This window comes from Mustelus asterias, chromosome 25 (genome assembly GCF_964213995.1).
Source record: "Mustelus asterias chromosome 25, sMusAst1.hap1.1, whole genome shotgun sequence".
NCBI classification, from domain to species: domain Eukaryota; kingdom Metazoa; phylum Chordata; class Chondrichthyes; order Carcharhiniformes; family Triakidae; genus Mustelus; species Mustelus asterias.
Window position 1 is genome coordinate 46,073,393 of NC_135825.1, and position 288,358 is coordinate 46,361,750.

The 288,358-nt window shown below is 45.3% G+C and overlaps 1 protein-coding gene across 4 annotated transcripts; it reads right to left on the bottom strand.

Annotated features, from left to right (window-relative positions):
• Positions 1 to 20,539: 20,539 nt before the first annotated feature.
• Positions 20,540 to 219,958, bottom strand: LOC144479150 (bile acid receptor-like). Of its 4 annotated transcripts, none has more exons than XM_078197700.1 (12): positions 219,532 to 219,954; positions 129,537 to 129,683; positions 90,328 to 90,690; positions 87,626 to 87,766; positions 81,542 to 81,681; positions 78,861 to 78,965; positions 69,458 to 69,557; positions 57,053 to 57,181; positions 49,810 to 49,938; positions 40,167 to 40,316; positions 30,470 to 30,583; positions 20,540 to 21,873 (listed from the first exon to the last, which is right to left on the bottom strand). In XM_078197700.1, the coding sequence occupies exons 2-12, from the start codon at positions 129,631 to 129,633 to the stop codon at positions 21,635 to 21,637; spliced, it is 1,707 nt and encodes a 568-aa protein (XP_078053826.1). In that variant the 5' UTR covers positions 129,634 to 129,683; positions 219,532 to 219,954; the 3' UTR covers positions 20,540 to 21,634. The 4 variants fall into 4 exon arrangements, with proteins under 4 accessions (XP_078053826.1, XP_078053827.1, XP_078053828.1 ...); XM_078197703.1 differs by lacking the exon at positions 20,540 to 21,873 and adding an exon at positions 39,961 to 40,067 and having other exon boundaries at positions 219,532 to 219,958; XM_078197701.1 differs by lacking the exon at positions 57,053 to 57,181 and having other exon boundaries at positions 219,532 to 219,956.
• Between the last annotated feature and the right edge of the window lie 68,400 nt (positions 219,959 to 288,358).

The window sequence follows — 288,358 nt, forward strand, 5'->3', positions numbered from 1 at the left end:
AAAATCAATTAAACTGAGGGACAAATTAAAGAGGCAGCCCCTTAAAGGGATACTGCCTTTAACAAAAAACAAATTACAAATGAAACTTAAAACGTCAAATCAAAATATGATTAAGAGGTTAACAAGGCAGCCCAGTCCTTGTGGTGCCCACTGGGCATCAAAGGTCCATGTTTACACTCTTGATCCAACGCTCATTATCTGTCTTTCGTAACTCAATTGGCTTAACAATATAACTGTCAAAGGATTCAATTGTTAAAATGTTCAAAGATTCCCTTCTCTTTCTTTCAAATTAAGCTTGACAAAAAAAAGAACATTATAGATTCCACATTCCCTTAACCACATTAATACATGTAGTTACAAAGCAATTTTTTTCATTACATGATTAGAAGGTAAAATGCCCATCATGCAATACATTTAGCAATTTCTTGGAGTAGGCATTTCTTTCTGTAAAACAGCCTGATAATTGGTGACCACTGTCAACCTATCGTATCTTAGAGATTTCCCTTTTTATAATATTTCTTATATGCTAGCTAGGTCTATTCTGAGCCCTTTCCAGTGACAATTTTTTATTAAATGGACATTGTACCACAGGGATTGGTTATGAAAATGTTTCTTAATTTAACCCTTTTACAATATTTCTGCCAGTATATTGGTCAAGTAAACCTCCATATCCAATGCCAGGATTTCAGTAGCTAAGGCGTTTTTCACAATTCTTTTAATTTTCTTGGCTTCCAAGCCAAAGAACAACATTTATCATTTTTTTCCGACCAAGAATATGATGAACCCTGCTGTGCTAGAATACCCATTGGGAAGATTAGCATGCAAAGCATCACTAAAAATTATCAATCTCATATCATCTGGTTCACCCAAGGCTGGAAACTTGAGTGCACATTTCTCTCAATTTCTTTAATATTTTGTTTGCTCTCAGAACTTCCTCTACCATAGGCATGCTTCATCATGCAACTTAGTTTCAATATGTCATAACTATCATCAGGTTTAGGCTGAGTGCATAACTGTTCACACAAACGTTTCCACTGATCTGACTCTTCCTTGGACAGTGGATGCCCTTTTTTGTGAAGATCTGACCCGATTTATTGGGATTGGGATGCGGCTGACATTTTCTAGATGAGATTGTTGGTTCAATGTCACTGCTGACTTGTTTTACTTAATGTTTAAACCTCTGAATTTAAAGGCCCCTGAAGTCTGGCTTCAAACCTTGAACTCCCTGATTTTATCACTCATTGTTCAAATTCTACAGAACTTCCCCATAGAAAATCATCAATATGCATGAGAAAGATGCCTGATAGTTTCTCCTTGTGATAGCAATAGAATGTCACATGGTTTGCTTTTAACTTGGAAGCAAAGTTTTCAACAGGACCAACCAATATCACAAAAAAATACCATACTCTTGGTGCATCATTCAATCCATAAACACACTTGTTTAATTTCCACAATATTCTTTCTACATCGCAGGCTTCTTTAGCTGCTATCAAAAATACTTATTTGAAATTGCTTACCCTGCAAAACACCACTTTTGTATCTATCAATTTGCACTCCCAGAAGTACATTACCAAAATGGCTAAAAAAACTTCAAGTACATTACCAAAATGGCTAAAAAAACTTCAAGTTTCCTCTGGGTGCTCCGGTTTCCTCCCACAGTCCAAAGATGTGCGGGTTAGGTTGATTGGCCATGCTAAAATTGCCCCTTAGTGTCTTGGGAGGCGTAGATTAGAGGGATTAGCAGGTAAAATATGTAGGGATATGGGGGTAGGGCCTGGGTGGGATTGTGGTCGGTGCAGACTTGATGGGCTGAATGGCCGCTTTCTGTACTGTAGGGATTCTATGATTCTATGATTCTTTCTATGATTCTTACTTTTCCTCCAGTAGGAGAGTCCACCCTGATATCTTGATCCCCAAATCCTTCCTTAAAACTCCAAACTACTAGTCTAGCTTTAGCCTTGTATGCGCAATCACAAATGTGACAAGGCTGGCTATCCCCTGTCTGGTGTTTCAATATACACTCCAAAGTCTTTTGTTTTTTCTTCTTTTACATAGAACATTGAACTTAGAACAATACAGCACAAGAACAGACCCTTCAACCTACGATGTTGTGTCGAACATGATGCCAAATTAAACTGCCTGCCATTATTCCATATCCCTTTATTCCTTATATATTCATATGTTTATCTAAAAGCCCTTAAACATCCCTATCGCATCTTTATTCATAGCTATCTTAAAACTTAAGGAGTTGTGATCACTGTTTCCAAAATGCTCTCCCACTGAAAGATCAATCACTTGGCCAGGCTCATTTCCCAATACAAGGTCCAGTATGGCCCCTCCTTTAGTTGCACTATCCGCGTACTGATTCAAGAAACCCTCTTGGTTACACCTAACAAATTCTGCCCTGTCTAAGCCTCTTGCTCTAAGGCAGTTCCAGTCAATATTGGGGAAGTTAAAGTCACCCACTGTGACAACCCTGTTACTGCATCTTTTCATAATCTGCCCACATAGTTGCTCTTCAATGGTGGCTGTTGGAGGGCCTATACTATAATCCCATCAGAGTGCTTGCACCCTTCTTATTTTTTGAGCTCTACCCATATTGCCTCAGTGGATGAGCCCTCTAAGTGTCCGCTCTGAGTGCAGATATGACATTCGCCCTGATTAGTAATGCGATTCCTCCACCTCTTTTACCTCCCTCTCTATCACATCTGAAATGCTGAAACCCTGTTTCAGTGTCCCAATCCTGTCCCTCTCTCAAGCAAGTCTCTGCAATGGCCACAGCATCATAGTCCCATGCACCAATCCAGGTTCCAAGCTCATCTGCCTTACCCATAACACTTGTTGCGTTGAAATAAACACACTTCAGCCCATCATAGAACATAGAACAGTACAGCACAGTACAGGCCCTTCAGCCCTCGATGTTGTGCCGAGCTTTGTTCGAAACCAAGATCAAGCTATCCCACTCCCTATCATTCTGGTGTGCTCCATGTGCCTATCCAATGACCGCTTGAAAGTTCCTAAAGTGTCCGACTCCACTATCACAGCAGGCAGTCCATTCCACACCCCAACCACTCTCTGAATAAAGAACCTACCTCGGACATCCCCCCTATATCTCCCACCACAAACCTTATAGTTATGCCCCCTAGTAACAGCTACATTCACCCGAGGAAATAGTCTCTGAACGTCCACTCTATCTATCCCCCTCATCATCTTATAAACCTCTATTAAGTCGCCTCTCATCCTCCTCCGCTCTAAAGAGAAAAGCCCTAGCTCCCTCAACCTTTCCTCATAAGACATACCCTCCAAACCAGGCAGCATCCTGGTAAATCTCCTCTGCACTCTCTCCAATGCTTCCACATCCTTCTTATAGTGAGGTGACCAGAACTGCACACAATATTCCAAATGTGGTCTCACCAAGGTCCAGTGACTTGCTCCAAATCAGTCCCATCATGTTTATTAACCATTCCTGCCTGTCTTTCCTTATCCAGCTTATCTTCCAAGTTATTGGCAGCTATTAAAAATTATCTAACATGAGGGCTTCTACTTCTCATACAGGAAGCCATCCAAGCAAAACAGGAATGTAGTGCTAATAGCGATAATATAGTCAGGACAGCAGATAAGGTTGGCTGCACCTGAGAATAAGAGTCAAAAATTCTGTGTTGCCTTCCTGGTCCCAGTGTTCAGAAATCTGCTCTGGGTTGGAGAAGTACATGCAGTGGAAAGGGGAGGATCCAGTTGTCATCGACTTAATAGGCACCAGTGACATAGACAGAACTAAGAAAGAGGTTCTGATTAGGAAGTATACGCAATTAAAAAGCAGAGCCTTTAGCAACAAACAAACTGGCATAAGAAAAGGTAATGTGGGAAGAATGGGTTTAGATTCATGGGGCACTGACACCAGTATGGGAAATGTGGGAGTGTACTGTTGGGGCAGTCTGTACCTGAACTGTGTTCGGACCAGTGTTCTGGCAAATCATGTAACCTGGCATGAAGGAAGATTAAAGATTAAAGGGAAAGGTAAAGCCCATAGAGCAAAGTTGCAATAAGAGTAATGATAATCAGAGCGTCACAGCAAACAAATTTAAGAATGCGCCAGCAGATAAGAGCAGAGATTGTAAAAATAGTAAAAAGACAGAACTAAAAGCTCTGTATCTGAATGCGCGTAGCATTTGTTACGGACAGGAGGGACAGTTAATTTAAACTGCCCTGATTTCTCCACTTACCCTTAAACAAAAGGTTTAGTCTGATTTCTTCCTTTATAAATTGTGGCATCATTTCCCAACCCTTATATTTGGTGTTTTCCAATCCTCTATGGACAATTCGTAAACTTGAGGTAAGATGAAGTACATAGAGTTGATTTATTTTCACATATACAAGGGGTTTTGCAATGTCAACCCCTTTTGCACTCAAAATAAATGAGGGATAAGGAAAAAGAGGATTCACGGCATGACCACAATGAAACACAAGTTAAGGTTTTACGGAATAAAAATTTAATGAAATGGTCCTTTACAGGGGATTGTAGGGTGATCCTGTCTTTCTCAAAGTGAGACTTCCACGATGTGAGAAGACATGTAGAGCAAGACTTGGTGGCATGAGTTCCAAAGTTCCAGATGTTTGCAGTTTTGATGAAGGCGAGAGCTTTTTCAGCTGCCACCTGCTTAACGGTAGACACCACAGGCTTTGGGCCTGGAGTCCTGTTATTTTCGAAGATCAAACTACAAGGTCCAAAGGCTGTATAATTAAAGGAGTCATGATGTGGAGATGCCGGCGTTGGACTGGGGTAAACACAGTAAGAAGTTTAACAACACCAGGTTAAAGTCCAACAGGTTTATTTGGTAGCAAAAGCCACACAAGCTTTCGGAGCTCCAAGCCCCTTCTTCAGGTGAGTGGGAATTCTGTTCACAAACAGAGCATATAAAGACACAAACTCAATTTACATGAATAAGGAGAACAGTGACCATGACACCACACAACCCTGCCACAGCAACCTCTGCAAGACGTTCCGGATCATCGACACAGATGCCATCATCTCATGTGAGAACACCATCCACCAGGTACACGGTACATACTCTTGCAACTCGGCCAACGTTGTCTACCTGATACGCTGCAAGAAATGATGTCCCGAGGCATGGTACATTGGGGAAACTATGCAGACGCTGCGACAACGGATGAATGAACACCGCTCGACAATCACCAGGCAAGACTGTTCTCTTCCTGTTGGGGAGCACTTCAGCGGTCACGGGCATTCGGCCTCTGATATTCAGGTAAGCGTTCTCCAAGGCGGCCTTCGCAACACACGACGGCGCAGAGTCGCTGAGCAGAAACTGATAGCCAAGTTCCACACACACGAGGACGGCCTTAACCGGGATATTGGGTTCATGTCACACTATTTGTAACCCCCACAGAGTTTCACTGGCTGTCTTGTCTGGAGACAATACACATCTTTTTAGCCTGTCTTGATGCTCTCTCCACTCACGTTGTTTTGTTTCTTAAAGACTTGATTAACATAGAAAAGGGCGGCACGGTAGCACAGTGGTTAGCACTGCTGCTTCACAGCTCCAGGGTCCCGGGTTCAATTCCCGGCTCGGGTCACTGTCTGTGTGGAGTTTGCACATTCTCCTCGTGTCTGCGTGGGTTTCCTCCGGGTGCTCCGGTTTCCTCCCACAGTCCAAAGATGTGCGGGTTAGGTTGATTGGCTAGGTTAAAAATTGCCCCTTAGAATCCTGAGATGCGTAGGTTAGAGGGATTAGCGGGTAAAATATGTGGGGGTAGGGCCTGGGTGGGATTGTGGTCGGTGCAGACTCGATGGGCCGAATGGCCTCCTTCTGCACTGTAGGGTTTCTATGTTTCCTCCCACAGTCTGAAAGACGTGCTGGTTAGGCGTAATGGCCATGCTAAATTCTCCCTCAGTGTACCCACACCGGAGTGTGGCGACTGGGGGATTTTCACAGTAACTTCATTGCAGTGTTAATGTAAACCTACTTGTGACACTAATAAACTTTAAACCTTTGAAAAAGATGATGATCTGGGTTCAAGCTAGCAGCACCAGATAATCACACCCAGCTTCCATAATTTCATTTTGTTAAATACGCTGCGCTTAATGTGGATAAATGATAGAAGATGTTCAATTATTTTCTGTTTATGTCACTTTACATTGGTATAACACTTTTCTATGGCCGGGGAATGGTAATACAATTCTCAGGAAAGTTGGGTGCAATTCCAGAGTAAATGCGACCCAGAAAATTCCGACATTGATATTCCCAGTGTTTGGTCTAGAGTCCCTACAGCTGAAGAGCTACCGCAGTGGTTCCCAAAGGGTCCCACACTGGTGCGGCGAGAGAGGGTGGCAAGTGTGGCGGGAAGATTCAAGGACAATCAAAGAAACATTTAAACATGGATAGATATTTTTCCAAAGTGAGTGCAAGAGCATCAAGTGATGCTGAGGACAATGTCCCATGACCATATTACAAAGCAGTTGTGTTCTATGTTATGAATCAAGCACTGCTATGAGTTGTTTTTTTGTTTTTGAATGTATTTATCAATAAAAAATTTGGTGTGGCACGAGCAAATTTTTATTCCGAAAGTGCGGCCCAGTGAAAAAAGTTTGGGAACCACTGAGCTACCGGATCACTTCAGGGGGACGTTTGCCAACGGACTCTATGCTACTAGTTATGAATTGCAAAGGGTAGCGTGGACGAAATGCAATGTTGATTCCTATAGTTGCTTGGCCAACAAATATTTCGGAGGACGTGCTCAGCCCATAACCACGGAGCAATAGTTCAATACTTACTTCAGGTGTTCAGACAGTGGCAGAGGGGGGGGGGGGGGGGGGGCGGAAACAGGTTACCTATCCTCGACGGCTATCTAAATGCAGCTGAGGAGACGGAGCAAGCGGCCGCAGCAGCAGCAGCCTGGACTCCGCTCGAGGCACTGGGAGCTGCTCCGCGCGCCAAAAACCGTTTAACGGACAACTGGCAGAGCGCGCGGCGTCCTAACGGTCACTGTGGGCGCGAGCGTGCAGCAGCGCGAGCTCCTCCCCTCCCCCAGCCCAGTCCAGCAGACAGGCGCGGGCCACGTTCTCAATGTGAGCCTCCTTCACCTCGCAATTAGCCCGTAAAAATGTCAGCAAAACAGAAAGTGGTTGAGCACTATCCTGCGCAAGACGCCCTCAATGAAGTTCCCTCCATAAGACATTCTTTACTTTTTTTTCTGAATGTTACCCACATTTACTTTTCAGTTTTACTATTTTCTTGCAGAGTTTTTTCCCCCCAAGGATATGCTTTATTTATAAAAGTACATCATATACCAATGTGCAAACCAAAATCAGCTTCTTAATATATTTACAACCACAGTTGATATTTACAAGATTCATTACATGTCAAACATAGAGCCTGAGGGGTTTTTACCCAGTTTCCAGCCCCTCTACTATGGGGCAAAAAGATTTTAAATGGTGGTCTTTCCCCATTAGAGGCAGCCTCCCCCAAGTTTTAGTGCATCCATCAACAGGTAGTCTTCAATCTTGGAATGTGCCAATCTGCAATACTCAGTTGTGGATAACTCTTTACACTGGAACATCAACAAGTTTTGGGAAACCAAAGAATAGTTTTCAGAAGGTTAATTGTCCTCCAACACAATTGATGTTAACTTGGTAGGCTTCCCTGGGAACAGTCTAGAGCACAGAGTCCTGCGTCATTGAGCTACTTGTGATGAGCCTTGACAAAAGTCACTAAATCTCTTCGTAGACCTTTGCAAAGGTGCATTTCAGAAGGAGATGGATGGTCAACAGTCTCTTCCCCATCAGTCACCTCAAGGGCAATGTGCAGAGGAGGTGAGACTTGGGTTTGCAGGAAGGGTCATCAAAAGGGTATTTCTCACCACCAGCCAGGCTAGGTTTTGGTGTTGGTTTGAAATTTCTGCTGATGGGGAATTCTGTCAAATTATTTTGACAGTCTGCCAAGGGAACCATCCAACAGGATCTACCATTTCCTTTTCCCACAGGGTCTTGAGGACGTTAGATGCAGACTATTGCCTGATGGATTTATGGTCAAAGGTGTTTTTCTGCACAAACATCACCATGGGGGTCAGGTGATACTGCATGGTCCAATAGTTTGTCTCGTTCTATGGCAACATGGTGAGACTTCTCCATCACAACACCTGAGCCAGATAAACCTCAGTATTTAATAATACCTGGTATCTGTATACTGAGGATATATGCGCAGCCACACATAATAATGGCTATCAATTAAGGGCGATGTCGAGTATATTTTTTCCCCCCAAACTTGAACTTGCATATCGTGTCCCTATGGACCCAATCCACTTTTGATCTCCAGACAAAGTGGAAGATGCCTACAGTGCAGGAGTAGGTAAATGCCAACACTGCGCCATATAGAGTAATTTCAAGAGCACCTCACATCTGATGGCCAGTGGCATGGTCAAGGCATAAAGGAAAATATATTAATATATATTCATCAGCTGGACTACATTAAAAGTCATTTTTTGCGCTTTCCAAAATGGACAATTGCTGAGCTAACAAGATGGCTCCAACTAGTCACATACAGTTTCAAATTAACAAAGGCCAGACTGTAACACTCATAACATAGCATAATCATAGAATCCCTACAGTGCAGAAGGAGGCCATTCGGCCCATCGAGTCTGCACCGACCACAATCCCACCCAGGCCCTACCCCCACATATTTTACCCGCTAATCCCTCTAACCTACGCATCTCAGGAGTCTAAGGGGCAATTTTTAACCTGGCCAATCAACCTAACCCGCACATCTTTGGACTGTGGGAGGAAACCGGAGCACCCGGAGGAAACCCACGCAGACACGAGGAGAATGTGCAAACTCCACACAGACTGTGACCCGAGCCGGGAATCGAACCCGGGACCCTGGAGCTGTGAAGCAGCAGTGCTAACCACTGTGCTACCGTGCCGCCCCATTCCAATCCAGCCAACACAATGGCCCAACAGACAATCTGTCCGCTCCAGCCAACTTTGAACAAGGACAACTCTTTGCAAATTCTTGTCTCCAATAATGGTGTTAATGGACTAAGCATTAACTGTTCAAACACAATGATTTCAGGAAGAGGACCTTCATTTTTTTGATCCAATACCAATGTCTCCAAGAAGAAAAGGATTCCTGACTCTAATTAAACACCTCAAGATTCCAGATACTGTTTGTCCTACATCGAGGAGTAGTGGTAGGAGCTATATCACATGACACAACTGCCCCGCCAACACCATCTCTCCACCCCCCCGCCCCGCCCCCCACTTCCCCAGGATACACTGTAATATTGTTCAGTGGAACTGAATTCAGGCAGTTACAGTTTAAGCTCCCATGAGAACAGAAGTCCAGGTAACAGCCTGTGCTATCTACCATCAAGCCAACAGCAGCAGAAAGTACTCCGGCCCTCAGCAAAAGCTGCTGGAACCTTGGAACTCATAACTCCAGATTAACTTGCTCTAAGTACCTTCTCCCATCTCACTTCTGGAAAGACTAGATCACCCTATCATCAACCAACTTATGCTTGACTGGAGCATTCCATTAGACTTCTGATTCTGGACTTTAGACACATGTAAAACCCGAATTTGTATTTTATTGTAGTTGTGCCCAGAACCCTCTTCCTCTTCCTTTTCCTTGTCTCCCATTTACCATGTGAGTGAAAAGGGTTGGATGTTGTGAAACTTCACTTATGTGGGTGTGCTTATGCATGCGCGCAAAAATAAGCCAAACCCTTTTCAGTTTATCTTACCTCAGGTATGCCATGAAAGTTATTCATAGAGGCTTGGAACACTCCAAATGTAAGGGTATTCCCCATTTATAAAGGGGAATAAAAAAACATCTTTCTGTTTACAGATGAGTAGAGAGCGGGAAAATCAGGGCAGTTAAATTGACCCTCTCCTGTCCATTACACCGGGTTCTTACCTACAATGGAGAGGGAGTGACCCTTCCACATGCGTATTTTTGTTTCATCATTGCTAGCTACTCCTTCCAGGTTTTGGCAGCCACCTGGTATCTACAAAATATATTCCAAGCATCTTCATGTAGTCTGATCTGACAATGAAGGGGACAAAGGATTAGTCAGCTCAGTTCCCAAAGAACATTACTTCCCTCTTTCCAATATTTACTGTGGCTCCTGAGGCTAATTTGAACTGGTCACAGATGCTCATCAGTTATCACACTGAAAATGGATCCAAGCAGAAGAGGGTGACATTGTCCATGTACAGGGAAATGTAGACCTGAGTACCTCCTCTGCCTGGGTTGTCACCCACTTAAGCCCTTAAGTTCCTGATGGATTCAGCAAAAAGTTTAACACAACACACTAATAAGACAGAAAGGACAGCCCTTCCTGATTGTAGATTTGATCAGCAAGCTTTCCAATTCTCACCCATTGATGGAAACTGCACTATTGTTATTTCTGTAGAGCATACAAACATATGAACAAGGAGCAGGAGTAGGCTATTTGATCCCTCAAGACTGCGCCACCATTTAATAAGATCATGGTTGATCTGATAATAACCTCAAATCTGCATCCCGCCTACCCCTGATTACTTATCACCCATTTCCTTACCAAAAATCTATTCACCTCTGCCTCAAAAATATTCAAAGGTTCTGCTTACATCACCTTTTCAGGAAGAGGTTTCCAAAGACTCACAATGTTCTGAGAAAAAATGTTTTGCCCATCTCTGTTTTAAATGAATGACCTCTTATTTTTTAAACAGTACCCCTAGTTCTAGATTCTCCCACAAGAGAAAACGCCCTCTCCACACCTACCCTGTCAAGACCACTCAGGATCTTGTTTGTTTCAATCAATTTGCATCTTAGTCTTGTGAACTCCAGTGGATACAAACCTAGCCTGTCCAGTCTTTCCTCATAAGACAACCCGCCCATTCCAAGCATTCACTGAACTGCTTCCAATGCAATTTCATCTTTAAATAAGATAACCAATACTTTGCACAGTACTCCAGATCTGGTCTTACTACTGCTCTGTGTAACTGAAGCACAATCTTCTTACTTTTGTATTTAATTCCCCTCACAGTTAATGATAACCATCTATTAGCTTTCCTATTGTCTTGTACCTGCATATTAGCTTTTGCAATTCATGCACTATGAAACCAGATCCCTCTGCATCTCAGACTGCTGCAAATTCTCACCTGTAGATAATATGCTTCTCTTTTATTCTTACCAAAATAGACAGTTTCACATCTTCCCACATTATACTCCATTTGCCAGATCTTTGACCACTCACTTAACTTATCTATATCTTATTTTATCCTCTTTTTGTCCTTTTCACAAATTACTTTCCCATTTATCTTTGTGTCATCAGCAAATTTGGACATCTATCTCATACACCACCCCACCCCCCACCCCCCCCCCCCCCCCCCCCCCCCCGCCCCCCGGCATCCAAGTCATTTTTATATAAATTGTAAACATTGCCAGCCAATCCTCTACCCTATATCATGAGCTTTAATTTTCCTCAATAACCTTTGATTTTGTACTTTTCCTTCTGGAGATCTAAGTACAGTACATCCATCAGTTCCCCTTTATCCACAACACATGTTACTTCCTCAAAGAGCTCCAATAAGTTGGTCAAACATGATTTCCCTTCCACAAAACCATGTTGACTCCGTTTGAATTTCTTGAATTTATTCAAGTGCCCTAACATTTTCCCTATGACAGATGAGCTAACTGGTCTGTAGTTTCCCACTTTCTGTTTCCCTCCCTTTTTGAATCATGGAGTTACATTTGCTATCTTCCAATTTAATGGGACCTTCCCCAAATCTAGGGAGTTTTGGAAAATTAAAAGCAATGCATCAACTATCTCACTAGCCACTTCTTTCAAGACTCGAGAATAATAGAATCCCTACAGTGCAGAAGGTGGGCCTTCAGCCCATCGAGTCTGCACTGATTCTCTGACAGAACATCTTACCCAGGCCCTATCCCCATAACCCCATGTATTTACCTTGCTAATCCCCTTAACCTAATCCCCCTAACTCCCTAATCTACATATCTCAGAATACTAAGGGGAAATTTAGCATGGCCAACCAACCTAACCCAAACATCTTTGGAGTGTGGGAGGAAACCAGGACACCTGAAGGAAACCCATGCAGACACAGGGAGAATATACAAACTCCACACAGTCACCCAAGGCCAGAATTGAACCCGGATCCCTAGCACTGTGAAGCACTGCGCCACCATGCCACCCATTTTGATGAAGGATGAAATCCATCAGGATCCGGGCACTTGTCAGCCCGCGGCTTCAAAAATTTACCCAGTACCACTTCTCTGGTAATTGTAATTTTCCTGAGTTCCTGTTATTGGCTACCTCACCATGGATCCCATGAGATTGAACCTTATGATGAGGGCAATGCAGTCCACGTTGTCTACATGAACTTTAGCAAGGCCTTTGAAAAAGTACCGCATGGTAGGTTGTTGCATAAGGTTCAATCTCATGGGATTCAGGGTGAGGTAGCCAATTGGATACAAAATTGGCTTGATGACAGAAGACAGCGGGTGGTTGTAGAGGGTTGTTTTTCAAACTGGAGACCTGTAACCAGCAATGTGCCTCACGGATCGGTGCTGGATCCACTGTTATTTGTCATTTATATTAATGATTTGGATGAGAATTTAGTGGGCATGGTTAGTAAGTTTGCAGATGACACCAAGATTGGTGACATAATAGACAGTGAAGAAGGTTATCTAGGATTGCAACAGGATCTTGATCAATTTGGGCGTCACAGTGGCACAGTGGTTAGCACTGCTGCCTCACAGTGCCAGGGACCCGGGTTCAATTCTGATCTTGAGTGACTGCCTGTGTGGATTTTGCACGTTCTCCCCGTGTCTGTGTGAGTTTTCTCTGGGTACTCCAGTTTTTTCTAACAGTCCAAAGATATGCAGATTAGGTTGATTAGCCATGATAAATTGCCCCTTAGTGTGAGGCGGCTTAGCAGGGTAAATACATGGGATTACAGGGATAGGGTGGGATTGTTGTCGGTGCAGGCTCAATAGGTCAAGTGGCCTCCTTCTGCACTGAAAGGATTCTATGAATTGGGCCAGTGGGCTGATGAATGGCAGATGGAGTTTAATTTAGATAAATGCAAGGTGATGCATTTTGGTAGATTGAACCAGGACAGGACTTCCTCAGTTAATGGTTGGGCGTTAGGGAGAGTTATAGAACAAAGAGATCCAGGTTCATAGGTTCATAGCTCCTTGAAAGTGGAGGCACAAGTGGAGAGGGTGGTCAAGAAGACATTCAGCATGCTTGGTTTCATTGATCAGAACATTGAATACAAGAGTTGGGGACATCTTGCTGAAGTTGTAGAAGAGGTCACACTTGGAATACTGTGTACAGTTCTGGTCATCCTATTATAGAAAGGATATTGTTAAACTAGAAAGAGTGCAGAAAAGATTTACTAGGATGCTATCGGGACTTGATGATTTGAGTTATAAGGAGAGGCTGGATAGACTGGGACTTTGCTCCCTGGAGCGTAGGAGGGTTCGGCATGATTTTATAGAGGTCACAAAATAATGAAGAGCATAGATAAATTGGTGGTCAACATAGTTTCCCAAAGGTAGGAGAGTCGAAAACTAGAGGGCATAGGTTTAAGGTGAGAGGGAAGAGATACAAAAGGATCTAGAGGGGCAATTTTTTCACACAGTGAGTGGTGAGTGTCTGGAACGAGCTGCCAGAGGTAGTAGTAGAGGCGGGTACAATTTTGTCTTTTAAAAACCATTTGGACAGTTATATGGGTAAGATTGGTATAGAGGGGTATGGGCCAAATGCAGGCAATTGGGACTAATTTAATGTTAAAACTGGGCAGCATGGACAAGTTGGGCCGAAGGGCCTGTTTCCATGCTGTAAACCTCTATGACTCTATGGGCCTGATTTTGCCATTTTGATTCTAAGTGCTGAATCTGGGAGTGTTTCAGATCCGACTTTTAGACCCATTCTCAGGCGCCCCCATACGCACTCTGCCTGAAAAAAAATCAGTGATTCCGAATCTCGCTGCACAAGCTTATCGCGCCCGAAATCCTGCAGCTCCAATTCGATACTGCACATGCGCAGTAAAAAGAAATAGAAAAATGCTCCCTTGCCACAGCGCTTCCAGGCCGGATAATGCCTCCCCCTTGGCCCCCACCGATATTGCCCCACCCCCACAGCATAACTGACCCCCTTACCCCACCACCCCTCCGCTACCCAGACCGATTGCGGCCCCCTGTCCCCCCTTTCCCCTCACCGATCGCACGCAGAGTGGCAATGGACACCCCCTATCCGCCCACCATCTGACCCACCTCCCTCTCTCCCCCCACCAGAGAGTCATCTGACCCACTTCCCTTCCCCCCATCAGAGAGTGATCTGACCCACCTCCCTTCCCACCCCACCACCAATCTGAGTCAGAGAGCCACCGGAAGTTCTGAACTTGCCTCCTCAGAAGCTGAATCACCTGAATCAGACCATTGTGGACCATGTCGTTTTCGCGCCGAATCTGGACGGGCAAACGCGGTGGTAAAGGGGGAAGTGCTGGTAAGTTTGGCCATTAAGTGCAGCTCATTAAGTCAATTTAAATGCATGTCAATGCATTTAAATTGACAACGTGCCCGTTTTGGGCGCGGTCCAGATGGCGGCCATTTTCAGCGATTGGTAAAGGGGGAACAGGTGTGGATCACACTACTCGCCTCACACCCGACTTTACCAAGTTTTTGCGCCTGAAACGGGCGCAACTTGATAGTAAAATCAGGCCCTATGTCATCAGAAGCTAAAGCTAACAGAATATGGGGGCAGGGCTATGTGTGCAAAGAGCATGCATTGACAGTGACTGTGATGAGTGACAGGAGCCCTGTATATTGTGGGAGACTGCCACATTCCCTACAAGAAACAGTCATGACTGATGTGTCCAATCACTATGAGGGGATGCCACAATGTGCTAGCAACCTTGCAGAAAGTGATGGAGGAAGCTCTGGACTGAGCACCCTGTCTTTCTCTGGCACAGGAATCACATTTTCTGGCTGGCACTACAAGAAAACATCTTATCACAGCCAGGAGCCATAGAAAGGGTGCATAAGTGAGAAATAAGTGAGAATTTATTTACAGAGGTGGACACTATCTACAAGTATCTAACACACATGCCCATGTTGTGCAACTAGACCATCCAAATCTTTCTAATCCTTCAACATCTTACTGTTCCCCAGAATCAACAGTGGAAGTAGTGACAGCCTGCTATCTACCATGCCCTGTTGTCCGTGATTACCTTGGCAGGTGTCCTTTGGCGGGTCAAGACCTGGAGGGCCTCAGCCTGTTTTTGGGGTCCTGCTGTGTGGCAGCACCACTTTCCCTGGCCTGTGGAGCTGGAGCTGAAGCAGTCACAAGAAGAGGGGAATCAGTCAGGCTGGACACTCCCGGTGTCACCTGGATGGATGGCCCCAGGCTGTGAATCAGCTGCTCCTCCTCTCTATAGGAGAAACGGTTAGCTCCTGCATTGGTGATGTAAGCCCCAGTAGACTTCCCACAGTCTGAGGTTGAATCCTGTGACAATGACCAGAGTGACAGCTCGAGCTTCCAAGAAAGTAACTTCGGGATGGCAGCTCTCAAAAAATGATGCACCAGTGAGGTCAACTGCTATCGGAGGAGCGACGGAGAGGCCCCCAAGGCCCCTGGTTTCCTCCTTGGAATAGAGGGGCAGCTAGAGTGAGTTCAAGAAGCTCCGCTGTTCGCCAGCAATGTCACTTGTGGATGCCCAGAAGTGCCTGTAACATGAATTGCATATCCTGCAGGACAGAAGTCTTGTACCAAAGTCTCCACTGCGGCTGTTACCCTCGCTGTGTTGACCTTGTTGTGTCAGAGTGTTGGCACTTTCTCCTCAAATAGAATGTGGTAGGACTCAATTCTGCTTTTCAATTGGAGGAGTGTAGCTGACATCCCTCTCTACTTTGCCTTTGGAGCTCCAGCAACTGAGGCATGACGAGTCTTTGGCACATCATCTGACTGGGACTCAGCAAATTCCTGGCCTCCAACAATCCTCCAAGTGCAGGAACCCTTGGACATCCCTGCCTCCACCTGCTGTGTATCAGAAATAGTGAGGTGCTTACCAGTTTGTGATCCTGAGGCCTCTCTAAAACTAGGGCCCACCAAGATGTGTCTCTGTGCTGATAAAGGGTATGGGTGAAAGTTGTGTGGATCTTCTATGTCAATATCGGAGAAATTATCTGGGCTGGTGTTGGAGCTTTTAGGACCTGGCTGGTGGACTGCCTGGGCTGCCTCCCTGATATGCCTATGTAAGAAGATTTCATTAGTGCATGGCAGGGGCTTTCAGATGCAGAAGCCTGAGGGTTCAGCTTTGGAGAAAGAAAAGTCCTTCATAAAGCTCACCCAACAAGTTAACTGCCAATAAGACTGAGATCTTAAAGCAATACTTCCAAACATTTTCACACTGTGACCTCATCTTGAAGTTTGACAATTGACTTGACCCTGGAGTAAGCACACTGACATTGGGGAGCAGTGGGTGGGGCATTGCTGGTGTATCTATAATGGGGGAGATAGAGCTATAGAGTGAGGTGGGGAGATTTGTTAGGGGGCTTGAGTTGTAACCGCGGGAGGATTAATCTGTGAACGGGGCGGGCAGTGGGGAGAGTTGCAAGAGGGATTGGGGAGAGCTGTGAGAACAGTGGAGGAGTTGGAAAACATGCAGAAACATGTTTTTTAACCTATTATTTTGCGGGCTCTATCACTGGCAGTGATCAGACCTCAAAACTGAAACAAAAACAGAAAATGCGAGAAAATCTCAGCAGGTCTGACAGCATCTGCACATAGAGAATAGTGCCAACGTTTCAAGTCTGGATGATCCTTCGTCAGAGCTAAGAGTAAAGAAAATCAGAAAAGATTGATACTGTGAGGGTTGGGGGGTGGGGGGTGGTGGCTGTAATAGGACAAAGGAAAGGGAATGTAAATGATGATGAAGAAGGCTGAGAGAGGTGCTACTGCCCTGTCCACAGCATCTTCCCATGCACCTCAAAACTGATTTATTTAGGCTATGCCCATCAAACCAAGGCAAGAAAGAAATTGTGCATGCACATGTCAAATGGCCTCAGAACCAATGCCTGGATTCTCCCATCTGAATCTCTGCTCCATTCATCATTCCTGCTGTGGAGGACAGAATGCTCATGAGTCCAATTGCTTGTCTTGAGGTCATCACCCACAGTCTGAGAACCTCTGTCTTATAGGTATTAACAAGTTAGGTGACATTAACAATGATGGACCAGTAATGTTCCTATTTCACACTATTGTGATACCTTGTGTTTTACAAAGGGAGTATGGTCCACTCCATTAAGCCATGCAACTTCCTGGGAGAAATAAACAATTTGATAAAACCCAAGCCAATTTTGGGAGGAAATAATCTGGGATATTCTTCCCCAACTCATGTAGGCAATCAAATGATCCAAGAGATCACTGACTCTGAATTCTCTGCAGTATCTAACCTTATAAAAAATATCTCTGCTCCAGCCAGAAACAGATCCAGCATTTACGTAGAGGAATTTGGAAGCATTTAAAGAGGAGCTGTGCATGGGGACAAAGCTTCAGGATATCACTATAATGCACTAACCTGTGAAGGATGCATAGGTAAGAATGCCTTTTTTATGTCACAATGCTTTATCTTCATAATGCTTCACTCATCATTAATGAGACCATAACACATAGGAGCAGAAGTCGGCCATTCAGCCCATTGAGTCTTCTCCGTCATTCAATGAGGTCATGACTGATTGAATATGATAATCCTCAACTCTACTCTCCCGCCTTATCCCCATTATCCTTGATTCCCCTAGATTAAAAAGCTATCACAGCATTGAACATACTTAAAGATCCAGCCTCTATAGCCCTCTGCGGTAAAGAACTCCACAAATTCACTACCCTCTGAAAGAAGAAATTCTTCTTCATCCCTGTCTTAAATGGGAGACTTCTTACTCTGAGATTATGCCCTCTGGTCCCAGACTCTTCCACAAGGGGAAACTACCTCTTAGCATCTACCCTGCCAAGCCCCCTTAGAATCCTATGTGTCTCAATAAGGTTGCCTCTCATTCTTCTTAACTCCAATGAGTACAGCCCAACTCAATTAACCTCTCCTCATAAGAAAATCCCTCCATACCTGGGATTAACCTAGTGAGCTTTCTCTGGACTGCCTCCAATGCCAGTATATTTTTCCCTAGATAAGGGGACCAAAACTGTTCACGGTATTTAAGGTGTGGTCTAACTGGTGCCTTGTATGGTAGCAAGACTTCCCTATTCTTATACTCCATTCCCTTTGAAATAAAGGCCGACATTCCTTTTGCTTGCCCAATTACTTGCTGAACTTTCATGCTAGTTTTTTTGTGATTTATGCATGAGAACCGCCAAATCCATCTGTGTTATAGTTAGATTAAGTTTTTCTCCATTTAAATAATAGCTCCTCTATTCTTCCTGCAAAAATGCATGACTTCACATTTTCCTACATTATGTTTCATCTGCCAAGCCCTATGGGAGTCCACTAGTTACAGGCTGCCATCTTGAAAATACCCCTCTTATCCCAACATTCTGTCTTTTATTAGTTAACAAATCCCCCATCCATGCTAATATACTACTCCCAATACCATGGGAGCTTATCTTATTAAGTAGCCTTTTGTGCAGTACCTTTTCAAACATTATTTGGAAATCCAAGTATATTACATCTACTATCTATCCTGCGCATTACCAATTCAAAGAATTCTAATAAATTTTTCAGGCATGATTTCCCCTTCATGTAGCTGACTCTGCTTGATTATATTATATATTTCTAAATGCTCTTCTATTATATGCTTTATAATGGTCTCTAACATTTTACCAATGACAGAAGGTAAGCTACCTAGCCGATAATTATCTGTTTTTGTCTCGCTCTCTTTTTGAATAATGTTGTTTTATTAGCAATTTTCCAATCCTCTGGGACTTTTCCAGAATTTAAGGATTCTTGGAAGAATTCTATCATTGTAGCTACTCCCTTTCATAACATGGATGCAACCCATCAGACCCAGGGGATTCATTGGTCTTTAACCCTATCAGTTTTCCTAGTACTTTTTCTCTCATAATAGTTACTGTATTTATTTCCTCCCGCCCCCTTTTTATTGATTATTTAGTATATTTGGAATTGTTATTAGTATCTCCCACCATGAAGACTGACACAAAGTATTTGTTTAACTCCTCTGCGATTTATTATTTTTCCAGTCTCATTCTCTAAGGGTCCTATGTTCATTTTGACCTCTCTCTTCATTTTTATATATTTAAAGAAGCTCCTGTTGTCCATTTTTATATCACTTACTAATTTACCCTCTCCCTCTTTTCTATGTTTGGTCATCTTTTGTTGGTTTTAAAACTTTTCCAATCCTCTGGCTTACCACTAATGTTTGCCACATTATATGTTTTTTTCTTTAAGTTTAATACTATCTATAACTTCCTTGTTTAACCATGCTTGATTAATCCCCTTCCTAGAATCCTTCTTTCTCACTGGGATATATCTTTGTTGTGAGTCAAGAACTATTTTTATAAACGTTTGCCATTACTGATCAACTTTCTTTCTGCTAAACTCCTTTCCCAGGCCACACCAGCTAACTCGGCCCTCATTCCATTATAATTACCCTTATTTAAGCGTAACACAGTTGTTTCTGACCCAAGTTTCTCACTCTCAAACTGAATACTAAATTCTGCTATGTTATGATCACTGTTCCCTAGGGGATCTTTTACTCTGAGATTGTTTAATAAACCTGCATCATTATGTATTACCAAATCCAAAATAGCTTGACCATTCTTTCAATTCCTCTCTGCTTTCCTTCTTACTTAAATAATATTTTACACATGAACAGTTGATTAATTTGAGCTGACTATTCAATTGTACCCAGTAATATATATGAGACAATTTCTCAAGGAGTATTAAACATTAGAAATAACCTATCAAGTAGGATAAAAACAGTAAAGTAATTTTAATGTACTGGGATATGAGTCCGAGAAGCAAGATATGGGTGGATTCAAAAGGGTTGAGATTTGATGTGCTGTTTGATCTTTCTCATTCCTTTCTTTCATTTTAATTCAATACTGCTCTGCGTTACACTCCAATATCTGAATAAGGAATTTGCTTCCATGTCTTCTTAGTCTTGCTGTTTAGTCAGCTGCCTTGAGTTAAAACAGAATAGCTTGCCTTGACAGCCTTTGTGTAGGGACCAATTCCACTTTACTTAGCACTTGTGCTATATTATGATTGACAGAAGAAATTGGTAGGAAGTTGCACCCTACCACACAACAAAACCATACCAGTTTGCTAAATATATGAGGCAACATGCATTTGCTTCTGAACCTTCCAGCCATTATTTTTCAATAATTAACAATCAAATATGTTCATAGTCCAGTGCTTTGTGCATGGAGTGATGCTAGTTTGTATCTGTGATTTCCCCATCTAGAGAGATCCTATTATCAGTCATGTTAAACTGAGGTGATGACTTTGAGTCAGAATATTCAGTGATATATATGAATTATATAATAGCTGATTTTATTCAGTGTATACACATTCCACCAAATATTGCTCTATCATGACAATGTGAGAGAGTTTTAAGCTGTCAGGTAATCACAGACATGTACATAGGATCAGTGTCTATCACATACTTGTAATTTTGTGTATTTAGCTAATATTTACAAATTGAGTTTTGATATTACATATAACATGGGTTACCCATGAAGGGTGTCACAACACAGATCTTAAATATAGATTTAAACTTATCAGAAAGTATTAGAAACTAGTGACAATTAAAACTCCCTAGTGGTGTCATGTCCAGGTTTTCGCTTAGTTTGTCTTACAGCATATAGATATCATTTTAATATTTTCTTTAAAATATCATTTTTTTATTTGCTCCAGGTGAAAGCCTCTAAAGCTTCTCACTCCTAATAACTTCTATTAAAGCCCATTGTTTTCAATTAAAATTCACAAACAATGTATAGCATAATAGTTTATTGAATATTCTTCATTTCTAGCATTTGAAGGAATGCTGCACTTTCTTCATTCAGATTTGTTAAAATAATTTTAAATGAATTTTGGTGATTTTGTAATTTAATATAGTTATTGCAACATTTTGTAGTATTTAATGTAAATTCATGTCAAAATTAAGAACAGATTATTTGGGAAATTAGGCACATTTGGGGATGTGACTATCCAAAAGATTGCTTTTTCAGCTGGTGCTCAGCTTAAACTTTCCCAGCAAACTCTTGGTCTTGTTTCAGAAATGTGAATTACAAACTGTCTTAATTACTGGCAGGCCAGTCTTACACTGATTGAGAAAAATGCTTTACAAAGTAAAAATATAATGGCAAAGCAATTGGTGACAAACCAAATAAGAGGTGTTGGTCAGTATAGTAAACAAAAGTTACATATAAAAGCAAGAGCCTCAGTTACTGTAATAACTAGACTTGTTATATTCAATAACTAGATTTTGCCTTCCACATAGTTTGACATAGTAGCTGCTGACTGATGAAAATTAAAGTGAAATCTTACATCAATGATTTTTGTGGTTTTGCATTACAAAAAAGAGTCTGGTTTGCAGTGGAACAGACTGGTCCAAAAACACCTATCAAATTCTGTGATAATCCTTCACTGTACATCCCAAATTTCACAGAGCAAGGGCGTGAGTTTCTGATCCTTCATCTTCCATGACATCAATACCTCTGAATGGTTGTGGTTAAGCGTTCTAAGTTGAGTAAGGCGACCTAACAGCCGAGCAAAGCGCTGTGGACTCGCTGGATGATGGATCTTGGAGTACTTGTATAAAATCTCCAAAAGAGGCTCCTGTAGCTTTTCTACATGTTCTTTATTCTTTATATAGGGTCGATCTACAGAACAATAAAAATGTGAACAACCAACCTGGCATACTGTAATTTAACTACAAATGTGAAAGTACATGGGGGTTGGTTTCATCTTTCAGCCTAGGTATTAAAGATTGCCTGGGGATGGCATGGAAAATAAAATCTGGTTGGAAGTTTGCATGTCCCGATTATTACCTACTATGGCCGGAATTCTCCGGCTGTTCACGCCCCAGCCAAATCACCATTCACTGCAGCGGGACCAGAGAATCCCAGCTGCAGGTGAAGTCAGAGAATCCTACCCTATATTTTTTCTCCATTGAAATGAATGGGAGAGAAGTCTTACTAGTCATATCAGTGCTGCATGTACCTTCTTTCTGACCTCTGACTAGATGATGCTGATTAACCAACCAATAAAGTCAAAACTATAACCCCATGTTTCTGGCAGTATTCTAATGAAATTATTCAAGGAAGTGAATCAATTGTAACATGAATGTTGAACATTCCAGGAGAAAATAAAGTAAAAGACACCTTTTTGGTGGGATTTCAAAAGGTACCAGATACAGTGGTTTTTCCATCAGCAATAAAAGCAAAGCCATTCAAAAATTACAGTTTCTAGTAATTTGACTGCCACATCTTATTTTATCCAATGCAAAAACTGAAATAGTTCTTTGAATGCTTACATACAAACATAGAAACTAGGAGCAAGAGTAGACCATTCGGCTCTTCAAGCCTGTTCCACCATTCAATGTGATTATGGCTGATCCTTAATCTCAATGCAATATTCCCACTTTCTCTCCATACCCCTTGATACAATTAAAATCTAAAAACAACCTGGATGGGATTTTACAGCCTTACTTTTCCCAAAACCGTAAAATCCCACCTGAGATCAACGGATCTTTCCATTGTCCACCCCTCACCCACTCCAATTCCCGTGACTGGTGAGTTGATAAAATTCCGGCCTCTATCTCTTTCTTAAATACATTCAGTGACTTGGCTTCCACAGCCTTCTGCAGTAGAAAATGCCGATGTCACAAATATTTTGCTTATTGCTCTTAAACTATATGTGTATGTAATTGGCTCTTACCATGAGAATCAAAAGGATGAGGAGCAAGAGTAGGCAATTTAGTCTCTCAAGCCTGCTCCGCTATTTAATACAATCACAGCTGATCTCATCTCGGCCTCAACTCCACTTACCTGCCTGTTCACCACAGCCCTTCAAACTCTTACTAACTATAAATCTGTCTTCTTCTTCCTTAAATTTACTCAATGTCCTAGCATCCAGCATGCTCTGTGGCAATGAATTCTAGACTCATGATCCTTTGACAAAAGAAATTTCTCATCTCTGTTTTAAATCTGCCACCCCTTATCCTAAAACTATGACCTCTTCTTCTTGGTAGCCCTACAAGAGGAAACAACCTCTCCACATCTACTTTGTCAGTCTCCCTTATCATCTTGTACACCTCAACTAGACTTCCTCTCATTCTTCTGAACTCTAGGGAGTATAGGACTAAACTGCCCAATCCCTATTCGTAAGACAAACCCCTCATCTCTGGAATCAATCTAGTGAACTGATGCACTATCAATACCCAGAGACGGAATCTGGAACAACAGGCTTTTATTAACTACAAATGTGAACTAACTCTTACAGTAACTCTAACCAAGGGACCGGATCAGAATGAGGCGAAGGGGAGGAGCAGCTACCTTTATACCCCAGTGAACAGGGGAGGAGCCTCAGGCAGCACCGGTAGGGGCGTGTCCAGTCATCAGGACATAACAGTGGTTTACCACATGAACCTCCTCTTAACCACTTCCAATGCAGCTACATCCCTCCTCAAGTAAGAGAACCAAACTTGTATACTATATTCTAAGTGTGGTCTCATTAATGCTTTGTACAGTAGCAGCAACACTTCACTACTTCTATATTTTATTCCTTTAGCAATAAATGCCAAGATTCTATTTGCCCTCCTTATTACCTGCTATGCCTGTATAATAGTTTTCTGTGATTCATGCTTGAGGACACCCAGACCCCTCTGCACCAAAGCACTTTGAAGTTTCTCTCCATTTAGATAATAATTTGCCTTTGTATTTTTCCTACCAAAATGAATAACCACACACTTAACCACGGTGAACTCCAAATTTTGCCACATGTACTTAACCTATCGATATCCATTTGTAAATTTCTTATTTAATTTTTGCAACTTACTATCCCACCTATGTTAGTGTCATATGCGAATTTGGCTATAGTACCTATTTTCCGTGCATCCAAATCATTAATATAATTGGGACCCGAGGACCAAAGCCTCTGGCACCCCACTAGTTACATCTTGCCAACCCAATAAAGACCCAGTTATCCTGACTCTCTGCTTTCTGTTGGCTAACCAATCCTCTAACTAAGCTAATAAATGACCGCTAATTCCATATTAACTAACCTTTTGTGTGGCACCTTATCAAATGCCTTCTGGAAATCCAGGTATACTACATCTTCAGGATCACCATTACCGTCTTGCTTGTTACAGCTTCAAAGAACTCAAGCAAATTGGTCAGACATGATTTACCCTTCATAAAGACATGCTGACTCTGATGGATTGCATTTTGACTTTCTAAATGTACTGTTATTACTTCCTACTTCCTTTATAAAGGATTCTAACGATTTCCCAACCACAATGTTAAAGTAATTGACCTACAGTTTACTATATTTTGGCTCCCTCCCTTTTTGAATAAGGGTCTTATTAGCATTTTTCCAATCCATTGGAACCGTTCCCTTATCCAGGGAATTTTGGAATATTGTAACCAATGAGACCATAAGACCAAAAGACATAGGAGCAGAATTAGGCCACTCGGCCCATCGAGTCTGGTCCGCCATTCAATCATGGCTGATATTTTTCTCATCCCCATTACCCCTGATCCCCTTATTAATCAAGAACCTATCTATTTCTGTCTTAAACATATTCAATGACCTGGCCTCCACAGCCTTCTGCAGCAAAGAGTTCCACAGATTCACCACGCTCTGGTTGAAGAAATTCCTCTTCATCTCTGTTTTAAAGGATCGTCCCTTTAGCCTGAGGTCGTGCCCTCTGGTTCTAGTTTTTCCTACTAGTGGAAACATTCTCTTCATGTCCACTCGATCCAGGCCTCGCAGTATCCTGTAAGTTTCAATAAGATCCCCCCTCATCCTTCTAAACTCCGAGTGCAGACCCAGAGTCCTCAACTGTTCCTCATACGACAAGCTCTTCATTCCAGGGATCATTCTGGTGAACCTCCTCTGGACCCTTTCCAAGGCCAGCACATCCTTCCTTAGATATGGGGCCCAAAACTGCTCACAATACTCCAAATGAGGTCTGACCAGAGCCTTATATAACCTCAGAAGTACATCCCTGCTCTTGTATTCTAGCCCTCTCGACATGAATGATTTCCAAAAGGCGTTTGATAAGGTGCCCCATAAAAGGCTGCTGAAGAAGATTAGGGCACACGGAGTTGGGGGTAGTGTGTTAAAGTGGATTGGGGACTGGCTATCCGACAGGAAACAAAGAGTCGGAATAAATGGGTGTTTTTCCGGTTGGAGGAAGGTAACTAGTGGCGTGCCGCAGGGATCGGTACTCGGGCCGCAACTGTTTACCATTTATATAGATGATCTGGAGGAGGGGACGGAGTGTAGGGTAACGAAGTTTGCAGACGACACAAAGATAAGTGGAAAAGTGAATCGTGTGGAGGACGGAGAAGATCTGCAGAGAGATTTGGACAGGCTGAGTGAGTGGGCGAGGATATGGCAAATGGAGTATAACGTTGAGAAATGCGAGGTTATACACTTTGGAGGAAATAATAACAAATGGGATTACTATCTCAATGGAAACAAATTAAAACATGCTACCGTGCAAAGGGACCTGGGGGTCCTTGTGCATGAGACGCAAAAGCCCAGTCTGCAGGTACAACAGGTGATCAAGAAGGCAAATGGGATGTTGGCCTATATTGCGAGGGGGATAGAATATAAAAGCAGGGATGTCTTGATGCACCTGTACAGGGCATTGGTGAAGCCGCAGCTGGAATACTGTGTGCAGTATTGGTCCCCTTATATGAGGAAGGATATATTGGCATTGGAGGGAGTGCAGAGAAGGTTCACCAGGTTGATACCGGAGATGAGGGGTTTGGATTATGAGGAGAGGCTGAGGAGATTGGGTTTGTACTCGTTGGAGTTTAGAAGGATGAGGGGGGATCTTATGGAGACTTATAAGATAATGCGGGGGCTGGATAGGGTGGAGGCGGAGAGATTCTTTCCACTTAGTAAGGAAGTTAAAACTAGAGGACACAGCCTCAAAATAAAGGGGGGTCGGTTTAAGACAGAGTTGAGGAGGAACTTCTTCTCCCAGAGGGTGGTGAATCTCTGGAATTCTCTGCCCACTGAGGTGGTGGAGGCTACCTCGCTGAATATGTTTAAAGCGCGGATGGATGGATTCCTGATCGGTAAGGGAATTAAGGGTTATGGGGATCAGGCGGGTAAATGGTACTGATCCACGTCAGATCAGCCATGATCTTATTGAATGGCGGGGCAGGCTCGAGGGGCTAGATGGCCTACTCCTGCTCCTATTTCTTATGTTCTTATGAATGCTAACATTGTATTTGCCTTTCTAACTGCCGACTGAACCTGCACATTAACCTTAAGTGAATCTTGAACAACAACTTCCCAGTCCTTTTGTATATCTGATTTCCTAAGCATTTTCCCATTTAGAAAATAGTCTATGCCTCCATTCCTCCTTCCAAAGTGCATAACTTCACACTTTACCACATTGTATTCCAGCTGCCACTTCTTTGCCCACTCTCCTAACCTGTCCAAGTCCTTCTGCAGCCCCCCTGCTTCCTCAATACTACCTGTCCCTCTACATACCTTTGTATCATCAACAAACTTAGCAACCGTGCCTTCAGTTCCTTCCTCCAAATTGTTAATGTATATTGTGAAAAGTTTTGGTCCCAGCACTGACCCCTGAGGCACACCCCAGTCACCAGCTGCCATCCTGAAAAAGACCCCTTTATTCCCACTCTCTGCCTTCTGCCAGTCAGCCAATCCTCTATCCATGTCAGGATCTTACCCTTAATACCATGGGTATTTATTTGACAGTCTCCTATGCGGCACCTTGTCAAAGGCCTTCTGGAAATCTAAATAAATCACATCCACTGGTTCTCCTTTATCTAACCTCCTTGTTACCTCCTCAAAAGAACTCTAACAGATTTGTCAGACATGACCTCCCCTTGACAGAGCCATGCGGACTCAGTCCTACTTTATCATGCACTTCCAAGTATTTTGCAATCTCATCTTTAATAATGGACTCTAAAATCTTACCAATGACCAAAGTCAGGCTAACCGGCCTATAATTTCCGTCTGCTGCCTCCCTCCCTTCTTAAACAGCAGTGGATCCACTAAATGGATCCACTATCTTCAACACCACTTCCTTTAACATCATAGGATATAAGCCATCAGGCCCTGGGGACTTTCCTGCCTTCAATCTTCTTTTTAGGAAGTCCCTAGCAGTCGAGGATAACTCGCTCCCACACTTACACTTAAGTTCTCGGGTATCTGAGGAATCCAATGTGTGATCTATAGTCACTGTCACAGGTGGGGCAGGTGGTGGTTGCAGGTGCAAGTGGGTGGAGTGCCTAGGTTACCACATGCTCATTTCGCTGTTGCATGCACTTGACTCACTATGATGCTTGGCTGTTACATTTTTAGTCCTTCCTATTGGCAAATCCCACCACCACCCCAGCAGTGGGTTAACAGGCAAAGGGGAGTGGTGTGCTGGAAAATTGAGTACTATAGCAGCAGCACCATGCTTGTCATCTATATACCTCCCAAGTATTTTACCTACGACAGGGGAAGCATTCTACACCCTGCTTGTCCAATGCCCAATTGAGGCCCTTATGTGTCCAGACCACCAGATAAAACTTGGCAGCATCATGGCAGGCCTAGGGAGGGTGCCTCTGGGTTGGTCATCCTGCACCAAATGGAGACCCTCTCTCCAAGGTAACTCTCTGCCTTGTTTAAGTGGACTGGATCAATGCAATTCTGAATGTGCCATTTTCTTTATGGTGGCCACCATTGTTGAAACCCATTCTGTAGCCTTTTTTATGGGAGTTATAACATCCAGTGTCACCATCTGATTTAGCTCATTGACTACTTTCTGCTGCACAGCTGTTGGTACTCTTGTCAGAGCAAACATTATTGGTGGCGCATTGGTGGATCATTTAATCTCATTTGGTATATTGCTTGTAGCTTGCCAATTTCACCACAGTTGAAGAGGTCTTTGTACTCTATCATATTGTTGCAACTCTGGTCTGAGTTGGAGGAGCTCCAGTATGATGCTGTGCCAAAGACCAACAGTGGCATTACATTCTGGTCAACCATATGAAACTTGAAGCTGCCCTGTGTACAATGGAGAATGGCCACATCTTCAGTGCAGATGGTTTGTCCACCAAGGCCACGAGGACAACCTGGATATTGGGATCCAATGCTGCATATGGGTCTAGTTCTTGTATCATTTGGCTGGGCAATACTTCACACTTTGCTGCATTGTCAATCTTTAGTTTTGCATTGCTGCAAATCATGTTCAGAGTGGTGAAAATCTTATCCTTTTCTGTAACAGTGGCGCTTGGAGGTTCAATGGTTTGGTTGCTCTGGCTGAGCTCTGGTCCAATCACTTTGTTGATACTCCTAACCGTGGGAGAACTAACCAGCTGCATGTGGCTGGTGGCAATGGAAGGAGGCCGTGATTTCATTCTGCAGCATTTTGCAAAATGATTCCACTTGCCACATGTATTACAGCGTTTACCATGCACCAAACCTGCTGTTCTGTTCTAAAGGTGATGGCCACTTCTGTTGGGACAGGGTGTGCTCTGTACTGTGAAAACTTCTGTTTCCCACCTGAACTCCTAGCTGCTTTTTTCAGGCTGTTCATTTAGATGCAAATGCAAATGGCTAAATTTAGCCAGAGAATCATTTGAAATGCCTTCTCTTCCTGCTCTCAGGCCATTATCTCTGGTGTGCCTTAGGGGTTTATCCTTGACCCTGTTCTATTTCTCAGCTACATACAGCTCCTCAGCAACATCATCCAAAGATTCAGTGTTATTTTTCACATGTACACTGGTGGCACCTCTATCTCACCACCACCACTCATGCCTCCTCCATCCATTGTTGATAAATTATCAAACCACTTATCTTATATCAAGTTCGGGACGAACAGGAACTTCCTGCATTAAATGTTGGAAGGACTGAAGTCACTGGCTCTAAACTCTATTCCCTAGCTCGAGATCCCCCCTGACAACAGTCTGAGATTAAGCGTGTCCATTCACAACCTTGGTGTCACCTTGATCTTGAGATAAGCTTCTGACCTTGTATTTCTGTTATCACTAAAAATCCTATTTTCACTTCCATAACATGACCTGACTTTGTTCCTGTCTCAGCTCATCTATTTAAAGTTTTAATGTTTATTTATTAGTGTCACAAGTCAGCTTACATTAACACTGTAACGAAGTTACTGTGAAAATCCCCTAGTCGCTACACTCCGGCGCCTGTTCAGGTACATTGAGGGAGAATTTAGCATGGCCAATGCCCCTAACCAGCATGTCTTTCGAACTGTGGGAGGAAACCCACGCGGACACGGTGAGAATGTGTAGACTCTGCACAGACAGTGACCCAAGCTGGGAATCGAACCCAGGTTCCTGGCACTGTGAGGCAGCAGCGCTAACCACTGTGCCACCATGCTGCCCCAACCTGCTGTTGAAAACTTCATTCATGCCTTTATTACTTCTAGCATCGACTATTCCAATGCACTCCTAGATGATCTCCCACATTCTATCCTTTAAGCTTGAGGTCGTCGAAAGTCTGCTGCCTGTGTTTAGCTTATAGCAAGTCCCCAACTCCAAGACCCCTGTGCTTGCTGACCTACTTTGGTTCCTGGTCAACCACTGCCTTGATGTTAAAATTCTCATCCTTGTTTTCAACTCCCTCTAAGGCTTCATAACTCTCTCTTTGTAATCTCTTACAGCCCTTCAACTCTGAGATAACTGTGCTCCTCTAATTCTGGCCGCTTCTGCATCCCCAATTTTAATTGCTCCAGTAATAGATAAGTAATTAGTGGCTTATCTTAAGCTGTGGAGGCCCCAAGTCTGAAATTGCCTCTCTTCACCTCACTGCCTCTCTATCCTGATTTGTCTCAAATAACTTTGTAAAACCTACTTCTTTGTCAAGATTTAATCATCTGGCCTAATATTTCCTTAGGTGGCTCACTTTCATATGTTTTTTTCATGCCTCTGTGAATGCCTTGTGATGTTTCATTATCTTAATGTTACATAAATATAACCTGTTGTTGTAAACTCTGAATTAAACTAAATAAAAAATATAACTTTTATATTAAAACTTTAAAAGCAGAGATGTGTATTAACAGAATATTAAATGCAGATTCTGCTATCATACATACAGATCCACTGAAACAGAACATCAGTTCCCAGCCAAGAAGTGTTACTTCCATACCATTTCACCTTTATTTCATTGGAGCCAATCTCAAATAAATCAGTGCTTGGTTGGATCAGATTCATAATCATCACTAGTGTAATTTAGTTAGTGATTTTTATTTTTTACCTGAAAATAGAATTGTGGTTGCAGAAAGTAAGGCATATTCAGTGTCTGTCACGTTGAGTTCCCCCATACTTCTGTAGAAATCGAACATTGGTGTAATAAATTCTTCAGCTGTACCTGGTTATATAGAGAAGCAAAATTAAACTTTCCAAATTTACTTTTCAATAAAACATCGTATGATGCATGATATTTGAATTGTGTCGCATATATGTAAAAGTTTAAGATATATATTAAAAATAAATTCCATGAGCACCAAAAAGTAAAGTTATAGTGACACTTGAAGAGTTCATTTACTTTAATAAATTGAAACATACAATCATAGGAAATAGGAACAGGAGTAGGTCATTCGACCCTTCAAGCCTGCTCCACCATTCATTGTGATCATGGCTGATCATCCAACTCAAAAGCCTGATCCTGCCTTCCCCCCATATCCTTTGATCCCCTTCACCCCATTTTCATTCCCTTCTCATTAACTAGTATCCCAGTGATGGAAAAATAAAGAAGTGTGTAGTCTCATCTGGAATTTGCAGCATTTCAAAATTGCTTTTAACCTAGCAGCATTTGGGGGGAATTATCTGTTCCCAACAGCGGCAGGAATTGTGGTGAGTGAGGGAAGCAGGATTTTGTGGGAGGCCAACAAATCAGTTTCCCTGATATTGGGAAATTAAAATGAAATCTTGCTCTCCTGAACTTCATGGCAGCTTAAAGGCCAGTTGAGTGTTTCCCATGGGGCAATATCAGGAACCCCATTTGCATCTCAGGAATGCTCATTAGAAGTCCAACAGACGGTAATCTTGTTCCTCCTCCAAATAAAGCACCCAATCGATGGGAATTTACAACTTTCTGGCTTACAACTATATGTTAGTGGTGTGCACCAGGTGAAGTGGACTTCTTCCTGGACCTTTAGGTCAGTTGATGCTGGTTTTGCCTTCTTAGGGACCATTCTCATGTGTCAGTAGCTGAACCTGCACTAAGGCTGGAAATGATATGCAGGTGAAGGTGGGGTGGAAGGGTGGAGTAGGGGATTTGCAGAAGATGTAGACAAAGGCTCAAAGCCTGGGTGGAAGGATGGAATGGAGGCTGTGCCAGGGAGGCAGACAAAGGCTGGAAGACAGGATAGAGTCTCCAGGAAAGGGGCGCAGAATGTGAAAGGAGGATGAATGCGTTAGACGGCAGGGTCTGTGGTGTTGATGGTGAGGTCCAGGGGGAGAACTCAGCGGAATGATGATAGGAGAGAACAATGACCATTACAGGGGAAAGCAGAATGCGGTAGGGTGGGCATGAGACATGTCTGTGTCTGGCAGGTGTAGGTGTCAATGGGTGGCAAGGGGAACAAGATAGGTGGCACAGATAATGGGAGGGGGTAGGGTCAGGGTGGGCATGAGTGGTAGGAGTGTTGGCTGCAAGGGGCAGAAAGCCATGTGGAGGTGGATGATGATAGCATTCAGGATAATGGGGGAGGTTCAAAAGTGACAGAGGGGAGATAAAGGTGACATTGGGTGGTCAGTGCTGATGAGGAGAAGGTAATGGGTGATAGGGGAAAGGTAGAAGGTGGTGGAGCATGTTTGGAAGGAAGTGCACATTATTTCTCCAGCAGCAGCAAGGCAATGCCTTGATGTAAAACTGTGTTTCATCGAAGTGGGAGGAGGGTCTTTTCTGGCTGATAGTGTTCAAGGTCAGCACAATCGGCTGAATAAAGAAATCCCCCGAGGAAACTGTATGAGAACAATGCTCAGTTATGATCCTTAGTGTATGGTGAAGCCCACATGGGTCTCAGAACATTGAGATCCAGCAGGTTGAGGAGCTGCTGTTCAGTCTGAGCTATTTGCCATTGGCTGCAGTCAGAATCAGAGTCGAAAGGAGGAAAGGAGGTGATGCCTAGAAGGGATATGGCAGGTGGTGGCCAGCCAACTCCTGCCCCCAAACCTCCATCCTCCTGGGTGAATGGTCATGGCTGACAAGGGTTCATGTGGTTAGTATTCTATGCTGCCGAGGCAATGGTCCCTTTATAGAGTTTTGAAGGTGCTGGAGACAAGCAGAAAACTGTCCACATGAGGCTTCTTGCAGATGGCTCTCATCACCCTGGTCAAAGAGCATTGTCTCCAGACACATTTATATGTGAACAGGAAGAACACCCATCTCTAGTCCTCTGGGTGTCTTTTACCTGGAAAGGACAACAGCAGCAGAATAATCAATGGGCTGATGAGTGATTCTCCTGTGCCCAAGTTATGTATAGAACTTTGGTGAGGCCATAGCTAGAGTAGTGTGTGCAGTTCTGGGTGCCACATTATGGAAAGAATTGAAATTGCACTGGAGAAGGTACAGAGATGATTCACCAGGATGCTGCCTGGGATGCAACATTTAAGTTATGAAGAGAAGTTGGGTAGGCTTGGGTTGTTTTCGTTGGAGCAGAGAAGACTGAGGGAGCAACTTGATGGGGGTGTACTAGATTATGAGGGACATGGACAGAGTGGATAAGGAGCGGCTATCCCTCTTAGTTGAAGGGTCAGTCATGAGGGGACATAGGTTCAAGGTGAGGGGCAGGAGGTTTAGGGTGTGAGGAAAGACCTTTTCATCAGCGGGTGGTGACAGTCTAGAATGCGCTGCCTGGGAGGGAGGTAGAGGTAGGTTGCGTCACATCCTTTAAAAAGTATCTGGATGAGCACTTGGCGCATCATAACATTCAGGGCTATGGGCCAAGTGCTGGCAGATGGGATTAGGTGGGAGTTCAGGTGTTTCTAATGTGTCGGTATGGACTTGATGGGCCAAAGGGCTTCTTCTGCACTCTGTGATTCTATAATATGTCTGGCTGGGATTTAAGCGTGGCGAGTGTATTGGTCATCCATCATGGTCACATATCACGTGCCTTTGCTGATAGTGCAGATGTGGAGGTAAAGGCTACTCACTGTGGTGAGATTATGTGGGAATGAATAAAGCTGAAGTTCTTGGTGTTAGGGGATATGTTTAACCACTGGATGTATGTGGAAAGTTGCACTGCTGAATATCCATTGAACCCATGAGACTTCCAGAAGGAATAAAGCTGAATACATTTACAAATGTGAAGTACACATAATTAGTGAATATCAGTGCCACAATTGTGCATTTAATACTTTTTACTTTTTCTTACTCCACCAGCTAGGTAGAGCCCCAATATCCACAGCAGAGTTGGAGACAGACTGCTGAATGTTAAGTCCTGTTGCCAGTGATGACTCGAGCTGGCGTTCTCTGGAAGCTCGAGGTCTGAGGGTCCTGCCTGCTAAGGATCTCCAGCTCTGGGGCAGGGGATTGGCCTGACCTGCTGGAGGTGGTAGAGTCATTGGCAGGGGGAAGTTGGAGTAGCACACTTGAAGAATGTCCTAGGTGGATGCGCCCAGGATGAATATCTGGAGAAACTCCACCCTGTGGTTTCCACTGGCCCTTCCATGAAGAGAAGGTGCACGTGGAGGGAAGTCAAGGTGCCACATTCCTCTCTTGCCTGGCCACTGCTGGATCTCACCCATGACTAAAGCGATAGAGTGCAGGTCTGAGACAAAATTCAGCAAAAACTGCTGGATCTGGGTCTCCAAGGAAGTGCCACCCTTTCCATAGAGACTTCAATGCACTTGCATGCCACAGCCATCAGACAGAATGCAGACGGATTCCTCCATCCCTCATCCCATTCTGCCGATGACTCTTACAACTTTGCCTCTCTATGCATCTCCAATATTTGTCCGAGGATCGATTTCAGAGGCTCATTGTCAGAAGGACTCTGCAGGTTTTTGACCCCCAGTAGTCTTCCAAATGCCAGAAGCCTAAGCTGTCACTGCCTCTGACAGCTGTGAATCATGTCTGTGAGGTGATCACCAGATTGTGAACCCAATTCTGATGTAGAACGAAGAGCCACTGAAGTGTATATCTGAACTGGTGGAGAATGCAGGTGAATGCAGTGATGACTGTACAGTTGCGGGATCCTCTTCTTCACATTGGAGTCTGACCTTGAACAAGAATCCTGAGAGTTGGGTGAGTGAGGGGGTTTAGGGGAAAGGAAGGAGTTTCTCCTTTGCTTTTTCAATTACCATGCAGGAATTTGTTCATACTCTACTATAGACGAAGAAGTGAGCTGCTGAGTATCTGGTAAGTGGTTAAGGTTTATTCTGTTCCTAACGTTTAAAATAGTATACAAACTTGTAGTAAGGTTAATAAAGTATATAAAAAAAGGAAAATAATTAATTGAATAAAATAATTAAATCATTAATTAAAGTGTATTATGAACTGCAGGACAGGCAATGTGTCACAGCTGCTGCATGTGGGCGCTCCTGAATGCCAATGTGATCCAGGGCAAACACATCTGTAGTAAGTGTTTGTGGCTCAAAGTACTTCGGCTCAGTGTTATTGAGCTGGAGGTTGAGCTATGGACACTGAGATGCATTAAGGAGGGGGCAACACTACCTGGACACTTTATATCAGGAGGCAGTCACACCTTTTCTGGTCTTCTGATTTGGTTAGCGGCCGAGGCAGGAGACTGCAGGTGAGGCAGGTAAAGGGATCCAGAAGCTTTGAGGTTCTTTCAGCTTGTTTGGATGAAAGTGGGGGCTGCAGGGAGGATGAGCTGACTGACCATGGCACAGTGATACAGGAAGCCATTGAAGTGGGGTGAGCAAAAAGGAATGTAGTGGTAGTAAGGGACAAGTTGGTGAGGAGGACACTGTTCTCTGCAGGGAAGAGTGAGATTGCAGAAGCATGTGTTGCCTGCCCGGTGCTAGGGTTTGAGACATCTGTTCAGGACTGGAAAGGAGCTTGGTGTGGGAGAGGGAGGATCCAGTCATTGAAGTCCATGCAAGTACGAATGACATTGGCAGGACAAGAGATAGTCAGTATGATGAACTAGGCACCAAAATAAGAAGCAGAATCTCAAAGGCGATGATCTCTGGATTATTACCAGAGCCACGTGTAAATTGGCATAGGGCAAATAAGATTAGAGAAATAAATTGGTGGCTCAAAGACGGGTATGGGAGTAGTGCATCTGGTTCGTGGGGTACTGACACCAATATTGAAGAAAGTGGAGGTGGTACGTTAGAACAGTCTACACCTGAACCATGCTGGGACCAGTGTTCTAATGAGTACCAAAACTAGGGAAGTAGAGAGGAATTTAGACTAAATAGTGGGAGCAGGGGATCAAATTTGGGAAGATCAAAGGGAAGAGACAAGGCAAGAGAGGAAGGTACGAAGATGAGAAATGATAAACAGATCTTGACAGGAAGGGATAAAGAATACAAGTCTAAGAGCAAGTCAGCAGTTAAGACTGGAGGTTACATAAATAATAAAAGGACAAAACAAAAGGCTCTGTATCTGAATGTATATAGCAGGAGGCGGTCACACCTTTTATAGTCTTCTGATTTGGTTGGTGGCCTGGGCAGGAGATTGCAAGTGAGGCAGGTAAAAGGATCCAGAAGCCTTGAGATTCTTTCAGCTTGTTGGATGAAAGTGGGGCCTGCAGGGAGGATGAGCTGACTGACCATGGCACAGTGATACAGGAAGCTATTGAAGTGGGGTGAGCAAAAAGGAATGTAATGGTAGTAAGGGACAAGTTGGTGAGGGGGACACTGTTCTCTGCAGGAACAGATGAACTGATGGCTCAAATAGAAATAAATAAGCATGATCTGATAGTTATTATAGAGAAATGGCTGTAGAATGACATAGATTGAAACCTAAATATTAAAGAGTACATGACACTTAGGAAGAACTAGGAAAGGGTTGAGGGTGGCTCTATTAATTAATGATGATATTAGCACAATAGTGGAGGAAGATCTTAAGTTCAGCAACCAAGATGTAGAAGCTGTTTGGGTAGGGGTGAAAAATTACAAAGGCAAGACATCACTTGTAGGAGTGGCGTACAGGCTCCCTAACAGCAACCATATGATAGGATGGAGTATAAAGGAAGAAATATGGGAGTTTGTCAGAAATAATGACACAGTGATAATCATGGGGGATTTTAATCTATATATAGGCTGGATAAATCAGATGGCAAGGGCTACCTAGATGAGGTGTTCATAGAACATCATGTTCTGGAGCCAACCAGAGCTAAAAACTCAGCCTAAAATTGATATTGTACTGAGACAGGATTAATTAATGACCTCATAATGAAGGCGTCCCTAGGTAGCAGTGGTCAGTATGTGATTGGATGTTACATTCAGCTTGAGGGACTGAGGAATGTATCCAAGACAATGGCTGGAATTCTCCCCCAAAATTTCTAAGTGTTGAATTCACGGGAAAACTGGAGTAATTTTCAGTGGGCGTTCACACTAGAATCTCCCACACTCTGTGCACAGCAAAGGTCACCAGCGTGAATATCATTAAATTTCAGAGGGCAGGGCTTATTCCGCCCGGGAGGCTGAAACCAGCGGGGTCTGTGCATGCGCAGTGGACCCGTACTGTCAGCCTCCCATTTGCTGGCCAGCTCGATCGCTGGCCAGCAACCCTCCCACGGCCTGATCATGGCCCCCCCCAACCATTCCTGGGCCCAGCCCCGATCCCCCCATGACCCAGAGCACCCTGATTTCCAGTCCCCCCACCCCCACACATTTCCCCCTCAGGCATTGCCAATCCCCCAGCAGGCAGACCCCACCCCAGTGATGACTGCCCCCTCGCCCCCCCCCCACCCCCCCCATCGGCTGACCGTCCCCCCCCCCCCCCGGCTGAGCCTGCCCAATCTCCAACCTTCCTCCCCAGTGACAATCCCCCCCCACCCCACCGCAGTGCAGAACGCTCCCCCGGCTGACCCCCATAGCCCAGCCCGTTCGTTGGCCTCCCTCCTGCCCCAACCGATCCCAATGCAGAGTGGCAGCAGGACCCCCCCCCCCCCAACCTCCACCGATCACCCCACCAGGCTCCCCCCCATCAGGGCCCACCCCCTAGGCGATGTCTGATGGGCAGTGCCAAGGTGCCCATGGGCATTGGCACTTTGCCCCTTTTACAGTGAAGGGGCACAGACTGGCACTGCCAATGCTCAGGGGGCACCATTCCCCCTGCCGTCTAACCCTCTGGGAGTCCCCAATTGCCCCCCTTTACTCCAGCAGGGTGTCCCGATAGTTTCCTGAAAGTGGAGACCGACTGTAAACCCCCCTAGAGTGAAACACTCTGGCGGGGTGGGAGAAGCTAGCGGGCCCGGAGAATTCAGTCCTGGACCCGCTAATTACATTCAAAATAGATTTAAATAAGATTAAAATTACTTCCCTGTTTATCCTGCCAGTTTCCAGCGCGGATCTGACAGCACTGGAAATCCGGCGCTGGGAGATATGCTTGTGGTGGGAACGCATGCACGAATCCTACGCATGGCCCGCCGCATGATTCTCTCACCCCGCTGTGCTGGAAAATTAGCACGGCGGGATAGGAGAATCACCCTTTAGTATTTTAAATTTAAATAAGGGCTATTATGAGGACGTGAAAGCAGAGCTAGTTAAAATGAACTGACAATTTAGGTTAAAGGATAGGTAAATAGAGATGCGTTGGCAGATATTTAAAGGGATATTTCGGAATTAACAGAATAGGTAAGTTCAAATCGGAAAGAAAAATTTTAAGGAGAGAATCCACCATTGTAGTTAAATAAAAAAAAGTTAAAACAGTATCAAACTTAAGGAAAAAGCATATAATTATGCAAGGATGGGTGGCAGGTCAGGAGATTGGGGAGAATAATTTAATAAAGCAAAGATTATCAAGGAAGGAAAATTAGAGTACAAGAGAAAGCTAACTAGAAATATAAAGACAGATAGTGTTTCTATAGGTCGTTAAAAAAAGAGTTGACAAAGTGAGTGTTGGTCCTTAGAAAGTGAATCTAGAGAATTAATAATGGAAAAAAAGAGGTGGCACCTGAATTGAACAGACATTTTACATTGGTCTTCACTGTCGAGGATATAAGTAACATCCCAGAAATAGCTATAAATCAGGAAGTGGAAGGGAGGGAAGAACTCAAGAAAAAAGTAATCATGAGGAATATAATATTGAGCAAATTGTTGGAGCTGTGGGGTTGACATGTCCCTGGATCCTGCAGGACTTCATCCTAGGGTCTTAAAAGAAGTGGCTCGTGAGATATTTGATGTGTTGGTTTTAATATTCCAAAATTCCCTGAATTCGGGAAAGGTTCTATTGGATTGAAAAGTAGCAAATGTAATTCCTTTATTTAAAAAGGCAGAGTGTCAGAAAGCAGGAAACTACAGGTCAGTTAGCTTAAAATCTGTAATAGGGAAAATGTTAGCTATCATATTAAAGATGTTATTTCAAGGTACTTAAATGAGCTCAATTTAACCAGGTAGAGTCAACATGGTTTTGTTAGAGAAATCATGTTTAACCAATTTACTGGAGTTCTTCGAAGAAATAACATGTGCTATGGATAAACTGGTCAATATACAGTACTTAGATTTCCAGAAGACATTTGATAACGTGCCACCTCAAAGGTTATTGCAGTAAATAAAGACTAATGGTGTCGGGGGTAACATATTAGCATGGATAGAAAGTTGACTAGCTAACAGGAAACAGAGAGTAGGCACAAATGGATCATTTTCTGGTTGGAAAGATGTAACAAAAAGTGTGCCATAGGGATCAGTGCTGGGTCCTCAATCTTTTACAATTTATATAAATGACTTTACTGAAGGACTGAAGGTATGGTAGCTAAACTTGCTAATAATACAAAGATAGGCAGGGAAATAATTGTGAAGATGACATAAGGATATTACAAAAGAAGATAGATAGGAATGGAAAAAGATCTGGCAAACAGAGTACAATGTGCATGAATGTGAAATTGTCCATTTTGGCAGGAATGCAGAGCTCTGAGATGCAGAAGGATCCGAGTGTCCTAGTATTTGAATCACAAAAGGCTAGTACACACGTAAAGCAAGTAATTAGGAAAACTAAGAGAAATTTATCATTTATTGCAAGGGGAATAGAATACAAAAGTAGGGAGATATGCTTCAGTTATACAGTACATTGGTGAGACCACATTTGTTTACAGTATTTGTCTCCTTATTTAAGGAAAGATTGGAAGTATTGGAAGCAATTCAGAGAGGTTTGCTAAACCAATATCTAGAATGGGCAGATTGTTTTATGAGGAAAGGTTGGACAGGCTTTCTTTGTATCTGCTGGAGTTTAGAAGAGTAAGAAGTGATTTGATTGAAATATATAAGATCCAGAAGGCTCTTGACAGGGTGGATGTAGAGAGGATATTTCCACTTGTCAGACAATCTAGAATTAGGGTCACTGTTTAAAAATCAGGGAACACCCAATTAAGAAAGAGTTGAGGATTTTTTTTCACTCAGAGGGTTGTGAGTCTTTGGTACTCTCTTCATCAAAATCCAGTGGAAGCAAAGTCTCTGAATATTTTTAAGGCAGAGGTAGGTAGATTCTTAGTAAGTAAGAGGGTGATAGGTAATCGGGGATGGGTGGAAATGTGGAGTTGAGGTTACAATTAGATTAGCCTTGATCTGATTGAATGGTAATTAGGCTCAAGGGACTGAGTGACCTACTCCTGCTCCTAATTTGTATGTTCATATTTCTTCCTCCTCCTAGATGCCCTAGGTGATGTGGCTTCCTCTAATGGAGGATGATGTTCTTTCCCTTTTCTTGCAGGTACCTCGAATTGAGAGGAGAGAAAATTAGTGATTTGCTCATATATTACACATCACTCAGTCATTGTCTGCACGTTGGCACTGTATAACATGAGTTTCCTCACTGGATTGTTGGGGGAGGCTGATCTTGCCTTCCACACAGACATAGCCAGTGTACTCCCCTGCAGTCTGCTCCTTGAATGGGGTGAGATTCTGAACTCCAGGGTTCCACCTCTGGTCTGGGGTCTCTCCCTCTTGTTGTGGGCTATCTTGTCCTGTTTAAAGACAGATGGATGGAGTGTGAGCACTATGGATGAAAACACAATTCAGAAGCTTGCGTGCCTGTTGTGTGTGCTGAGCCCTCCCCAGTAAGGGATTAAGATGCTGTTTGTGCAGGATCTTTACATGAGATGTTGAGCTTTGAGTGGCTATGACACATTGAGTGTTGATGAGCCATCTGTTGACACCCTTGTGGATTCTATCCTTTGGACCACATGATATCCTTATGAGAGTGTGAGTTTGCAGTGAGAAGAAGTTTAACTTAACCTGGCGAAGTGGATGAGATCATTCATCCCTTTCCTGCACTCAGGGTGGTCTTTCTCTGGACCACATGGGTTTTCACTTTAGCATAACGTATTCGCTGATCACAATATGATCTTCCCTGTATTGGGGAAACCAAATAAAGATTGGGCGACCGCTTTGCAAAAACATCTTCATTCAAACTGCCTTTCAATTAATGCATAGCACACTCAACAAGATAAGGATACTCCTCGACTTAATTTTAGGAAATAAAGTTGGACTTGTGTATGGGGTATCAGTGGAAGAGCACGCTCGAGGTAGTGATCATAATTCAGTTAGATTTAGTGTAGTTATGGAAAATGACAAGGATAGACCAGGACAAAAAAATCTCAATTGTCCTATTTTTCATAGGATGTGAACATTGTTGACAAGACCACCATTTATTGTCCATCCCAATTGCTCTTGAGAAGTTGGTAGCGAGCCACCTCCCTGACCACCTCCCGTCTGTATAATGTAGATACACTCTTGTTAGATGGGGATTTGATTTGGCAATGATGAAGGAACAGTAATATATTTCCAAGTCAAGATGGTGAATGACTTGGGGAAAGACGAATTTTATGAACCTCAGATGTAATTTAGCAAAAGTGGACTGTAAACAGCTACCTGAGGATAAACAAGTGTCAAAGCTGTGAGAGACATTCAAGGAGGCAGTAAAAGGCTTCATAATAAATATGTTCTCATAAAAAAAGGGTGGAGCTCCAAAATCTAGAGCCCCCTGGATGTCAAGGAGCTTAGAGAGTAAGAATATGCAAGAAGGGAGGTTTTGTCAGTTTGTGAGTGCTCGATACTGCAGAAAGCCTAGAGGAGTATAGAAAGTGCAGGAAATTAATGAGGGAAATTAGGAGAGCAAATACTGGCAAGAAAATTCAAAGGAAAATAAAAATATGCTTTATCGTTAAAGAGCGTGAGGATAACGAAGAAAAATGTAGGACGTTTCAAACCAAAAAAGTAACCTGTGCCTGGAGGTGGAAGACTTCTAAATTGATACTTCTAAATTGATATTTGCATCTGTCTTTATAAAAGGGGGGGGAGTATATTGTAGTTAAGGAAGAGCAGTGTGAAAGATTGAATGGGAAAGGCATACCGAGAGAAGAGTTTAACACCTTTCAAAGCAGATAAATTCCAAAGCCAAGAAGCATGTATTGCAGGCTGTTGAGGGAAGCAAGTGAGAAAATGGAGAAAGTTCTGACCATCACTTTCCAATCCACACTGGTTACAGGTATGTGTTGGATGACTGAGAGTCTTCTAACATTATCCTGTTGTTTAAAAAGGGAGAAAACAATAGACCAAATAATTACAGACCTATCAGGTGGTGGGAAAATTACTGGGAATGTTTCTAGGAACAGTATTAATCATCAGTTAGAATGGCACAGATTAATCAGGAACAGTCAGGAAGGATTTGTTAAGCGAAAGTTTCATCTGACCAACATGATTGAACTTTTTGCAGCAATAACAAGGATGATTAGTGTGGATAGTGCATTTCGTGTATTCTACATCGAGTTTTGCAAGGCCTCTAGTTCCACATGCCAAACTGATCAGAAAAGTAAAAGCCCATGGGATCCAGGGCAAAGTGACAAGTTTGATCCCAAAGCCTTTTCAGCTTTGACAAAGGGTCATCTGGACTTGAAACGTCAGCTCTTTTCTCTCCTTACAGAGGCTGTCAGACCTGCTGAGATTTTCCAGCATTTTCTCTTCTGGTTTCAGATTCCAGCATCAGCAGTAATTTGCATTTATTAAATTTGATCCAATATTGGCTCATTGGCAGGAAATAATATGCTCAGTGGATGTTTTTATGACTGGAAGGCTATTTCTGTGGGTTTTTGCAAGGCTCAGCAGGTCCTTCTTTGCTTTTTGTAGTATTTATCAATGATTTAGACTTAAACATGGGGGTCATGATTAAGAAGATGATCCATAATTTGGCCATACAATTTATAGTGTGGAAGGAAGGTGTAGATAGCAGGAAGATGTTAATAGATTGGTCAGGTGAGTAGAAAAATGGTAAATGGAATTCAATCTGGAAAAAGGTGAGGTTATGTCCCCACTTTAGAAGTTTTATATCATTTGCACCTAACAACATTCATGTAACATCAATTGTACTCAAAAGCAATCATCCAGTTGTCATTTGCCATCAATTGCAATCAAAACAATCATTTAGCTATTATTTAACATAGTCACTGACATCAATGCCATCAATTGTCCCAAACCACAGTAATGAAGCATTTGTGATTAGCATTCAGACACCTAAAACCATGACATTTGTTTTCAATATTACCGAATTTCAGTAGCTTCAAACATCACAAAACCAAGCTAACTTTAAAAAAAGCAGACCTTCTTTTGATTAGATACTTTCATTGTTTTACTTTATAACCTATAAGTCGTACAGCACAACCTATCCAGGCAACAACCTCTTCCCCTCCCTCGGCATGACCGGACCTCCCACCTGGATTGCATCTGTTCCCTCCCCATCAGCACCTCCCATCTCCCCCTGAGTAATTTTCTCCCCACCACCCCGACTGAGCCCCACCCCACCAGCGTCCTCCCAAGCAATTTTCTTCCAACACCACACCACCACCACCACCCCCCCCACCCCCCCCCCCCCCCACCCCTCTTCCCACTCCGCAAAAGAAAACTGTGAAAAGTTTTTGGGTAGGGTAAGCCAACCCAAAAACAGAGCCTGGATTAAGTCATATGAGCAAAAGCTTGTTCAAAGAGGTTAATCGGGCTTTAAAGACTCAAGGAAAATCAGAGACTGCTTTCCCCACATTGCAGGTTTTTGACCCTATTTAATACTGATATCAGGACCCTGAAGCTGGTGGGAACAATCCTGGCCTGGGTGTTTGAAGTGGACACGTGGGATTTTCTGGTCCTGGCAGTGGTGGGGCCCACTGCTCAGAAAATCCCAGCAGGGAGATCTTTCAGTCTTTTGAATTATTAGGTTTATGAACGTAAATATAAACTAGAAAAAATGTCCCATTTTCCCACTTTCCTTCAGATTGCAGCAGTTCTCTTCCTCTGTCCCCAAACCCCTCTCAATCTCTCCCCTCCTCTCTCCCCCTCTCTTATTCATCTCCCCTCCTTGCTGTACCCGCCTCCTTTGCTCCCTCTCCTCTTTACACTCCCCCATTCCCCCTCCCTCCCCCTCCCTCTGTTTACTCTCTTCCTCATTTTCCTCACCCCTCGTTTGCCTCCCCTCTTTTCTCTCCCTCTCCACCCCCTCCCAAGCTGGAGATCTCCACTCAGAGGACTGCCTGAAAACACAAAGTGACGTTTTCCAGGTGCCCATCCTGTAACTTTGACATTGCACAGGAGTATTGCAGTCCATGGCAATGAGGTGACTGTTGGGGAAATTGGGGATTAGGGGTTTCAAGAGAGGTCAAGGGGTGGTTCTGAGAGTGGTGACTGAGAGACATCAAGAGAGCAACTTTGGCAGCATGGCCAAGAACTTGGCGAGAAGCAAGGCCTGAAGACTAAATAGAGAGACCAAGTGAGGGGAAGAGATTGGAGACTGGAGGGAGGGAGTTTAGACCCTGGGATTGAAGGGGGGAAGAATTTAGATCCTGAGACCTTGGGGTGGCGGGTGAGTAGAAAGTTTAGACCTGAGACTAAATGAATTAAGAACTAATGGGGATCTGGTGGTGGCATCAAGCATACTCTATATAGCAGAACAATTTGCTTGGACTAAATGAAAAACTGAATAAATTCAGCTTTAAAAAAAATTCATTTATGGGATGTGGGCATCACTGGCTTGACCAGCATATATTGCTCATCCCTAGTGGCCCTATAGAAGTTGGTGGTGAACTGCCTTCTAGAACTGCTGCAGTCCCTGATGTGTAGGTACACCCACAGTGCTGTTAGGAAGGGATATATAGTATTTTGACCCATCAACAGTGAAGAAATTTCAAGTCGGAATGGTGGGTGACTTGGAGAGGAACCTCCAGGTGTTCATTTGTATCTGCTGCCCTCTGGCTTTCCAGATGATAGCAGTTGTAGGTTTGAATGGTGGTGCCTAAGGAACCTTGGTAAGTTTCTCCAGTGCATCTTGTAGATGGTACATATAGCTGCCATTGTTTGTCAGTGGTGGAGAAAACGAATGGTTTAAGATGGTAGATGTGGTGCCAATCAGGCAGGCTGCTTTGTCATGGATGGTGTTGAGCTTCTTGAGTGTTGTTAGAGCTCCACTCATTCAGGCAAGCAAAGTGTATTCCGTTGCATTCCTGATTTGTGCCTTGTAATTGGTGGACAGGTTTTGGGGAATCAGGCGAGGAGTTACTCGCAGTAGGATTCCTAGCCTTTGACCTGCTCTGATCACCACTGTATTTATATGGCTACTCCAGTTCAACTTATGGTCAAAGGTAACCCCCAGAATGTTGATAGTGGGGGGTTCAGCGAAGGTAATGCTATTGAATATCAAGGTGCGATGGTTAGATCCTCTCTTGCTGGCACTTTTGTGGTGCACTCGTCAGCCCAAGTCTGGATATTGTCCAGGTCTTGCTGCATTTGGACATGGACTGCTTCAGAATCTGAAGAGTTGCGAATGATACTGAACATTGCGAACATCCCCACTTCTGATCTTATGATGGAAGGAAGGTCATTGATGAAGCAACTGAAGATGGTAGGGCTTAGGATGCTTCCCTGAACGACTCCTGCATTGATGTCCTGGAGCTGAGATGATTGATCTTGAATCACCACAACTATATACCTTTGTGCCAGGTATGACTCAAACCAGTGGAAGGTTTTCCCCCAATTCCCATTGACTCCAGTTTTGCTAGGGCTCCTTGATGCTATACTCAGACAAATGCTGCCTTGATGTCGAGGGCAGTCACTCTCACCTCATCTCTGCCATTCAGTTCTTTTCTCCATGTTTGAACCAAGGCCTGTAATGAGATCAGGAGCTGAGTGATCCTAGCAGAAACCAAACTGAGCATTCATGATCAGGTTATTGCTGAGCATGTGCCTTTTGATAGCACTGTTGATGACCCCTTCTATCACTTTACTAATGATCGAGAGTAGACCGATGGGGCAGTAGTTGGCCAGGTTGATTTTGTCCCGTTTCTTATGTACAGGACACACACATCATCAGGTAGATGCCAATGTTGTAGTATTATTTAAATAATTAGGTTGCAGAACGCGTCAGATAGCTTTGAGTACATCTGATAGTATTGAGCAGGCTGGATAGCTTGGAGCGCACTATGGCTGAGTGTACATTCAAATTTGATACCAGATTCATTCCAAATTCAAACTTTTGATGTCAAATCATAATTGAGCACATTGTGTAAACTTGAACTAAAAAATTATATTAAAATCTTTGGATAATGGCACTCGTGGAGGGCAAACAGTGCAAGGTAATATTCAATAGGTAGTGAGATACTGAAAAGAGTAAAGATCAGAGGAATCTTGGAGAGCATGTGCACATATCCCCAAAGGCAGGAAGAGAGGTAGATAAAGTGGTCAAGAAATTATATGGGATATTAAAGAGTAAAGGGTTAACATCAGAAGTACCCGATGCTGATGTAACTATGATACAATGTCACATAACATATAACAGAGATCTGGAGGGAAGCAGAATTTAACCTTGTGCAGAATTACTGAGATGCACACAAAACTGTAAATAAATAATAATACAGCAAGTTAGCTTAATATCTTTCATAGGGAAAATGTTAGACACTATTATTAAAGATGATATAGCAAGGCACTTAAAAAAATTCAAAGTAAAATAGCAGAATCAACACAGTTATGTGAAAGGAAAATCATGTTTAACTAATTTATTGGAGTTCTTTGAAGAAGTAACATTTGCTGTGGATAAAGGTGTACTTAGATTTCCATAAGACATTTGATCAGGTGCCACATCAAAGGTTAATGTGGAAAAGGAAAGCTCACGGTGTAGGGGGTAACATATTGGAATTGATATAAGAATGGCTGGCTAACAGGAAACAGAGGGTAGGCATAAATGTGTCATTTTCTGGTTGGCAAGATGTTGAGCTTCATTGGACACTTCAGCAGGCCAAGGACAGAATGGTCAGAGTGGAAACAAGGTGGAGAATTAAAATGGCAAGTATTAGGAAGCTCAGGGTCATCCCTATGGATTGAATGGGGGTATTCCACAAAACAATCACCCAATCTGCATTTGGTGTCCCCAGTGCAGAGGGGTCTACATTGTGGACAGTGAACACAGTATAGTAAATTTAAAGAAGTGCAAGTAAATTGCAGCTAAACTTGGAAGGAGTGTTTGGGATCTTGGACGGTGGAGAAATAAGGAGGTAAATGGACAAGTGTTGCATTTCCTGCAATTGCATAGAAAGGTGCTTTAAGGGAGGGAGAGGGTGTTAGGAATGATTGAAGAGTAGACCAAAGTGTTGCATCAGGAATAGTCCCTTTGAAAAGCTGAAAAAAGGCAGCAAGGGAAATATGTTTGGTGATGATATCAAGCTGGAGTTGATGAAAATAGCAGGGTGATCTGTTGACTATGGAGGCTGGTGGGGTGGAATGTAAAGATAAGGGGATAGGGAGGGGAAGAGATGAGAGCAGAAGTGGGTAAAATGGGCAGCACAATCGCACAATGGTTAGCACTGCTGCCTCACAGTGCCATGGACCCAGGTTCGATTCCCGGCTTGGGTCGCTGTCTGTGTGGAGTTTGCATGGTCTCCCCGTGTCTGCGTGGGCTTCCTCTGGGTGCTCCAGTTTCCTCCCACAATCTGAAAGATGTGCTGGTTAGGTGCATTGACCTGAACAGGCGCCAGAATGTGGCGACTAGGGGAATTTCACAGTAACTTCATTGCAGTGTTAATGTAAGCCTTACTTGTGACTAATAAATAAACTTTTAACTTTGGATTGAACATGATGGAAGGCCCTGTCAGCCATGCTGGGTGGGAATCCTTGGTTGAGGAAAAAGGAATACATATCGAATGGGCTGGTGTGGAAAATTGCATCACCAGAACAGTGATGACGTTGAAGGAGGATGGAATTCTCCCATTTTGAAACTAAGTTTTTCAGTTTAGTCTATTTATTAGTGTCACAAGTAGACTTACATTAACATTGCAATGAAGTTACTGTGAAAATCCCCTAAGTGCCGTGGACGGAAACAGGAAGGTGGACTGTTTCCTGCTGTGGTGGCCGGAGGAAAAAATGCCAAATCTTCCTGCCCCGACCTCATTTATTATTTACCCGGGTGCTTTATGCCATATTTAGTGGCAGGGCGTGCCTTGATGGCACGTACTCATGTCCAGATGCCTTATTGAAAAGGCACCCAATATCACTGATCCACTACTGAAGAAAAAAAATTGACCTTCTGAGAAAGAAGATGGATCTCCAGGAACATTCTGAGGCTGGAGGACGGACAACCTCCAGAACACTTAATCTAGAAGGTCTACCTGCTGTGGATTTCCAGGATCTGGCATTGTGGATGGCCTCCATCCTGAACTCTGGAGGCAGCCCCGGCACTGTTCAGATGAGTCCCAACATCTGCATGGCACATTGTTCAAAACATGTTTCATGGCAATGCTTTTACTACCGGCACCATAGAGCATCTTATAGGCCTTCATCTGCATCCCTGTAAATGAAGTACACACCAGACTGCGGGTTTTTCCGATCCACCATAGCAGGAACCAGTGAAATATCCCTTCTGTAAATTCATGCTATTGTGACACTGATTTCTGGGCCTCCAGCCATGTTCTCTCACCATGCCTGCCATCAAGAACACTAGCTGGGGCCTGGGAGAATTCTGCCCAGAGAAACTGGATGATTGGTCAGTACTTACAGGAAGCAGGGTGTGAGACGTTGTTGTCAAGATAGCTGTGGGTGTCTGTGGATTTGTAGTGAATATTAGTTGATAGCCTATCTCCAGAAATGGAAGGTCCAAACAGTCTCCTTCTGTGTCATAAATTTCTGTGGATGCAATCTTACGAAAAAAATTCAAAGTGCCGAATGAGAAAGTGGGAGGTTTCTTTGGCAAGCTGTGAGTCGCAATCTTTATGGCACTCAGTCCAAAAAAAGTGCCAAGATGCAATTCTCACCAGCAAGGGATGGGGGGAAGGAGCCTAAGCTTGCTGGGGAAGCTGCTGTGCACTTGGGGACGCCATTGCACAGGCGCCCTGATCTCTCAGGGAGCTTCAATGGCCTCCAATTCCCCCCGGCGAATCATGTCTGGTTTCTGTTGGAGACCAGTTGTGATTCTCGCTAGTGAGAAGCTTGACCGGTGAGGGGTTAAGTGAGCCTAGACGCTATCCTGTAAATTATGTCATTAATATTGAAATCGTCCTTTCTGGGTGCAAAGTCAAGTTTGTCAGCAAAACAGGGCCGGTACGATCAGGGAAGGCAAAAAACTGGGCGTGAATCTGATTTTTTGTCTTTTAGCCCAATCTTACCACATCGCCTTGCTGAACAACAAGGTTATAAGATCACGCCCACTGATTCCATTGCAACCATAGCCTTGAGTTTGTAATTCGCTTGTAATTTTGAGTCTCTGCCCACTCACCCTGGCCTCTCCATATTTGGCTTTCTACCCTTTTGCAAAGAAGCTCATTGTAAATTTGCGATGAGGTACTTTGCAGCCTTCCAGACTTCAGATCATAACCTCTGCCCCTATTTTTTCCAAATGGCAGCTGTTGGTAATGATTTTGCTTTTCCTCATTTATACCTCCACCAGACCTATCTTTTGTATGTTCACTTGTCTTCCTTGGTCTTACACCTTCATTCCTTTTGTTATTTAATCTCCACTGCTTTCCAACCCCTTTAGGACTTTCCATTTTGCTCTTTTCAGCACTTCACTGCTTCGGTATTTGCTTAAAACCTATTACATTTTTAACTTTGTCTAGTTCTGATGATTTATCAATGGCTTGAAACATTAACTGTTTCTCCCTGCACTGATGCTGCCAGATCTGCTGAGTAATTCCAATATTTTCTGTTTTTATTTCAAAGTTCCAGCATATCCAGTATTTTCTTTTTCTTAGGTGTTTAGTTATCAGGATTTCATTGCTGTGAATACACACAATCCCTGTCCTTATTGTATACTTGTCATATGTGTTATCTCTATTCATTGAGAAAATTAAACTTATTTGCATTTATCACTCCCCAAATAATATCCCAGACCTGCACAATTTCTCCTTGAGTTTAAAAAGGAAAATGCAATCAGGTGTGTTGTAATTGTCTTCATCACAATTATTGCAATGCAGTAATTGTATAGAAAGATAGTACCTAGCGTGCAATTTGGAACTATAATTGAGACTTCATCCAGATGGGACTGTTCCATCATAACAGCTGGAATATGCTCTTCAAAACACTGGTTATGACAGCACCCAGAGAGTGTAGAAAAATGATCAGTATCTGTAAAACAAAAGGAAAGAATCATTTGGAAAGAGGGAGTTCCAATCAGGTATAGCCTGATACCATATGGCAACCATCTGCATTCCATGACATAACTAAAATACTTCCTAATTTGCTTTTGGTATGTGAATACTTAAACATCAACAAAAACAAAGCAATTCTGAAGCGGGGAAAATGAATTGTTTGATACCAAATTTTAATCGAACAAGGCAAAATAAAATAATAGGTTACTAATTAAAGTTGTTATAAATAAAAATCATTTTGGATAGAAAGTGAGTAGGGTGGTCAGGTAACTTGGACTGAAAAGTAAGCAACATGTCATGAGGCATTGGTCACTCCTGAGAAGAACACAAAAAGTATGGGACACAAGTCATGATCAATAGGCAAGAAAAGGTGAAAGAGGAAAGTATTATATTTTAGTCTTTTTATAGGGTTAAGTTCTTTAATACAGTATTTGTAAAATATTTGACCATGGGTTGTCTAATGAACATTAGATCACTATGTATATTAATATTTACCTAGTGCTAATTATATGGCCAAGGTCTTAGATAGTAAATTGGTAAATGTACATATGAACTTTGACGTTCTGCATCATAAATATTAAACATTTATGGCAGGATTCTCTGATCTCATCCATTTCCACCCCATTGCAAGTGAGAACAGAAAATTTGGCATTCCAGCCAAAACTCCATTCACTTTCAGTGGCACTGGAGAATCCCATCCGTGAGGGAGGGTTTCAGCATTATTTTCAAAACTAATTTTGCTAAAAATAATGAACAGTGAAACTTGAGTTCGAAGGTATAGGCCGGGATTTTCCGCCCCCATTTTCAGTGGGCAGGAATGGCAGTTGGGGCAGAAAATCCAGCAGGAGTCCCAAAATGGCTTTCATGCGAGGGATTTCCCGCTGGATTGTCCTTGCCCCCGGAAAATGACGTAATGGGTTCCTGCTATGCAATGATGGAAATCCCATTTAAATACATTTGAATATCATTAGCAGACTTCCCTGCTCTATTATTCCCACACGTTAGGATTTCCCACTTACAACAGCTTTTGTGAAATGTGAAACTGACAAATGACCCTCGTTAGTGGCGCATGGTTATGCAGATTTCCCAGTGGTATTGGATGGCTTCAATGGGAATTCCCATTGACAATGGTGGGACCAGAATATCCCACTGCCAGTGAATGGTGCTTTGCTTCCTGCTGCCGAGATAAATGCTGATGGGAAGCCAGAGAATCTCGCCCAGTATTTGATTTTATTTAATCTTGATCTAAAGTCACATAAACTAGATCAATTATGATTCAGAATTCAAATTAATTTTTAAGCTTTTCCCCTGTGCATTTGTTACACTGACTAACATAGATATAACTGACTTGGTACAAAAAAAGCTACCTCTTCCTAATAGTTTTACTAATGCTTTTCAAATGTATTGTACATAAAATGGCAAAACAAGTACACTTATCTCAGCATATTCATTATTACACTCTTAATATTTGCTGTGCCTGATATTCTTTATTTTTCTGTTGAAAACTTCATAACCTCAATCCAAAACTTAACTTTTAGCAATTTGTGTCTACACCACCTCATCTGACTTATATGGTTTATCTCTAAATTGCACTTCATGTTTCCCTTTATTAGATTGTTAAATAGGGAGGTTGTGGAGATTGTCCCTTTAAAGATCCATTGACAGAGCAAGTATCACATGACTTAGGGAACCAATCAGTGAGAAGGGTGGGGGGATCACCCTGATGAGCTCGGGTTTCTGTTCCAGAACATTCTTGGGAGTTGACTGGCAGCCATGAGGCTATAAGTCTCTGAATTATAGTTATATGTAAATAATCATCACCATCACCAGAATTATAGTTATATGTAAATAAACATTGCAGTTGTTATTTATTCCTGGGAACTGGAATTATTACATTGGTTACAAGGATAAAAGAAAAAAAAAGTGGTCCCAGGATCATGAGCATAAAGTCATGTTGAAGTTCAAATTGAGAAACAGATGAGAGTTTACAATATCCTATTTGTTCAGATAGATCCTTTTGACACCTCTATCGAGGATTGGACACTATGGCCAGAATTTTAGCGGCACACAGAATGGAATGGAATTCTCCATTGGCCTCGGGCGGGATCTTAAGAGCCTTGCCCGAGCGAGGTCGTAAAACACCGGCCAATATATTGAACGTTTGGGCGACTATTTTCAGGCCAAAAGAATAGAGGGGAGGGGAAGAGAAAGGCAATTCTTTTGAGCATATATGGGACCTAGGCCTACAATTTAATACACGGCCTCACATCCCCAAGTGCGCCAATTACAAATCATTCACTGAGATAGTTGAATTATTGAAAACACATCACCACCCCAAGCCATCAGTAATATGCAGCGATTTAAGCTTAACCCAACTTGGAGAGCCCTGGGGAAACTATTGCAACTTACATTACCAAGTTAAGCCAGATCTCAAAGCACTGTGACTTTGGAGCCATTCTCAACAATATGTTACTCGACCGTTTAGTTTGCGGGGTAAATAATGAGGCCATCCAAAGGAAGCTATTAGCAGAGGCAGATATAAGTTTAAAGAAGGAGTTGGTGCTGGTGATGAAGAGTGCAGAGAAAGGCACACAGGAGCCTCAGAGTACGCAAAATTGTGCGAGGGTGGGAAGCTGCTGTCAGCAGAGGTGCCAAAAACAAGGATGTAATTTTAAAACAGGAAGCAAATGCAACCATGAATAGAGCGAGAAGATTTAAATGAGCCAATTGCCTAAGATTGAAGTAATGTGTTCCTGGTGCAGGGGTACTTACTCTCCTGAAGTCTGAAGGTATCAAGAGGCTGAATGTTTTTTCTGCCACAGGAGAGATTATTTAAGGCACCGGTGTAAAAGTAAATATCGTCTACCCAGTAACAGAGTTAGGCATACATTTCAAATGCATAATGTGGAAGAGTCCAGTATTAAAGATTTAAATATTCACTCATTGATCAACGTGAAAGGGACATGGTAATCCCCATCACTGTGATGCTTTTGGTAGGTCCTTAAAGAGAGAAGTTGATACGGGAACCCCTGCCACGATGGTAGTAGAACACACATTTCTATTCTTACAAGAAGCCCAGTCATTAAGTTGAGGGGTACCACAGAAAGGTAACAATTTACACAGGAGAAGCAATCAAGATAAAGGGTACTACCACAGTACCTTTAAGCTATTGGCAGCAGTTCGCTCAGTTCCCAGTAATAATAGTATCAGGCCAAGTCGTTTGGGCCGTGATTGATTCACGGTAATCAAGTTAAACTGGATGGGGATCTTCCAAGTATGGAAGGGGACTGCCTGAGTTAATAAAGAAGTATGAGAATTTTTTTTGCGACAAGTTATGTAAAATAAAGGGCTTCCAGGTGAAGATCTATGTTGATCCAATGGCAACACCTTGTTTTTTTAGAGCAAGACCAGTACTTATGCCTAGTGAGAAAAGTCAGACAGGGAATTGAAGAAATTGGAAGAACTGGATATTATCCAGGTCGCGTGGACAGCACCCCATAGTCCTCGTGATAAAGCCTGACAAGATTGTCCGCATCTGTGGAGATCACAAATTAACTGTTAATTATGCCGCCAAGTTGGATAAGTATCCAATCCCGAAGATTGAAGATGTGTATGCAAAGCTGGTTGAAGGTCAATCCTGCACAAAACTGGATATGAATCAGGCATATCAGCAACTTGAATTAGATGATGCTTCCCGAGGTTATGTCATGATAAACACACACCAAGGTTTGTTCCAGTACAGGTCCCTGCACTTTGGTGTGTTGTCAGCATGTGCTATTTTCCAGAGAACAATGAAAAGCCTATTGCAAGGACTATCATGAGCTGTAGTATACCTGGATGATGTTTTGATAACTGAATCGACACAAGCTGAGTACCTAGCTAACTTAGAGGAGATATTAAAGAGATTTCAAGAGGCTGGAGTTTGCCTCAATAAGGAGAAATATACTTTTCAAGCCACTGAGGTAGCCTATATGAGGTATCATGTAGATGCACGAGGATTACATCCCATGGAAGACAAGCTCAGAGCAATAAATGAGGCAACTGTTCCCAGAAACACATCTGAGCTCAAGTCATTCTTAGGAATGGTGATTTACTATGGGTGTTTTCTACTAAATATGTTGACAGTTTTGACCCCCTTGCATATGCTGAAGGAGCACCAATGTGAGTTTTGAAAGACACCTTAGAGAGAAGATTTTAACAGAGTGAATCAATTGTTACATTCATTGAGTTTATTGGTGCATTTTGACCCATCTAAGGAACTGGTGTTGACCTGTGATGCCTTTCCATACGGCATTAGTACAGTGTTGTCTCATGAGATTTGAAAGGCCAATAGGATATGTCTCAAGAACCCTCTCAGGAGCCGAAAAAGATGACTCACAAATTGTGAAAAAAGGATTATCAATAGATTTTGGTGTAAAGAAATTCCACCAGTATTTGTATGGTAGACACTTCCCCATTTTCTGATCACAGACCAGCTGTGGGTCTTTTTAAAGAAGACAAGACTATTCCACCAATCGCATAAGCAAGAATTCAGCATTGGGCGTTAATCCTCTCCACCTACAAATACACCTTCAAACACCAGCCTAGAACACAGATAACAAATTCAGATGCACTTAGTTGCCTACCTTTGCAAGAGACTATTGCACTTCCCCCGTACCACAGGAAATTGACATACTGTTGAATTTCTTAGACATGTTGCCAGTCTCAGAAAAACAGATTAAGTACTGGACCACTTAGTACCCACTGCTGTCAAAAGTGAGGCACATGATACTAATGGGTTGGGCTAATGAACTTGTTTCTGTGGTAAATAATTCCACACTCTGAATGCAGACACACCACACTCTGGATGCAGAAATTTCTCTTCAACTCAGTCCTAAAGGTTTACCCATTATCCTCAAACTATGAACCCTCGTTCGCGACTCCCTCGCCAAGGGGAACATTCTTTCTGAATTTACCCTGTCTAACCCTGTTAAAATTTTAAGTTTCCATGAGATCCCCTATCACTCTTCTTAATTCCAATGAATATAATCCTAACTGACTTAGTCTCTCCTCACATGACAATCCTAGCATCCTAGGAATCAGCCTGGTAAACTTTTGCTGCACTCCCCCTATAGCAAGAACATCCATCCTCAGATAAAGATGCAAAAACTGCACACAATACGCCAGGTGTAGTCTCACCAATGCTCTATACAATTGCAGTAAAACATACCTATTCCTATGCCCAAATTCTCGCACTATGAAGGCCAAAATACCATTTGCCTTCTTTACTGCCTGCTGTCCCTGCACGCTTACTTTCAGCAACTGCTCGTTGAGGACTCCAAGGTCTTGTTGAATATCTACCTCTCTCAATTTACACCCATTCAAATAATAATATGCTTTCCTATTATTACTACCGAAGTGGATAACCTCACATTTATTCACATTATACTGCATCTGCCATGCATATGCCCACTCACTCAGCCTGTCCAATTCACGCTGAAGCATCTCTGTATTCTTCTCACACATCACCCTCCCACCCAACTTTGTATCATCTGTAAATTTGAAGATAATACATTTAGTTCCTTCATCCAAATCTGTAATAAGTAATGTGAACAGTTCGGGTCCTAGCACAGATCCCTGCGGTACCCCACTAAGTCACTGCCTGCCAATTGGAAAAAGACCCATTTATTCCAACTCTTTGGTTCCAGTCTGCTAACCACCTTTCTATCCACCTCATGACACTACCTGCAATCCCATGTGTTTTATCTTTACATAGTAATCTGCTATGTGATACCATGTCGAAAGCCTTCTGAAAGTCTAAATAAACCACATTCTCACTGGTCAACTCTACTAGTTACATCCTCAAGCAAGTTCAGCAGATTTGTCAAGCTTGATTTCCCTTTCGTAAATCCATGCTGACTTTGTCTGCTCGTACCACTGCTTTCAAAATGCTGATCTATGAAATTCTTGATAATGGACTCTAGCAACTTCCCTAGCACCAATGGTCTATCATTCCCTATTTTCTCTCTATCTCCCTTTTTGAATAGCAGGTTTACATTAGCTCCCCTCCAATCCAACAGAGATACCCTTCATTACAGAGCCCAAGGAATTTTGGAAAATGACCACCAATGGATCTACTGTTTCTAGGGCCACTTCCTTAATTACTCTGGGATGAAGATTATCAGGTGCTGGAGATTCATCCACCTTCAATCCCATTAATTTTCCCAAAACTATTTCTCTACTAATCCTGTTTCTTTTTCAGCTTCTCACTAAAATTTGTGGTTCTCAGAATTTATATGTCATAAAGCTTTGGATAGTTCTTTGGAGATGAAACCTCTTGAAAAAAGTGTTTGCTTTGATTTGGCAAGTACTTCTCTTCCCAAATTGTTTTCATTGATAGATATTAACATGCAGTGTTAGCTATTGCTAAATGGGTAACCCTCCATCTGAGTCAAAAGATTCTGGGTTCATGTCTCACTCCAGATACCAGAGCTTAAGGTCTATGCTGACTCCAGTGAAATACTGAGGGGTTTCTGTTTTTAGATGAGTCACAAAACTGAGTATCATTCTCCCAGGTAAATATAAAGTATCTCGTAGCACTGTTCAAAGAAGAGCAGGGAGTCTGGTGTCCCCAACCAATATCATTAAAATAGATCTTAGAATCTTAGAAACTTAGAAACCCTACAGCACAGAAAGAGGCCATTCGGCCCATCGAGTCGGCACCGACCACAATCCCACCCAGGCCCTACCCCCATATCCCTACATATTTACCCACTAATCCCTCTAATCTACGCATCCCAGGACACTAACGGGCAATTTTAGCATGGCCAATCGACCTAACCCGCACATCTTTGGACTGTGGGAGGAAACCAGAGCACCCGGAGGAAACCCACGCAGACATGAGGAGAATGTGCAAACTCCACACAGACAGTGACCGAAGCTGGGAATCGAACCCAGGTCCCTGGAGCTGTGAAGCAGCAGTGCTAACCACTGTGCTACCGTGCCGCCCTTATTCCATTCATTATTCCATTCATGTTTGTGGGCACTTGTTGTGTTTCCTTTGTTTTCTAAAATGCGTACTCACCAATCTTTATTTGAATCCTGTTACTCACCCTGGATAAATTGGTGACTAATCTGTGTGAAGCGCTGGTTGTACAGCTGTGCAGACCGGAGGAACATCACTTCAACAGTGGAACCTTTTAGCAACGCAATCTGGTCTTCGTGGTCTAAAGTCTGGAATCCTTAAACAATATGCAAACTACTGAATTTCTAGATTATCATATTCAATCTCTTATTAAAAACATTCAGAAGAAACAAAAAGCAATCAACAACAGTGCCACAAATAACTATTTTGAAAATTATTTGTATTATTTAATGTTTAATACTTATTCAACTTTTTTAGCCATCACTTCTATATTAAAAGCTAAATAATATATTTTCTTTTCTCCATTTGCATTTGCTCAGCAAGAATACAAATCAAAATGGGGAAATGGTGACATAGTGGTAATGTAACTAGTAATCCAGAGACCCAGGGATATGTGTTAAATCCCATCATAGCAGCTGGTGGAATTTGAATTTAATTAATAAAATCTGGAATTGAAAGCTAGCCTCAGTAATGGCGACCATGAAACTATTGTCAATTGTTGTAAAATCCCACTGGTTCACAAAATCTCTTTAGATGGTATTCTGCCGTACTTACCTGGTCTGGCGCATGTCACTCCAGGTCCCCACACCCAAAGCAGTGTAGTGGACTGTTAACTGCTCACTGAAATGCCCTAGCAAGCCATTCAGTTCAAGACCAATTAAGGATGGGCAACAAATTCTGGTTTTGCCAATGATGCCCACATCTCATTCAAAAATAATAATTAAAAAGAAAGATTGTCTTCTATAAATCGGAGGAACATTCAGTTTTCCACCCTTCTTTTTTTCATGTGACATGAAAGCCCCAAACTCTTTACATTGTCAAGGAATTTCTTGGGGAGCTCCCTGGAGGGGCAAACAGGGAGTCTAAATATAGATGAAGTCGGAGGCCTCAATAAGGCATTCTACATAATTTTTCTTTACTTTCACAAGGTAGGTGACAAAATGCAGCAGCACTTGGAGAATTAGATGATAATCCTTGACTTGGTCTTTCCCAGTTCAGAGGTATGGAGAAGGACAAATAGCAAGACCAGGGAAGCCTAGAAAAGTCCTCAATGATTTCCAGGGTACTGCTGGGGCATGACCCAATCCCCCCTATGGGCTGTACTTAGCTGTACATCTCAGCGGGTTGTGTTCGATGATTCCCTGTTTGACAAAATCTATTGCAAATCCCACTGATGGGACATCCCTATGTTGGGGAATAGTACAGTGGGGATGTATAATGGGATTCCTGACCTGTCAACAGGAAATGCTGCCAGCGACAAGGCCATTTTGGAACTCATGCTAGTTTCTCAGTCCCCAGTGCCATTCTCACCTGCCAAAAACGAGAGTGGAAAATCCCCTCCTCCCCCAACCAATGGGCAGAACTTTCCATTCTCTGCACAGAGTGTTGGTTGAGGCGAGAAAACCAGCATGCAGTTCACAGGCTGCGCAGCCCGGTTTTTTCTCCAGATAATCCAACACTCTGTGCAGATAAAATCTGCAGACATGGTCCATGCCATCACACTGGCAGGTTGGGGACAGAAAAAATCATGATGTGGAGATGCCGGCGTTGGACTGGGGTAAAAAAAGTAAAAAGTCTCACAACACCAAGTTAAAGTCCAACAGGTTTATTTGGTAGCAAACGCCACTCGCTTTCGGAGCGCTGCTCCTTCGTCAGGTGGAGTGGGAGATCTGCTCACAAACAGGGCATACAGAGACACAAACTCAATTTACAGAATAATGATTGGAATGCGAGTCTTTACAGCTAATCAAGTCTTAAAGGTACAGACAATGTGAGCGGAGAGAGCATAAAGCACAGGTTAAAGAGATGTGTATTGTCTCCAGACAGGACAGCTAGTGAGATTTTGCAAGTCCAGGCAAGTCGTGGGGGTTACAGATAGTGTGACATGAACCCAAGATCCCGGTTGAGGCTGTCTTCATGTGTGCGGAACTTGGCTATCAGTTTCTGCTCAGCGACTCTGCGTTGTCGTGTGTCGTGAAGGCCTCCTTGGAGAATGCTTACCCAAAGATCAGAGGCCGAATGCCCGTGACTGCTGAAGTGCCCCCCAACAGGAAGAGAACAGTCTTGCCTGACGATTGTCGAGCAGTGTTCATTCATCCGTTGTCATAGCGTCTGCATGGTTTCCCCAATGTACCATGCCTCGGGACATCCTTTCCTGCAGCGTATCAGGTAGACAACGTTGGCCGAGTTGCAAGAGTATGTACCGTGTACCTGGTGGATGGTGTTCTCACATGAGATGATGGCATCCGTGTCGATGATCCGGCACATCTTGCAGAGGTTGCTGTGGCAGGGTTGTGTGGTGGGGGTTCTTTGTACAATGGGTTTCAGGATGCCCTTGACATAGCCGGAGAGGTTCTCGCACAGGGTCCCATTGCCCGATACGATGGGACTGCTGGGTGTGTTGGCCTTGTGTATCTTCGGGAGGCAGTAGAGATCTCCAGCGCGGGGAGCACATGGGATGAGAGCACGGAGGGTGCTCTGAAGGTCCGGATCAAAGGTCTTGATCAGTCTGTTGAGTTGACGGGTGTGTTCTTTGGTCGGATCTGCGGGTAACTGTCTGTAGTGTTCCTCGTTGTTCAGTTGTCAGTACACATCTTTGCAGTAATCCGTTCTTTTCAGTATGACGATGGCCCCTCCTTTGTCTGCTGGTTTGATGACAATGTTGTGATTGGTCTTGAGAGCGCAGATAGCGTTGCGTTGTGCTTGGGTGACGTTCGGGGCTGTCTTGTGAGTGCGGCTGATGAATCTGGCATTGATGCACCTCCTGACGGCTTGGGTATACATGTCGAGTCGAGGGCAGCGGCCTTCCGGAGGAGTCCAATTAGACTGTTTCCTCTTCGGATGCACTGCGGATCTCTCTGTCGGCTGTTCCAGTTCATTGGCTGTCTCATTGTGTTCGCTGTTGGCCTCTTGGGGTTTGTGTAAGAACTCCCGCAACCTCATTCGCCTGATGAATTCCTCTGTGTCTGCTGTGAGATTGATGAGGTCTATTATGGTGATGAGGCAAAAATTGAGCCCTCGGCTGAGAACTTTGATTTCATCTGGTTGAAGTGTGTGGTCCGACAAGTTGACAATGGACTTCCCTGTAGTGGTACTGTTTTCTGCTCTGGTACCCAGCCTTCAGGAGAACAGTGACCACGACACCACACAACCTTGCCACAGCAGCCTCTGCAAGACGTGCCGGATCGTCGACACGGATGCCATCATCTCACGTGAGAACACCATTCACCAGGTACACGGTACATACTCTTACAACTCGGCCAGCGTTGTCTACCTGATACGTTGCAGGAAAGGATGTGTCCCGAGGCATGGTACATTGGGGAAACCATGCAGACGCTACGACAACGGATGAATGAACACCGCTCGACAATCACCAGGCAAGACTGTTCTCTTCCTGTTGGGGAGCACTTCAGCGGTCACGGGCATTTGGCCTCTGATCTTTGGGTAAGCGTTCTCCAAGGCGGCCTTCACGACACATGACAACGCAGAGTCGCTGAGCAGAAACTGATAGCCAAGTTCCGCACACATGAGGACGGCCTCAACCGGGATCTTGGGTTCATGTCACGGTATCTGTAACCCCCACAACTTGCCTGGACTTGCAAAATCTCACTAACTGTCCTGTCTGGAGACAATACACATCTCTTTAACCTGTGCTTAATGCTCTCTCCACTCACATTGTCTGTATCTTTAAGACTTGATTATCTGTAAAGACTCGTATTCCAATCATTATTCTGTAAATTGAGTTTATGTCTCTGTATGCCCTGTTTGTGAGCAGATCTCCCACTCCACCTGACGAAGGAGCAGCGCTCTGAAAGCTGGTGGCATTTGCTACCAAATAAACCTGTTGGACTTTAACCTGGTGTTGTGAGACTTCTTACCGACAGAAAATGTTGGCAGCTGAGAATTCTGAGATCGGGGCGCCCAGGGGTCAAAGCTGAGAGTAATGTCAGGGTACTGCCTGGCATGCCTTTCTCTCTCCAGGGGTGACACGTACTTCTGTACCTCAAGAGGATTCTCTTCACCTGGTTCCCCTTTTTGAAAAGCATTTGTAAACCTTGCCCACATGACTGTGAAGGGCGACACAATTATATTTAAATGTATTGAAATGACATTCTGACCCTTCCTGGGCAGGAACCTTGTTATGTCACTGTATGGGGGAGTGGGGGGTGGGGGATTCGGAAAATTAGTTCTCATTGGCAATATTCTCGTTTTCCAAGTTTAATGATATTTTGTGCCTATGTTTTAGTTTGTGTAAACGCAACACCTGGGACCCAACTCTGACCAGTCCCAACATTTTTAGCATATATCAGACCATGCAGCAAGTTGGCAGCATTTAGTCTGGTGGTTATGTGAGCTGTCATTCTATTGGCAATAAGAAAATGGGCTAATTTGGTCTATAGGGATGTTGGTGGTTGCTTTTAGCATAGCCCTCAGTCAGTCCATTTGAGGAGAGTGGTAAGGTGTGGTATGTTTGTGCTTCATGTAATTTGATGATATAAAATGCTAGAACTCCTCACTGGTGAATGCTGCCCCATTGTCCAAAGCCAACATCTCTGGCAAACCATGGGTGGTGAAAGTTTGCTTTAACTTTTCCACTGTTGCACAAGAAGTCATGGACTTCATTTCATAGATGTCTATTCATTTTGATTGTGTCCGTGATAAGTAGGAACATTTTGTCCAAGAATGGACCCACAAAATCAAAGTGGAATCACACCCACTGGTGACCTAGCCTCTCCCAAGTGTGCATCCGGGCTGCATTAGTTGCACAGTTTAAACATGCTCTCATTTTCTGCACCTAACCCGGGTCATCACAAATAGCTGCAAGCCAACATTTTCATCTCAGATATCCCTGGGTGGGCGCTGTATAGTTCCTCCAATAATAACTTCCTGCCAGGAGTGGGAATGACTGCCCCACAGAAAGACACCATCTTCACAGCTCAATTTATCCTTCCTTGTTTGAAAAGGTTTTAATTCTTCAGACATTCTATCATAATGCCATGAAGGAGCATACACTTAACTCTGGACAATATTGGATCCTTCTGAGTCCAGTATTTGATCTGTTGTGACAACATGGTAATGTGTCAAGAAAATTCGAGGCAAAGATAATTTCTGCAGGAAATTCGAGGCAAAGATAATTTCTTGTGGCACTGGTGGGAGCAGCATACTTTCCACTATTGGGAGTCGCTCAGCTCAAGGCATCTGCATTTGATATACGTGTCCCTTGTCTGAGTTGGAAGCTTTATTCATAAGCGGCCAACAATACAGCAAAATGCTGTATTCTTGCAGATGCTATTGGAAGAATGGCTTTATGTTCTCCAAGTAAGTCTAGTAGGGGTTTATGATCAATAATTATGGTGAAATGCCATCCTTAATCACCCCATAGTCTCGATCTGGAAGGTTGGGGGCGCAATTACCAGAATTTGGCAAAGTGGTAGTTCCGGCGAGACAAATAGAGTAAGTGGCGCCAACAGCTCCGATGTAATTTCTGACCAGATCTTAAGCCTCATTGACAAAAGCATTATTGAGCACGAGAATAACGCCACACCTGCGGCTGTCTCCCTCTGATTCACCTGCCAAAACTCCACTTAGTTCCCGGCACAGGGGAGCTACATATAAATGGCTCCAGTGCCTCCCCAGCACTTATTCCACAGCGACTGCAGGTTGTGGCAGCCAGGAAGCCTGCACTGCCTTTCTCAGAGGGAGTGGAGCAGAAGCGGGATGCACTCTATCCCCAGCCCAGGAGAATGCCTCCCACCAAAGTCACTACCCCCGCCTGGGATGCAGTGGAAGCCGTTAGTGAGTGCATGCAAAAGAGGATGGGGCAGCAGTGTCGGAAGAAAATGAATGATCTTTTGCATTCAGCCAGGGTAAGTGAGCCTCATGCAGTCTTTTTCTGGACTCCCTCACACACCCCTTCTACCTTCACATTCATTTCGGTCTTTGCCAGCACCCCCCCCCCCTCCCCCAATCACCATGTTCCCAACTACTTGCTGCCATGCTCCTCACAATGCAGCTCCCACTCAAGACCCATGCCTGCCACGCCTAAAGTCTAAGTTTATTTATTAGTGTCACAAGTAGGCTTACATTAACATTGCAATGAAGTTACAGTGAAAATCCCATAGTTGCCACACTCCGGCGCCTGTTCAGGTACACTGACGGAGAATTTAGCATGGCCAATGCACCTTGTCACCATCTCAAATGTTACATCTCCTGCAATTGCATGGGAAAGTGCTGTGGGAAGGGAATAAGGAATTGAAGGTGATAGAGGAGTGGACCAGGGTATCACACAGGAACAATCCATTCAGAATCCTAATAGGGGAGAGCAAGGGAAGATGTGTACGGTGGTGTAGAAAGGGAAGGGTTGATTTATTACTGTCACATGTATTATACAGTAAAAAGTATTGTTTCTTGGGCGCTATACAGACAAAGCATATCATTCATAGAGAAGGAAAGGAGAGGGTGCAGAATGTAGCATTACAGACATAGCTAGGGTGTAGAGAAAGGTCAACTTAATATGAGGTAGGTCCATTCAAAAGTCTAATGGCAGCAGGGAAGATAAGCCATTTATATGTAGCTCCCCTGTGGCGGGGATTAAGTGGAGCTGTGCAGGCGAATCAGAGGGAGGTGACCGCAGGTGTGGCCTTATTCTCGTGGTCATTACGTCGGAGCTGTCGGCGCCATTTACTCTATTTGTCTCGCTGTAACTACCGCTTTGCCAAATTCTGGTAATTTCACCCCCAGCCTTCCAAATCAAGACTGTGGGGTTGGCATTCACTTTGGGATTTAAAAAAATCCATCAATATGATTAAGGGCAGCATTACCATAATTATTGATCATAAACCCTATTAGACTTATTTGGAGAAGATAAAGCCATTCCTTCGATAGCTGTTTTTGAGTCATTTGGTACATGACCTCAGACTTTTGTATCTTTTTCCCGATGGAGGAAGGTGGAAGAGAGAATGCCTGGGGTGCGTGGGGTCCTTAATTATGCTGGCTGCTTTGCCGAGGCAGCGGGAAGTGTAGACAGTGTCAATGGATGGGAGGCTGGTTTGCGTGATGGACTGGGCTTCATTCTTGCTGTCTTGGACAGAGCAGGAGCCATACCAAGCTGTGATATAATGAGAAAGGATGCTTTCTATGGTGCATGTGTAAACGTTGGTGACAGTCTTAGCAGACATGCCAAATTTCCTTAGCCTCCTAAGAAAGTAGAGGTGTTAATGGGCTTTCTTAACTATAGTGTCGGCATGGACATGTTGTTGGTGATCTGGACTCCTAAAAACTTGAAGCTATCAAACATTTCCACTTCATTTCGTTGATGTAGACAGGGGCATGTCCTCCGCTACGCTTCCTGAAGTCTTTGACTAACTCCTTCGTTTTACTGACATTGAGGGAGTGATTATTGTCGTCGTACCAGTTCACCAGATTCTCTATCTCATTCCTGTACTCCATCTCATCATTGTTTGAGATCCGACCCACTATTGTGGTGTCATCAGCAAACTTGAAAATCGAGTTGGAGGGGAATTTGGCCATATAGTCATCAGTGTATAAGGAGTATAGTAAGGGGCTGAGGACACAGCCTTGTGGGGCACTGCTGTTGAGGATAACCGTGAAGGAGGTGTTGTTGCCTATCCTTACTGGTTCCAGTCTGTGGGTTCGGAAGTGTAGGATCCAATCACAGAGGGAGGAGCTGAGCCCTAGGCCACAGAGTTTGAGATGAGTTTTGTAGGAATAATGGTGTTGAAGGCTGAGCTGTAGTCAATAAACAGGAGTCGAACATAAGTGTCTTTGTTCTCTAAGTGTTCCAGGGTTGAGTGTAGGGCCAGGGAGATGGCGTCTGTTGTGGATCAGGGCAATCTGGGAGGCCGGGATTAATTTGTGCCATGACTAACTTTTTGAAGCACTTCATATGATGGATGTCAGAGCCACTGGACAATAGTTATTCAGGCACGCTGTTTAGCTTTTCTTTGGTACAGGAGTAATGGTCATCTTCTTGAAGCAGATAGGACCTCAGATTGGTGTAAAGAGGGGTTAGAGATGTCTGCAAAAACCCCCAGCAGTTGGTTCTCACAGGATCTGAGTGCTCATTCGGGTACCCCATCTAAGCCAGTCACTTTCCATGGCTTGACCTTCGAGCAGGCTTCTCTGAGGTCTGTAATGGTGAGGCTTCTGGGGTGGAGGGTGTGCTCTCACTGACCTCTTGCTGAAAACGGGCATAGAATGCGTTGAGCTCATCGGGGAGGGGTGCATTGGTGCTAGTGATTCTACACACCTTCACCTCATAGCCTGTTATGTTTTGCAGACTTTGCCATAGTTAACGGGAGTCCGTGTGGCTAGCCTGAGACTCTAGCTTGGTCCGGTACTGTCTCTTGAACATCTTCATTGGATCTCCATAGATCGTATCTGGATTTCTTGTATAGGTCAGGGTTGCCTGACTTGAAGGCCTTAGACCTGGACTTCAACAAGCAGTGGATATCCCTGTCTATCTATGGTTTCCGGTGGGAAGCACTGAAATGGGGACAGCACAGACATACTTGAGAATCCCTTATGACAAGCTGCCAGATATTTAACCCGCACCGAATATTCAGCTGGGTCTGGTGAAATGTCACATCAGTGCCACTTATAACAGCTCTATATAAATGTGAACCTGGCACTTCCATAATAATTTACCATTCCAAGAAAAGATTTTAGCTCTGACACATTCTTTTGGGCTGGTGCTTCTTTCATGGTCCAAATTTTACCTTCCATCAAATGCACCCCTTATCCATCTCTCTAAACCCCAATAAGTTACCTCATTTGATTTAAAGTTGCATTTCACTCTCTTTAATCTTACTCCAGCTTTCTGTAAATATTTTAAAACCTTCTCCAGGTTGGTTAAGGTTAGGGTTATGTGCTCCTCTTCTGTGCCGCCTGTGATTGGCACATCATCCAAGTAAAATTACCTTTGGTAAACCTTGTAATACAATATAATCTCCATTGTGCGTTGAAAGATTGCACAACCAAAAGGCAGTCTGGTGTACCCTTATATGTGTTAATAGTGATGAACTCCCTGGATGCATCATCTAGTTCCAGCTGCTGGTACACATAACTCATGTCTAACTTAGTGTAAGCTAGCTTGGCACACAAGTCATCTATTTTAGGTATAGGATACCTGTCCAAGCTTGCCACCTTGATCACTGTTAGTTTATAATGCCAGCATATTCAAATTTTAGTCCCCACATATTTGAATTTAGAGTCCTCACATATTCATAGTCTTATCTGGGTTAAGTATCAGCACAAAGGGAGCTGCGCACTCCACAAACTGTACGAGCTTGATAATGCCCAGATCTGCTAACCTTTTAAGTTTAATCTTCACATTTATATAGAGCTGTTGTAAGTGGCACTGCTGTGACGTTTCACCAAACCACGTAGTCGGTAGGGTACGGTTCTTGCTCTGTAAAGTTTTGGTGTAGCCTCTGGATGTACAGAAATTCTGGCTTTCTTGCCTTATATTTCAACTACTTTTTGAAATATCTCCTGGTATTTCCTGAAGATGTCATATAGGTCCCCTTTATTAATTTTGAAAATTTCTACCCAGTTCAATTATATTTCCTGAAGCCAATCTTGTCCCATCAAGTTTGGCCTTTGACCCCTGACTACAATTAAAGGCAGTTGGGCAGACTGCTGTCAGTAACTTATAGGTGTTATAGTTATTCACAAGATCAGTACTGCCTCCCCCGTATATGTCGCCAGCCTGGTTGCCATGCCTTTTAATCTCAAGGGCTGGACTCCTCCCTGTGGGTATTGATAAGTTTGTTCTCCCACTAATGTAGCAGAGATTCCTATGTCTGTCTCCATTTTGAGTGGATGGCCATTAACCATCAGTAGAATTGTGATGGGAACCACTTTGTCCACCTTAATATTATTCAAACTGTATACATCTGATCCTTCTTCAGAATTACTCTCTACGCTGTGCACTGGAGCCGGAATTTCTTTTCTTCCAGCACCGGGCAGGTCCTGTTTAGCCTTACACTTGCTTTTTATATACCCTTTGCCAGCCGCAGGCATAGCACACAGCTTCCATCAGCCTACACATCTCTTGGGGGTGGGCTCCCCCACACTGATATCATTCTCCACAGTTCATGGTTTGTAAACCAAATCTCCTATACCTCTGCACTCATTCTGGTTCAGTACATTTTTGTTCGTTAAACTCTGCGCCTCTATCCCTGGTGCTACTGCCATTTGCAGTTTCCCTCCAAACTTGGTGGACCTCGCGAGCTTGCACACTTTGAAGTTCCATGATGCCTTTTTCTGCACTTTCCATAGCAAGGGCAATTTCGAACACCATCTTCAGAATTTCTTCTGTATGGCAGTATTATTCACTCCCACACACTAACCGGTCTCTCAACATTTCATTAAGGGCAGATACAAATTCACAATGGTCAGCCATTTGCCTCAACCTCACCAAAAAGCTACTATTACCTTCTTGGGGCTCTTGCCATCGAATTAAACTTGTATCTCTGTATAGTGTTAGGGTACTAGACCAGAACCCCAAGATATATTATGAAGCCAGACTAGACCCCAACAATTTTTCTATTTTGGCATAAAGGTGAGGAAAAGAAGCTTCACCCAGGAGTAATGTCATTGACAAATTAGGGCTCTTTTATCAAAACAAGTTTTAATCATAGCACAATTTAAGTATAACTCCAACAAAGTAAAGCAGCTTAATTCTTAACAATTGAACAATCTTTAAGCATGAAAAGAAACAACTCTAATTTCTAACCTTTCACTATTTCTGTTCCAAATAAGCAACATACTTCTTACAGACTTAAAATCTCCTTTAAATGTAGTTAGCAATCACAAAATTTGCCAAAATGAGTATTGACATCCTTGGAGTTTTCATAGAAATATAGAGCTTTCAGAGGCCTGCAAAACCCTCATAACTTCAACCAGAACAGCCAAACAAACACCTTTCTGCAAATGGGTGGCACGGTGGTGGCACAGTGGTTAGCACTGCTGCATCACAGCATCAGGCACCTGAGTTCAATTCTGGCTTCGGGTGACTGGAGTTTGCACGTTCTCCCCATGTCTGCATGGGTTTCTCCAGGGTTTCCTCCCACAGTCCAAAGATGTGCGAGTTAGGTTGATAGCCATGCTAAATTGCCCCTTACTGTCAGGGGGACTAGCAGGGTAAATATGTGCGGTTATGGGGTTAGAGCCTGGATGGCATTGTTGTTGGCGCAGGGTCAATGGGCTGAATGGCTGCAGGGATTCTATGAAAAGCTTGTTTCTTTTTTGTGCAGATCTGGGATTGCACAAAAGCCACAACATCCCTTGACCCTGTCAATCACTCTAATCTGAAATCCCAGAAGAATTTAAGTAAACAAAACTCCATTAACTCTACTTAACATAACCACATGCAAGGTTGAAGTGAGTAATTATTCTGCTCTCCCATGTATTCCTTCCAGACATACTGACTACCTGTAGAAAAAAACTGAATTTTTAAACATTTTCCTGAAACATAAAGAAACATACAATATATATACATATCATTTGCACATCTTCATCACAATAGTCACCGAGGGCTTTGGATGATAATGTCCTTTCACTATTTCTATGAGTTCTTCAAAGGTGTTAGTGTCAGGGCATCCAGAGAAGTCAAACTCCTTATCAACTTATAGATTTGGGCAATGCATGCGTTAACAGAATTACCCTCTGCTTCTTCTCCCCTGCTTTTCGTTTGCATTGAAGAAGTATTGCAGGCATTCAATATTTTGAACACAATCCTTCAAAGTAACTAAAGAAGTATTTATTAACAAGAATAACTTTGTACAGAGAGTGAGAAAGATGCTTTTGATTATTTTGATGCGAGTCTCTCAACTGCCTGGGAGAGCCCACGCTTTGCCCCAATTGGCCGAACAGGTCACATGACCCTCTAAAGCATTGCCGCTTAAAAAGGCTCACTACTGCAGCAAAAGAAATAGAGCATTTCTTGACCTGCTACTATTGCACAGTGAATTTAGCACAGTGATTAGCACTGCTGCCTCACAGCACCAATGACCCGGGTTCGATTCATGGCGTGGGCTATTGTCTGTGGGGGGTCTACACATTCTCCCCGTGTCTGCATGGGTTTCCTCCGGGAGCTCCAGTTTCATCCCACAGTCCAAAGATGTACTGGTTTGGTGCACTGGCCATGCTAAATTCTCCCTCAGTCTACCCAAACGGGTAGACGCCAGAGTGTGGAGCCTAGAGAATTTTCACAGTAACTTCATTGTAGTGTTAATGTGAGCCTACTTGAACAATAATAAATAAACTTGAACCTAAAACCCAATTGTGTTAAGGTTATTTACAGGCTGTGTTCCCATAGTATAACACAGAAAATTTGAACCCTTCTCACCTGGTAATCTTTTGGTAAACTCCACTAATACTTCAACGTGTAGCGTAGCATTCTCCGTGAGCCGAAGAAAATCCTCCACAGGGTTTGCAAGTTCCAGCAGCTAAATCATAAAGATACAATGGTATCAGAAACTGCACAAAATATTTTCTTTAAAAATAAGATTTATCATCATAATCCCAGAAGAAAAATATAATGTATGTTGAATATTTTCTCCACAAGTGTTACAATAAACAATGTAAACTATCGTAAATCCTGTACCACCGAGAAATCTATACTACATTCCATGCTTTTACAGTGGAGAGCAGCACTTTTTATTCAGCAATCTTCCACCCCCAGCATTTGACATTATTCAAGGTACATACCAATACACAGACTATACAAAACCTTCATTGGCATCTTCTATCCATGTGAGATGGAAGATATGCAGCAAATCCATTTCACATGGTAGACATTTGTTGATTGTTGAAGAGTCCAATCTGTGAGAGGCAGGTTTTGCCAAAAATGCCACAGGTGAGGTGGTTATCAGATGTCATTGTGTCATTGACATGGGCACCTGCTGTCAAATTGAAGCACGCTATTTGATTTTTAGCGTCATAGAGGCATACAGCGCAGAAAAGATCCCTTGGCCCATCGCATCTGCACCCACAATAATAAACCACTAAAGGCACGCTAATCCCATTTTCCTGCATTTTTCCCATATCCTTAAATATTTCAAGTGTTCATCCAAATATTTTTAAGGTTTTAAAGTTTATCAACAATATTCTCTTGGGCACCAAACAAAGGGTAAAAGCTAAACATTGATTTGTTCTTTAGAATGGTGGGATGAAAAATCTTGATATTGGTCTTTATGCTGGGAATAAGTGGCTACTATTATTTAATTTGTTTTCTGATGAAGCCAGCACAAACTAGGTGGATGGAATCTTTCCTTTAACGACATTATCTGGTATGTTATTATTTCAGTATTTCTCTGGAACTGAATCATCAACTTCTACAGTTTCTTCTTCCTCACTGTCTTTGTGCTCAATACCTCTTGCTGTTCCACCATTGGCTGGCCAGCCTGCAGTTCTTGGGTATCTGGAAGGAGAAAGGTGCAAGGATAGGGTTGTGCCAAGGGTAGGTGGGGTGCAAGAGTACATGCTTCCAATCACGCAAGAGCACTGTTTGGTGGATGCTTGAAATCTGACAAGGTAATTGACCTGAAATGTTAACTTTGCTTCTCTCTTCACAGACGCTGGCTGGCCTGCTGATGATTTTCACCATTTTCTATTTTTAGTGCACGCTTATGTCCTCTGCACCTTGTAAATCAAAAGAGATTATGGGATGGGAGAGAAATAGGAGGTGAGAGGAGGATTAGATATGAGGGTAAAGTTATTTTACAGCTAGTGATGGTTTTAGGACCGACCACTTCAATGACGACAAGCATCATCTCTTCCATTGAGGTAAGGCCATGCAGCCATGCCTATCTCGTACCATCTAGATCCTGCTGTCTCTGGTTATGTGCCACCTTGTCCTGCAAGAGAGAGGGATGTGTGCCAGTGAGTGTGATGCAATACACTTAGGTGATGTAGTTGTCTTGGTTGAATAGTTGGCAGTGTGTAAGCTGTGAGATGTGGATTTGAGGCTTGCAACAACACCAAATATATAAGGGTGAGGTGAAGCTATGACTGTGAGATATGAGTCATAATATAGATTGTTGGGAGGTGATGATGGGGTGTTGAGCAGTTTGAGAGACTAGTAATGCAGCTGATGGGATATGGCATTGAATTCAGTGACCACTTGTGTGAGATCACGGAGTTTTTACAATACTGCATCAGTTCCTCTGGGCTCGACCATAAGCATTGACTGCCACAGCTGTCTGGTTCAGGAGTCCTTGGTGCAAGAGCTGGAAAGAGAGTGATGTGATTTGTTCGCAGCTGGACAGGAGGCCCTCCAGACAATCTTTGTGAAGGACCCACAGTCTTTGCAAAGTTTGTCTGAAGGGTCTCCCAGTCCCCTGTGGATGGCTGACACCAATCTCCCTCTCCAAATCCTGCAGGATGGCCTCCAGTGCAACATTGGAAAATCTGGGAGTTTGCTCTCTGCCACGCTGTCCCATTCTTGTGAATTCTCCAGGTCAAATCTGTGGACTAAGTTGTCAGGTGAAAAGATGATGACACGGCTACAAAAGAGGTAATCTGGTGGGAGCTCAGGAGTTATCCCCGGGAGCATGGCCAGAGCACAAATGCTGATGTAGTTGCCAAGCTAGTGGACAAACTACTCATTGTTGAAAGTCCGTGCTGTCAGGAACCCAACACATTTACATGATGTCAGGAATTGGCAGTATGGCACAAGGAGTTTGCCACATTGAAAATTTTACCGATAATTGGGAATGGTTTGAAAAGGAGTGGTGTATTTACTGCAATGTTGCATTGTCTGACAAGTTGAAAAAGGTAAAGGCTTACATTCTAGTAAACTTAGCTGGCCCCAAGACAATCAAAAAATTCAAGTCATTTTTTTTCCAGATGGAGGAGGAAAAGGAGGACCCTGAAGTAATCTTAAAAAAAATTGAGAATATCTGTCTGCTGATAAAAAACATAATCCTCAATAAACGTGTTCAGTTCAACAAACCAAAGAGCAGATGAATCAATACAATCTTACATGTCCACCCTGAAACCATTGGCAAAGAAATGTACATTTGGAACTGTCACTGATGAACTAATCAGGCATCAAATAGTTTGTGGAATTCTTAATGACTTAGCCCGTAAGCAGCTGCTGTGTGAGAAAGACCTAGGGTGGGATTCTCCCAAAATAATTCTAAGTGTCGAATTTGCGTAAAAACTGGAGTAAATCCTGCTGATTTTTTTAGTGGGATTTTTCAAAATGAATCGCCCACATTCTGTGCACTGCAGAGTGCACGAGCGTGAATCTCATGAAAAATCTCTGGGCGAGACCTATTCCCACTAGAGAGGCCAGCAGCATAGCGCTGAGCGGGCCACTGCCCATGCACTGATCTGTCAGAGCCAAGATCGGCACATGCGCAGTAGCCTTGCACTGCCAGCCTCCCGATTGCTGGCCAGCCCCACAATCCTACAATGCTGGCCGTGTGACCCCCCCCCCCCAACCACACGATTGCTGGTCTCCCGGACCACCGATGGCCAGCCCCGATTGCTGGTCACCCTCCCTTTCCCTCTGTCACTGCAGAGTGACAGCGGGACCCCCCATCCTCACCGATCTCCCCCAGAGGCCTCCCTCCCATAGGTCCTGCCCCCATTAAGTCCTGCTCCTTGGCACTGCCCAGTGGGTACCTCCCCTTACCCCGACCTCCTGGGGGCCAACGTGGCCCCTCCTCACTCCAGTGGGGTTGGGCCGGCAGGTCCCTGCAAGTGGGGAGTTACTGTAAACCCTGCTGGAGTGAAACACTCCTGGCCGGGGTGGGAGGAGGTGGGGGGGGGGGGGGGGGGGGGGGGTGCGTGGTGGGGGGGGGGGGGGGGGGGGGGGGGAGAGGCTAGCGGGCCCAGAGACTTCAGTCCCGGACCCACTATTGACATGCAAATTCTATTTTAAATAATTTATACAGCTCCTTGCTGATTTCCGGCGCAAAGTGGAAGGCGCCAGAAAGTTAGCGGCAGGAGATTCATGGAGGTTTTGGCCAGTGGGAAGCCCGTTAAACAGTTTCTGTTTGAGTCACCCCCCCAATGTTACAAGCAGCCATTGTATATTCAAACAATCAGAAAAAAGCAGAGACTTTAGTCAGGGAACAGAAATATTTGCAGTACATGGTGCACCTTGCTCCAAATGCAGTGGCCAGCACCCTCCAAACAGAACATATTCTGTTTTGCATATGTTAAAAGCTGCAAAAAATGTGGGAAATGGAATCACTTCGCTGCGGATTGAAACCGCAGCAGCCCTCCTCTGCCATCAGCAACATGGCAGCTGGTCAGTCCTTCACGAGTTGGAGTGTCAGTAAAGTGAATGTATTGGAGCTCAACCAATGCAACAAAGCCACGGAGCCTCCAACAACATTATAGTGTGAGAGTGTCAACACCGTCACAGTAAAGGGTGAGATCTTCACCACCCTCAACATCATTTGCAGTAACACAACACTGAAGGTAAAGATTGCCACTGGAGGGAAGTGTAACATATTATCCAGCTGAATAGACCCATATTCAGCACCAGATCCCAGCACCTGGGCAGACCTCATGGCTTGTGATGAATAAACCATCCACACTGAAGGTGTAGCTGCCCTCCACTGCACACAGGTTTAAGTTTCATATAGTCGACCAGAATGTAAGGCCATGACTAGATCTTTGGGACAGCATTACATTGGGGTTCATTCAACGTGGTCCAGTAGTACATGTTCTACAACAACTGCCCCAGAGACGACAGAATACAAAGACCTTTTAATCTGTGACATCACAGGTAAGCTACCAGTTATTTATCAGGAGACTAGATGATTCAGACCATAGTCTGTGCTCCGAGAAGAGTTACCAGTAGCCATGAAGCAGAAAGTAGTCAATGAACTTCATTGGATGACAATACAAAGTGTCATCACTCCTACAGACACAGAATGGGTTTCAGCAATGGCGGCTGCAGTAAAGAAAGATGGCACAGTCAGGGTATGTATTGACCCAAGACACTTAAACTGCTCAGACCTCATCACCCTCAGATAATAGCAGATATGCCAAATACTAAGTTGTTCAACATTCTCGATGCAAAATGTGGGTTCTGGCAGAGGAATCCTCAGAACTGACCACATTCACATCTCCAGTAGGCTGATATCATTTTCTTCATGCGTCCTATAGAATCTCCACGGACAGTGAGGTTTTCCAGCAGTGCATGGAGCAAGTCTTCACAGCTCAACCTTGCAAGGTCATTGTTGATGACATCCTTGTTTGGGGTGGTATTATGCATGACGCATGTCTTTATCTCAACCTCAACAGAATCAGGACCATACAGCTGAAGCTTAACCCTGTGAAATGCAGATTCACAGTCAGTCAGGTTTTTTAATGTGGGTCATTCACTGATAGCTGCTGGTGTAAAGCCTGTTTCAGACAATGGCCATTCGACATTTGGTTATTCCTGTGGACAAGCACATTGTATAGCACTTTCTTTGAATGACTAGTTATCTTTCTAAAATCATTCCTTCTAATAGTGAGGTCACTGGATCTCTTCATCAGCTCCTCCACCAGGACTTCGAATGATGTTGGCAGGAGCACCACACAGCAGTCTTCAACAGACTCACACAGGCACTTGTAGTCCCACCGGTGCTACAATACTTTGGCATTCAAATACCCATACTCATATCAGCCAAAGCCTCCCAGCACGGACTTGGTGCAATCTGCATCCAGAATGGCAGACCAATAACCATTGCACCAAGGGCCTTCACTGACACTGAGACTCACCGTACATGGATCGAAGGAACCCCTCGCTCTAGTCTTCAACTGTCAGAAATTTTATAACTTCATACATAGTCATCTTGTAAGTGTTGAAATTGATCATCAGCCACTCATACCTATCTTAAAAAAGCCTCTCCGCACTGTGTCTGCATGGCTGCAATGCATGATGCTAATGCTGCAACATTACAATCTCAGGTTCATCTACAAACGTGGTAAGGAGCTGTACTAGGCTGATGCCGTTTCTACCCAATACAGAACAGACAGATGGTGAGGAAAACATCAATATCATGGCAATAGAGGTGCTGTCCTCTTGTCGAATTCAGAAACTCAAAGGTGCCATAAGGCGGACATCACATTCAGACAACTACACAAAATCATCATGAAGAGACAGGCCAGAGTCCTCAAGGAGCTTCTCCACAAGCTCTGCACATTCTTCACCATCAGAGCTGAACTAACTATACAGGATCGACTGATACTGCATGGCCAGCGATTCATCATCCCTCCATCTCTTCACAGGTACTACACCTAACAACGTCACCAGGGGCACCCCAGGTTGGAAACAACCAGATACAAAGAATCACTATACTGGCCCTCTATGTACGCAGACATGGAAAAGGAAGTCTCCAGATCCGCACCATCCAATGCACTCAAACTGCATCAAGCAAAATAACCTTTGCACTTACATGAGGTCTCGGACCTCCCATGGTCATTCACAGCTTGTTTGAATGGAATGGTAAACAACACCTCATCTTAGTTGATTCATATTCTGGGCGGTTTGAACTTGACTACCTGCCAAACATGATGATAACAACAGACATGATCAGACTCAAGAGATACATGGCATCCCTCAGAGGCTCTTGACAGACAACACTCGCCAATTCGTCTCCACTAAATTCAGCAACTTTACACGCACATGGCACTTTGAGCATATCATGAGCGATTCCCTTTATCCACAGTCAAACAGCCTGGCAGTACGGATGGTTTGTTCAACCGAGCATCCTCTAGAGAAATGTTCACAGGATCGCACAGACTACTGTGCTGCACCCTCAGCCTGCGAAATCTACCAAGTCAAGGCCTGCCCTCGTCCGCACAACCACTCTTTTCCAGGTGTCCCAGGACCACGACTCCTATTGCTCAGGCTCTGCTGGAGCCCAAACTTGAAACCAACGTTTCACGCAAACTACTGCAGAGGCCAAAACAGTGAGTCCTCATGTAACACAGACTGAGAAGCAAATCGCACTATGATCGAGATTCCCACAGACTCAGCCCTCTAACATCTGGTCAAATGGTCAAGATTCAGACTGCAAGTGGCAATGACCATTTCACGGTGGCACACAGCCATGTCCCACAACCAAACAGTTACATGGTAGTCTCAGACGATGCACACTATATACACCGTCTCCTCCTACAGTTAGCTGTTCAAACCAGCACCAACAGATTATACAGCACTTCAGTCATCAGGCCTATGAAACAGGCCCCTTACACCCGTGGACATGCAAACTATTCTGGAGGCCAATGCAATGAGCCCTGCACACACAGAACATGCTGATGAAATGTTCCGCGTCATCCACATTCAGGATACCAGCCAGAGATATACTATACCATCACCAACTGGCATAAACACACACTCCGGGTGCCTGAGCAAACTGAACAAACCAAACATGAAATTTCAGGACTTCATTACCACCTAGCCTAGAACTGACTTTTGAATTTCATCTTTCTCCAACAGAGGGGGGTGGAGGAGATGTGATGGGCTATGCACCAGCTGCAAACAGCTCAATCTGTGCCTCACTGCATATGTAAATAGTTATGCATTGTTAACTCATTTAACTTGTATGTTTGTATGCTACACAATGGTCTGTACATAGTTTCTTATTGCACATACTATTATATCTCATGGCACCGGGTGTTCCAACTAAATGGGGAAGATATAGACCAAGTGGTCACTTGGCTGGAGCACAGGAGTTATCCCCAGGAATGTGGGCAGAGCACAAGTGTTGAAGTAGCTGCTAAGCTAGTGAATAAACTATTCTTTGTTGAAAATCCTTGCAGCCAGTGATTCCAGAAACCGACACATTCACATGGTGTCAGAAGTTGGCAGTATGGCACAAGGACTTTGTCGCATTGACCCACTCATCTTTGCTGAAAATATTATGGATAGTTGGGAAACATTTGAGAAGGAGTGGCGTATTTACTGCAGTGCTGCGTTGTCTGACAAGTCAAGAAAGGTACAGGCTTATACGCTATGTCTCACAAATTTGATTGAGTTTTTTGAAGGGGTAGCCAAGAAGGTTGATGAGGGCAGTGCAGTTGATGTCGTCTGCATGGACTTTAGCAAGGCCTTTGACAAAGTACCGCTTGGTAGGTTGCATAAGGTTAAATCTCACGGGATCAAGGGTGAGGTATCTAAATGGATACAAAATTGGCTTGATGACGAAAGCCAGAGGGTGGTTGTAGAGGGTCATTTTTCAAACTGGAGGTCTGTGACCAGTGGTGTGCCTCAGGGATCAGTGCTGGGTCATTTATATTAATGATGTGGATGAGAATATAGGAGGCATGGTTAGTAAGTTTGCAGATGACACCAAGATTGGTGGCATAGTGGACAGTGAAGAAAGTTATCTCCGTTTGCAACAGGATCTTGATCAATTGGGCCAGTGGGCTGACGAATGGCAGATGGAGTTTAATTTAGATAAATGAAAGATGATGCATTTTGGTAGATTGAACCAGGGCAGGACTCACTCAGTTAATGGTAGAGCGTTGGGGAGAGTCACAGAACAAAGAGATCTAGGGGTACAGGTTCATAGCTCCTTGAAAGTGGAGTCACAGGTGGACAGAGTGGTGAAGAAGGCATTCAGCATGCTTGGTTTCATTGGTCAGAACATTGAACACAGGAGTTTTATCGTCTTGTTGAAGTTTTCAAGACATTCGTAAGGCCACACTTGGAATGCCATGTACAGTTCTAGTCACCCTATTATAGAAAGGATATTATTAAACTAGAAAGAGAGCAGAAAAGATTTACTAAGATGCTACCGGGACTTGATGGTTTGAGTTATAAGGAGAGGCTGGATAGACTGGGACTTTTTTCTCTGGAGCGTAGAAGGCTGAGGGGTGATCTTACAGAGGTCTATAAAATAATGAGGGGCATAGATCAGCTAGATAGTCAATATCTTTTCCCAAAGGTGGGGGAGTCTAAAACTAGAGGGCATAGGTTTAAGGTGAGAGGGGAGAGATACAAAAGTGTCCAGAGGGGCAATTCTTTCACACAAAGGGTGGTGAGTGTCTGGAACAAACTGCCAGAGGTAGTAGTAGAGGCGGGTACAATTTTGTCTTTTAAAAAGCATTTAGACAGTTACATGGGTAAGGTGGGTATAGATGGATATGGGCCAAATGCGGGCAATTGGGATTAGCTTAGGGGTTTAAAAAAAAAGGGTGGCATGGACCGAAGGGCCTGTTTCCATGCTGTAAACCGCTATGACTCTATTAAACTTAACAAGCCTGAGGTCATTGAAAATTTTGATTAGTTTGTTTTCAAGATGGAGAAGCAAAAAGAGGACCATGAAATTGATTTGGAAACTCTACACATTTACAAAATCCCTCTTCAAATGACTCCAGCACCTGCTCCTGCTGCAAGTACTGCAGGCTAGTTTTAACTCAAGCTAGCCTTTCAAAATTTTCATCCCCTGCTCAGGCATGCAGTGATTCAACAGTGCCTTCCACTGGCTGCATAGTGCAATCAGTAAAATTCGCAGGCAGTATGAGTTTGCATGCTACCTGCATCGGAAGCAATGGGTGTGACATAATCCCGCACAGCGATCCCCCTGCCTATTTTCAGGCACCGTCCAGACAAAAACAAATATACTCAGTTATAAAACTTCATTATATATGTCAGCATGCATGTAACAATGAAAAATAAAAATGAATTTCACATTTATTTGGTCTTTACACAACCAAAAGAATGGGATACAATTCAAGTTATTTTGCAGCTGCAACATTTATATTGTAAAAAAAATTGCATTTCAAATACATACAAATTTTCTTGCTGCTTCTTGGGGTATTCGGTACTTGTGATGAGCTTCTACAATGTATTCAAGGAGCTGTTGTTGTTCAGGAGTGAACTCTACTCTCTGCTGGATCTGTACAAGAAATAGAAAAATATTCAGATTGTCCCAGTTCAGATTTGTCAGTCTTTATCTAAACTAGATTAATTATGGAGAGGTATGGAGTTATGTTTACTGTGCTGTTAATGTGATTTTCCAATGCACTCGATGGCATTACGCCTTGAAGCACTGATTTACTTATTCTGACGGTTAGAATTCTGTGTGGTGACAGGGAGAAAGGGAAATCACAGTAATGCATAAGTAATGAGATTCTCCTGTGAGAAATCAAAGGAACCTCACCTGCTTTCTGATTTCGTTGGGCACAATTCACCCGACTGCATTCTAAGTGCCCATGCCAGCAGGAAAACCGGAATGTTTCCCGCTGGCATTAGCAGCGCTTGTCAGGTGGGATTCACCCACCCATTCAATGCAAATTCATGCATCATGGAAATCACACCAGCCAGCTCAGCTTTTCGGAGATTGAGACGCCCTTTTTAAAGGTCACCCCAATCTCAGCATTCAGAGACAGGCCCCCTTCCACCCACAATGGAAAAGGTGACCCTACACTGAGCGGGGTGCACCCCCAACCCCTCAGTAAAGACGGATACCCTCCCCCCTACCACAGAGAATGGATCACCACTCCCCTCCCACCACCCCCCCCTCCCCCCTCGCCCCAACACCACGTAAGCATAAGGATAACCCGACTCCCCCCACCAGACATAGATGCCAATAGAGTCCTCCTAGGCCCCACCTCCTCAGGACTCTTTTCCTCCCCCCTCCCCCACCTGCATCAGGCCCTCCTCCTGGTCCCGCTCCTTGGCAGTGCAAACCTTGCATTGCCCCTTGTAGTCTAGCACTGACACACTGGCCAGTGACACCCTGATCTGGTGCGGTGGACTCCAAGGGGGAGAAAGGAGGTAAGTGCTCTACCCAGATGTCCCTTTTCCACTGCCAGACTGCATAGGGAGAGTCTGCAGTGGGGGGCATGGAGATGAAATTGACTAGGTCATTTCAAAGTTTTCACAGTACACAGAGAAAAATGAAGATTTTGATCAGAAAGCTGCCTATAATCACCATTCCAAGAATGATCTTCAGGTTTCCCAGGACTAGTAGGACAGTCCAGCCACAAGATCCCATCCCAGGGGAGAATCCCGAGGTCAACCACTTTCCCCCAGCCAGATCTCCCCAAACCCCCAGGTGCCTTGGGGTACCTTGTCTGCTGAAGAGGGGCACCTGGCAGCAGCAGAGGGGTACCTGGCCAGAGCACTTACCTCCTTGCCCTCCCTAGGGTCCAATGCACCAGGTCTACACTTGTCAGGACTTACACCAAAGTCCACATTGCGGGAGGGCTTATAATCAGGCTTCAAACTGCTAACGACATGTAAAAGGGGTTTTGCATCATCATTGGGTTTCCGTGTGCTCTGGGGCCCGGTGAATTGGGATGTGTTTGCTGCCAGCAGGAATCCCAATTTAGCCCCAATGCCTGATTCAGCTATCGGAATTCCCACCAGTGGCAAACAAGGCTGGTGAATCAGGCCCATTATTTATAAGTCACACCCATATATTAATTTTTGAAGATCTGCCTTTTTAACATTTACCAACAGATTTCTGCCATATTGTTGATTATGGTGACACAATAGTTACCAAGGAATTATTTTAAGCTACCTGTTTCTTATTGTGTTGTGATTAATGTAAGCCACATGGACCTGTTGGTGTCCATGCAGAATAATGTTCCTTTCACATGAATAAAAATGAATTTTATTCCATTAATTCCATTAAACACAAAATTATGCAAATGAATGCTGAAGTCTCTGGCATCCTGCACACTGCCTTCATCCACACAAGATCCAGCGTCCCATCCTTGATTGAAAAAGGGGAAGGCTCAACAGGATAGCTGCTTGGGAATTTTGAAGACCCACTCACGCCATGGTTAATGACACCACTGCGAACACGATCAAATGATGTTGGCAGGAGATATAATGAAACTGATATGTCCACTCGAGTAACCACTGAGAGCACCATTGACATTCTGAAACAGAATGTCAATTCATAAAGGTGTACAGGATCATAAGGATCTGCTTTATGCTGCATAACCAGGCAAAAAGTAACAGTGGAGTAAGAGGTGGACCATGCAAAGGAGCCAGTGAACAAGACAAAACTTCAACCAGACCACAGAGCAGTCAGGCTGTGACTGGCTGTTGGAGAACTCTCATCCTGGAAATAATAACAGCGACACATGAGCAGCAACAATAACCTGCATTTTTAAACAGGTTACAGTAGCAAAGTGTTGCTAAGCACTTTACTGAGATGTAATCTAAAAAGCCATTGTAAAAATGGAGACCAAACAGCTATGCTACAATTAAAGAATGGCTGTGTACAATGCTAATGATATCTTTCTAAGAGTGTCAGAGTACACATGTGAGGTTTGTACAACAGCATCAAGCCCATGGGAAATGTGCAAATGTGAAGAACATACTTATGGATGTACAAACCGATGTGTAACTCCTTTAGTTCCTCGTGCTCCACAGAAAAAATACCTTTCGAAATTAGGAATATCATTACAAGAAGATATACAGTGAGATCTTTCTCATACTGAACCCAAATCATTTTACCTTCCCAGCCTTGGTTGTAGATGAAACCTGTTTGCTGTCAACCCCATCTTCCTCCACCTTTATGCTGCAGAAAAGGTCCATGACTTGCTTGGTGTTTTTCCGCAAACGTTTAGATTTACATTGGATTTCTGTCAGCAAACCTGGAAGAATATAATAAATACTAAAAGTAAAAGGTTTAGTAATAAAGACCAACCACTTTCTCTTTTAATTCTCTTATGAACAGTCAGCCTTTATCCATCCAAGTTGCCATGATGCCTATGTTACAGCATACCTTTCACCTGTTAGAAACCGATAAGAACAAGGTAATTCTGAGCCATGTGTTGCTTTAGAACTCTTGTATGGTCAAATAAGAAGCTGCAGGTCCCATTTTCAAGCACTGCCAGTGAGAAAACACTAGACACTCTGAAACCTGGCTTCTTTTCTCTCTTCCTCATCAACATGTATCTAGTTTGCTGAAGGGATGAAAATACCCTGTGGTCTGTCTGAAATTTCGTCTTGCTCATCCAATACCAAGGTCACCCCGCAGGCCACTGGATAGAGGATAACCAGGAGTGACTCACGTGGAAATTATGTCCACTTGCAGGCACTCACTCAACTTATCAGACAAGCATCAAAAAACACTCATCAGTCTTTAAAAAAATGCCTTTTTTTCCTTCCAGAGAATTATTTTCCCCCTTTTAGGTCTTCTACTCCTCTCAGTTCCTTACTTCATTCTTTCCTCCTCTTCATCTTTTCTTCTCTGTTGTGTCTTTACTTTTTCTCCTGCTGCACTAGCTTTTTTTGTTTGATTCTGGAATACTTTATGTTTTTTTCTTCCTCTCTTTTCCCCAATCCCAGCAATTCTATTTCCCATCTCCAGTCTTGAATCACCTGTCTTACTTTCTTTGGTATACTTCTACCGTGCCCTGGTTTGAGGCTTGTTGACTTTTACAAGCCACCTTTCAATGATCTCTTAACCCCTTCCCAAAATCTTCATTTTAAATATTAAGGTTGAAAACAGTAGAATTTGCTCACGTATAGAATGTTACAGAGGTGTAAATAGGCAATCTTTCAGGAATAGAATTTATGATTGGAATCTCAGTATGTGGTCAAATAGGATGTTGAAATTGAGAATAGTCTGTGCCAATCTGAGACATTGGGCATGAATTTTCTGCCCTGCTGTGCTGGTCGACGAATGTGGCGAGGCCGAAAAATAAAGCGAGGGCCAAAAAATCAGATTTGCACTCGGTGTCAAGCAGTTTGGTATCTTCCCAGCCACTTTTTCCTAGCGTGATATTCTTTGTGTCGAAAATGGACGCGAATTGAATTTGAATGGATTGCAATGGGCTGCCAGAGAGGTTGGAGGAAGGTACTGGAGGGGTCAAGTGCTGGGAGGTCACAGGGTGTCAGGAGGTGGATAGACTTTGCACCCTCCTCACCCCCTGACCTAACCTTGTGCTCCATCCAAAAAACAGTACAACACAGGATCAGGCCCTTCGGCCCACCAAGCCTGCACTGATGACGTTGTCCTATCTAGATCAACCACCTGTATCCCTCTAGTCCCAGCCTGTTCATGTGTCTATCCAGATAAGTCTTAAATGTCATTAACGTATCTGCCTCAACCACCTCACTTGGCAGTGCATTCCAGCCCTCACCTTCCTATGTGTAAAAAAACTTCTCCCGCACATCTCTACTGAATTTTTCCCTCCCTCCCCCCCCCCCCCCCCCCCCCCCCCCCCTACCTTGAACTTGTGCCCCTTGTAATTGTCATTTCTGCCCTAGGAAAAAGCTTCCAACTGTTCACCTTTTCTATGTCCCTCATAATTTTATAAGTTTCTATCAGGTCGCCCTTCAGCCTCCATCTTTCCAGGGAGAACAATCCTAGTTTATTTAGTCTCTTCTCATAGCTAATACCCTCCATACCAGGCAACATTCTGGTAAACCTTTTCAGTACTGCCTCCAAAGCTTCCATGTCCTTCTGGTAGTGTGTCGACCAGAATTGGACACAGTATTAGGGCGGCACAGTGGTTAGCACTGCTGCTTCACAGCTCCAGGGACCTGGGTTCGATTCCCGGCTCGGGTCACTGTCTGTGTGGAATTTGCACATTGTCTGCGTGAGTTTCCTCCGGGTGCTCCGGTTTCCTCCCACAGTCCAAAGATGTGCGGGTTAGGTTGATTGGCCATGCTAAAATTGCCCCTTAGTGTCCTGAGATGAGTAAGTTAGAGGGATTAGTGGGTAAAATATGTAGGGATATGGGGGTAGGGCCTGGGTGGGATTGTGGTCGGTGCAGACTCGATGGGCCGAATGGCCTCTTTCTGTACTGTCAGGTTTCTATGAATTATTCCAAATGTGGTCTAACCAACATTTTACATAACTGAAACATAATTTGCCAACGTCGATACTCGATGCCCCAGCCTATGAAGGCAAGCATTCCATATGCTTTCTTCACCATCTTTTCCACCTGTGCTGCCACTTTTAAGGATCTATGGACCTGTACTCCCAGATCTCTCTCTGTGTGTCTATGTTCCTAATGGTTCTGCCATTTATTTTATAGCTTCCATCTGGATTGGATCCACCAAAATGCATCATGTCGCGTTGTCTGGAAGAATTTTGGACCTTTGTTTGGTGGCAGCATGAGTCCTGCACAGTGCTGTCCAGATAGACACTGCTGTGTGGCACCAAGGGCAACGAGATTCCTCTACTCCCCAATTCCAGGTGCAATACTGATCCGATTCAGTGACATAGGAGGTCCATGGGTCCAGCAGCTCACTGCTGTCCATAAAGACCAGCTTGGTCTGGGGATGGAGAGCAGGAACCCATATGCCCCAGCAAAGTGGTGAACAGCGCATCAGGAACAGTGCAGCACTACGGCAGAGAGTTGTTGCGTTCACCCCAAAGTAGTGTAAGGCGGGTGAGTGGTAATGTGGAGGTTTGCGGGGAGTGAGGGGGCAGAAGAATGATAGTTAGGGAGCATTTACAGAATTGTTGTTCAAGGTGTCCCAATGAACTAATTCTAATCTGCTCCCCTTGGTATCCATTCACCCTGATTCTGCTGGTAATGGTCCATTGATTGTTGGAAAAACCTATCTGGTTCACTAATGTCCTTTGGGGAAGGAAATCTGCCATCCATACCTGATCTGGCCTACATGTGACTCCAGAGCCACAGCAATGTGGTTGACTCTCGACTGCCCTCTGAAATGGCCTAGCAAGCCAATCAGTTGTAACAATCACTACAAAGAAATGAAACCGGACGGTCCACCTGGCAGCGACCTAGGCACCGGAAAAGACAATGCAAAACAAACAGCCCTGTCGACCCTGCAAAGTCCTCCTTACTAACATCTGGGGGCTACTGCCAAAGTTGGGAGAGCTGTCTTAGAGACTAGTCAAGCAATACCCTGACATAGTCATTCTCACGGAATCATACCTTACAGATAACACCCCAGACATCACCATTACTATCTCTGACTCACCGGCAGGACAGACCTAGCAGAGGTGGTGGCACAGTGATATACAATCGGGAGGGAGTTGCCCTGGGAGTGCTTAACATCGACTCTGGACCCCATGAAGTCTCATGGCTTCAGGTTAAACATGGGCAAGGAAACCTCGTACTGGTTACCACGTACCATCCTCCTTCTGCTGATGCAACAGTATTCCTCCATGTTGAACAACACTTGGAAGAAGCACTGAGGGTGGCAAGGGCAAAAAATGTACTCTGGATGGGGAATTTCAATGTCCACCACCAAGAGTGGTTCGGCAGCAGCACTACTGATAGAGCTGGTCGGGTCCTAATGGATATAACTGCTAGGCTGGGTCTGCAGCAGGTAGTGAAGGCAAGAGGAAATAACATCCTTGACCTCATCCTTACCAATCTGCCAGCTGCAGATGCATCTGTCCATGACAGTGTCGATAAGAGTGACCACCATACAGTCCTTGTAGAGGCGAAGGCCCGCCTTCACATTGAGAATAACCTCCATCATGTTGTGTAGCACTATCACTGTGCTAAATGGGACAGACTTCGAACCGATCTAGCAGTTCAAGACTGGGCATCCATGAGGCGCTGTGGGCCATCAACCACATTGGGATTGTACTCCAGCGCAATCTGCAACCTCATGGCTCAGCATATCCCACGCTCAACCATTACCATCAAGCCAGGGGATCAACCCTGGTTCAATGGAGGGTGCAGGAAGGCATGCCAGGAGCCATGCTGTGTCAACCTGATGAAGCTATAAAAAAGGACTACTTGCATGCCAAATGGCATCAACAGCAAGTAATAAACAGAGCTAAGCGATCCCACAACCAACAGATCAGGTCTAAGCCCTGCAGTCCTTCCACATCCAGTCGTGAATTGTGGTGGACAATCAAACAACTCACTGGAGGAGGAGGTTCCACAAATATCCCCATCCTCAATGATGGAGGAGCCCAGCACATCAGCGCAAAAGATAAGGCTGAAGTATTCGCAACAATCTTCAGCCAGAAGTGCCGAGTGGATGATCCATCTCAGCCTCCTCCAGTGGTCCTCAGCATCTCAGATGCCAGCCTCCAGCCAATTCGATTCACTCCACATGATATCAAGAAATGGCTGGAGGCACTGGATACTGCAAAGGCTCTGGGCCCTGATAACATTCCGGCAATAGTACTGAAGACTTGTGCTCCAGAACTTGTCGCTCCCCTAGCCAAGCTCTCCCTGTACAGTTACAACACTGGCATCTAACCCAACAATATGGAAAATTGCCCAGATATGTCCTGTAAACACAAAGCAGGACAAATCCAACCCGGCCAATTATCTCTCAGTCTACTCTCAATCATCAGTAAAGTGATGGAAGGGGTCATCAACAGTGCAATCAAACAGCACCTGCTCAGCAATAACCTGCTCAGTGACGCCCAGTTTGGGTTTCGCCAGGGTCACTCAGCTCCTGACCTCATTACAGCATTGGTTCAAACATGGACAAAAGTGCTGAATTCCAGAGGTGAGGTGAGAGTGACAGCCCTTGACATCAAGGTCGCATTCGACCGAGTATGGCATCAAGGAGCCCTAGCGAAATTAGAATCAATGGGTATCAGGGGGCAAACTCTCTGCTGTTTGGAGTCATACCTGGTACATAGGAAGATGGTTGTGGTTGTGGAGGGTCAGTCATCTCAGCTCCAGGGCACCTCTGCAGGAGTCCCTTAGTGTCCTAAGCCCAACAATTTTTAGCTGCTTCATCAATGACCTTCTCTCCGTCATAAGGTCAGAAGTGGGGATGTTCACCGATGATTGCACATGTTCAAATGCAACAAGATCTGGACAATATCCAGGTTTGGGCTGACAAGTGGCAAGTAACATTCGCGCCACACAAATGCCAGGCAATGACCATCACCAATAAGAGACACTCTAACCACCACCCCTTGACATTCAATAGTGTAACCATCACTGAATCCCCCACTGTCAACATCCTTGTGGTTACCATTGACCAGAAACTCAACTGGACTCACCACATAAACACAATGGCTGCAAGAGCAGGTCAGAGGCTAGGAATACTGCGGCGAGTATCTCACCTCCTGACTCCCCAAAGTCCACCATCTACAAGGCACAAATCAGGCGTGTGATGGAATACTCCCCACTTGCCTGGATGGGTGCAGCTCCAACAACACTCAAGAAGCTTGACACCATCCAGGACAAAGCAGCCCGCTTGATTGGCACCACATCTACAAACAGCCAATCCCTCCATCACCAACGCTCAGGAGCATGTATACTATCTACAAGATGCACTGCAGCAATTCACCAAAGATCCTTAGATAGCACCTTCCAAACCCACAATCACTTCCATCCAGAAGGACAAGGGCAGCAGATAAATGGGAACACTACCACCTCCAACTTCCCCTCCAAGCCACTCATCATCCTGACTTGGAAATATATCGCCGCTCCTTCGCAGTCACTGATATGATTCTAGTCTTAGGCTCCCACCAAGCAGAAATAAATTTTCTCTATTTGCCCTCTCAGCTCCTCTTAATATCTTGAAAACTTACTAATTTCTCATGGATGCTGGTTGAGTGTCAGGAAAATCAGCCATAATAGTTTAGTGAGAATTATCTACCTTTTGTTTTGGTGATAGTTAAATACTTACACTCTGCCAGCATTCCCACTGCCTTGCATTTCTTCAGTCGACATTCCTGACATTTCCTTCTCATGTACATATCCATTTCACAATTCCCACCAGTCTTACATTTGTACACAGCATTCTTGGTGATACTGCGACGGAAGAATCCTAAATGGAAAATTAGACAATTACATATAAATGATTAATTCGTCGTTGTCCTTTTTTTCAAATATGATGTGTTGCATTAATTGCTTATTTCTGTTCCTGCATTCCCCATATCCTACTCCAAACAACACATTGTTTTGTTGGCTACTTTATGCTGAAAAGATGCTTCGCCTTGTTAGACAGACTAGAACTAATGGGCAATAAGGGGTCTCCCATTTAGGGTGGAGAGGACAAGAAATATTTTCTCTGAGGAATGTGAGTCTTTGGATATCTCTTCCCCAAGAGCTGTGGAGGCAGGATCATTGAATATTTCTAAGGTAGAGATAGGTAGATTCTTGACTAGCAAGGGTATTGGAGGTAGGCAGAATGTAGAGTTAATGCCACAATCAGATCAGCTGTGATCTTTTTGAATGGTGGAGCAGGTTTGAAGGGTTGAATGGCCTACTCCTGCTCCTAATTTATATTCATAATTCATATGCATGTGTGCAAGATTCTGTCCATGTATAATGGCCAATGGATGGTTGTTGGGAGATTGTCCCAAAACTGTAAAATCCCACCCGAGGTCAACGGACTTTTCCATCGTCCGCCCTCACTCGCTCTGACTCCCGTGACAGGCGGGGCAGTAAAATTCCGGCCCTACATACAAATGTTTGTTTCATTAAATTTGGAAGAATCTTCAGTAACGTTTTAATGGTAATTATGCACCATTTTTCTTTGGTTCTTGGTTATTTCTTTTGCTGCTGCATAGATTCTCATTATCCTTTGTGGCAATTGTTTTGCTGCTTTCTTAACCTTATAGTCACCAATTATTGTCAGCAATGGTCTCCCAGTGTGAATTGCCCTACCGCTACACTCTGGTGTTACTGTGGCTCAGTGGGTTGCACTCTCACCTTTGAGTCACTGTGGGTCCAAGTCCCCATCCAGAACTTAAGCACAAAAATCAAAGCTGATACATTAGTGAATTATAGAGGGAGAGATGCTGTCTTTCAGATTAGATGTTAAACCAAATCTGACCTATCAGGTGAACATAAAAACTCCATAAAAGGAAATGCAGTTTATATATTGCCTGTGTTCTGGCCAATATTTGTCCAACATTATAGAAACAGATTGTCTGATTGCTGATCACAAATTGGCTGCTGGGTTTCCTATTACATCATAACAGCATTTCATGTAAAGTACTTTGGGACATCTTAAGGCTGTGAAAGGAGGTGCATAAATGTCAGCCTTTGTTTTTTTCATTTGAAGATAGAAGAGGAAGATCAATGGAAGAATGCCAGGTCACACTGGCTGCACTAATGTTCTGTACAGACCAGTGATAATCTTACCCACACTCAGGACAGAGGTACACATTCTCACTGTATCAGTGCGTTGGCACTTGTAGAGGCTCCAGTTCCTCCGGGAATCTGTGATGCATGCAACCAATGAACACAGCTGAGAGTATCGGCTGCATGTAGCAATCTTGTAAAACAGCAAGCAGCACAAATATAATGTGCTACCTGAAGTGCAATTGATGGACGAACCATGATTTTTAGGCCCATTTTATAAAGTTATGGAATCTAATTGCATTTTGGTGCTATTTCCTTTAATAGTGGTACAGTTATAAAGCATTAATAAGTACCTTATACAATGCAATTAAACTGCCAAACATAATTTCTATTATGTATGACTTTGTATGTTATTATATCTAAAAATCTTTAAATTTTATTACTTTCAGTCTTTTCTGTGTAATTTCTACATACAATTTAGATGAATACAAACATACTTCATGGGCCTGTACTCATTGGAGTTTGGAAGAATGAGAGGCGACCTTATTGAGACATAGGATTCTCAGGGGTTTTGACAGGGTAATTGCAATCTTTCTTAAAATTATCCTCAACCACCGAAGCCATACAGAATCCGCCCTGGCATTTCAGGGCATTTACCACATCTATAGTCATTACTGTTTTGCGCTTGGCATGTTTGGTGTAGGTCACCAAATCCCTTATGACGTTTTCCAGGAAAACCTTCAGGATCCCATGGACCTCCTCATGGATCAGCTCAGAGATGTCCCTGCGGCGAGCCAGATGGCAAATGACCGGCTTGGTGATACCCTGGATGTTGTCCGTTGTCACCCACCTTTGCCCAGCCACTTACTGCCTTTTCCTCTACCTGACATGATCTGCACTGAGCTGTTACCTCTTGTTGTAGAGTCTAAGATCAGGCGGCATAATCTCAGAGTAGGGGGGTCATCCATTTAAGACAGAGGTGAGGAGGAATTTCTGCTCTCAGAGGGGTTTGAATTTGTGTAATTCATTACTGCAGAAGGCTGAGGAGGCTGGGTCATTAAGTATGTTCAAGGCTGAGATGGGCAGATTTTCAATCAGTAGGGAATCAAGGGTTATGGGGATAAGGTGGGAAAGTGGAGTTGAGGATTATCACATCAGATCGGCCATTATCTCATTGACTGGTGGAGAAGACTTGATGTGACAAATAACCGACTTCTGCTCCTATGTCTTATGGTCTCATTGATGGTGAGTGAAGCATTATGAAGATAAAGCATTGCAATATAAAAAATGCATTCTTACCTTTGCATCCTTCACAGGTTAGTGCATTATAGTGATACCCTGAAGCTTTGTCCCCACACACCACACACAGCTCCTCTTCACCCTTCATTCGCAAAGATGAATGGTTGAGTCTAGATCTTTTCATCACAGGTATTGCTGCATCAACATCACTGGGGCCCGGGTATTGTGGTTTGCTTAGCTCATATGAGTTAGGTGAATAATGTCCTTCTGGTGAATACTGTGGGTAGTAATTGTGGGTAGAGTAATGTGCTTGGGGCTGGGGTGTTGCCATTGTAGAGAATTGCATGCTGGGATACTGGCTGTATGGAGTCATCTGCAGATCTGGATCTTGAAGAGGATAGCTGATCGGATCTGTCAGAACCTCTGGATTTAAAAAAAACTAGAAATTATTGTTTAGCAATAAATCTTAACATAAATCTTTTAACATTTCCAATGAAATTATTCAATTATGCTTAATTTAAAGGAATAATTCATTAATTCACATGAAATGTTGTAGTAATATAAAGTTTTGGCTGCTATTTACTTTAGAGACAACAGGTGACTGAGGGTGGAACTCTCCACATTTGAGACTAAGTGTGCTAATGGGAGGTTCCAGCGGCGCCTTTTTCACTCACCAGAATGGGAGATCCAAAGCCAGATTCTGCACTTGAAACCTCATTAACTATACACCGGTGAATTCCCCTCAGAGTCACCTGGTGGGTCAGCAGCTGATTCATCTGTCCGCCGTCAGCTGGCCGGTTCAAAGTTCCCACCACCATATTTAAATATTTGTCCAGGACACTCATGTCACTCTGTCCAGCCGATCTGTCTTCACCAGATCGTGCACGACGTCAGCAGCTGAGAGGGAAAAGGCTAGCAGCCTCAATGGGTGGGGCTTTACAGCCTCGCTCAACCTAAGACTAGAAAATCTCACCCAAGGTCAACTGACATTTTCATTGTCTGCTTCTTGCCCGTCCCAATTCCTTGGTGGGCAGGGCGGTAGAGTTCCGATGACTCAATCTGATCCTTTATTCAAACCCCTCCTTTCCCCAAGCCCATCACCTCTGAGGCACTATTCCTCACCAGGAATTCTATCCACTGCATCTGGAGTCATTATGCATTCCCTTCCAGTAAACAATGTGTATCTCTTTGACCCCGTTGTTTGTGAGCTTTTCAGTGCAGCCTTGTCCAATGTCCTCCCTTTGCTCTTCTCTCTGCCTTAAATCATTTGTCTTCTTCATCCAGCTCCTTGCTCCTCTGCCTGCCATCGTGCCCTTTCACATGCCACCCCCTGCTTTGCACAGCCCTCCTTCCACAATGCCCTTTTATCATTGTTAGGCTATGCCCCTCCCATCCTGGCCTCACCTCGTACCCCACACCTGTTTGAACTTTGGGCCTTTGTTGCGATGGCAGCATGATTCCTGCAGCACAGTCCTGTCCAGATAGACACTGGTGTGCGGAACCAAGAGAACGAAGCCTCTGTACTCCCCTACCCCAGGTATTGTACTGAACCAAGACGGTGACACAAGAGGGTCCATGGGTCCAGCAGTACGATGCTATCCCTGGAGACCTGCTCGGCATGGAGATGGAGTGTAAGAGTAAGACGTCCTCAGCAGAGTGGTATACAGTGCATCAGGAAAGAAATCATAGAAATCATAGAAAGAAATCATAGAAACCCTACAGTGCAGAAGAAGGCCATTCGGCCCATCGAGTCTGCACCGACCACAATCCCACCCAGGCCCTACCCCCACATATTTACCCACTAATCCCTCTAACCTACACATCTCAGGACTCTAAGGGGCAATTTTTAACCTGGCCAATCAACCTAACCCGCACATCTTTGGACAGTGGGAGGAAACCGGAGCACCCGGAGGAAACCCACGCAGACACGAGGAGAATGTGCAAACTCCAGACAGACAGTGACCCGAGCCGGGAATCGAACCCGGGACCCTGGAGCTGTGAAGCAGCAGTGCTAACCACTGTGCTACCGTGCCGCCCAGGAGGGGCAGCACAACACTTCGCGAGAAAAGTTGTTGCACTCATCTCATAGTCTCTTGCCAACTGAGAACCATCTTTAGCAAATGGTTTTTGATCAATGTAATTCCAAGCAGGTGTGGTGCAATATTGAAAGGCCTGATGGGATGCCAGAGGGCAGCTGTTTTAATGAGCATTCATGAGATACAAATGATGTTCATGCCACCAGCCAGCGGGATGATCGACCTGCCATTAACCCGCCATTGGGAGAATTTTACATTGGCGGGTTTCCAACTTTTTGTTGGAAGGTTTTCTGTTCCCGTCCACCACCGAACCCTCTGCGGGCAGGATGGGAGAATTCTACCCTCACTGTTTACCATCCTCCAGTCCAAGAAACAACTATCTTCCATGATTTGCTGTTTTCTGCCCTTCAGCCATTTTTTATCCAATTGACACAGACCCTCCTATTCCAGGAACCTCAGTTTTGTTAATCAATCTTTTATGTGGTATCTTGTTAAACACTTTCACTCCATATAGATGACAGCCACCAAATTCCCTTTATCAACCTTCTTTCTTCTTCATCAAAAAATTAAATTGGATTAGTCGGCTGGAATTCTCCAGCTGTTCAAGCCCCGCCACCGTTGCAAGTGAGAAAGGAGAATTTGGAGAATCTCCATTCACAGAAGCAGGACTGGAGAATTCCAGCCGTGTGTGAGATCGGAGAATTCTGATCAAATACGATCTGTCTTTATCCTTGTTGGCTCTGTTTAATTAACTCAAACCTTTCCAGGTGCCTGTTGTATTTTTCCCTGATTTCTTTCTCACTACTGATGTTAAACTAACTGGCCTGTAGATTTTAGGACTGTCATTACTTGTTCTTGCTTAATTCTCCGCTCCCATCTGGCACCTAACCAGCTGTGGGCAGGATGTGAGAATTCTTCCCTTAGCAAATATTAAATCAGTAGACAGCCATTATAGTAGAGCATGTTTAGTGTTATTTCTGAAAAAGAAAATGCTGGTGTAGAAAGAGTGTCCCCTACAATACAAATGTGGCATTTCCATTGCAGCATGGTAACGTTACTGGTCTAATAATCCAGAGGCCTGGACCAGTGCTCTGGAAACACAAGTTCAAATCTCACCAAGACAGCTGGAATTTATTAATCAATAATTTGAGTATCGCTGAATAAAGAGGTGTGCTGTTGAAATTTTTGATCTGGCACTCATCAGCAAGGATATTCAAGAATACCAATAGTAAAAGGAATAAAATTCTATATTGTGTGAGAAGAAAGTGCTAATTGGTTGGCAAGTAGACTCTGATTGGTAGTGGCATTGACATAGAAAATGCACCAGAGAACAGTTAACAATTAATTTCAAACAAGGCAGGTTGATTCTGATTGACCAAGACATTGCCATGAGGAATGAACCAAGGAATGGCTGTTCCCCCAAACTTTTGTTTAGTTGATAAAAGGTGCAATCATGGTCATGCTCCTTCTTTTAATGAAGGACATTAAAAGGGTCCTGTGTGTAAAAATATGTAGCTTCTAGCACGTATAAGTTAACCACAATGCAAGCCCAACTGATAATCATAAATTTGTTATCTAGTATAATTCTTAGCACAGTCAGGATTGTTGAGCAAGTGCTGTCTAATTGCAGAATGACATTTAATGTTCGACACTAAGTTTTGGGTTTTGCAAGCACAGACTGGTTGGGTATGGTCAGTACTTTGGCTATTTTGATTAGTTAAAGGGACGTGCTGTTTGATACAATCTGCCAGTCATTGGGATGTACAGCTTACCCACCTGGCATTACATCAGCATTGAAATTCATAGACATGACTCATTTGTGTGATAGGCAGAATGTCCTTTAGGCTTGGTGGTACCATCCCATTAGTGAAGAATGCCACTTGTGTTGCTACTGCATAGTAGTAGCTGACTTCACCTGCTGCTGAAATCTTTGAGACACCTTACCCTTCCAGGGTAGTCGGAGATAGACTGGGCACTTTTCAGAACTTTAAGTGGGGACCTCAGGCCCATTCATGAGTTTACACAATATATAGTGAGCAATGAGTTGATTGGGTAGACATTATCCTGCAGAATGGTTATGATACACTGTATTTAAGCTTCAAGCTTACTTGGTGAGCAAATGGCTCGGGCCCTATTTACAAGGTTGCTGATAAGGTCAATAGCACGTGGAACTGTAGGAATTCCAATGTGCATATTGACTGGTGACAGTAGGCTTGCAGTAGACAGTAATAGAGAATTCATTGGCAGATTTTTCAACTAACACGCTGATCAGAGTCGAGCTGTCTGGTTTGAATTTAAACAAAGCTCGGCAGTCAACAGTTCCATGGTGCATTCTCCGTGGCAACACCAAACCCAATCAGAGACCACTTGCCAACCAATAAGCATTCTCTTCTCATGAAGTATAAATTATTGTTCCCTTCACTATTGGTATCCTTGTGTATCTATCCTGGTGAGTGAAAAATAAAAAGCTTTCAGAGCATGTGTCTTTTTTTTAGCAAAACCTAAGTTCTGCACTACCAAACAGCTTTGATTAATAATTCTGAAATGAAGAGCTAGTCTCAGAACTGTGATCATGAAACTATTGGATTGTGGTGAAAAAACGTATCTGCCTCACTGTCTTCCTCCAGGGAAGGAAATTGGCTGCCCTTGCCCGGTCTGACCTACAAATAATTCCAGACACACAGCAATGAGATGGATTCTTAACTACCCTTGAAATAGCCTAGCAAGCCACTCTAGTTATACCAAACCACCAATGAAATGTTAAATATAAGAATGAAACTGAATGGACCATGTACCGCCAACGTAGGCACTGGAAACGATTGGTGATCCTGTAATGTTCTTCTCACTAATGTTTCAGGACTTTTGCCAAATTAAAAGAACAGTACCACAGACAATTGAAACAACAGCCTTCACATAGTCACCCTCACTGATCATATCTTACAGCCAATGCCCCACCGGCAGAACAGACTGACCTGAGGTAGAAAGACAGTGATAGAATGGCCTTGGGAATCCTTAACATTGACCCCATGAAGTCTCATGGAATCAAGTCAAACATGAACAAAGAAACCTCCCACTCATTCCACCATCTGCATTCCCTCAGCTGAATAATCAGTGCCCCTCCATGTTGAACACCATTGGAAGAAGCACTGAGGGTAGGAAAGGCACATAATGTACTTTGGCTGGAGGACATCAATATCCATTACTAAAAAGCATCACTAATGACTGAGTTGGTGAGGTCATGAAGGACATATCTGCCAGATGAGGCCTGTGGTACATAGAGAGAGAAAACCAACAAGAAGGAAAAGCCTACTTGATGTTGTCCTCACCAAACTACCTGTTGCAGATCCAATAGGTAGTTTGGTGAGAACAAGGTTAAGTACCAATATTGGTAGGGATGACCACTGCATGGTCCTTGTGGAATCAAAGTTCCATCTTCACAATCATGTGTGTGGCACTAGCACTGTGCTAAATGGGATAGGGTGAAAACAAATCTAGCAGCTGAAAAGTGGGCATCCATGAGGTGCTATAGGCCATCATTAAAGTTTTATTTAATCACAATCATAAACCTCATAGCCCGGTACATCCCTCAATTTACCATTAAGCAAGAGGACCAATCATGGTTCAATAAGGAGTCGAAAAGAGCATATCAGGAACAACACAGGCATATCTAAAAGTGAAATGTCAACGCGGTGAAGCTACATCACAGGACTAAATGCACGGCAAACAGTGAAGCTAAGTGATCCCATAATCAATTAAAGTTCTGCAATCCTGTCACATCCAGTTGTGAATGGTATGGACAATTAAACAACTAATAAGAGGAGGAGGCCTACAAATATGCTTAAATTCAATGTTGGCAAAACCCAGTAAGTTGGTACAAAAGATAAGGCTGAAGCATTGGTAACCATGTCAGCCAGGATTGCAGAGCAGATGATCCATCTTGGCCTCCTCCTGCGGTTCCCAGCATCACAGATGCCAGGCTTCAGTCAATTTGAAAGATTCCACATAATTATCAAGAATCAGCTGAAGACACTGGATATAGCAAAAGCCATGGACTTACACCCCAACCGAATGCCAGAGACTTGGGCTCCAGAATTAGCCTCACTCCATACCAAGCTGTTCTACAACATTGATATGCACCCAGCAATTGGGAAAACTGCTCAGCTATGTCCAGCCCACAAATAACAGGAAATATTCAATCTAGTCAAATTACTGCTCCATCATTTCAATCATCAGAAAAATGATGGAAGCTGTCATCGACAGTCCTACTCAGCAATAACCAGCTCATTCATGCGCAGTTAGTCTGCCAGGGTCATTCTGTTCCTGACCACTTTACAGTCTTGGTCTGAACCTGGACAAAAGAGCTGAACTCCGAAGGTGAGGTGAGAGTGACTGCCCTTGACATCAAGCCAATATTTGACCAAGTGTGGCTCCAAGGAGCCCTAACCTTTGAGGAACACATCTGGAGGAATTGTCACTGGCTGCGAGAGCTGGATCTCTGGGTTTTGGAAATTGAGTGATGACTGAAGTCACCGTGTGGCATCCGCAAGGCACAGAACTACATGGATAGCAACGCTTAGCGAGGTGGTCACACTGCAGCCAGACAGGGAATGGGTGACCTCCAGGCAGTCTAAGAGATCCAGGCAGGTAGGACAGGAGTCCTCTAAAATAATCTAGCTCACTAATTGGCTTTCCACTGTGGATACTGGTGAAGGTTATAGTTCCTCAGTGGAGTGCTGTCAGAGCCAAGTCTGTGGCACCATGGATGGCTTAGCTGCACAGGAGGCGAGGAAGAAAAGTAGTGATAGGGGATTCATTAGTTAGGGGAATAGACAGGCACTTCTGTGCCATAGATGTGATTCTAGGATGGGATGTTGCCTCCCGGGTGCCAGGATCAAGGATATTACAGCATTGCTTCAGGACATTCTTCTGGGAGAGGGTGAACATGATGTGGAGATGCCGGCGTTGGACTGGGGTAAACACAGTAAGGGTTTTAACAACACCAGGGTAAAGTCCAACAGGTTTATTTGGTAGCAAATGCCATTAACTTTTGGAGCGCTGCTCCTTCGTCAGATGGAGTGGATATCTGCTCTCAAGCAGGGCATACAGAGACACAAAATCAAGTTACAGAATACTGATTAGAATGCGAATCTCTACAGTCAACCAGGTCTTAAAGATACAGACAATGTGAGTGGAGGGAGCATTAAGCACAGGTTAAAGAGATGTGTATTGTCTCCAGACAGGACAGCTAGTGAGATTCTGCAAGTCCAGGAGGCAAGCTGTGGGGGTTACTGATAGTGTGACATAAACCCAAGATCCCGGTTGAGGCCGGCCTCATGTGTGCGGAACTTGGCTATCAGTTTCTGCTCAGTGACTCTGCGCTGTCGTGTGTCGTGAAGGCCGCCTTGGAGAATGCTTACCCGAAGATCAGAGGCTGAATGCCCGTGACCTCTGAAGTGCTCCCCAACAGGAAGAGAACAGTCTTTCCTGGTAGATTGTCAAGCGGTGTTCATTCATCGATTGTCATAGCGTCTGCATGGTTTCCCCAATGTACCATGACTCGGGACATCCTTTCCTGCAGCGTATCAGGTAGACAACGTTGGCCATTTGCAAGAGTAGGTACCGTGTACCTGGTAGACGGTGTTCTCACGTGAGATGATGGCATCCGTGTCGATGATCTGGCATGTCTTGCAAAGGTTACTGTGGCAGGGTTGTGTGGTGTCGTGGTCACTGTTCTCCTGAAGGCTGGGTAGTTTGCTGTGAACAATGGTCTGTTTGAGGTTGTGCGGTTGTTTGAAGGCAAGAAGTGGGGGTGTGGGGATGGCCTTGGCGAGATGTTTGTCTTCGTCAATGGCATGTTGAAGGCTCCGGAGGAGGTGCCGTAGCTTCTCCGCTCCAGGGAAGTACTGGACGACAAAGGGTACTCTGTCCACCGTGTCCCGTGTTTGTCTTCTGAGGAGGTCGGTGCGGTTTTTCGCTGTGGCGCGTAGGAACTGTCGATCGATGAGTCAAGCGCCATATCCTGTTCTTATGAGGGCATCTTTCAGCGTCTGGAGGTGTCTGTTGCGATCCTCCTCATCCGGGCAGATCCTGAGGGCTTGTCCGTAGGGGATGGCTTCTTTAACGTGTTTAGGGTGGAAGCTGGAGAAGTGGAGTATTGTGAGGTTATCTGTGGGCTTGCGGTACAGTGAGGTGCTGAGGTGACCGTCCTTCATGGAGATGCGTGTGTCCAAGAATGCAACCGATTCTGGAGAGTAGTCCATGGTGAGTTTGATGGTGGGATGGAACTTGTTGATGTCATCATACAGTTGTTTCAGTGATTGTTCACCATGAGTCCAAAGGAAGAAAATGTCATCGATGTATCTAGTGTATAGCATCGGTTGAAGGTCCTGTGCGGTGATGAAGTCTTGTTCGAACCTGTGCATGAAGATGTTGGAATATTGAGGTGCGCATTTGGTCCCCATGGCTGTTCCGTGTGTCTGGATGAAGAACAGGTTGTTGAAGGTGAAGACATTGTGGTCCAGGATGAAGCCGATGAGTTGTAAAATTGCATCTGGAAACTAGCAGTTGTCGGCGTTGAGTACTAAGGCCGTTGCAGCAATGCCATCATCGTGGGGGATGCTGGTTGTAGAGTGCCGAGACATCCATTGTGACGAGGAGTGCTCCTGGTTCAACTGCTCCATGTGTGCTGAGTTTCTGTAGGAAGTCCGTAGTGTCGCGACAAAAGCTGGGGGTTCTTTGTACAATGGGTTTCAGGATGCCCTCGACATAGCCGGAAAGGTTCTCGCACAGGGTCCCATTGCCCGATACGATAGGATGGCCGGGCGTGTTTGCCTTGTGTATCTTCGGGAGGCAGTAGAGATCTCCAACGCAGGGAGTACGTGGGATGAGAGCACGGAGGGTCCTCTGAAGGTCCGGATCAAAGGTCTTGATCAGAGTGTTGAGTTGACGGGTGTGTTCTTTGGTCGGGTCTGTGGGTAACTGTCTGTAGTGTTCCTCGTTGTTCAGTTGTGGGTACACTTCTTTGCAGTAATCCGTTCTGTTCAGTATGACGATGGCCCCTCCTTTGTCTGCTGGTATGATGACAATGTTGCGGTTGGTCTTGAGAACGTGGATGGCGTTGCGTTGTGCTTGGGTGATGTTCGGGGCTGTCTTGTGAGTGCGGCTGATGAATTTGGTGTTGACGCACCTCCTGATGACTTGGGCATACATGTTAAGTCGAGGGCAGCGGCCTTACGGAGGAGTCCAATTCGACTCTTTCCTCTTCGGTTGCGCTCTGGATCTCTCTGTCGGCTGTTCCGGTTCATTGGCTGTCTCATTGTGTTCGCTGTTGGCCTCTTGGGGTTTGTGTAAGAACTCCCGCAGCTTCATTCGCCTGATGAATTCCTCTGTGTCTGCTGCGAGACTGATGGGAGACTGTCTGGAGACAATGCACATCTCTTTAACCTGTGCTTAATGCTCCCTCCACTCACATTGTCTGTATCTTTAAGACCTGGTTGGCTGTAGAGATTCGCATTCTAATCAGTATTCTGTAACTTGATTTTGTGTCTCTGTATGCCCTGTTTGAGAGCAGATATCCACTCCATCTGACGAAGGAGCAGCGCTCCGAAAGCTAATGGCATTTGCCACCAAATAAACCTGTTGGATTTTAACCTGGTGTTGTTAAAACCCTTAGAGGGTGAACAGCCAGAGATTGTGCTTCAAGTTGGTACCAACAACATAATTGGGAAGGGGAGAGGTCCTGAAAGCCAATTTTAGGGAGTTAGGAAGGAGATTAAAATGCAGGACCTCAAAAGCAGTAACCTCAGGATTACTCCCAGTGTCAGGTGCTAATGAGCAGAAGAATTGAAGATTGAGTGATTGAACACATGACTGGAGAACTAGGGTAGGAGAAGGGTCATCCTTGAAGCACTGGGAGTAGTTCTGGGGCAAGTGGAACTTCTACAAGATGGATGGGTTGCATCATAGCAGGACCAGGACTAACACCTTTGCAGGGAGATTTGCTAGTGCTTTTGGGATGGGTCTAAATAGATTTTAGGAGAATGGCAACCTGAGAGAGAGTCCAGATTGGAGTTACAGGAAGAAATAAAAGTAAGTGTAATTAGAAGACAGCCGATGCAGAAGCAAGCATCAAACAGAATCAAAATGCAGAATAATATCAAAAGGCAGAATTAAAGGCACTCTACCTGAATGCACACAGCATTCTCAACAAGGTTGATAATTTGAAGGCACAAGTTGAAGTGAATGGGAATGATTTAATTACCATTAGAAACATGGTTAAAGGGTAACCAAGATTGAGAACTGAATATCCAAGGATATTCTTCAATTAGGAAGAATAGGCAAAGAGGAAAGGATGTGGGGCAGCACTCTTAAAAAGGAATGATCTGAGTGTGTTAGTAAGTGAGGAACTTAGATTGAAGAATTAAGATGTAGAATCAATTTGATTGATTCTAAGAACCAAAGCTAAGAAACGGGAAGAGGCAGCAAACATTAGTGAGTGTTGTTCATCGGCCACCAAACTTTAGTGGTAAAGTTACAGTAGAGCTGCATCTAATGTGGGTAATATAGTAATAATGGGTGACTTCAATTAACATATAGAACAAAGAACAAAGAAAATTACAGCACAGGAACAGGCCCTTCAGCCCTCCAAGCCTGCACCGACCATGCTGCCTGACTTAACTAAAACCCCCTACCCTTCCGGGGACCATATCCCTCTATTCCCATCCTATTCATGTACTTGTCAAGACGCCCCTTAAAAGTCACTACCGTATGTGCTTCCACTACCTCCCCCAGCAACGGGTCCAGGCACCCACTACTCTCTGTGTAAAAAATCTGCCTCGTACATCTCCTTTAAATCTTGCCCCTCGCACCTTAAACCTATGCCCCCGAGTAATTGACTCTTCCACCCTGGGAAAAAGCTTCTATCCACTCTGTCCACGCCTCTCATAATCTTGTAGACTTCTATCAGGTCTCCCCTCAACCTCCGTCACTCCAATGAGAACAAATCAAGTTTCTCCAACCTCTCCTCATAGCTAATGCCCTCCATACCAGGCAACATCCTGGTAAATCTTTTCTCTACCTTCTCCAAAGCCTCCACATCCTCCTGGTAGTGTGGCGACCAGAATTGAACCAGAATATTCCAAGTGCGGCCTAACAAGATTCTATAAAGCTGCAACAAGACTTGCCAATTTTTCAACTCAATACTCCGGCCGATGAAGGCAAGCATGCCGTATGCCTTCTTGACTACCTTCTCTACCTGCATTGCCACTTTCAGTGGCCTGTGTACCTGTACACCCAGATCCCTTTGCCTATCAATACTCTTAAGGGTTCTGCCATTTACTGTATATTTCCTATCTGTATTAGGCCTTCCAAAATGCATTACCTCACATTTGTCCAGATTAAACTCCATCTGCCATCTCTCCGCCCAAATCTCCAACTGACCTATATCCTGCTGTATCCTCTGATGGTCCTCATCGCTATCCGCAAATCCACCAACCTTTGTGTCGTTCGCAAACTTACTAATCAATCCAGTTACATTTTCCTCCAAATCATTTATATATGTTACAAACAGCAAAGGTCCCAGCACCGATCCCTGAGGAACACCACATGTTACAGCTGGACAAGTGGTGTTCCTATAGGCTGGATGAACCTAATCAGCACTAATGCAGTGGAGGATGTCATCCTGGAATTTGTATGAGATGGATTTCTGGAGCAATGCATTGAAGAACCAAGAAAGAATTGGGCTAGTTTAGATTTAGTATAATGTAATGAGAAAGGTTTAATTGATATCTTTATTGTAAAGGAGCCTTGGGCAATCGTGGCTGTAATATGATATAATTCTACATTAAGTTTGAATGTTTTTAAAATTCATTTTTTGGGATGTGGGCATTGCTGGCTCGACCAACATTTATTGCCCATTTCTAATTGTCCTTCAGAAGGTGGTAGCGAGCTGCCTTCCTGAACTGCTGCAGTCCAAGATGCAGGTACACACACAGTGCTGTTAGGGAGGGAGTTCCAGGATTTTGACCCTACAACAGTGAAGGAACTCCAAGTTAGAATAAGTGAGAAGACAAAGCACAAGAATAGTAAGTGACTTTGAGGGTGTTATGGTTCAGGTCAGAAACTCAAGTGTTTCATGGAGCCCGCCTGGATCATAGGTTTTGCACCTTGAATTTGGCTAGGATAAGCATGATATGTTTCACCTCAGGTATGATTCAAATGACCTACTAGGGAGCTTTTATCAAACAAAGTTTATTCAAGAATATAGTAAAATGTATGGAAAGAAAATTAGCAATAACCTTTATAAATTACAAACAAAAACAAAACAGCCATGATAATGTATAGCCCTTAACAAATGTATCTAAGATGTTCCAATCAAACAAAAACTTCCTTTAGACAAAAAAGCCCTTTTTCACAGATTTACCACAGCAAAGACTAATGCTCATGTGATACTGGAGAATTGAAAACCCTGACTTCTCAGTATGCAAATTCTAGCAGTCCTCTGGATACACTCAAAACAGTTTGAAGCCAGGACAGCTTCCCAGAACATCAGGGAGAGACTCTGGTCAAACCATCAACAGCAGATTTTCTACTCCAGGAAGGCTTTCAGCTAACCAGCAGAATTTCTCAAAACCAAGGGGAGAGAGAGAGAGATACTTCTTTCCAGCTTGATGTCCCTTCTGAAACTAAAATCTGCAGCTCAGAACTGAAACTGAAAGAGCGCCCGTCACCTGACCTGCAAACATTCTTTGTCCCGACACTATAGGGTCATAAAACTGGTTCCCAAAGTAAAAATATACAACACCCCATTTAAGCCACTTAAGGAGCAATGAAAGGACTCCTCATAGACAGCTCGGCAACAATTACATCAACTAAGGCTGTGAGCTAGAGAGAGCAGGCTTTTAAAAAATCTCTTAAAGATACAAGGGGAATCTCCAGTGGTGGTGTTCCCAGGTATCTACTACTCTTGTTCTTCTGGATGGTAATGGTAATGGCATGGAATGCGCTGCCAAGTAGGGTGGTGGAGGCAGGCACGCTGACATCGTTTAAGACTTACCTGGATAGTCACATGAGCAGCCTGGGAATGGAGGGATACAAACGATTGGTCTAGTTGGACCAAGGAGCGGCACAGGCTTGGAGGGCCGAAGGCCTGTTTCCTGTGCTGTACTGTTCTTTGTTCTTTGTTCTTTGAAGGGGGGGAGGTTTAACACAGATATCAGAAGGACATATTTCACACAGAGGGTCGTGGGGGCCTGGAATGTGTTGCCGGGCAAGGTGGTGGAGGCGGACACACTGGGAACGTTTAAGACTTATCTAGACAGCTATATGACCGGAGTGGGAATGGAGGGATACAAAAGAGTGGTCTAGTTTGGACCAGGGAGCGGCGCGGGCTAATTGTTCCTTGTTTCTCGTTTCAAGGCTTCATTCTATGATCATCTTGCTGGTGCCAGTACAGAGCGAGACTGCGGATAGTTGGGAACCTGTCTCGGGGGCAGGGAATTCATATGGTGTTCATGGAAGTGGAAATGACTAGGGTTGGGAAGCATTTTCCGATCAGGGCCATTGTGATCTCCTGGACTCGTTTCGATCGCCTCAGGGGGTCGGAGAGGAATTTCCCAGATTTTTTTTTTTTCCCCATATTGGCCCTGGGGTTTTTCACTCTGGGTTTTCGCCTCTCCCTGGGGATCACATGGTCTGGAATAGGGGGGTGGGGGTGAGTTAATAGGTTGTAATGAACAAAGCATCGTAGCTGTGAGGGACAGCTCGGTGGATAGGATATTGGTATGTAGATAGGCTGGAAAATTGGGCGGGGATCCTGGATTCAGGATTCAATCCTGGACCGGGGAGCGGCGCGGGCTTGGAGGGCCGAAGGGCCTGTTCCTGTGCTGTATTGTTCTTTGTTCTTTGTTCTTTGGTTGAGGGTTTAGAAGGAGCTGCCTAAGGAACTTTGGTGAATTCCCCTGCAGTGCATATTGTAGATGGTACACACGGCTGCCACTGTGCAGTGGTGGTTGACGGATTGAATTTTTGGAGAAGGGGTATTAATCAAGCGGATTGATTTGTCCTGGGTGGTGTTGAGTGTTGTTGAAGCTGCATTCATCCAGGCAAATGGAGAGTATTCCATTACACTCCTGACTTGTGCCTTGTAGATGGTGGACAGGCTTTGGGGAGCCGGGAGGTGAATCATTTGCCATAGAATTCCTAGCCTTTGACCTGCTGAAATAACCATAGTATTTATATGGATAGTCCGCTTCAGTTTCTGGCCAATTGTAACTCTCAGGATATTGATAATGGGGGATTCAGCAAACATAAGGCCATTAAATGTAAAGGGCGATGGCTAGATCCTCTCTTGTTGAAGATGGTCATTGCCTGCACTTTTGTGGCATGAATGTTACTTGCCACATGTCAGCCTAGCCTGGATATTGTCCAGGTCTTACTGCATTTGGACACGGACTACTTCAGTATCTGAGGAATTGTGAAAGATACTGAACATTGTACAGTCATCAGTGAACATCCCCACTTCTGACCTTATGATGGAAGGAAGGTCATTGATGAAGCAGTTGAAGATGGATGGACCTAGGACACTACCCTGAAGGACTCCTGCAATGATATCCTGGGATTAAGATGACTGACCTCTGATCACCACAATCATCTTCCTTTGCTCCAGATATGACTCTAACCAGCAGAGGATTTTCCCCTCGATTCCCATTGACTCCAGTTTTGCTAGGCTCCTTGATGCCATACTCGGTCAAATGCTGCCATGATGCCAATGGCAGTCACACTCACCTCATTGCTTGCTCTTTTGTTCATGTTTGAATCAAGGCTGCAATGAGGTCAGGAGCTGAGTGACCCCGGTTGAGCCTAAACTGAGCGTCTGTAAACTTGTTATTGCTGAGTAAGTGTTGTTTTATAGTGCTTTCGATGACCCCCTTCTATCACTTTACTAATGATTGAGAATAAACTGATGGGGTGGTAATTGGCCGGGTTGGATTTGTTGTTTCTTGTGTACAAGATATACCTCGGCAATTTTCCACATTGCCAAGTAAATGCCAATGCTATAGCTGTACTGAAACAGCTTGGCTGGTGACACAAGTCTGGAGCCCAAGTACTATTGTTGGAATATTGTCAAGGTCCATAATCTTTGCAGTATCCAGTGCCTTCAGCCATTTGTTGATATCATGTGGAATGAATCAAATTGGCTAAAGATTGACATGTGTGACGCTGGGGTCCTCCGGAGGAGGCTGAGATGGGTCATCCACCCAGCACTTCTGACTGAAGATTGTTGCAAATGCTTCAGCCTTATTTTCTGCACAGATGTGATGGGCTCCTCTGGGTTACGGATTGAATTAGGTAAGGAAAACCGCTGTCTTTACGTAGACTGACCTTCATGTTACTCCAGTCACACAATAATGCCAGCTCACAAATAACCTTTATTTCAAGATAATCCACTGTGCAATGATTATTCCAAGACAACATTAGAGGGATAGACTGGACAACAGATAGGCTTGGGCTGATAAGTGGCAAGTAACATTTGTGCCACATTGCAGGCAATGACCATATCTAACAAGAAAGAATCTAACCATTTCCCCTTGGATTTTCAATGGCATTACCATTGCTGAAACCCCACATCCTAGAGGTTACAATTGGTCAGAAACCTAACAGGACCAGAAATGTAACTGGATATAAATACTTTAGCTACAAGAGCAGGTCAGATTCTTTGGAAAATAACTTATCTACTGACTCCTAAAGGTTTGTCCACCATCTATAAGGCACGAATAATGGCGTGATTGAACACTCTCCACTTGCCTGGATGCCTCAATTGGAGTTTAGAAGAATAAGAGGCGATCTTTTTGAAACATACAAGATCCTGAGGGAACTTGACATGGGGGATGCTGAACTTCCCTGTTTAGAGGGAAGAATGGTTGGAAAATACATTAGGTGGAATTTTTCCATCCCACCCACCACAGGAATCGTAGCAGGCACAGGACGGACCATGCAAACGTCCGTTGACCTCAGGCGGGATTTTCCAGTCTTGGGACGAGCGGAGCCGGGAAATCCTTACCAGTATTTTGGCTGCCAATCTGGATTGGTTCACTGAACATGGAATCATACAGTACAAAAGGAGAGCATTCACCATCTTGTCTAGCCTAAGCCTCTCTTGTTCACTGCGCATTCACAATGCAACATTTTTTATTCTGGTATTGTTTACATGCCAACCATTAACATTTTGACCCATGTTTCAGCTTGCCAAAAAACTCAGCTATTTTCAGTGGGGTTTTAGATTGTCAATATTAGTTCAGATTTTTTTGGACGGTGGAACTGGAATCTGTTAGAAGCAATCAATCAAATGTTACTTCTTTTACTGTTAGTTATACATAAATTTGAGTCAGAAATGTTTTTAGGTGAATTGATGATATCTGAAAGTTATAATTACAAACTTGTTTATTTATAGTTTTTATTCTCCCTGGAGAAGTTATATATCACTGGTAAGTTGCCAAAATACAGCTGTTAAAACATTTTTAATTTTCCTGAAAGAAACTTTCTGGAGCATGCCCAAGTTTTTTATGCAAAGCTTTATTTAATTTAAAGCTAGTTGCAGCCTTTTTCTTAGACAACAGGGATGTTCCTTGGGTGAATGTATTAACCGTCTTTTCGTACTTTTGTGACTGAACTTGTTTCTTATGGTTTGGAAATAAAACAAGAATGGGGTTGGTGTGGTGATGAATTTTAACTAATTAAAAATGAATTGTGATTCCCACGCTTAGGATTTTACTACATATATTATTTATTTTAATTTATTCTCAGGATGTAAGTGTCTCTGTCAAGGCCAGCACTTATTGCCCATCCCTGTTTACCCTGAGAAGGTGGTGATTCAACTGAAAGTCCTGCTAGGTCATTTCAGAGGGCACATTGGTGTGGGACTGGAGTCAGAATATGAGGTAAGGATGTCAGATTTCCTTCTATATTTCAGACTTTCATTCCTGCACACTGCTTTTTTTTAATGATTGTAGTGTGCAAAAAAAATCTCATGTAAGAAAATGAACTATTTGAACTCAAGTGAAAAAGCAATAAGGCTCAAAAATTACTGATAATTACAGATGAATGCTCATCAGTTTTGTACCTTGCTCTGTTGTTTTCACGGAAGGCCTTGTCCCAATTATCTTAAATATCATAGTCCCCTTAAGTAGTGCACTCAGGGGTCTTATGTGAAAATTCTATTATCACCAACAGAAATTTCTGGCCTTATAAAAATTCTTGAAATACACAGTAAGTTAGCCAGTGTTTAAAGCAGAAAAGAATTGGTTATATGTTCACCAAAAAATTCACTAAAACATAAAAATGTTAAATCGGAACACAGCAAGTCACTGTTCTTAACTAAGTCAGTGTGGGATTATACAGAACCAGATTAAAAAACCATAAATTACCAGATATTAGAAAATGAACAATTAACATATTTACATGAATTTTCTGGTTTAACACTCATTTATTTTAAATGGATTAATATGTCTGCTAAAATCATAGGCAAACATGATAAGCAATCATTCTCTTGTATTACAAACAGTAAATTCTAGATCATAATCTAATGAATGAGTAGAATACTAGTGAAAGCTGTTAGCAGAATAAATAAAAAACTGTTTCCAAAATTAATATATTATTATTTAGAATGATGGTTTCAAACACAACTGCTGTAATATAGGTTATATTACAATAATGCCTATATAACTTGAATCAAAAGTTCACAAGCTTTTGAGTTGGGTGGGCTTTCTTCTGAGTTATAGGATAAAAATGACAATCCACAGTCCACCCATGAGTCTGGGCTCCTTATGTCATGGAAGCATGCTGTGGGTTTGGGGAAAGCTATTCACAAACCTTTCACAGTAACAGCTGTTTGGTTAGAATCTGAAGAACCCACTCAGCTGATTGTTTTTAAAGCCAATAATTGTGTAGTTGTCTTTGGGAATGGCACTGCTACCACATAAACACAAAGAGCATCTTGCTCTGCTTTTCAAAGCAGATTCAATTTGTAGTATAGCAGCCTGCCAAAATACTACTGGATTTAAAAGAAAACAGCACTTGGAAGGGTGATACCCTGAAATAATTTCAAGGAATTTTGACAAAAATGATTAAACACTTCAAATTAAATCATTAAAAAGGGAATTCACAGAATTGTCTCTCTGAATTTATCCAGTGCCATTCTCTTTGCCTTCTCATAACCCTGGATATTGTTCCTTTTCCAATAATCTCCAATTCCCTCTTGAATGCCTTGATTGAACCTGTCTCCACCACACTCAGGCAGTGCATGCCAGACCTTAACTGCTCATTGTGTGAAAGCTGTTTCCCTCCTCATATCACTTTTCCTTCTTTTGCCAATTATTTTACATCTGTGCTCTCTCATTCTCAATCCTTTCATGAATAGAAATCATAGAAACCCTACAGTGCAGAAGGAGGCCATTTGGCCCATCGAGTCTGCACCGACCACAATCCCACCCAGGCCCTACCCCCACATATTTACCCGTTAATCCCTCTAACCTACGCATCTCAGGATTCTAAGGGGCAATTTTTAACCTGGCCAATCAACCTAACCCGCACATCTTTGGGAATAGTTTCTCTGTGTCTACCCTGTCCAAGCTCCTCATGACTTTTAATACTCATCCAAGTCTTCTTTTCTCCAAAGAAAAGAGTCCCAACTTCTCCAAACTATCTTCATAACTGAAGTTTCTAATCCCTGGAACCATTCTTGTGAACCTCTTATGCACTCTCTCCAAAGCCTTCACATTCTTCCCAAAATATGACACAAGAACTGTATACAATACTTCAGCTGAAGTTTGATTGGTTTTTTATACAAATTAAACATTACCTCTGTTCCTGAACTCCATGACATGGAGTTCAAGAACAAAGCATGCTTTATTAACTGTTCCCTCAACCTGTCCGGTCATCTTTAATGACTTAAGCACATATACACTGAGGTTTCTTTGCTCATGCAACCCCTTTTGAGTTGGATACTTTTTATATTGTTCTCCATGTTCTTCTACTGAAATGTTTCCCCACATATTGTGCCACATTGAACTTCATCTGCCATCTACTTGCCCATTCCACAAACCTTTCTATGTCCTTTTGAGGTTCTTCTCACAGTTTACAATGTTTTGAGTTTTCTATTATTCATAAGTTTTGAAATTGTTCCTTGTACACCAAGTTCTAGATCATTGATATATATTGAATGAAAAGCAAGGGTCTCAATACAAACCCCTGGGAAACTCCACTAGAAACCTTCATTCAGCCTGAGAAACATGCATTAACCACTATTTTCTGTTTCCTCTCAGCCAATTTTATATCTATGTTTCTACTATGCCTTTCATCCCATGAGCTATAATATTTCTCACAAGTCTGTGCCTTTTGGCAGTCCATGTAAAGTTCATCAACAGCATTGCGCTCATCAACCCTCTGTCACCTCTTCGCAAAACTCCAGCATTATCCAGAGTCTAAGGATGACTGAAAAATTATGGATAATGCCTCCACAATTTCCACTCTCACTTCTTCAGTATCCCTGGGTGCATCACATCTGACCCCGGTGCTTTGTCAATTTTAAGTAAAGACAATCTATCCAATACCTCCTCCTTGTTGATTGTAAACCTGTTAAATGATTGGATTTCCTCCATTTTCAGCATGGCTTGGGTAGCATCTTCTTCCTTGGTAAAATATTCATGTAATATCTCAGCCATGCCCCTGCCTCCATGTGTAAATTTTCCTATCTATATGCCTCTTGAAGACTTTGGGATTTCCTTTATGTTATCTGCCAATATTTTTTCATAGTCCTCCTTTGTTTCTCTTATTTGCTTTTACATCTCCTCTCTGAACCTTCTATATTCAGCCTGGTTCTCAATTGTATTTTCTACCTTACATCCTGTCATAAACACACTTTTTCTTTGTTATCTCCTTTGTCATCAAGAGAACTCTGGATTTGTTTGCCCTATCTTTCCTTTTTGAGTGAATATACCTCGACTGTGCAAGAACCATCTCTTCTTTGAAGGATCTGTTCTTACTCCATTGAAGTTGGCTTTCCCTCAATTGATTATTCTTACTCTGGAATAATTGGAATTGAGGCAGCATGTTGGCACGGTAGTGAGCATTGCTGTTTCACAGCACCAGGGACCCGGGTTCGATTTCCAGTTTGGGTCTTTGTGGGGAGTCTGCACATTCACCCCGTGTTTGCATGGGTTTCCTCCGGGTGCTTCGGTTTCCTCCCACAGTCCGAAAGAAGTGCTGGTTAGATGCATTGGCCATGCTAAATTCTCCCTCTGTATACCCGAACAGTCACCAGAATGTGGTGACTTGGGGATTTTCACAGTAACTTCATTGCTGTGTTAATGTAAGCCTACTTGTGATACTAATAAATACACTTTAAACTGTTCATTTTCCTTTTTCATCGTCGGCTCAAATCTTACAATATAATGAACATTGTCCCTGAAATGTTCCACTGACATTTGACATTTCCAAGAACCAGGTCTAGCTGTGCCTCATTTCTCATTGGACCGGACAAATATTGCTGCAAAAAATTCTCCTGAACATACTTTAGGAACACTTACCCTTCTCTGCCCTTTACACTACCACTATCTCTAGAGGCATTTTTTTCACACAGTGGGTGGTGAATGTCTGGAACAAGCTGCCAGAGGTAGTAGTAGAGGTGGGTACAATTTTGTCTTTTAAAAAGCATTTAGACAGTTACATGGGTAAAATGGGTATAGAGGGATATGAGCCAAATGCGGGCGATTGGGATTAGTTTAGGGGTTTAAAAAAAAGGATGGCATGGACAAGTTGGGCCAAAGGGCCTGTTTCCATGCTATAAATCTCTATGACTCTATATATATATTAGGATAATTAAAGACTCCATTATAACTGTTCAAAGATGTGTGGGTTAGGTTGATTAGCCATGCTAAAAAAAAATTGCCCCTTAGTGTCCTGGGATGCGTAGATTAGAGGGATTAGTGGGTAAATATGTAGGGATATGGGGGTAGGGCCTGGGTGGGATTGTGGTTGGTGCAGACTCGATGGGCCAAATGGCCTCTTTCTGTACTGTAGGGTTTCTATGAAATTTCTATGAAATAACTACTATAATTTTTGCACGTCTTTTTAGTTTCATTGTAGGTTTGTTCCTGTACATCCTTTTTACAAGTTGGTGGACTATAAACAACACAGGGCAATGAAATTGCAGCTTTTTTAATCCTTAGCTCGAGCCAAATAGAGGATCCCTTTGGAACATCCTCTTTCACCAGCACCTCAATGCTCTCCTTAATTAATATCTTCACTCCTCCCACTTTTTGTCCTTTCATATCTTTGCTGAACATCTTGTATCCAGTCCTTACCACTCATTCCTGCCCTTTTTTGAGCCAGGTCTCTGTTATGCCACAACATTGTAATTCCACATGGCAATCTGCGCCTGTAACTCACCAGTCTTATTTACCACACTTTGTGCATTCACATACTTGCATATTAACCCTGATTTAAACTCCATTACTTTCTCCCTTACTCAATCCCTATCTATCAATTTCCTAATCTCCATTCTAGTACCATCTGTTTCTCTCAGTATTTTGTACACTTTGGTATTCCTCTGATATTTTCTACTGGTTCCCACAACTGCCAAGTTAGTTTGAGTGATCAGTAATATTTTTGAAAATTAGTTTTGGTGATACTCATTTAAATAAATGGATTTCAAATTGTGTTATTCAGCATAACCTGACCATGAATAAGATCTGCCTTTTGCAGCAATTTATTATTTAACGGAATGGTTCCAATGCTGCAGTATTTCCAGACTATTTAATATTGCATGTCATTGTTAGATGTATAACGATTCATGAACTGAATGCCAAGAAATACTTCTTTGATAAAATATGAAAACTACTTCTTCTTGACCACACGCAATATTCTCCAGGGAAAAACTCATAATTCACATAGAAACATGCTGTCAAAAAATGAAAATCAACTTTCCTCGCTTTTGCCCTGTGCAATGACCTTATTTGCATGCAAGGATCAGGGAGAAAGAATTGGAAGTTTTGATGAGGTCATAGACCTGAAACGTTACCTTTGTTTTTCTCTCCATGGATGCTGCCAGACCTGCTGAATATTTCCAGCATTTTCTGTCTTTATTTAAGAAAGTTGTGAGGCCTAGTTACAACATTTCTACATTGCCCTCAGAGACCCAAGTCTTCCCCAGGAGAGAACAATTAGCCTGTACCGACAATAAGCACAGGTGTATCATGCACACACATTTCTTGCCTCCCAATACTGGTTCCTCACCAACTTACATGGAGTGTACAGATGCAAACTCAACACAAGAAGCTGGAGATGTTTTATACCAAGATCTCACTCTAGAATGGAGAGTCTAAGAGGAGCCTGACTGAGTATAAAAGGAGCCTGGCAGAAAGATAAATAGGTCTAGAAATAAAAGCCTCTGGTGGCTCAGCAAATCTTCAGGCCTCAGGCCTTCTGTTGTCCAACAATGATAGCAGTTGCTGATCTCTTAGACCCATAGCTGCAATGCACTTCCATTCCTTTTTTTGCTGACACAGGATCCTGCCAGGACACTAATATTGCTGCCACACAGAAGGAAAAACACTAAAATGGAGAAATAAGAATATTGGTCTGAACTGTGTTTTCCTTCTGGGCATTCAGCCTGGACAAGTACAATGCATTTGTAATCTGCTGCTGTACAGCCAAATAAGATAACCAGAAATACTGGCCCCAATATGATCATATAACTGATACAGAAACAAAATACTTGATCAAATATTTAACAAGATACTTTAGTGACAGCAGATTTGGAGTCTTCTGACATGTCTTTTGACATGGGCGGCACGGTAGCACAGTGGTTAGCACTGCTGCTTCACAGCTCCAGGGACCTGGGTTCGATTCCTGGCTTGGGTCACTGTCTGTGTGGAGTTTGCACATTCTCCTTGTGTCTGTGTGGGTTTCCTCCGGGTGCTCCGGTTTCCTCCCACAGTCCAAAGATGTGCGGGTTAGGTTGATTGGCCATGCTAAAAATTGCCCTGAGTGTCCTGAGATGTGTAGGTAAGAGGAATTAGTGGGTAAATATGTAAGTGTATGGGGGTAGGGCCTGGGTGGGATTGTGGTTGGTGCAGACTCGATGGGCCGAATGGCCTCTTTCTGTACTGTAGGGTTTCTGTGATTCTGTGATTGTTATTGCAAATTGGTAAAGTAGTTGCATAGATAGCTGTTAAAATAGCTATTGTGGGATAACTGAATTATATAATTATTGAGACTTGATGCTGTGTTTAGAAACACAAATTGTGTAAAATTGCACAATTACAGATATTCTGGCTGCATTAGTGACAAGCAAGATTTCTACCAATCATGTGAGTTCTTAATTGTGTTTAAAGTGCAATTGAAGGTTTTTGCTTACATCAGTCAGGGAGTTGATAAATGCAAGGGTTCCACTTTTGCAAGTTTCTGGCAACAATTATTCACTTTTCACAAACTGCAGGAATACAGTGCAATTGGAACCTGATGAATCTGGAATTAGGGCTTACTGATTGAAAAGTGAAAGTACTCTGTGTAAAACAAAAACTACAGTATTCACTAAAAATCTTAAGTAAAAAAAATCCACATAAGTAAACTTGTACTTTAGTTAATTTTATTATTGTCATTGGGTATCAAAATTTTGTATTGCACTAATTTTATGATGGCAGAAAATTAAGGCAATGCTCACCCATGACGCAACAGTAGGGAGGTTAATGTTGCAAGGTTTTGTGAGACTGACCTCCCCTTCTAAGTTTAATGGGCTTGTAGTTAGATCCAACAGAAAAAAAAGCAGTGAAAGATCAGTAACTATTTCATAAAAACAAACAAAATGTAAGAAATAGGATCAGGCATAGACCAAAACTCTTGTCTAACTCAGTCTTGTATATATTCCATAACCCAAACTCCACTGGTCTCTAGGCTAAAGAATTCTAAAGCTTAATGAGCTTCTAAGAGAAACAATTCCATGAGCTCTTTTTTCAGCATCTACCCTGTCAATCCACCTCAGAATTTTGTATATTTCAATAAGATCACCTCTCATTCCTCTAAACTCAAATATATATTGGTCCAAACTGCTCAATCTTTCCTCATAAGACAGAAACTTCATACCAGGAATCAACCCATGAACCTCCTCTGAACTGCCTCCAATGCAAGTATATCCCTCCTTCAGTAAGAAGACCACAACTGTAGACAGTCCTCTAGGTGTGGTCTCACCAATGTCCTGGCAGTCGTAGCAAGACATCCCTTTTATATTCCATGCCCCTTTCAATAAAGGGGCATGGAGTATAAAATTAATTTCTAACAGCATACTAACATTTTTGGTTCATGTACTAGAACAGTCACATCCCTCTGTACAGTCACATCCCTCTGTACAGTCACATCCCTCTGTACTGTAGCATTCTGCAGTGTTTCTTCATTTTTGATTTGATTTGTCAAATGTATTTGTACACTGTGAAAAGTATTGTTTCTTGTGCGCCATACAGAGAAAGCATACCGTACATAGAGAAGGAAAGGAGAGGGTGCAGAATGTAGTGTTACAGTCATAGCTAGGGTGCAGAGAAAGATCACCTTAATACGAGATAGGTCCATTCAAAAGTCTGATGGCAACAGGGAAGAAGCTGTTCTCAGACTTTTGTATCTCTTTGCCGATGGAAGAAGGTGGAAGAGGGTATGTCCAGAGTGCATGGGGTCCTTGATTATGCTGCCTGCTTTTCCGAGGCAGCGAGAAGTGTAGACAGAGTCCATGGATGGGAGGCTGGTTTGCGTGATGGACTGAGCTTCGTTCACAACCCTTTGTAGTTTCTTGTAGTCTTGGGCAGAGCAGGAGCCATACCAAGCTGTGATACAACCAGAAAGAATGCTGTCTACGGTGCATCTGTAAAAGTTCGTGAGAGTCATAGCGGACATTCCAAATTTCCTTAGCCTCCTGCGAAAGTAGAGGCGTTGGTGGGCTCTCTTAATTAAAGCGTCAGCATGAAGGGACTAGGACAGGTTGTTGGTGATCTGGAGACCTAGAAACCTGAAGCTCTTGACCATTTCCACTTTATCCATGTAGACAGGGGCATTTCCTCCACTACCCTTCCTGATGACTATTTCTTTTGTTTTGTTGTCATTGAGGGAAAGATTATTGTTGTTGCACCAGTTCACCAGATTCTCTATCTCTTTCCATCTCATAATTGTTTGAGATCCGACCCACTACGGCAGTGTCATCAGCAAATTTGAAAATCGAGTTCGAGGGGAATTTGGCCGCACAGTCATAGGTGTAGAATGAGTATAGTAAGGGGCTGACGACACAGACTTGTGGGGCATTGGTGTTGAGGATGATCATGGAGGAGGTGTTGTTGCCTATCCTTACTGATTGCCGTCTGTGGGTTAGGAAATCTAGGACTCAGTCGCAGAGGGAGGAGCTGAGCCCCAAGCCACAGAATTTGGAGATGAGTTTTATATTCTGCTGTTCTATTCTTCCCAATATGAACAATCTCATACCCACATGGCTTCATGGAAACTCCAGAAATAGAAATGAGACTCAGATCCAGAAGTCCTGCCTTAATTTCCAGCAGATCCAATTTTTGCCAGTAGAGGAAAGAGAGTGGGGTATGAAGTGCATTGGTGTGAATAATCAATTGACCAGGTCATTTAAATCAGTGCAAGGGACAAGCAGATCTAATTTTTGCTCCAGAATGACCTCAATCCACAGTGTGCATTCCATTACTTAATTGTGTAGATGTAACTGCTCATAAAGGGCAGCTACGGTAAGTAGAACTGTAAGCTGCCAAGTTATTTAAATCCCTGTCCTTGACATTTTGAAAATGACTGTCTACCTATACCTGTGATCATTTGGAGGAAGGAACTGAAGGCACTGTTGCTAAGTTTGCAGATGATACAAAGATATGTAGAGGGACAGGTAGTATTGAGGAAGCAAGGGGGCTGCAGAAGGACTTGGACAGGTTAGGAGAGTGGGCAAAGAAGTAGCAAATGGATTATAATGTGGAAAAGTGTGAGGTTATGCACTTTGGAAGGAGGAATGGAGGCATAGACTATTTTCTAAATGGGAAAATGCTTAGGAAATCAGATACACAAAGGGACTTGGGAGTCATTGTTCAAGATTCTGTTAAGGTTAATGTGCCGGTTCAGTCAGCAGTAAGGAAGGCAAATGCAATGTTAGCATTCATGTCGAGAGGGCTAGAATACAAGGATAGGGATGTACCTCTGAGGCTGTATAAGGCTCTGGTCAGACCCCATTTGGAGTAGTGTGAGCAGTGGGCCGCATAACTAAGAAAGGATGTGCTGGCCTTGGAAAGGGTCCAGTGGAGGTTCACAAGAATGATCCCTGGAATGAAGAGCTTGTATGAGGAACGGTTGAGGACGCTGGGTCTGTACTCGTTGGAGTTTAGAAGGATGAGGGGGCGTCTTATTGAAACTTACAGGATATTGCAAGACCTGGATAGAGTGGATGTGGAGAGGATGTTTCCACTAGTAGGAAAAACTAGCACCAGAGGGCACAACCTCAGGCTAAAGGGAAGATCCTTTAAAACAGAGATGAGGAGGAATTTCTTCAGCCAGAGAGTGGTGAATCTATGGAACTCTTTGCCGCAGAAGGCTGTGGAGGCCTGGTCATTGAGTGTGTTTGAGGCAGAGATTGATTAATAAGGGGATCAGGGGTTATGGGGAAAAGACAGGAGAATGGGGATGAGAAAAATATCAGCCATGATTGAATGGCGGAGCAGATTCGATGGGCCAAGTGGCCTAATTCTGCTCCTATGTCTTGTGGTCTTATGGTCTTATCATGGAAAATATATGTTCTAGCAGTTTCAGTAGATATTTGTTGACATAGCCCGATGTCCTTATAGATTAATAGAGTTTGACTGCTTCAACAGCTTGTCATTATCACAGTGGGGGTCTGTAAATTCAGAGTTTGATTGACAGCTTCAAGAGGCTATTAAAGGATTAGCTGTCTATGTTGTAGGGTTATGAATACAAATGTTTGATTTTTATATGAGATTATGTACTTGAGGGGATTTAAATGTATTGAATGAACTTTCATGAATAAGAGTGTCTTTTCATATAGTGAAGTGTGCAATAGATACTTGGAACTTTATTTCATTTCATCTCAATATGCTTCCTTAGGCTTGCATGGTGGAAACTAGATGAGTTGGAATGGAAGGTGCAAGGGCAAAGAGTGATGGTTGGGGACATGAATTGACATTAAGTTGGAATGAGGGTTAAAAAGAGAAATTGGATGAGTTGGCACAATGTTAGCACTGGGGAAAAGGCTATGGGTTTAATCAGGGCATAGATAAGTATGAGGGGCTATTGGGGGTGGGTGGGACATGGGTTGGCACGGATGGGCATAGGAAGATGTGAGGGGTAAGTGGTAGTGTCACACTAGGAGGATTTAAACTAGTTTAGCCAGGGAGGTGGGAACCAAAGCAAAGGTGAATTAACTGAAGGGAATCAGAGAGTAGGGCCAGTAAGACTCAGAGAAAGAGCAGGCAGGGTGTAGTTGCTGATCAAAGAGGGTCTGGTGGTCTGAAGTGCATTTGTTTCAATGCAAGAAGTATAACAGGTAAGGCAGATGGATTAGTACTTGGAACTATGATGTTGTTGCCATTACAGAGGCTTGGTTAAGGGAAGGACAGGATTGGAAGATGTTCCAGGTGGGATAGAGGGGGATGTAAAAGGGGTGGAGGAATTGCTCTGCTGGCTAAGGAGAATATCACAGTTGTACTGCGGGAGGACACCTCAGAGGGCTCATACAGTGAGGCAATATGGGTAGAGCTCAGGAATAGGAAGGATGTCATCACAATGTTCGGGATTTACTATAGGCCGCCCAACAGCCAGCAGGAGATAGAGGAACAGATATTTAGGCAGATTTTGGCAAGGTGTAAAAGTAACAGAGTTGTTGTGGTGGGAGATTTTAACTTCCCCTATACTGACTGGGACTCACTTAGTGCTAGGGCCGTGGATGGGCTAGAGTTTGTAAGGAGCATCCAGGAGGGCTTCTTGAAACAGTATGTAGATAGTCCAACTAGGAAAGGGCTGGGCCTGGTATTGGGGAATGACCCTGGCCAGCTGGTCGACATTTCAGTAGGGGAGCAGTTCGGGAATACCACAATTCAGTAAGCTTCAAGGTACTAATGGATAAAGATAAGTGTTGTCCTCAAATGAAGATGCTAAATTGGGGGAAGGCTAATTACAACACTATTAGGCAGGAACTGAAGAATGTAGATTGGGGACAGATGTTTGAGGGTAAATCAACATCTGGCATGTGGAAAGCTTTCAAGTGTAAGTTGATAGGAATTCAAGACTGGCACATTCCTGTAAGGATGAAGGATAAGTAAGGCAAGTTTTGGGAACAAGAGATATTGTGAGCCGAGTCAAAGAAAAAAAGGAAGCATTTGTCAAGGCTGGGAACACACAAAGCAAGTGTGGAATCCAAGGAAAGTAGAAAGAAGCTTAGGCACGGAGTAAGGAGGGCTAAAAGGAGTCACGAAAAGTCATTGGCCAGCAGGATTAAGGAAAATCCCAAGGCTTTTTATACATATACAAAGGGCAAGAGGGTAGCCAGGGAGACGGTTGGCCCACTCAAGGACAAGGGAGGGAATCTATGCGTGGAGCCAGAGGAAATGGGCGAGGTATTAAATGAGTAATTTGCATCAGTATTCACCAAAGAAAAGGACTTGGTGGATGATGGATCTGGGGAAGGGTGTGTAGATAGTTTGAGTCATGGTGAGATCAAAAAGGAGGAGGTATTGAGGTTCTTGAGAAACATTAAGGTAGACAAGTCCCCAGGGCCTGATGGGATAAACCCCAGAATACTGAGAGAGGCAAGGGAGGAAATTGCTGGGGCCTTGAGAGAAATCTTTGTATCCTCACTGGCTACAGGTCCCAGAGGATTGGAGAATAGCCAGTGTTGTTCCTAAGGGTAGCAAGGATAATCCAGGTAATTACAGGCCCCTGAGCCTTACATCAATGACAGGGAAATTATTGGAGAGGATTTTTCGAGACAGGATTTACTCCCACTTGGAAATAAGTGGATGTATTAGCGAGAGGCAACATGGTTTTGTGAATGGGAGGTTGTGTCTCACTAACTCAATTGAGTTTTTCGAGGAAGTGACGAAGATGATTGATGAGGGTACGGCAGTGGAAGTTGTCCATAAGGACTTCAGTAAGGCCCTCATGGCAGACTAGTGCAGAAGGTGAAGTTGCACGGGATCAGAGGTGAGTTGGCAAGGTGGGTACAGAACCGGCTCATCATTGAAGACAGAGGGTAGCAGTGGAAGGGTGCGTTTCTGAATGGAGAGCTGTGACAAGTGGCGTTCCTCAGGGATCAGTGCTGGGACCTTTACTGTTTGTAATATATATAAATGATTTGGAAGAAAATGTAACTGGTTTGATTAGTAAGTTCGCGGACGACACAAAGGTTGGTGGAATTGTGGATAGCGATGGGGATCATCAGAGAAACAGCAGGATATAGATCGGTTGGAGACTTGGGTGGAGAGATGGCAGATGGAGTTTAATCTAGACAAATATGAGGTAATGCATTTTGGAAGGTCTAATACAGATAGGAAATATACAGTAAATGGCAGAATCCTTAAGAGTATTGATAGGCAGAGAGATCTGGGTGTACCGGTACACAGGTCACTGAAAGTGGCAACGCAGGTGGAGAAGGTAGTCAAGAAGGCATATGGCATGCTTACCTTCATCAGCTGGGGCATTGAGTTTAAAAATTGGCAAGTCATGTTGCAGCTTTATAGAACCTTAGTTAGGCTGCACTTGGAATATAGTGTTCAATTCTGGTCACCACATTACCAGAAGGGTGTGGAGGCTTTGGAGAGGGTACTGAAAAGATTTACCAAGGTGTTGTCTGGTATGGAGGGCATTAGCTATGAGGAGAGGTTGGAGAAACTTGGTTTGTTCTCACTGGAACGACGGAGGTTGAGGAGTGACCTGATAGAAGTCTACAAGATTATGAGGGGCATGGACAGAGTGAATAGTCAGAAACCTTTTCCCCAGGGTTGAAGAGTCAATTACTAGGGGGCATAGGTTTAAGGTGCAAGGGGCAAGGTTTAAAGGAGATGTACAAGGCAAGTTTTGTTTTTACACAGAGGGTGGTGGGTGCCTGGAACTCGATGTCGGGGGAGGTAGTGGAGGCGGATACGATAGTGACTTTTAAGGGGCGTCTTGACAAATACATGAATAGGATGGGAATAGTGGGATAAGGCCCCCGGAAGGGTAGGGGGTTTTAGTTAAGTCAGGCAGCATGGTCGATGCAGGCTTGGAGGGCCAAGGGGTCTGTTGCTGTGCTGTAACTTTCTCTGATCTTTGCCAGACAAAGTCTCAGAGAATCGTTTTAACCAGTCTGTCTCAGCACGCAGTAGCTTCTCTAGCCACCTCCAATCTGTTTTTAGGGGTGGTGGACCTGACAATATTGTGTACCCACCACTATGGAACAGAAATTGTGCCACCTTTTGCCAACTCAAGCTATCCATCTCTAAAATGGAAATCAAGTCCTTTCCATCCTCCTCAAACATGCTTTCCTCCCTATCTTTGTATCATCTGCAAATTTGGCTACAATACTATTGGCCCCATCATTCAAGTCATTAATCCAGATTGTAAATGGTTGAGGTCCAAGCATGCTCCCCACGGCACCCACTAGTTACAGTTGCCAACCTGAAATTAATCCATTTATCCTGACTCTCTGTACCCTGCTAATTAGCCAATCTTCTATGCTTGCTAAGCATTCCTTTCGTGTTTTGGAAAATGCCAAATAGACTTGCATCCCAGTCTCTGTGAGATAAAGCCCACCACGACAAGTTCTGAAACTGAGTTCAATAAATTTGTCATTTAGAAATGAGTCTTGAAAAAATTTGGTTTTGAAAATTTTTATTTCATTGATATCCTTAAGGGAGAAGAGTTTGTCATTCCACCCAGTTCTGATCTACACATAATTCCAATCTACACCATGTGGTTGACTTTTAATCCTGAAGCGGCCTAAAATAATTCAATTTACAAACCCAGTTTGAGAATACCTACCACCATATTCTTCATGCAGCGAGAGATATGTATCATGTGACTGACAGAACATTCACCAAAAACGATTTTCATTTTCTTTTAAACAATGAGAAGATAGATAAAAAAGATGTAGGCTGCAATTCTCCCAAATCGCCTCTCAGTGCTCGCACCAGTGGGAAAACTGAAATGTTTCCCGCTGGCATTGGCAATTGCTGTGAGGAAGGATTCTCCCATGTGAGTGATGCAAATTTATGCATTACAGGGAATATCCCCTCAGCCTGGCTGTTCAGAGATCAGGGCGTCCCCGTTCTGACAGACAGTACCCCCCATCCCACCCAACAACAGAAATGGTGACCCCCATCCCACCAACTGACCAGGGAAGTACCACCAATGACCCCATCACAGAGGGGTATCCTCCTCCCAACATGGAAATAATAGTTACCCCCCCCCCACACCATGCAGGCATGAGGGTGACCTGATCCCTCCTCCCCCACTGCCAGAGGCCTGTATCCCACCCCTCACCACAAAAGAGGCACTCCCCTCATAACTCCCCCATCATGATCCTCCCTCAGGACCCATGCTGACTACATGCTGTCTAAAAACCATTAAGCTGTCAATCAAAGGTGAGTTAAACGGACTGAACTGAAACTTAATGGAAACAAATACTTTCAAAGGGTTTGAAGGGATTTCAAAGGCTTTGAGCTTTCTGTGGAGGTTCAGAGACTTGAAATATGTGATGTGTTAAAATAATGGGGCTAAATGAGCAGCTGTGGAGAAGGGAATTCCCACCCCGACTACACAGTGAAAGTGGCTGACTTCTGTCAATCAGAGGACTTGAAAGGTGTCTTCTCACACCTGCAGCTTCTTAGAGAGAAGCTCCATTTGCTGAATGGAGTATTGCTGGGATTTGAAAACCTGCCAGGTGTAAAAGGGGCATGGATATTAAAGTAACCAGCTGACTTTAAAGTTTTCACAGTCCAGAATGAAGATTTTGATCACCGTGAAATCACCATGGCAAGAGTGATCTTCATGTTTCCCAGGGCTGGAAGGGGCAGTCTTGCCACTAGAATCTTATCCTGGGGGACAGTGCTGAGGTCAATCCCTTGCCCCGAACCCAAACCCACCCAACCCTCAGGCCACTTGGGGGACACTCCCTCTGCAGTCTGGCAGCAGCACAGGCCACAGTACTTACTTCCTTGACCGCCCCCCTCCCCCCACCTTGAGATCCACAGCACCAGGTCCACCACCAAAACCCGTCTAGTGCAGATCCCATGGAGGAGGGGGTGAATGGCAGGAGGGATTTGATTCGGGGTTCAAGCCCGCTAGTTACATTTGAAACAGGCCTTTTGAATAATTATTGGATTCCTGCCCACTGTGTCGGGAACCTGATCGGGGCCAATGTGGCGGGTGCATCTTGTCAGGTTTGGTGACTGGTGCCAAACGCGTTTTTATGTCAATGCCCAATTCTTTGGGACAACTAAATTCCTGTTGGGGGCTAGTGGGCTCGGAGAATACCCCCCTATAGTTTTTTTTGGCAACTTTATTAGTTATAGACCAAAAATGCAGGCAGGTGTGGAATATCAGAAATGATCAATACACCCAAATTGCAAAGTCTGAGTTATTGCTGATGTCGTATCGTGGGCTTCATTGCAATGGAGTCAGTGTGGCACAACATCCGACCAGCACAGGATAGAACAATGGTCAGAAAAATGAGGCCCTCGAGTAAAATAGGGTTGAGTTGAAATGGAGGGGGTCCAACAATGTGGGAAGGAGATATGGGGCCACAGATCAGGCTGGGCTAGAGATCAGGATTAGATCGGGGTACCGAAGTTGCAGGTTCAAAGAGTCATAATTAGGAAGGGAGATGGTGTTTTTGTGGCTGTCGGAGGTTGAAATCGGAGTGCCTGGAAGTGCAGGATTCAGAATGAAGACTGATCTCTAGAGCTGTATTGCTCAAAGGTAGCAGTCAACTTGGGAGCTTGGGCTGTGATGCGCGTTATCACACACGAGGCTTGAGATGCTCAGGAAATAAAGGCTTTTATTTGCTGTTACAACAAAGCTACTAATTATATACACGATCCCAGACTGAGGGGTCCCAGACAGAGCAGTGACTTTTATACATCTCCCAGGAGGCGGAGCCCGACTGGGATGTACCACAATAACTATAATACAAGGTGTAACAGCCCAACCCTAACCCCAACAGCAACAAGTAGAACAACCCATCCCTAACCCCAACAGCAACATATATACATACTTGTAGTACTGGCCAGACCCTGGCTCAGTACTATCTAGTGGGAACCAACGATGGTTCACCACATTCACCCCTCCTTTGAAGACAAAGGCCGGCGGGGTACAAAAAAACAGAATAATTTGTCATCAGTCTATAAGTTCAGACGGTCAGGGGGACCGCACCGTCGTTGTGACCTCCTCAATACCGGCGATGACACCGGAGTAGGCACTCGTGGTGGCGTTCTCCCCAAGGCGATGTCCGACTGTTCCTCCACAGTCTCACGGGCCGGTTGACCCCGAGGTGATGGTAATCCATTGAGTAGTTCCGACACGCCCTGAAGTGGCGACCATCCTCTGGACTCAGGCAAGCTGTACACGGGAGTAAAAGGTTAAGTAATGGTCCCGATGCTGCCCGCGCCGTGTCTGGAGGGGAAACAATAGTTATGGGGTTTGTAACAGGGGGTATGGGAGCGACAGGGGTTTCTACGTCCCCTGCTGGCGCCAGGTCTCAGATCGAGACCGTGTCCTCTCGCCCGTCAGGGTATGCCACATAGGCATACTGAGGGTTGGCGTGGAGGAGATGGACCTGTTCGACCGATGGGTCGGACTTGCGGGCCCTAACATGTCGCCGCAGGAGGACAGGTCCTGAGTACGTCAACCAAGACGGTAATGAGGTCCCAGGGAATGAAAACAGCCTCTCATGGGGAGTAGCATTGGTTGCCGTACACAGGAGTGAGCGTATGGAGTGGAGCGCATCAGGGAACACCTCTTGCCAACGGGAGACTGGAAGGCTTTTTGACTTCAACGCCAGTAAGAGAGCCTTCCAGACTGTAGCATTCTCACGTTCCACCTGTCCATTACCCCTAGGGTTGTAGCTCGTGGTTCTACTAGAGGCAATCCCGTATGAGAGCAGGTATTGCCTCAAGTCATCGCTCATGAACGACGAGCCCCTGTCGCTGTGAATGTAGCTGGCGTACCCGAACAGGGTGAAAAGATCACGGAATGCCTTGATAACCATGGCAGCGGATGTATCAGAGCAGGGAATAACAAAAGGGAATCTCGAGTACTCATCAATGATGTTGAGGAAGTACACATTCCGATCTGTTGAGGGAAGGGGGCCCTTAAAGTCGACACTCAGTCTTTCGAAGGGACGAGTGGCCTTGACTAGTTGTGCCCGGTCAGGTCGGTAAAAGTGCAGTTTGCATTCCGCGCATACCCGACAGCTTCTTGTTATGGACCTGACATCCTCCACCGAGTAGGGCAGATTGTGGGCTTTTATAAAGTAGTAGAGCCGAGTGACCCCAGGATGGCATAGGTCATTATGGAGAGCCTGCAAACGGTCCTCCTGTATACTGGCGCATGTTCCACGCGACAGGGCATCCGAGGGCTCATTGAGTTTCCCTGGACGATACATGATGTCATAGTTATAGGTGGAGAGTTCAATTCTCCACCGCAAGATCTTGTCGTTCTTGATCTTGCCCCTCAGCGTGTTATTAAACATGAACACCACGGACCGCTGGTCCGTGATCAGGGTGAACCGTTTTCCCGCCAAGTAATGGCGCCAGTGCCTGACGGCCTCCACAAAGGCCTGGGCCTCCTTTTCCACCACTGAATGCCGAATTTCGGGGCCTTGGAGGGTGCGGGAAAAAAAGGCGACGGGCCTGCCCGCCTGGTTAAGTGTGGCGGCCAGGGCGAAATCAGATGCATCACTCTCCACCTGAAAGGGGATGGACTCATCAACAGCGTGCATCGTAGCTTTCGCGATGTCGGCTTTTAGTTTATCAAAGGCCAATCGAGCCTCTGGTATTAGGGGAAAAGAAGTGGACTTAATGAGCGGACGGGCTTTGTCCGCGTAATTGGGAACCCACTGTGCATAATAAGAGAAGAAGCCTAAGCATCTTCTCAGTGCTTTTGCACGAGTGGGCAGGGGAAGTTCAAAGAGGGGACGCATACGGTCTGGATCAGGGCCAATGACCCCATTTTCCACCACGCATCCGAGGATGGCTAAACGGCGCGTACGAAATACACACTTCTCCCTGTTGTAGGTCAGGTTCAGGCGAGATGCAGTGCATAGGAAATTCAGGAGATTTGTGTCGTGGTCCTGCTGGTCATGGCCGCAGATGGTGACGTTATCCAGGTACGGGAAGGTAGCCCGCAGCCCGTTCTGGTCCACCATTCGGTCCATAGCACGCTGGAAGACCGAGACCCCATTGGTGACACCAAAGGGAACCTTGAGAAAGTGATACAAGCGACCATCCGCCTCAAAAGCCGTGTATTGTCGGTCCTCTGGGCGAATGGGGAGTTGGTGGTAGGCAGACTTGAGGTCTATGGTGGAGAACACCCGGTACTGCGCAATCTGATTGACCATATCAGATATGCGCGGGAGGGGATATGCATCCAGCTGCGTGTATCTATTAATGGTCTGACTATAGTCAATGACCATCCGGGGTTTGTTCCCACTCTTGACCACCACGACCTGCGCTCTCCACGGGCTAGCGCTAGGTTGTATGATCCTTTCCTTGAGGAGCCGCTGAACTTCAGATCGAATGAAGATCCGATCCTCAGCGCTGTAACGCCTACTCTTAGTCGCAATGGGCTTGCAGCCTGGCACAAGATTCTGGATGTGGAGATGCCGGCGTTGGACTGGGGTAAGCACAGTAAGAAGTCTCACAACACCAGGTTAAAGTCCAACAGGTTTATTTGGTAGCAAATACCATAAGCTTCGGAGCAGAGCTCCTTCGTCAGATGGAGTGGATATCTGTTCTCAAACAGGGCACAGACACAGAAATCAAATTACAGAATACTGATTAGAATGCAAACCTCTACAGCCAGCTAAGCTGTTCTGTCTGGAGACAATACACATCTCTTTAACCTGTGTTGAATGCTCCCTCCACCCACATTGTCTGTACATTTAAGACCTGGCTGGCTGTAGAGATTTGCATTCTAATCAGTATTCTGTAATTTGATTTCTGTGTCTGTGCCCTGTTTGAGAACAGATATCCACTCCATCTGATGAAGGAGCTCTGCTCCGAAAGCTTATGGTATTTGCTACCAAATAAACCTGTTGGACTTTAACCTGGTGTTGTGAGACTTCTTACAAGGTTCTGGAACAGGGAGGGTGTGGTAATCTTCAACGTCGAGAGGCTACAGGCGGGGCGCGTTGGGCAATTTGGAGGCTGCTGTTCTCCCACTGAAAGCGACGGGAGTGGCCCACCGTACTGTAGGGTTACACTCCTCAAGTGGACCATGAAGTTTAGTCCGAGAAGTATTGGCGCGCAAAGGTGCGGCAACACCAGGAGCTTGAAACGCTCGTAAACCGTGCCTTGCACCGTTAAAGTTACCACGCAACTCCCTAGCACGGTGACAGACCGGGACCTCGATGCCATAGAAATTGTCTGTTTGACAAGTTGAATCCGGAGTCCACACCGCTTCACAGCGTCTGGGTGGATAAAACTCTCAGTGCTCCCACTGTCAAACAGACAATAAATCAAGTGGTCGTTTACCTGAATGTCCATCATAGACTTGTCAAGTCTATGAGGCTTGGCCTGGTCCAGGATGATCGACGCCACCGTTGGTTCATGAGCGCCACTGCAGGCAGCTGAGATTGACGAGGATGACCCCTGCTGGTTGTTCGCTGTCTGTGCCCACCAACATGGCCGCTCCCATAGGTCGCACGTGGTTGATGGCGCCAAACTCAGTGACCCCTGGTGGTCACACATCTCCGAGCGTAATGGCGTCGTCCTGGCCTCGCACGTGGACGAAACCCTTGACGATGCCGACGACGAAGAACCGGGCGCTGAGGAATCGCTGGCCGCACTGCTGTTCCGAGAAGCAGGTTTCGATCGGCACACTTTCGAATAGTGCCCCTTCTTACCGCAGGCGGAGCACAACACAGCTTTAGCGGGACACCGTTGCTGAGTATGCTTCGCTCCCCCACAGAAGTAATACCGCAGGCCGCCCGGAGCTGCTGCCGTCATCTGGCCCGAGTGTGGGCACGCCATCACGCAGCTTTTCGAACCCGAGGGACGAGGAGGGATCAGCGACTGCTCCTGCCACGTTGTCTCCACGTGGTCTTCAGGATACAATACTAGGCTTTTGGAGGCCGTCTCCAACATATCCGCTTGTTCTATTGCCTTAGTGAGGTCAAGATTACCTTTCTCCAGTAGTCTGAGTCGGATGTAAGATGATCCGATTCCCGCCACAAACGCATCTCGAGCGAGATCGTTCATATTCTGATCTGCCGACAATGCTTTGCAGTTACAGCCCCTGGCTAGCTGTAGGAGCTCGTTCACGTATTCTTCCGTCGTTTCGCCGGACTGCCGTCGCCGAGTGGCTAAGAGGTATCGAGCATGCATTTCGTTGGGCGGTTTAATGTAACGCTTCTTAAGAAGCTCGAGGCCTTTGTGTAGTCGGTGGCCGCACGGATCGCGAGGTAGACGGTGTCGCTTACCCTCGCATGGAGGACCCAGAGTCTGTCACCGTCTGTGGGGACCGCTGCGGAGGCTGCCAGGTAGTCCTCAAAACATTTCAACCAGTGGTCGAAGGTGTTAGAGGCGCCCGCCGCACATGGATCCAGTGTAAGACGTTCAGGTTTCAATATCTGCTCCATACTTTCTGTATCGTTTTTTTTTCTTCCAACGAGAGTTTACTTAACAGCAAATAAAATTGATGTGCGTTATCACACACGAGGCTTGAGATGCTCAGGAAATAAAGGCTTTTATTTGCTGTTACAATGAAGCTACTAATTATATACACGATCCCAGACTGAGGTGTCCCAGACAGAGCAGTGACCTTTATACCTCTCCCAGGAGGCGGAGCCCGACTGGGTGTACCACAATAACTATAATACAAGGTGTAACAGCCCAACCCTAACCCCAACAGCAACAAGTAGAACAACCCATCCCTAACCCCAACAGCAACATATATACATACTTGTAGTACTGGCCAGACCCTGGCTCAGTACTATCTAGTGGGAACCAACGATGGTTCACCACAGGCTGATATTGTGGTTGGGGGTTGGGGATGCAGTCTCGTGGGTAATTACATCTCAAACCATTTTGCATTTCATTTCACAACAGGAGAATATTTTAAACCTGATAATAATCAGTGCAGAATCGCTTTCTTGCATTAATGTTTCACATATGTTTGGGATCAGGAGCAGCACCAATTGGAAGAGTAGTTAAATGTGAAGTGGAGAGAAGCACTCCCACACCTACTGGCTCCACATTCAGGTGAGTTATTTACCCTCTTGGTTGACAGGCAATCTCCAGAGAGGAGGATGTTCAACTTGTGATGAGAGTAGTTGACGCCAAAGCATTCCATGTTTTCAAGAAAGAGTTAGATATAACCCTGAGGGCAAAAAGAATCAAAGGGTATGGGGGGAGGGGGGGGGTGTGTGGAAAGCAAGAGCTGGTTACTGAGTTAGATGTTCAGCCATAACGAACGGCAGAGCAGGTTCGAAGGGCCGAATGGCCTACTCCTGCTCCTCTTTTCTATGTTTTCTATGACAATGAAGATGGCTACCTCAGGCAAACCCAGAGTCCTGAAGCTGAATTTGCATATGTAAAGGTTTTAACTCCTGCTTCAGGTGGAAGTAAAGGATGCTTCTTGTTATTAGGCCTAGTGTCACACTTTGGTATGTACCAAACCTTCTCTCAACTGTTTAAGGGACTTAGGGCTGGATTTTTCTGCCTGTCCATTGCTGGGATCTTCCGGTCCCACTGAAATTCAATGGAATTTTGGCTGAGCCGCTGCAGCCCCGTCGGGGCCCTGCCACGGCAGAGCCTGAAAATCCCGGCCTTCGTGTCTGCACAGCACTCAAAGAATTCCCATGTCAGAATTTCACCCAAAATGTTTAGAAGAATTGCATTACAACTGAAATTTACATATCCCTTACTAAACCTGACATTTTTACCTTCCAATTATAAATATTGAGCCAAACTGTGAAGGATTTATACATACCATAAAGCTGGGGTGGCTCTGCAAGGCAGTATCCATCCGAGAGCGCTAAGTGACTGTGTGCAGCCATGTTGGCCTCTGACCCTGTCCAGTGTTTCATTCATGTACCGTTTACTGTTCAGATTTTATTTTTAAATTCCTTGATAGATGCTGTAAAAAGAGGAAAGCCAGTCACAACAAATTTTAATTATTCAAGATTGAAATGCGACAACAATCAAAATTTGATTATCTAAAACAGTTAAATATATATCCTGCATGATACCTATCCGGAGGTTTTATGGCGCAGTCAGTAGCGATCCTGCCTCTGAGCCAGAAGCTCCAAATTCGAGTCCCACCCCAGGACCTGATGGCCAAGGAATGTGTGTTCATAACACGGTCAAACAGGGTGAGTGTCAACCTGTAAATCCTTCCAAATACACCAATGGCTAGCGGTAAGAGCAGGAGAGACACCTGGTCAGCCATGCTCGATGTGGAGTGGCAACCCTCAAGCTACAAACCCCTGGTGACAAACTAGTGACCTGTTTTGGGAATTACTAGCTTGGAAACAGTCTGCCTTAGCGCATGACTAGGTGTGGAAAGAGAATTGGAATTGGCAGTGATGCCTATCTATCTGCAAGTTGGACACACCTGTAAAAAAAATCAATAGTGCAACCTTATTCTCCAGAACCTACAAATGAAATGGTTAAGGCTAATGAAATGGTTCATTTCATTAGAGCAGATTGCATGTATATTACATACATTTCGGAAAATATATTATGCAGCAGAATCTAATTACATCTCAAACCATTTTGCATTTCATTTCACAACAGGAGAATATTTTAAATCTGATAAATGCAGAATCACTTTCTTGCATTGATGTTTTACATTTGTTTTGTAAACCTCCATTCTATTGCATGCAAACAATCCTCTTTATTGTTGTGCATCTCAGAGTTTTACAGCACAGAAAAAGGCCATTCAGCCCATCGTGTCTGCCATCAAGCACTTAACTATTCTAATCCAATTTTTCAGCACTTGGTCTGTAGCTTTGTATGCTATGGCATTTTAACTGCTCATCTAAATACTTCTTAAATGCTGTGAGGGTTCCTGTCTCTACCATCCTTTCAGACAATGAGTTCTGGATTCCTACCACCCTCTAGGTATAAAGGTTTTTCCTCAAATCCCCTCTAAATCTCCTGCCGTTACCTTAAATCTATGCCCTCTGGTTATTGATCCCTCTACTAATGGGAAAAGTTTTTTCCTATCAACCCTATCTATGTCCCTCATAATCTTATACACCTCAATCAGGCCCCTTCCCCACAAGCCTTCACTGCTCTAAGGAAAACAACCCTAGCCTAACCAGCCCCTCTTCATAGCTGAAATGAAGCATCCTGGTGTATTTCCTCTACACCCTCTCTAGTGCAATCATACCCTTTCTATAGTATGAAGATTATAACTGCACACAATACTCCAGCTGTGGCTTAATGAGCATTTTATATAGCTCCTTCATAACCTCCTTGCTGTTATATTCAATGACTTGGCTAATAAAGGCAAGTCTCCCATGTGCCTTCTTAACCTTATCTATCTTTCCTGCTGCCTTCAGGGATCTTTGGCCATGCACCATAAGGTCCCTCTAGTCCTCTGTACTCCCTGGGCGTCCTGCCATTCATTGTGTATTCCCTTGCCTTGTTCGTCCTCCCATTTAACATAAGAACATAAGAAATAGGAGCAGGAGTAGGCCATCTAGCCCCTCGAGCCTGCCCCACCATTCAATAAGATCATGGCTGATCTGAAGTGAATCAGTTCCACTTACCCGCCTGCTCCCCCTAACCCTTAATTCCCCTACCGATCAGAAATCCATCTATCCGTGATTTAAACATATTCAACGAGGTAGCCTCCACCACTTCAGTGGGCAGAGAATTCCAGAGATTCACTACCCTCTGAGAGAAGAAGTTCTTCCTCAACTCTGTCCTAAACTGACCCCCCTTTATTTTGAGGCTGTGCCCTCTAGTTCTGGTTTCCTTTCTAAGTGGAAAGAATCTCTCCACTTCTACAGTATTCCAGCTGCGGCCTCACCAATGCCTTGTACAGATGCAGCAAGACTTCTCTGCTTTTATACTCTATCCCCCTCGCGATAAATGCCAACATCCCATTTGCCTTCTTGATCACCTGTTGTACTTGCAGACTGAGTTTTTGCGACTCATGCACAAGGACCCCCAGGTCCCTTTGCACAGTAGCATGTTGTAATTTTTTTCCATTTAAATAATAATCCAATTTGCTATTATTTCTTCCAAAGTGAAGAACCTCGCATTTGCCAACGTTATACTCCATCTGCCAGATCCTCGCCCATTCACTCAGCCTATTCAAATCTCTCTGCAACCTTCCGCTTCCTCCACGCAATTCACTTTCCCACTTATCTTTGTGTCGTCAGCAAACTTTGTTACCCTACACTCAGTCCCCTCCTCCAGATCATCTATGTAAATAGTAAACAGTTGAGGCCCCAGTACCGATCCCTGCGGCACTCCACTAGTCACCATCTGCCAACCAGAAAAGCACCCATTTATTCCAACTCTCTGCTTCCTGTTGGATAGCCAATCCCCAATCCACGCTAACACCCTACCCCCAACTCCGTGTGCCCCAATCTTCTGCAGCAACCTTTTGTGAGGTACCTTATCGAATGCCTTTTGGAAATCCAAAAGCACCACATCTACCGGTTCCCCTCCGTCAACTGCACTAGTCACATCTTCATAAAAATCCAGTAAGTTCGTCAAACACGACTTTCCTCTCATGAATCCATGCTGCGTCTGCTTGATCGAACCATTCTTATCCAGATGGCCTGCTATTTCTTCTTTAATGATGGATTCCAGCATCTTCCCAACTACAGACGTTAAACTAACCGGCCTGTAGTTACCCGCCTTTTGTCTACTTCCTTTTTTAAACAGCGGCGTAACAGTAGCCGTTTTCCAATCAGCCGGCACTACTCCAGAGTCCAGTGAATTTTGATAAATAACCACCAACGCATCCGCTATTACCTCTGACATTTCTTTCAGTACCCTGGGATGCATTCCATCCGGGCCCGGGGACTTGTCCACCTTCAGTCCCGTTAGTCTACCAAGCACTGCCTCTCTAGTAACAATAATTGTATTGAGTACCTCTCCTCCTACCAACACTTGATCGTTAACATTTGGTAAACTATTTGTGTCTTCCACCGTGAAGACCGACACAAAAACCTATTTAAAGTCTCAGCCATTTCCTCGTTTTCCACTATTAAATCCCCCCTCTTGTCCTCCAAGGGAGGACTCATGCTTTTCAGGGCTAAATTCTATTAGTCATTGTTCTACCCATCTGACCAGCCCGTTTATACAATCCTGTAATCCAAGGGTTCCCTCCCTGCCATTTACCACACCACCAATTTTTTGATTGATTACAGATTGCAGTCAGATGGAATTTGATTCCAATTTAATGTGGTCACCATAGAAAAACAAGCAGTCGTAAGAGAATCTATCAAAAATAAATTAATGGGATGTGGTAAGGCCGCCATTCATAATTGCCCTTCAGAAGATGGTTATTCCCTTCTTGAACTGCTTCAGAATGTGTGGGGCAGGTACATGCACTATGCTGTTAAGGGAGAGAATTCCAGGATTTTGATCCAATGACAGTGAAGGAGTGAATGATGTCAAACTTCTTGAACGTTGTTGGAGCTGTGCTTAGCCATTATTAAGGAGGTAGAAAAAGGAGATTTAGCAAATAATAATCAGGCTGAGTCAACATGGTTTTGTGAAAGGGAAATTATGATTATCAAATTTATTAAAGTTCTTTGGGAATGTAACAAGCAGAAAAACCAGTAGATGTCATGTTTTCAGATTTGCAAAAGGCATTTGAGAAGGTCACTACATAAAAGGTTACTGCACAAGGTGAGAGCTCATGGGTTGGGATGATATATTAGCACGGACAGTGGATTGGCTAAATAACAGGAAACTATTGGCGTGCCACAGGGAACAGTACTGTGGCTTTAATTAATTACAAATTGTATTAATAACTTGGATCAAGGGACAAACTACATTATAGCTACATTTGCTCATGATACAAAGATAGGTAGGAAAGCTAGATGTGTGAAGGATACAAGACCACACAAAGTGATATAGGTAAAGTGAGTGAGGAAAAAAAATGACAGATGGAGTATAATTTTTGAAAATATGAACATGTCCACTTTGGCAGGAATAGAAAAACAGAATATTAAAATGGAGAGATACTGCAGAATGCTGATGTTCAGAGGCATCTTGGTGTCCTTGTACATGAATCATGAAAAAGTTAGCATGTACGTACAGCAACTGATTAAGAAGGCAAATGGAATGTTAGCCTTTATTGGAAGGGGGATGGAGTGTATAAGTATGGAAGTTATACTACAGCTCTACAGGGCATTGATGGGACTGTAGCAGAAAAACCGTTTTGGTCTCCTTACTTAAGAAGGGGATATATTTACATTGGAAGCATATCAGAGAAGATTCACTAAATTTATCTCCGGAATGAAGGGTTTGTCTTATAAAAAAGGTTGAGCAGGTTGTGCCTATACTCATTGGAGCTCAGAAGAGGTGATTTTATTGAAATATAAGATTCTGAGGAGACTTGACAGGATAGATCTTGGGGGGGCAGGGGGGGAGGTTCCTTTTGTGGAGGAATCTAGAACTTGGGGCCATCATTTAAAACTGAAGAGTGTCCCATTTAAGACGTAGAGAAGGAAGAATGTCTTCTCTCCAACAGTTCTTAGTCTTTGTAATTTTCTCCTGCAGAGAACAATGGAGGCTGGAACATTGAATATATTGAGGGCTGAGAGGGATAGATTTTTAATTCTCAAAAGAGTTAAAGATTATGGGGTACAGGCAGGAAAATTAAGGCCACAATCACAACTATGATCTAATCGAATGTTGAAATAGGATTGGTGGGCAAATTGGCCCACTCATGCTCCTATTCCTTATATCTGGGCAACTGGAGAGCATTCCATCATGTTCCTGACTTTGCCTTGTAGATGGTAGTATGTGAGTGAATCCTGGCAGAATACCAGCCTCTGACCTGCTGTTCCAGCCAAAGTATTTATGTGGCTGGTATAGTTAAATTTCAAGTCAATAACAACCTGGAGAATGTTAACAGTTGGACATTTGACATGCAATACGTAAAAGGGGGCTGGTTACCTCTCTCTTGATGGAGTTGGTTGACGCCTGGCATTTGCAAGGCATGACTGCTACTGACCACCTATTAGCCCAAACCGGATGCAGGCATAGACTATTTTATTCCGTGAGGAGTTACAAATGGAGCTGAACATGATGTGATCATCAGCAAATATTCCCACTTCAGACCTCATGATGAAGCAGGGGCAGATTTACAATGAAACACACCATGTCTAGGCACAGATCCCCAACAACAGCTGTCCCTGCTGCCAGCTGTCCCTGCTGCCAGCTGCCCTGTCGTACTGCTGGACCCTGTACTGGAACACGGAGTTAGCTCAGCTGGAGTGATCATCACCAGATGATTAGCACGGCATCCAATCAGAGGCTGATTATTCCCTGCATTTGCTATTGATTCAGCCTATCAGCAGCAAGTGAAATCAGACTCTGATTGGATGAGAACCAAAGTGTTGATAGGTAAGTAACTGTTGGCAGCAGATGCATGTGTGTGAGGGAGAAGTACAGCAACCGGCCACGACAAGGAAGTCGAGGGCTGCAGCAGAGCACACATAACCCAGGCCAGCAGCAGATGCACAAGACCCCGAGGTGAAGGAGAGATGCAGTGGCCACAGCGAGGACACAGGGTGGGGGGGGCAGGTTGTCTTGAGGACACCAGGCAAGCGAGCGAGCAAGGCGAGGGCGGCAGGGGGAAGCAATTGCTGTTTGAAATCCATGATTAGAATCACAGCTTCATAGTTAAAAGCTGAATCCAATTTTTGCAGAGCTAGAACCTGATAGAAGTGTGGGATTGACTGTGTGAACGCCTACTCTTTCAGACACTTTATTAACTGCCTAAAATCAAGATCGGTTTCTTTAACAATATGAAGTGACTCCATCAATGTGGCAGCCAAAAACACAGAAAAATGAAAGTGAGGCAGCAGGACGTAACTGAGCAAAAAGACAGTGCGGGAAGGAGGAGTTCCATTTCTAGGTGCATTGGCATCAGTATTGGAAAAGCTATAGCTTTTTGGATGCCATTATAGCTGATTCAACACCATGTGTGAGTCATGTGGACCAAGTAACATTAATTTTAAGATATGTGACTAACGATAGTGAATTTGTAGAGCACTTTGTTTTGCCCAGCTACACTTCTGAGTAATTAGAAATTTAAGTTTGGATGTCAAAAATTGTCGTGGGCCAAGCTTCAATAATGCCACAAATATAGTCGGAAAATATTCAGGTCTACAAGCAAGACTGAACAATTCAAGCCCCTGTGCATTATTCATCCCCTGTTCCAGTCACTCCTTGGATTTAATCTGCAATGCTGCAGCTGAATCCTGTGAGGGAGGTATACATTTTTTTGACTTTGCTCAAAACCTGTATGCCTTTTTTTGGTTTCCATGCATCGGTGGAATCACCCTTGGATCAGACAAATGAAAAACATTGACAATCAAAAAAATTTGAAAATGAACTTTGCTGATACAAAGCAAACCTTATTAGACATAGCCGCATGAAATTCAGAAAACTGCATGTGAAATCCTTAGGAGAGAATTTTGAAAAGTACTATATTGCTGTGTTTACTCTTTTGTGGAACTCTTTACTTCAAAGAATGAATTCTGTCAGCAAATCACTGCAAAATAATCCCATCTGCCAGCACTTGGCCCATAGTCCTGAATTTAAGATGTGCCAAGTGCTCTTCCAGATACTTTTTAAAGGATGTGAGGCAACCCGCATCTACCACCCTCCCAGGCAGGGCATTCCAGACTGTCACCACCCTCTGGGTAAAACAGTTTTTCTTCACATTCCCCCACAAACCTCCTGCTCCTCACCTTGAACCTATGTCCCTTGTGACTGACCCTTCAAAAAGGGGAACAGCTGCTCCTTATCCACTCTGTCCATGTCTCTCAATCTTGTATACCTCGATCAGGTCACCCCTCAGTCTTCTCTGCTCCAATGAAAACAAACCAAGCTTATGCAACTTCTCTTCATAACTTAAATGTTGCATCCTAGGCAGCATCCTGGTGAATCTCCTCTGTACCCACTCCTGTGGCGACCAGAACAGCACACAGTACTCTAGCTGTAGCCTCGCCAAAGTTCTACATAATTCCAAGTGTCCCATATACTTTTTTCACCACCCTACTAACATGCCCTTCTGGCTTCAGAGATCTGTGGACAAACACGCCAAGGTCTCTTTGTTCCTTATTGCTTCCTCTGATATATCTGATGAAAAATGTACAAGATGCAGGAAGTTATTTTTTTGATTAAACTAGAGACAATAAAATAATTTAAAAGGGAAAGAGAAGATCATCTGTCAGTGTTATTTGTGACACAATGTTGGTGCAATTACAGAGCATGGATGAAAATGTTAAAAGTCACTGTAGTAAGAAATTAAATGAATTCTATCCTGTGGATATCATAGAAAATCATAGAATCCCTACAGTACAGAAAGAGGCCATTCGGCCCATCCAGTCTGCACCAACCACAATCCCACCCAGGCCCTACCCCCATATCCCTACATATTTTACCCGCTAATCCTTCTAATCTACGCATCCCAGGACACTAAGGGGCAATTTTAGCATGGCCAATCAACCTAACCCGCACATCTTTTTGAAGGTGAAGTGAAACAATTCATTAATTTTATTGATAGCCATAGAATCCCTACAGTACATAAGGAGGCCATTTGACCTATCGAGTCTGTACCAACCACATCCCACCCAGGCCTATTCCGGTAACCCTCATTTACCCTGCTAATCCCCCTGACACTAGGGTCAATTTAGCATGACCAATCAACCTAACCCGCACATCTTTGGACTGTGGGAGGAAACTGGACCCGGGGGAAACCCACACAGACACAGGAGGAAAGTGACCTGAGGCCAGAATTGAACCCGGGTCCCTAGTGCCGTGAGGCAGCAGTGCTAACCACTGTGCCACCATGCCATATTAATGAACTTTGTGCTTCAAAATCACCAGCCGATTTGTACAGACTTATACATAATGGTTGTTTGCAAGAAAACTTTCCAAATGTAGAAACCATTCTGAAAATATTTTAACAATACCTGTCACAAATGCTTCCAGTAAATATTCTTTGTCTGTACTGAACAAAGTTAAAAATTATTTGTAAAGTACGAATAAGGAACACTGAATATTGAGAATTGAAAGTACATCTTTAAAAGATATTACCCACAATGATGTTATTGATGATTTTGTAAAGAAAAAGTGTATCTAAATTGCCATGCCGACAAGAGATGAAGAAAGAAAATCTTAAAGATCTGTCCCTCTTCATAGAATCTACAGTACAGAAGGAGGCTATTCGGCCCATCAAGTTTGCACTGACCACCATCCCACCCAGGCCCTATTCCCTTAACCCCTCATTTACCCTGCTAATCTCCCTGACACGAGTTAATTTACCATCGCCAATCCACCTAACCTGCACATCTTTGGATTGTGGGAGGAAACCAGAGCACCCGGAAGAAACCCACACAGACACGGGGAGAACGTGGAGACTCCGCACAGACAGTGACCCAAGCTGGGAATTGAACCCGGGTCCCTGGCGCTGTGAGGCAGCAGTGCTAACCACTGTGCTACCCTGCCGCCCATTCATTTGTTTAAAATTCTGTTTTTCTAAATGGACCATTTCTGCTCTGGTATAATGGCTGCAGCTGGCTACATTCTGGCAGTTCTAACCATCATCACTCTCAAGACTGACATTCTGAAAGGTTCTAGAACAAAAAATGGAATCCTGCCAGATAAAGCCACTGATATTGGACTTAGACTCACTGGACTCCACTCAAGTGAATTTATGGCAATAACTTTTTTGATTTTGAGAGAGGAAGTTAACTTTTGTTTTTGAAACTGAATGAGACTCTGTGGAATATACTGAATGGCAACGCATGCATCTTGTTGATTGGTGAATTTGCTCCTGCACTGGCTCATTCGGAACAAATCCTAATTGTGTTGCATGAATCTTTAAAGTAAGGAATGGGTAGGCAATGTTTTTACTAGCTGTCTGTGCTGCAGTGATATCATCGGCTGATTTTTTCTTCATCTTGATGCTCTTCAGCAAGTTCCATGTTTGCTCGCCTCAAAATTCACATTGCAATATTTACCATCCTTACCGTCATTCTGACAAGGGGTAATCTTGGATTTCAGCATGGCATTTATTCATACTGGCGTGTTTCTACAAGTGAAAAAGCAGTGATCAATTTATGCATTTTGTGGCTTCTGCCTTTATTTAATGTGGGGCAAGGGAGACAAGGTTTTGGGCAGAAAAGAAGGTGAACACAGAGCCCCACTCTGATCCACCTCTGTAGAGTGTGACAGTTGGTGTCTCAGTGAGGGAGTGCTGCTCGGGCTGCAGTGGAGAGTGACAGTTGGTGTCTCAGTGAGGGAGTGCTGCTCGGGCTGCAGTGGAGAGTGACAGTTGGTGTCTCAGTGAGGGAGTGCTGCTCGGGCTGCAGTAGAGTGTGACAGTTGGTGTCTCAGTGAGGGAGTGTTGCTCGGGCTGCAGTGGAGAGTGACAGTTGGTGTCTCAGTGTGGGAGTGCTGCTCGGGCTGCAGTAGAGTGTGACAGTTGGTGTCTCAGTGAGGGAGTGTTGCTCGGGCTGCAGTGGAGAGTGACAGTTGGGGAAGTGTGGGGAAGTTTTTTTGTTTTCTTTTTTTCTTGCTGGTAATGGCTTCAGGGATGGCAGTTCAGGCAGTATGCTGCATCTCCTGTGGGATGTATGTGGTGAGGAAATCCAGTAGTGTTTCAGGAGATTTTAGTTGTAAGATGTGCATTAGATTGCAGCTTCTGGAGGAGCGTGTAAAGGAGCTGGAGGGGGAGGTAGAGGAACTCCGCATAATTCGGGAGGCGGAGGTGGAAGTTGATAGGAGTTATAGAGAAATAGTAACTCCTAGAAATGAGGCTTGGGTCAATGCCAGGAGGAGGGGTAAGAAGCAATCGGGAAGACAATCCCCTGGGGCGGTTCCCCTCCATAATAGGTTTTCGGTGCTGGAGGCTACAGTTGAGGAGGAATCAACTGAGCATAGAGAGCAGATCTCTGGGGGTGAGCCGAGTGAGAAAGCTCAGGTGGTTAGGGGCTGTAAAAGACTGGGCCTTGTGATTGGGGACTCCACAATTAAGGAGACAGATAGGAGGGTCGGAACTAAAGGTAGGGACTCAGGGTTGGTGTGTTGCCTACCAGGGGCTGGGGTCCGGGATGTGTCTGACAGGGTATTCAGGACTCTTAGGGGGGAGGGAGATAAACCACAAGTTATTGTACATGTGGGGACACACGACATAGGGAGGATAGGGGAAGGGGATATTAGGCAGGGATTTATGGAGTTGGGGTGGAAACTAAAGGCCAAGACTGACAGAGTGGTTATCTCTGGACTCTTGCCTGTACCACGGGATAGTTTAGAGAGGAATAGGGAGAGGGAAGGTTTGAATTCATGGCTGAGGGGATGGTGCAGGAGGGAGGGGTTCAGGTACTTAAGCAATTGGGGCTCGTACTGGGGAAGGTGTGACCTCTATGAGAAGGATGGTCTACACCTTAATCAGAAGGGGACCAATATCCTGGGGGGTAAATTTGCTAAGGCCATGCAGGGAGGTTTAAACTGATTCGGGGGGGGGGAGGGATCCTGAGTAGTGGGGCTGAAAGTGAGGGATGCATGGATGGGGACTGCAATGCACGGCATTGCAGAGGTGGGGTGGAGCAGGGTTTGAAATGTGTATACTTCAATGCCAGGAGTATTCGCAATAAAGTGGGTGAACTTGCAGCGTGGATCAGTACCTGGGACTTCGATGTTGTGGCTATTTCAGAGACATGGATAGAGCAGGGGCAGGAATGGATGCTGCAGGTCCCGGGGTTCAAATGTTTTAGTCGAAGTAGGGAAGGAGGTAGAAGAGGGGGAGGGGTAGCATTATTGGTCAGAGATTGTATCACAGTGTCAGAGAGGAGGTTTGATGAGGACTTATCTGTTGAGGTAGTATGGGCGGAGATTAGAAATAGGAGAGGAGAGGTCACCCTGTTGGGAGTCTTTTATAGACCTCCTAAAAGTTCTAGAGAGGTTGAGGAAAGGATTGCGGAGTCAATCCTGCTTAGGAGTGAAAGTAATAGGGCAATTGTTATGGGGGATTTTAACTTGACTAATATTGACTGGAATTGTTATAGCTCTAGCTCGTTAGAGGGGTCAGTTTTTGTTCAAAGCGTGCAGGAAGGTTTTTTGACTCAGTATGTAGACAGGCCAACTAGAGGTGAGGCTATATTGGATCTGGTGCTGGGAAATGAGCCAGACCAGGTGCTAGACTTGGAAGTTGGTGTGCATTTTGGTGATAGTGACCACAATTCGGTTACGTTCACCTTAGTGATGGAAAGGGATAGGCATGAACCTCGGGCCAATGGTTTTAGCTGGGGGAAGGGTAATTATGAGGCTATTAGGAGAGAATTAGGAAACATAGGTTGGACTAGGAGATTACAGGGACTGGGAACGTCCGACATGTGGAGTTTTTTCAAGGAGCAGCTACTGCGAGTCTGTGATAGGTATGTCCCTGTCAGGCAAGGAGGAATTGGTAGGGCTAGGGAACCGTGGTGCACCAAAAAAGTTTCTTTGTTGGTTAAAAAGAAAAAGGAGGCTTATGTTCGGATGAGACGTGAGCACTCGGGTAGTGCACTAGAAAGCTTTAGATTGGCTAAGAGGGAGTTGAAGAGCGAGCTTAGAAGGGCTAAAAGGGGACATGAGAAGACTTTGGCGGATAGGGTTAAAGAGAATCCTAAGGCGTTCTATAGGTATGTCAAGAACAGAAGGTTGGTTAGGGCAAGTTTAGGGCCAGTTATAGATGGCAGAGGGAAGTTATGTGTGGAACCGGAGGAGATTGGTGAAGCATTGAACCAATATTTCTCTTCGGTGTTCACGCAAGGGGACATGAATATAGCTGAGGAGGACACTGGGTTGCAAGGGAGTAGAATAGACAGTATTACAGTTGATAAGGAGGATGTGCAGGATATTCTGGAGGGTCTGAAAATAGATAAATCCCCTGGTCCGGATGGGATTTATCCAAGGATTCTCTGGGAGGCAAGAGAAGTGATTGCAGAGCCTCTGGCTCTGATCTTCAGGTCGTCGTTGGCCTCTGGTATAGTACCAGAAGATTGGAGGTTAGCGAATGTTGTCCCATTGTTTAAGAAGGGGAACAGAGACTTCCCCGGGAATTATAGACCGGTGAGTCTCACTTCTGTTGTCGGCAAGATGTTGGAAAAAATTATAAGGGATAGGATTTATAGTTATTTGGAGAGTAATGAATTGATAGGTGATAGTCAGCATGGTTTTGTGGCAGGTAGGTCGTGCCTTACTAACCTTATTGAGTTTTTTGAGAAAGTGACCAAGGAGGTGGATGGGGGCAAGGCAGTGGACGTGGTATATATGGATTTTAGTAAGGCGTTTGATAAGGTTCACCATGGTAGGCTTCTGCAGAAAATGCAGATGTATGGGATTGGGGGTGATCTAGGAAATTGGATCAGGAATTGGCTAGCGGATAGGAAACAGAGGGTGGTGGTTGATAGTAAATATTCATCATGGAGTGCGGTTACAAGTGGTGTACCTCAGGGATCTGTTTTGGGGCCACTGCTGTTTGTAATATTTATTAATGATCTGGATGAGGGTATAGTTGGGTGGATTAGCAAATTTGCTGATGACACCAAAGTCGGTGGTGTGGTAGACAGTGAGGAAGGGTGTCGTAGTTTGCAGGAAGACTTAGACAGGTTGCAAAGTTGGGCCGAGAGGTGGCGGATGGAGTTTAATGCGGAGAAGTGTGAGGTAATTCACTTTGGTAGGAATAACAGATGTGTTGAGTATAGGGCTAACGGGAGGACTTTGAATAGTGTGGAGGAGCAGAGGGATCTAGGTGTATGTGTGCATAGATCCCTGAAAGTTGGGAATCAAGTAGATAAGGTTGTTAAGAAGGCATATGGTGTCTTGGCGTTTATTGGTAGGGGGATTGAATTTAGGAGTCGTAGCGTTATGTTGCAACTGTACACAACTCTGGTGCGGCCGCACTTGGAGTACTGTGTGCAGTTCTGGTCCCCACATTACAGGAAGGATGTGGAGGCTTTGGAGAGGGTGCAGAGGAGGTTTACCAGGATGTTGCCTGGTATGGAGGGGAGATCCTATGAGGAGAGGCTGAGGGATTTGGGATTGTTTTCGCTGGAAAGGCGGCGGCTAAGAGGGGATCTTATTGAAACATATAAGATGATTAGAGGTTTAGATAGGGTGGATAGTGATAGCCTTTTTCCTCTGATGGAGAAATCCAGCACGAGGGGGCATGGCTTTAAATTGAGGGGGGGTAGTTATAGAACCGATGTCAGGGGTAGGTTCTTTACCCAGAGGGTGGTGAGGGATTGGAATGCCCTGCCAGTATCAGTAGTAAATGCGCCTAGTTTGGGGGCGTTTAAGAGATCCGTAGATAGGTTCATGGACGAAAAGAAATTGGTTTAGGTTGGAGGGTCACAGTTTTTTTTTTTTTAACTGGTCGGTGCAACATCGTGGGCCGAAGGGCCTGTTCTGCGCTGTAATGTTCTATGTTCTATGTTCTATGAAGCCACTGAAAACAGTTTAGCCTAGGAAACCACCATGAGAAACTCCTGCAGCAATGTCCTGGGATGAAGATAGTTGTCCTTCAATAACCTCAACCATTTTCATCTGTGCTAGGCATCACTCCAAACCAGTGAAGAGCATTCCTCCCCCTCCCCCCCACAATTTTCATTGACTTTGATTTTACTAGTCCCTTTTGATGCCACAGTTGGCCAAATGCTGCCTTGGTGTTAAGGGCAGTCACTTCTGGAATTCAGCTATTTTATTCACATTTGAATGAAGGCTATAATGAGGTCCTGCAGAACCATTCAAGCAGTGCACAGCAAGTTATCACCAACATCAGCTTGATTACATTGTCGACAATGCTTTCTATCCCTTTGCTGATGATTGCAAATAATATAATTTTCCCACTCTAAGCAAGGGTACCGAATCAATTGCAATGCTATTTTTTTTAGGCTGTGTATCATACACATTGTGCCGGAAATGTACTGCCTGCCCTATAGTAAAAGGTGAAGTATAGATGGCGAGGATACACTTGTAAAATAGGCATATGTAAATAAGAGGCCAAATGTCAGATTCAAATCCATTTTCTGATTGTGGACCTCTGAACACCAGGTTTCATGCATTAAGATGCACTGTCTATCTAAAGTAATTGCATGATTTCACAGGTATGCATATTGGAATGTGAATCTGGTACATGAACATTGCTCCTGATTCTGCAGCAGTGCTGCCAACAGTTTCAAGCATGCATGTAGATTCCTCCCCAACACCTCTCTCTTATAACCTACCACCCTTCCTGATGCCTCACTATGCCATTGCAGTTAATCTGATACTGATTATGTCTTTGGAGAACCAATTTCAGCAAAGGCATTGCTCCCTGTTGCCCAGTTGAACTATCCACGTTCACCCTCTTGGTCTATGGCTCACCTATCAATTATGTATGAGGCACCTGTTGTTCTTGTCCTCACCCTGACCCTAGACAGACAAACTTCAACCTGTATGTACAGGAATGACCAATCATGGTATTATTGAGCGAAAGCAGTGCTCTGAAAGCTTGTGATTCCAAATAAACCTGTTGGACTTTAACCTGGTGTTGAGAGACTTCTTACTGTGCCCACCCCAGTCCAACGCCGGTACCTCCACAGAGCTAAAGCAAAGCACAAGACTAATTAATCCCCTTAAGGATACTAAGGATGTTCTCTCTGGGCTCTTTCTTACTGTTTATATTACACAATCTCAGAGCAATAAACTTCCGCAGTTCCATTTCCATGCACCCAAAGTGCCCTCTGTTGCTTTCTCAAGATATATTGTTGTGTGTTCATTATGGTGATAGATTTGTTTATGCCAAAAGTAATACTGTTTATTTTCTCATTAAGTATCCACACTGTACACTGTCACACTAGCCATCTTTGTTTGCTGTCTGTTTGAGATTGCCAGTTTAGAAGTAGCTTAAGGGCAGAATTCTCCACTTTTGAGACCGGTGACAGGCGGCTAACCAGAATGGGAGGATCCCACACCAGATCCTTCTCTGGGAATCTCAATTATACACAAGCGAGTTCCCCAGGAAATCACCTGGTGGGCTGGCAGCTACTTCACCCCCCCCCCCGCCCCCCCGAGCCCTCAGCTAACTGGTTCAATGGTTCCTGTGCCTTATTTAAATACCAGGCCAGCACGGGGCAGCACGGTAGCACAGTGGTTAGCACTGCTGCTTCACAGCTCCAGGGACCTGGGTTCGATTCCCGGCTCGGGTCACTGTCTGTGTGGAGTTTGCACATTCTCCTTGTGTCTGCGTGGGTTTCCTCCGGGTGCTCCGGTTTCCTCCCACAGTCCAAAGATGTGCGGGTTAGGTTGATTGGCCATGCTAAAATTGCCCCTTAGTGTCCTGGGATGCATAGATTAGAGGGATTAGAGGGTAAAATATGTAGGGATATGGGGGTAGGGCCTGGGTGGGATTGTGGTCGGTGCAGACTCGATGGGCCGAATGGCCTCTCTCTGTACTGTAGGGTTTCTATGATTTCTATGACCAGTTCAACACATAAATATTGCTCTCACAAGCGCATTGACTTCACCAGGCTGTGCAGGAAGTCAGCAACCATTGGACCACTACCCACCAGATATAGAGTCTTGGTGCATCTCTCCTAGCAAATGTGCTATCCCTTGGACCTCCTTGTTTAAGAGCTCTTCATGCAATCTTGTTGGGATCCAGTTTCCTTCCCCTCAGTCTTCCCTCTGCCTTCCATTGTTCATTTTCTTCATCCATCTCCTTACCCCTCTGCCTACCAGCATGAGCTCTCAACCCCCACCACCGAACTTCAGACCTCTATTCAAGTGGCTGCACAAATTCTGCATCAGTGCTGTCCAGATAGATACGACTGTGGGGCACTGGGGAGGAAGGAGACCCCTGTACTCCCCAAACACTGTACTGAACTGGGACCGGGACACAGGAGGGTCCACGGGTCTAGCAACATAGTTCTGTCCATGACAACCAATGCATCATAGAGATGGATGCAGGAACTGGCCTGCCTCAGCCGAGTGATGAACAATGCATTGTGAATAGCACTATGGCAGAAATGCTTTGTTGTACTTCCCTCAAAGCCTTTTGCACACTAAGCAGTCAGGTTTTAGAACAATATAATTTCCCATTGGTGTGGTGCCAAGATCACACCTGACAGGATGTCAGCAGGCAGCTGTTGTAATGAGCATACATGCGGTGCAAATAGCATTCATCTGGATGACTGCCCCTCCATTGGGTTAATTTTACACCAATGGGTTCCTGACTTTTTAGCTCCCACTAGCCACCAAATCACAGTGGCAGAGTGGTCACAGCACCAGGGACCTGGGTTCGATTCCCAGCTTGGGTCATTGTCTGTGTGGAGTGTGGTGAACCATAGTTGGTTACCACTATGAGTACTGAACCATACATGGTCAGCACTATGGGTATTTGTAGATATGTTACTGTTGTCACTGTTGGGGTTAGGGTTGGGCTGTTCTACCTGTTGATATTGTTCTGTGGTACACTCCAGTTGGCTCCGCCTACCTGGAGGAGTATAAAGGTCACTGCACTGCCTGGTGACCCTTTAGTCTGGGATTGGATTGTATATAGTGTGCTCCATTCTTGTTAGTAATAAAAGCCTTTATTTCCCGGGTACGATCTAGCCTCCCGAGTGATTTAATCGCGCATCAATTTTATTACTAACAAAATTTTGGTAAAAAAAAAACCATGGAGCAAATGTTGAAACCCGATCAGCTTACTTTAGATCCACGTGCGGCAGGAGCGTCGAACACTTTCGACCATTGGTTAAAGTGTTTTCAAGACTACATCGATGCCTCAACAGCCATTCAAAACGACGCCGATAGACTGCGGGTCCTCCACGCGAGGGTAAGCGACACCGTAAACTCATCAATCCGCGATGCCCAAGACTACAAAGGGGCCATCGAACTACTTAAGAAACTGTACAACAAACCGCCAAACGAGATCCATGCTCGGCACCTTCTAGCCACTCGACGGCGGCAGCCCGGCGAAACGACAGGACAGTACCTGCGCGAACTTCAGCAGCTAGCCAGAGCGTGCAACTGCAAGCCAGTGTCGGCGGCCCAGTATACGAACGATTTGATCCGAGATGCGTTCGTGGCGGGAATCGGCTCATCGTATATTCGCCTTCGGCTGCTAGAGCAAGGTAACTTAGACCTCGCTAAGACGGTGGAATTGGCTGACACGATGGAAATGGCCTCCAGAAGTCTAGAAATGTACCCCACCGACCACGTGGGAAAATCGTGGCAAGTACAGCCACCGACTCAACTTTACCCAGCGGCTCCGAAAAACTGCGCGATTGTGCTTTCAACCTCGGACCTGACGACGGCAGCAGCTCCAGGAGGCCCGCGGTACTATTTCTGTGGATTGGCGAAACACCCTCAACAGCAATGTCCAGCTAGAATGGTATTTTGCTCCGCGTGTGGAAAGAAAGGGCATTATGCCAAAGTCTGCAGGGCCAAACCACCCTCCAAGCATAGCAGCGCGGCGTGTGATTCTCCAGAGCCTGTTTCCTTGTCTCCAGCTTCTTCGAGGTCTTCCACCACGTGCGATTCCGGAGCGCCGCCATTCCTGACAACAAAGACGCAAGACACGTGCGACCTGCAGGGGCCACCACTTTTAGCGCCACCAACCACGTGCGATCCATGGGCGCAGCCATTTTGGTCAGCACCGACCGCAGACGACCAGCAGGGGTCATCATCATCAACCATCTCAGCTGCCTGCAGTTGCACTCAAGACCCAACGGTGGCGTCAATCATCCTGGACCAGGCCAAGCCTCACAGACTCGACAAGTCCATGATGGGCATAGAGGTAAATGGACACATAATTCATTGTTTGTTTGACAGCGGGAGCACGGAGAGTTTCATTCACCCTGACACCGTGAAACGGTGCGGTCTCCGGGTACGGACTGTCAGACAGACAATTTCGATGGCGTCGAGGTCCCGGTCTGTTGCTGTGCTAGGGAGCTGCGTGGTCAACCTAACGGTGCGGGGCACAGTTTATGAGAACTTCAGGCTCCTCGTGTTACCGCACCTTTGTGCTCCAATACTCCTGGGACTAGACTTTATGGTCCACCTGAGGACTGTAACCCTGCAGTACGATGGGCCACTCCCTCCACTTTCAGTGGGAGCACAGCAGCCTCCAAATTGCCCAGTGCGCTCCACGTGTAGCCTCTCGACACTCAGAATCACCCCACCATCTTTATTCGAGAATCTCGTGCCAGGCTGCAAGCCCATCGCAACCAAGAGCAGGCGTTACAGCGCTGAGGATCGGATCTTTATTCAATCTGAAGTTCAGCGGCTCCTCAGGGAAGGGATCATTCAACCTAGCACTAGTCCATGGAGAGCGCAAGTCGTGGTGGTTAAAACAGGAGACAAACCCCGGATGGTCATAGGCTATAGTCAGACCATTAATAGATACACGCAGCTGGATGCGTATCCTCTCCCGCGCATATCTGACATGGTCAACCAGATTGCACAGTACCGGGTGTTCTCCACCATTGACTTGAAGTCAGCTTACCACCAGCTCCCCATTCGCCCAGAGGACCGAAAATATACAGCCTTTGAGGCGGATGGTCGTCTTTACCATTTTTTAAGTGTTCCCTTTGGCGTCACGAATGGGGTCTCGGTCTTCCAGCGTGCAATGGACCGAATGGTGGACCAGAACGGGCTGTGGGCTACCTTCCCATACCTGGATAACGTCACTATCTGCGGCCATGACCAGCAGGACCACGATGCCAACCTCCTTAGATTTTTACGCACTGCGTCTCGCCTGAATCTGACCTACAACAGGGAGAAGTGCGTATTTAGCAAGCGCCGCCTAGCAATTCTCGGATACGTGGTGGAAAACGGGGTCCTTGGCCCTGATCCAGACCGTATGCGTCCCCTCCTTGAACTTCCCCTGCCCACTAGTATCAAAGTACTGAGAAGATGCTTAGGTTTCTTTTCATACTATCCACAGTGAGTTCCCAATTATGCGGACAAAGCCCGTCTGCTCATCAAGTCTACCTCTTTTCCCCTGGCAACAGAGGCTCGCTTAGCCTTTGAAGGGATAAAAGCTGACATCGCGAAAGCCACGATGCACGCTGTCGATGAGTCCATCCCCTTCCAGGTGGAGAGTGATGCATCTGATTTCGCCCTGGCCGCCACACTTAACCAGGCGGGCAGGCCCGTCGCCTTTTTCTCTCGCACCCTCCAAGGCCCTGAAATTCGGCACTCCGCGGTGGATAAAGAGGCTCAGGCCATTGTGGAGGCCGTCCGGCATTGGCGCCATTACTTGGCGGGAAAACGATTCACCCTGCTCACGGACCAGCGGTCCGTGGCGTTCATGTTCAACAACACGTTACGGGGTAAGATCAAAAATGATAAAATCTTGAGGTGGAGAATCGAACTCTCCACCTACAACTATGATATCATGTACCGTCAGGGGAAGCTCAATGAGCCCCCGGACGCCCTGTCGCGTGGAACATGTGCAAGTGTGCAGGAGGATCGGTTACAGGCCCTCCACAATGATCTCTGCCATCCGGGGATCACGCGGCTCTTCCATTTCGTAAAGGCCCGGAATCTACCCTACTCAGTGGATGATGTCAGGTCCATAACCTGAAGCTGCCAGGTATGTGCTGAATGCAAACCGCACTTCTACCGACCTGACAGGGCACACCTCATTAAGGCCACTCGCCCTTTTGAAAGACTGAGTGTGGACTTCAAGGGCCCCCTTCCTTCGACAGATCGGAACGTGTACTTCCTCAACGTGATTGACGAGTACTCACGATTCCCTTTTGCCATTCCCTGTTCAGACATGACCGCTGCCACGGTTATCAAAGCATTACGGGATCTTTTCACCCTGTTCGGTTACCCCAGCTATATCCACAGTGATAGGGGCTCGTCATTTATGAGTGACGACTTGAGGCAATACCTGCTCTCAAAAGGGATTGCCTCAAGTAGAACTACGAGTTACAACCCCAGGGGTAACGGACAGGTTGAACGAGAAAATGCTACAGTCTGGAAGGCTGTCTTACTGGCGTTGAGGTCTAAAGGTCTTCCAGTCTCCCGTTGGCAGGAGGTACTCTCTGATGCTCTCCATTCCATCCGGTCCCTCCTGTGTACGGCAACCGACGCTACTCCACATGAGAGGATGTTTTCCTTCCCTAGGAAGTCTTCCTCTGGGACCTCATTACCATCTTGGTTGATGTACTCAGGACCTGTCCTCCTGCGGCGGCATGTTAGGACCCGCAAGTCCGACCCTTTGGTTGAACAGGTCCATCTCCTCCACGCCAACCCTCAATATGCCTATGTGGCATATCCTGACGGGCGAGAGGACACGGTCTCTATTAGAGATCTGGCGCCTGCAGGGGACTTGGAAACCCCAGTCGCTCCCACACCCCTAGTTAGGGACCCCTTGACCTTTATCTCCCCTCCTGACACGGCGCGGGCAGTATCGGGACCACCACTTAATCCTCTTACTCCCGTGTACAGCTTGCCTGAGTCCAGGAGATTGTCGCCACCTCGAGGCGTGCTCGAGTCCAGTAGATTGTCGCCACCTCGTAGTCCACCCGTCCATGAGGAACTGGAGGAGTCACTGGACACCGCCTTGGAGAGAAGGTCACCATGGTCTCCAGAACCGGTGTTACTGCCAGTGTTGAGGAGGTCGCAGAGACAGTGCGGTCCTCCAATACGACTGAACTTGTGAATATATGAACAGTTGTTCTGTTTTTTTTGCCCCGCCGGCCTTTGTTTTAAAGGAGGGGTGAATGTGGTGAACCATAGTTGGTTACCACTATGACTACTGAACCAAAGATGGTCAGCACTATGAGTATTTGTAGATATGTTACTGTTGTCACTGTTGGGGTTAGGGTTGGGCTGTTCTACCTGTTGATATTGTTCTGTGGTACACTCCAGTTGGCTCCTCCTACCTGGAGTATAAAGGTCACTGCACTGCCTGGTGACCCTTTAGTCTGGGATTGTATTGTATATAGTGTGCTCCATTCTTGTTAGTAATAAAAGCCTTTATTTCCTGGGTACGATCTAGCCTCCCGAGTGATTTAATCGCGCATCATGGAGTTCGCATGTTCTCCATGTCTGTGTGGGTTTCCCTCGGGTGCTCCAGTTTCCTCCCACATTCCAAAAGAGATGCTGGTTAGGTGCATTGGCTATGCTAAATTCTCCCTCAGTGTACCCGAACAGGCGCTGGAGTGTGGCACCTGGGGGATTTTCACAGTAACTTCATTACAGTGTCAATGTAAGCCTACTTGTAACACAAATAAATAAACTTTAAAAAACAATTAAATTATCTCTGTGCCTTAATGGAGAGAATACCCAAATTCCAAGAATGCATTTAATAGAGATCTATTTAAATATTTTACTTCTGTTTCTTGTAATTGCTGCTTTATATTTCCTTGGAGAAAATCTAGGGGACAAATTTCAATTGTTTGTGATCTTCCTTTGGATAGAAGAGGTGTGGGGAAGAAGGCAGATGGTTTGAGTTCTACAAACCTGACTGAAACCATCATGACAACAGCAATGTGGAACAAACCCACACCTGTGGCTTCCAACATGAGCAGTACACAGACCTCATGCTGCCTGCTAATTGAAAGGACAGCAGGCCCGCAACCAGTGACAGCAGGCCGCAAACATTCAAGGACAGCATGAATTAAAGCTCATACATACTACTTGCAGCCAGCACTTGGAGGAAGTGCATTGCAACTAAAGTGGGTGCTGGAAGTTATGAATGTTGATATGGAGAAATGACACAATATGGCAGAGAGTGCATGAACAAGACTTTCCAATGTCACACTGGATGCTTTAAGGAGCGATATCATCTATTCATAAGGGCTCTCCAGACAAACACTGGGATCAGGTAGCCATGGCAGTCTGGCCCCAAATGCCTGGATAGGGTACCTCAAAATGTTCAATAACCTCATACATTGCCAAAGTCAGTGAACATCTCTCTCATACAGAACAGTGCCAGTCAGCCCATCATATCTGCACCAGCTCTCCAAATAAACATTGCCATTCTCCTGCCTTTTCCTCATGCACATTACATATTATTCAGTCCATGAGAAGTATCAAAAATCTGAGTGCTAATGGGGATACAGGAGTCCCACAGGAATAAGTGGCTGACTTGCTCATGACCAAAGTCATCTAATGCCCTCTTGAATGCCTCAGCCACATTTCCAGTAGCACGTTCCAGACCCAAACCACCTTGCTGTGAGAAGTGTTCTTGTATCACTTTACTTCTTTTGTAAATCACTAAATCTGTGCCCTCATTCGATTCTTTTATGAATGGGAACAATTTCTCCCCATCTACTCTGTCCAGCCCCCTCATTATTTTGAGCATCTCTATCAAATCTCCTATTGGCCTTATTCCAACCTCGCAATCTAGCCTCTCATTCCTGGAGAAATGTAAACATCTTCTGCACTCTCCAATACAGTCACATTCTTCCTATAGTTTAAAGCTTAAAGTTGATTTATTAATTAGTGTCACAAGTAGGCTTAGATTAAGCCCACAATGAAGTTACTGTGAAAATCCCCTAGTGCCCAGAACTGTACACAATACTCCAGCTACGGTCCAACTAGCATCTTGTACAAGTTCACCATAGCCTCCTTGCTCCTGTACTCAATGCCCCTATTATTAAAGCATATTGTATCCTTGGTTTTATTAATTGCCCTCACCATTTGTCCCACCACCTTCCATGTGCATAAACACCTAGGTCCCTGCTCCTGCATCCTTGTACCCTTTATATTTTGTATTGTTTCTCCATGTTCTTCCTACCAAAATGCATCACCTCATACCTGCCACTTATCTGCTCATTCCACCAACTGGCCTGTCCTTTTGAAGTTCTACACTACTCCCCACAGTTTCAGTGTTTCCAAGTTTTATATTATCTACAACTTACTTCCTTCAATACCCTTGGAGGCACCTCATTCAATCCTGGTGCTTTGTCAACTTAAGCATCGACAGTCTATTCAACATTTTCACCCAATCAATTTTGAATCTTTCTAGGGAGTTTCCTTGTCTATCAGATTGGTCTGGAAAGCATCTACCTCCTTGATAAAGACAGGTGCAAAGTATTAATTTAATACCTCATCCATGTGCAAATTTCCTTTTTAGGTCCCTAATCAACACATTCCTTTTCCTACCCTTAATTTATATGCACTTAGTACTGTTGTGATACCTCAACCATAGTTCAACAGAACACACTGAACAAACAATACAGCACAGGAACAGGCCCTTCGGCCCTCCAAGCCCACGCCGCTCCCTGGTCCAAACGAGACCATTCTTTTGTATTCCTCCATTCCCACTCCGTTCATGTGGCTATCTAGATAAGTCTTAAACGTTCCCAGTGTGTCCGCCTCCACCACCTTGCCCGGCAGCGCATTCCAGGCCCCCACTACCCTCTGCGTAAAATACGTCCTTCTGATATCCGTGTTAAACCTCCCCCCCCCCCTCACCTTGAACCCATGACCCCTCGTGAACATCACCACCGACATGGGAAAAAGCTTCCCACTGTTCACCCTATCTATGCCTTTCATAATTTTATACACCTCTATTAGGTCACCCCTCATCCTCTGTCTTTCCAGTGAGAACAACCCCAGTTTACCCAATCTCTCCTCATAACTAAGCCCCTCCATACCAGGCAACATCCTGGTAAACCTCCTCTGCACTCTCTCTAAAGCTTCCACGTCCTTCTGGTAGTGTGGCGACCAGAACTGGGCGCAGTAATCCAAATGCGGCCGAACCAACGTTCTATACAACTGCAACATCAGACCCCAACTTTTATACTCTATGCCCCGTCCTATAAAAGGCAAGCATGCCATATGCCTTATTCACTACCTTCTCCACCTGTGACATCACCTTCAAGGATCTGTGGACTTGCACACCCAGGTCCCTCTGCGTATCTACACCCTTTATGGTTCTGCCATTTATCATATAGCTCCCCCCATGTTAGTTCTACCAAAATGCATCACTTCGCATTTATCTGGATTGAACTCTATCTGCCATTTCTTTGCCCAAATTTCCAGCCTACCTATATCCTTCTGTAGCCTCTGACAATGTTCCTCACTATCTGCAAGTCCAGCCATTTTCATGTCGTCCGCAAACTTACTGATCACTCCAGTTACACTGCCCGCTATTCGAGTAAGGAAGCTATGCAACACTTGTAGGAGACTGTATAGGAGAGACAAATTACCATCATTGGGCAAGCTGTGGATGGGGCCATGGCAAACAGTCAGCTGAAATCATGGATGATGGTAACCTCATACCTAATCCTCCTTCACACATTCCCCATCTGCCTTATCCGACAATGTCTTATGATTTACAAGTTGCAGATGGTTTAGGCAGCAGAAGACAGTCTGATGATTCATAAATGCTTTATTGTGATACACTAATTCAGGGCAACTACTAATTTCCTCTCTTCCCTACCAGATCCTCCCCCTGTCTAACAACCACTCCCAGTTGAGCGGAGGAAACTCTTAAATACAATCTTCAATGAGCATCAGCTGCTCTCAGTTTAATCTGAAGCAAGATTTGGTTTATTCTTAAAGGGACCTGTATTTCTAATGTTGCCAGATTCCTTTTCTTTTAAGTAAAAAAATATATTTTGACAAAGGTACACAGATATAAATACAGAGAAAAAAACTTTTAGGTTCCCTTATAAAGTAAGACATCCTTCTTCTAGAACTTTCAACAACTTTACTGCAGAGGTATTCCTCTCAGTGAAACAATCCAATGATTGATTTGTCCCTCAGTTTATTAGATTTAGTTTAAATGGCCATTGATTTATCTAAACTAGGAATCTGAAAGTTGATGACTAGTGTCTACCCACATTAGCTTAGAGATTTCTTTCCTCTTTAACAACTGCTTTAAACTGACTATGTCAACCTGAAGCCCTTTCTCATTTACACTTTTTTGCAGAATGTCCATTATGCCACAATGATCAGTTATCCATATAACAATACCACATTCCATTGGTATTGTTCTTTCAGTTTCCTTTTTAGACTGCATTTCTACCAAGATCTTCAACAAATAGAATGCCATATCAACAGTATTAATGAGAGCAAGAGTTTCAGCGGCTAATTTGCTCTTCACAACTCTCCTTATTGTCTTTGCCTCCCATGCCAGCGGACATCTTTACCTATTCTCTTGCACAAAAAATATTACAAATCCTCCTGCACTGGAAAATCCAATCGCCAGAGTAATAGGAAACAGAGTCAATGGATGTTTCTGGAGGAAGGTTTGTAATGGAGTTCCCCAGGGGTCAGTATTGGAACCTTGCTTTTCTTGATGTATATTAACGATCTAGATCTTGGTGTGCAGGGGACAATTTCAAAATTTGCAGATGACACAAAACTTGGAAGCATTGTAAACTGTGAAGAGGACAGTGCAGAACTTCAAAAGGACATAAACAAGTTGGTGGAATGGATAGATAGCCCCCTCCCCAACTCGTGCACCCCCCTCCCCCCCCCTCAATATCTGCAAGGAATTTTTTGCATTACTTCCCATGCCAGAGCCATTTCTAACTTGCAGAGCGTGGCTGATCTGCCTGTTTTTCATTTTGCAATTTTCTTTCGCACAAGCTATTGCTGAACGAACGTTCTGCAGTGGTGTGCATCACGATAATATTTAAATCCTTACATTTGTCCCTAAACTATTCATTTGCAAATTCAACTCCATTATCTGTTAAGAATTTTGTTGGTGATTCAAGGCCTGGTCAACCTACTTTTCCATGACCTTATTCACTATTATCCATCTGTCCTTGTTTATTATGGTAAATATGCTGAACCTGGTTGTCATATCTACAAAATGTAGCAGATAAATACTTTAATCTTTGTTTCAAACCTTTAGGTTCATGGCTATTAATTGGTTAAATTCCTAGGCTAATGGGACACTTACAATCGGTGTCGTCTTCTGATTTATTAAATATCACATTGTGATGTGATTTGTTCTACAAGGGATTCATATTCTTTATCCACAACTCTAGCATCCTTTAACAGTAGCTTTAAATTTTGTGATTAAGGATGGGCAAACCGTTTATGCAATTTCCAGATAATTCTCTTCTTGTTAGCCAGACTCTTATTGCCAGAGGTCGATAATACCTCTTGAATGGAAACTCCTAGTTTCCTCAACAGAATACAATAATGTTTGGATACAGTAAACTGCAAATTCACCACTTCACCAAAGATAAATCTTTTGCCATTCTCCATGTCCAAATGCATCTTTGTTTTCTCATTGAGGATTTACTCAGCAATAACGGTATATCACTGTGAACCATATCAGTGCAAATGAAATGGCACAATTCTGAAATTTCATCTGGGAACACCACATCCTTTAAAAATGTGGGGCACCATTTTCCCCCAAAATAATATTTTTTGGATGAGCTTAGTGAAGTGAACTTACGCCACTCTGTGCAACACCGAGGCCATCAGGCTATCCACACCATCGTGGGAGAGGGACCTAACCCACTCGAGAGGCTGGCATCAGACTGCTCAGAGGGCCATTGGGCATGTATACTGGGAGATCTATACTGGGAGATCAGTTGATATGCCCCCAGCCGACATCGCCAGCCTCACTATGGCCAGTCCCAATCTCTGACTAACCCTGGCCTCCAATTGCTGGCCCCACAGCAGCTCCCAGCCCCCCTTCCCCCTTCTCCTACCACTGCCCTGGTCTGGCTCTGCCTCCATCTGGCCCTTGCCCCTGTGAGGCCCCGCCCCTGGGCACTGCTAGTGTGCCACGCTGATAGTACCAGGATGCAAAGCTGGAAGTGTCAGGGTTCCACACTGGCAGTGCCAGGCTTGCACTGCCCAAGGCTCACTGTCCTCTCTCCCCCATCCTCCCAGGGGGCCTCAATGGCCTCTGCTCCCACCAGCGATCCCCACTGGTGTGAACCTTCCACCAGCGGGGTCAGAAACATGTGAGCCCAGATGATACCATTCGCGCTCGCTAAATAGATTAAAATGATGGTATGAATATTTAAATCAGCTTCACACATCATAAATAATGGCCTAGGAGATTTGCGACCCACCGGATATCAGTCGCAAGTCCCGTTTTTGGCTTCCCGCTTAAATTTCCCAGTCTGCTACACTACTCAGCCAGCACAGCGGGCTGGGAAAATTGCGCCCGGTAATGTTTATTGCCACGAATCAAATTTCCAAATAACAGTTTCCCCAATCGACCCCACACACTGTTGAGGTACAGCCGCTATGTAGTACAGCACAATTGAATGAATCGACAACTGAGCTACTCATAGGCTGACATATGGTTTTCTGTCACTAATACAATACTTTCTTGCCATTCATCCTTACCATCCTCATCATCAGAACCATCTTTTTTATGAGTTGCTTCAATATTTGACTCCTAACTTTTGGACAAGTCCTTATCTAATGATATTAAGAGTCAAAGTGGAAACACCTAGTAAATATTCCCCATGTATTTCTGGGATTCGCTGTCAGCTATGACCCTGATATTGCTTTTTGTCTTGATCCATAAATCTACATACCTCAGGATATCTTTCAGCAATTTCTTCTTTGCATAAGAGTCTGCAAAGGCCTTCGTCAATTTTGAGAGTGAGTAATCGTGAAGTCCTCCATTCTCTGTACCACTGCAGCATTTCCAACATCTCTCATGAAGGTAGATGAAGACAACTGTTTCACCCCAAATTTTATTTAGAGCAGCAGCCATTTCAAAAAGAGAGTCTGCACTGCAAAACTATCAAAACCAAGAGATTTGTGCACAGTCTAATAATTTGAACACAAGTAGAGACTCTGGAATTTCTGGATCAAATTTCTTCAGTCTTTTATAGAATCACAGAATAGAATCCCTATAGTGCAAAAGTAGGCCATTTGGCCCATCGAGCTTGCACCAACAACAATCCCACCCAAGCGCTATACCTGTAACCCCCCCATATTTACCCTGCTCGTCCCCCTGACACTAAGGGGCAATTTAGCATGGGCAATCCACCTAACTTGCACATCGTTATAACTCTCAAAATCCATGTCATATTTTTCCAAGGACTGATTTCCCATCTTCATATATTTATCAAATATTGACCATGCTTCATAGGCTTCCAACAAGGCATCTTTGTTGTAAGTTCTGTCCATAAGTTGTGCTGGAATTAGCAATCCCTCTTTGGTATCTAAATCAGTTACATCCAGTTCTGAAAATACTGCATTTCTAATCCTATTTCTGTCTGGTAAAGACAAGGCCAAAACAATATCTTGCTTCCTCTTGGCTAGTGAATTAACCCGAGCCCACATCTCCACCTTGTTGTTCCATTGTTCCTATGTTCCAACTCTGAAAAGACTGGTAAGTAATTATAATTTGTGATCCTACAGCATGACTCTGAAATTACACCCTAAAAACCAGCAGGAACTTTGCTTTTGTCAGAAACAGGGATTGCTTTCTGTTTTCTTTATCTGTCCACCTAAAGACATTGAGGTCAACTCTCCGCTGTTCTGTTTTACAGGTCAATATCCATTTACCAAATTAGACAGCAGAAGACACTCTGATGATTCTTAACTGTTTTATTGCAATACTGCAGTTCGATACAAATCCTGGTTTCCACTCTTCCCTATCCAGAAGCAACTCCTGCAGGGGAAAAACCCAACTCCAGATTCAATGAGCATCACCTGCTCTCACTGGAGCGAGTCCTGGTTTAGTCTCAAAGGGACCTACATTTCTAACTTTGTCATTATCTAGCTGTTTTCCCCACCCCCTTTGTATGCATCAGTTTTCACTCCTGTCCATTTTTTGCCCATTCTTTATCACCTGTCCAATAACTTTCCCAATGTTCATCCAGTTTTCCTTTGTTTCCACAAGTTTGACTATTACCTGCCATCTTTTTGACCAGAAATTAATAAAGAAATTAAGTGTCCTTTATAAATTGCACAGCTGGTGTGATTATGGGCCTTGTCTAGTGGAAAGAGGAGACAACGGGCGGGGATTATTGGATTGGCAGGTGGCAGACTAGAGACAGTGGGAATTCCCTGCAAGTCCATTGATACCAGTAGTCGGATATGAAGAAAAAGAGCAAATTCCTTAACATTCTTTTTATTCATTCGCTGGCTGGCCAGCAATTATTGATGAGTCAACCACGTTGCTGTGGCTCTGGAGTCACATTTGGCCAGACCAGGTAAGGATAGCAGATTTCCTTCCCGAAAGGACATTAGTGAACCAAATGGGTTTTTCCAACAACTGGCAATGGTTTCATGTTCAGCAGATTCTTAATTCCAGATTTTTAAAAATTGAATTCAAATTCCAACATCTGCTATGGCAGGATTTGAACCAAGGTCCCCAGAACTTTCTGGATTAATAGTCCAGCAATAATACCACTAGGCCATTGATAGGACACTCTCAAAAGCTAGAAGAACAGGAGGTAAATCAGGAAGTAGAGAAAATAATTTAAGTTTTTAAAACTCCTTTCATATTTATTAGGCCCCAAAGTGTGTTCACATTCAATTATCAGCTTCTGATGTATGGTCCATATTGTTACGCAGTAAAGCCCAGCAGCCGATATATTTAAAGTGAGATGCTAGCAAAAGAGATAAGTGACCAAATGTTTGTGCCATAGGTTGAGGCAAAATGTAAAACAGGTGACTGTGAGATCTTCCTGTTCTTCTCAAAATGCTAGTGTAGGTCCGTTCAAACTCAGTGGAAAGATAGCAACAACACAGCACCCTCTCAGAACTGTACTGAAATATGATAGGTAGGTTTTATATTCAAAAGTCAAACTGATACAATAGAGTTTATTGGTGTCACAAGTAGGCTTACATTAACATTGCAATGAAGTTACTGTGAAAATCCCCTGTTGCCACACTCCGGCACCTGTTCGGGTACACTGAGGGAGAATTTAGCATGGCCAATGCGTCCAACCAGCACATCTTTCAGAGACTATTATGTCAAGAGTTAAATACATTAAGTTTTGGGTGAAACCAACCCCAGATTTGGATCTGATACTATTTCAGGATCTGAATATCCATGCAATATATGCTCATCAGAGTTAGGATTTGGGGATTATTCCAACCTTCATTGTGTCTTGATAAAAGGGGTTTACTCTGTGACTTACAGTTCCTAACATTACTCACAGGAAGTAATGGAGTTAATTTATTGAAAGTTACTGGCACTGTTTTTCATATTCCAAGTTCTGAGGATTAAATGTTTGAGCTTTGTTTTTGATCTTTAGTGTACTGAAGGAATGAAGCAATCTGTTCAACGGCACATTTCAGATTCTGTTTCTTTTTACAAAATATATAATAAGCTTTGCCAAATGCTTGAGGCTTAGAAACTCTGTTTTATAACAGCCCAGAGCAACACAAAGTCTTGCCAAGTTTTGGGAGCAATTTTGGAAAACAACATCCCATGCCCAAAGGACACTAGATAGACATTCAACCCAATATTGGGTCAGGTTGTTTTTTTAAGAGATTCCTAATATTTACCTAAAACAGGCATTATGTTCCTGAAATTGTCTGTTTCTGCTAAACTGTATATCGTAGCCAGTTTGGCTCTGCTTAGGATTCTTCAGTGGTCAGTGTGACCGAAGCTATAATAAAATGCTTCTTTAGAGCGAGGAAGATCAGGATTCCTTCCCTGGCTCTATAGCACCAGTAAACCCATCAGCTGTTCCATCACTGCCACTCCACATCCCTTTCCCAAGACTCCAGACTGCTCAGGCAGTCAACTCAATATTTATTTTCTTTTGCTTCTTCAAAAAGGTTCGCTGCCTGTGGAAACTTTACAATCTCACTCAATTAATATTAATGAGGCCTGAGACCCGATCTTGGGTCCTCCCACATGGGCCATATTGTGCAGTCCATGTGTAGCACCCATTTCCTATCTAAATCAATCCTAAAGAAATATCAAACTATAATTGTAAAGTAAAAGGTGAACATCAGGAGCACCTGATACTGATGTAACTGTGATGCAATGTTATATGATTAAGTAACAGAGATCTGGTGTGAAGCAGAAGTACAATCTTATGTTGAGTCACTGAGATGTATATAGGGCTGGAACTTTCCAGACATTCACGCTGGTGGGATCTTCCAGTGCCACCGATGGCACACCCTCGCTGCGGGTTTCATATTCAAAGGGAAACCTTGTTGACAAAGGCTGGACCAGAAGATCCTGTCACCAGCCAATGGTGGGTAATCGCCTGCTGCCACAAAACATGCAGTGGCTTGCGCACTAAATCCCACCCCTAATTTCCAAAGAAACACAAATGGCTTTTATGAGTAACAGACTATGGTCATATTTTTAGGAAAGCAGGCAAACCCTAAAGAAACCTTATGTAAACCTTGAGTCCAAGACAACAGCAGAAAGAGCATAAAAGACCCAGAAAAACCCCATGTGATGGCTGAAGACCTGAAAGAACTACAAATTCTTGAAAAAAGGAAAAGAAGAAAGATTAAAGACTGACCTGAGAATGGAGCAGTGTGCGTGCAATGGATGCAAGATGACAAACAGACCATGGGTTCAGACTGCAGTGAATACAGCTCACAATCTACAAGCTACAACTACTGAAGCATAAACTGATCCAGAGCTTCAGACAAGCTGTGGAGACCACATTGGCACTCCTAAAATCTTTCTGAAGTGCTGAAGGCTCACAACAGGTTCAATGCTGAGACAATTGGAGGAAGACATTTTCCATGCACAGAAAGCCTCAGGTTTGCATAAGAAGAAAGATCAGGTCAGTGCTTTATTCCATGCAGTAGGGGCTATTGCAGACAACATAATAGTGACACAGGTGAGGCTTTGAGTTCATACAATACTGTCCTCTAAGCATTTAGTTCATACTTCAGTGTTCAAAATAATTTAATCACCAAATGAGCAAAAACATAATATGGGGAAACAAAACTGGGTGAATGCATTGATTCATTTCTAAATGACCTGTACAGAAGAGCAGAAAATTGTGACTACAGGATCCTCAGAGATTAATTAAAACATGATCGCATCATAGCTGGGGTCTTAGGTGAAATCTATCAGATCACTTGCAAATGAAGAGAGATTTAATTCTTACAAAAGCAGTACAGACTGAGCTTCAGAAACTAAACAGTGGTTGTTCGTGGAGTAAATTTTGTTTCTTAGAGAATAATGAATGAGGCCATTTAAATGTCAGAGATAAAAAGAGCGATACAGTGAAACAAAAGCCCGCAAACTGGGGGAAAGAATACCAAACATAATCTTAGAACGCTCTCACTGTGATGGGAAAGCCTGCACAAGTGGAAAGAATGTCCAGCAGGGGGAGCTGAGTGCCACAACTGTGGAAAGTAATAGCAAGTCAAATCCAAGAAGTGGAAGAGCCACTGAGAAAACAATTAACCTTCCTAGGAGAAGTTAACAAAAGTAAAAATAATTATTGGGGCATTAAATTAGACGTTGATAATCACCCCACAGAATTCAAGCTAGATTTTGGGCAGGTGTTAACTGATGAAGTAAAGTAGATTAAAAACATCACAACGCAGCCATCTTCCATTCAGATGCAATGTTCAAGAGACGCTACATTGAAAGTAATGGGAAAATACTTGACAAAATTAAGATACAAGGATAAAGAAATTATTGACCCCCCCCCCCCCCCCCCCCCACTATAGGTTACACAGAACCAGGATTCATCATTATTCAGCAGGAAAACATGTCAGAAACTGAAGCTGATAACAAGGTTGATGAAATTGCTGACAATCAGACCAGCAATATATTCTGAAATGAATCTCCATTCCTATTTCCAAGCTTAGGAAAGCTGAAAACAAAACATCATGTCACATAGCACCCTGTCCTGTCAGTTTCCTGATACCAGTAAGAAGTCTCACAACACCAGGTTAAAGTCCAACAGGTTTATTTGGTAGCAAATACCATAAGCTTTTGGAGCGCTGCTCCTTCGTCAGATGGAGTGGAAATGTGCTCTCAAACAGTGCACAGAGACACAGAAATCAAGTTACAGAATACTAATTAGAATGCGAATCCCTACAGCCAGCCAGGTCTTAAAGGTACAATGTGGGTGGAGGGAGCATTAAACACAGGTTAAAGAGATGTGTATTGTCTCCAGACAGAACAGCTAGTGAGATTCTGCAAGTCCAGGGGGCAAGCTGTGGGGGTTACTGATAATGTGACATAAATCCAACATCCCGGTTTAGGCCGTCCTCATGTGTGCGGAACTTGGCTATCAGTTTCTGCTCAGCGACTTTGCGCTGTCGTGTGTCGTGAAGGCCGCTATGTAGGGTTAGGTTAAAATCACTCCCATTATGGTGTTTGTGATATATAACATATACTGCATCATCTTAACAACGCTAATTGGCTAATGAATAATATTATTGCCCAGAAACAATATGAAAATTATATCAAAGGAAATATTTAGTTGCTGGAGTTTATATAATTAATTATATAATTAATTTAAATTGAATCAAAAGTTTGAAGTAATTATCACATGTAATTTAACTGTTTTTCTGTATTCCTGGTGGGAGATTTGAAGATGTGCGGAGACGGGAGGTAACTATTCTTTCTGAACAATAGGTGATGCTGCCATTATCAGGAGTATTTTAGTACACACAGTGAACACTGTGTACTCTGTCTCAGTTAATGACTTTTTTTATTGATAATAATCAGTCTCCTCACTCTGTCAGTTTCTGTAACTTCTCTCATCCGAATTCATCCTGTAAATTACATTTGAAAAATTGACAGAAAACTAATTAATGTGAAAAACTAATCAGCAGAATAGAAAAAAGTTACTTATTAAATAAAGAATTTCAAGGAAATATTGGTGGTGAGACCTGCTCTGTTAAAGTATTTCCTAATGATCAGTTTTCCTCATTAAAAGGATTTCTAATTGCTGTTCTCTCTTTAAAGAGAGGCCCTTTATGTGTGTTGCTGTCAACACTACTCCCTGCTTCCCTTGAGAAAGTAATGATGGGCTTTTCCATTTAAAAGGGCGTGGGTTTGAGAATTCCTCTCTAACAAACAGTCCTAATTCTGAAATTCTATTCTGGTGATGATATTTTGCTTGTTAAATTGTTAAGTTGTTAAGTTCCCTCTTTGAAGGGGATTTTGATGGCCATGCTCTCTATTTAAAGTCAGTTCAGAATTTAAGATGATGCAACAACACACAAGCTCAATTCAGAGAAATGATGAGAATCTATGGACCTTAACCACAGAGCATTTGATAGTTATGGCAACTTATCAGATTCCAGCACCCTGGAAGATAATGTTGTTATTTTCACTCTTTCCCAATTCCAGAACTCAGTGACAAAGTGTATTTATATGAGAAATGAAATTCCCAAGGGTTACGATTTTAAGGTTGATGAACAATCGCCACTCGCAATCCCAAGAGTTGGCACGAAACACATTGCTGATGACTCAGGAAATCCCACTGCCATTTAATACTCACTTGAGCGCTGATTGGCTGTGAGTGGTGGTTCCCATTATGTCATTTAGCAGGGCAGGCTCTGATTCAGCTCGTCCTATCAGCAATTTAGGCTCTCGAAAGATTGGGGTGCCCTTAAAAATAAAAAAAAGCAATCCACGGACACGGAACCCCTCCCCCTCACTCCCCTCCCCACCTCCCATGGACATAGAACACTCCCTCATAGAACCCTCTAACCCCCGGCATGGAATCCCCCCCCCCCCCCATCCTTACATTATGGAACCCCCAGCATAAGACCAACAGGCGAACACCCCCAACACCTCCCCTAGCATTGCCAGTGGCAGTATTGGGGGCAGCACCAGGACTTCACCTCGAATGGGGGGCGGGGGGGATGGGGGGGGTGTGCCCTCCCACCAACATGAACGGACAGTCCAACGTGGGTAGACAGACAGGTGTAAAGACCTGATGTACAAATGCAAACAGTTGGGATCCCCATTACATCATTGGTGGGTGAGTGGGGGGAGTGGGGGGGGCACAGGTCGCAAAAAGCCATTTGGTTCTCCGGTTTGATTCTCGCACCCCCTAAAATAAGGGAGGAAAAACCCCCACAAAGACTCATGACTTCCTGAGAGATTTATTTTCCCAATCTCTGTCTTAAATGGACAAGCACTTATTTTTAAAGAGTGACCCTGAGTTTTAGATTCTCCCACAAGGGAAAGCATCCTCTCCACAGCCACCTTGTCAAATCCCCTCAAGTTTCAATCAAGTCACCTCTTACTCTTTTGAACTCCAGTGGGTACAAATCTAATCTGCCCAGTTTTTCGTCAGTAGACAACCTGCCCATTCCAGTTCGAGTAAACCTTCTCTGAACTGCTGAAATGCAGTTATATCCTTCCTTAAAAGGTGACCAATACTGGATACTGTACTCCAGATGTGGTCTTACTAATGCCCTGTATAACTGAAACATAATCTCCCTACTTTTGTAATCAGCATTTTGTGATTTATGCACTCAAACACCCAGATCCCTCTGCATCTCAGAGCTCAGCAGTCTCTCTCCATTCAGATAACCAGCTTCTTTTTTATTCTTCCTGCGAAAATGGACAATTTCACATTTTCCCACATTATGCTCCATTTGCCAGACCTTTGCCTATTCACCAAACCTATCGATACTCTTTTGTAGCGTCTTTACATCATCTTCACAGCTTACTTTCCTACCTATCTTTGTGTCATCAGCAAATTTAGCAACCATACCATCAGTCCCTTCATCCAAATCATTAATATAAATTATAAAGAGTCCAGGCTCCAGCACTAATTCCTGTGACACACCACTTGTTACATCTTGCCAACCAAAAAATAACCCATTCATGCTTATTCTGCTTCCTGTTAGCCAGCCAATCTTCTATCCATACCAACATGTTATCCCCACCCCACTACACCATGAGCTTTTATTTTTCAAAATAACCTTTGATGTGGCACGTTATCAAATGCCATCTGGAAATCTAAGTCCAGTACATCCACTGGCTCCCCTTTATCCACAACATATGTTATTTCTTCAAAGGACTCTAATAAATTTGTTAAATCTGATTTCCCTTCCCTAGAGCTCTGTTAATTCTGCCTGATTATATTTTATTTAACTACGTACCCTGCTATAACATTCTTATTAATAGCTTCTAACATTTTCCCTATGACAGGTATTAGACTAACTGGCCTATAGTTTCCTGCTTGCTAACTATTTCTCTTTTTGAATAATGGATTTACATTCACTATTTTCCAATCCAATGGAACCTTTCCTGAATCAAAGGAATTTTGGAAAATTAGAACCAATACATCAGCTAACTCAACAACTACTGTTTGTAAGACCTGAGGGTGAGGTTTATCAAGACCTGGGGGACTTGTCAACTCCCAGTTCCAACAATTTGCTAAGTACCACGTCCCTGCAGTTGTAATTTTCTTGAGTTCCTCCCTCTCTTCCAATTTCTGCTTTTCCATTATTTCCACAATGTTACTTGTATCCTCTATTGTGAAGACCTGTGCAAAATACCTGTTCATTTCATCTGCCATCTTCTTTTTCCATGATTAATTCCCAGACTCATCTTTTAGAGGAGCAACACCTGTTTGTTAACTCTTTTCTTTGTTTAATATCTACAGAATCTATCTAGAAATTATCTGTCCTTTAGGTTATTTGGGCAGTTGCCAACAAATTATAGACACGAGACAATGAAAATCTTAGGAATCTATAGCGCCCTTTCTTGCTCCATAGAAGTATTGATCCCTGTACTGACTGTCACCTAATCTTCAAAACACTTTGTACTTCAATTTCAACCTATGTTAACCAGATTCCAATCTCATCAGATTGGTTACTGGCAGAGGGTTGGCTGTGAGACTGATGGATAGCTTGAGCACCACATTGCACTTCAAATCTTGCACTTCCCATTCCTCAGATACTTAGGCCGCGATTCTCCCAAAAGTGCTGAATTGGCAGTAAAACTGGTCTGGATTGCACCAGTTCTGACAGGTCAGCTTCACACCCGAACCTCCACACTTTGTGCAATGCAAAGGGCCCAGTAGTGAAGTTCATTAAAAACCCGGCGGGGGGCAGGGCCTATTCACGCCAGAGTCTCACAGTTCTGGAACTCTGCGCATGCACAGTGGCCTCGAACTGTCAAACTCCCGTTTGCTGGCCAGCTCGATCGCTGGCCAGTCCAGGACCCCCACAGTGCTGCCCCTCCAGATCCCCCCTCCCCATGGCCTGATCGCGGCCCCCCCCAAACAATTCCCGGGCCAGCCCTGAACCCCTCCCCCCCCCCCAACCGTCCCAGAGCGCTCTGATTCCCAGGCCCCACCCCCCCAGCAATGGCGGCCCCCCCCCCCCACCTCAGCAGACCCCCCCGCTGGTCCCCCCTGGGTCAGACCCCCCCCCCGTGAAGGCAGGTTCCCCCCACCCTGGCAATCACTGCCCTCCTTCCATCCCAGACCGATCCCAATGCAGAGTGGCAGCGGAACCCCCCCACCCCCACCAATTGTCCCTAGGCCCCGCCCACAATAGGCCCCACCCCCTTGGCACTGCCCAATACCCGGTGGGCAGTGCCAAGGTGCTCTCTGGGCATGGGCACTTTTCCCCTTGGGCAGTGCCAGGGGGCACAGGCTGGCACTGCCAGGGTGCTCATGTCCAGGAGGCACCACCCCCCTCCACCCAACCCCCAGGGGGGGTTCTGAATATTCCCCCGTCATTCCAGCGGGATCTCCCACTAGCTCTCTGAACGTGGGGAGCTCGTCTGAACCCTGCTGGAATGAAGTTCTGGCAGGGTGGGAGATTCGATCGGGACCTGAAAAGTCCCAATAATTACTTATCTACATATTTAAAATAGATTTTAAAAAGGTTTAAATTACTTACCTGTCTTCCCATTGGTTTCCAGCATGGTCTGGGGACCGACTTCTCGCCGGCTCTGGGAGACGCGCGTGCGTTCCCCGCGCATGCGTAAATCCCCATTCAAGGCTGCAGACGCGTGTCTCCCGGCCGGCCCGCCAGAAAAGTGGTGGGTGCAGATGAAAGAATCGCGGCCTGATGTCCACATGCAGCAAGACCTGGACCACATTCAGGCTTGGGCTGATAAGTGATAAGTAACATTCACACCACACAAATGAAAAGCAAAGGTCTCCAACAAGAGAAAATCTAACCACCGTCCCTTCATTGTAATGGCATCACCATCACTATTCAGGACAATGCAGCCTGCTTGATTGGTACCCCATCCATCACCTTCAACATTCATTTCCTCCACCAGTGGCACACAGTGGGAGCAGTGTACCTGTGTGATGTGTTGCAGAAACTCACCAATGCTTCTTCGACAGCACCTTCCTAACTCACAATCTCTACTATCTAGGAGGACAAGGACAGCAGATTCAGGTGATCACTACCATTTACAAGATCCCCTCCAAGTCACTCACCATCCTAACTTGGAAATATATCGCCATTCCTTTACTGTCACTTGATCAAAATCCTGGAACTCCCTCCCTAGCAGCACTGTGGGAGTACCTACATCACATGCACTGCAGTGATTCAAGAAGGCAGCTCACTACCATCTTCTCAAGGGCAATTAGGGATGGGCAATAAACGCCGGTCTAGCCAGTGACACCCATATTCCACAAAAGAATAAGACAAAAATGGAATGTGTATCACAATAATTATCACCCCAGCTAACACAGGCTGGACAGTGGGCAGATTAGGGGAGGTTGGGATCATGGTCAGAATTTACAGTAGAAGGAGAGCAATACTATCATCTATGGATGATGGAACTATCATCTCCATCATTTGCTTTTAGTCTTTCTTCACCAAAAGGAAGATGGAAAGCACGTTTATACCATTTTACCACATCGCTCAAAAATGTACCAAAGTACATGCAGCTGCAGTGACTGCTGTTATTTAAATGAAATTTTCTTCAGGGCCTTTAATACCCAAAGATCAAATAACATAAATATCCATTTCCCACTCTGCTTTCCCTGAGTCAGGAAAATTAACATGCTGTCCTGACCTCACTGTGTCACTGGTACAGATTGGGTTAATTTTTACTGCTTTACACTGTGGTAAACCACTGTTTGTGTGTGACATGCCTGGACATGCCCCTGCCTAAGACTCCTCCCCCCCCTGGTCCAGGAATAAAGGTGACTGCTCCCCTCCCCCCGCCTCAGTCTCTGGACCAGTTCATCAGCATGGGTGTGCTCCAAGTCTTTTGCGAATAAAAGTCTATTTGTTCTTGCATACAAACTAGTCTTTGCTTGATTGATAGTGCATCATACACAAATTTTCCTGTCTGTTTTTCTCCCAGGAACTCAGTTTTCAGGATTCTCCCAATTCTAGTTCATTTCCAGACAATGGGGGGAGTTTTCAGCTGTCGGCGAAAATGACAACGCCGGCGGAAAATCCCACGACATACAGACAAAGCATACCGTTCGTAGAGTACATAGGGGAGAAGGAAAGGAGAGCGTGCAGAATGTAGTGTTACAGTCATAGCTAGGGTGTAGAGAAAGATCAACTTAATATAAGGTAGGTCCATTCAAACGTCTGATGGCAGCAGGGAAGTAGCTGTTCTTGAGTCGGTTGATACGTGGCCTCAGACTTTAGTATCTTTTTCCCCACGGAAGAAGGTGGAAGAGAGAATGTCCGGGGTGCATGGAGTTCTCGATTATGCTGGCTGCTTTACTCTGATCAACTGTGCCTCTCAACTGTCTGGTTAAGATCAAGATGTTGCCATTTTAAGTCCTGGAGCAAACATCCGTGCTGCCTATTACTCATTTCCTGCACGTGTTCAAATCACACATTGTAAGAAAATTGCTCAGTCTTCATTTTTTAAAGTTACCTCGCACTGGACAATTCAATGCCAGGTTCTGTATGTCTGGATTTAAACTCAATAGAAATAAAAGGCAAAAAGGCAAAATCTAAAATTAAACCTGGAAAAGAATAAGGAGCAATGACTGAGCTGTTAAACTACCAGTTGGTGCTAAATGACCAGACCTTTACACATCCAAAAATTGTAAAATTTATTAAATTAAGGGCGAAAATCGAGACATAGGCCAGGAGTTTGCTTCCTGGCAGGCGGAAAAGCCAGTGGGAGCTGGAAATCCAATAGGAGTCAACAAATGGCTTTTATGTTGAAAGGATTTCCCGTCCAGAGTGTTCCACAACTGACGTAATGGAATTCCCTCCATGAAAAGTTGGGAACCCCATTACCATCCATTCATTTCTCATTAACAGGCTTCTCTTCTGTATTATTCCACCACATTAAGAATTCCACAACCGCCCCCACTCCAATCAATGAGTTTATAGTTCTGGACCAACGGGCACCTGGCCAATGGTCCCTGCTGGAGTATGCAGGAAAGTAGAGCGCCGGTGGGGGGAGGTCCTGCCTGAGCAGTACCCTGGCAGTGCCAGGGGCAGTGTCTAGGTGCAGTGCCAAGGGCAGTGCCTGCACACGGCCATGGGTCACTGTCGGGGGTGGGGGGGGGGAAGGGGTTTCCGTAGGGGAGGATGGGTGGTCGCCCTGGGGGGTGGGGGCCATATCCATTGGGTGCAGTCCTGTGTCGGTTTGTTGGTGGGGATTCTGTGCCTGCACACATGACATCATGAGACCTGCTTCTTACCTTTTTGCAGTAGACGACAAGGCAGCCAGCGGCTGCTCTCTGCTTTTCCCACCAGAGACAACACTCAGAAAAAAATGAGAAAACTCTGCCCCAAAACTCAGATTACTGATTGTGAGTACAACTCCTACAGTCCTCCTACACACTTCTTTAAGTTGCTGACTCTTCCTCATTTACAGTTGGTGGACACTGGACTCCATCTCAACCTCAAACAATTGATCACTGATGAGTTTCAACAATGAACATGGTTTTCAATCACAGAGGGAAATCCCAGCTGAATCGGATCTTGTCCACAGCTGACAGCTACATGTGCACTTTCCAGCAGGGGTTACTGCAAAGCAATGAGACGTGATTTTCTCCCTCTCACTACCAGGAACTGTTTGATTTCTAATCATTTTGGAAGATGGAATCTCGAGCATTCTTGGGTAAATCATCAATTTCTGAGCATTCAGTGCTAATCAAGATTAAGATCACAATAGGATTAACATAATCATTCTCCATATTTCTTGAGATTCCTGTTGCATCCTGGAATAGTTTGACATTAACTTCTGGTTGTGAAACTGGATTGTGTGGCGTAGAGCAGTAATGTTGTTGTGATCTGCCTGAATCCAGATGCTGTGGAGAATGGCTCAGTCACCACAACAATGAGTTTGTTCTGACCAGCTTTGTTCGGTGGTAGAATTCAGAGGATAAATTTTCCTGACTCGCCTGCCACGGGAATCATCGCGGGTAGGACTGAATATTTGACGTAACGTTGAAAGATCCGTTGACCTTGGGTGGGAATTTTGGGTGGACAGGACTGGAAAATCCCACCCTTTGAGCCAGGATCTAGTGGGTTCAGTGATCTTTGTATCATTGTAAGGATTTGTGTAGTGGCTTAGTGGCTATGAGTTTCAGGCCCACTGCACCAAGTTGTGCAGTCTAGTAATTTGTTAGCTATCACTCACAAAACCCCATTTGTCCATTAATATCTATCCTAAATATGACATAATTACTTATAATTCCACAATATGTGTGTTTGACTCTTACTACACTTAGACCTAGCTTTGCAGTTCATTCAATTGAAAAATATCAGTCTGTTTTCAGCAGTGACCCAGGCTTGGATCAGATCAAGGCTAAGGCGCTCTCAACCCAGTTCACCCTCCATAATATCATAGAACTGACAGTTATGTTGGGAGTGGTATTCTACAGACTAATTACACCACAGCCTGACATAATCATATCTATCAGCCAATAACCTCAATGATCATTCTGGGTATGTCCTGTCTATGGGCGAGTCATAGATAGGGTCCCAGAAGTCCTCAGCTTTGACTCTAGACCCCATGAAGCCTTTTGGTCAAACTTTAGATCAGCTTTAGATGAAACAACTATCTACAGGATGCCTGGCTAACCAGATCAACATATCATGTTCCCACAATTTCTACTGTTGAGAAGGATGGGAGAAGTGTATCATGAAAACTCCTTCACCTCCAAATAACAATCCAGTCTAACTTGGCAATATATTGCCAACCCTCACTGTTACCAGATTAAATCACAAAAATACAAATATCATTGTGGAACATCATCAACAGAAGAACGGCAATGGTTCAAGGAGAAGGTCCATGCCCACATTCTCAAGAAAATTAAGGACAATAAATGTAGCCCTACCAGGGTTGCCCTATCCTGAGAACAAATGAAAAGAGAAATGACATCTTGTCTATTTTTGAAGTGGATATCAAAATCTCATTTCTTTGAAGACCAGTGAATTATTTTGGTTAATATTTAACTTTTGAACTGATGCGCGTCATCACACACGAGGCTGATGCTCAGGAAATAAAGGCTTTTATTTGCTGTAACAAGGCAGCTACTAATTATATACACAATCCCAGACTGAGGGGTCCCAGACAGAGCAGAGACCTTTATACCTCTCCCAGGAGGCGGAGCCCGACTGGGATGTACCACAATAACTATAATACAAGGTGTAACAGCCCAACCCTAACCCCAACAGCAACAAGTAGAACAACCCATCCCTAACCCCAACAGCAACATATATACATACTTGTAGTACTGGCCAGACCCTGGCTCAGTACTATCTAGTGGGAACCAACGATGGTTCACCACATTCACCCCTCCTTTGAAGACAAAGGCCGGCGGGGTACAAAAAAACAGAATAATTCGTCATCAGTCTATAAGTTCAGACGGTCAGGGGGACCGCACCGTCGTTGTGACCTCCTCAATACCGGCGATGACACCGGAGTAGGCACTTGCAGTGGCGTTCTCCCCAAGGCGATGTCCAGCTGTTCCTCCACAGACTCACGGGCCGGTTGACCCTGAAGTGATGGTAATCCATGGAGTTCCGACACGCCCTGAAGTGGCGACCATCCTCTGGACTCAGGCAAGCTGTACACGGGAGTAAAAGGGTTAAGTAATGGTCCCGATGCTGCCCGCGCCGTGTCCGGAGGGGAAACAAGAGTTATGGGGTTTGTAACAGGGGGTATGGGAGCGACAGGGGTTTCCACGTCCCCTGCTGGCGCCAGGTCTCGGATCGAGACCGTGTCCTCTCGCCCGTCAGGGTATGCCACATAGGCATACTGAGGGTTGGCGTGGAGGAGATGGACCTGTTCGACCAAAGGGTCGGACTTGCGGGTCCTTACATGTCGCCGCAAGAGGACAGGTCCTGAGTACGTCAACCAAGACGGTAACGAGGTCCCAGAGGAAGACTTCCGAGGGAATGAAAACATCCTCTCATGGGGAGTAGCGTTGGTTGCCGTACACAGGGGTGAGCGTATGGAATGGAGCGCATCAGGGAGCACCTCTTGCCAACGGGAGACTGGAAGGCTTTTTGACTTCAACGCCAGTAAGACAGCCTTCCAGACTGTAGGGCAGATTGCGGGCTTTTATAAAGTGGTAGAGCCGAGTGACCCCAGGATGGCATAGGTCATTATGGAGAGCCTGCAAACGGTCCTCCTGTATACTGGCGCATGTTACACGCGAGAGGACATCCGAGGGCTCATTGAGTTTCCCTGGACGATACATGATGTCATAGTTATAGGTGGAGAGTTCAATTCTCCACCGCAAGATCTTGTCGTTCTTGATCTTGCTCCTCAGCGTGTTATTAAACATGAACACCACGGACCGCTGGTCCGTGATCAGGGTGAACCGTTTTCCCGCCAAGTAATGGCGCCAGTGCCTGACGGCCTCCACAATGGCCTGGGCCTCCTTTTCCACCGCTGAATGCCGAATTTCGGGGCCTTGGAGGGTGCGGGAAAAAAAGGCGACGGGCCTGCCCGCCTGGTTAAGTGTGGCGGCCAGGGCAAAATCAGATGCATCGCTCTCCACCTGAAAGGGGATGGACTCATCAACAGCATGCATTGTAGCTTTCGCGATGTCGGCTTTTAATTTATCAAAGGCCAATCGGGCCTCTGGTGTTAGGGGAAAAGAAGTGGACTTAATGAGCGGACGGGCTTTGTCCGCGTAATTGGGAACCCACTGTGCATAATAAGAGAAGAAGCCTAAGCATCTTCTCAGTGATTTTGCACGAGTGGGCAGGGGAAGTTCAGAGAGGGGGCGCATACGGTCTGGATCAGGGCCAATGACCCCGTTTTCCACCACGTATCCGAGGATGGCTAAATGGCGCGTACGAAACACACACTTCTCCCTGTTGTAGGTCAGGTTCAGGCGAGATGCAGTGCGTAGGAAATTCAGGAGATTTGTGTCGTGGTCCTGCTGGTCATGGCCGCAGATGGTGACGTTATCCAGGTACGGGAAGGTAGTCCGCAGCCCGTTCTGGTCCACCATTCGGTCCATAGCACGCTGGAAGACCGAGACCCCATTGGTGACACCAAAGGGAACCCTGAGAAAGTGATACAAGCGACCATCCGCCTCAAAAACCGTGTATTGTCGGTCCTCTGGGCGAATGGGGAGTTGGTGGTAGGCAGACTTGAGGTCTATGGTGGAGAACACCCGGTACTGCGCAATCTGATTGACCATGTCAGATATGCGCGGGAGGGGATACGCATCCAGCTGCGTGTATCTATTAATGGTCTGACTATAGTCAATGACCATCCGGGGTTTGTTCCCACTCTTGACCACCACGACCTGCGTTCTCCACGGACTAGCGCTAGGTTGTATGATCCTTTCCTTGAGGAGCCGCTGAACTTCAGATCGAATGAAGATCCGATCCTCAGCGCTGTAACGCCTACTCTTAGTCGCAATGGGCTTGCAGCCTGGCACAAGATTCTGGAACAGGGAGGGTGTGGTGATCTCCAGCTTCGAGAGGCTACAGGCGTTGGGCAATTTGGAGGCTGCTGTTCTCCCACTGAAAGCGAAGGGAGTGGCCCACCGTACTGAAGGGTTACACTCCTCAGGTGGACCATGAAGTTTAGTCCGAGAAGTATTGGCGCGCAAAGGTGCGGCAACACCAGGAGCTTGAAATGCTCGTAAACTGTGCCTTGCACCGTTAAAGTTACCACGCAACTCCCTAGCACGGTGACAGACCGGGACCTCGATGCCATAGAAATTGTCTGTTTGACAGGTTGAATCCGGAGTCCACACCGCTTCACAGCGTCTGGGTGGATAAAACTCTCAGTGCTCCCGCTGTCAAACAGACAATAAATCAAGTGGTCGTTTACCTGAATGTCCATCATAGACTTGTCACGTCTATGAGGCTTGGCCTGGTCCAGGATGATCGAAGCCACCGTTGGTTCATGAGCGCCACTGCAGGCAGCTGAGATTGATGAGGATGACCCCTGCTGGTCGTTCGCGGTCGGTGCCGACCAACATGGCCGCGCCCATAGGTCGCACGTGGGTGATGGCGCCAAACTCAGCGACCCCTGGTGGTCACACATCTCCAACTCCGTCGACCGTAATGGCGTCGTCCTGGCCTCGCACGTGGACGAAACCCTCGACGATGTCGACGACGAAGAACCGGGCTCTGAGGAATCGCAGGCCGCACTGCTGTTCTGAGAAGCAGATTTAGATCGGCACACTTTCGAATAGTGCCCCTTCTTACCGCAGGTGGAGCACAACACAGCTTTAGCGGGACACCGTTGCCGAGTATGCTTCGCTCCCCCACAGAAGTAACACCGCGGGCCGCCCGGAGCTGCTGCCGTCGTCTGGCCCGAGTGTGAGCACGCCATCACGCAGCATTTCGAACCCGAGGGACGAGGAGGGATTGGCGACTGCTCCTGCCACGTTGTCTCCACGTGGTCTTCAGGATACAATACTAGGCTTTTGGAGGCCGTCTCCAGCATCTCCGCTAGTTCTATTGCCTGGGTGAGGTCAAGGTTACCTTTCTCCAGTAGTTTGAGTCGGATGTACGACGATCCGACTCCCGCCACAAACGCATCTCGAGCGAGGTCGTTCATATTCTGCTCTGCCGACACTGCTCTGCAGTTACAGCCCCTGGCTAGCTGTAGGAGCTCGTTCGCGTATTCCTCCATCGTTTCGCCGGACTGCCGTCGTCGAGTGGCTAAGAGGTAACGAGCGTGTATTTCGTTGGGCGGTTTAATATAACGCATCTTAAGAAGCTCGAGGCCTTTGTATAATCGGTGGCCGCACGGATCGCGAGGTAGACGGTGTCGCTTACCCTTGCATGGAGGACCCGGAGTCTGTCATCATCTGTGGTGACCGCTGCGGAGGCTGCCAGGTAGTCCTCAAAACATTTCAACCAGTGGTCGAAGGTGTTAGAGGCGCCCACCGCACGTGGATCTAGTGTAAGCGTTCAGGCTTCAGTATCTGAACAAAATTACTCTCTTTTTTTTTCTTCGACGAGAGTTTATTTACAGCAAATAAAATTGATGCGCGTTATCACACACGAGGCTGATGCTCAGGAAATAAAGGCTTTTATTTGCTGTAACAACGAAGCTACTAATTATATACACGATCCCAGACTGAGGGGTCCCAGACAGAGCAGAGACCTTTATACCTCTCCCAGGAGGCGGAGCCCGACTGGGATGTACCACAATACTACAATACAAAGGTGTAACAACCCAACCCTAACCCCAACAGCAACATATATACATACTTGTAGTACTGGCCAGACCCTGGCTCAGTACTATCTAGTGGGAACCAACGATGGTTCACCACATGAACAATATTACTGGAACAGATTACCTAGTCATTCATCTTATTGCTTTTTATAGGACATTGCTATGCACATAATGGCTACCACTTGTGCTACAAAACAAAATGACTACATTGCAAAAATAATCCATTGGACATGGAGAGAACTTTGGAATGTTCTGAATGAGTGCAAGACGCTATATAAATTTCTTTATAACTATCTCTGTCCATTAATGTCTGATGTGCTAAACAACAACTTGCATTTATATAGCACCTTTAAGAATGTAAAATTTCACAGGTGTTTCACAATGTTAATTATTAACCTCCAATCATTGTTGCCAATGCTGCAATGTCCCCCCACCCCCCCCCCCCCTCCCCCCGCCAATGCTCCAGTTTCTTCCAAAGTCCAAAGATGTGCAGGTTAGATAAATTTGCCATGCTAAATTGTACCTTAGTGTCCAAAGATGTGAAGATTAGGTGGATTAGTCATGGGAAATGTGCATGGTTACAGGAATAGGGCAGGAGTGGACCTAAGTAGATTGCTCTTTTGGAGGGTCGGTGCAGACTTGATGGGCCGAATGGCCTTCTTCTATACTGTAGGGATGCTATGCGTCAATGGATCCATGGCTCATGGCCTAAGTTAGAGGAATCTCCAGCCTCACCATTCAAATCCAGGATTGCACCCTCCGTCCCCACTTGCCCAAAGAATGGGCCCCTCCAAATTTCTAGACCAATGACTATCACCTTTCACAAAGACTAACAGGAAATAGTTACTTTTAATACATAACCCCAGATAGTGAAGATTGACAGTTTAACCTCAGCGGTAGCACAACTGAATTGGATTCTGACCTGGCTTCCCTTTCACATTCATACTTTGCAGCAAAAATGAGAGTGAGTTTGCCTGATTTTTCCTCTAGGGCATTGGGGTAAACTTTAAGACTGGCAAACTAATTGAAATGAGGGAACTCAATGATTGGACCTGATCTTTATGACTGTTTTCATTATGGTGTCCTCCTGGGACAATATTTCCAGTAAAGCCAATCTTCCCAATGGCAAATCACAGCTCAAAAAAAAGACTCTACTCCCAACTGAAGCTTGACCAGAGAAGTATGATATTTCCCACACACTCTGTTGCTCAAGTATGTTGGGCTGAGATAACCGGGATTTGACATGTTTCTTCAGAGAAGGTTCCCTCGGGACTTTCTGGTTTACAATTCCGAACACTTTGTTTACAAAGTAGTCATATTGGATTATCGAAGATGGCAACGGAAATGACAGCCTGTTTGATGTTTATAATGAATATGTTTTAGAATAATTTTAAAAATCAGAACTTCAATGTGAAAGATTAATCATTATGATCTAATTAATGAAAACATTCATATTCTAGAATTGGGGTAAATTGGCACCGATAGACCCTATCCCAGTAAGGGATCATGTCAAAATCTTACCAAATCCAATTGGCAGGAAGACATGACAAATTAATCCACTGGTCTCATTAGTACAAAATCAGCAAGCTGCAAGTACTAGTCATGGCCCCAGAGATAGCCAGTCATAGTGTAGGAGGAGAATCAGCTAGCAGGGATACCAGAAAAGGGTGAGCTCAGGGAGTTGAGCAGAAGGGATAGTAGTAATGGCAGCAACCCACCGTTTTAATGCGAAGCTGTAAGAAGCAGTCCAACTCCTCCTGGCTTCATACTCAGGTAAGTATTTTATAACATTACCTATTTGGTTATGGCTGCATTTCAACCAGGTAATGCTAAATGGAGCAGATCCAAGGCTTGTTGTATTCAGGGAGAACCTCTTCCAGGTTTAGATCACAATGAAGGTTATAGGCCTCTTATTATTGGGACTTAAGGGACCCTATGCATGATTTACGCAGGAAGTCTTTACAGAGCCCGAACAAATATAACACTGGACCTGTTATAGCACTAATCCTCCTTTTCAGAGGTTGGCCCCTAAACTTTGCCTTTTATATCATCTTAAGCTAAGAAAGCATTAGAAGGAACCACGCTAGCAGGCACCTTCAACATGAGGCCTGTCACATTGTTGATGCTGAATATAAACACCAGCTGAGAAGTTTACTTGAAAAATCAAGGGCCTGATTCTGTGACCTCGCCCCCAGCTGGGATTCTCCAGTCCCGCTGCAGTGAACAGAGGCTTGGCTGAGTGCCAAATTCTACGTTCTCACTGGCAGCAGCAGAGCAGGGCATGAACGGCCAGAGAATTCTAGCCAATGTACCTAAGATGCAGTGTTCAATCTTCAGGCACTCTATCTGTGAAAAATAGATCCCATCAGACATCAAAGACCTCACTGCAAAAAGTAAATCATATTTTGCTGTCTTCTTCAGTATCAGAGCTAAGAAACAACTTCTTAATACCATGGTCCAGTTGGAAAATTGGTGCAATGAGACATATTTCACCCCTCCCTCCAGATTCAAGTCTATTAAAATATCATGCAGTACTTCACACATGCAAATAAAGAGAAGGTAAATCACATGTACTGAAATTAATCCTTTTTGGTCTGTTAAATTACTGGGAATTAGCTTTCAGAGACTGTGCAATGAGGTGATTGTTTGCCTGACGCAAATTGAAAAGAGGAATTTTGGAGCATTGACAGGAAGTCTCCATTGTGCTATGTTTACCTTTCTCCTCATCCTGCCTACATTGTGTGTTTAACCTTCAGCAATTATTTCTTAATAAAACTACAGTTATAGTTTCAGAATCTTTTACTGCCATTCAGTGGCTCGTTAATCTTTAAACTATCTCCAGATGTACTTTTCCTCTTTTCTAGGTAAGGGGCATTAACACTACAATTGTAATTTTTCCCTGTTGCCCGTTGTCAGGCCACAAAACTCCCAGATCAAGGGTAGTACCTGGTGTGCACAGAGTAAAACTCCTGTTATATACCTGATTAATATTCTAACCTCAAAATAGCAGTGACTACAAAAGTGCGGCATTTTCCATTTCCCACACCAGCCATTCTTCCCATCTCCCTAAATGAGGTCATCAATTTAGCCATAACTTGTGCAAGATTAGGACAGGTGTTAAAAGTGGTTGTTGGAAGTTCATTTTACCAGGGGTCTTTGTATGAATCAGACAGTATCTGCTATACTGGTCTGATCCTATGTCGCATTGCTAATAAGCTCATCATAGAAAGAATCCTAGAAACCCTACAGTGCAGAAAGAGGCCATTTGGCCCATCGAGTCTGCACCGACCACAATCCCAGCCAGGCCCTACTCCCATATCCCTACATATTTACCCCACTAATCCCCCTAACCTACGCATCTCAGGACACTAAGGGGCAATTTTAGCATGGCCAATCAACCTAACCCGCACATCTTTGGACTGTGGGAGGAAACCGGAGCCCCCGGAGGAAACCCACGCAGACACGAGGAGAATGTGCAAACTCCACACAGACAGTGACCCAAGCCGGGAATCGAACCCAGGTCCCTGGAGCTGTGAAGCAGCAGTGCTACCGTGCCGCCCATAGCAGGAAAGCTATGCTGTCCTGCTATTAATTTGCCTGATTTTTATCTCCTCATAATTGTCCGAGTTTTTAATGAGCATTTCATTACCAGAATTGCAAAATACAAAGGAATAACACTGTGTAAAGTGATTATCTTGAAGTGGTTTTATGCTGCTAAGATGGGAAAAGGATCACCTACACTTGGTAGAGTTTGGCATTATTGCTAACAGTTTCTGGAAGTAAGCATGTTATTCTATATGTTTTAAGACATAACACAGGAGTCCCATTAACTTTACCTTGTAAAAAAGTAACCAACTATTACTTTGAAGCAATGACCAGAAGCTCAATGGTAAATGCTGTGGCTACCAAGAGAGGCTAAAAGTCTGCAGTAAGTGGTCTTGTCAGTGCCGACCATGTCCCAGGAGTGAATATTTCTTTTAGGAAAAACAAATTAGAAATAAAAAAATAAAGCTAATGAAATAAGAGCTAGAATCGACCATTTGGCCTTTGGAGCCTGCTTTGCTATACAGCAGGTTCATGGCAGAACTTCTACCTCAATGGCACCTACTCATACTATCCCTATATCCCTTGTGTCATAAGATCTAACAACTTCTGTTTTGAATATACTCAACACCTGAGTATCCACAGCTCTTTGGCATTTAAAAGAATTATTTATGGGATGTGGGCGTCGCTGGCTCTCCCATCCCTAATTACCCTTGAGAAGGTGCTGATGAGCTGCCTTTCTGAATCCTGAGGTATAAGCACACCCACAGTGCTGTTAGGGAGGGAGTTCCTGGATTTTGACCCAGTGACAGTGAAGGAACAGTGATAATTTCCAAGTCAGCATTGTAAGTGACATAGAGGTGAACTTCCAAGTGATGGTTTTCCCAAGTATCTGCTATACTTCTAGATGCTAGTAATCATGGGTTTGGAAGGTACTTCCTGAGGAGACTTGGTAAGCTTCTGCAGTACATCTTGTCGATGGTACACAAGGCTGCCACTGTTCATCAGTGCTGGAGGTTACAAAGAACAAAGAACAAAGAACAATACAGCACAAGAACAGGCCCTTCGGCCCTCCAAGCCCGCGCCGCTCCCTGGTCCAAACTAGACCATTCTTTTGTATCCCTCCATTCCCACTCTGTTCATATGGCTGTCTAGATAAGTCTTAAATGTTCCCAGTGTGTCCGCCTCCACCACCTTGCCTGGCAGCGCATTCCAGGCCCCCACCACCCTCTGTGTAAAATATGTCCTTCTGATATCTGTGTTAAACCTCCCCCCCTTCACCTTGAACCTATGACCCCTCGTGAACGTCACCACCGACCTGGGGAAAAGCTTCCCACCGTTTACCCTATCTATGCCTTTCATAATTTTATACACCTCTATCAAGTCTCCCCTCATCCTCCGTCTTTCCAGGGAGAACAACCCCAGTTTACCCAATCTCTCCTCATAACTAAGCCCCTCCATACCAGGCAACATCCTGGTAAACCTCCTCTGTACTCTCTCCAAAGCCTCCACGTCCTTCTGGTAGTGTGGCGACCAGAACTGGATGCAGTATTCCAAATGCGGCCGAACCAATGTTCTATACATCTGCAACATCAGACCCCAACTTTTATACTCTATGCCCCGTCCTATAAAGGCAAGCATGCCATATGCCTTCTTCACCACCTTCTCCACCTGTGACGTCACTTTCAAGGATCTGTGGACTTGCACACCCAGGTCCCTCTGCGTATCGACACCCTTTATGGTTCTGCCATTTATCGTATAGCTCCTCTCTACATTATTTCTACCAAAATGCATCACATCGCATTTATCAGGATTGAACTCCATCTGCCATTTCTTTGCCCAAATTTCCAGCCTATCTATATCCTTCTGTAGCTTCTGACAATGCTCCTCACTATCTGCAAGTCCTGCCAATTTTGTGTCGTTGTGAATGTTTGTGGAAGAAGTAACAATCAAGTGGGATGTTTTGTTCTGGAACTATTGGAATTTTTAAATCTGCACAAGTCTCCTGATGTCCCTTCATGGTGGATACTGGGTGACTGGCTATGGAGGTGATGTGGAGGGTTATGGGGCAATGAGGATAGTTAGGATTAAATTGGCATGGAGGTGGCATGGGCTATGAGAGGGCATAGGGTGGAGAAAAGGCTTAACAGCTTCTGCAACACCTAGGACAGAGTCTTTTATGACCCCACCTCGGCAACAGCCAATCTCTGTGGCTGCCTATGATCTACTTCTGGAGTTTGCAGGCCTGAGTCTATCCCATCCCTGATACAAAAACTGAGTCTAACAGACACTATAAACTGAAGTGGGGATGTCAAGTCCGGAAATTTCCCAACTAAAGTTACCTGCCATGTTATTGAAAATCTAGACCTTAAAAATATTTTGCTAGTCTACTCTTTTATCTCTCTCTTTATCAATTTCTGACCCTCCTTAGCTAAATTCAAAAACATCCCAGTCCTCAGGTATACTGTTCTTTTTGGCAATATTATTCACCTCTCGTGAGTCACGATTCAGCTGCATTTCCTGTGGGGCTTTGTGGCTTAAAGGAATATGTATTGAAAATTAAGTACTAATTTTCAAACACAATCATTGTTTGTCTACTATCATACTTTTAATGTAGTTTCTCAATCTATCCTGAATCAACTCACCCCTTATATCTGTGTATCTTAATTGGTCTGATTTTTCCTTGGATACATGAGGAGCTGGCCCAATTTATTGGGATAAGATTTACATTTTTAAAATCAGACTATTGATTCAAGGTCATTCCCAATTTATTTTGCTTAATGTCTAACCCTATATATTTAAAGGCTCATGAAGCCTGTCTTCCAATCTTAAACTCCTTCTTTATTTTATCGAATCAAATTCTCCAGAACCTCCCCACAGAAAATCATCAATGTGCATCATAAAGATGCCCACCAGTTTCTCCTTGTGATACCAATACAACATTACTGGATCTCCTTTTAGCCGAATGCAACCTGTTTTCAACAGGATAGGCCTAACTGAGAAATAACATCATTCAATCCATAAACACCTCTTCAATTTCCACAGTTTCCCTTTTATATCGTCAGTTTCTTTAGAAAAATGCTTTTCTTTGAAATTTGTCACCTTGAGAAAATGCAGCTTTATATCAATACACTTACATTCCCAGGAATATGTTGCTAAAAGAGCAGCGAAAACTCTCAACCTCACTTTTCCTGCAGTAGGGGACTGCACTCTGACATCTTGATCACCAAGTCTTTCTTTGAAAACCTGAGATATTAGTCTAGTTTAGCTTTAGCCTGGTGTGTGCCATCGATTTACCTTTTCTGTGCCTATCTTCCTGGGTGTTAATGTTGATTTGATTTATTGTCACATGTATTAACATATAGTGAAAAGTATTATTTCTTGCGTGCTATACAAACAAAACATACCATTCATAGAGAAGGAAATGAGAGAGTGCAGAATGTAGTGTTACGGTCATAGCTGGGGGGTAGAGAAAGATCAACTTAATGCAAGGTAAGTCCATTCAAAAGTCTGACAGCAGCAGGGAAGAAGCTGTTCTTGAGTCGGTTGGTATGTGACCTCAGACTTTTGTATCTTTTTCCTACGGAAGAAGGTGGAAGAGAGAATGTCCGGAGTGCGTGGGGTCCTTAATTATGCTGGCTGCTTTGCTGAGGCAGTGGGAAGTGTAGACAGAGTCAATGGATGGGAGGCTGGTTTGCGTGATAGATTGGGCTTCATTCACAACCTTTTGTAGTTCCTTGCGGTCTTGGGCAGAGCAGGAGCCATACCAAGCTGTGATACAACCAGAAAGAATGTTTTCTATGGTGCATCTGTAAAAGTTAGTGAGAGTCGTAGCTGACATGCCAAATTTCCTTAGTCTTCTGAGAAAGTAGAGGTGTTGGTAGGCTTTCTTAATTATAGTGTCGGCACGGGGGGACCAGGACAGGTTGTTGATGATCTGGACACCTAAAAACTTGAAGCTCTCGACCCTTTCTACTTCGTCCCCGTTGATGTAGACAGGGGCATGTTCTCCTTGACGCTTCCTGAAGTCGAAGACAATCTCCTTCATTTTGTTGACATTGAGGGAGAGATTATTGTTGCTGCACCAGTTCACCAGATTCTCCGTCTCATTCCTGTACTCCGTCTCATCATTGTTTGAGATCCAACCCACTACAGTGGTGCCGTCAGCAAACTTGAAAATTGAATTGGAAAGGAATTTGGCCTTAGGTGTATAAGGAGTATAGTAAGGGCTGAGAACACAGCCTTGTGGGGCACCGGTGTTGAGGAGATCACCGGTGTTGTTGGATGTCCCCTGACTGGTATTTCAATGCATACACCAAACTATTTCCAACTTTGCAGTTCTTTTTGTTTGGTATCCTGTATCAACTTATCTTCTAGTTTGTTAACAGTCACTAATACCTCTCAATTATAAAGGCTTTTACTTTGAGTGGCAACACTAGCCTGTTCTATGGTCCTTGTTCTTGTCAAACTAGGATCTCTACTCACCCCCTTATTTGTTTCTGGACTTCTCTCCCTCATATTATCAAAGTCCCTTTCACAAGTCTGTGATCTTTGTCTCCACTTCCAGGTCTACTTCCAGAACACACTCTGGCCTTCCATTTTGCCAATGCCTGGATCTTACTTTCTGTCCCTCATCTTGAACAATCAGACAATGTTTGTAATTGCCAATAGTTTTCCCTGCTCTCCCTATAATGATAGCAGCCCTCCATTCACAAAACCATCCTGGGATATATGTCAATCTAGTGCCAACTTTTGGTAGTTGTCCTTTGGAATAAACAGCCTTATTCTGCGCTTCAGTATCACTTTGTCCATATTCAGTCAGCTCTTTATCTGCCATAATCTACTCCTCTTAATTATCCAGCGTATGTGTATGTGAAGTGTATGGTGTCTCTTTACATTCTATATCCTGTTCAGGTTCTGTCAATCTATAATCAATGTGTGATACCTTGAGGAATGTACCTGAACAGTTTGATTGCCAAGTTGTTAAATTATTGTTTCTCCATCACTGCCTATAACCTTAGAAACATAGAAACATAGAAAACTACAGCACAAAACAGGCCCTTTGGCCCCACAAGTTGTGCCGAGCATATCCCAACCTTTTAGGCCTACCTATAACCCTCCATCCTATTAAGTCTCATGTACTCATCCAGGAGTATCTTAAAAGACCCTATTGAGTTTGCCTCCACCACCACTGACGGCAGCCGATTCCACTCGCTCACCACCTTCTGTGTGAAAAACTTCCCCCTAACATTTCCCCTGTACCTACCCCCCAGCACCTTAAACCTGTGTCCTCTCATAGCAGACATTTCCACCCTGGGAAAAAGCCTCTGAGAGTCCACCCGATCTATGCCTCTCAACATCTTATATACCTCTATTAGGTCTCCTCTCATCCTACGTCTCTCCAAGGAGAAAAGACCGAGCTCCCTCAGCCTATCCTCATAAGGCATGCCACTCAATCCAGGCAACATCCTTGTAAATCTCCTCTGCACCCTTTCAATCTTTTCCACATCCTTCCTGTAATGAGGTGACCAGAACTGAGCACAGTACTCCAAGTGGGGTCTGACGAGGGTCTTATATAGCTGCATCATTATCCCCGGACTCCTAAACTCAATCCCTCGATTGATAAAGGCCAGCACACCATACGCCTTCTTAACCACCTCCTCCACCTGTGGGGCCGATTTTAGAGTCCTATGGACCCGGACCCCAAGGTCCTTCTGATCCTCTACCGTACTAAGAGTCTTTCCCTTTATATTGTACTCCTTCATCCCATTCGACCTGTCAAAATGGACCACTATGCATTTATCTGGGTTGAAGTCCATCTGCCACTTCTCCGCCCAGTCTTGCATCCTATCTATGTCCCTCTGTAACTTCTGACATCCCTCCAGACTATCCACAATCCCACCAACCTTCATGTCATCGGCAAACTTACCAACCCATCCCTCCACTTCCTCATCCAGGTCATTTATGAAAATGACAAACAGCAAGGGTCCCAGAACAGATCCCTGGGGCACACCACTGGTGACCGACCTCCAATTAGAAAAAGACCCATCTATACCCACGCTCTGCCTCCTTTGGGCAAGCCAGTTCTGGATCCACAGGGCAGCAGCCCCTTGGACCCCATGCCCTCTCACTTTTTCTAGAAGCCTTGCATGGGGGACCTTATCGAATGCCTTGCTAAAATCCATATAAACCACATCTACCGCTTTCCCTTCGTCAATGTGTTTAGTCACATTTTCGAAGAACTCCACCAGGCTCGTAAGGCACGATCTGCCTTTGACAAAGCCATGCTGAGTATTCTTGAGCATACTAAACCTCTCTAAATGCTCATAAATCTTGTCCCTCAGGACCTTTCCATTCTTTGTGCCCTTACTTTTGTAAAATACCATGCCCCTGGATTAAAATTTATTCCTGGCGGCCTTATGCAATGCTTGTCAGATTTTGTCTGAAACTTTAACTTTGATAAATGCCTTTCTCCCAGGACATTTGAATGCTCAGAAAAAATGTAATTACTCGCAGTCCCTTCCAAGGCTGGAATGTGATCCCACAACACTGATGGTAGTTTTGGATTTCTCCCATAAGCTAATTAATAAGGACAGTAACCCCACCCCCAACCATTTGAAGTGAATTCTTCGCATGGACTGCCGACACCAGGACAGATGTCAGTTTGCACTGGGGGTGGTCAGCTGTGGTGTTCTGAAGCATCTCATCAATTATTGTGTAATTTTTTTCACAAACCCCATTGCTAAAGGGACATTCTGCTGCTGTGTTCATTACCTTGACATTCACATTTTTACACATACTTTTAAATTCATCATTGGCAAATTCCCCCCCTGTTGTCAATTAAGAATTTAGCTGGTCCTCCCAGTCCAATTCTTACCAATTCTCCATTAGGTTGTCTGCGCATACCTTTTTGCCTTTACTATATATTACTGTTAATAGACTGACCCTAGTTTCCAACTTAAATTTTACCATCCCACCCGCCATGAGAATCGGAGCGGGTGAGGGACGGACCATAGAGAGGTCCATTGACCTTAGGCAGGATTTTCAGGGGTGAGCAAAGACAGAAAATCCCACCCACCATGTCTATAAAGTGTAAGAGAAAAATGTTTTTATCCTTATCCCATACCTTCAAGTCCATTGCTACTGTTTAATTAAAGTCTTTTGGTAATGGGAGACTCATTATACATTGTGGTTATGTCCTCCTATGTTGCATTTATCACTGATTTCTACTACATAGGTTTAGCATATTCATCATATTCGAGAATGGTGGCCCTATTTTACCATTTTGATTCTAAGTGCTGGACTTGAAACTGGGAGTGTTTCAGATCCGACTTTTAGACCCGTTCTCAGGCGCCCCCATACGCACTCTGCCGGAAAAAATATCAGCAATTCCGAATCACGCAGCAGAAGCCCTGTGGGTGGGGCTTAACAAGCCTGAAATCCTGCAGCTCCGATTGGTGCCTCCAACTGCACATGCGCAGAAAAAACAATGATAGAATGCAGCTCCCCTGCCACTCCCTTCGGGACCAGATAATGCCTCCCCCTGCCCCCACAGACATTTCCCCAACCCCCCCCACAACATTACTGACCCCCTTATTCCCCCAGCCCCTGCCACCCAGACCGATCATGGACCCCTCACCCCTTCCCCGCCACTAATCTCAGGCAGAGAGGCAGTGGATCCCCCCCTTCCCCAGACCCCCCCTTCCCCCCCTCACTGATCTCAGGCAGAGTGGCAGCAGACCCCCCCTTTCTCGCTACTGAACTCAGGCAGAGTGGCAGCGGACCCCCCCTTCCCCCTCCCTTCTACCAATCTCAAGCAGAGAGCCATCGGAGCCACCTTCCCCCCACCTCCCCCCGCCCCCACCCCCCAATCTCAAGCAGAGAACCGTGGGACCACTTGGCACTTATCTCCTCACTAACTGGAGCACCCGAATCAGACTTTTGTGGAGCATGTCTGCTCCGCACCGATTCTGGATGGGTGAACGTGGTGGTAAAGGGAGAACTGCTGGTAAGTTTGGGAGTGCAGCTCATTAAGTCAATTTAATGCATGCAAATGCAATTAAATGGCCATTGCGCCCGAAACAGCCATTTTCCTGATCGCGGCCATTTTCGTGCCTTGGTAAAGGGGGAACTGGCACGGAGGTGGGTGCAGATTGCGCTACTCACCTCATGCCGGACTTTACCAAGTTTGCACGCCCGAAAACGGGTGCAACATGATAGTAAAATCGGATCTGAAACACTCCCAGTTTCAAGTCCGCCCAGCACTTAGAATCAAAATGTAAAATAAGGCTCTCTGTGCACTGCAGAGTGCACTAGCATGAATATCATTATAAAGCTGGAAGCGGGGCCTATTCCTGCTGGAGAGGCTGAAATTGGCGTGCTGAGTGGGCCACTGCACATGCAGCAATCTGTCAGCGCCAAGGTCAGTGCATGCGCAGTGCCCCGCACTGCCAGCCTCCCGATTGCTGGCAGCTCAATCGCTGGCCAGCCCCGCTAAAAAATTAGTGCAGCGGCTTGGCAGAATTGCCTCCGCTGTTCTTACAGGCTACTTGTACATGTCATATGCTATATATGTTGTAAAGATCCCATACAATGTAGAGACCATTATCTTTTGTCTAGTAGTTAAAATCTACTCAATATCAATGCAAAATAGTTTTACTGTATAGAAGCACCAACCAGACAAGCCACTGCAAAGGTTAGTTTGCTCAACCGCCTGCCTGATTTCAGATCAATGGCAAAAACATGGTCAAAACAGGAATGCTGATCATTCTCTGATTGATTCTGCTGCTGAACAAGGTGTAGGATGTTCATCGATATATTTCAGTGTGTGCTGCACACATAAGATCTCAGAGAAAATACCGAGAATCAGATTTTACTTCCTGTGTGACATATATTTACAAGGATGAGACACAGGAAAGGGGACTGAAGCTTTTATTCAGCATACAGTGTGCGCACACACACACACACAGACACAGACACACACACACACACAGACTTTGAAGAGATAGCCTTTGTCACTGTATGCTGTCCACGTGTAGGAATCAGAGTTGATGGGGAGACTGGCAGTTTTTAACCAGTGTGTGCTGTATACACAAAGGAATTGTGAAGAGTCATTCACAGTGCAGAGGTGGCAATCATTGTCCGGTGTGAACTGTTCAGGAGCTGACGTGGAAGGGTATTATTTTGGTTCAAGATGAACTATTCCTTTTCATGCTGTGTACATTTTGTTAAATTATCTTTCTTCAGAACTTCTGACCTATTGCGTTTGAAATGTTTACTGATCCTGTTACTCTTTAATTTTTTTATCGTGCTTTGGATCAAATTCCAATTTTCCTTCAAGGGTAACAATTTCCACCACAGTTCACTACGGACTTTTTATAGTGACTTTTGAAAACATTTTATTAAATTATTATTTTTCCATGTTATGCGATTATTGGATCAGTTAACTCCTTGATTATTAATTGCATTATGTGCTATTTTCATTGGCAAAGAGGAGAAGAAACAATAATTCTCAGTTCAAGAACAAATATGTTTTTGTGTCCTTGTTAATGTTTATGTTGACACTGTTTGCATTCTCTCACTCGATCTTGGGATGCCTGCTAGTTTCCTGAATATATAATCCAGCATTTATGAAAAGAGAATGCTGCTGTCAGGGTAACAATGCACAGAATCTAACAGCTGCCAGGCTCAGGATAGATCGCTGAGGCTTTACATTGCTTGTTATCTTACTCCTAAATATGAATGTAAATGATGGTACACTCAGCATGTGTGGCCCTTTTACACATCAGCAAGTTGAGGTATTAGCCAGGGCTCAGTAGATAGCACTCTCACCTCTGAACCAGAAGGTTGCGGGTTGTGTATGTAATCTAGGCTGAGGTTCCAGTGCAAGATTGAGGGAGAGTTGCACTATTGAAGATTCTTCCAGATAAGGGTCGGAATTCTCAGATGTCTGACGCTCTGCCACCATGGCCAGCGAGAACGGAGAGTTTGGTGCTCAGCTAAATCTCCATTCACTGCAGCGAGACCGGGGAGGTTAAACCAAAGCGCTTTCAGTGCTCTCAGGTAGATATAAAAGAATCCATGGCACTATTGTGAAGAAGAACTGAGGTGTTCTCTCCAGTGTCCTGGCCAATATTTAACCCACAAACATTATCACTAAAACAGATTATCTGCTCCTTACCTCATTGGTCTGTGTGGGAGCTTGCTGTGTACAAATTGGCTGCTGTGTTTTGATTAAAATAGAGACTAAAGTTGAAAAATGACCTCATGTCTGTGAAGCATGTTTGGCCATCCTGAGGTTGTGACATGGGCTGCATTTTATGGGGCACCATGTTTCTCATGCCCCCACCCACTGAAAAAGTCAGTCAGAAGCCCACTTGCGTAAAAACTGGCTGCCCTGCAATCCATTTAATACTCGGCAGGGTATTAATTGGCTCAGAACGAGTCTTCTAACACATCTAGGGAGGAAATCCTACCTTAGAGCAGTGCTTGCCAATCCGATGGCTAGCAGCTCTAGTTCTAGCAATGTCTGGGCCGGAGGGGAGGTGGGGGCAGGGGGATTTGATGCGCATCAATTGGACACGAGGCTCAAAGCTTCGGTAAAAGAAGGCTTTTATTAACTAACAATGGAACTATCAGAACTTTAACACACTATCCCAGACTGAAGGGGTCCCGTCCGAGCAGGGGGTCTTATACCTCTCCCAAGAGGCGGAGCCCGACTGGGATGTGCCACAACAGTAGCAACCACAGGTGTATCAATCCCACCCTCGCCCAACAACAACATTAGTACAATCCCACAGTAACCTATATACATTCCTATAGTGCTGGCCAGCCCTGGCCCAGTACTATCCAGTGGGAACCAACGGTGGTTCACCACATTCACCCCTCCTTTGAGAACAAAGGCCGGCGGGGTACGAAAACAGACTAAAATGTCAACAGATTATAAGTTCAGACGGTCAGGGGGACCGCACCGTCGTTGTGACCGGCGGTGACACCGGAGTCGGCACTTGCGGTGGCGTTCTCCCCAAAACGGCGTCCAGCTGTTCTTCCACGGACTCACAGGCCGGTTGACCCTGAGGTGACGGTAGTCCAGGGGATCCTGACACGCCCTGCGGTGGCGACCATCTTCTGGGCTCAGGCAAGCTGTACATGGGAGTAAAATAGTTAAGCAATGGTCCCGATGCTGCCCGCGCCTTGTCCGGGGAAGAAATGAGAGATAATGGGTTTGTTACTGGGGGTATGGGAGCGACAGGGGTTGCTACGTCCCCTGCTGGCGCCAGGTCTCGGATCGAGACCGTGTCCTCTCACCCGTCAGGGTATGCCACATAGGCATACTGAGGGTTGGCGTGGAGGAGATGGACCTGTTCGACCAACGGGTCGGACTTGCGGGCCCTTACATGTCGCCGCAGGAGGACGGGTCCTGAGTACGTCAACCAAGACAGTAAAGAGATCCCCGAGGAAGACGTCCGAGGGAATGAGAACATCCTCTCGTGGGGAGTAGCATTGGTTGCCGTACACAGGAGGGAGCGAATAGAGTGGAGCGCATCAGGGAGCACCTCTTGCCAACGGGAGACTGGAAGACCTTTGGACTTCAACGCCAGTAAGACAGCCTTCCAGACTGTAGCATTCTCACGTTCCACCTGTCCATTACCCCTAGGGTTGTAACTCGTGGTCCTACTGGAGACAATCCCGTATGAGAGCAGGAATTGCCTCAAGTCATCGCTCATGAACGACGAGCCCCTGTCGCTATGTATGTAGCTGGGGTACCCGAACAGGGTAAAAAGGTCACGGAATGCCTTGATCACCGTGGCAGCCGATGTGTCCGAGCAGGGGACAACAAACGGGAACCGGGAGTACTCATCTATTATGTTCAGAAAGTACACGTTCCGATCTGTTGAGGGAAGGGGGCCCTTAAAATCAACACTCAGTCTCTCGAAGGGACGAGTGGCCTTGACCAAATGTGCCCGGTCAGGTCGGTAAAAGTGCGGTTTGCATTCCGCGCAAATCCGACAGCTCCTTGTTACCGACCTGACGTCCTCCACCGAGTAAGGCAGGTTGCGGGTTTTTACAAAGTGGTAGAGCCGAGTGACCCCAGGATGGCACAGATCATTATGGAGGGCGTGCAAACGATCCTCCTGAATACTAGCGCATGTTCCACGTGAGAGGGCATCCGAGGGCTCATTGAGTTTCCCTGGACGATACATGATATCGTAGTTATAGGTGGAGAGTTCAATTCTCCACCGCAAGATCTTGATCTTGCCCCTCTGCGTGTTGTTAAACATGAACGCCACGGACCGCTGGTCCGTGATCAGGGTGAACCGTTTTCCCGCCAAGTAATGGCGCCAGTGTCTGACGGCCTCCACAATGGCCTGGGCCTCCTTTTCCACCGCTGAATGCTGAATTTCGGGGCCTTGGAGGGTGCGGGAAAAAAATGCGACGGGCCTGCCCGCCTGGTTAAGTGTGTTGGCCAGGGCGAAATCAGATGCATCACTTTCCACCTGAAAGGGGATGGACTAGTCTACCGCGTGCATCGTAGCTTTCGCGATGTCGTCTTTCAATTTCTCGAAGGCCAATCAGGCCTCTGGCGTTAGGGGAAAAGTCATGGACTTAATGAGCGGACGGGCTTTGTCCGCGTAATTGGGAACCCACTGCGCATAATAAGAGAAGAAGCCTAAGCATCTTCTCAGTGCTTTTGCACTAGCAGGTAAGGGAAGTTCAGCAAGGGGGCGCATACGGTCTGGATCAGGGCCAATGACCCCGTTTTCCACCACGTATCCTAGGATGGCTAAAGGGCGCGTACGAAACACACACTTCTCCCTGTTGAAGGTCAAGTTCAGGCGAGATGCAGTGCGTAAGAAGTTCAGGAGGTTTGTGTCGTGGTCCTGCTGGTCATGGCCGCAGATGGTGACATTATCCAGGTACGGGAAAGTAGCCCGCAGCCCGTTCTGGTCCACCATTCGGTCCATAGCACGCTGGAAGACCGAGACCCCATTGGTGACACCAAAGGGAACCCTGAGAAAATGATACAAGCGACCATCCGCCTCAAAAGCCGTGTATTGTCGGTCCTCTGGGCGAATGGGGAGTTGGTGGTAGGCAGACTTGAGGTCTATGGTGGAGAACACCCGGTACTGCGCAATCTGTTTGACCATATCAGATATGCGCGGGAGAGGATACGCATCCAGCTGCGTATATCGGTTAATGGTCTGACTGTAGTCAATGACCATCCGGGGTTTGTTCCCGCTCTTGACCACCACAACCTGTGCTCTCCACGGACTAACACTGGGTTGTATGGTCCTTTCTTTGAGGAGCCGCTGAACCTCAGATCTAATGAAGATCCGATCCTCAGTGCTGTAACGCCTACTTTTAGTCGCGATGGGCTTGCAGCCTGGCACCAGATTCTGAAACAAGGAGGGTGTGGTGATCTTTAGCGTTGAGAGGTTGCAGGCGGGGCGCGTTGGGCAATTTGGAGGCTGTTGCTGTTTTCCCACTGCCAGTGAAGGGAGTGGCCCACCGTACTGTAGGATTACACTCCTCAAGTGGACCATGAAGTTTAGTCCGAGAAGTATTGGCGCGCAAAGATACGGCAACACAAGGAGCTTGAAGCACTCGTAAACTGTGCCTTGTACTTTCAAGGTTACCACGCAACTCCCTAGCACGGCAACAGACCGGGACCTTGATGCCATAGAGATTGTCTGTTTGGCAGGTTGAATCTGGAGTCCACACCGCTTCACAGTGTCTGGGTGGATAAAGCTCTCAGTGCTCCCGCTGTCAAACAGACAATAAATCACATGATTGTTTACCTGGATATTCATCATTGAACGGTCGAGTCTATGAGGCTTGGCCTGGTCCAGGATGATCGACGCCACCGTTGGTTCATGAACGCCACTGCAGGCAGCTGAAATCGATGCAGGGGACCCCTGCTGGTCGTTCGTGGTCAGTGTCGACCAACATGGCTGCCCCCATGAATCGCACGTGGGTGAGGGCGCCAAACTCAGCGACCCCTGGTGGTCATACTCCTCCGACTCCGTCGACCGTAATGGCGTCGTCCTGGTCTCGCACGTGGACAAACCCCGCGACGACTTCGACGATGATGATCCAAGCTCTGAAGAATCGCAGGCCGCACTGCCGTTCCTGGGTTTCGATCGGCACACTTTTGCATAATGCCCTTTTTTACCGCATGCGGTGCACAATACAGCTTTAGTGGGACACTTTTGCCAGGTATGTTTTGCTCCTCCACAGAAGTAGCACCGCGGACCGCACGGGGCTGCAGCCGTCGTCTGGCCCGAATGGGAGCACGCCATTACACAGCATTTCGAACCCGAGGGGCGAGGAGGGATTTGCGACTGCTCCTGCCACGTTGTCTCCACGTGGTCTTCTGGATATAAGACTAAGCTCTTTGAAGCCGACTCGAGCATCTCTGCTAACTCGATGGCCTGGGTAAGATTAAGGTTACCCTTCTCCAACAGTTTAAGTCGAATGTACGACGATCCGACCCCGGCCACAAACGCATCTCGGGCGAGGTCGTACATGCTCTGCTCAGCCGACACAGCTTTGCAGTCACAGCCCCTGGCTAGCTGTAGGAGCTCATTGGCATAGTCCTCCATCGTTTCGCCCGACTGCCGTCATCGAGTGGCTAGGAGGTAACGAGCGTGTATCTCGTTAGGTGGTTTTGTATAGCGCTTCTTTAGAAGCTCGAGGCCCTTAGGGTAATTAGTGGCCGCACGGATCGCGAGGTAGACTGTGTCGCTTACCCTCGCATGGAGGACCCGGAGTCTGTCATCATCTGTGGTGACCGCTGCGGAGGCTGCCAGGTAGTCTTCGAAACACTTCAGCCAGTGGTCGAAGGTGTTAGAAGCGCCCACCGCACGTGGATCTAGCGTCAGGCGTTCCGGCTTGAGAATTTGCTCCATACTCTCTCTCTTTTTTTTTTCTCCGACGAGAGTTTAACGACAGTAAATAAAATTGATGCGCTTATTCAGACACGAGGCTCGAAGCTCAGTAAATGAAGGCTTTTATTTACTGTTAATGAAGCTACCAGAACTTATATACACTATCCCAGACTGAAGGGGTCCCGGCCAGAGCAGGGACTCTTATACCTCTCCCAGGAGGCGGAGCCCGACTGGGATGTGCCACAACACTACAATACAAAGGTGTAACAACCTCACCCTAACCCAACATCAACAATAGCACAATCCAACAGTAACATATGTACATCCTTGTAGTACTGGCCAGCCCCTGGCTCAGCACTATCCAGTGGGAACCAACGATGGTTCACCACAGTGACAATCCACCAATTCAATCTCACAACTTCTAATGGTAGGATTGTAACCTGATAACCTTCCAGTTTCCTAGTCTGGCTAAATAATTAATACACTACACGTCTCAATCAACTGATACAGTTGTCAGCAGATTAGTATGAACATCTTCATTTAAGTATGTAATAATGATGGGTACCTCGACAGATTATATTTTAAAATATATTTATTGCAAAGCTATTGAAAAGGCAGATTCCATCTGTACTTTATAGACATTGTACCTACATCGAGGACCTTGCAGTCCGTGTCAATGGGGATTTCTGTTGGTCCATGTCGTTTGACATACCACAGTAAAGTATTTAGGATGAGTTTTAAACTGAACAAGAAAGCTGACTACGGCAAATTCATGAATTTGATGCCAATTTTATTTTGGAGTGTTTCCTTCCAAATCGGATGCAAACTCAGTGTTAATAAACTGTTCAGAGTTGATTTCCCAAGCAGGGCAGTTATTGTTGAAGTCCCCTGGGGTAGAAGAGGGGATAAATCAGAAAATAAATTCTGATCAATATTCGGTGAGTGGAAAGCTGAAATGTTGATGTCAAGTAAAGAGACAATTGGGTTTGACCTTGTTGATCCGTTTTCCCATTCACTGGTTTGGTTCAGGGATGATGTATGATATGGCAGCAGGCAAGGGTACTTCATCACTTGGGAAAGAAGGAATGAAAAATGGAAAGAAATTGTGCATAATTGCATGATTTGGGAAGCTGTAATTTGGGACAGAACACAAATCGACTGGGTTATTGATTCAATGAGAATTAATCTTGAAATTACACTGTAAGGAACAGAATCTCTCCTTTTATATCCTTTGTGCTGTGGAGGCACACCTGAGTGTTCTCAGGTTTCTCCAGGTATTGTGCCCAAAGCACACTAATCGGTCCTATACATACTGAGAACAAAGGTCCTGCCATCACCCTGATGAAGGATCCTTCACAGAAAGGTAAAATAGTAATGTTGTTTCCTGAGGAGAAAGCAAGTAAATGATGCAAACTTTCCCCTCAGTCTGATTCAATCTTTGGCTCTCCTTCCCTGAGGGCCTGGGTGTTGTTCTGACTTGTCGGCTGGGGGTTTCTGTTGAATTATTGGGGTTGGAGATGCTCACTCGCTAAAATGATCCCTTTCCCTAGGACTCGAGATAGGGTCAGCAGCAGTGGAGCTACTTCCCCTTCTACATTTCAGTAGCACCTATTGCAGGATTTGTAACTGCCCACAGTTTCATCTACTCCAATAATACAAATATCATTAAGCATTTTGATTAATGATATCATTAAGCACTCTTCTTCAGCACTTTTTCCCCCCAAAACTGCAACCTTTTAGATCTTGGACAACTCTGTAAGGAGCTAATGAGAGGTGACCAACTAACGGATATTGTCAAAAATGGGACAATATGAAGTACTAATACAGAGAGTGGCCGTGTGTTTTGCAGGATCAAATCCTGACTGATCTGATTTAACTAACAGAATGCAGTGTGTCAAGGTGCAGCCTGTGGAGAACCAGCCTCTTATCGGTCACAGTAAATGTTTGTTTTACACTAAAGTGACGCATCATAATCTCACTGCAAAGATCAGACACTTCTTATCAACTGGAGAAAAACTGAAGCAATCAAAGTCCACTTAAAAAGTAGCTTTAATTTTTCTTTAAGGGGTTGTTGTTTTGCATTGCGTTATGTGCATACTATATACCTGTTGGATTGTGGGTAAGATGAGCAGTCATTACATTTATACTATGCTAATTAAAGTATTTATTTTGGCAAACAAAGCATATATGTAATTATGTCAAGTAAAAATCAGAAATGGGGCATGGCATAGGAATGTTCCAGAAAATGAAGCAGAGTAAATTTGGGAAAGGTATTGGGTCCTTGGCAAGGATGCAGAGTGAACTTCCTGGAGTGGCAGCGGGGACGATTGAGCCGTCAGTAACGGAGAGAAACTAGAGATGCTGGCCGTAATGTGACCACTGTTCACGCCGACAGGATTTTCCCATCCCGGTGCAGTGAATGCAGATGTGGCTACACCCCAAATGCTCCAACTTTACTACAGCAGGAGTGTGGTGTGAATGGTCAGTAAGATCACACCCAGCTGGCTTTGTTCACTTTGGAGTGGAGAAGATGAAGGGGAGATTTAAAAGATGTGTTCAGGATCGTCAATAGTTTTGCTATTGTAATTAAAGAGAAACTGTTCCCAGGGATTGAAGGATCAGTAAGCAGAGAACACAATATTAAGTTCGTTGGCAAAGGAACCAGAGGTGAGTAGCTGTGGCCTGAAATGTACTGCTCGGTGGAAGGTGGGATGGGCAGGAAGGGGGACAGGGAGGGGGGATGGTGTGGGTATGGAGGTGGGGTTGGGGGGAGCGATGGGAAAAACAATTGCAGTGATAACTTTCGAAGGTAATTGCATATGGCGGGAAAGGAATTTGCAGAACTGTGAGGGTAAGGGTGAGGAGTGGCATACACATAATAGGCCAAATAAGACTACACCATTCTATGATTGAAAATATCACGGGGATAACATTTTTCCTCTCTTCTTCGGCCATTACTATCAAGCAGAACCCATGGAGCGGTTTTTAATGGTGGTGACGGGGGTTTTGACTGCTGGCTGGAGAGCCAGTGAGAAACCCACCTCGTCTCTTTCAGGAAGGATCACCAACCCAGACAGCAGCAAGCCTGCCTGGTATCACCAGCCAAGAGCTGCTGGCCAATTAGACACTGCAACTCTTCATTGCTTTGCAGCTCCACTGGGGAAATGGTGGCAGCAACCAAAGCGGCACCCACCAACCCCCAGCCAATACCCAGCCAACCCCTAGCCAACACTCAGCTGGCACCCAGCCAACACCCAGCTGGCACCCAGCCAACACCCAGCTGGCACCCAGCTGGCACCCAGCTGGCACCCACCAACACCCAGCTGGCACGCAGCCAACACCCAGCTGGCATCCAGCTGGCACCCACCAACACCCAGCTGGCACCCAGCTGACACCCAGCCAACACCCAGCTGGCACCCAGCTGGCACCCACCAACACCCAGCTGGCACCCAGCCAACACCCAGCTGACATCCAGCCAACATCCAGCTGGCACCCAGCATTACACCCAGCTGGCACCCACCAGCACCCAGCTGGCACCCATCAACACCCAGCTGGCACCCAGTGTGATACCCAGCGCTACACCCGGCTGACACCCAGCATTACATCCACTGTGACACCCAGCTGACACCCAGTACTAAACCCAGTTGACCCGCTGGCACCCAGGGTCACTGATGGATCCGTTATGGCAGATGAGGTGTCATTGGGTGGGGGGAGCGGAATCGGTAGCAAAGACAGGGATGTGGCTCTCAGCGGTCCTCCCCTTCGTGATGCCAGAACCCTCAATGAGGTGCTGTGCCTTTGAGCCGCCAATCCCCCCTCCCCTCATCCACATGTCTCCTTCCCCCAACCCCCGCTGCCTTTCCTACAACCCCAACGAGGTTTGCTTTTAGGCTCTCTTCATTGCAAGTCACCTGCCCACTGCTGACAGGTTGCAGCCCTTAAATGGACATTATTTGCCCACCTAAGGACCTCAATTGGCAGGGGGACAGGAATGCCATCTATAAGCCCTCCAGCGATGGACTTAGTTGGGGCAGTGATGGGAAGGCAGATTAAATACCTGCCTCCACCACGAAATGAGGCATGAGGACATTAATGAGGAGGACTTTAAATTCCACATAAAACTGCACTTGTGGAAAGGTCTTTATAGACTTCAGCATTGGTATGCCTGAAAATCTTGCTATTCCCATTGCCAGTGATTGGTAATAATAACTGATGCACATGTCTTCCTAGCCTTTCACTGAAATGCTTCCTTCCCTACTGGACTACCAGGAATCAGAGTTCCTCTAAATAACTCCCAGCGTCCATTTACTCCACAATCTCAAAGCAGCACCACACACATGCAAGCTTAATACAAAGTGTGACTTTTCCATTTCCCACACCATTCATCAGTATTTCGCCTGAATGCAATGTTCATTAATTAATGGAAATTGTGCCAAACTAAAGAGTGATTTTGTTCTGGGGACTCATTTCCATCCTCTGGGGATTTTAATAAAACTTATATAAACTTCTTTAAGATATAGAGCAGCTGTTGACTAGAAAATAGCCTTCATTTCACTTTGCTTTCATTATTTATGAGTATATTTGTAGAATAATTCACTGTGATGAGAACCCGATGGACAAAATGATGCAAAAAACAAAAATGCTCACTGAACAATAAATGATAGAACAATATAAAAATACAAAATGGATTACAGTATCATACACAACAACAATGATTGCCATAAACATAAATTGTTCTATTGAGTATTATAATATTTTAAAAAATATTATGTTAACACATTATGTTAACGCATCTTGTAGTGCTTCACATTCACTGAATAGCTTTGGAATATTGTTATTATATGTGCAAACACAGTTTGGGGAAGCTACTTTCAACATGATTTCCCAAAGCAAAAAAGTTGAATGAACAATTCAACTGTTTTCATAATATTTTATGAATTTATTTAAAACATTAAAAACTTTGACCTATACCCCAGGATCAGCATCCAAGTTAAATCCACAGACAAATGGATTGAAAGTCTTTGGGCCTGAATTTATCATCACCTTGCGAAAACTTGGTAAAATTGGGCGTGAGGCGAGTAGCACGATCTGCGCTAGCCTCCGCCGCGCTGGTTCCCCTTTTACCAAGGCTTGAAAATGGCCGCAATCGGGACTGCACCCAAAACAGGCACGATGGCAATTTAAATGCATTTGCATGCGTTTAAGTTGACTTAATGGGCTGCACGCCCAACCTTACCGGCACTTCCCCCTTTAGCACCCCATTCACCCATCCGGAATCGGCGCGAAACAGGCATGCTCCTTAAAGTCCGATTCATTGCTTCAGCTAGTGAGGAGGTAGGTGCTGAGCGTCCAACAGCTCTCTGCTTGAGATCGGTGGCCGGGGGGGGGGGGGGGGGGGGGGGGTCCGCTGCCACTCTGCCCGAGATCCGTGGAGGAGAAGGGGGAGTCACTGCCATTCTGCCTGAGATCGGAGTGGGGAGGGGGGGGGCGGGGTGGAGGGGGCAGGGGGGGAAAGGGTCTGCGATTAGTCTGGGTGGCAGGGTGTTAGGGGGAAAAAGGGGTGAGTAATGTTGGAGGGGTGGGGCAATGTCTGTGAGTGCCGGGGGAGGCATCATCCGGCCTGGGAGGGATGTGACAGGGGAGCCACATTCTGTGATTTTATTTACTGCGCATGTGCAGTTGGAGGCGCCGATCGGAACTACAGGATTTCGGGCGCGTTAAGCCCCGCCCACAGGCTTCTGCAGCGCGATTCGGAATCGCTGATATTTTTTCAGGCAGGGTTCGTATGGGGGTGCCAGAGAACGGGTCTAAAAGTCGGATCTGAAACACAACCATCATCATTCTTGGGTATGTGTGGCAGCACTGTGCAATACAGTTGGGAAGGAGTTACATCAACTTATGGCATCAGAGCAACATGGGCAAGGAAACCTCCTGCTGATTACCACATACCGCACTCCCAACCCCCTCAGCTGATGAAGCAAGGCTCCTCCACGTTGGACACCACTTGGACAAAGCATTGAGGGTAGCAAGGACACAGAATGTACTCAATGTCAATCACCAAGAGTAGCTCAATAGTACCACTACAGACTGAGCTGTTGAGTCCTAAATGACATAGCTGCTAGACTAAGTATGTGGCAAGTTGTGAGGGAATCAACAAAAGGAAAAAATATACTTGAGCTCATCCTCACCAACTTGCCTGCCACAGATCCATGATAGTATCAGTAGGAGTGACAACGCACAGTCCATGTGAAGTTCCATTTTCACATTGAGGATATCCTCCATCGTGTGTGTGGCACTACCACCGTGCTTTTTTGTAATTCATCTATTCGTGGGACATGGGCGTTACTGGCTGGCCAGCATTTATTGCCCATCCCTAGTTGCCTTTGAGAAGGTGGTGGTGAGCTACCTTCTTGAATCGCTGCAGTCCATGTTCTGTGGGTTGACCCACAATGCCGTTGGGGAGGGAATTTCAGAATTTTGACCCAGCGACTATGAGGAACAGCGATATATTTCCAAGTCAGGATTATGAGTGGCTTGGAGGGGAACTTAAAGGTGGTGGTGTTCCCATGTATCAACTGCCCTTGTCCTTCCAGATGGAAGTGGTCGTGGGTTTGGAAGGTGCTGTCTAAGGGTCTTTGGTGAATTGCTGCAGTGCATCTTGTAGAAAGTACACACTGCTGCTACTGAGCGTCGGTGAGGAGGGAGTGGATGTTTGTAGATGTGGTGCCAATCAAGCGGGCTGCTTTGTCCTGGATGATGTCAAGCTTCTTGAGTGTTGTTGGAGCTGCACCCATCCAGGCAAGTGGGGAGTATTCCATCACACTCCTGACTTGTGCCTTGTAGATGGTGGATAGGCTTTGAGGAGTCAGGAGGTGAGTTACTCACCGCAGTATTCTTAGCTTTTGACCTGCTCTTGTAGCCACTGTGTTTATGTAGTGCGTCCAGTTGAGAGTATGGTCAATGGTAACCCCAAAGATGTTGACAGTGGGGGATACAGCGATGGTAACACCATTGAATGTCAGGGGGCGGTGGTTAGAGTGTCTCTTATTGGTGATTGTCATTGCCTGGCATTTGTGTGGCGCAAATGTTACTTGCCATTGTCAGCCCAAGCCTGGATATTGTCCAGATCCAGTGCTAAATAGGATAGACTTTAAACAGATCTAGCAACTCAAGACTGGGCAACCATGAGGCGCTGTGGGCCATCAGCAGCAGAATTGTAATCAAATACAATCTGTAACCTCATGGCCCGGCACATCCCCCACTCTACCAATACCATCAAGTCAGGGGATCAATCCCAGTTCGGGGAAGAGTACGGAGAGCATGCCAGGAGCAACATCAGACATACCTAAAAATGAGGTGTCAACCTGGTGAAACCGCAACACTGACTACTTGCATGCCAAACAGCATAAACAGCAAGTGATAGACAGAGCTAAGCGATTCCATAACCAACAGATCAGATCTAAGATCTGCAGCCCTGCCACATCCAGCCATGAATTGTGGTGGACAATTAAAATCACTGGGAACAGGATCCAGAAATATCCCCATCCTCTATGATGGATGAGCCCAGCGCATCAGTACAAAAGATAAGTCTGAAGTATTTGCAACTATCTTCAACCAGAAGTGCTGAGTGGATGGTCCATCTCGGCCTCCTCCAGTGGTCCCCAGCATCTCAGATATCAGACTTCAGCCAAATCGATTCATTCCACATGAAATCAAGAAATGGCTGAAGACACTGGATACTGCAAAGACTATGGGCCCTGACAATATTCCAGCAATAGTCCTGAAGACTTGTACTCCAGAACTTGCCACTCCCAGCCAAGCTCTTCCAATACAGCTACAACACTGGCATCTACCCAACAATGTGGAAAATTGCCCAGATACATCATGTACACAAAAAGCCAGATAAATCCAACCTGACTAATTACCGTCCCATCAGTCTACTCTTGATCATCAGTAAAATGATGGAAGGGGGTCATCAACAGCGCAATCAAGCAACACCTGCTCAGTGACGCCCAGTTTGGGTTTCTCCAGGGTCACTCAGCTCCTGACCTCATTACAGTCTTGGTTCAAACATGGACAAAAGAGCTGAACTCCAGAGATGAGGTGAGAGTGACTGTCCTGACATCAAGGCCACATTTGACTGAGTGTGGCATCAGGATTCCTGAAAAACTGGAGTCAATGGAAATTGGGGAAAAACTCTCTGCTGGTTGGAGTCATACCCAGCACATAGGAAGATGGTTGTGGTGGTTGGAGGTCAATCATCTCGGTTCCAGGACATCTCTGCAGGAGTTCCTCAGGGTCGTGTCCTAGGCCCAACCATCTTCAGCTGCTTCATCAATGACCTTCCTTCCGTCATAAGGTCAGAAGTGGGGATGTTTGCAGATGGCTGCACAATGTTCAGCACCGTTCCCAACTCCTCAGATACTGAAGCAGTTCATGTCCAAATGCAACAAGACCTGGACAATATCCAAGCTTGGGCTTATAAGTGGCAAGTAACATTCATGCCACACAAGTGCCAGGCCATAACTATCTCCAGCAAGAAAGAATCTAACCATCGCCCCTGACATTCAATGGCAATACCATCACTGAATCCCCAACGATCAACATCCTGGGGTTACCATTGACTGGAAATTGAATTGGACTAGCCATATAAATACTGTGACTACAGAGCAGGTCAAAGGCTAGGAGACTTGCAGTGAGTGACACACCTTCTGTCTCCCCAAAACCTGTCCTTAATCTATATTGCCTGGGTGAGTACAACTCCAACAACACTCAAGAAGCTTGACACCATCCAGAACAACACAGCCAATTTGATTGGCACTCCTTTCACAAACACTCCCTCCACCACCAACACACAGGAGCAGCCATGTGTACCAGGGTCCCGGGTTCGATTCCCGGCTCGGGTCACTGTCTGTGTGGAGTTTGCACATTCTCCTCGTGTCTGCGTGGGTTTCCTCCGGGTGCTCCGGTTTCCTCCCACAGTTCAAAGATGTGCGGGTTAGGTTGATTGGCCAGGTTAAAAATTGCCCCTTAGAATCCTGAGATGTGTAGGTTAGAGGGATTAACGGGTAAATATGTGGGGGTAGGGCCTGGGTGGGATTGTGGTCGGTGCAGACTCGATGGGCCGAATGGCCTCCTTCTGCACTGTAGGGTTTCTATGATTTCTATGATGATCTACTAAATGCTCTGCAGAAACTCACCAAGGCTTCTTACACAGCACTTTCCAAACCCACAAACCTACCATCTAGAAGAACAAGGGTAGCAGATAAGTGAGAACACCATCATCTGGAGGTTTCCCTTCAATCCACTTACCATCCCGACTTGGAAATATTTCACCGTTCCTTCACTGTATTGGTGGCATGGTGGCATAATGGTTAGCACTGCTGCCTCACAGTGCCAGGGATCCGGGTTTGATTCCCGACTTGGGTCACTGTCTGTGCGGAGTCTGCACGTTCTCCCCTTGTCTGCGTGGGTTTTCTTCAAGTGCTCCGGTTTCCTCCCACAATCCAAAGGCGTGCTGGTTAAGTGCATTGGCCATGCTAAATTCGCCTTCAGTGTATCCAAACAGGCGCTCCGGAGTGTGGCAACTAGGGGATTTTCACAGTAACTTCATTGCAGTGTTAATGTAAGCCTACTTGTGATACCAATAAATAAACTTTAACTTTGTTGCTGAGTCAAAACCCAGGAACTCCCTCCCTAAAACACTGTGGGTACATCTACACCACATGGACTGCAGTGGCTCAAGAAAGCAGCTCACTACCGCCTTCTGAAGGGTAATTAGGGATGGGCAATGAATGTTGATCTGGCCAGCGACACCCACATCCCCCACTGAATAAAAAGAAGGCTGGTGTGTAGCTGGCAATGCCCAGGGGGCACCCCCTTACCCCTGACTCTCTGGAGGGCCTCCATGGCCCCCTCCCCTTCACTCCAGGGTGGTCGGGCTGCCAGCTCCCCGATAGTGAGGAGTCGTTGTAAACCCTACTGGAGTGAAACAATCCTGGTGGGGGGAGATGCTCGCGGGCCTGGAGACTTCAGTATTGATTGAATCTGCCTCCCATTGGCTTGGCTACTCCCCTTCAACTAAATCCTAGACTTCCTAACCTACAGACCGCAATCAATAAGAATAGGCAACAACTCCTCCAACAGCCTCTTCCCTGCTGCCATCAAACCTCCTCCAGCAGCCTCTTCCCTGCTGCCATCAAACCTCCTCCAGCAGCCTCTTCCCTGCTGCCATCAGACCTCCTCCAGCAGCCTCTTCCCTGCTGCCATCAGACCTCCTCCAGCAGCCTCTTCCCTGCTGCCATCAGACCTCCTCCAGCAGCCTCTTCCCTGCTGCCATCAGACCTCCTCCAGCAGCCTCTTCCCTGCTGCCATCAGACCTCCTCCAGCAGCCTCTTCCCTGCTGCCATCAGACCTCCTCCAGCAGCCTCTTCCCTGCTGCCATCAGACTTTTGAATGGACCTACCTTGCATTAAGTTGATCTTTCTCTACACCCTAGCTATGACTGTAACACTACATTCTGCTCCCTCTCCTTTCCTTCTCTATGAACGGTATGCTTTGTGTAGCATGCAAGAAACAACACTTTTCACTGTATACTAATATATGTGACAATAATAAATCAAATCAAATCAAATCACTCACAGGCAGTGCATTCCAAACCCTAATCACTTATTGTGTAAAAAACCTTTGCTCATTTTGCCCAGACATTTGGAGGAAATTTCACTTCTTCCTCGAATTGATGTCCAACTAGTTCCCAAAGAACACTCTCCTCCTTAGCCCGGTTGAACTTGTTTCATAGAATCTAGGAGCAGGAATAGGCCATTCGGCCCCTCTCTGCCATTCAATATGATCATGGCTGATCCTCGATCTCGATGCTATATTCTGCTTTCTCCCCATACCCTTTGATGCCATTAAAATCTAAAATGTTATTGATCTCTTTCTTGAAAATATTCTATGACTTGGTCTCCACAGCCTTCTGTGATAGAGAATTCCACAGGTTTATTACTCTTTGAGTGAAGAAATGTTTCCTCATCACAGTCCCCATATCCTTAAACTGTGTCCCCTGGTTCTAGATTCCCCAACCACGGTAAACACCCTCCCTCCATCTCATCTGTCCAGCCCTGTTAGAGTTTTATACGTTTCAATCAGATCTCCTCTCATTTTTCTAAATTCTAGTGAATATAGGCCCAGTCGAACCAGTCTCACCTCATAGGACAGTCCCACCATCCCCAATATCAGCCTACTGAACCTCCGCTGCACACCCTCTATGGCAAGTATTTCCTTTCTGAGGGAGTGAATATCCTTTCTGAGGGAAGAACACATTGAACAACTTCTCCTTTGACTTCATTCACTTTCTCCATGTTAAAGATATTATTCTGGAAACCTTTGCTTTTCATGGGATGTATAGAACACAATTTGCTGCAATCCCGATCCCCTCCTTCATCTCTTTTCCTAACACATTGATGACTGGATTCTACTTCCTATTTTCACCCTGAACTGGAAAGTTTCACCACTTTGCTTCTAATTTCTATCCTTCCTTTAGCTTCAAGTGGTCTATCTCCCACTCTTCCCTTCCATTCCTCAACATCTCTCTTTCTATTTCTGGGGATAAGCTATCGACCAATATCTACTATAAACCTCCTGACTCCCACAGCTACCCTACCCTTCATCCTGCCCTGCTTGCTGTAAGGATTTGAATCCATTATCTTGGTTTTTTTCCCTCTCTGTCACATCTATTTTGATCACATCACTTTCCATATTAGTGTTTTCGATATGTTCTCCTCTTTGCTGAAGTAAGGAATCTTCTCCAATGTTGACTGTGACCATTCCATTTCCTACACTTCTGCTCTCACCCTTTCTTTCCTTCCAGAACCGTGCTAGGGTTCCTCTGCCCTCACCCTTCATACTAATGTCCACATTAAATGGATCATCCTCTGACATTTCTGTAAATGTTCTATGGAGCTGTGAGTAGTAGGAGTCCTCCTCCAGGCTCCATATTAAATATCCAGCTCAGTGCACAGCACCGCATTGCCCAGTCCTGGTTACCTCCAGCTCCATCAGCCCCTAGACCCAATGAACAACTTCAGCAATCTTCAATGGTAGGATAGGTTGGCAGGATGGCACATGGACAGGGTGTTATATAATTTGGAACTGTGAGACAAGATTTAAAAGTGATTTGTGGCATTGACAATAAGTTATTTCATTGCTTCTTAGTTGTCGGCTTATGGATCACATCTGTGGTGATATAAACAGGGCCTAGTTTTAAGGCTGATAAAATTGGATATCCTAAATTAGAGAATTGGGCACATTGAAATCAAACACAGTCTAACCTCAGGCAGGCCAATTGTACAATACACAAACATGTCTGGGCCTGACCCATCAACCACCCATCAAAGGTCGTTACACTCTACTGATACTTAGCAGGAGATCATGGCACCTCATTGAAATGCATCAGCCTATTGTTAGAAGCGCAGATCGAGCCAGACTTTCTGTCACCAAGAGTTCCTGTAGATACCTTATCTGATAACAAGTTCAACAACATGGTGTCCTGTCAGGCAGACATCAAGAAACCCACTGGGTATTGGAACTTTGACCTCATTGGGCAGAAGCCAGAGAAGTTTCTGGAAAGGCAAGCAGGCTGGGGATAAAGGGACACACTTCGAGTCACACAGGAGCGAAGACTCGACAGGGGAGACGGCCGTGACCATTCGGAAGACTGACCAGAGAAGGAAGGAAGGAAGAAGCGGCCATCGTGACTCACCTTCGTGACGACGGACCAGAGGGACTCAGAGAATCGGACCTGCAGTTCAACCAAACCATCTTTACGGGTAGTATACTTGAATCTGCTGGGGTATCCTCTTGTTTTATGTGGATAATTTAAGGGTTAATAGTGTTATTATTAATAAACTTGTTGAACCTTTACTTGTGTTTGTCCTTTGTCCATCTTGCAAATAAGGACACCGGGATAAAACCCTGGAGTAAGTAAACTGGTTGAAAGTATCTGAGAATTAACAGGTACAACAGTGGCACCCCAGATGGGACTTCGATAAGAAGTGATACGTTGCTCCGAAGTCGAACCTTCAACCCGGTATTCTCCAACACTCCGTCTGAGCCTGAATTAAGAGGGCAGCTGCCCCTCGTGACGGCCAGTCTTAAGTGAGTGAAGGACTAATACAGATTCAACCAGTAAATTGGGCCATAAACCCGGTGTCTGTAACACAAGGTGGACAAACTGTGTAGTTAGAACTAGAACAGTCTAGGGAATTTGGGTAAAATCTACGGGAGGGAATTTAGTGAAAACCGGACCCCTACCCCAATCCCTTACCTATACTCAAGTGACGAATCCTAAAAGGAAATAATTATGGCCAGTCATGCTGAATGGGAGGACCTCTGGGATTAGGGTTCAAATGTCCAAATCCACCCATGGGTCCGCATTCTGTCACAACTGGCCGTAATAGGAATCCTACTTATGGCATTTAAGTGCGCCCAATGGAAGACCGCCCGCATACAACAATTGGAAGTGGAGGTAAACACACGAGAGGAAAGGAACCAAATCAATGTGATAAAGCCTACCAAAAGGCACAGCGTGCTGTCCGTGAGAGAGAGGCTGCGCTGCAACAGGTAGAGGAAGTTAAACGTAAATGCAGCGACCTACAGGCTCCAGTAAAAGTTTTACACCAAGCAGGAAAAGAAAATACAGCCCGTGCAACAGACCACTCCAAATGCCTGCGCGAGATTAAAGATTTAAAAGCACAACTAGCCATAAAAAGGGGTGTAATGTGTGCAAACACGACCAAAACAGGGGATAGTGACCCGGGGGTAGAGTGGGGGGATTTAGAAGACGATGCCTGCCATTATGCAACAGCTAGCGTCACTGCCGACTGGGGACCCCCACCTCCCTTCCCGGCAGTGGATCCAACGGCACCACCTAATCCGGCTCCCATCTGGGGAAACTCAGTCTCAGCTCCTAGTCCTTTTACCATCCCAATAAGCGCAGTCACTAATCCGGTTCCTGTACCGATGAATCCGGTCACCACCCAACGACAGGACGGACAGAACCACAATGTGACTTATGTAACTCCATACACCATGACACAGCTCACTGACATAGCTAAAGTGATTGGAGTATTTGAACCCTCCGGGGATCCACATGATCTCTTTGACCAGGTCACCCAATATCGTGTTTTAAACGGCCTAGACGAGGCAGAAGAGGTTAAACTTATTCTGTTATGTTTAAGTCCTGCCATCCGTTCCGCCCTACCCGAACCCCAGAACGTGGCCGGGGGAACCCTACCAGAAATGAAGGCGGCTGTTCTGGCCGCCATAGGCTACAATAGAGATGACCTGGTACAAGGCTTAAACAACTGCCAACAAAAGAGAGGGGAACACTCGACGGCCTATGCTGGCCGACTATGGAACCAATTTGTTGTGGTTTTCGGCCAATTAAATCGAGTCCAATTAAATGTACACCACCGGCCCACATGGATCCGGACCCTGATAGCACACGCCACCGAGGGGAGTCGGAAAGCCTGTGAGAATTTTGACCCTGATGATAATACACACACAGAAGCCTGGGCCATCCGCCAAATGACTCGTGTGTGGGAACGGGAAGTCAGACAAACAGACACCCCCAAGCCCACAAAACACGGAAAGATGAACCCAATTCACACAAACCCAGTCCCAGTTTGGCGTAACGAAGGGGAAGGTGGAAACAGGGGACAGGGAAACTCAGGGCACCCACCCCCAGATACCTGTGCCAATCATCGATACAGAAAACCGCAGCCCCGCCCAGAACCCCGATATATTCCCAACCCCAAGTACAGGGAACACGATAAAACCAAGCCCAATATGCACCCCCACAAGCAGTGTTATAACTGTGGGCAACCCAACCATTTTGCCTGGGACTGTAGGGCACCACCAAATTTCAGGGGACCAGCAAACCCCACACACCCATACACTATTGCTAGTCGCCGACACAGGGAACCACAAGGCCGCACAGGACATAGGCCCAACCCCCGACACCGAGAACGATATAGAGCTGAGCCCAGAGGCCCACGCCCACAAGCACAGTGTTATACCTGCGGGCAACCCAACTATTTCGCCTGGAACTGTAGGGCACCACCCAACTATCCCACACGACCATCTCAGCGGTTTCCCGACAATGGACTCCGACTCGTGCCCCTTGAAGGACCGGCCCGACAAGCAGCTATAACCCCCACATTCCTGGCAGACAACCTAACTTACAGCGGGAGCCCCATGAATGCCAGGTTCCGGCAATAAAAGACCCCAAGGGGCCATTTTTGCCAAAACAAAAGGGGGGAGGAGCCAGGGGAATCAGCCAAACCCAGGCTCAGGACAGTTAAAACATTTTTGTAGATGGGTCATCCACGGTGGAAGAGGGAAACAGGAGGACAGGATGTGGGATATACGTGGAAGACCAAGAAGGCCAGCCCCTCGGTATACAAGGTCATGGTAGACCACAAGAAAGCCGGGTGGTTTCATGTGAACCAAATGAAGGCATTCGGCTCCCAGCAAAATTTTCACCAATACCATGTTACCCTTGAAGGAGTCTTTGAGTCACAAGGAAGCCCCAACCCTCACCCCACAGCACCGGACCTAAACCACGGTCCACAACCTGTACCCCAGGTTATCAACCCCCACTCAGTATCCCCAGGAACAGCACACGCAACCTCGGTCCCTGCCCCAATTTACAGGGCTTCAGGAATAAAACCCCGGCCCAGGGGACCCCGACGAAAAGGATGCGGAAACCACAAACCTTACCCCCTATGGCGCCCCTAGTACCGGGACTCCCAGAACCGTTTGACCCGGCGCTCACTACCAGAGGTGGTAATGCAGTGGGTACCTGGCAGCCAAAGCCCGCCCACATAGGTTCCCTCCACTAAGAAAGAATCAGGACATCACAGTCCAGATTATAAATAGCTTTATCCATCCACTCCATGCATCACCCAATTGAAAAGGGTTTCTTATCTGCCCACGTTATCCTGCGTCATAATTTTCCGACACACCACAGTTTGGTTGTGGGATGAAGAATTTATTGTTATACTGTGCCATAGTCCTCCAACAACAAGGACACATGCCACATACCCAACATTTTATTTTCACGCTCTGCAAACTCCTTACCCCACTCAACCCCATCAACACTGATTGCCGACCAACCCTTCGTATGACACTATTGGGCCTTTATTATTCCTTTACTTATTTCTTTGTTTTTTTTAAAAAAAAGAGGAGTCATACGACATTCTAGTAAAGAAAAGGAAAAGAGAATCAGATATTAATAAGAATTAACCTTGATCTTCCCCAGAATGAACCACATACTTCCCTGTTATCTGGGACTCCTCATCTCAGACCGAACCACAGACACCACATCAACCAAAGACCAGAAGATCAGCCTCCGATACCCCGGATATATGTGGTTCACCCCACGCCCGATGGAAGAAGGATTTTCTGCAAAGTAGTTTGGTTCGGTTTCAGTGTCATTCAGAGTCAGTTGGATGACGTTGGTTGTTATTCCCACCTTGCGGACATTGCCAAAGAAGTCTGTAATGAGAACGCTGTTGGGGTTCCTCTGGAACAGATCAGTCCTGTGCCCAGGGTTGGACTCAGCAAGGGCCATCTGACACCGGGAGAGGCTCTACAATCAAGAACGTTGATACTCTCCCATCTGTATTTAATATGTATCGTCACTTGTCATTTTGTACTGTTATTGCTTTGTTTTGTATATACCCGATTGACGTATTGTTTCTTATTGTTTTTTTATATTATTTTACTTCATCTAAATTTGTTGGTACTATTGTGGGTTAGGGATGATACTGTCAACCCCAGATTCGGGGTACTTGCTTGTTGAGATAGTTTGGTGAGTATTGTGTGATCTGGTTCGCTGACGCTCATTGGATCAAGAGGAGGGAATGTGGTGATATAAACAGGGCCTAGTTTTAAGGCTGATAAAATTGGATATCCTAAATTAAAGAATTGGGCATATTGAAATCAAACACAATCTAACCTCAGGCAGGCCAATTGTACAAATACACAAACGTGTCTGGGCCTGACCCATCAACCACCCATCAAAGGTCGTTACACTCTACTTGAGACTTAGCAGGAGATCATGGCACCTCATTGAAATGCATCGACCTATTGTTAGAAGCGCAGATCGGGCCAGACTTTCTGTCACCAAGAGTTCCTGTAGATACCTTATCTGATAACAAGTTCAACAACATGGAGATGGACACCTGGGGGGCGGACCCTGGTGTCCTGTCAGGCAGACATCAAGAAACCCACTGGGTATTGGAGCCCCCTCCTGGGACCTCATTGGCTGGAAGCCAGAGAAGTTTCTGGAAAGGCAAGCAGGCTGGGGGATAAAGGGACACACTTCGAGTCACACAGGAGCGAAGACTCGACAGGGGAGACGGACGTGACCATTCGGAAGACTGACCAGAGAAGGAAGGAAGGAAGAAGCGGCCATCGAGACTCACCTTCGTGACGACGGACCAGAGGGACTCAGAGAATCGAACCTGCAGTTCAACCAAACCATCTTTACGGGTAGTATACTTGAATCTGCTGGGGTATCCTCTTGTTTTATGTGGGTAATTTAAGGGTTAATAGTGTTATTATTAATAAACTTGTTGAACCTTTACTTGTGTTTGTCCTTTGTCCATCTTGCAAATAAGGGCACCGGGGTAAAACCTTGGAGTAAGTAAACTGGTTGAAAGTATCTGAGAATTACAGGTACAACACATCTATGCGTTTTCAGAGTGTTTCCTCTAAACAGAACATGAGACATACCGACATTTACAATGGCACATGTTCCAGCTTAAGAATAGAAGCACAGTTTCTGCTGATTTATTAAAGTTCAGGTATTCTGTGTCTGCTTACACCGCCCCATTTTAGTGTTGACATGTGGGCATCACTGCACATGGGCAGATTGATGCACAGTGAATGGTGAGCTGCACTGGGTACATTGATCACAGCTCTGCCTGCTGCTTTGTGAATACAATGAGCAGAGACTCGGCATCTCCTCACATAAGGAAGTCCCACTCCAGAGTCTTGAGCACATATTCAAGGTTGCCAGTTCAGTGCAATGCTGAGGGAGAGCTGCACGGTTGCCAGTGCAGTCTTTCAGACAAGATGATAAGCCAAGGTCTCATCAGCCTTCTCAGGTGGAGGTAAAAGATCCTCTGGCATGATAATGAAGATGCGGAGATGCCGGCGTTGGACTGGGGTAAGCACAGTAAGAAGTCTCACAACACCAGGTAATACTTGATTTCTGTGTCTCTGTGCACTGTTGGAGAACAGATATCCACTCCATCTGACGAAGGGGCAGCGCTCCGAAAGCTTATGGTATTTGCTACCAAATAAACCTGTTGGACTTTAACCTGGTGTTGTGAGACTTCTTACTATGATAATGAAGAGCAGTCATGTTTTCCCGAGTGTTCTGGCCAATATTTATACTTCAACCCATAAATATCTGGGCTCAGATCTTCCGGTTTCCAGGTTGTCGGAGACAAGACACAAGATCCAAGGTGCACGTTAGAAACCTGCAAGAGTCCTAACCTGCTGACTTCCATGGGAATTGTCTGGGAAATTTGAACTTCCAAAGGGCAATTCCCCTGCTCCCCGGGACTCTCTGCAAATGTCTCTGACTCTGAGTTAGAGACTTTGGACAGTTTCCATTTACGTGGATAGTTACCTAGAAAATGTAAGACAGAAAAATCCTAGTCTACTCTTGGGTAACTCCCCAACCACTCAAACTGACCTCCCCCATAACCTCCTCTTGAACCCCTAACTACCCCTCTGAACTGCCCCAACTACCTCCCCTACTCTCGGGCCCAATCAGACTTGACTAGCCCCCACCACCCAACTACCCCTCCCGACACAATCCAGCTATCACTAATGCACCTACCACCCTGTCCATGCGCCACCCTATCTACCAACCATTTCACCCATCTGCCACCCTACCCCCACCACCCAATCCACCTATAACCCTAACTGCCTACAGCCCTATCCACCTACCATCCTACCTACCTGTCACCCCACCCACCTGCTACCCAATCCACCTACAACCCTCACTACCTACAGCCCTACCCACCTGCCATCCTACCACCTACCACCCGATCCATCTGCCACCCTAACCACCTATAACCCGATCTACCTACAGCCCTACCCACCTACCACACTACCTACCTGTCACCCCACCCACCTGCCACCTCACCAACCTACCACCCGATTCACTTACAACCCTAACCAACTACAGCTCTACCACCTGCCACCTCAGCAACCTACCAACTTACCCACCTGTCACCTGACCCTCTCTACCCACTTATCTCACCCATCTACCCACTCTACCACCCTACTCATTCATTCATTCATCCACTCATCATGCACCCATTCACTAACATTCAAACTGGATCTTTAAACTTATGGTATGGTACCTAGCACCAGAAAAAAGGGGTGTGTCTTATCGTCCCCCCAAAGGCTGCAGCGTTGTGATGGAGCTCTCTAATGGACACTGCACTCTGCATTTCTGCGAAGCCTGGGCTTGGAAAACCCAGCAAGAAATGCGGAGCAGCGCCTAGGCTTGGAGCAGCATTCCAATGATGATTGCAGCTTCGTGGAAGATTAGAACCTTGGTCATTATCTAGCATTGTTGTTTGTGGAACTTTGTTGCACAACAAATGGTTTCCACATTTCCTACATTACAACATTGAGTAAATTCAAAAATTCACTGCCTGTGAAGTGCTTTGGGAAGTCTTTGTGAACAGGACCGTATAAATATGTATTTCATTCTCCAGATAAATCAATGCATGTTTATGTTTTTGTCGCTGATAGACTGTTAAAATCTGATATAATTTCATGAACTTGACCTGGACACTGTGAAATTTCTGTCAGATATCAGTGGCAGAATTTAAACACACTGAGCTATCACGCACATTTTAGAACACTGCCTCTTCTGGTTTTTACTGCTGTTTTTATTGATTTTATTTATTCAGCTGCAGTAAGCGTTTTTGTGGCAACTTGAAATGTGTGTTGTTTGTATGGTAAGGATGTATGTTAAATATGCACAGATGTATGAATGCTGATATATATGACATATTCATTGTTTTTAAATTAATGATTGTATGTTGATGTTATACTGGAGGTGATGACAAAGACAAATTTCCACTTTTGCGTGAACAATATGTTGTATCTATTTCATCCTGTATCAATTGGGATTAGTATTACTGTATATTTTATATTGGGCACAATGTAGTTTGCACTGAAACAATAATTGCCAGTCTGTGCATTATACAATGCAGAGCCCACTCTACACACTGTGAGCTCTATATCCTTTGGTTATACATTACATATTCTGCATGGTCTATGTTTTATACTGCATGTTTAATGTTATATATTACACACTGCATGTTGGGCTGTCCATTTTTATGCTATTTGCATATAGGTTAGAGAGTAATTACAACCATAGAATGATACAACACAGAAAAAGACTATTCGGCAGATTATACTTGTGCCTGCTATCCAATTAATCCTACTCCCCTGCTCCTTTCCATTGCTCTGAATGATGTCTCTTCAAGTAACTATTCAATTCTCTGAAGAATGTTACAATTCACTCTGCTTCTAGCACTCTTCTATGAAGTGTAGTTCCAATTATATAGCTGGCCACATAAACGACATGTTTCTTCTGGTTCTTTTGCCAATTACCTTAAATCTGTGTCTTCTGGTTACCGACCATTGTGTCTAATTTATTCAGTCAAAGCCATTCATGATTTTGAACACTTCTATCAAATCTCATAATCTCTACTTTGAGGATAACAACCCAAATATCACCAATTTCTTCCTAATATAGAAGTCCCTCATCCCTGATATTAATCTAGTGAGGGCGGAATTCTCGTATCCCGCCTGCTGGTTTGATGTGGGGGGGTGCGAGTGAAGAATCTAACGGGAGACAAAAAGTTGAAAACCTGCCAGCATAAAACTACGTTGCAATTCTCCCAATGGCGGGCCATTCTTCCTGCTGGCTGGTGACGTGAATGCCATTTACATTTACTTACATATGAATGCTGATTAAAATGGATGCTCGCCAGAATCCCATCAGGCTTTTCAATCTTGCGTCACACCAGCATGGAATTATATTGGTTTAAAAGCTGATTGCTAGAGAGTGGAAGAGTGGTGTGCACAAGACGGTCCTCAGTTTGCAAGAGACTTTGAGCTGAGTGCAACAACTTTCTGCCATAGTGCTGTTGCTGCTCTTGATGCACTGTTCACCACACTGCTGGGGAAGATGGGTTCCTGCCCTCCATGTCCATGATGAGCTGGTATTCATGGACAGTATTGTGTTGCTGGGCCCATGGCCCTCCTGAGTCACTGAGTCAGATCAGTGCAATGCTTGGAGCTGGAGAGTACAGAGGTCTACTAGCCCCTGGTGCCAAACAGCAGTGTCTATCTGAACAGCACTGTGCTATGGGACTCATGCTGCCACCACAACAAAGGCCCAAAGTGCAGAAGGAGGCCATTCGGCCCATCAAGTCTCCACTAACAACAATCCCCCCCCCCCCAACTCCCCCCCCCCCTCCTCCCAGGGCCTATCCCCACAACCCCACACATTTACCCTGCTAATCCGTCTAGCCTACACATCCCAGGACACTAAGGGGCAATTTAACATGGCTAATCAACCTAACCCGCACATCTTCGGATTATGAGAGAAAATTGGAGCAACCGGAGGAAACCCACACAGACACGGGGAGAACGTGCAGACTCCACACAGACAGTGATCCACGCTGAGAAGCGAACCCAGGTCCCTGAAGCTGTGAGGCAGCAGTGCTAACCATGTGCCACTTGTCCACTACATTTAGTCACTTGTGTACATGTAACTCCAGGACCGGGCAAAGAGTGGTCAATGGGAAGGACAAGCAAGGCTGTAAAATCCTGGCCCAGGTCTCTCTGTTCCTACATCCCCTTCAAACTGTATCATTTAGTTATATTGCCTCTTCTCACTCTTCCTACCAAAATTTAGCACTTCATACTTTGCTGCATTAAAATTCAGCTTCCATGTTTCTTCCCATTTTAGCAGCCTGTCTATGTCCACTGCCCAGCAGTGCCAGGGGGACTGTCGGGTGGGAGGGTGGGGTGGGGGGGGGGGGGGGATTCCAGGGGGAGTTTTAGGGTGGGGGAGGGCCCCTAAGGGGTGGGGGAGCCTGAGTCTGTGGGGAGGGGGGAGGAGTTCTCGAGTCCATGATGGGGTATTTGTGATTCTGTTTTTATTTTTATTACTTTAAGATTGGGGTGGGCTCATTGTGGGACCTACTTCCAGGATTTTATGACATGTCAAAAAATATGGTGGGAAAAGCTGGCAGTGCAACTGACAAGGCTACACACCAGGCATAATAGCTTTTCTCACCTCATTTGACACATTGTCAAAAAAAGAGAAAATTCTGCCCTATACCTCAAACACAATTGTCACCTAAAAGAATGCAATTGCCTATCATCAACTCTTGGCTTTCCATGTTCTCTATGAAGTTCAATTTTTTAACATTTATTTATTAGTGTCACAAGTAGGCTTACATTAACACTGCAATGAAGTTACTGTGAAAATCCCCTAATCGCCACACTGGTGCCTATTTGGGTAGACTGAGGCACCTAACCAGCACTTCTTTCGGACCGTGGGAGCACCCGGAGAAAACCCATGCAGACACAGAGAATGTGCAAACTCCATACAGACGGACACCCAAGCCAGGAATCGAACCCGGGTCCCTGGCGCTGTGAGGCAGCAGTGCTAATCACTGTGCCACCGTGCTGCCCCCATTTGGTCAAAATCTTGAGCATGCTTCTCATAGTAAAAAGTCTCACAACACCAGGTTAAAGTTCAGCAGGTTTATTTGGTATCACAAGCTTTCGGAGCACTGCTCCTTCATCAGGTGAGTCTGTTGATATGCGCAATCTTCTTGGAGATCCTCTCCACTTTGAGCCAGTGGTTTGTGGTGTCGGTGGTAGCCATGATGTGGAGATGCCGGCGTTGGACTGAGGTGGGCACAGTAAGTAGTCTCACAACACCAGATTAAAGTCCAACAGGTTTATTTAAAGTCCAATGAGCTTTCAGAGCACTGCTCCTTCATCAAGTGAATGTGTCTCACCTGATGAAGGAGCAACGCTCTGAAAGCTCGTGATACCAAATAAATCTGTTGGACTTTAACCTGGTGTTGTGAGACTATTTATTGTGCCCACCTCAGTCCAACGGCGGCATCTCCACACCATGCTTCTCTTACTTGGGGAGATTCTTCTCTTACTTTTCTCACATTCCTAATTAGATGGAAGAAAACAAATCTCCCAACTCTAATCTCTCTCTTCCTTTCTATTGCAAACTTTATTGATGATGTTATTATTGATAATACTATGGTCTTGTTTCTCACCTGACATGAAGTATACAGAACTTTATTAATCTTACTCCTTGCTGCATTCTCATTGTTATACAACTGAGGCACATCCCAACATCTCCCAAGACCTGAAAATTCTGAACCATCGAATCTTTCCTCATCTATTTTTCTTCCTATATTCAATAAAGATTTTAAAAACCAACCACCGAGTTACCACTTTTCATTTACTAATTCTACTGGTTTCAAGCTTGGTGGGTTCCTGTACTCTGGGCTTTGGCCGTTAATCAAGGTTTCTCAATAACAAAACAAAGCTTCACTTGTTGTGTTAGATAGTTTTTTTTACTGTGCCTGTGACTTACTCGCACTGCAATGAACATAAATACCTCTTAGCTTTTGAGGGTACTTCATCAGTCATTGGGTTTACCAATGTTCTTTCACAAACCACAACTGACTTTCACAGACGTTGCACAGCGGCAACTGTGTATACTACTCATTTAATGGTATCAAATAATTATTTGAAGCTTATCATGGTTTTTTAAATTCACTGTAGGATATTTTAGGCGGCTTGATGGCCATTAGATATATATACAATACATTGTTCTTTCACCTCTTGTATACTTGGCCAGCACTGTGCAGTGGAAATATCCCATATTATCATGGAATAAGAAACTTTACAATTAAATGCTGGCACTTTGGGATTTGAACTTAACTTGTATCAATTTTGTGAAAATCTTTAAGCTAAAACTTCATTCATAACTCTTTATAGATTGAAATTAGAGAAATTAAATATAGATTAATTTACAACCACTTGACATGACTATTAGAAAGGTGAGCAGAAACTTTATGTATTCATATGTCTTCTCTATTCTAGGTTAATGTCTGCATCAAAATAGGGGACAGGGGATTGTTTGATGAACATTTGTCTTCCAATATCACCAGTGGCAAATTCAAGTCAAAAGACAAATTGACTGATCTTGAAAGATGAATGCTTTATTGTATCCAGGACTGCAACACTATTTCTTTGTTAATGGATAGTGACAACTGTAGATGTCCATGTTAATGCACTGTTAAAGAAAGAACCTGCTTCTAAATAACTCCTTTTGCTACCTTAGGCAATCCCAAAGCACTTTTTTAAGTTTAAGAGCTTTTTCTGAATCATAGTCATGTTGGGAATGTTGAATTATCCAACGAACATGTAACCAACTTATAAAACCTTATGAGGAGGCAAACTGAATATGCCAAATGGTCTTGTAACATGGGTATTAAACATCAGATTACTGTTATCTCATTGGTTGAATAATACATTTAATTTATTCCATTGTTGTTAATTGTTTGCTTACAGATCCCCTGAAATTAAAATTACCTTTTAGTTTCAGAAGTTCAGTGAGTCAAATAAGCTTAATATTTTTGTAATAGTATCCAGAATTTAAACAGTATTTTAAATAATTCACCAAAACTAAATTAAAATTTAAAGTAAAATTAAAAATATAGTTGTTTAATTCTGCTTACCAGTATTTGGTGGAGAACAGGACCTTTCTGCTGCTGAATCGTTACGTGAGGATTCAATGATCTCTGAGTGTCACTGAAGTCCAGCTGGAACGAGCAAGGCCTTTTTTGCCTATTTATCAGAGGCTTTTTGCAAACACTCTGGCTCCAGACATTCTGCAGAACAGCACTAGTGGCCTATCTCACTAACTAGCTTCCCACACAGCCCCCTCCTGGGTCAGAGAAAGGGCAGCCCCTAGTGAGAATAAATCAAACAGAACTGGCTCATCATTGCTGTCCATAGGCAGGTCACAGAAATCTCCAAATTATGTTTATCTCCTAATACCCTGTTTTCAAATCTTCATTCTTTTTACCAACTCATTTAGGTAAGGACAGGCAGGCAGTGCACTGAAGGAAACTATTTTTCTATTCATTATATAATGTCAGTGCCAAACATCAAAATCCCAGCCAAACATTTGAACAAATCCCAATTTGGTCAGTTTGAGTAAAAGATGTAATTCTCGGAATGTTTGAGGACATTAGGGGATGTCATAATCCAGAGTTCACGGTCAAAGCGCAGTGTTTCCACATCTCTGACCATGGTACTCAAATCTGCAGTGCTTAGCAGGGTGTCCAGCCCGCTTTGAAGCTTTGGTGACTGCTTGTCACAACACCTTTTGGTCAGAACTTTGAATTGAAAATATCGACATATCTGAGATAGGTCAATGCAAGAGTGCCATACATGAAAGTTTACGTACTTCATTGTTAGCCATTTGTTACCCAGGTGGAAAGAATTTCCAGAATAGTTGCTGTATTTATAAAAGGTGGATTCAATTCTTCTGCTTCTCCAGAATGTAATTAACCCAATAAGGCTCTCTTTCCAAAAATATTGGCAGATTAAGGCATCTTCTAAGCACCTATGTTCTATTGAAATGATGGATAGCTTCAATCAGGGCCCATATAAAAATCTGGCAGTGAAATTTAATAGTGGAAAATAAAGTCCATTACGCAGCAAGCATGGTTCCAGGGATGCGAATCTTCAGTTATGAGGATTGATTGGAGAGGTTGGGACTGTTCTCCTTGGAGAGAAGAAGGCTGAGAGGAGATTTGATAGAGATGTTCAAAATCATGAAGGGGCTGGACAAAGTGGATAGGGCAAAATTGTTCCTGCTTGTAAAAGGATTGAGAATCGGAGGGCACAGATTTAAAGTGATTTGCAACAGAAGCAAATATGATGTGAAGAAAAACTTTTCCACACCGCAAGTGATTTGGGTCTGGAATGCACTGCCTGGAATTGTGGTGGAGATAGGTTCAACTGAGGCATTCAAGAGGACATTAGATGATTATTGTGCAACAGTACGAGGAAATGGCAGGGGAAGGGCCAAGTCTTAATGCTCATTTGGAGACATGATGGGCCAAGTGGCCTCCTTTTGCACCATAACAATTCTGTGATTGTGATATTTTTTTAACTGTTACGTCATATTGACCCAATTAACATTTTGGTATTTAAGGGAGGCGATGGCGTATTGGTATTGTCACTGGGCTAGTAATCCAGAGACCTAGGGCAATGCTCTGGAGACTGGGGTTCAAATCCCATCATGGCAGATGTTGAAATTTTAATTCAATAAAAATCTGGAATTAAAGGTCCATTGTCGATTGTTATAAAAACGCATCTCGTTCACTAATGTCCTTTATGGAAGGAAATCTGCTGCCTTTACCTGGTCTGCCTAAAGATGACTCCAGATTTGCAGCAATGTAGTTGATTCTTGAATAATATACCCTATGAAATGGCCTAGCAAGCCATTCAGTTTGAGGGAAATCGGGGATGGGCAATAAATAAAGGCCCAGCAGCAAAGCCCACATCCCATGAGCAAAAATTTAAAAAGTCAGAGGGTAAGAGATATCATAGAATCCGTACAGTGCTACCCAGGCTCTATCCCTGTAACCCCGCTAATCTACATATCTTGGGACACTAAGGGACAATTTAGCATGGCCAATCCACCTAACCTGCACATCTTTAGACTGTGGGAGGAAACCAGAACACCTGGAGGAAACCCACACAGACACAGGGAGAACGTGCAAACTCCACGCAGACAGTCACCCAAGCTGAGAATCGAACCCAGATCCCTGGCGCTGTGAGGCAGCAATGCTAACCACTGTGCCACCATGCCACACCATTCATATGGTAAATCTGAATCCATCATCTTATGTCCTTGATAATTCCTTGTTTGTTTCTTCCAAACTACCATTCCATGATCCGAGCGGATACAGAAACAGACAATGGAATACATTCTGATGATGAGCTATTGATATCAAGCACATGGTGGGATGCAATGCCCAAGGGCAGCAATACTCTCCCTCAGCAGGATCAGTGTGTGAGAGGCAGTGCTTTGGGTGTGGGAGAGCTGAGGGAGAGAAACCATGTGGCTCTCTGCAGGATGAGGCCCAGGAGAGATCAGCTCCTAACCTCCCCTGCATGCTTGCCATTAATCTTCCCCCTGGCCTACAGCCAGGACAGGGGCTTGCTAACCTGATGGAACAATCCCCAGAATTAGATTAGATTCATGGTGGAATCAGGGAGTTGTGGGTGGAAGGGGGCGTTGTTGTTGGAGGGTGGGGGACAGGGGAAGCCTGCTGGAGCAACAAATGCTCCAGGGTTCCATACTGAGCATGAGAGAAGCACCTCTGTTCATCTGCTCCACAAAAGAAAAATAATCTCTGGATTTGTTCTGGATCCAGACCCTCTTCCTGACAGATTTTGCTTGACAAAATAGATACAAGGGTTGCATTTTACATGTCCCTGCTGGGCATGTTTTCGGCAGAGGTCACATAACGTAGGGTTGGCACCCACCCCACTACCTTTGCACCCTCCCTCAACCTCACCCCATGGGGGGTGGGCAGGTGCCAAAATCAGAGGCCTGCTTGGCATATTTATAGATAATCAAGGATCAATTAGACTTGTTACCAAGCCAATCGACCCTGATAATGCACTGCCCGTGCCCTGAAACATTTGATATGCACAGTTGGGCAGGAGTGGGCACCCTGAATTTTAAATAAAGTCTTCAAATGGCAGGAAGGAAGCTGGAGTTTTCTCCCTGAGGGCTGCCATTTGCCCTTTCTTCCTACCTGCCGACACCTTAAATCTACCTGCCCCCCCACCCCACCCCCCAACCAACTCCCGAAGGAATCACATCAAAACAAGGACAAGAAGGCCCCAGATTTTCCATTTCTAAGCTTACCAGGAAACAAAGGAGAACTAACCAAACAACTTCTAGTGAATGTTGATGGTTTTGACAATGGGAGGTGGAAACTTACTTCATAACATGAAAAGACTATTGAATGTTTTCCTTTGCAAATCAATGGCCAGTCATCAGATGACCAAAAACTCTGATTTTTAAATGTCTTTTATTACAAAACTGCTGTCTTTGGGGCAGTCTGGTGAAGAAACATCTGAAACGCAACAAAAAAGCTGCTTGCCTTTCCTTCTCTACTACATTGCAGCCTGCCTGCCAATAACAAACGGTGAACAACAGATGGAGAAATTCTAAAGAAGAATTCCAAAGCTGCATCTCCAGGATAAAAACAAGGACTACAACTTTAAGATCTGCCCCAGCCATGGACAAAAATGATTCATAATGAGTCTTTATACCTTTGTTTTATTATTGTTAAATCTTAATTTGACCAAATGTCAACCTGCTCTACCTCATAACTTGTATTTTTGCACGTTTGTGTGTGTTGTGGCATTGTGTTTTAATATCATTACCTATGTGGGCTTTCAGCACAATAAAAATTAACCCTTTACTTGTTTAAACGCAAGAAACTTTGTCAGACTGAGCTCATTGCAAACAGTCCATAATAAGTAAAGTACATTCACTGAGTTGACACATTCATCCTTATAAATTTCAAAATGCACTGTTATGATAAACCGAGGAGTAAAATAAAGGGAAGGAGTCCCTGCACCTATCCTCACCTCAGTGTAGAAAAGGGTTCTTCACACAAACCTGGGTTATGATTGGAGTCTGTCCCAAAATATATTATATTTACAGCACAACCCTCTGCTTCCGGCAGCTGTCCTAGTCACCTGCTAAAAAGGACAGGTTAATATCCATTGGACTGCACCAAAATCAGAGGGCATTAGTCGCAAGGGGCAATTACAAATTGCCCGCCTGCTCTGTTTCTGTAGGGTAGGGTGGCGTTGGGGCATGGAGGTGAGGGGTGCATTTGGTGGTTGAATTAAAATTAAAGTTACTGTGAAAATCCCCTAGTCGCCACACTCCGGCGCCTGTTCGGGTACACTGAGGGAGAATTTAGCATGGCCAATGCACCTAATCAGCACGCCTTTCCGACTGTGGGAGGAAACCGGAGCACCCGGAGGAAACCCATGCAGGCACGGGGAGAACGTGCAGACTACACACAGACAGTGTCCCAAGCCGGGAATCAAACCCGGGTCCCTGGCACTGTGAGGCAGCAGTGCTAACCACTGTGAGGCAGAGTGCTAACCACTGTGAGGCAGCAGTGCTAACCACTGTGAGGCAGCAGTGCTAACCACTGTGAGGCAGCAGTGCTAACCACTGTGAGGCAGCAGTGCTAACCACTGTGAGGCAGCAGTGCTAACCACTGTGAGGCAGCAGTGCTAACCACTGTGAGGCAGCAGTGCTAACCACTGTGAGGCAGCAGTGCTAACCACTGTGAGGCAGCAGTGCTAACCACTGTGCCGCTGTGCCACCCGCATTTGTTCACAAATCATAGAATCTCTACAGTGCAGAAGGAGGCTATTCGGCCCACCAAGTCTGCACCGACAACAATCCCACCCAGGCCCTATCCCCGTAACCCCAAGCATTTTACCCACTAATCCCCCTGACACTAAGATGCAAATTAGCATGGCCAATCCACCCAACCCGCACATCTTTGGATTATGGGAGGAAACTGGAGCACCCGGAGGAAACCCACACAGACACGGGGAGAACGTGCAAACTCCAGACAGACACTGACCCGAGGCGGGAATTGAACCCAGGTCCCTGGCTCTGTGAGGCAGCAGTGCTAACCTTTAGCAAATACTCGCAAAACTAATTAATTCAGTCAGTAGGTTTGTGAGTAGCCCATGATGCAACAAAACCCACATCCAAAGATGGGAAGCAGACCTTCATCTTCCTCTTGCACAGTGCACTCCGAGTTTCTCCCTGTGGACAACTTGATTTGTGTTGGACCTCTGAAATATATAAGTTTTATATTGAAGTTTAGACCATTAATGTCATCAGATTATCTGATCATGGATGTTGAAACGATTGGTCCTATTTACCAATCAATGCTGGGGTCAACACAGTGATACAGGACAGACAAAATGGCCAAGGAAGGAACGCGGTGGTTCCAATAGTATACACACATTTTAGCGATATCATTTTGATTTAACTTTTTGTGTGATTCCTCAGTTTCTGAGGATTGTCAGCTCTGCAAATTGTCAGGAGTGATCCTAAAGCGAATCAGCAAGCTCAGAAATCCTTTTAACTCTACTATTAACATAACTTCTTCAGATTTATCGGTATATATATATTTATTTATGCCAGTGGACGACACCCAACCATGGGGGCAATTCTCCCAAAAGAATCCTATGGGTAGAATTTGCATAAAAACTGGAGTAAATCACACTGTTTTTTTCAGCGGGGTTTTCACAATGAACCTCCCACTCTGTGCACTGCAGAGGGCACCAGCATGAATCACGCTGAAGAAGGGGCTTGGGGCTCCGAAAGCTTGTGTGGCTTTTGCTACCAAATAAACCTGTTGGACTTTAACCTGGTGTTGTTAAACTTCTTACTGTGTTTACCCCAGTCCAACGCCGGCATCTCCACATCTTAACCCCCATAGACATTGCTGGCCTCGTCGCTGGCCTCTCGATCCCCCTGCCCCCCGACAAGAAAATCGCTGGCCTCCCAGCCTCCCCATCCCCCACTGACCCGGACATTGCTGGTCTCACGACCTCCCCATCCCCCCCATCCGCACCGCCCCCCCCTCCCTGTTCACACACAGAGCTGGGCTGCCATGCACATCCCCTGCCTGCGACAATTCCCCCTCATTGAATGAAAGCCTTGACAATTGTACCCCCCGCCCCCCCCGTCCCACCCCCGCCAGACACAATACCTTGTTGAGTTCACCCAAGCAGCACCTTTGGAGATCGCTCACCCTCTGCTGAAACCAGGTTGCCTGTACATTATTCACAATGAAATTTAACTATTGGGCCCATTACTGGCCCAAAGTGACTCATCTGGACTCCCTTAACAAGCCAGAGCTGTATATAAGCTACAAGAATGGACACACAGGCCGTCACGCCAGGAAGATGACCCCAAAGAAGTATGGTCCAAGATTTTCTGAGAGTGACCAGGCCCGCCTGCGGAACGCAGTGGAGGAGAGGTGCCAGCTGCTGTACCCCATTCAGGACCATCGCCCAAAGGGTTGAACAGCAAGTGCATTTTGAGAGGCAGTTGCAACTCCTGTGAATGCCAGGACTCCGACCCCTCGATCCGGAGAACAGTATCGCAAGAAAATGAACAACCTTCTTTGGGCAGCAAGGGTAAATGTCATTCTGAAACCTGTACATGTGCTGTGCTTACAATGTGAAACCATCCCCTGACACCTCAAGGGCAGCCACCAACAGCGCCCCCTCCCACCTTCAAGCACTGCCTCCAACCCCGGTGCCCCCCCCCCCCACCCCCCCAACCCAATCAGCACCCAACCCATTTCCCCAAAACGGCCAACACAAGTTCCCCAACCCTGACACACATTGTATCCCATGCCTTTCCATGCATCATGCTTTCAATCCTCCTTATGTCCTCATAGGGGAAAAACGTGCCGTGAAAGGGAAAAGACTGGTGGGGGTGTTCTTGGGCTGCAGATGTTGACTGTCTGTGAGCAAAGTGCCCTGGAGCTGGCAGGAGGGGATGTACCTGGTATGGCAACTGATAGGTTGGCATCCGGCCGCGAATATAGCCACGGCAGACAGTCTGGTCAGATGACCCTTCGGCCGCCCACTGCCTGGACCTGTTAATAGCTTATTTGGCTAGGCCCAGGAGCAGGTTCATGAGGAAGTCCTCCACCTTCCTTGCACTCTCCGCCCCCCCTCCCCTCCTCCCGCTCCTACCGAGTGTCCGTAGATCAGGAACGTGGGACTGAATTGCAAACAAAACATCAACAGGAGATTTTTTAGGTAACTAAAAAGGGGGTGTAGCCTATAACACGTAACATAGACATGGCCCATGGACTCCACAAGATCACAAAAAGAGCAGGTTTCTGGGGAGCCCATGAACAGCTGCAACCTACGGTTGTATGGAACTGCTGCGTGCGCCACCCTCCACCCCAGCTCCTCAACCTCCAGTGGGGACAACCACGCCGGACGGTAACAAGGCCCACCAAGGGTGACAGGCAAGGAAGCGGAAACCTCTCCGTGCAGTGGCAAAGGACACGTAGGGTATTTCCACGGGGCGGCTCAAGCTGTGGAGCACCTGACTCAGGGACGGAGGACTGGGCTTAGAACCATAGAACCATAGAAAATTACAGCTCAGAAACAGGCCTTTTGGCCCTCCTTGTCTGTGCCGAACCATTTTATGCCTAGTCCCACTGACCTGCACTTGGACCATATCCCTCCACACCCCTCTCATCCATGAACCCGTCCAAGTTTTTCTTAAATGTTAAAAGTGACCCCGCATTTACCACTTTATCTGGCAGCTCATTCCACACTCCCACCACTCTGCGTGAAGAAGCCCCCCTAATATTCCCTTTAAACTTTTCTCCTTTCACCCTTAACCCATGCCCTCTGGTTTTTTTCTCCCCTAGCCTCAGCGGAAAAAGCCTGCTTGCATTTACTCTATCTATACCATCAAAATCTTATACACCTCTATCAAATCTCCCCTCAATCTTCTACGCTCCAGGGAATAAAGTCCCAACCTATTCAATCTCTCTCTGTAACTCAGCTTCTCAAGTCCCGGCAACATCCTTGTGAACCTTCTCTGCACTCTTTCAACCTTATTTACATCCTTCCTGTAACTAGGTGACCAAAACTGTACACAATACTCCAAATTCGGCCTCACCAATGCCTTATATAACCTTACCATAACACTCCAACTTTTATACTCGATACTCCGATTTATAAAGGCCAATGTACCAAAGGCACTCTTTACGACCCTATCCACCTGTGACGTCACTTTTAGGGAACTCTGTACCTGTATTCCCAGATCCCTCTGTTCAACTGCACTCTTCAGAGTCCTACCATTTACCCTATACGTTCTTCTTTGGTTTGTCCTTCCAAAGTGCAATATCTCACACTTGTCTGCGTTAAATTCCATTTGCCATTTTTCAGCCCATTTTTCTAGTTGGTCCAAATCCCTCTGCAAGCTTTGAAAACCTTCCTTACTGTCCACTACACCTCCAATCTTTGTATCATCTTGTATCATTGGCTTAGGGCCAATGTGAAATTCTGTCCGAGCAGGAGTATGTTCGGGCGGGATCCCACCGGACAGTTGCGCCTCCTCAAGACTGCATGTGACGTCGGGTCCGAGCACAACCATTCTGAGGTCATGGATGGCATTGGCCGCAAGCTGAACATCCACTCCGTGTGCTCAGCCAGCTCGTGGGGTGTCATCCAGCCCACTCCTCCACGACCCAGCACGTCCCTGACCCTGGTCATCCCGACAGTCATAGCCTTCCTCTCCATCAGCCACCTGAAATTATATTGGAGGAGTGGATTCCTGCGTAGCGGCTCCCGAACAACGGCCACTGTTGTCACCAGTAGTCAGGGCTAAGCTTTGGTTAATGTTAACAACACTATTAAATATTATTCACACCTCATAGCTGTGACTAACCTGTCTCTTAATCTCCCCGCACAGAGCTAATCCACACATCGAGGCGCAGACTGCTGTGCTGTGCGATACCAGAGCCTTGGCCAAAAGTTATAGACCGCCCGCCCTACTTTTCCCAGCATCCACCAGACCCTTAGTCAAACACCACCCGCTGGCATCGCCCCCCGCCCCCCCGCCCCCCCCCGTTCCCCTCCCCGTCAAACCCCCCAACCCATTGCCCCACACGCTTGTGTTCCTAATCCTTACTGCTACATGGCTCCAGGTGGCAGCGTGCATTCGGAGAACAGCTAGGAGTCAGACTTGAGTGGCAGCTGGGGCAGGATCCCAGTGAGCACAACAGCGAGTCGTCATCATCCTCCAGCCTTCAAACAAGACTCACTACCGGTGCCAGCCCAGGCGCATTAACAGGTTGTGATGTTTCTCAAAGTCAGGGTGGGTGGGGGTGGAGGTGGGGGGACGGGGGGGTGGGGGGGGGGGGGTGTTGAGTGAGGGTGGGGTGAGAGAGGGTGGGGGTGGGGTTAGAGAGGGTGGGGGAGAAGGACTATGTGGTTTGAGGGGCTAGCGTTTTGTTGTGGGGGGTGGTGGCTACAGTGGCTCCTGGGGTGTGGTGGAAGGATGTTTGGAGGTGCTCCCACACTGCACGGCACCAGCTACATGAAGTGGGCTGCTATTAGAGCCTCCCATGCAGCCCTACCCTGCCAGACCCCTGCCCTGCCGGACCCCTGCCCTGCCAGACCCCTGCCCTGCCAGACCCCTGCCCTGCCGGACCCCTGCCCTGCCGGACCCCTGCTCTGCCAGACCCCTGCCCTGCCGGACCCCTGCCCTGCCGGGCCGCTGCCCTGCCAGACCCCTGCCCTGCTGGACCCCTGCCCTGCCAGAGCCCTGCCCTGCCGGACCCCTGCCCTGTCGGACCCCTGCCTTGCTGGAGCGCTGCCCTGCCGGACCCCTGCCCTGCCAGAGCCCTGCCCTGCCGGACCCCTGCCCTGTCAGACCCCTGCCTTGCTGGAGCGCTGCCCTGCCAGACCTCTGCCATCCTCCAACTCCTCGTGTGGCAAGTCGTTCACTTCTGCCTGCTGTCAATCCCCCTCCTCCTCCTCCAGCTGGTCTCTTCACTGCTGCACAATGTTGTGCAGAATTCAGCAGACGATTACGATGCGTGCAGCGCACACAGCTTCACACTGGAGGGAACGCCCAGAGCAGTGGAATCGCATCTTCAGACTATGCAACGCTCCACTACGGATCGGGTGGCTGCGTGGGCCTCATTGTAGCGAGTCTCTATCCTGGTCTTGGGCCTTCGCATTGGCGTCATCAGCCATGACCTCAGCGGGTAGCACTTGTCCCCTCACAAGCCATCCCGGCAGCCTGGGCTGGTCTTCAAAGAGCCCAGGGATGTCCGACTGCCTGAGCACATACCTGCCGTGGACACTCCCTGGGTGGCGTGCACAGATCTGCCTGATTTCATCCGATGGTCACATACAATTTGAACATTCAGTGAGTGGAACCCCTTGCGGTTGATGAATGGTTGCCCCTCACCTCGTGGGGACAGCAGGGTGATGTGCGTCCCATCCACTGCCCCCTGGACGTGGGGTATCCCTGCGATGGCGGCGAAGCCTGCAGCCCGGGCCTCCTGCTGACCCTGTCCAACGTCAAAGTGGATGTATTGGCCTGGCTGGGCGAACGAGGCACCTGTGACCTGGCAGACACACCTGTGGAGTGAGGCCTGATAGAGTCACAAATGTCCCCACTGGGTGCCTGAAATGATCTTGTTGCGTAGAAGTTAAGCACCGCCATCACCTTAACTTCCACTGGCAGCGGGTGGCCCCCCCTCCCCGCCCTGCCCCCCCCCAACCCCGCTGCCCCCCCCCCCCGCCCCCCCCCCCCCCCCCCCCCCCACCCCCCCCAGCCTTCCCTGAGGTGCCAGGTGTGCAGCACCTCACAAACCTGCCGGATCGTTTCCTGAGCTAGGCGGAGCCGACGACGGCGCGTGGCCCCTGATAGGCCCTCAAATGACCTCCTGGTCCGGGTACAGCCTTTGCCTCTGCATCCTCCTTCTCCTGGCCACCCTTTCGGGACACTGCTCTCCTGCCTCAAGGGCATCGCTGGCAGCCCCCTGCCCTCCTTCCCGAGAATCTGCCATTGATTGTTCCTGGAGGAATGTGTACCAGCCGTCGTTTTCACAACAACAGGTTCAATTTCTTACACGGTTCAAACCGAAGTCAGCCTAGTTTGGAGACGTCATGTTGACCAATCGTTGTCATCTTGAAATTATTTCTCCAAATCATCTCCAGAAACACCAACTTCTTTAGTCCCTGGTGTTGTGAACGATAATGGGAGATTGAGGCAGACAGGCTGCTCCAAGGCAGCCTGGAGCTGCAAACCCTCCTGTACCACATTTCTCTTTATCAATAAATACCTTTTGTTCCAAACAAAGTCTGAAGTCACTTGACGTCGCCTGAGTGCCACCAGTTTGCTATTTACATTCTGGGGGCGATTTTCTCCCACGTTTGCGTCGGCGATGGTGATGTGGGCGCAAAATCTTGTGAGATTTGGGATTGTGATTCTCGCCGGTGAGTTAGTGTTTCCCCACTTAACCCACCCCTCGCTGGTGACGTAACGAGGTTTCTGCTCAGAAAGGGCTGTAAACTCATTTAAACATCTTTCCATACATTTCCATCATCCCCGCATCACCCCCCTTCCCTCACAGAATATTGCAATCTCACCGAGGTGACAGGACTCAGCGAGCTTCACAACAGGTTTGTGAAGATGGGAAATAGTCGAGGGGATCCAGCCAGGGGCACCAAGGTAGGTATGGCCCCAGTGAGAGGGACATGCTCGGGCAGTGCCAACTTGACTGTGCCAACCTGTTCCACAGGGCAGTGCCAGAGTTAGGCCCACTGGGCAGCCCCATGGAGGGATTCCCCTTATTGCTGGGAGGGCTGTGGCCTGTAAGGGGAAAAATGCCTCCGAAACTGCAGTGGTGGGAGGGAGAGGGTTGGAGACTACCCTGAGATTTTGGTGGGGTGGAGAGGGTGGGTTGGGTGATTTTGGTGTTGTGGGGGCTGTGAATGGGCATACTTTGATGCCTGCGAGGGAGGGGGTGGAGAGCCTAGTGTCTGTGAGGGGGGGGTGGGGGAATGATGTTAGCGTTCGGTGAGGGGGAAGGGGGGTGCACGGGGAGAATGGAGAGACCCAATACCTGTGAGGGAGTTGGGGTGGTGATGTTCTTATTGTGGGGGTGGGAGGGAGCCCTGTTGCTACTGCTGTGGTGGGGGTGTGGAGACCCCGATGCTTGTGAGGGGGATTCCTCCGTGTCCATGGGAGGAGTTGGTGGGCTGAGCTGGTGGTCATTTACTTTCTGTGCTGATCAGCGCGCGCATTAAAGATGGTGGCCCAGTCTCAGTGGAGTCGACCTTGCCTGAAAACTCAGAACACAGCAGTAAAAACTCAGCTGTGCAGCTGGAGAGCTACAGATAGAGAGTCTGGTGAACGACAATAATCTCTCCCTCAATGTGGGTAAAATAAAGGAGAGACTCATCAACTTCAGGAAGCATAGTGGAGGACATCAATGGGGATGAAGTGGAAATGATCGAGAACTTCAAGTTTTTAGGTGTCCAGTTCACCAACAACCTGCCCTGGTCCCTCTATGCGGACACTGTAGTTTAGAAAGCCCACCAATGCCTCTACTTTCTCAGAAGACTAAGGAAATTTGGCACGTCAGCTACAACTCTCACCAACTTTTCAGATGCACCAGAGAAAGCATTCTTTCTGGTTGTATCACAGCTTGGTATGGCTCCTGCTCTGCCCAAGACCGCAAGAAACTACAAAGGGTTGTGAACAAAGCCCAGTCCATCGCTCAAACCAGCCTCCCACCCATTGATTCTGTCTACACTTCCTGCTACCTCAGAAAAGCAGCCAGCGTAATCAAGGACCCCATGTACCCCGGACATCTTCCACCTTCTTCCATCAGGAAAACGATACAGAAGTCTGAGGACACATACCAACCAACTCTAGAGCGGCTTCTTCCCTGCTGCCATCAGGCTTTTGAATGGACCTACCATATATTAAGCTGATCTTTCTCAACACCCTAGTTATGACTGTATCACTATATTCTGAACTCTCTCCTTTCCTTCTTTCCTATGTACTCTATGAACAGTATGTTTTATCTGTATAGCGCACAAGAAACAATACTTTTCACTGTATCCAATACATGTGACAATAATAAATCAAATCAAATCAAAGTCATAGAGTACTTATAATGGGAGACTTTAATTATCCAAGGATACTGACAGGGTAAGGGGCAGAGAGAAGGAAAAATGCCTAGAGTACATCCAGGAAAATTTCCTTCACCAGTATGTTTGCAGTCCAATGAGAAAGGAACTACTGGAGCTGGTTTTTGGAAATGTGATGTGCCAAATGGATCAATGTCACTTGGAGAACATTTGGGGGCAGCAATCATAGTATTATAAGGTTTAGGCTGCCTATGGAAAAGGACAATGAACAATCCAGAGTAAGGATAATTAATTGGAGAAAAACCAAGTTCAATGAAGTAAAAATGGATCTGGACTGAATAAATTGGAGTCAAATTTTGGCAGGAAAAACAGAAACGGATCATTGAGCTACCTTCAGTGAAGACATAATTCGGGCAGAGTCAAGGTATGTTCCCTCAGAATGGAGAGATAGGTCAAACAAATCCAGAGCTCCCTGGATGAACTAAGGAAATAGAAATTAAGACAAAGAAGAAAACTTTTTCTGAGGACAGGGTGTTGGGTAGAAAATACAAAAGCTGAATACAGAAGATTCAGGGAAGAGGTGAGGAAGCAAATGAGAGAAGCAAGGAAGGAGTATGTACAGAGACTGGCAGCTAACATAAATAGGATAAATCATAAAAGTGTGGTAAAAGGAAGATTAGGCCCAATTAAGGAGTAAAAAGAGAATTTATACATGGGACAAATGGCATAGCTGAGGTATTAAATACATCTGTCTTTACAAAGGAAGAAGATTCTACCCAAGCCATGGTAAAAGATGAGGTAATTCAGATAATATCTGGGTTTAAAATTGAAAAGGAGGAAGTATTGAATAGATTATCTGTACTTAAAGTTGATATGGCAATGGAACCACGAGATGCGTTGAAGGATATTGAGGGGAATGAGATTGGAAAATGTGGAAGCAATAGCCATAATTTTTCAGTCTTCCTTAAACTCAGGGATAGTCCCAGAGGACTGGAGAATTGCAAACGTTACACCCTTGTTCAAAACAGGGTGCGATGGTAAGCCCAATAACTACAGACCGGCCGGTTAAACTTTGATGGTTGGAAAACTTCTAAACACAATAATTCTGGACAAAATGAATAATCACATGGACAAATATGGGTTAGTTAAGGAAAACCAGCATGGATTTCTTAAGGGAAAAAAATGTTTAACTAACTTGCTGGAGTTTTTTGATGAGGTAACAGAGAGGATTGACGAGGACAACACTGTTGATGTGGTGTACATGAACTTCCTGAAGGCATTTGATAAAGTGTCACACAACAGATCTGTGCGCAAAGTTATAGCTCATGGAATAAAATGGACAATAGCAACTTGGATATGGAATTGGCTGAGTGACAGGAATCAGAGTTTAATGGATGTTTTTGCAGCAAGTAGTTAGGGCTTGGATTATCTGAGAGTGTGGTGAAAGCAGGTTCAATTGAAGCATTCAAAAGGGAATTAGACTGTTATCTGAAAATGAAAAATCTACAAGGGAGGAAATAATGGAATGGTACAAGGTGAGTTGCTCATTTGGATAGCAGGGACAGACACAATGGGCCAAATGATCTCCTCCTGCATTGTAACAATTCTGTGAAATTCTCAAGGGCAATTAGAAATGAGCAATAAATGCTGGCCTAGTCAGCGTCACCCAAGTTCTGTGAAAAATATTATAAAATACATCCAGCTCTACTATAAAAGCAGAATACCGCAAATACTGGAAATCTGAAATTAGAAACAGCAAATGCTGGAAAGACTCAGCAGGTCTGGCAGCATCTGTGGAAAGATGCGATATTTTTTCTGCAGCTGTTGACTGAAAGAGAGACGACAGTCAAGGAAATATTAACAATGAAACATGGACAATACATGGAACAGGTGAACTGAAAACTTTTATTGGGGTGTATTGTACAGGGAAAAAAAAACTGTCACAAAGAAAAGTCATTCAGCAACAGAGCTGTTAGTTTTTAAGCTGAGTATATACTGTATATTAACAGGGATTTACTGAAACATATGTGGCTGTTTCGTATCATAGTGTATGAATAAGCATTTTTCAGCTCCTGTACATTGCTAAAGTACTAAGACTGAAAAATACGAGTAAATATCAGTAAATGCTGCTTCACCAGGGACCCAGGTTCAATTCTAGGCTTGAGTCACTGTCTATGCGGAGTCTGCACATTCTCCCCATGTCTGTGTGGGTTTCCTCCGGGTGTTCCGGTTTCCTCCCACAGTCCGAAAGACGTGCTAGTTAGGTGCATTGGCCATGCTAAATTCTCCCTCAGTGTTCCAAACAGGAGCCGGAGTGTGGCGATCAGGGGATTTTCACAGTAACTTCATTGCAGTGTGGTAATGTAAGCCTATTTGTGACATGAGTAAATAAGCTTTAAACTTGTTACTTTTAAAAAGTTTTTATATTGTGTTGGAGAGATGCTCCTATGGCTTGAGAAGGGTTAAATCAGAAATGTATTTCTCAGGAATTTGGCTGTGCACTTCCTGCCCTAACCTCATTATTAATGTGCCGATGTCCTCGGTGCTATAGTGAATGGTTTATATCAATACATTTCAGCTACCATACCGTCAGCTCTCTATCTGTAACTGTAACCGTGGACACCACCTCAGCCATAACATGCCGCTAATATTCAGAATTTCAGATATCACTAAGCTGTGCCTGAAACACTAAATGATGGGGCGTAAGGTTTAAAAGATGCTTTGGGTTAGGTCTTGCCAGCTGTACAGATATCCCAATAATTGATGAATGCTAATGAAACCTGTCACTAGTAGCTAATGTCTGCTGTTTGAATATTACCTAACGGAGGATGGGATGCGATGAGCATAAGCAGATCTGACAGATGATTTGAAATTAGTTTATTTAAAAATAGTGTGTGTGCTTTTGCTGAGAGGTAAGTCTGGGCAGCGTTTGACCAAGGTACTGAAGATTGAAGAGCTACATTTGTAAAAGACATTTTAGAAAGACATTTAAGATCAATTAAGCAAAATGCTAAGATTGATGGTTTAAGGATGTTTCTTGTACATTTTTATGCAGTTCTCTTCCCCAAAATTTGTTCAAACGGGTAAACCTACATCTAAAATATAGAGGCAAGAGAACAGATTAGAAAAGTTAAGGGAGGAAAGTGTGAGAGGAGAAATAAAGGGGAATAATAAAGAATTTGACACATGGAAATTAAAGTAGTTAAAGATAGTGTAGAGTCAGTGAGCGATAAGGAAGAAAACCTTTTAGACGCAGAAGGAATAACAAAGTCACTGAATGAATGTCATCTGGATTTTGATAGAAATGCTACATGAAGTTGAGATGAAATTGTTGGGTTAAATAAGAAAATCAGTAAAAGCTTGGTGAAATCAGGATGTATTCTCGATTGCCGAGATATGTTAAAGTCCACAAAATGTTTTTGAATCTGGAGGTTATGCCAGAGGATTGGAGGGTTGTCAACCTAATAATGGGTGGCTAGTCATCCAACATTGGCAGTGAGTGTTTAGAGGCCATAATATGGGATATAATTAATACTAACTTACAAAGACACAAGTCATTAAGATATTGTAGAACGCAATTGAGTCCTATATATCTAACGGAAGCTTTGAGGAACTAAAGTGTTGATTTTTTAAAAAACAACAGATTTATGCAGTGCAAGGATTTCAAAAAGCATTGTCTAAGCTGCTGTGTAATATTTGTTGATAAAATTATGGAGTGCATTATTAAAGAGAATGTGCTAACATGAGTAGTTAGCTGGCTAAAGGACAAGTTTTTGGTTTGGATGTTGGAAGCAATGTGTCCCTGGGTGTCAGTGTTAGGATCATTATTCCTCCCAATGTATGAATGGTTTACATTTGGGTTTGTGAGCACGGGATCAGATTGTCAATGAAGCAACTACCAATGGTTAACTATGAAGAAGAATGTGAATGGCTTTAGAAAGTGGGCAGGTTAGTAAGTTGAGTAGAAAGATGTGGGATAAAATTTCATGCAGAAAGATGAAGTAGAAAACTTTGTGATCCGATGGGTGATCAGGGGATATTTTAATTCTGTCTTTGGGAAGCTGGCTAGAAACTCAAATCCAAGTGCCCTCTCATTCTGACTGGCATCATTGGCAGCAAAGTTACACCATTTCCTTCCCTGGCAAAGGTGGCATCAGCCATTTGTATGATGTGTTTGTGGATAGCTGACTGGAAGCTCCTACAAATGTCTCCAACTGATCCCTGGAAGAATCCAGAGACAAAGAAGTTGAGGTTGGCAGTGACTATGACAGCCACTGGCAAAGCATATTCACCATGTCCACTTGGACACTGATCTTCCAACAGGTTGCAAATCTCTGCCACGTCCTGATGTGAGACCCTGAACTTCCCGAGGCACTGTTGTTCAGACATATTAAGGAAGCTGATCTCCTCCTGTACACACTGTGGCACAGACACTGACTCCTGTGACTGAACCTCACTGCTGATCCCCAATGGCCATTGAAGTGTCAGGTCTGTGAGCAGAATGTTGCTGTTGCTGCTCTTTCTGCTCTTCCTGCTGCTGCTGGAGCTCGTGATTCTTCTGTTTCTTGCTCCTATTCTAAAGGCGAACATAAAATAATAACAGCGTAAATCAGATGCAGAAACCTTCAAAGTAGTATAAATGAAAGTAAACTTTCAGAACAAGTATCATGAGCAAAAACCTTTCACACAATTAGACAAGAAGAAGGTCTGAGATGTCAACACTTTTAATCATTTTTGTGGTTTCTTCAGTTCCCTTAATTGGTGCTGTGCTGTCATCTTACTGGGAAAATGTCTGCCTGTGCAGGAGAATGTGGGGAATGCCAGATGTTGGTGGTTTAATCCAGGTGTCGCCTCACTTTGAAATCTCTTTTTCCCTCTTTGTCTTTTGACTCCAAATAAAAAAAATACAAATTATAACAGGAGCAACGAAAAACTCTCAGGCTATCAAAACTGTGGCAACTTGAGTCCACAAATAAGGTAGTCAAATGCGTTGTTAAAAGAAGAACCTTCTTTATATAAATAAATAACAAAGTTTAACAAAACAGTAGTAAACAAAGGAAAACAGGAGCACTGGAAAACAGGTCCAGGTTTGCAGGAGCCTCTTACAGACTAAAGCCTGCCCAAAGACCACACATGCTCAGAAGAGAGAAAGGCCCGCACATGCTCAGAGGGAGAAGGTTTGTAAGAACACTCTGTAACACTTCTCCCTCCCTTTAAATATCAATGCCCCATCAGGACAGAGATACAATGAAAGTAATATCTTAACAATACAGAAGTCTGTCAGGAGTTTTGCGGTTGCATTGTGACCTGTGCAATACCACCGGTGAATCTTGTAATAGTTGATCTGGAATCATCAGTGTAAAGGTAGATTGAGAATCTGTTCATGAATGTTCTTCTTCCCCTCCCTCAGCAGAGTCAACTGGCAAACCTGGAGACAAAGGGACCACTTGCTGATGAACATCCACAGTAGCATGACCTTCTGCTATGTTATCAGTAACAACTCTGAAACATTTCCTGACTCGGGATCTTACCGCAAGTGGATATGGTCTTGGTGTCTGCAAACAACTCTCCTGTGTTGCAGTCTCATGACCCAAGATACCGGACCACTTTGGTTTAAAATGATTCCTGGTAACTCCCTCTGGTTACTACCAAAGTTTCTGATGTAAACCTGATCATCCAGTTTGAACTGCCTCTCTTTGGAATGCTGGTCGCATCCCTCCTTCTCCTTCTCTTGTCTCTGGCTCACTTTTGCTCTGAGATCTGGATGAAGCAGATCCAGGTGAGACAGTGAGCTTCTACCCAACACCAATTCCGCAAAAGGGAGTCCGGTTGTGGATTGTGACGTGATACGATACTGGAATAAAAATCTTGAGAGCTTTGTTCTGAAAGTATCTCCTGCCATTCTCTTCAATCCCTATTTCAGAGTTTGAACAGCTCTCTCTGTCAAACCATTTGAAGCTGGACAAAAGGGCACAGTACGTCCATGGTGTATACCATTCTTTTGCATGAATTCTTGATACACCTCACTTATAAATGTAGTGCCGTCATCTGAAACAAGTGAATCTAGTATCCCATGGGTTGTGAAAATTTGATGTAGTTTCTCTATTGTCACAGGAGCTGTAATATTACTCATGATCTGTGCTTCCAACCACCTCGAATGCATGTCCAAGACAACCAAAAACATGTGGTTAAAGAAAGGTCCCGCAAAGTCCCCAGGCAGTCTGGGCCACGGCCGTTCCCACAGATGAGGCAATGCTAGTGGCACCATCTTCTGATTTATCTGACAAGCAGAACAGGATTTCACTTTGTTCTCCAACTCCAGATCCATATTAGGCCACCAAACATATGACCTGGCTAGACTTTTCATTCGACAGGCACCTGGATGAACCTCATTAACTTCATCAATGACTTGCAAAGGCCTAGGGAGTGGAAGGACCACTCTCACCCCCACAGTATGCAATCATCCTGCACACTTAACTCACCTTTGCACCTCACATAAGCCTTCAACCCATCCTCTTCTTTGACAGTTGGCCACCCTTGCAACAGAACAGAAACTCTGTCTGTCCACTGTTTAATTTCCTTAGCACTCACTTGGGATTGGTCAAGTCTCTCTAGCAATAAAATGATCTCGGGAGGCCACAATACCTTGGTTGGCAAATCAGGTAAAGGGAGATGACTCAACATGTTTGATCCATCCAGGCCCTATCCCCCTAACCCCACTAATTTACCCTGCTAGTGCCCCTGACACTATGGGGCAATTTAGCATGGCCAATCCACCTAACCCGCACATCTTTGGACTGTGGGAGGAAACTGAAACACCTGAAGGAAACCCACGCAGACACGGGGAGAATGTGCAAAACTCCACACAGACAGTCACCCAAGGCCAGAATCGAACCCGGGTCCCTGGCACTGTGAGGCAGCAGTGCTAACCACTGTGCCACCGTGCTGCCGTAGTTCAATAGAATTTTGCTGAGCCAATCACATCCTAGCAAACCCAGCCCCTTTCTTGGACCACCAGGAGACATGCTCCAGCTTCTTGCCCGTCATACGCATCATGGACTTCCAATGCCCTGAGCAAGGTACGGACTCTTTAGTGTACAACTGAAGAATGGCACTCGGTTAGAATCCCATGTTGATTTGTATGTTTCCTCACTAATTACAGTTGTGCTTAACAAAACAATAGTAAACAAAAGAAAACAGCCGCACTCGAGAACAGGTCCTGGTCTGCAGGTCCCTCTTACAGACTGAAGCCCCACTCAAACACCACACAAGTTCAGAAGAGAGAAAGGCTTATAGCATACTCTGCATCAAAAACCCACAAAATAAACTGGCAAGAGAACAGTGTATATCAGCTGAAACTAAGTTTTGCATTGAAGTTGCTGATTCAATTCACATTAATTCAAAGTCATTAGTCTTTGTTTAAAAGCTAACTTCCTATCAGTGCAGAATGATCCTTTTGTAACAATACTTCCTGCTAATAGGGGCAAAGAAAGAATTTGTATATATTTACTTTTGTTCATGGGTGGCACTGTGCACAGTGGTGCCTCACAGCGCCAGGGACCCAGGTTCAATTCCTGGGGTCACTGTCTGTGGGGAGTTTGCATGTTCTTCCCATTGTCTATGTGAGTTTCCTCCGGGGGATACAGTTTCCTCCCACAATCCAAAGATGTGCGGGTTAAGTGGATTAGCCATGGTAAATATGCGGGGTTACAGGAACAGAGCGAGGGAGAGAGCCTGAGTAAGATTCTCTGTCAGAGAATCAGTGCACACACGATGGGCAGAATGGTCTCCTTCTGCACTGTAGGGATTTTATTTTATGATTCAGGGCAATCCAAAGTACTTTAAAGGCAAATTTACTTTAGAAATGGCATCACTGGATTTACAGTTACACGTCTGTACCATTATATTTTATGTTAATTATGTAATTTGGTTGTCAACCTCACACAGAAATTTCACCCAGTCACAGAAGTGTCTGTGTGGTGTGTTATGTCCATAATTCTCTGCATGGTTTCCCAAACACTGTTCCATAAAACCATCATTGGAAAATACTGAACAGAAACTTGCACATGCAATACGGCAGCAGGTAATGTATTGTATCTTTTTTTAAATTGTCCTGTGCAACGTACGTGAGCTGGAATTGACATTGAGACATGCATGGTCACACAATCAAAACAGGAATTGGTCAATTTTTATCTTTTGACTTAAGAGGTGTTCATTGAATGGTGACTCAGTAACCTTGAACCATTGCCTTTGTCTAGGGGGCTGTAGAATCACTCTTGTACATTAACAAATATTTTGGACCCCCAGATAGATAGCTTTTATAAAAAACATTCAAAACAAGCATAAAATTCCACAAAGTTTAAATATTAACCCTTTCCATTGTGTCAATGTCTAAACTTGCAGGTAAAGGATTAACAGTAAGTTTCTTGATATAATTTATCCAATGATCATTCACTCTTAAAAGAACTCCCTCCACCATCAGCACTTTTCTTCTATTAAGGCATGTTACCTTCCAATAGACCACATACCCTCTTTCCCTTCCCCCACACATATTGTACCCCACCCCCTCCCTCCTCCTGGCTCCACACTATCACATGACAGCTGAGCTGACCATTGCTGAACCTAAGTGACAGGATAGGGGCTACTTGCCACCTGCCTCCAGTTGTGCTGTGGGGAGAGGTGAGGTTACTACTCAACATCTTCCAACACAGCATAACTAGCGCTGAGACCTCAGTGTGATAGACAGTGGAATTTATTCCTCCCTGTCTATTGACTACATCACAAAGTGAGTTGAAATGACAGTGCAGCGCACACTCATCAGTTAATTAATAGGATTATGATTGAAGGTTAACCTTTCTTTGCTGTCTGTTTCTAATGATTCACTTCAATATTTTCGTTTAAATTGTCGATGACAATGATGCAGCAGAGGTAGGAGCTGAATTGTTCCACAATAGGATTAAATTAATCAGTAGGAAGCTGCTACAATTAATGATCAATTCTTTTATAGACATATAAAGAAAAAAACTAAATGCTGAAATTTTGATTTGATTTAATTTATCATTATTTGATTTTGATTAATCGTTCTATGAATTATGAAACACCATGGATAAAATGCATTTCAGCAATTCACCAAGGCTCCCCTGACAGCATCTTTCAAACACACTACTTTTACCACCTAGAACAAGGGCAGCAGATACATGGCAACACCATCACCTGCAAGTTCACCTCTAAGCCACCACCATCCTGACTTGGAATGATATCATCGTTCCTTTACTGTCGCTGGGTCAAAACCCTGGACCTCCCATCCTAAAGCAGTATGGGTGTACCTGCACCAGATGGACTGCAGCGTTTCTAGAAGGAGGATCACTACCAGCTTCTCCAGGATAATTGGGAATGGGAAGTAAATGCTCGCCTAGCCAACGATGCTCACAGTCCATGAGTTAATGTGTCACGAAATCTACCAACATGACTCTGTCCCCCAAGACATTCTCATCAGTGGGTCCAATGTCACATTCTCTTCTCTTTTAATATCTTTTAAAATATTAGACTAAATCCCTAAGTACCCTCTCACATGGATGTAAAAGATCCAATGATACTATCTTGAAGAAGGTTGGGAAGATTATCCCTGGTGTTTTGGCCAATATTTATCTCAGAAACAGGATATCTGGTTATTAGCAGGTTAGTGTTTGCGGGACCATCTTGTGTGCAAAATGGCTGCCATTATTCCTAAATGAAAATAGACCTGAAGCTGTCCATGTCAGATGCAGCAAGATCTGGACAATATCCAGATTGGACTGACAAGTGGCAAGGAGCATTCATGCCACACAAGTGCCAGGCAATGACCACTTCCAAAAACAGAGAAGTTGATCATCACCCCATCATATTCAATGGCATTACCATTGCTGAATCCCCTACTATCAATATCCTGTGAGTTACTAGAACTGGACTAGCTATATAAATATTGTGGCCACAAGAGCAAGTCTAGGAATCCTGTAGCAAGAAACCCACCTCCTGACTCCCTGCCAAAACACGCACCATCCTGACTTGGAAATAAATCACTGTTTCTTCACTGTCACTACATCAAAATCCTGGAATGCTCTCCCTAACAGCACTGTGGGTGTACCTACACCACAGGGACTGCCGCGGTTCAAAAGGGCAGCTCACCACCACCTTCTCAAAGGCAATTAGAGATGGACAATAAATGCTGGCCTAGCCAGAGACACCCACAACCTGTAGGTTAATTCTTTTAAAAATTAAAATAACTACACTTCAGAAGCATTTCATTGGCTGTACATTCATTTGGAACATCCTGAGGTTGCAGGATAAAAATGGAAATTTCCTTTATAATTTTTTTAGACCCTCCTGACAGATTTTCTAATTGACAGCCACAAGTTGATTTTTAAATGACTGTTTCCATTAGGCAGGACACGGGTGTAAGGACCCCACAGTAAACCTATCTCTGACTCACTGATAGTGCTCGAGGATGTGAATCATCTGTGATTGGATGCTGTGAGCAATCCATTGGCAAGCTGCTAACATTGTGGGAATATTGGGAAGGACAGGAAATTCAGCGACATGTAGTGCCTATTCTGTCATGAGCTGGTGCAGATAAAAGAAGGGGGGCAGGGAAACAATCCTGAGGAGGATCACACATCCGGAGGAGTTCTCCTCCTGTCCCTCAAAGATTCATTTGAAGCATTTTCTCTTCTTTTTGAAGCAGTTGCTTTAAGGGTCACTGATTAATTCTGTCATCTTGAGCACCAATGGGTGGAAAATCTGTGCTTCAGATTTGTACAGATGGCTTATAGAACCCCGACTTACACAGACTAACGAGGGGCCCATCTACTGCAGGAACTGGCAATGAGCCAAACCTCGATAGGTTCACAGTGATAGGCACTGATCTGAAATTGTAATCATGCTATCACCCTGTTCATACCCAATGGTGGGAATAAAATAAAGACCTTTCCTCCTGTAATATAATGTCATGCTCATTGGTTCATTTGAATATTTGGTGATTGGCCAGTAGGTTGAGCCTGGTCAGTAATGTAACACTGCTCAAACAGACATTGAGTTCCTATTGGGTGAGGTGGCAGCTGCGTAGTGGGTGAGGTAGGTATGTGGAGGGGGTGACCAGGTGGGTGAAGGGGTAGGTGGGTCAGTTTGGGAAGTAGTCAGGTTGGGGCTAGCCAGCTCAGATTGGAGAGGATAGTGGGGGGCTGGGCTTTAGTCAAATCAGATTGGGAGTGTCAGGTTGAGTCAGCGGGGGTTGGGGTGGGGGGTGGCAGGAGTGGAATCAGGTTGGGTTGGCGTTTAGTAAGGGGTGGGGTGTAGGTGTGTTGGCGGGTGGCAGGGTGTGGGGGGAGCCAAGCCGGGTCAGGGGGTGATAGGGGTGGGGTGTAGGTAGCTCAGGGGGGTGGCAGGGGTAGGGTATAGGTGTATTGGGGGCGTGGCAGGGAGGTGGGGTGTAGGTGGGTCGGGGGCTGGCAGTGGGTGGGGTGTAAGTGGGTGGGGGCTGGCAGGGGTGGGGGGGAGTCGAGGAGTCGGGGTTCAGTGTGAGTGATTGGGTGGGATGAGGTGGGGGGGGGTGCAGTTCTCTAGTTATCCAAGTGAGAGACTAGGATTTTTCTGTCTAACTTTTCCTGGGTAACGATCCAGATAAATAAGTCTAAACTGTCCTAAGCCTCAGACTCTAACTCAGATTTGGAGCCTTTTTTGGAAGGCCCCGGGGAGAAGGGGAATAGCCCATTGGAAATTCAAACTTCCTGGGCATTCCCCACAGGGATCACACATCAGTCTCTGACACCGCGGAGGCTGCAGGATCTGAGCTTTCATGGTCTGAATGCGGATTTCTGATTCTCTCTAGTGGAATTATATTCTCAGGAATCACATGGTTCAAAGCCACCTTTCTCCACAAGCTTGGCATATTTCCGTGAAGATTATCAATGAACAATTCCATTATTTTCTGTATTGAAACATCAGCCAGAATATTGTTTTTGGGGTGTGTTAATACCGAATTGTTCACCAAGTTTTGAACTTGCAAAGATTAGGGGCGAATGGGAGTTCGGATTTTGAATAGCACCAAAAAGCGATTGTTTCATTTATTGATTTCAAAGCTGGGTAAGCAGCTAACTGGGAGATGATCTCCCGAGCGGTGAAACACTTTCTTTATTCCTTGTAATTGGAGGACCTCCAAAGTCACTGAAAACATATTTCAAATATTTCCAGCATAAAACACTGGGAAGGAACAGGAAATTATCCCAGTGGGCTGATGGAGTTTGCTGTGACCCTCTTAACCTTCGAAAGCTCATTCCATAATGAATCTGGCAAGGGTTCAACTCCCCAGCACACTCTCAGCACTTTACATAGCTCTCAATTCCCTTTGTCTGCCTTCCCTCCTCTACACCTTCCTCCCAACAACCTTCAACATTAGGAATTTCAGAATTCAAACCATCCCTATCATGAGATTATTAAGTAATTCAATGAGTCATGCACACCAGCTAAGTCCCAATTCAAAGCCAGTCTACTAATCTCAGTCAGGGTTGCAGTGGCCCAGCGCCCTTGGGTAAAGGAGGAAGAGCTCAGCCAGGGTTTTCTCTGCTGCTTAATATTGTGACCCTTGTAAACAGGTCTGAGTGCAGACAGAAAATGAACCCTCCCTGCTGGAACTGAAGGAGCTGTCCTAGGCATTCAGGTAAGTGACAAGAAGGGTTCTTGGGTGTGTCTCCTAGTTGGGAGAATGGGAGAAGCCTCTCCTGGTCCCAGAAGAAAGTAACAAATATAAAAGCACATGCCCTTTTGGGCCTCTTCTCACCCTGACACCACTTTTCACTAAGTTGCATTAGCAGGGAAACCACAGCCACAACGCTCGCCACGCCCTCTCTTCTCTCTCTCTCTCTCTCTCTCTCCCTCCACCACCCCCCTCCCCCTGCCCCCCCCCCCCTCCCCCCGCACCCTCTCCTCTCTCTGTCTCTCCCCACCCCACCCCCGCCCCTGCTCTGGATGAAAAGACAGTTTGGTCCCAATGACAGCTTCCCGCAGGTGTCCCACCCACCAGCTAAGGAGAACTGGTTAAAATTGGAACTCACGGGAAGACTAGGGCTGCCAACCCTCCCGGATTGACGTGGAGTCTCCAGGAATTGAAGCTCAATCTCCAGGACAGTTGTGTACATCCCTGGAGAAATATAGAAACAAAGAAAATAGGAGCAGGAGGAGGCCATTCGGCCCTTTGAGCCTGCTCCACCATTCATTATCACGGCTGATTGTCCAACCCAATAATAGCCTGACCCCACCTTCCCCCCCCAACCCCCAGGGAAGATCATAGGGACATTAAAAAATATTTTGTTGCTTTCCTTGACTATTTATTTTTACCATATATTAAAATATAGAAAATTAGGGGGAAATGCTGTTTGGCTGAGAGTCGAGCAGTATCCAGTTGGAGAATGGATCTTTTTTGTTTTCCACTCGGCGTTGCAAGAATGGGCGACTAACGGCTGGAGTGTGAGGGCAAGTCATGTAATGGAAACTCCAGGAATACATTTAATCGCAGTTGGCAACCCAGAGAAGACAGAGGGACTTTCTGGTTAAGTTCCAAAGGTGATTTTAACTCTCCGCTGGCTCGGTTTCCACCTTGGCCAGCATTAAACCGGCTCTGTTGTTGTACAGAATTACAAGATAACAAAGCACGTCCCTTTGCTCTCAATACATTTCTAAGAAATACTTAAAAACTTTGAATGTTCCTGCATTGTATTTAGAGGTCCAAAGATGTGCAGGCTAACATGATTGGCTATGCTAAGTTGCCCCTTAGTATCAGAGGTTACGGGGATAGGGCCTGGGTGGGATTATTGTTGGTGCAGGCTCGATGGGCCAAATAGCCTCCTTCTGCGCTGTAGGGATTCTCTGGGATGGCCTAGGGGAGGACAGTGGAGGTGGAAAGGTACTTGGTTTCTGTTGGGAAATTTGGCTGGGTTTGAGTTTTGAGTCCACAGCAGACAAAGATTTATTTTGTGTAGGTTCCCACCTGAATGTCAGCATGATCATCAAGCTTAGTTTCCAGTGGGGTGGGGAACATTTCAGAGTGAATGTGGTGGGGATGGAGAGGAGTCCAATTCCTGATCCCACACAAGGATCTGATCACAGGTAGTCTGATCATGGAGAGGTTCAAATCCCATTGCCGGGGGGATGGGGGGGCTCTTTCTATTTGGAGTGGGTTCTGATGGAAGGGAGCTTGCGGGGACTTTGGAGGAAGCACTTCTGATGCTCTTTGCCCACAAGGAGCGCTGGAAGGTGCCCACCATCTCCCCAAATTTGTCCTGGTCTCACTCCATCTGCCAGGTTTTCTGTACCTGGAAAATGAACCAGGACAGAATTAAACCTGTAATGTAGGTTAAATCAGAGGCTACCAACCTCATTAAAAACTTGAAATTGGTATTTCCTGGGAGCAGGTAGGTTGCCCGACTCTGAAGTTTGGAAGTAGCTTGGGTCCGATTGAAATGTTTAAAGTTGAACATCTCACCTGACCTCAATAGTCTGTTTGGGGGTTAGGATTCAGTCACAGGATACCTTAGGAATCAAATCACTCTGGTGTAAAGCCTTTTTAGTTCATTTCCTGGTATTTACAGTTCAGCTGCAGAATGTACTCCTAACAATTTACAATGACAAATACAAGTGAATATCCCAAACTGATAGTTATATGCCTTAATTTTCAAATAGCATTTTCAAAACCTAAATTGGATCATTGAGTGATATACCTCCCAACTTTGGTCAAAGAGTGAGAATGGGTTATGAACCATTGAATGATTTTGATGGTGATAGATTTTCCCATACGCAACCACCTTCCCATCAGCAACAGTTAACGCTGGATTGAAGCAAGAATATCGGGATGTCTCTCCGGCAGGTCTCCTGCTTACTGATCTGCAATTCTCTTCCTGTACACTGAGTCGGGTAAAAAAAAAACCCCAGTGAGGTAGTTTTGGAAATGCAGGAGCTATCGAGTGTGATTTATAATCTGCCCAAACAGAACCCCCTGCAGTTTCCGGAGGTCTCGGGTTTAGACAGAAACTATTCTTTTCCATAAACTTTCCTTGATGTGAATTTTTACAAATGAGCAAACTAGGTGGTTTACATTCCATTAATGAGGGAGATTGCAGCTAATTACAGCAGCATTGTAAACAATTGGAAACCAGATCATGGCCAGGAACAGTCAATTATCAGGAGAAGAACCATCTGGATCCAAAGCAACATCTTTCTGACTCACTAATGGACTGGTCAGTGGCAGCCCATTCTACAATATTGGCAAATTAACCACTTCACTTCCCTGTTACTAAGGACGCTTTTGCAAATTACAAATGATTTAAGACATTTATGCTATGTTATGGCATGATATTTGATCTAATCTGTCTTTTGTTTTAATGTTCACTGTTTATGATTGCACCTTGAGTATCTGGCTTGCTAATGGTTCAAAGACTAGCATCATTTCTGCTGTCGGTCTTGAATATAATTAATCGATATGCAGGCAATCCCGAGGTGTGAGAGGATGCCATGAACCAACACATTTCAATCCCACTGCGTATAAATATGGAGAGGGTTTATTCCCCTGTTCTAGGCTGACCATTCAAATTGGTGCTGATTGGTGCTGGGGAACACTGAAGTAAACTCTATCGATAGCTTGGATGTTAAAACAGACTGGGAAAGTTTACATAAATAAAGGTAAACAGTGCAATGTTGCTGAGTGATATATCAGCAGGTAATAATGGGAGTGTCAAATACAAAGAGAATGTACATTTCAGAGATCCAGGCTACAAATCTGCTTCACTGTTTGCGGGCAAATCAGTGCTAATGAGAGATTACCCACCAGGTCTTTCCCTGAAAATCTGCCAGCCCTGAATCTCATAACTATTGAGATTTATCCGCTGGTAACCTCTGGCTCTGACCCTGCCAGAATTCATGGAGTCAGGTGGAGGTCATTTACTTTAGCTGAAACAGGTGAGTTGCTCTCTGCCATTGTGAAGATGTTTTGCTTTGAAAGTTGGCCCCTATGAACTGATGGGGGTGCAGGAAACAACTTTTAATCCATGGAAAAAATAAGGCTTCCCATCTATCGCATCCTTAGAAAAGATTGTAGTTGCTTCATTTTATTGCTATTATAATAGAACTAAAGCTTAATTTTAGAAAGAGTTTAAATTATTTGCGGACTAAGCCAGGTCAATGTCAGACCCTCAGGCAAACCACAAAATATGTGTTACAAAAATGGGGGGGCGATTCTCCCAAAAAATTCTAAGTGCTGAATTGGCAGGGAAAATGGTGTAATTCACAATTGTTTTTTCAGTGGGAGTTCAGACTCAAATCTCCCACACTCTGTGCAATGCTGAGGTCACAATCGTGAATATCATTAAAAGCTCGGGGGGGGGACCTATTCACGGCAGAGTCTGACAGTTCCAGAACTCTGCGCATGCGCAGTGGCCCCAATCTGTCAGACTGCAGTTTGCTGGCCAGCCCGATCGCTGGCCAGCCGGGGCTCCTGCAGTTCTGCCCTTCCACTCTTCCCATAGCCCGATCACAGCCCCCACTAGCATGCCCGGGCCAGCCCCAATCTCCCCATCCCGGACCGCCCTGATCTCCAGCAAACCCCCCCTAGTAGTGATGATTCACCCCCGCCACCCTGGCAGACTCCCCCCCCACCCTGGCAGACTCCCCCTCCACCCTGGCAGACCAACCCCCCCCCCCCCCCCCCCCCCTCCCACGGGAGGCAGACCCCCTCTCCCGGGATTCCTATAGGGCTTGTTGAGCATGAGTTCCCCTGGTAACCAGCAGTGGCCTGCCCAGCTGGAACTCATTACCTGTGCCTTTTACAAGGCAGGCCCAGGACCGGGCCTGCTGAACTGTAGTCCCAGACAGGAACTAGTGTGTGTGCACAACGGTAGTGTTCTTACTTTGCATTTTGTAATAAACGAGGCTTCCTGAGTCATTACAGGTGGCATAGGGGCTATAAGAGGCCATGGGAGTGGTTGAGACATGGGTTTGTATTAAGGGTTATATGGGCCCGTGTAGGTGACATGGATTGACATGTATAAGCAAATGGAGTGGGTAGGAGTGTGAGGAGTGAGGTTTAGAGATCCTAATGATTAAGAAAACAATTAGGTTTAAGACCCAGAGGCCTGAAGCGGGCCTTTTAAACAGCCCACCTGGATACTCGGGAGCTTCTGTCCAATCTACATCTGGGGGTGCCACGCCTGGCTACATTCTGTACCTGCCCCCCCAGATCAAAGATCCCACCATTCTGAGGTAGGTGTGGTGAGTTGGGGGATTCCTTGGCTCTGTACAGCCACCTTGGGAGCAAAAACCCAGGACATGGTCTCCAAGTGTCATAGGGAGATGTTAGATTAGATAAATGGTTACATTTTAAACTGTACATCTAACTTAAAGTAGAACAGACTTCGGGTCTCCAAAGGCTAGCTAACAGGTATTTCTACCTGGAAACAAGACCTATATTGTTCAGGTTGCCATGGGGATGGGCTTTGAGAGGGGAAGAATCTGTATCAAGTCACTGTTGAATCAGGTTGCATGTTTTACCAATATATCCCTGACTTTACAAAACACAAATAATTTGCAAGAATTTGAAAGGGGGTGGGGGGAGACCACAGCAATGTGGACAGCCAGTAGCTATTGTTCACCACAGTATGTAGATGCCAGCTCATGCTGGGATGAAGAGACCAAATTTATGAGAATTTAAACAAGGCTGAAGGATTCGCCGAGTTTTGTTGAGAGAATTTTGGCCAGGGTAACCCTCACTATGAAAGTCAGTTTGGGAATTAGAAGTTACCCAGTGGAAAAAGAAAGCAAGTCCATCAGAGCTGAGAATAGCTTTGGACAAGTTTCAGGAGAATGAAATGTCCACTAAAAGGACAGAGTAAAGCATAACCATGAAGTAGGACCTTTGGTCATTTTAGAAGTTAAATGGGGAACCTTTTCAGTAGTTTAGAGCATAAATTTCCTACTGAATAATGTTTGGACAATATTGTTTTTAGTTTGTTTGTTACGGTAAAAGACTTGATGTAAAATCTTGTCATATGAGCCTTCCAGTTGGTCACTGGAAATTCAAATATCTTTTTAAGAAGTTATCAGTCTCTACGTGGATTGTCACAATTGGCAAGTATGTCTAGCTGTTTATATTCAGTGGACCAGCCTCCCATTGCTCCAACAACTGAGGTTCAGCAAACCCATGGCCTGGGAGTCCCCTTCTGGCACACCTTCTCGTATATCCTTGTTTTAGATCAGTTCAAGTGCTGCATTATAAAAAATCTACTGGAAACTACCAGAGAAGGCTGAGACTTGGTGTATTCAAGTCTTGGCTAATTTGTGGTTTTTGTTGCCCCAGATTTGAGCTGGAGCTACAGCAGAAGTGTAGTAGGGCAGCCATAGATTTTGGGTTCCTTTGTTTTTGTCCCTCAACCAAATTTCCCTTCTCCTGACCATGCTGATTTTTTCCTGGGTGCTGGTCATCCTTTATCACCTCACTCAAGTGATAATTATTCACAGGTCAATTGTAACTTTGAACCTCTGCAGGCTATTGAAATGTCGGGTCAGCGCAGCTGAGTTATATCCTGTTGTCTTTTTATGTCTGGTTGGGATTTGATGGCATGTGGTTTGTTTCTTTGGAATCTTATACAATTACAGCAAATTAGTCATTTAAGTGAAACAGGTAAATGAAAGGATAGGTATAAAACATAGACTGTAAAATTGTCTAACAGGGTGTCCGACCAGGAATAGGCAAGAAAGAGGAGTGACCTGCAACTTTCCTTCTAAGGTGTGTGGCTCTGCAGGAATCAGGAATATGCAACTGTTTAACTGACCATGCACAAGTAGCAGTCCCTTTAAGATGCACTTCTGTATGACTACAGCCATCTTAAACAGACCTTGTGATGCAACAAACGGGTGGTGTATTGCGAAGGGACATTAGAGGGAATATTGGTGACCAGATAGAGTCTTCAAGATTACAAAGATTGCATAAGATAGGGGTAGAGATGTTTCCACTTGCAAAGTGAAACTTGAACCATGGGCCCACAAATATATAATAATCACTAATAAATCCAATAGGAAATTCAGAAAAATATTCATTATCCACGAAGTAAGTAGAATGTGGAACACATTACCAAAAGGAGTAGTTGAGACACATAGCATAGATATATTTAAAGAAAATCTAGATGGGCACATGACAGTGAAAGGAATGGAAGGAAATGCTGATAAGGTTAGAAGGAGTGGGGCAACATGCAGAGTATAAACACTAGCATGGACCTGTTAAGCCAAATAGTCTGTTTTTGTGCTATAAATACTCTGTGATACTGTGCAATGTAGAAAGCTTAGCAAGGTGGTCAGGTAGGTACAGCTCAATCTATTCCTCCATTTTGAAGGTAGAAGAGAAGGAAGTACTTTATAATTTGAAATTGAGTAGAAAAGCAGAACGAGTTTGATTTGTTTTTATTCATTCACAGTACATGGACAACATTGACAGGGCTGGCATCTATTTCCCATCCCAAAATCCCTTGAAATATAAGTGAATGGTTGCTGGGCCCTGTCAGAGGATAATTAAGAGTTATCCACATTGCTATGAGCCTGGAGTCATGTGTGGACCACACCAGGTGAGGATGGCAGATTTCCTTTTCTAAAGGGAGGAGTGAACCTAATGCTTTTTTCATGTTTATCATTAGTGACACCACCTTCTTGTTTCAAATTTATTTATTATTTATTAGTCACAAGTAGGCTTACATTCACACTGCAATGAAGTTACTGTGAAAATCCCTAGTTACTACACTCTGGCTTCTGTTCGGGTACACTGAGGGAGAATTTAGCATGGCCAATGCACCCAACCAGCACGTCTTTCGGATTGTGGGAGGAAACCGGAGCACCCGGAGGAAACCCACGCTGACACAGGGAGAAAGTGCAAATTCCACACAGTCACCCAAGCCGGGAATCGAACTCTCTCCAGTGTCTCCACATCCTTCTTGGCGCTGTGAGGCAGCATTGCTAACCACTGTGCTACTGTTTATTTGATTAACTGAATTTAAAATTCCCAGCTGTCACGGGAGGACTTAATCCCCAGTCTCCCGCTCATTTCTCCATGTCTCTGGATTACTACTACCCAATACACAGACCATTACAGGTGGTATTTTACCTGATAATTCCAGAAAAATGAATATTAACTGGGATAATTCACCGTGAAAGATACAAGGCCACAGAGCTCTTAATGTATTCAGGAGCTGTTGCTCTGCCAGTATATAGTTAAACCAAAGTAGAGGTGGCCTCCTTCTGTCCAATAATGATTTATCATCCAAAATTTCTTAAGAATCAGGCTGGCTCAAGATGCCTTCAAAATGGTGGGAAGAATACTGAGATTCCCAACCCCTTTCCCGGTGCCAGCAGTTTTCACTGGCACGGGATGAGGGCAAAGGTAGCAAGCCCATACAAAGAACAAAGAGAACAAAGAACAGTACAGCACAGGAAACAGGCCCTTCGGCCCTCCAAGCCTGTGCCGCTCCTTGGTCCAACTAGACCAATCGTTTGTATCCCTCCATTCCCAGGCTGCTCATATGACTATCCAGGTAAGTCTTAAATGATGTCAGCGCGCCTGCCTCCACCACCCTACTTGGCAGCGCATTCCAGGCCCCCACCACCCTCTGTGTAAAAAACATCTCTCTAATATCTGAGTTATACTTCGCCCCTCTCACCTTGAGCCCGTGACCCCTCGTGAACGTCACTTCTGATCTGGGAAAAAGCTTCCCACCATTCACCCTATCTATACCCTTCATAATCTTGTACACCCCTATTAGATCTTTCCTCATTCTCCGTCTTTCCAGGGAGAACAACCCCAGTTTACCCAATCTCTCCTCATAGCTAAGACCCTCCATACCAGGCAACATCCTGGTAAACCTTCTCTGCACTCTCTCTAACGCCTCCACGTCCTTCTGGTAGTGCGGCGACCAGAACTGGACGCAGTACTCCAAATGTGGCCTAACCAGCGTTCTATACAGCTGCATCATCAGACTCCAGCTTTTATACTCTATACCCCGTCCTATAAAGGCAAGCATACCATATGCCTTCTTCACCACCTTCTCCACCTGTGTTGCCACCTTCAAGGATTTGTGGACTTGCACACCTAGGTCCCTCTGTGTTTCTATACTCCTGATGACTCTGCCATTTATTGTATAACTCCTCCCTACATTATTTCTTCCAAAATGCATCACTTCGCATTTATCCGGATTAAACTCCATCTGCCACCTCTCCGCCCAATTTTCCAGCCTATCTATATCGTGCTGTATTGCCCGACAATGCTCTTCGCTATCCGCAAGTCCATACCCTGCACTCCCGTCATAGCTGGTTCCACTGAAGGAGTAGATATCTCACACAGCACTTGCAATTTTTGTGGAGTCAGACTAGCCCTTGGGCTCAGGGTTCACAGCTCCTCAGAGGAGAGCTGTATTCAGGAGCTTGGAAAAGTAAGTTTCAAAGCTCTTCCCCTTCCATGCCCCCTGCAATTTCCATGCCTTGTACTGATCCAATAATCCATATAATAACCAATCAGTGCAAGGGAAACAGTGCCAAGGGGCAACCACTCCCCACAACCATTGGGGCACTGCTCCCTTTCCGAAGTCATTAGGGCGTTCTGCCCCAAGGCATCAGAACACCTCCTTCCCTCAAGGTATTGGGGCACTCTCCCCTCGCAAGGTATTGGAATAACCCCCCCCGCAACCAAAGTCATCAGGGAAATCCCCCCCCCCCCTCATCCCACGTTTATCAGTGTACTCCCCCCAAAGGTATCAGAACAGCCCCTCCACAAAGGCATCAGGGCGCTCCCTTTCACCCAAAAATATTGGGGTACTTCCCCACCATAAGGAACTGGAGTGTTCCACTCCCCAAAAGTATCAGAGCACTCCCCCACTCAAGGGATCAGAGTACCCCACCCCGAAAAAGTATCGGGGCACTCCCCCCTCCCCCCCCAAGGTATCAGGGCACTCTCCCCCACCCCCAAGGTGCTGGAGCATACCCCTCCAATGTATTGGGGTGCTTCCCCCCACAAATGCATCATGGGATTTGCACCCATGGCCAGCGCGGATGCTGAAGTGCAGCCATTGACTGTAAGTACTGTGACGATACTGTGCCTTTAAGAAATGTATTTGTGTCTTGTTTCTTGAAAGGTTTTTTTTTAGTGGCTAGTTCTATGTATCGGTTCTGCTTTGTCTATAATCGCCAGCCTAAATGTTGATGCTGCAGAAGCATAATTGATCATAACTGTTAAAATGTTTGGTTTAACCTGGCTAACACCTCTGGTACAAATTCAGAGACACTTAGGGTAGTCTATGTCTGTTCATCATTTGCAGAGTTGTCTGCGGGTATCATAGAGAAGACCTTGTGGGCTTTTCCTATTAGCTAACCTTGCATTAAGAGTTGAATCACTAATGGTGTCTCACTAGACAAAGATAAAAATCTCTTGATGTTTCAATATGCCTTACTTCCATATCCATTTGGGACTGCAATTCGTTCTCCGGCTTATCCAACTGGAAAGCTTGCTCTCACTCTCATTCCTAGAATTCTCTCTCCTCCCTTTCCTTCTGGGATCCCCTTTCTCTCTCTTTCTCCCTTGCCTGAAATCCTAGTTGAGCCTCCACTCTATTAGGTGAATTTTTAAATAGTAACCTGGTCTGTTTCAGGTTTTATATCTTCCATCTGTTCCAAGTTTGGGGTGAGGCCAAGATGCTCAGCCAGCATTTTTAAAACTTGGGGTTTCTGTGCTCTGTGACTTATATTATTTTCTACTGGCTCAGCTCTGACCTTTAGCTGTTCTATGATTAGTCATGCTAATTTAGCCCAAGATAATTTCTCTGTAGCATGAATGCTTTTACATCAAAGCCAGCCATCATGCTTTCTATAGTTAGTTTTCACAAACCATGCCTTGCCTTTTGTTTATATTGGGACAGTTTTGCCATGTCGCTTTTTCCTTCAACTTCCAATTTTCTTTTAAAGTCAGACTTGGCTCATTTGCTCCAATGAATTTAATCCTGGAAACTGCCCCAAATTGAATCATGGACAGAATGTATTTTCTCCCTTTATGTCTGTAATAAAAATATGTTGTATGGAAAGAGCTATGTCTTTTCTTACCATTGAAGTGGATATTCCAATTAAATAATTCAGCAGCAAGCTTTTGTGCGTTTCAAATAAAGAAGGTTATTTATTCTCACACATTTACCCCAAATTTATGCAACATCATAAACTCACACACCTGCACCCAAAGATTGGATACAGATAAAGATAGTCCACTTTTACAGATTACACTGACTCAGTATCTGATTTATAATGTCCAATCTCCACATGCAGGCCAGTGATTTCTTGAAAGTATTCAATGATTTAAAGTTGAAGTGAGGGTCTTGTAAATTGAAGGGTTCACAGCATGTCCAAGGTTTTTCACAGTCCAATATCTAGGAGGTTGGTTCTCAGGTGAACAGGGAAAATACTTTGGCTGCTCCATGGCTTGCAGCTAGTTTCAGAATCTAGTTCTCAGATTAGTTGATGACTGATGGATCTACTGGGTCCTGGGGTAATAAGGGTGTAGTTCTTGAACCCATGACCTCTAGATCAACACGCCTGAGGCCCACCCAGCCTAGTTTTGATGGAGATCATTGTAATTTGATGGTAATTTATTGATGGCCATTGAATTTTGATCTTTCTTTTTGTCAAATAAGAAACATGGGGAAATGGTGTCTGGAAACTCCATAATCTTTCAGTGTTGGCCCATCCTCAAACAATGGCATGGGTGAAATCCACAAAGGGCTGGGAGACACCCTCACATATGCCCATATTTAAGGAGTTATTTGCCAGAGCCTTGATACCATCGGTCCATCTGTATTCCAAATGTCAAAAGTCATAAGATTTGTGGCAACCATCTTAACAAATTGTTTGTGTTCAATTTGGAAGAACATTGACTGTAGGTACATAATATGGCATGCGTGTACTGAGCATGACAGTATGCTTTCAAAATGTGTCCCTTGGTCTGAGCAAGTGAGGTGAGGATTGTATGTGTACCTACAACACAGGCACAGCAGCGGCTATAGAATGAGTTTCACCACCAGCCTCTCATAGTGATTTAACACTGAGTAATAAATGCCAGCATTGCCAATGATGCCCATATCTTGGGAATTAAAAAATGTTGAAAGTAAAGGTGGAAATTCACTCTGAAAAAAATTATGGGCGGAATTCTCCCAACCCACCCATGGTCCAACAGTGCACTGCCCCTCTGGCACCTTGCACTGACACCCTGCACTGGCAGCCTGCAGTGGCACCCTGCACTGACACCCTGCACTGACACCCTGCACTGACACCCTGGCACCCTGCACTGACACCCTGCACTGACACCCTGCACTGACACCCTGCACTGACACCTGCACTGACACCCTGACACCCTGCACTGACACCCTGCACTGACACCCTGCACTGACACCCTGCACTGACACCTGCACTGACACCCTGGCACCCTGCACTGACACCCTGCACTGACACCCTGCACTGACACCTGCACTGACACCCTGACACCCTGCACTGACACCCTGCACTGACACCCTGACACCCTGCACTGACACCCTGCACTGACACCCTGACACTCTGCACTGACACCCTGCACTGACACCCTTGCACCCTGCACTGACACCCTGGCACCCTGCACTGACACCCTGCACTGACACCCTGACACCCTGCACTGACACCCTGACACTCTGCACTGACACCCTGCACTGACACCCTGCACTGACACCCTTGCACCCTGCACTGACACCCTTGCACCCTGCACTGGCACGTTGCACTGGCACCCTGCACTGACACCCTGCACTGGCACCCTGCACTGACACACTGGCACACTGCACTGACACCCTGCACTGGCACCCTGCACTGGCACCCTGCACTGACACCCTGGCACCCTGCACTGACACCCTGCACTGACACCCTGACACCCTGCACTGACACACTACACTGGCACCATGCACTGACACCCTGCACTGGAACCCTAACACTGGCACCCTGACACCCTGCACTGGCACCATGCACTGACACCCTGCACTGGAACCCTAACACTGGCACCCTGGCCCCCTGCACTGACACTCTACACTGGCACCCTGCACTGACACCCTGCACTGACACCCCACACTGACACCCTGCACTGGCACCCTGCACTGACACCCTGCACTGGAACCCTAACACTGGCACCCTGACACCCTGCACTGACACCCTGGCCCCCTGCACTGACACTCTACACTGACACCCTGCACTGACACCCCACACTGACACCCTGCACTGGCACCCTGCACTGACACCCTGCACTGACACCCCACACTGACACCCTGCACTGACACCCTGCACTGGCACCCTGCACTGACACCCTGCACTGACACCCTGCACTGACACCCCACACTGACACCCTGACACCCTGCACTGACACCCCACACTGACACCCTGCACTGGCACCCTGCACTGGCACCCTGCACTGGCACCCTGCACTGACACCCTGCACTGACACCCCACACTGACACCCTGACACTCTGCACTGACACCCTGACACCCTCCACAGACACCCTGCACTGACACCCCGCACTGACACCCTGCACTGGCACCCTGACACTGGCACCCTGCACTGACACCCTGCACTGGCACCCTGACACTCTGCACTGACACCCTGGCACCCTGCACTGACACCCTGCACTGACACCCTGCACTGGCACCCTGCACTGGCACCCTGCACTGACACCCTGCACTGGCACCCTGCACTGGCACCCTGGCATGCTGCACTGATACACTACACTGACACCCTGGCACCCTGCTCTGACACTCTGCACTGACACCCTGCACTGACACCCTGCACTGACACCCTGGCACTCTGCACTGGCACCCTGCACTGACACCCTGGCACCCTGCTCTGACACTCTGCACTGACACCCTGCACTGACACCCTGCACTGACACCCTGCACTGGCACCCTGCACTGGCACCCTGCACTGACACACTGCACTGGTACCCTGCACTGGCACCCTGCACTAACACCCTGGCACCCTGCACTGACGCCCTGCACTGGCACCCTGCATGCTGCACTGACATCCTGCACTAACAGCCTGCACTGACACCCTGCACTGGCTCCCTGCACTGACGCCCTGCACTGGCACCCTGCATCTTGCACTGACACCCTACACTGACACCCTGAACTGGCACCCTACATTGACACCCTACACTGGCACCCTGCACTAACACCCTGCCCTGACACCCTGCACTGTCACCCCGCCCTGACACCCTGCACTGGCACTCTGCACTGGCACCCTGCATCCTGCACTGACATCCTGTGCTGACACCCTGCACTGGCACCCTGCAGTGACAGTCTGCACTGACACCGTGCGCTGACACCCTGCACTGGCACCCTGCACTAACACCCTGGCACCCTGCACTGACGCCCTGCACTGGCACCCTGCATCCTGCACTGACACCCTGCACTGGCACCCTGCACTGACACCCTGGCAAAATTGATCTTCAATCCTGTCAGGGTTAGAAGGTATAGTCCAACCACGACACCTCCATCCCAGGGAAGAGTGGCAAAGTCAACATCTTGCCCCCAGCCCGAGCCCACCCAGGACCCTGAGGGACCTCCACCTGCAGCCTGACAACAGCCGAGGGGCAAATCGCCACTGGACCCACCTCCTCGAGCCCTCTTTGGCCCAAGGCACTAGGCCAGGTTGTGTGCGCCAGGGTGCCTGGGGGCAATGCACTGTTGGCGTTGCCAAGACGTTTGGCCTGAAGGAAGACTGAGTGGAGGGTCTGAGGGGGAAGGGGCTGAGTGGATGGTCTGAGGGGGAAGGGGAGCTGAGGGGTTCGGAACAGGTCACCTTCATGTCTGCATGCTGTGGGGGGCGGCGGGGGGGGGGGGTAGTAGTGGAGGTGGGTAGTGTTACCCATGATTTGTGTGGTGGGGAGCAGGTGCCTCTTGAGGTTCAGCACCCATGTCCTCGCGTGTGGGTAGCAGCTGTAAAGCCTGCCCGGTGCCGGGCTGGGTGACTGGCAGGAGGCTGGTGAATGGCCTGTCAAACCTGCCAATGACACTCTAATTAGCGGGTTTACATCATTATCAGGTTGCTGCCCGCTCTGGGCAGGATCCCGATCGGGGCCGGCAGGGAGAGTCCGGCGAATCCCGATTTTTGGCCGACTCCCCTTTCACCAGGACATTGGAATTCCCGACGGCCGTCTGAAGGATCCGGAGAATTCCGCCCCGTGTCAGAAGAAAATTGGGAAGGAAATCCCATGCTTAAGGATTCAGCTCGGCTGCTCGATGGAGGTTCTGTCTTTCTTGTGTTGATGTGTTTTATTACAGATTGTTTACAAGTCCTGCCACAGGAAAGCTTGTCTCCCATTGTAAATCTAACACAGTTTATTTCTCACTTCCTCACTCATGTACACAGCCCCTCTCTCCTTTTCACAGCTGTTAACATTTGTAAAGATGTTTTATTGTGGCTCAGTACCGGCTCACTGAAGGAACTTTCTTTTCTCACAACCCACTTGCTGAGATCTTCTGGCATCAGGCTATTTGGTCACCAATATTTTATTCACATCACAAGAACAGCCTCATTGCATACTCACTGCATCCGACTGCACAGTAAAATCAGCAAACCAAACATCCACCCTGAAATTAACATGAAATTGCCTTAGTCTGGGCAGGTGAGACTTGGGTAACTCAGGTCCTCATCCCTTTATCTGTCAGAATTAACACAGAATTTGTGTTCATGCATTATGACAAGTACTCTGTTGGCCTCGAGGGTGTATCACTTTAGCACCTGCTAAAGGTGTTGGCAGGATATATAATTGAAAAGGTGGCAGGATATGAAATTGAATTGGCCCAGGGTTCCCTGCTGCAATCGTTTGCACATGGATTTGTTTATGGAAGTGGCCAATTTCCTGACAATCTTCCCAGCTCAAGCAGAAAGACGCAACAGGGGCCTTCCTTCACTGTCTGAGGCAGGCAACTCGATTGGATCAAAGTTACACAGCTACCTCTCTAGAATACATCACAGCCCAGACAGAGAGCCAGAGTCAGACAGTAAAGATCAGACAGGTGACAGTTCCCCCATTGAGGGTCTGCAACTGTTGCAGATGGGAATCTATTCAGGGTTTTGCGATAAAAATTAATTGCATAAATGTGTATTTATGTTGACATTGTGCCTTTTAAGCGCTAAAGTCATTCACCTTTACATTCTCTCTCCCATGTCTACATTTCCCCATTGAAGAAGTGTGGACCAAGATTCACATGATCTCTGATGCGCGATATAACTCACGAGGCTAGAGATGCTCGAGGAAATAAAGGTTTTTATTGACTACTACAATAGAGCTACCATATATAATACACAATCCCAGACTGAGGGGTCCCAGACAGAGCAGTGACCTTTATACCTCTCCCAGGAGGCGGAGCCCGACTGGGATGTACCATAATAACTATATTACAGGTAGAACAGCCCAACCCTAACCCCAACAGTAACATGTAGAATAGCCGAACCCTAACCCCAACAGTAACATATATACAGACTCATAGTACTGGCCAGACCCTGGCTCAGTACTACCTGGTGGGAACCAACGATGGTTCACCACAATCTCTAACTGTAATCCACGCATTCTCAGCAATTAAGAAGCTTTAAGAAATCCAAATGCTGAAATTTGCTTTAAATTCAGTTTCTCCAGCCTTCACCATCACAGGATTTCAAAATTAAAGCTTCATGACTATTTGATAATTACAAATACACCAACATAGAAAACAACAAAAACAATTTATATTTATATCAACATAATGAAACCCTCAAACTCTTCACAGCAATTTTAAAATATCAAGCCATAAAAAGAGATGTGAGGTCAGATGACCAAAAACTTGGTCAAATCGATGGGTTTTAAGGAGTGTCTTATTGGAGGAAAGTGAGATAGAGAGGCAGAGGTGTAGGGAGGGAATTCCTGTACTTGAACCCAGGCAACAGAACTAATGATGGAGCAATTAATATGGAGGATACAGCAGAGGTCAGACTACATTTACATACAACATTTATTGAATGTATTCAAGAGGCGGCTGGATGTAGCACTTGGGGCGAATGGGATCAAAGGTTATGGGGAAAAAGCAGGATTAGGAAATTGAGTTGGACGATCAGCCATGATCGTAATGAATGGTGAAGCAGGCTCAAAGGGCCAAATGGCCTCCTCTTGCTCCTATCTTCTATGTTTCTATGTTTCTAAAGGAGTGCAGAGAGTTGTGGAATGGGAGAAGATTACAGAGGTAGGGAAGTATGAGGTCATGGAGGGGTTTGAAAACAAGGATGAGAATTTTTAGAGTCAAGATGTCGCTTGACTGGGCCAGTGTAGGTCAGTGTCCACATGGGTGATAGGTTCATAGAACCTCCACAGTGCAGGAGGGGGCCATTTGGCCCATTGAGTCTGCACCGACTCTCTGACAGAATGTCTTACCCAGACCCACCCTCCTGCCCTACCCCCATGAACCCACATATTTACCCCGCTAATCCCCCTAACCAACACATTATGGGACAATAAGGGGTAATTTAGCATGGCCAATCCACCTAACCTGCATATCTTTGGACTGTGGGAGGAAACCGGAGCACCCGGAAGAAACCCACGCAAACATGGGGAGAACATGCAAACTCCACACAGACAGTCACCCAAGGCTGGAATCAAACCTGGATCCTTGGTGCTGTGAGCCAGCAGTGCTAACCACTGTGCCACCGTGCCACCCCTCCACTGTGCCACCGAGGATAGATGAATGGGACTTGTTTCAAGTTAAGACATGAGCAACTGTGTTTTGGATGGTCTATGAAGGATAGAATGTAGGAGACCAGCCAGGAGTGCATTGGAATAGTTATGTCTAGTGATAACAAAAGCATGATGAGGCTTTCAATAACAAAAAGCCAAAAAAGAACCCTTAACAATATCAGCTAAAAACAGGGAGACGAGGAGGAGAAATTTGGTGATTAGCGGTTTAATGTGAATAGAATCGAGGGAACAAGAGGTGCATCTCATGGAAAAGGTAAGCTCAGAAATATCATGAGGAGAGATGGGACAGGAACTGGAGAAGGGTGTGAGTTTAGAGTGGGGAGGGAAAAGGGAGTTTGATCAGGTGGACTAGTGGAAGAGAGGGATGCAGCTGATTGGATTGTCTCAATCTTAGTCACAAAAATGTCCCTAAGCTCCTCTCACTTATTGCTGGAGGTGAGGGTAGAGGATACAGGGGAAAGGGGGATAAGAAGATGGTTTGACGTAGAGAAAAGAAGCTGGGGTTTTCTTTGCTTCCAAATTATCCTGGAATTGTGAGCAGCTTTAGCACATTAAAGCAGGAGCTGACAGCTTTTTAAATGGTTCATCCCGATCTGGCAGTGGATGGCTAGAACAAAACAAAGAACAGTGCAGCACAGGAACAGGCCCTTCGGCCCACCAGGTTTGTGCCAACACAGATGCCTCTCTAATCTAATATTTTCTTGTCTCTACATGGTCCATATCCCTCTATTCCCTTCCTATTCATATATCTATCCAGATGTCTCTAGAACATTGTTATAGAATCTGCTTCCACCACCTCCTCCAGCAGCGCGTTCCAGGCATTAACCAGGCTAAACCAGTTGTCCACCATATCCTTTCAAGTCTGCATCCCTTGGGCATAATGGAGTTGAGATAAGGGGGGAATGGTGAGGGTGAGAGAGTGCAATGGTTTACTGGGGAGTAGGGTAGAGGTGAGGGTGTAATTGAGTAAATCAATAGTTGCGGAAATGTGGTGAACAGAGGGTCAAAGGTGAGATATTTGAGACTTTGAAATTGCTGTTGTCAGTCAGTCGGAGAATAGTCTTTTCCAGGAATGGAGACAGGGTTGAGGTCGGGGAGGGGATTGGGGGGGTGATGTGAGTGGCGAATTATATAAAGTAATGGTCAGAAATTGTCCTATTTGTGATTGATTCAAGGTGTCGAGCAAAATCACATGAGATGGCTAGGTCAAGAGGTAGCTGCAAATATGAGCTGTGGAATTTACATGGAGGGAGAGATTTAGGGAGGATACTGGGCACTGAGCTCACATGTAAAAGTTTATTGAAACAATATAGGATGGGGTTTTCTGGTCCTGCCAGAGATAGGCATCATCGTGGAAAAATGTGGGCAGCAGAAAGAGCCAATTGACTTTCCCGCTCTCTGAATTTTCCCACTCCACCCACAATGATGCCCGCCATTGGCAGTGCTGGAAAATACCACCCATTGTGTCACAAACAGAAAATATTACTGGGCAATTTGAGCCCAGGAATGAAATATTACATCATTATCACAAATCCATTTATAGTGTACTTGCAGGTTTGCAGCACTGTGTATACGTTCAGTGGCTAAAGGCACTTCCAACCTAAACCTGGCACTGAATAATCACATAAATTGGATCTAAAGCAACAAAATCACAGAACCATACAATTGCTAGAGCACAGGAGGAGGCCATTCAGCCCCTCATGTCTGCACTGGCTCTCCGAATGACCCCCATAATCCTGCGCATTCTTCCTTCTCAGGTAACAGCTTTATTCCTTTTTGAATGCTTCAGTTGAACCTGCCTCCACCACACTGTCAGGCAGTGCATTCCAGACTTTAACCACTTGCTGCATGAAGAAGCTTTTTTTCCTTTTGCTTTGGATTTATTTGCCAATTACTTTAAATCTGTGTCCTCTTGTTACCAATCCATTCACGAGTGGGAACAATCTCTTCCTCTCTGTCCAAACTCCTGATGATTTTGAATACCTCTTTCAGATTTCATTCCACCCTTCTCTTCTCCAAAGGAAACATTCCTAACTTCCACAATTTCTGTTGATAACTGAGATTCCTCATTCCTGGAACCATTCTTGTGATTCTTTTCTGCACCCTTCCCAATGCCTTCACATCTTTCCTAAAGTGCAGTGCCCAGAACTGTACACAATACTCCAGCTGAGGTCAAATTGGTGTTTTATACAAATTCAACATAACCTCCTGTTATTGTACTCGATGCCCCAATCAATAAAACCCAGGATACTAATGATCTATTAACCACAATCTTTACCTATCCTTTATACAATGACTTGCTGCATTTGGGCATGAACTGCACCTTGCATGTGAGAAGTTGTAAATGATATTGAACATTGTACAATCACCAGTGAACATCCCCAATTCTCACCTTATGATAGAGGGAAGGTTATTGATGAAGCATGAAGCATGAAGATGGTTGGGTCTACGACACTCCCCTGAGGAATCTCGCGGTGATATCCTGAGATTGAGATGATTGATCTCCATCCACCAAAACCATCTTCCTTTGTGCCAGGTATGACTCCATCCAGCAGAGAGTTTTCACCCTTTTTCCCATTGACTCCAGTTTTATTCGGGCTGAATAAAACTGCCCGGAAAGTCACTCCCATTCTTACTCTGCATTTTTCTTTTCCTTTTCCATAGTCAGTGTAAATCTTAGGATACAATGATCACTGTTCCCTAACTGTTCTCCCATTGATATCTGATCCACTTGGCTCAGCTCATTCCTTCCCAGTAGCTCTTCCTTCTTCAATGAACTGGTAACATATTGCTGAAGAAGATTTTATTGAATATACTCTGGGAACTCTTGTCCCTCTCTGCCCCTTACAATACCATTGTCCCTGCCTACATTTGGATAATTAAGGTCCCCATTATAAAATAACTCCATAATTTCCTTGCAAATGTTTTCCTCTACATCTTTCCCACTAGTTGGCAGTCAATAGATTATGATGTGGAGATGCCGGCGTTGGACTGGGGTAAACACAGTAAGAAGTCTCACAACATCAGGTTAAAGTCCAACAGGTTTATTTGGTAGCAAAAGCAACTAGCTTTCGGAGCGCTGCTCCTTTGTCAGGTAAGTGGGAATTCTGTTCACAAACAGGGCATATAAAGACACAAACTCAAGTTACAAAATAATGGTTGGAATGCGAGCCTTTACAGGTAATCAAGTCTTAAAGGTACTGACAATGTGAGTGGAGCGAGGCTTAAGCACAGGTTAAAGAGATGTGTATTGTCTCCAGCCAGGACAGTTAGTGGGATTTTGCAAGCCCAGGCAAGTCGTGGGGGTTACAGATAGTGTGACATGAACCCTTTCTCCCGGTTGAGGCCGTCCTCATGTGTGCGGAACTTGGCTATCAGTCTCTACTCAGCGACTCTGCGTTATCGTGTGTCGTGAAGGCCACCTTGGAGAACGCTTACCCGAAGATCAGAGGCCAAATGCCCGTGACCGCTGAAGTGTTCCCCAACAGGAAGAGAACACTCTTGCCTGGTGATTGTCGAGCGGTGTTCATTCATCCGTTGTCGTAGCGTCTGCATGGTTTCCCCAATGTACCATGCCTCGGGACATCCTTTCCTGCAGCGTATCAGGTAGACAATGTTGGCCGAGTTGCAAGAGTAAGTACCGTGTACCTGGTAGATGGTGTTCTCATGTGAGATGATGGCATCCGTGTCGATGAACCGGCACGTCTTGCAGAGGTTGCTGTGGCAAGGTTGTGTGGTGTCGTGGTCACTGTTCTCCTGAAGGTTGGGTAGTTTGCTGCGGACAATGGTGTGTTTGAGGTTACGCGGTTGTTTGAAGGCAAGAAGTGGGGGTGTGGGGATGGCCTTGGCGAGATGTTCGTCTTCATCAATGACATGTTGAAGGCTCCGGAGAAGATGTCATAGCGTTCTCCAAGGCGGCCTTCACGACACACGACATCACAGAGTCGCTAAGCAGAGACTGATAGCCAAGTTCCGCACACATGAGGACGGCCTCAACCGGGATCTTGGACTCCTGTCACACTACCTGTAACCCCCACGACTTGCCCGGGCTTGAAAAATCTCACTAACTGTCCCGCTGGAGACAATACACATCTCTTTAACCTGTGCTTAACCCTCTCTCCACTCACATTGTCTGTACCTTTAAAACTTGATTACCTGTAAAGACTCACATTCCAAACATTATTTTGTAAATTGAGTTTGTGTCTTTATATGCCCTGTTTGTGAACAAAACTCCCACTCACCTGATGAAGGAGCAGCGCTCTGAAAGCTTGTGGCTTTTGCTACCAAATAAACCTGTTGGACTTTAACCTGGTGTTGTTAGACTCCTTACTGAGTCAATAGATTACACAGGGCAACGTAATTGCACCTTTTTTGCTCCTTAATTCTAGCCAAATATATTCTATCCATGACCCCTCTGGAACATCCTCTTTCTCCAGCATTGGAATGCTCTCCTTAATCAATACCTATCCTTCTCCTTTCCTTCCTTTTCTATCTTTCCTGAATACCTTGGTCAGGAGTTTATGGTCCCACCACGGACTGCATCCCCACAGCAGATGCAGCAGACCATTTAAATTGACATTTACTTCGGCAGGACTATAATATCCCATCGGAGGGGGAGCAGCTGTCAAATCCTGGCTGTTGTCCCAAGAATATTTAACACCAGGCCCTGCCCTTTTTAGCAAGATCTCTGTTACAGCCACAACATCGCATTTCCACAATCTGTAACTCACCAATATTATTTATCACACTCCGGGCATTCACACACATGAACAGTAAACCTAATTTATACATTATTACTTTCTCTCTTACTGAGCCTATTAACTGACTATTCTTTATTTGAGAGCTATCTCTCCTAGTATTCTGTGCACCTAGTATTCCTTCATAGCTGCCAATTTAATTTAAACCCTCCCCAGGTGCATTAGCATAACGCTCTGCAAGGAACTCAGTCCCAGCTCTGTAAGGTGCAACCCACCAGACTGTATAGGTCCCATCTCCCCAGAGCCAGTCTCAATGACCCACAGAGCGAAATCGCTCTCTCCTGTACCAACATTCTAGCCATGCATTTGCCTGCTTTATCCTATCTCTGTATGCACTTGTGTGTGGTATTGGGAGCAATCTGGAGATTATTACTTTTGACGTCTTCCTCGCTAATTCCCTACCTATCTCCCTAAATTCTGACTGCAGGACCACATCTCTCTTTCTGCCTATCTCACTCATACCAATGTGGATCACAACTGCCAGCTGTTCAACCTTCCCTCCCAGAATGCTCTGCAGCTGCTTAGTGGCATCTTTGACGCTGGCACCAGGAAGGCATCTTGGGTTCACATCTGCAGCTCCAGAAACACCTATCTAATCTCCTAACTATTAAATCATTATTCTTCTTCTGGTTTTCCTAGTATGTACAGCCCCCCTGTACAGCTGAGCCACATGGACTTGGCTCTGGCTGCACTCATAGAAGTCATAGAAAACTAAGGGTGGCACGGTAGCACAGTGGTTAGCACTGCTGCTTCACAGCACCAGGGACCTGGGTTCGATTCCCGGCTCGGGTCACTGCCTGTGTGGAGTTTGCGCATTCTCCTCGTGTCTGCGTGGGTTTCCTCCGGGTGCTCCGGTTTCCTCCCACAGTCCAAAGATGTGCGGGTTAGGTTGATTGACCATTGTAAAATTGCCCCTTAGTGTCCTGAGGTTTGTAGATTAGAGGGATTAGCGGGTAAAAATATGTAGGGATATGGGGGTAGGGCCTGGGTGGGATTGTGGTCGGTGCAGACTCGATGGGCCGAATGGCCTCTTCCTGCATTGTAGGGTTTCTATGATTTCTATGAACCCCTACTAATACTTGATATACATTACTAGTAATATTAAAACTTCTGGGAGTACAAGAGAAGACTCACCAACTACTCACTTGTTACTTGTTATTAATAATCAATATTTTAAACTTCTTTAAAATTCACAGTTGTTCCAACTCAGTCCCCCTGCAGCAAAACTCAGCAATCAACTCACAACTTGGCAGTGATGTCACAGTTTGATATTTTTATTCAGACACTGTGTTGTGCAGCAGTCACCTCCCCACTCTGTGTCTGCTCTCTCCCAGGTAGGCCCTGTGCCTGAGTCTGTATTTATATCCTCTCCCTCTCCAGTACATTCCCTTGCAGGTCTACTGCCTCTGTCCTCTCCCAGGTAACTCTAAAATAAACTACGAATCACCAACAGTATTTGTCTCTGGAGAGAAACAAACCGGGGGCGATTCTCCCAAAACAATTCTCAGTGCCGAATTTGCGTGATTTGTTAGCGTGATTTCCAGAATGAATCTCCACACTCTGAGCACTGCAGAGTGCCCTCGAGAGATTCCCTCTGAAAATTAGGGGCAGGGCCTATTCCCACTGGAGAGGCCGGCAGCATAGCGCTGAGCGGGCCACTGTCAGTGTGGAGATCAGCGCATGCGCACTGGCCCCACACTGCTGGCCTCCTGATCACTGCCCAGCCCCATGACCCCACATTGCTGCCCCTCCAACGCCCCCCCCAACCCCAAATGTCCGGTGGGCAGTGCCAGGTTGCCCCTTGGGCATTTCCAGTTTACCCCTTGGGCAGTGCTTGGGGGCCAGGTTGACACTGCCAGGTTGGCACTGCCCAGGGGGCACCCCCCCCCCCCTTACCCCCAACCTCTTGGGGGGCCTCCATGGCCTCTGTTCACTCCAGTGGGATTGGCCGGCAGTTTTCTGTTCGTGGGGAGCTGTTGTAAACGCTGCTGCAGTGAACCACTCCTGGCGGAGGGAGAGGCTAGCGGACCCGGAGACTTCAGATATTGAAATCAGCCCCATGCTACCACAAATCTTGGTCTGGGAGACGCACGGAGGTCACTAAATGGCCTCCACTGATGTGTCTCAGCCGGGAGAATCGTCCCCACCATTTTTCTCGCCGGAACCAACACTCTGCCAAATTCTGGTAAGATCGGCCCCATAATTTTTTAACTTTATACAATCTCTTACAATGTTAATTTTTTGAATGTATGTATCGGAGAAGCTGTTTTATTGGAACCCTACAAGGCAAACTCATCCATCCAAAATAACCAATTCCCATGACTAACAGGAGTCACAGCTGACAGCTCTGTTTACCAGCCTCACAACTGACTGCAATCCTCGGCAATGGCATCGCCAGCCCAGGCTCATTACGAGCTTGCAAGGATAGGAAATGTCCATTGTGATTCTCTGGTTATCAGGCTGTGGTGCAAACTAGATCAATCCCAGCTTGTCTTTTCCTGGCCAGTATTTCTGGATGTTTTACCAGGATGCAAGTTAAGCCAAATCTGAATATCATTTTCTGCTTTGATTGTTTCTGAAATGCTGACTGAATGAAACGCCAGTGAAACAGAAAGATTACTGCGTCAGAAATGTGCACAAACAGCACAGTCAGCTGTAAGACTCAGCTCTGTTTAAACACCAGTCTCGCAGCTAACTGCTCTACATGCGTGACTCAGTGATATCCCAAACCTACTGTTATGTCAGCTAACTATGGTGCAGAAAGCTGAGTTTTTGCAACAACTGCCATCTAACTGGTTTAGTGGGAATCACCCAAATGGAAACTTTTTCTGCCTCTCAGTTAGATCCCACATCTCCACCTTTCTTTGTATTGGTCTCACTTTTTCACGGTCCCTGTAAGGTTCCTCACTGCCTTTCAGGATGCCCATGGTGGCAATCCCACTGCAGCACCTCTTGCTTTTCCTGGCTGGCACTGGTTGACTCCCTCTTGGTGGTAGGAATGGCATCAGGAATTCACCCTGCTTGCCAAGTGACGCCCCAACCCAGAAAAAAATCACTTGGGGTCAGGGTGAAGCCGGGAGCCGATAGATGTATTTAGGAAGCACCTGTCAGGAGAAAGGAATAAAAAGACAACCATCGAGATCTGCTTGCTGTTCATTTTAAAGCATTTGCAGAAATCTGCAACAGGACTTTTGCTTTGGGGTTGGGGCCGTGACATCAGGAGAATTCCTGGTTCCTGACCCCATGTCCTGTTAACATCAGACACCCAACATAATTTTTGTAGGACACAAAACCAGAAACTGCTGGACAATCTCAGCTGGTCTGACAGCATCTGTGGGGAGAGAATAGAGCCAACGTTTCGAGTCTGGATAACCCATTGTGAGAGCTGAGAGCAAAGAGAATCAGCAGAGATTTACTACGAGGATGCGGGGGCAGGGGCGGGGCGGAGGGATGGGATGGAATGGGACAAAGGAAATGTAAATGAGGATAAAGTCAGCTGAGAAGGAGCTGAGAAGACCATTAGGTGATCAGAATGCATGAATGGCAGAACAGAGGTACAGAAGGCGGCCTTCACGACACACGACAACGCAGAGTTGCTGAGCAGAGACTGATAGCCAAGTTCCGCACACATGAGGACGGCCTCAACCGGGATCTTGGGTTCATGTCACACTATCTGTAACCCCCACGACTTGCCTGGGCTTGCAAAATCTCACTAACTGTCCTGTCTGGAGACAATCCACATCTCTTTAACCTGTGCTTAACCCTCTCTCCATTCACATTGTCTGTACCTTTAAGACTTGATTACCTGTAAAGATTCGCATTCCAACCATTATTTTGTAAATTGAGTTTGTGTCTTTATATGCCCTGTTTGTGAACAGAACTCCCACTCACCTGACGAAGGAGCAGCGAGCGCTCCGAAAGCTAGTGGCTTTTGCTACCAAATAAACCTGTTGGACTTTAACCTGGTGTTGTGAGACTTCTTACTGTATTTACCCCAGTCCACGCCGACATCTCAACATCATGACTCCATGACATGCACAGGGAGAAGATCTCTAGCAACATGGAGAACTGGCCCGTCATTCAGTCTACCACTGGGAGGCTGCCTCCATCCCTGTGTCAGCCTCAGTATAGGGCCCACAAGTTGACTGGAAAATTCCAGTTGATTTCTGCTAAGATTTTTCATAAGTCGTTAATTGACCTTTTAAGCTACCTGCCAGTTTGGAAAATGCCGGAAACTGGGCACACTGATCCGCAATGTCTTCAGTCCCAGTTTTGATGGGGATCAAAGATTCTACCCTGGGCTCTTGAAGGTATTGATATGCAAGTTGGGTTCAAGTGCTTCTGCTCAAAAAAAAATAGGAATGCAGGTTGTCTGAGTTTTCTTACGGTCTGCTCTCTCATTCTGACTTGGAACTATATAGCCACTCTCTCACTGTCACTGGGACTAAATGCTGGAACTCCCTGCCTGGCAGCAGTGGGTGTACCTGCACCAGGTATTCTACAGTGATTCACGAAGGCAGCACACCAACACCTTCTCAAGGGCAGTTAGGGGTGAGCAATAATTGCCAGCAATGCCTATAGTATTCACATCCCATGTAACAATATAGAAGAAAATCCCTCTGAGCCAAGCTGCTCACCTGTTCTCCAAAGGACGCAGCAGTATCAGTCCTATACAGTATTCACTGCTGTATTAATCACAGCAGAATTAGTCCTATACAGTATTCACTGCTGTATTAATCACAGCAGAATTAGTCCTATACAGTATTCACTGCTGTATTAATCACAGCAGAATCAGTCCTGTACAGTATTCACTGCTGTATTAATCACAGCAGAATTAGTCCTGTACAGTATTCACTGCTGTATTAATCACAGCAGAATTAGTCCTGTACAGTATTCACTGCTGTATTAATCACAGCAGAATCAATCCTGTACAGTATTCACTGCTGTATTAATCACAGCAGAATTAGTCCTGTACAGTATTCACTGCTGTATTAATCACAGCAGAATCAATCCTGTACAGTATTCACTGCTGTATTAATCACAGCAGAATCAGTCCTGTACAGTATTCACTGCTGTATTAATCACAGCAGAATCAATCCTGTACAGTATTCACTGCTGTATTAATCACAGCAGAATCAGTCCTGTACAGTATTCACTGCTGTATTAATCACAGCAGAATCAATCCTGTACAGTATTCACTGCTGTATTAATCACAGCAGAATTAGTCCTATACAGTATTCACTGCTCCTGTATTTTATCTCAGGCAGCGCATAACTATTGCTTTGTTTGCGCCTTTTGCTTCCAAGGTTATCCATGTTTATTAATTTTTTTAAATCTAAAAAAACTAAATATTACTTTTTAGTTTAAAAAATTGGAAGCTATGCAAATAAAGGAAACACAAATCTCCAAATTTATTACAAAAGAAATTTGTTTACACTCGTTCTCAAAATACATTTGAAAACATTTTAAACTTCAGTTGAACTTTGTAAATAATTCAAATTATTAAACCATAAATTGTTGTCAGTTAGGATTTGTGGGAGTCACAAGAGCACGAGAGAGTTTCTGGTCCCAATGTATGCTGGTTGTTCAATGTTTATTTATACAGACACATAAACACTCACAGTTCCCAGGAGCGAGAGGACCGATGTCTGATTGGTTCCTTGCTGGTGGCATTGTTGCATTACATTCTTTGTGTTAAATTGCAAGGAGAGATTGCACACAGTAGGATTGTTTCACTGGGATTAGACAGACTAGATAGGAGGTCTTGTGGCACAGTGATAGTACCTCAACCTTTGGACCATAAATTCTGGGTTCAAGGCCAACATCAAGACTTGTTGGACATAGAAGGAGCATTCAACCAGGTTGATAATCAGTTTGGGATTCCGTGCACCACTTTCCCCCACTGTTCCCCCCAAAATGTGATTGAGAGGGAATGTTAAAAATGAACAAACTTAAGGATTGTTTGCATTGGGTTTACACACACATGACGTGGAGATGCCGGCGTTGGACTGGGGTAAGCACAGTAAGAAGTCTCACAACACCAGGTTAAAGTCCAACAGGTTTATTTGGTAGCAAATACCATAAGCTTTCGGAGCAATGCTCCTTCGTCAGATGGAGTGGTCTCTGTTCTCAAACAGGGCACAGACACAGAAATCAAATTACAGAATACTGATTAGAATGCAAATCTCTACAGTCAGCCAGGTCTTAAATGCACAGATAATGTGGGTGGAGGGAGCATTCAACACAGGTTAAAGAGATGTGTATTGTCTCCAGACAGAACAGCTTGTGAAATTGTGCAAGTCCAGGAGTCAAGCTGTGGGGGTTACTGATAATGTGACATAAATCCAACATCCCGGTTTAGACCGTCCTCATGTGTGCGAAACTTGGCTATCAGTTTCTGCTCAGTGACTCTGCGCTGTCGTGTGTCATGAAGGCCGCCTTGGAGAACGCTTACCTGAAGATCCAAGGCTGAATGCCCGTGACTGCTGAAGTGCTCCCCCACAGGAAGAGAACAGTCTTGCCTGGTGATTGTCGAGCGGTGTTCATTCATCCGTTGTCATAGCGTCTGCATGGTTTCCCCAATGTACCATGCCTCGGGACATCCTTTCTTGCAGCGTATCAGGTAGACAATGTTGGCCGAGTTGCAAGAGTAGGTACCATGTACCTGGTAGATGGTGTTCTCACGTGAGATTATGGCATCCGTGTTGATGATCCGGCACGTCTTGCAGACACCTCCAGACGCTGAAAGATGCCCTCATAAGAACAGGATATGGCGCTCGACTCATCGATCAACAGTTCCGACGTGCCACAGCGAAAAACCGCACCGACCTCCTCAGAAGACAAACACGGGACACGGTGGACAGAGTACCCTTCGTCGTCCAGTACTTCCCCGGAGCGGAGAAGCTACGGCATCTCCTCCGGAGCCTTCAACATGTCATTGATGAAGACGAACATCTCGCCAAGGCCATCCCCACACCCCCACTTCTTGCCTTCAAACAACCACGCAACCTCAAACAGACCATTGTCCGCAGCAAACTACCCAGCCTTCAGGAGAACAGTGACCACGACACCACACAACCCTGCCACAGCAACCTCTGCAAGACGTGCCGGATCATCAACACGGATGCCATCATCTCACGTGAGAACACCATCTACCAGGTACATGGTACCTACTCTTGCAACTCGGCCAACGTTGTCTACCTGATACGCTGCAAGAAAGGATGTCCCGAGGCATGGTACATTGGGGAAACCATGCAGACGCTACGACAACGGATGAATGAACACCGCTCGACAATCACCAGGCAAGACTGTTCTCTTCCTGTGGGGGAGCACTTCAGCAGTCACGGGCATTCAGCCTTGGATCTTCAGGTAAGCGTTCTCCAAGGCGGCCTTCACGACACACGACAGCGCAGAGTCACTGAGCAGAAACTGATAGCCAAGTTTCGCACACATGAGGACGGTCTAAACCGGGATGTTGGATTTATGTCACATTATCAGTAACCCCCACAGCTTGACTCCTGGACTTGCACAATTTCACAAGCTGTACTGTCTGGAGACAATACACATCTCTTTAACCTGTGTTGAATGCTCCCTCCACCCACATTGTCTGTGCATTTAAGACCTGGCTGACTGTAGAGATTTGCATTCTAATCAGTATTCTGTAATTTGATTTCTGTGTCTGTGCCCTGTTTGAGAACAGAGACCACTCCATCTGACGAAGGAGCAGTGCTCCGAAAGCTTATGGTATTTGCTACCAAATAAACCTGTTGGACTTTAACCTGGTGTTGTGAGACTTTTTACACACACAGATATTGTAATTTTCAAGGATTAGACAAATTGAGATTGTATTTACTGGACATACACACTTATAGGGATTACACACACTAGATTTGTATCCACTGAGATTACACACCCTGGATCTGTATTTACTGGAATTACACACACTGGGATTGTATTTACTGAGATTACTAACACCGGCATTATACTTACTGGGATTACACACACAACTGTGTTCACTGTTATTACATGCATTTGAACTGTATTCAGTGGGATTGTATTCCCTCAAATGGGGAGGCGATGACCTAGTGATATTATTGCTAGACTATTAATCCAGAAACTCAGCTAATGTTCTGGGGACCCGGGTTCGAAAAATACCTAGAAATAAGAATCTACTGATGACCATGAAACCATTGTCAATTATCGGAAGAACCCATCTGGTTCACTAAAGACCTTTAGGGAAGGAAATCTGCTGTCCTTCCTTGGTCTGTCCTACATATGACTAGAGAACCACAGCAATGTGATTGACTCTCAACCTCCCTCCAAGGGCAATACGGATGAGTAATAAATGCTGGCTAGCCATCCACACCCATGTCCCATGAAGGAATAATAAAAAAAGATTATGCACACACACAGATTGTATTCAATGGGATTATATTCCTGATGCGCGATATAACTCACGAGGCTAGAGATGCTCGAGGAAATAAAGGCTTTTATTGACTACTACAATAGAGCTACCATATATAATACACGATCCCAGACTGAGGGGTCCCAGACAGAGCAGTGACCTTTATACCTCTCCCAGGAGGCGGAGCCCGACTGGGATGTACCACAATAACTATAATACAAGGTGTAACAGCCCAACCCTAACCCCAACAGCAACATATATACATACTTGTAGTACTGGCCAGACCCTGGCTCAGTACTATCTAGTGGGAACCAACGATGGTTCACCACATTCACCCCTCCTTTGAAGACAAAGGCCGTCGGGGTACAAAAAAAACAGAATAATTTGTCATCAGTCTATAAGTTCAGACAGTCAAGGGGACCGCACCGTCGTTGTGACCTCCTCAACACCAGCGATGACACCAGAGTAGGCACTCGCGGTGGCGTTCTCCCCAAGGCGATGTCCAACAGTTCCTCCACAGTCTCACGGGCCGGTTGACCCCGAGGTGATGATAATCCGCTGAGTTCCAACACGCCCTGAAGTGGCGACCATCCTCTGGACTCAGGCAAGCTGTACACGGGAGTAAAAGGGTTAAGTAATGGTCCCGATGCTGCCCGCGCCGTGTCCGGAGGGGAAATAATAGGGGGTTTCTAACAGGGGGTATGGGAGCAACAGGGGTTTCTACATCCCCTGCTGGCGCCAGGTCTCGGATCGAGACCGTGTCCTCTCGCCCGTCAGGGTATGCCACATAGGCATACTGAGGGTTGGCGTGGAGGAGATGGACCTGTTCGACCAACGGGTCGGACTTGCGGGCCCTTACATGTCGCCGCAGAAGGACAGGTCCTGAGTACGTCAACCAAGACGGTAATGAGGTCCCAGAGGAAGACGTCCGAGGGAATGAAAACAGCCTCTCATGGGGAGTAGCGTTGGTTGCCGTACACAGGAGTGAGCGTATGGAATGGAGCGCATCAGGGAGCACCTCTTGCCAACGGGAGACTGGAAGGCTTTTTGACTTCAACGCCAGTAAGACAGCCTTCCAGACTGTAGCATTCTCACGTTCCACCTGTCCGTTACCCCTAGGGTTGTAGCTCGTGGTTCTACAAGAGGCAATCCCGTATGAGAGCAGGTATTGCCTCAAGTCATCGCTCATGAACGACGAGCCCCTGTCGCTGTGAATGTAGCTGGGGTACCCGAACAGGGTGAAAAGATCACGGAATGCCTTGATAACCGTGGCAGCGGATGTATCAGAGCAGGGAATAACAAAAGGGAATCTCGAGTACTCATCAATGATGTTGAGGAAGTACACATTCCGATCTGTTGAGGGAAGGGGGCCCTTAAAGTCGACACTCAGTCTTTCGAAGGGACGAGTGGCCTTGACTAATTGTGCCCGGTCAGGTCGGTAAAAGTGCGGTTTGCATTCCGCCCATACTCGACAGCTTCTTGTTATGGACCTGACATCCTCCACCGAGTAGGGCAGATTGCGGGCTTTTACAAAGTGGTAGAGCCGAGTGACCCCAGGATGGCATAGGTCATTATGGAGAGCCTGCAAACGGTCCTCCTGTATACTGGCGCATGTTCCACGCGAGAGGGCATCCGAGGGCTCATTGAATTTCCCTGGACGATACATGATGTCATAATTATAGGTGGAGAGTTCAATTCTCCACCGCAAGATCTTGTCTTTCTTGATCTTGCCCCTCTGCGTGTTATTGAACATGAACGCCATGGACCGCTGGTCCGTGATCAGGGTGAACCGTTTTCCCGCCAAGTAATGGCGCCAGTGCCTGACGGCCTCCACAATGGCCTGGGCCTCCTTTTCCACCGCTGAATGCCGAATTTCGGGGCCTTGGAGGGTGCGGGAAAAAAAGGCGACGGGCCTGTCCGCCTGGTTAAGTGTGGCGGCCAGGGCGAAATCAGATGCATCGCTCTCCACCTGAAAGGGGATGGACTCATCAATAGCGTGCATCGTAGCTTTCGCGATGTCGGCTTTTAGTTTATCAAAGGCCAATCGAGCCTCTGGTATTAGGGGAAAAGAAGTGGACTTAATGAGCGGACGGGCTTTGTCCGCGTAATTGGGAACCCACTGTGCATAATAAGAGAAGAAGCCTAAGCATCTTCTCAGTGCTTTTGCACGAGTGGGCAGGGGAAGTTCAAAGAGGGGACGCATACGGTCTGGATCAGGGCCAATGACCCCATTTTCCACCACGCATCCGAGGATGGCTAAACGGCGCGTACGAAACACACACTTCTCCCTGTTGTAGGTCAGGTTCAGGCGAGATGCAGTGCGTAGGAAATTCAGGAGATTTGTGTCGTGGTCCTGCTGGTCATGGCCGCAGATGGTGACGTTATCCAGGTACGGGAAGGTAGCCCGCAGCCCGTTCTGGTCCACATTCGGTCCATAGCACGCTGGAAGACCGAGACCCCATTGGTGACACCAAAGGGAACCCTGAGAAAGTGATACAAGCGACCATCCGCCTCAAAAGCCGTGTATTGTCGGTCCTCTGGGCGAATGGGGAGTTGGTGGTAGGCAGACTTGAGGTCTATGGTGGAGAACACCCGGTACTGCGCAATCTGATTGACCATGTCAGATATGCGCGGGAGGGGATACGCATCCAGCTACGTGTATCTATTAATGGTCTGACTATAGTCAATGACCATCCGGGGTTTGTTCCCACTCTTGACCACCACGACCTGCGCTCTCCACGGACTAGCGCTAGGTTGTATGTTCCTTTCCTTGAGGAGCCGCTGAACTTCAGATCGAATGAAGATCCGATCCTCAGCGCTGTAACGCCTACTCTTAGTCGCAATGGGCTTGCAGCCTGGCACAAGATTCTGGAACAGGGAGGGTGTGGTAATCTTCAGCGTCGAGAGGCTACAGGCGGGGCGCGTTGGGCAATTTGGAGGCTGCTGTTCTCCCACTGAAAGCGGAGGGAGTGGCCCACCGTACTGTAGGGTTACACTCTTCAAGTGGACCATGAAGTTTAGTCCGAGAAGTATTGGCGCGCAAAGGTGCGGCAACACCAGGAGCTTGAAGCGCTCGTAAACCGTGCCTTGCACCGTTAAAGTTACCACGCAACTCCCTAGCACGGTGACAGACTGGGACCTTGATGCCATAGAAATTGTCTGTTTGACAGGTTGAATCTGGAGTCCACACTGCTTCACAGCATCTGGGTGGATAAAACTCTCAGTGCTCCCGCTGTCAAACAGACAATAAATCAAGTGGTCGTTTACCTGAATGTCCATCATAGACTTGTCAAGTCTATGAGGCTTGGCCTGGTCCAGGATGATCGACGCCACCATTGGTTCATGAGCGCCACTGCAGGCAGCTGAGATTGACGTGGATGACCCCTGCTGGTCGTTCGCGGTCGGTGCCGACCAACATGGCCGCTCCCATAGGTCGCACGTGGGTGATGGCGCCAAACTCAGCGACCCCTGGTGGTCACGCATCTCCGACTCCGTCGACCGTAATGGCGTCGTCCTGGCCTCGCACGTGGACGAAACCCTTGACGATGCCGACGACGAAGAACCGGGCTCCGAGGAATCGCAGGCCGCACTGCTGTTCCGAGAAGCAGGTTTAGATCGGCATACTTTTGAATAGTGCCCCTTCTTACCGCAGGCGGAGCACAACACAGCTTTAGCGGGACACCGTTGCCGAGTATGCTTCGCTCCCCCACAGAAGTAACACCGCGGGCCGCCCGGAGCTGCTGCCGTCGTCAGGCCCGAGTGTGCGCACGCCATCACGCAGCTTTTCGAACCCGAGGGACGAGGAGGGATCAGCAACTGCTCCTGCCACGTTGTTTCCCCGTGGTCTTCAGGATACAATACTAGGCTTTTGGAGGCCGTCTCCAACATATCCGCTAGTTCTATCGACTTAGTGAGGTCAAGATTACCTTGCTCCAGTAGTCTGAGTCGGATGTAAGATGATCCGATTCCCGCCACAAACGCATCTCGAGCGAGGTCGTTCATGTTCTGATCTGCCGACACTGCTCTGCAGTTACAGCCCCTGGCTAGCTGTAGGAGCTCGTTCGCGTATTCTTCCGTCGTTTCGCCGGGCTGCCGTCGTCGAGTGGCTAAAAGGTATCGAGCATGCATTTCGTTTGGCGGTTTAATGTAACGCTTCTTAAGAAGCTCGAGGGCCTTTGTGTAGTCGGTGGCCGCATGGATCGCGAGGTATACGGTGTCGCTTACCCTCGCATGGAGGACCCGGAGTCTGTCATCGTCTGTGGTGACCGCTGCGGAGGCTGCCAGGTAGTCCTCAAAACATTTCAACCAGTGGTCGAAGGTGTTAGAGGCGCCCGCCGCACATGGATCCAGTGTAAGACGTTCAGGTTTCAATATCTGCTCCATACTCTCTGTATCATTTTTTTTTCTTTCGACGAGAGTTTACTTAACAGCAAATAAAATTGATGTGCGTTATCACACACGAGGCTTGAGATGCTCAGGAAATAAAGGCTTTTATTTGCTGTTACAACGAAGCTACTAATTATATACACGATCCCAGACTGAGGGGTCCCAGACAGAGCAGGGACCTTTATACCTCTCCCAGGAGGCGGAGCCCGACTGGGATGTACCACAATAACTATAATACAAGGTGTAACAGCCCAACCCTAATCCCAACAGCAACAAGTAGAACAACCCATCCCTAACCCCAACAGCAACATATATACATACTTGTAGTACTGGCCAGACCCTGGCTCAGTACTATCTAGTGGGAACCAACGATGGTTCACCACAATTCCCTCAGATTATGCACACATTAGGATTATATTCAATGGAAATACACACACTAGGATTTTATTCGCTGTGATTACACACACACTGGGATTGTATTTACTGGGATTCCACACACTGGGATTGTATTTACTGGGATTCCACACACTGGGATTGTATTTACTGGGATTACACACACTGGGATTGTATTTACTGGGATTCCACACACTGGGATTGTATTTACTGGGATTCCACACACTGGGATTGTATTTACTGGGATTCCACACACTGGGATTGTATTTACTGGGATTACACACACTGGGATTGTATTTACTGGGATTCCACACACCGAGATTGTATTCACTGGGATTCCACACAACTGGGACTGTATTTACGGGAATTACACACACTGGGATTATATTTACTGGAATTACACACACTGGGATTGTATTTACTGGAATTACACACACTGGGATTGTATTCGCAGGGATTACACACCCAAGAACTGTGTTCACTGGCATTGCATGCATTTAAATTGTATTCAGTGGGATTGTATTCCCTCAGATTATGCACACATTAGGATTGTATACACTGGGAATACACACACTAAGATTTTATTCGCTGTGATTACACACACTGGGATTATATTCACTGGGATTACACACACTGGGATTATATTCACTGGGATTATACACACTGGGATTATATTCACTGGGATTATACACACTGCGATTGTATTTACTGGAATTACATACACTGGGATTATATTCACTGGGATTCCACACACTGGGATTATATTCACTGGGATTCCACACACTGTGATTGTATTTACTGGGATTCCACACACTGGGATCGTATTTACTGGGATTACACACACTGTGATTGTATTTACTGGGATTACACACACTGGGATCGTATTTACTGGGATTCCACACACTGTGATTATATTCACTGGAATTACGCACACTGGGATTATATTCACTGGGATTACACACACTGTGATTATATTCACTGGAATTACGCACACTGGGATTGTATTCACGGATTACACACACTGGGATCGTATTTACTGGGATTACACACACTGGGACTGTATTTACTGGGATTACACACACTGGGATTATATTCACTGGAATTACACACACTGGGATTATATTCACTGGAATTACACACACTGGGATTATATTCACTGGAATTACACACACTGGGATTATATTCACTGGAATTACGCACACGGTGATTATATTCACTGGAATTACACACACTGTGATTATATTCACTGGAATTACACACACTGTGATTATATTCACTGGAATTACACACACTGGGATTATATTCACTGGAATTACACACACTGGGATTATATTCACTGGGATTACACACACTGTGATTATATTCACTGGAATTACGCACACTGGGATTGTATTCACGGATTACACACACTGGGATTGTATTTACTGGGATTACACAAACTTGGATTGTATTTACTGGAATTACACTGGTTTGATTTGATTTATTATTGTCACATGTATTAACATACAGTGAAAAATATTATTTCTTGCGTGCTATACAGACAAAACATACCGTTCATAGAGAAGGAAACGAGAGAGCGCAGAATGTAGTGTTACAGTCATAGCTAGGGCGTAGAGAAAGATCAACTTAATGCAAGATAAGTCCATTCAAAAGTCTGACAGCAGCAGAGAAGAAGCTGTTCTTGAGTCGGTTGGTAAGTGACTTTTGTATCTTTTTCCCGAAGGAAGAAGGTGGAAGAGAGGATGTCTGGGGTGCGTGGGGTCCTTAATTATGCTGGCTACTTTGCCGAGGCAGTGGGAAGTGTAGACAGAGTCAATGGATGGGAGGCTGGTTTGCGTGATGGATTGGGCTACATTCACAACCTTTTGTAGTTTCTTGTGGTCTTGGGCAGAGCAGGAGCCGTACCAAGCTGTGATACAACCAGAAAGAATGCTTTCTATGGTGCATCTGTAAAAGTTGGAGAGAGTCGTCCCTGACATGCCAAATTTCCTTAGTCTTCTGAGAAAGTAGAGGTGTTGGTGGGCTTTCTTAACTATATTGTCAGCATGGGGGGACCACGACAAGTTATTGACAATCTGGACACCTAAAAACCTGAAGCTCTTGACACTTTCTACTTCGTCCCCATTGATGTAGACAGGGGCATGTTCTCCTTTACGCTTCCTGAAGTCGATGACAATCTCCTTCATTTTGTTGACATTGAGGGAGAGATTATTGTATTTACTGGGATTCCACACACTGGGATTGTATTCACTGGGATTCCACACACTGGGATTGTATTCACTGGGATTCCACACACTGGGATTGTATTCACTGGGATTCCACACACTGGGATTGTATTCACTGGGATTCCACACACTGGGATTGTATTCACTGGGATTCCACACACTGGGATTGTATTCACTGGGATTCCACACACTGGGATTGTATTCACTGGGATTCCACACACTGGGATTGTATTCACTGGGATTCCACACACTGGGATTGTATTCACTGGGATTCCACACACTGGGATTGTATTGACTGCGATTACACACACGGGCATTGTTTTAAATGGAATTACGCACACTAGCATTATATTGATTGGGATTACACGCACTGGGATTGCATTTACAGAGATTACACACACTAGGATTGTACTCACTGGTATTATGCACACTACGGTTGTATTTACCAGGATTACACATTCTTGGATTGTATTTACTGGGATTACACACACCTGGATTGTATCTTTGGTATTATTTATGTATTTATTGAGATTACCAATGCTGGAATTGTATTCATTCAGATTACACACACTGGGATTGTATTTATTGGGATTACACATACTGGGATTGTATTTATTGGGATTACACATACTGGGATTGTATTTATTGGGATTACACATACTGGGATTGTATTTATTGGGATTACACATACTGGGATTGTATTTATTGGGATTACACATACTGGGATTGTATTTATTGGGATTACACATACTGGGATTGTATTCACTGAGATTGTAATCACAATTAATATGCAAAAAGGCCTATATAACTACACTCACCTGCTCTTCAGGGTCTAGTACGGGAACACCTAGCAAACCTGGGAGAGGTTGTACTGCAATTCTCAGAGCTTGGGGCACACCTAAAATGGGAAAAATGTGTCTTCCAAGCAAGTGCTGTGGCCTATTTGGGCTATCGGGTGGATGACAGGGGCCTTCAGCTGGACAAGGAACCCCATGGAATTGAAATCCTTCCTGAATTATTATGGGAAATCTATTCTAAATTTGGCTTTAAACCGATCTTCTTGCGTGCCCTACTACAGAAACATCAAAGGAGTGGGGGTGGGTTGTCGCAGCTGGAGGCTTCCAACAGTGTTAAATAACAGCTTTTGTTCTCTAATTTATTGGCCCATTCTGACTCTGGACAGTATTGGTACATTGCTGGAGAGTTGCGGCAGAGAAGCCTATCGTGTACACATCTAAGACCCTCTTGGACTCTGAGTGGAGGTATTCCCAGATTGAGAAAGAGGAGTTGGCTATTTTCTTCAGCATTAAGAAATTCCATCAATATGTCTACAGTAGACACTTCATCGTAGTAACTGATCATAAACCATTGCTGAGACTTTTTAAAGAAGACAAGGCATTGCCTCCGCCCAGATACAGCGTTGGGCCTTGTTCCTGGTGACTTTTGAATATCTCCCAGAGCACTGCCCCGGACCCGGATAGCTAACGCTGATGCACTGTCATCTGCCACTGCCCATAAACACAGCTTCTCCACCAGCTGTGGAAGAGGTCGTGATGACCCTGAATGTTTTGGACACCTTGCCAGTGGCTGCAAGGCAAATCAAGGCCTGGATGCAAAAGGACCCAGTTTTATCTAAATTAAAACACATAATATTACATGGGGGATCCAGAGGACAGCCCTCAGATGAAATGAAACATTACTGGATGAAGAAAGACAAGCTCACTGTTGAGGATGGCATCATCCTCTGGGGTTCCCATGTAATCCCTCACCCAGGGCAACGTCTGATACTTAAGAAATTATACCATAGCCATCCTGGGATTTTGAAGATTAAAACGCTAGCCAGGAGCAACGCATGGTGGCCTGGCCTTGACGCAGACATTACAGATTTGGTCAGACAGAGAGAGTTATGTCAAGAGAATCAAAAACTCCCCCCTCCTCAGCCTCCCTACATCCATGCGAGTGGTCTGGTAGACCCTGGGTGAGAATACATGTAGATTTCACAGGGCCTTTTTTTGGGTTCCATTTTCTTAATTAAAGTTGACATGCATTCCAAATGGATGGAGCCACATCACATGGTTCCATCACCTCCCATGTTACCATTGAGAAACTACAACAAAGTTTCTGCACACATGGAATATCAATTCCTGGTCTCTGACAATGGCACTTGCCTTTACTAAACACACAGTTTCAAATCTTCATGCTTTCCAATAGAATCAAACACATTAGGACAACACCCTATCATCCCTCATTGAATGGGTTGGCTGAACGAGCAGTCCAGACTTTTAAGCTCGGCATGGAAAATCAACCTGCAGCATTCACAGAGACTAAACTGGCACAATATTTATTCGACTATTGGACTATCCCTCACACAACGACAGGAATCACCCCAGCAGAATTATTAATGGGATGGAGGCTTCGGACAAGATTAAACCTACTGTTCCCAACCTGGCAGGGAGGATGGAGCCACAACCAGAAGAAGAACCATGATTCTGTGAGGACAGAAAGAACGTTCAAAACTAGAGACCCAGTCCATGTGAGGAACTTTGGGGATGGTCTCAGTTGGGTCCCCAGGATTGTAACGAAGAAATCGGGGTCCATGTTTTATAAGGTCCAAGTGCAGGGCAGAGTTGTTAAGAAACACCTGGACCATCTCAGGATTAGGGAGCCCGTGCCAGTACAGGCCTCATTACCGGCCATCAGACGACCACTACCAGCATCGAGCCACGACTGGAAGTTGCCCCCATGCCTGACTCCTGACCCTCCGGGTAATGAGGACACTGATTGATTGGTGATTCCTTCTCCTTGATAACTCTTGTCATATTTCAAGATTTTCTGATCATTTTTCTGCAGATAGGATTTGGAAATGCTGTAGTTTTAAAAACAATTTTCATTCTCATTGTTTAAACATAAAGGACATCCTGTCAAAAGGTGATTAATACGTGAAAGAAAAGTTGTTTACTGCAGCAACAGAACAATGGAGTAAATCTGTTGTTAATCTGGGTAACTCCTCACAGTCGCTATGTTGGGAAAGGCAGCAGAAATTCAGATGATCACAGACAGAAAAAAAGCAGAATGTAGCAGAATTGGTCTGTTCAGATCAAGCAAGTTGTCTCACTGAAGCATTTTGTTATTGTTGTGTTACTGTGTAGAGTTAAGATCTATTTGAACCAAGCGAATCTGATCACAACTATTGCACTGGAAGCTCACCTTAGTGCAGAATAAAGTTGTTTACCAATTCTAACAGTTTTATCTCATATAATGTGAATTCAGTCTCCCTTCAAACACACTGAATAAATATGCCTCTCAAAGGCACAGTTAGCCAGTTTGGCTCACAAAGGGATTCCATTACTACAGCCTGGGTTCTACAGGCATAGAGGGGCACAAATATCTGTGGCACAAAATGTAGCATACAGTTGTGGCACTTTGCAACAGCGTATACATAGGTTACATCTGTATACTCAAAAAACATTCTCGAAGCATTACGTTCCCAGGAACTTTGCAGTCCAACATGACACTTTACAGTGTCTTATGTTGCCTGCAAAATATCTGAGCCAAGATCCTCAGCAGGGGTCAGAGATGTAACATAAAAACAGAAAGTGCTGGAAAAGTTCATTAGATCTGGCCGCATCTTTGGATAAAGAAACAGAGTCAACAAGAGTGATCTTCGTGAACAAGAGTCATATTAAGCTTGAAATGTTGGCCGCAATTCTCCCACCGCGACCCGCAACTTTTCTGGCAGGTCGGGTCGGGAGACGCTTGTGTCGGCCATTTCGCAGGTTCTCCGACAGCTTTTACGACCTGTGCGCCGGAGAAACATGTCGCCGCCGGGAACCCGCTGAAAATCGACAGGCCGCTGATTGGCTTGAGTTTACATACCTTTACATGTCATTATCAGAATCCAGACGGCAATCTCCGCCCACGTCTGCGTCTCCTGTGGGTCCCATTTTCTTCATTAAAGTTGACGTGCATTCCAAATGTGAAACTGAAAGAGTTTGAAAAATTGAAACTATCTTTAAGTGTAGATGCTTCATTTTTTCTTTAATGTGGGAGGTGTGATGTTAGTGTACCTTTTAAGAAATTTACATGGTTCCATCACTTCCCATGTTACCATTGAGAAACTACAACAAAGTTTCTGCACACATGGAATATCAATTCCTGGTCTCTGACAATGGCACTTGCCTTTACTAAACACACAGTTTCAGATCTTGGCGTGATGTGATTTTGGCACGAATCAGACTAGGTATTTAAAAGTCTCAACCTGGCGTGGCAGCCGTGAACTGGCGTGAGGAGGTAAGTGCTGCTAGCGGAGGGCGGGGGATGTTGCAGGCAGGCCCTGGAGATGCCTGGTGGCCTTCCTCCTGCTGCCTTCAGGTGTTGGCCCATGGACCAGTGATATCTGGGGTGGGGGCAGGGGGGGCTTCTATTTCCACACAGCTTTCTGGGTGGGGTTCTGTCAGGGTCTCTCGCTTCCCTCCCCCACCCCTCCTGGACAGCGCTGTCACGCACTGCTGGAAGCTGCCTTGAGTGCTCCCCCCCCCCCGCCCCACCACACCCCCACCCTCAGCTCCTGGGCAGCGCTGTAGCTCAGTGTGGGAGGCAGCCTCAAGGGCTCCCACTTACTCTTCCCCTCCACAGCACTTTGCAGTGACATTGTCTTGTCGTGGGGTGTGGTCAGGGACTTGACTGGGTGCTGGTGTTCCGGGGTGGGGGAGGAGTGCACCATGTGCTGACTGAGACCTAACCAGATGAAGCAGCTGCTGCTCCAGGCCGGGGTGCTGAGGTTCAGACACGGACTGCATGGAACCTGCTGTCACTGGGAACACGTCTGGTGCTGATTTGCAGTCTGTCCCTGCCCTGTGACACAGACCAGCAACACACGCGGGGGAGGAGGAGGAGGGGTGTTGTGCAGTGAGGGGGCTGCAACCACCACACATCCACCACACCCCAGGAACAAGTGCAGCTGCTATTCTCCCTCCAAACCGACCTGGGCCCTCAAACCACCACATCACCCTTCCCCAGCCTCTGTCACCCCACCACCCTATTCTCCCCAGAAACATCCGAACCTGCTAATGTGCCTGGGCTGGCAATGGTTGTGTGTCTTGTTTGAAGGCTGGAGGATGATGACGACTCGCTGTTGTGCTCACTGGGATCCTGCCCCTGGCGTCACTCAAGTCTGACTCCTACCTGTATCCGAATGCACACTGCCACCCTGGCCCACGGAGCTGTAAGGGTTGGGGACACATGTTTTTTGGATAATGGGGGGGGGCACTTGCACCAAGGGTCTGGTGGGTGTTGGGGAAGGTAGGGCAGCCATTCTGAAACATGGGCTGAGTCTGCAAGGCTCAACAGACAGCACCTCTATGTTTGGGAGTCAGGAACACTGAGCTGTGCGGAGGGGGGGGGGGGGGGGGGGGGGGGGGCATGGGCAGGGGGAGTGGGCGGGGGGGGAAGGGGAAGAGACTCAGAGACACATTAGTCACAGCATGATGTACAATTAACAATTTATTGTGCTCTTAACATAAATGATTACCAAACCCTGACTAATGCTGACCCTCACCCGTGCCCTTTAGTGAACTACAACTTTCTAACTTTGTGCTGCCTACTGCTTCTTCTCGGTGCTACCCCAGGGTGCACATCGGAGGTGGAGGTGTCGAGCTTTGATGCACACCCCATTGCCTGTGATGTCCTTGGCGGATGTCCCTGGGTGGCCAGGGCCTGGAAAGCTCCAGCTGACTTGTGGATGGCACTGTTTTGGTGCCACCCTGTTCATCGCACTGGCC

Coding starts and splice junctions, on each gene's coding strand:
- LOC144479150 (XM_078197700.1), bottom strand. CDS start 129,633: ATGAAACACTGGACAGGGTCAGAGGCCAACATGGCTGCACACAGTCAC. Junction 49,939..57,052: donor TAGTCACCAATTTATCCAGG/GTGAGTAACAGG, acceptor TTTGTTTTACAG/ATACTGATCATTTTTCTACA. Junction 40,317..49,809: donor AGTTCCAAATTGCACGCTAG/GTACTATCTTTC, acceptor GTCTTTAAACAG/GACAAGATAGCCCACAACAA.